The 285,023-nt window shown below is 35.1% G+C and overlaps 23 protein-coding genes, 2 long non-coding RNA genes, 1 other non-coding gene and 1 pseudogene across 50 annotated transcripts; 14 read left to right on the forward strand and 13 right to left on the reverse strand.

Moving 5' to 3' along the window:
• Positions 1-1,023: 1,023 nt before the first annotated feature.
• Positions 1,024-9,771, reverse strand: LOC133879875 (putative disease resistance RPP13-like protein 1). Of its 5 annotated transcripts, XM_062318678.1 has the most exons (10): positions 5,904-9,771; positions 5,593-5,786; positions 4,929-4,991; positions 4,276-4,599; positions 3,999-4,096; positions 2,381-2,727; positions 2,208-2,266; positions 1,989-2,082; positions 1,815-1,902; positions 1,024-1,462 (listed from the first exon to the last, which is right to left on the reverse strand). In XM_062318678.1, the coding sequence occupies exon 1, from the start codon at positions 9,641-9,643 to the stop codon at positions 6,491-6,493; it is 3,153 nt and encodes a 1,050-aa protein (XP_062174662.1). In that variant the 5' UTR covers positions 9,644-9,771; the 3' UTR covers positions 1,024-1,462; positions 1,815-1,902; positions 1,989-2,082; positions 2,208-2,266; positions 2,381-2,727; positions 3,999-4,096; positions 4,276-4,599; positions 4,929-4,991; positions 5,593-5,786; positions 5,904-6,490. The 5 variants fall into 5 exon arrangements, with proteins under 5 accessions (XP_062174662.1, XP_062174661.1, XP_062174660.1 ...); XM_062318677.1 differs by having other exon boundaries at positions 1,989-2,266; positions 4,382-4,599; XM_062318676.1 differs by lacking the exon at positions 2,208-2,266 and having other exon boundaries at positions 1,989-2,138.
• A 9,889-nt stretch (positions 9,772-19,660) lies between these two features.
• On the forward strand, positions 19,661-21,315 carry LOC133878806 (uncharacterized). The gene is made up of 3 exons (XR_009901993.1): positions 19,661-19,850; positions 19,933-20,029; positions 21,038-21,315. It is a non-coding gene; the product is annotated as an uncharacterized LOC133878806 (long non-coding RNA).
• LOC133878805 (putative disease resistance RPP13-like protein 1) lies at positions 20,821-51,425 on the reverse strand. Of its 7 annotated transcripts, none has more exons than XM_062317350.1 (9): positions 50,580-51,425; positions 49,272-49,584; positions 42,561-46,411; positions 37,207-37,328; positions 36,680-37,054; positions 23,404-23,527; positions 21,646-21,789; positions 21,491-21,558; positions 20,821-21,199 (listed from the first exon to the last, which is right to left on the reverse strand). In XM_062317350.1, exon 3 carries the CDS (start codon positions 46,358-46,360, stop codon positions 42,593-42,595), a length of 3,768 nt encoding a protein of 1,255 aa, XP_062173334.1. In that variant the 5' UTR covers positions 46,361-46,411; positions 49,272-49,584; positions 50,580-51,425; the 3' UTR covers positions 20,821-21,199; positions 21,491-21,558; positions 21,646-21,789; positions 23,404-23,527; positions 36,680-37,054; positions 37,207-37,328; positions 42,561-42,592. The 7 variants fall into 7 exon arrangements, 6 of the variants coding, with proteins under 6 accessions (XP_062173334.1, XP_062173333.1, XP_062173331.1 ...); XM_062317349.1 differs by lacking the exon at positions 50,580-51,425 and adding an exon at positions 49,675-50,189; XR_009901992.1 differs by lacking the exons at positions 49,272-49,584; positions 50,580-51,425 and having other exon boundaries at positions 37,207-37,332; positions 46,040-46,169.
• A 2,532-nt stretch (positions 51,426-53,957) lies between these two features.
• On the forward strand, positions 53,958-55,151 carry LOC133880350 (uncharacterized). Its single transcript, XR_009902241.1, has 2 exons — positions 53,958-54,094; positions 54,375-55,151. It is a non-coding gene; the product is annotated as an uncharacterized LOC133880350 (long non-coding RNA).
• Positions 55,152-66,633: 11,482 nt separating this feature from the next.
• LOC133880218 (putative disease resistance protein At3g14460) lies at positions 66,634-72,289 on the reverse strand. Its single transcript, XM_062319120.1, has 5 exons — positions 68,510-72,289; positions 68,308-68,395; positions 68,071-68,221; positions 67,860-67,986; positions 66,634-67,092 (listed from the first exon to the last, which is right to left on the reverse strand). The coding sequence occupies exon 1, from the start codon at positions 71,702-71,704 to the stop codon at positions 68,540-68,542; it is 3,165 nt and encodes a 1,054-aa protein (XP_062175104.1). The 5' UTR covers positions 71,705-72,289; the 3' UTR covers positions 66,634-67,092; positions 67,860-67,986; positions 68,071-68,221; positions 68,308-68,395; positions 68,510-68,539.
• A 12,845-nt stretch (positions 72,290-85,134) lies between these two features.
• LOC133880514 (putative disease resistance RPP13-like protein 1) lies at positions 85,135-90,800 on the reverse strand. 4 transcript variants are annotated; one of them, XR_009902315.1, is made up of 4 exons: positions 86,945-90,799; positions 86,703-86,830; positions 85,911-85,983; positions 85,135-85,642 (listed from the first exon to the last, which is right to left on the reverse strand). XR_009902315.1 is itself a non-coding variant. In XM_062319464.1 (2 exons), the coding sequence occupies exon 1, from the start codon at positions 90,665-90,667 to the stop codon at positions 86,975-86,977; it is 3,693 nt and encodes a 1,230-aa protein (XP_062175448.1). In that variant the 5' UTR covers positions 90,668-90,800; the 3' UTR covers positions 85,135-85,642; positions 86,945-86,974. The 4 variants fall into 4 exon arrangements, 1 of the variants encoding a protein (XP_062175448.1); XR_009902314.1 differs by having other exon boundaries at positions 85,911-86,110; XR_009902316.1 differs by lacking the exon at positions 85,911-85,983.
• A 4,110-nt stretch (positions 90,801-94,910) lies between these two features.
• LOC133879255 (protein FAR1-RELATED SEQUENCE 8-like) lies at positions 94,911-96,126 on the forward strand. Its single transcript, XM_062317785.1, has 3 exons — positions 94,911-94,989; positions 95,081-95,665; positions 95,780-96,126. Exons 1-3 carry the CDS (start codon positions 94,911-94,913, stop codon positions 96,124-96,126), a joined length of 1,011 nt encoding a protein of 336 aa, XP_062173769.1.
• A 17-nt stretch (positions 96,127-96,143) lies between these two features.
• LOC133879256 (protein FAR-RED IMPAIRED RESPONSE 1-like) lies at positions 96,144-98,250 on the forward strand. The gene is made up of 5 exons (XM_062317786.1): positions 96,144-97,331; positions 97,433-97,519; positions 97,607-97,675; positions 97,765-97,890; positions 97,972-98,250. Exons 1-5 carry the CDS (start codon positions 96,144-96,146, stop codon positions 98,248-98,250), a joined length of 1,749 nt encoding a protein of 582 aa, XP_062173770.1.
• A 16,553-nt stretch (positions 98,251-114,803) lies between these two features.
• Positions 114,804-120,414, reverse strand: LOC133880475 (putative disease resistance RPP13-like protein 1). Of its 4 annotated transcripts, none has more exons than XR_009902298.1 (4): positions 116,621-120,414; positions 116,379-116,506; positions 115,587-115,659; positions 114,804-115,318 (listed from the first exon to the last, which is right to left on the reverse strand). XR_009902298.1 is itself a non-coding variant. In XM_062319423.1 (2 exons), the coding sequence occupies exon 1, from the start codon at positions 120,341-120,343 to the stop codon at positions 116,651-116,653; it is 3,693 nt and encodes a 1,230-aa protein (XP_062175407.1). In that variant the 5' UTR covers positions 120,344-120,414; the 3' UTR covers positions 114,804-115,318; positions 116,621-116,650. The 4 variants fall into 4 exon arrangements, 1 of the variants encoding a protein (XP_062175407.1); XR_009902299.1 differs by having other exon boundaries at positions 115,587-115,786; XR_009902300.1 differs by lacking the exon at positions 115,587-115,659.
• Positions 120,415-122,142: 1,728 nt separating this feature from the next.
• Positions 122,143-126,522, reverse strand: LOC133879905 (U-box domain-containing protein 44-like). Its single transcript, XM_062318720.1, has 3 exons — positions 125,129-126,522; positions 124,720-125,020; positions 122,143-123,771 (listed from the first exon to the last, which is right to left on the reverse strand). Exons 1-3 carry the CDS (start codon positions 125,861-125,863, stop codon positions 122,309-122,311), a joined length of 2,499 nt encoding a protein of 832 aa, XP_062174704.1. The 5' UTR covers positions 125,864-126,522; the 3' UTR covers positions 122,143-122,308.
• A 9,442-nt stretch (positions 126,523-135,964) lies between these two features.
• LOC133880657 (CSC1-like protein At3g54510) lies at positions 135,965-149,414 on the forward strand. The gene is made up of 10 exons (XM_062319638.1): positions 135,965-136,298; positions 137,520-137,660; positions 139,538-139,601; positions 139,838-140,050; positions 141,102-141,296; positions 143,322-143,620; positions 145,179-145,458; positions 145,728-146,006; positions 146,937-147,170; positions 149,112-149,414. Exons 1-10 carry the CDS (start codon positions 136,015-136,017, stop codon positions 149,265-149,267), a joined length of 2,145 nt encoding a protein of 714 aa, XP_062175622.1. The 5' UTR covers positions 135,965-136,014; the 3' UTR covers positions 149,268-149,414.
• A 1,503-nt stretch (positions 149,415-150,917) lies between these two features.
• Positions 150,918-152,415, reverse strand: LOC133879257 (extensin-like). The gene is made up of 2 exons (XM_062317787.1): positions 152,322-152,415; positions 150,918-151,654 (listed from the first exon to the last, which is right to left on the reverse strand). Exons 1-2 carry the CDS (start codon positions 152,413-152,415, stop codon positions 150,918-150,920), a joined length of 831 nt encoding a protein of 276 aa, XP_062173771.1.
• A 2,921-nt stretch (positions 152,416-155,336) lies between these two features.
• Positions 155,337-157,525, reverse strand: LOC133880530 (proline-rich protein 4-like). Its single transcript, XM_062319481.1, has 2 exons — positions 157,366-157,525; positions 155,337-156,197 (listed from the first exon to the last, which is right to left on the reverse strand). The coding sequence occupies exons 1-2, from the start codon at positions 157,454-157,456 to the stop codon at positions 155,626-155,628; spliced, it is 663 nt and encodes a 220-aa protein (XP_062175465.1). The 5' UTR covers positions 157,457-157,525; the 3' UTR covers positions 155,337-155,625.
• A 5,348-nt stretch (positions 157,526-162,873) lies between these two features.
• LOC133880777 (uncharacterized) lies at positions 162,874-171,211 on the forward strand. 2 transcript variants are annotated; one of them, XM_062319779.1, is made up of 12 exons: positions 162,874-163,032; positions 163,711-163,796; positions 163,928-164,320; positions 164,413-164,627; positions 165,535-165,864; positions 166,041-166,251; positions 167,236-167,328; positions 167,435-167,526; positions 168,407-168,524; positions 168,685-168,770; positions 169,408-169,459; positions 170,502-171,211. In XM_062319779.1, the coding sequence occupies exons 2-12, from the start codon at positions 163,788-163,790 to the stop codon at positions 171,054-171,056; spliced, it is 2,154 nt and encodes a 717-aa protein (XP_062175763.1). In that variant the 5' UTR covers positions 162,874-163,032; positions 163,711-163,787; the 3' UTR covers positions 171,057-171,211. The 2 variants fall into 2 exon arrangements, with proteins under 2 accessions (XP_062175763.1, XP_062175764.1); XM_062319780.1 differs by lacking the exon at positions 165,535-165,864.
• An 833-nt stretch (positions 171,212-172,044) lies between these two features.
• Positions 172,045-175,906, reverse strand: LOC133880752 (annexin D3). The gene is made up of 6 exons (XM_062319750.1): positions 175,824-175,906; positions 174,930-175,075; positions 174,065-174,292; positions 173,401-173,613; positions 173,230-173,319; positions 172,045-172,344 (listed from the first exon to the last, which is right to left on the reverse strand). The coding sequence occupies exons 1-6, from the start codon at positions 175,897-175,899 to the stop codon at positions 172,141-172,143; spliced, it is 957 nt and encodes a 318-aa protein (XP_062175734.1). The 5' UTR covers positions 175,900-175,906; the 3' UTR covers positions 172,045-172,140.
• A 2,114-nt stretch (positions 175,907-178,020) lies between these two features.
• LOC133879258 (annexin D4) lies at positions 178,021-181,718 on the forward strand. Its single transcript, XM_062317788.1, has 6 exons — positions 178,021-178,066; positions 179,048-179,220; positions 179,957-180,175; positions 180,581-180,796; positions 181,104-181,175; positions 181,489-181,718. The coding sequence occupies exons 1-6, from the start codon at positions 178,021-178,023 to the stop codon at positions 181,696-181,698; spliced, it is 936 nt and encodes a 311-aa protein (XP_062173772.1). The 3' UTR covers positions 181,699-181,718.
• Positions 181,719-183,095: 1,377 nt separating this feature from the next.
• LOC133878862 (annexin-like protein RJ4) lies at positions 183,096-196,414 on the reverse strand. The gene is made up of 6 exons (XM_062317416.1): positions 196,297-196,414; positions 187,177-187,322; positions 186,267-186,485; positions 185,354-185,566; positions 184,329-184,418; positions 183,096-183,564 (listed from the first exon to the last, which is right to left on the reverse strand). Exons 1-6 carry the CDS (start codon positions 196,367-196,369, stop codon positions 183,361-183,363), a joined length of 945 nt encoding a protein of 314 aa, XP_062173400.1. The 5' UTR covers positions 196,370-196,414; the 3' UTR covers positions 183,096-183,360.
• A 1,022-nt stretch (positions 196,415-197,436) lies between these two features.
• LOC133880765 (annexin D4-like) lies at positions 197,437-200,521 on the forward strand. Its single transcript, XM_062319764.1, has 5 exons — positions 197,437-197,681; positions 198,447-198,665; positions 199,093-199,308; positions 199,797-199,868; positions 200,215-200,521. Exons 1-5 carry the CDS (start codon positions 197,481-197,483, stop codon positions 200,422-200,424), a joined length of 918 nt encoding a protein of 305 aa, XP_062175748.1. The 5' UTR covers positions 197,437-197,480; the 3' UTR covers positions 200,425-200,521.
• Positions 200,522-201,921: 1,400 nt separating this feature from the next.
• On the reverse strand, positions 201,922-209,721 carry LOC133878860 (annexin-like protein RJ4). Its single transcript, XM_062317415.1, has 6 exons — positions 209,604-209,721; positions 205,308-205,453; positions 204,530-204,748; positions 203,604-203,816; positions 202,611-202,700; positions 201,922-202,266 (listed from the first exon to the last, which is right to left on the reverse strand). The coding sequence occupies exons 1-6, from the start codon at positions 209,674-209,676 to the stop codon at positions 202,063-202,065; spliced, it is 945 nt and encodes a 314-aa protein (XP_062173399.1). The 5' UTR covers positions 209,677-209,721; the 3' UTR covers positions 201,922-202,062.
• Positions 209,722-211,167: 1,446 nt separating this feature from the next.
• LOC133879259 (annexin D4-like) lies at positions 211,168-213,739 on the forward strand (annotated as a pseudogene).
• Positions 213,740-215,151: 1,412 nt separating this feature from the next.
• On the reverse strand, positions 215,152-222,945 carry LOC133878859 (annexin-like protein RJ4). 4 transcript variants are annotated; one of them, XM_062317411.1, is made up of 7 exons: positions 222,788-222,875; positions 219,422-219,514; positions 218,901-219,046; positions 217,972-218,190; positions 216,829-217,041; positions 215,840-215,929; positions 215,152-215,537 (listed from the first exon to the last, which is right to left on the reverse strand). In XM_062317411.1, exons 1-7 carry the CDS (start codon positions 222,858-222,860, stop codon positions 215,334-215,336), a joined length of 1,038 nt encoding a protein of 345 aa, XP_062173395.1. In that variant the 5' UTR covers positions 222,861-222,875; the 3' UTR covers positions 215,152-215,333. The 4 variants fall into 4 exon arrangements, with proteins under 4 accessions (XP_062173395.1, XP_062173396.1, XP_062173398.1 ...); XM_062317412.1 differs by having other exon boundaries at positions 219,422-219,539; positions 222,788-222,832; XM_062317414.1 differs by lacking the exon at positions 219,422-219,514 and having other exon boundaries at positions 222,788-222,945.
• A 4,792-nt stretch (positions 222,946-227,737) lies between these two features.
• TRNAR-ACG (transfer RNA arginine (anticodon ACG)) lies at positions 227,738-227,810 on the forward strand. Its single transcript has one exon. It is a non-coding gene; the product is annotated as a tRNA-Arg (tRNA).
• A 1,619-nt stretch (positions 227,811-229,429) lies between these two features.
• On the forward strand, positions 229,430-241,071 carry LOC133879655 (protein LNK2). The gene is made up of 9 exons (XM_062318304.1): positions 229,430-229,737; positions 233,334-233,676; positions 233,799-233,925; positions 234,533-234,851; positions 234,939-235,028; positions 236,590-237,312; positions 237,398-237,555; positions 239,740-240,138; positions 240,724-241,071. Exons 1-8 carry the CDS (start codon positions 229,714-229,716, stop codon positions 240,107-240,109), a joined length of 2,154 nt encoding a protein of 717 aa, XP_062174288.1. The 5' UTR covers positions 229,430-229,713; the 3' UTR covers positions 240,110-240,138; positions 240,724-241,071.
• Positions 241,072-248,375: 7,304 nt separating this feature from the next.
• On the forward strand, positions 248,376-253,643 carry LOC133879260 (F-box protein SKIP5). The gene is made up of 7 exons (XM_062317789.1): positions 248,376-248,498; positions 249,679-249,706; positions 249,810-250,049; positions 251,319-251,463; positions 251,545-251,623; positions 252,585-252,643; positions 253,144-253,643. Exons 1-7 carry the CDS (start codon positions 248,376-248,378, stop codon positions 253,490-253,492), a joined length of 1,023 nt encoding a protein of 340 aa, XP_062173773.1. The 3' UTR covers positions 253,493-253,643.
• Positions 253,644-254,377: 734 nt separating this feature from the next.
• LOC133879554 (uncharacterized) lies at positions 254,378-263,409 on the reverse strand. Of its 2 annotated transcripts, none has more exons than XM_062318165.1 (11): positions 263,275-263,409; positions 262,615-262,686; positions 262,361-262,515; positions 261,582-261,869; positions 261,287-261,416; positions 259,486-259,593; positions 259,303-259,405; positions 259,074-259,199; positions 257,157-257,350; positions 256,529-256,658; positions 254,378-254,914 (listed from the first exon to the last, which is right to left on the reverse strand). In XM_062318165.1, exons 2-10 carry the CDS (start codon positions 262,665-262,667, stop codon positions 256,565-256,567), a joined length of 1,251 nt encoding a protein of 416 aa, XP_062174149.1. In that variant the 5' UTR covers positions 262,668-262,686; positions 263,275-263,409; the 3' UTR covers positions 254,378-254,914; positions 256,529-256,564. The 2 variants fall into 2 exon arrangements, with proteins under 2 accessions (XP_062174149.1, XP_062174148.1); XM_062318164.1 differs by having other exon boundaries at positions 256,533-256,658; positions 263,275-263,408.
• A 5,651-nt stretch (positions 263,410-269,060) lies between these two features.
• On the forward strand, positions 269,061-274,704 carry LOC133879737 (E3 ubiquitin-protein ligase DIS1). 4 transcript variants are annotated; one of them, XM_062318457.1, is made up of 7 exons: positions 269,061-269,393; positions 270,796-270,854; positions 271,328-271,380; positions 271,558-271,639; positions 272,146-272,381; positions 272,963-273,349; positions 274,094-274,704. In XM_062318457.1, exons 5-7 carry the CDS (start codon positions 272,181-272,183, stop codon positions 274,412-274,414), a joined length of 909 nt encoding a protein of 302 aa, XP_062174441.1. In that variant the 5' UTR covers positions 269,061-269,393; positions 270,796-270,854; positions 271,328-271,380; positions 271,558-271,639; positions 272,146-272,180; the 3' UTR covers positions 274,415-274,704. The 4 variants fall into 4 exon arrangements, with proteins under 4 accessions (XP_062174441.1, XP_062174439.1, XP_062174442.1 ...); XM_062318455.1 differs by lacking the exon at positions 271,328-271,380; XM_062318458.1 differs by lacking the exon at positions 271,328-271,380 and having other exon boundaries at positions 270,796-270,845.
• A 2,599-nt stretch (positions 274,705-277,303) lies between these two features.
• LOC133880202 (uridine 5'-monophosphate synthase) lies at positions 277,304-282,213 on the forward strand. Its single transcript, XM_062319104.1, has 6 exons — positions 277,304-278,169; positions 279,770-279,853; positions 280,478-280,560; positions 280,649-280,736; positions 280,874-281,128; positions 281,904-282,213. Exons 1-6 carry the CDS (start codon positions 277,384-277,386, stop codon positions 282,030-282,032), a joined length of 1,425 nt encoding a protein of 474 aa, XP_062175088.1. The 5' UTR covers positions 277,304-277,383; the 3' UTR covers positions 282,033-282,213.
• Positions 282,214-285,023: the final 2,810 nt, after the last annotated feature.

Below are 285,023 nucleotides of genomic sequence, written 5' to 3' on the forward strand. Positions count from 1 at the left end.
TTTTCCTATGATTATTAGTTGATTGATGCACCCAATTACCAGGTCCAAGGGAAAGGAGAATGCCCCTTCTCCTTGGTTGTATCAAAACGAGGGTTTAATTTATTGCATTGGAACATTTTCTATATAATTTTGTTTTTAGTACCTGTACATGTATGATTCACTGAATTTTTACACCACTCTTATCTATGATCTCATTTTTCTAAATTAACTACGTAATGGACTGATTGGTTTGAAACTTTTTCAATATTCTAATCGGGTTTTATTCAAAAACTCAGAAACCTATGTCCAACACGAATAAAACCCCTAGAAGTGGCCAGGGGTGGCACACAGCCACCCCTTCTTTTCTTTTCTTTTTTGTTTTTTTTTTTTTAAAATAAGTTTATTTATTTATTTTTTAGTAAATTTAACACAAATTATTATACACAACTTTTCATACAATCCAATCATTTCTAATCACTTCTTACCATTAAAAAAAAAAAAATTCAATCTAAAAAATTTAATACCCAAACACAAATTCAAAAAGAATCTGAATTATATTCAACATCCAAACACATTTTCATTGCCTCAAAATCCGCAAACAGATTCAGAATATTATTCTTATTAAAAAAATTCAACACCCAAACGGTTATAAATTTATTTCATGCATTTTGACAACATGTTTCAACTATTTTATGTGACCCAATTTCTAGGTCACTACATCAAAAAAACGTATTGGGAGAAATGAGACCCAAAATTCGGAGTAGAGATTATTAGATTATGCGACGATGTATTGAGAGTTGAGAATACTTTGTTGATAGATTATAGATAAAGTTGTGATAGATAGGACACGTTTTCCATTTCACTATTTGGATAGTGGTCAACTTTGAGGAAACTGTAAGATAAATTAAGTAGGGATTTTGAGGTAGAAGAAGAAGATTGTGTGAATGATTGTTGGGTGGATTGCGTGAAATTAAAAGATACCAAAAAATCAATCACATAAGACACCAAGTTTTAAGTGGTTCAGCTTAACAAGCCTACATCCACTGGAGGAAACGACCCGAAAAAAATTCACTATTAAAAGACAGAGTACAAAATAATAAAGAGAAAACTACTCAAAACCCAAAGCCCCAATACACCCAAATCTCACTATCAAACAATAAAGATTATTCTCTAAAAGACAGAAATACAAACTCTTCTTTTGCTGAAAACAAATGAAGATTGGTCCCTATTTTTCTATTTTCTCACTTTAGCACCCTTTTATTTTTCTCTCTTGCTAGAAATCAGACCAAAACCCACACAAGGACTTACAAATCCAGCGGGGCCCACCTCCTTGAATGAGGGTGAAATTCATACCACGTCAACAAGGCTGAGAATAGATGGCGAATGTGTAAGAATTAAGGATGATTCTAATATAGCGTAAGCTTCCACCTCTTGGAGAACTTCAAAGGATCCCTAGATGACAAACGGTATAAGATTTCCATTTCTGTCAATGATATGAACAAATAAGTGTTAGTAATAAAATGAACTATCATATCAATATACAAAAGACAAAATTATGGACATGTAGCACCTAGCTTAAGCAAAGAGAGACAACCTCTTTATCTTGTTTCTTTTTGGATATCAATATATTACCACAACACGTTTGTCAAACAATTTTTAAACTAAATAGAAGAGCAAGTATCTAGTTTCCTAGCTAAGGGAAACTAAGGAAAGAGACAGTACATAGTTTGAACTAATGGAAAGAGATAGTGCATGGCTTTCTAAGAAATCATTGTATTTGAAATATTGCAAGAAAAACTAACAGCAAAACCAACGAAGCACCATTGGAAACGAACCTGCATTGTTTAACGAACAGATAATCTGTTAACAGTGTTGCATCAGAACCTGCAACAGTTGGCGCAGTGCAAGCTGGATAGTAGGCACCTGTCATTTTAGTTACCAAAAATCATCAATCATCCTAACAGGGATCATGCAGTAGCCATAAAAAATCCTCTGCTTCCAATGATTACCTTTTCTCACATAGCAGCTATCGAAGAAAAGGTAGTGATTGGTAATTCAAAGCCTACACTTCAGCAAATCTAAAGTTCCAAAATTTCTCATGATCTTGATTTAGCACAACAGAAAAAGTTCAACAGGTTGCCACAGAACAAGTTCAGTAACTGAAATGTTTGAATCAAAAAATAAATAACAATGTATTAATAGTAGAATAAAACAGAGAAAATCCACACGTGTATATGCAAGTCTCGACTTTGTGTATTCATAACCAAGCTCTTCCATCTCCTACATTCTGTCAATTAAATAATTTCCATACAGTTAACCAATCAAAATGGAAAACAATTAGACAGAGATAAACCAAAGAGAAACTTATAAGAGAAACAAAACATTAGAAAAAGGTAGGTACCTAAGTGGGGATTCCAACTATAATTTTAGCTCATTCAAATATCCAATCAATTTGTCATCAATCATTATTAGATGGACATGAGCAGTCTTGCACCATTCTCTTCCTTTTTTTCTATGACACTGTTTCTTTAACAAAGGACATTTGCTGATCAATAGAATAGAAACAAAGGCAAGTAGCCCCTCTTCTGGCATGTACTAGAGAACAGGGCAGTGATAGATCCATTATTCTTCCAGAGATGTCAGCAGTTGAAGCCCCTTCTTGTCCAAAGATTTCATGTTTGGAAAATTAGAGATTTTAAGAACGGAGAACGGTGAAGTAATGGAAGAACTTCCAAGTAGTTAAGCACTCTGTTTCATAAAAATAAACAATAATTAGCCCCTAATCTCAGTATGAGCCCACCTAATCTCCCTTATAAATATTGAAGGATGAGTTGCCTGAAGAACGAGGTTATAGTATGTTTTTCAATCTGATCTCTCGTTTAATGATTTTAATCTTTATTCATTTTCAATTATGTTGGGAAAGACAAGAGGGGGAGATTTGCAAATTGGGTATTGAAATGGAGTTAGATTCATTATGATAAATATGTAAGGATGTGCTAGAATTAAATTAATTGTAATCAATACCAATGAACGACACTCAAGAATTACTAAGCAGTTTCTCACACAGGAAATTACTTTTACACCAACGAAGGAAGTAGGAAAAAGCTTAATGGAGTGATGGACGCGTAAAAGAAATTACTTTGCTTTACAATATGTTTCTTTTGTAATAAGTGGAGACCAACTCATTAACGTCAAATATATATATATATATATATATATATATATATATATCAATCATTTTGCTTTACAATCTGTTTCTTTTGTTTCTTTCCTTCTCTTTAGATAATGATAAGAAAGATATCTGCTTTGGATTCCATTGGTGGATTGAATATGGCCAATTGTGGTGGACTACACAACAATTGTGGTGAAAACACAAGTCTGAAACACTTCAAACAAGTTTGGCAGAAAAGTTTTCACAGAAAAAGAGGAGCTGCAATATGATCATCCGCCTATAGAAAAAACTTTGTTATTATTTGTTATCATCCTCCAATAAAATACTTTAAGGATATATAGAAAACTTTGTTATTATTTGTTTAAAGCGTTAGCTGTGCTTTGATTTGATTATAAGAACTCAAAATTTGAAAAAAAAAACAGAGGACATAATATAATTACAAAAACATATGTTCTAAATAGAGAGAAAATATTAACAGAGCAGAGCACTCTGTTTTGGTATGTAAAAGAAAAACAGCTACAAAAGGCATATGTGAAATAGTAATTAGGAGAGATGGCTTTGGATTCCGTTAATTGGTGGATTGAATCCAAGAAAAGTAGAAAACTGATTTAACACTTCATCATTTCACAAGGAGATTGATTAATTTTGAAAGAATAAAGCTGTTAATGGCCTAGTCCCTGCTAAATCAGATTGATATAAATGCTAAAATTTTCCAATAAAACATAAAAAAATCCTACAAACTTTACTAAAATGAAAAACAATTCATGGGCATGAATATGACGAATATAAAAGAGGCTAATTTGTGAAAATCAGAACCCAGTATTAGGTGCTGGAAATTTTAGCTGACCTTCTGACATTCAAGGAGCAAATACAACATATTCTATATGTCCGTCTCCGCGTCTTGTACTCTTAATCAGAGCTCTTCAATCTTCTATATTCTGTTGACTGAAAATTTTCCATACAGTCAATATTAGAAAAACTCAAATTAGTTAGTGATAAAACGAAGAGAAATTTGTCAGACGATGAAAATATTAGAAAACTACATGTATGAAAGAATTTGAGAAAGCTATTACAAGAAGCAAGAGGATCATATTCATAATTAGCTAATTGAAAAGAGCAATTACATAAGTGTAACAGCTGAACATATTGTTGTCGCCTTTGAGATGATGTGCAGGCATTATAACATAAAATGGGACTCTTGCAAGGATTTAGCTCATCAAATATATTCACCATGAATCAGTATGTGATCGACGTTAGGAATCTTTCACCGTTCTTTTTCGTTTCTTGGTTTGCCACTGTTTCCTCAACAAAAGGCATTTGTTGATTTCTACTATAAATAGGGAGGCAAGCAACCCTTCGTCTTAAGAGGAAAATCCCCAATGGGAAGGAGATCGACCGGAAGCAGCAAAAGATTTTCAATTCGAAGCATATGACAATGGAAGGTGACCCTACAAAAGAAACCCACAAGGAATTGAGGAAAGATAATGGAATAGAGATATGTAGAAATACAAATCACCGAAACAAACATTTTGATTGTTTCGATTGAAAGCCAAATTACAGGAAGAACTAAAAAGTGGCAAAGCACTTTGTTCCATGAAGGATTAATTTTATTGACAATTAGCCCCTATAATCCAATTGAAAACAACACTGTTCCTAGAGATGAACAAAAATCTTATGTTACAATTAGCCCATAGTCCAATTGATCAAAACCATATTGATTCTATGAGATGAACACTTTTTTTTTTTTTTTTGAAAGGACTCTAAGGGACATACATACCAGAAAACACCAACTTTTAGAGCATCAATATTTTGCTTCGATGGTATTACACCCATGTTGTACCTGTCATTGACAAAAACAAACACAAGAGTAAATATATAATAACTCTTCAACAATGAATGACAGTTGAAATGAAAACAGTTTTACCGGCCAAATAAGGAATTAGTTCTCACTGCCCTCTTACATACCATACCCTTGGAACAAACATAAAAATAGTCTAAAAGACCCGAAATATTCGTATGGGAGTTCAAGAACTTTTCTGCCTTTTAAGATTGCTAAGGTTATACACTATCACAGTGGGTTCTGAACCCACAACCACACCCTCCATTCTCTTCTTACGGGGAAAGAATCTTCATTTTGGCTAGAGCTCATTCGCAGATTAGATGAAATGAATTGCATTTACTGTTGTTTGATTGTGATATTTTGAATTTTGAAATTAATTTCAAATTTCAAAATTAAATGAAATGAATTTCAAAATTCAAAATTAAATGAAATGAATTGCATTTACTGGTGTTTGATTGTGATATTTTGAATTTCACACGTTCTTGCACATTCCAGATATAACTAAATCAGATCAATACATATGCTGCGATTTAGCCAATATAAAAGAGACAATTTGAGAAAAATTGAACCAAATATTTAGAAAATAGATTAATTAGCTAACCTTCAAGAGTTCATGCCTCGCAGGATCACAGATTCTATTTGCCGTTCGTTTCCTTTCTTCAACTTGGGGCATTTGTTGATCCATATAGAAGAAAGGGAGGCACACAACCCTTCTTCTTAAGAAGAAAATCCCACTGGGGCGGGCAGTAGCGAAAAATTTTCAATTCTAAGCATATATAACAATGGAAGGTGAACCTGCAAAAGAACCCACAAGGAATTGAGGAAAATATCTTATATATATTAAAATTCCATATATATTAAAGAAATTAAGAAAGTCACTGCGAGAAGGAAGAGGATCATATTTTCAATTACCTAAGTGAATATGTTGTTGTCGCCTTCGATATGATGCGCAGGTATTATTCTGAGGCTTTTGGCTCATTCAATAAATTCTTTTTCATCAATCAATATGTGATCAACGTTCGGAATGTTTCGCCGCTCTTTTTCTTTCTTGCTTTGCCACCGTTTACTCAACAAAGGGCAATTATCGATCTCTATTATAGAAAGGGAGGTAGGCAACCCCTCTTTTGGAATGTGCTCGAGCTTAGGGCAGTCCCAGACCGACAATTCTTGAAGAGAGGTGAGGTGTTGAAGCCCTTTCTTGTCCAAAGATTTCATATTTGGAAATCCAGAGATATCAAGTTCAATCAGACAAGAAGGCAGCAACCCTGGCTCTGGAAAGGACTCCACGTCTTCATTTGTGTAATTGACCCAAAGACATAGGAGTTTTTGCAAACCCCATCCCGCCCGTCTGGCAAAGAGTTTGTCACATTTATGGACATTCATAAATAAAACATTGGAAGGCAAGCCTCCTTCGGGAAACGACTCAATTCTTGGACATAAACCAATTTGAAAAAAACCAAGAGAAGGAAGGAGTACATGCATCTTCTCTGGCAGTGACCTCAGACTCTCACAATCGTAGACAGGTCGGGGGCACGAATTCCTCCTTTTGGAAAAGATACCAAATTAGGGCAATTGCTGATGTTAATACTCAAGGTCACTAAATCACGTCCATGTTGTTCCGAAACTGTAAAAGATTCTATATTCTTACACTTCCGGATATCGATAAAATGAAGCTTCGGGAATAAATCTAAAGAAAATGACTTGAGGGAATCACAACCGTCCAACCGCAATGTTGTAAGGGATAAAAAGTGTGAGTGTGTTGGGAGCTCTAACTTCATACAGTTTGAGATTTTTAATTGTTGAAGACAATTGTTGGAAGCCACCATTCCCTTGGGAAGGGACTCTAGTGCGTCAAATCCTCCAATTACAAGCTTTTGCAATTTAGTTGGCAATTCCTTTAACAGAACCTCGTTACAATCTCTCAGCTTCAATTCGCGTACAATAGGAGCCCTTGGAAGTGAAGCTACCAGCTGAGGACATTCATGAATCTCAAATTTCGCTAAAGAAGGAAGATGGACGGGTAGCCCTACTTTTAACTTAGGACAATTATAAATATAAAGCTCTTCAAGTTGAGGAAAAACTCCATCTTCATTTTCGGCACCAAAAGAAGACCATTTCTCCCAATTTAACATTCGCTCGAACCTTAAAACTTTAAGGGCTCCAAATGGTTTAACTGATGAAGAATCGCTGCCATAAAACTCACTATCCACATTAACAACTCTTTCAAACCCAACAACACATAGGTTCTGTAAAGAGGGTAGCCGCCCAAGTGGTGGCAAGTTATGACAATGTTTGCAATTTTCTAGGCGAAGGGACTGTATATTAGAGAATGAATGATGCCAAACCCAATCTGAAAGACTTTCACCGACATAGTTGTTGATAGTGAGACGTTTCAAGTTACCATGGGGCCGAAGATCGTCAAGTAAAGACATTTGACATTCTGAAATATTAGATGCATTCCATTCCAAGACCAACTCCTCAAGGTACTTCCTATCTTTCAAGCATGCTTTCAGAGCATCCGTAGGAGATACAACGTTTTGGAGCTCTAAAATAGAAAGCTCTCCTCGAAGATTTGTAAAATTTCCCAACTCTTCAATGGAAGTCCCACTATGTTTGCCGACGATAAATTTAGTTAATGTTTGTAGACATTTTAGTCTACCTAGCTGCATTGGCATCTCCTTAATGGCAGTTCCGCTGATATCAAGATGACGTAAATTAATGAGTTTTCGCATCTCTCTTGGCAATACAGAAAGATATTCACAAAGTGATAAATTTAATGTTTGCAAATTGCACAACTTACATATGGAATCAGGCAACCTTTTAATTCTAGTTGAAGAAAGGTTCAAATAACGTAGATGCTTAATTTTGCCAATTGATTCAGGCAACTCAATCATATTTTGATAGTGAGATAGAGAGAGCACCCGCAAGCATCTTAGCTTTGGCAAGAAATCAAGTGGTACTCTTTTAGATAGGAAGTTGCCATTGTAGCTTGGCGACAACTTCAATGGTAGGAATGTGTGCAATCGAGTAGTTTCGCAAAGAGACTCAAACTTCTTGAAGTTATCATATTTGCTTGTGACATATGAAAAATGGCGAGTCTTGTCCACAATTTCCTGAGAATGGTCAACCCCCAATCTAAAGGTAAATTGTCCGGATACAAATTTTGCCAAGTCGTTGACAAGATCATGCATTACAAAACCTGATTTATCGCCACTTGATTGTTCCAACAATGATCTTGATGCTAGAGCAAGGAAGTATTCATGGCCAATTTCTTCCATCGTATTGTTTCTTTTTTCTTCTAGGAAACCTTCTGCCATCCATAGTAAGACTACTTCATTTTTTTCAAAAACATAATCTTTAGGAAATATTGAACAGTAAGCAAAGCATTGCTTTAAATGCGAGGGAAGATATTTGTAACTTAATCTTAGAGCCGGAAGAATGTTTGTCTTGTCTATTGGCAAATCCCATAAGTCGCTCTTCAATATCTTCTCCCAATCATCAACATCTAGTTTAGATTGCAAGAGACCTCCAATTGTCTTGGCTGCTAAAGGTAGACCTTCACACTTTTTCACAATTTTCCTACCTATTACTTCTAGCTCTGGATGTGCGTCAGAGTTGGTGAATGCATGTTTTGCAAATAGTGACCAACAATCTTCTTCCAGTAACGTCTTCAGACGATGAGTCGGAACAGTACGCATGATTGATGCAACATCATCAGTGCGTGTTGTTACAATGATCACACTTCCAGGTGCCCCAAATTTAAATGGAGTGCTTAACATTTCCCAATCCTCAGAATTCTCATTCCAAACATCATCTAAAACTAGTAAAAATTTCTTCCCATTCAATTTATCATTTAGTGTAAGTTGAAGCAAATTTAGGTTCTTACTATCAACAAAAGTAGCCGAACCTACTTCCTCCAGAATTGTTTTCGTTACCCTGAACACGTCAAACTTGTCAGAAACATATACCCATGCCTTAAGCTCAAAATGCTTCTTCACCCTCTCGTCCTTGTATACAAGCTGAGCAAGGGTGGTCTTGCCAATTCCCCCCATGCCGACTATTGGAATCACACATAGATTTTCATTGCCAGTTGCATCATCTGAGAGCAACAAGCTTACTATTTTTTCCTTATCATCATCCCTACCCAAAATTCCAGATTCGTCGACCAGAGAAGTCGTGGGCAATCTTTTTGATGATTCTCCTCCGACACCTTGTTTTAGACCTAGAGCATCCTTTTGTCTTTCTAGATATTCTAGTTTCTCAAGTAGCTCTTTTATCTTTTGCTCTATCTCCTTGACAAAATGACCAAGAAAAGTAGAGATGGAGTTTCGTACCTTATGTGCAGTGGTTTGAAATTCAACGTCCAACTTACGTTGCAAGGCTTCAGTGGCTATTTCGTCCAAGACGTGTTCTGCATCATAGACTGCATCTTTTAACTCATCAAGCCACTCTTTCACAGCAGGCTTTGTAAGTTGTTTTTCCTCCGCGTCTTCAAGCAGTGCGTTCACGGACAGCAATGCTATCTTCAACTTGCGCAAGAGTTCCTCGTTGAGTCTCTGTCCTCGAAAGAAGTTAACGAAGTCGCGGGATGCCATTCGTTCAAAAAGGACTTGGAGAAAGGGCGAGAGAAGTAGGCTTGCAACCTCAGCCATGTTTTCGATCTTCTTTGCAAAGCCAAGGAAATGAAGGAAGATGAATGGAGGAAACGGCAGCTAACTAGAGCAAAAAGAGATTGCAATGGAAGAAACAGCAGATCGAACAAAATGAGATAATTGCAAAGGCCAATGGGAGTGATGGACCCACACGGCTGCTCAGGTAAAAAACAAGAAGAAAGAAGAGAAAGAGGGATGGACCCAACGCAACCGGGACTCTGCTTTTAGTGTTTTGTCCATTGAATGTGGTGGACTCCACACCACGTGAGAAAAGTGAGATGTTTTAACGCCTCCATTATTGAACAAGGAAATCTTTTTCCTTGGGTTTCTTTGTTTTTTTATACGATATCACAAATAATTGAAATTGTCCTGTGTCCATACGGCACATGGAGGCATTGATGTAAGATTGAGCTTTCCAAAACAGAAATCCTTGAGAGCAGGGGCGGAGCCAGGGGGTCGAGAGGGGGCAAGTGCCCCCCTCACCTCCCAAATTTTATTTTCACACCTGTGAATATTTTTTTGAATACCCTTGTTGCTCCCCTCAATCACTCATTAAGGGGCAAATTATTTTTTAGAAGTACTGAGATTTATGACTAAGCCGTTGAAACCGACGATTTATCATATTTTGTTAAATTAGTTCTCTCAAAGGTGTCGTTCAGAATTTTCAGAAGAAAGAACCAAGGTTGAAGTGAACAGTGCATTTAATTGTAAAACGCAGTGTTTGAATTAAGCGTGTGGAAGAGTTGCAAAACAAAAGTTTGATTCAAAACGCAACGTTTCATTTTTTTTGTTGAAGTTGCATATCGTCAAACACATTGTTTGTTTTTAATGACTTGTTGACTTGTTTTTTTACCTTGGATCTTTGAGACTTGTGAGAGGTGAGGTGACGACTGCTCTGACTCTCTATCTTAAGTTTTTTTTTTTTTTTATTAAAATTCTTATTCTTAAAGTGATTTGAGTAAAGAGTCAGACTGTCATAGTAAAAAAAAATTAAATTGAAGGGTGTGTCTCTTTTTTCTTTTTTTCTTATTTTTTTTTAAGGGTGAGTCTCTTTGTTTGTGAGAGGCCAATTTTTTTTTTAAAAAGAAATTCTGAACATCAAGGCTTAGTCCACGCAGGTACACCGACTTTTTAAAAATTATATATATATAATTTTGTTACATATTTTGATAGAATAAAATACATAATTGTAGTTGCCTGCAATTATAAAGAACAACAATGATTCCTTTGAACTCCAATCATATTCTATTCGAGCTTGTGTCAAGGTAGATCTAAATTTGTCAGCAAATTCTTGCCTAAGAAAAAAATTTATAATTACCATCCTAGTGATAAAGATCAAATTTGAAGAACAAATATACAAAAAAGGCATTGTGGTTGAATTTTGATCATGATTTTTCAAAAATACAATATGAAAAAACATGACGTCATTTTAATTCAGCATGGTTCACCAAATATGCCGATTGGTTAGAATACAACATGTTAGAAGATGCTATTGTCTATATTATTATATTTTCAGACCAGACACCGAAAATCAAGTAGGAGGAAATTCGTTTGTTACTGAAGGGTTTAAAAATTAGAAAAAGAAAGATAAGTTATAGAACCATGCGGGGGCTCACAATATTGTGTTAGCTATATTTTTTAATAATTTTAATTAATTTTTTATTAACTTTAGATTTTTTTTTATTTAAAAAAAAAAAAAAAAAAAATCTTACCCCCCCCCCCTTAAGCAAAATCATGGCTCCGCCACTGCTTGAGAGCCAATGCCCTGCAACTTTATTCATCTCCCTGAGAAAGGAAAGTATCTCCTTCTGTCTTGATTCTAAGTAAACCATCATGTAATCTTGGGTTCATTTAGCTAATCATGTAATCTTGGGTTCATAAACAAATCAAATTCAAAAATGATTAGTGCTATCAAGATTCCAGCCTTTCCAAGTCTCAAGCGAACTTTTTCTTCGAAAATTTCTCTCAACTTTTCCTTGTATCTCATTCTCAAAAATTTCCGTTAAAATAATAATAATAAGAAAAGACTAATATTATACTACAACACCACTATCGTTCAACTGTCCTACTATATTGACGTGATATAATCAGTCTACTCTTCCAACAATGATATCTGAAATATCTATTGAAAATTTGCAGCTTTCTATTTTAGTTATTAATTTTTTATATACACTTCAACAATTTGTCTATTATATTTTTTACTTGCTTTTAAATATTATTTCTATTTTTTTTTAATTATTTTATATTTCTCATCTTTTCATTTGGAAGAGAGAGTAATGGTGAGAGACTGAGAGAATGATGGCGAGATCGAAACAATTTTTTATTGGGACATTGTGCTATAGTGATAACTTCTAGCTATTCGTCTTAGAAATAAAGAGAAAAACGGAAATCAAAATGCTCCTAAGGTGCGTTACAAAGTCGTTTTTCTTAAAAAAATAATTTGCCCCTTCCAAATCTGATGAATTGGTTTGCAAATGGTTACAATTAATATTTTTTCAAGATACAATAGAACCCAAAAAAGATAACCAAATTGTATCTATGATATTGTATTAGGAGAGCATTAGTCTCTCTGTTGATGGACAATAGATGATTATTCTCTTGTATATCTATTGTTCATTTCCGTACAAAAAGATGTGAAAATCTACCATTAAGAATATTTGAGACCATATGTGGGCTCTACATATTCAATGATAAATTTGCAAATATATATTTGTAAGAGAATGACACCAAACATATCTTTTATAAAAATTGTTAAAAAGTGGTTCGTGCCAAGGAGTGATACTACAAGTGTGTCATTCTAAATTTTAAAATTATCATTGGATTCAATTTAATAATGATCCTTTCAAATTTGAGTAATTTTACATATAAATTAAGTGTCCATAAAAAAATGATGTGACTTTTAAAATCACCATTGGACTCGTGATTAATCAAATGATGATTTTGATAAAATGGTGATATTTTAAAAATCACCTTATTTTTTTATGGACACTTGATGAACACTTAATGTATATTGTAGAATTACTCCTCAAATTCAATAATAATTTAAAAAAAAAATACATGATATATAAAGACACAATGAAGACTCTAAGCCCTTGTTTTAGTATTACTCCGTGCCAAGTATTTGGAGACGGAAACCAACTAGAGAGCAACCGGTCCTTTATATTTGAAGGGCATAATTATCAAATAAAATTTAAAAAGACAATTATGCCCTTCATATATAAAGGATTTCATGGCTTATAGTTTTGCACTTAACAAACCTTTACCGTAGCTGGCGAAACCTCGATGCATGGCACCAAATGGCCGGTCACATAATTAACATTGCGGGAGCTGGATGATATGAATCAAAGTTGGGAAAAGGCCAAAATATTTGGAAAATTCTGCAAGTTGTAATGTTTGTTAGTGATTCATTCACGAGGCAGCAGGTCAAATTAACTAGTCAATAAAAGGTTATAAAATTAATCAATTAAAAATAATGCCTTCGTGTCTCTTTCTGCGGTGGACTCCACACCACGTGATTGTTTCAGCGCCTTGTGAAGCATGTAGTCCACCAACTATCTATAAATGCCATGGAAGGCGACTCTCGAGTAGTGTTTCTTCTCTATAACATCTCAAAATCTTTTTAATTGGCGCATTTCTCTTATTATATATAATATTATTGGCTCTATCCCGGCCTCTATTTCTTATAATATAAGGAAAGTCAATAAAAATGCAAATTTTTGTACTCATTCAGCAACATATTGAGCCACAGCTAGATATTTTTTGGCCACATTTTTGCTGGTTCTCCTCCTCTTTCTTCTGTTCCTATTGTAAGTGGGAAGGATCCACCTCCCACTAGATTATTAGGTTTTTAAATTCTCGTTTTCTTTAAGCTTGTTTTGCTGTTTTGTTCGATGTACATTAAAAAAAAAAAAAAAAAAAAAATCCTTCAACATCACCAAAAGTCTTTGTTTGATTAGTTGTATGGAAATGAATGAAAGAAAAATTACCCATGTTTAGTTTCTGCTTGTCTTGTTTTGTTACTCATAAAAGAAAAGAATTGAAGCTTGGTTTTTTAATAATATATGATTCAGGATTTTATTGCTTTGGATGTGATTTCCAAAATTTGGTTTTTTATTTTATTTATGAATAATAATAATGTCCCTAAATAAAGATTCAAAGTTTTAATTCAGTTCGATGATAGTAATTTGGCTTTTTTAATTAGGAAATAAAAAGGGAAAAAAAAAAAAAAAAAAAAAAGACGATAGTAATTTGACAAATGGTTCGTAGCTTAAAAATTTATTACATTAATTTGGCTCTATTTGGTAAAATTTTCTTCTTTTGTTTTTTGTTTTCAAAACAAAAACATTACTAATACTACAATTCAAAACATAAAACTCTCAAAAGTACTGTTTTTACATTTATGCCACATTAAAACATTTTTTTTCTAACAAAAAAACAATAAAGAAAAAAAAAAAGCCCCCCATAATACATTATCAAACAAAGTCTTTAAACATCCTAAAGAGTTCCTTAAATTCATTGAAACTAGATGAAATTGAAACATTTAATTGAGAAATGTCATTGTGTCAAATAACATTTGGAGGTAAGGTTGTACATGCAGATATGGTTATTGGACACATCCACATTTACCTCATGCGACTATTAATCGCACCTGATAAGTGCTCAAAAATGCATATTTTCTCTATTAAAATAAGCATTATCATACTATGTTTTGTCATAATTATTGCATTTAATATTTAATTGTGGAATAATGTTTAATTATTAAATTTGAGCTTAAATTGATATAAATGTAATGAATTGTATTTCTTTTTGTAGGAATTGTTGTTGCTTTCAAGCGACTGGACCACTTGGTGGAATTGACAAACAAGCTGGGAAATAAGATTGAGGCAGCTACTCTACACGTTATTGACAAAAAGGTTGTGGAAGAAAATCGTCCAAATTCCAAGATTTCAACAAAGTGGCAAATCCTTTATTTAGGGAAAGAATCCAGATTGAGCTCGTCATCTTATTTTCATCATAACTTTCGGCTCAAAAATCTGATTGCGTTAATTTTGGTGGCGTTGGAAAGCTAATGAAAAATTCAACAAATAAGTCTGAAATAGGTTTTTCCTATTTCGGACTTTTACTATGCCCAAATTGCCCCGCAATAACAGAACGCTAATCTGTGCGGATTTGGAGTCTTTTTCCTACTTGATTTGGAATTTCAATGGATGTGTTATGACGAGGGGACCGCATCAAGCTGATTTTCTTCCAAAGCAAATTCCTTCCATACACAGTTGATTTTCTTTCCATATATACTTGGTGATGGACGTGTGGAGCACAAATCAGAATGACTTTACATGATTTCTTTCCATGATTTTTACCAAGTCACACATATTCAAGATCTGATTTATTTCCATCCTCGGACTGCTATGCAATTAATGCAAGATGTGATTCTTTCCTTAGCTTGACCACTAAGAAAAACCCAAAAAGACCTCGGAAGCACTATAAATACCATGTTTTGGTCTTAAGAGCCAGGGAGCTCGGAGGAAGAAGGAGGAAGCAAGGGCAGTTATGGAGGCTCTAAACTGGTTTTATTGTTTGAGTGGCTAAATCTCTAGCTAAGGCTAAGGGTGAAGCCTAGTTTTTTTATGTATTCTTGATACTCTTATATTATTTGATTAAATTTGGGGTTGATTTTTATTTGAGAGTAATTTTATGATACAACTTTATTTTGATTCATTATGATTTTTGTTTATATCAAATGCTTACTTTGTTTGATTTGTTATGTTTCGAAAGTATTTTGAATGCTTAATTTATTGTGTCATGTTTATGAAATCAAGTTCTCAATCAACCCATGTTTGATCTATTTTATATTATGTCTCAAGAATATGTAATAAATTGCTAGGTGGATCCCTGAAGCCTTAGTGTTTTCTTTTAATTTTTCTTAATTTAGTTTAACTAATTTTATTTTAGTTTATCATCTATCCATTGCTCCACTTTTTAGTGGAAAAATCCATTTAATTTATTTTTTTTGCACAATAATAGGAATTTTACTTAGTATCTACCATTCCATGTGGATCGACCTCGTACTTACCGAGAATTATTACTTGCGAAAACCTACACTTGGGTTTGCACCCTTTTTGGTCCAACAACACCCGTGAGATTATTGTGGTTATTATTCATTATCTGCATATTAAGTAATGCGTTTATTTTTATCTTTTTGGCATTCTTTGAATCTCTATTAATTAAGGCATATTTTAAACTATTTTGAAAATAGTTTGGGGCTTGTTTAAAGTGTTTTAAATGAAAATACAAACCCCCCATGATGGGTTTATCCAAAAAAGAATTATAAACATACAAATTACAAAGTGCGGTTGTTCAAATGTTAACTCAACAACATTACAAATCCATAAAATATAAAAAAACCCATAAATTACAACTAGAACAACTTTTGTGTACGTCTCTAGTCTAGGTCTAGCAATTTTCGACAAGACCCGCAAATTTGACACAAAGTTATGGGATTTAGGTTTAGGTAAAACAAGTTTGGGTCATAAACGTAGCGTTTAATAAACGGGTAAACCTGCATTACCCGTCGGTTGACCCGTTGTCCCATTTTTTTTAAAAAAAAAAAAACATAAAAAAAAAAAAAAAAAAAAAAAAAAAAAAAAAAAAACTTTGGACACAACATAGAATGCAGAGAAAGTATAGATTAAAACTCATTCCTCTTCTTTTTTCCTTTTGGTGTGGATCAAGAACCCAAAAATGACATTTATGCTGTTTCGAGCATGCTGCACCGAAAGGCATCTGGAGTCCCATTTTTCGTGATCCTAGATTTTACTTCATATATGCTTTGAAAAAAAATATATATATATATATATATATATTGGGTTGCATCAGATTGCTTGGCAAATTAGTGTGTTATGTTTAAGTTTAATCGTTTAACCTATTTAGTTAAACGTGTCAGGTTCAGTTTGATCCTATCAGGTTGGCCGGTCAAACAGATATGCTTAAACCCGACACTCCAACCCGTTTCGTTAGCACTCTGATCCATGTGGTGATTAGTTTGTGAGCTTTGGATTGGGTTGGTCTATTGAATGTGGTGGACTCCACACACTTGATTGAATCGAAAAAATTCAAAGAAAACGGAGAGGAGTGATCAGTAGTCCAACAAGAAATGCCATCATGCCATGGAAGGTGATCAGTAGACCCCAAGTCTTCAAGATCACCAAAAGTCTTTGTTTCATTAGTTGAAAGAAAAAAATTATCCGTCAAGTTTCTGCTTGTCTTGGTTTTTGAATGTATATGATTATGGATTTTATTGCTTTGGTTGTGATTTATAAAAATTGATTGTTTTATTATGAATAATAATGTCCCTAAATAAAGATGGACACAAATTTCCTATAAACTAATTTGTATAAAACTCATACAAATCATCCTCTAAAAATAACATGTCATTTAAGCTATTAAACAAGCATGTGAAAAGTACGTACAATTAACAAAAAAAAAACATGTTTTTCACATGTAAATAACATGTGTCACTATTAGAAGTTAGTTTGTATAAAAAATTTTACAGGCCAAATTTTAAGGAATTTATGTCCAATAAAAATTCAAAGTTCTAATTCAATTGAATTAGAACAAGATGATGGTGTAATTAGACAAATGGGCTCCAACTTTTAAATTCCTTAACGTTAAATTAGCCATTTGGGTCTATTTGCTAAAATTTTATTCTTTCTCTTTTGTTTTCTAGTTTTTCAAAACAAAAGTATTTACAAAACACTTGAAACTGTTTTCACATTTAGAACAATTTTTCAAAAAAAAAAAAAAACCTCCCAAAATATATTAACTAACAGTCTTTAAATCTACTAAAGATCTCCTTAAATCGATTGAAAATTTCAAAAGCTAAATCAGAGTGCAAGCTATCTTACCAAATATGTAACACCTCAATCTTATTATTGAAAAAAAATAATAATAAAATATAAATACACTAAATGGACATTTTTTAAAATTTAAAAGTATAATTGTAAAAATGATGAAAATTAAGAGGTAGTAAGTGAAGTTTTCCCTATCTCACCCATGTCGTCTTTAATTTTTTTTTTTTTTTTTTTTATAATATCTAAACTAAATCCGTATAATATTAAAGGATCTAATCACGGGGCATTAGCTAAGTCAGTTGTTAAAAGTATGGCCCACATTTTTTTTATTTGAGATATAATATATTATCACCCCAATATATAATTTTTTATCACTTTAATTTACACGATAATTTTTACTTTTTTTTTTTTTTTTTTTAAATCCTAAAACTAGAGTTGTGATGGACCCCCTTATCACATGACAAACAATAGTTTTTTTTTTTTTTTTTTGGGGGGGGGGGGGGGGGGGGGGAAGACATGACTCGGTAAAGTTGGCCATACTTTTCATATAAGTGTTGGCCAGTCATGCACGCTAGTAAGGTGGGTCCAATTGAGTTTAAAAGATGGCTTCATTCATTGGACTCCACACCACGTGAATTAGAGAATTTAAAGAAGTACATGTGGGACTCACCCCATATGAGAGGGGTGTTGTACACTTGTTGTATATGTGATGTACATTTATCATTTTCCTTCAAAGAAAGCGGAAAGGAGTCCATGTCTTCCACATCGCCAAAAGTCTTTGGGTTTGTTTTTTTTATAGATCAAAGTCTTTGGGTTTGATTCGGTAAAGATTGACGTCCTTAAATTTGTTTAGGGCCAATAAGTAGCCATGATTTTCATTTGATATAAAATAGAAAGAATTTATATAAGGAAAATGAAATTTTTTTATTTATAGTAGATTTTTTATTTAAATAATAACAAAAAATAATTAATTTGATATAAAAATAAATAAATAAATAAGTTAGAATGTTTTGAAATAATTTTTTTCTTAGAAGTAAGAATATGGGGAGGGAAGGGTGTGTTGATTATGATATTAGTTTCGGTTGATCCTAATTGCATGGAAATGAATGAAAGAAGAATTACCCATGTTTAGTTTCCGCTTGTCTTGTATTATTACTCATAAAATAAAATAAAAGAATTGAAGCTTGGGTTTTGAATATATATATATGATTCAGGATTTTGTTGCTTTGAATGTGATTTCTAAAAATTGGTTGTTTTATTATGAATAATAATGTCCCTAAATAAAGATTCAAAGTTCTAATTCAGTTGAATTATAAGAAGATGATCTTAATTTGACAAATGGGCTTCTTATTTTAGATTTATTACATTAAATATAAGCCAATTTGGGTCTGTTTGATCAAAATTTCTTCTTTCTCTTTTTTGTTTTCTGTTTTTAAAACCAAAATATTAACAAATCATTCAAAATACAGAACACTGAAAACTGTTTTTATATTTATGTCACATTTAGAACAGTTTTTCAAAAAAAGAAAATTAACTCTCAGAATATATTAACAAACAGTTTTTAAATCTATTAAAAGATTTCCTTAAATCGATTGAAACAATATTAAATTAAAACATTTAGTTGAGAGATGCAATTCCGTCAAATAACACTCCGAGAGGAGATTGTGTGGCCAATTGTGCTAGACTCACGATCTGATTATTATTATTATTATTATTATTATTATTATTATTATTATTATTATTATTATTATTATTATTATTATTTAATGAGAAGAATCAAAGAAAAAGCAAAGCAATGCCATGGAAGATGAGTATGACCAAAAGTCTTTGCCGGGCAGGGCACGTTGTAGGAAAACATTGATAAAGACTGATATTAGTTTCAGTTGATTTTAATTATTTGGAAATCACGAGTTAAAAGAAAAATATGATAATTAAGATCAATTTAAAATAAGTGCGTACCATTAAAAATATTGTATGGAAATTGATAGGTCCGGAATTAGCTTAGTACGGACCGGACCCAAGACCCCGTCAAACAGTAGGCCTATAGCTATCAAGGCCCAAAAAAAGCCCAACATGAGGCCCGCTCCAGCTAAGGCCCGGAAGATGGGCCCAAGAGCCTAAATGTGGCTCATAATCACAAGATGTAATATATCACTCTACATTAAGAAGATTCCATTGTTTCCAAAAGTCTCCCCAACGACTTGGATAGAAAAAGTCTCCCAAGCAAAGATGTAAGACAAAAGTTACTGGCAAGTTTTCCTTCTAATATTTTGCTAGTTTGATAAAAAATTTATCTATCAGATCCCATATATATGAAGAAAGCAGGTTCAATGGATGCTATTTTGGAAATTGCAGAGGTATTAACAAACAACAGAGTCTTATTTTCTCTTTTGTTATTTTTGGACTAATTTTCTCTTTTGTTATTTTTGGAAATTGCAGAGGTATTAACAAACAGAGAGCAAAACTGATGATCGGGAACCTTATATTATGAAGCCATTAGAGGAACTTACATTTTGGCCCATTGAACGCTGAAGAGGTCAGTGTGCTAATAATTTCCCATTAATACCAGGAAAAATCTGCATTGAATATACCTCGAAATGTTCTTACTTGAAATATTGTAGCCATTTGCGTCCCAAGCCAAGACTTCATCTCACTCAAGAACATCATCTCACAATGTTAATAAACATTTGGATAAGAGATAACAAAATTAATGAAAACCAAAGTTCTAATTAGGCTTGTGATGTGGAAACGAGCATTTATCAATAAAAGGAATTGCACATGATTGTTTACTAGCAGCCTATTACCTGGGGTATGTCTGGGTTTCTTTCACTGTATATTGTATATTAGCCTATAATGGTGCTATTATATATTGTATTAGATTAGATTAGAAAACATCCATACAAAAGCACATATTGTATACAAAACAATAGATATTTATTAATAAAAGTGTATGAATAGTTAGTCAAATAGGGATATAAACAACCCTCTGAACTTCAGAGCTCTCTGGACTGCATTCTATGTATGTGCATACTATAATATGACATACATAAATTTTATGTTTATCAAAGCTAAAGACATCAGAATTCAAGGAAAAGAGCCCATCTATTGCATACTCTGGAGGCATATAGCCAATCTATGCAATCAACAAAAAGAATTTACACTGGCATATAGCCACCCACAGCTATCATCCATGGATTACATTCTCTTAGTTCATCATCCATGACAAATCTTGAGATACAACCAATAAAGAAATCAAAAAACAAAAAGGAAACATACAATTTACCAAGTCTGTGAGCATGATGTTTGAACCTCTAGAAAAAGAGAGTGAAAAAAAAAAAAAGCTTTGAATTAGATAAGAAAATGTTAAGTTATTCGGTCACAATGCATACACCATACCAAGTTTGTAAGCACGTTGTTTTTGAACCTCCAAAAAGATAAACTGATATTAGAATGAATTCCAATTAAAGCCAAAAAAAATCAAAGTGCATGCCACAAATCCTGGAACTAACAGGTGACTTGCTATGCTGATTATTATGAGTTTCAGCACTTCGGGTAGAGAAGCGCATAACCTCAGGAAGAGATGCACTACATTGGGAGGAGACGTGCGGTATACCTTGGGCTGGCTCTTTCAGACAGCAGGACCCCTTGTCAAGTGGAAAATCATTTGTCAGGCACTGGAACCTTTCACAAAACAGTTTGGATCCACCTAGTTATAAATGTAGGCACAATTAATTATCCAAGAAAGAACAGTACAATACACCAGGTGAAGTAAACTTTGCAAGTGAAATTAAGTTCACCTTCATAAGTGAAATTAATTGAGGCCTAATGCACAAGACAATTGAATGCAAGCATGCAACCTTTAATAATAAAACATTAAGTGGTGGAATCAAACAGGAAATCATTCATGGTAATAAAGTTAAATTCCTTTTTTTACATTTAAAATTAATATAAAATGTATTTTTGAAGAACATTGTTAATATATGTAAGATTCACTTACCCCATGAAAATTAACCAAGCAGCTTTAGATCAATCAACGGAAGTCATGTCCTTTTTCATCCGCTCATACTGAAAAAATTGCACATATTTGAAAGGTCATATCAAATTAGATTTGGAGATGAATATAAGGGATAAAAAGTGTTTGATTGACCTAACCTGCTCAGAATTTTGTGACCAATCATGCAAGGGAACATTGAATGAAATATCCACCATTCATTTTCAAAAGGTAACTCTACTGACCTCATGGTCCTCATACCATAGAGTCGGATTCTATTTTGCTCCCTATTCTTTGTCGTTTTCCTAGTAACAGGAGTACCATGACAAAACAGGCACCAGGAATGAGGATATCAGTACCAAAACAACCATGATAGATGGCCATCATAGTGTGATATTAGTCCATAACATGCAAAACAATCAGAATTTGCTAAAATACAGCAAAACACAGCTATAGAAAAATCCAGCCCTGAAAATGAAAATTACACATGACTATTCCAATAGAATTGGATGCTTGTAATCTGGGGAGCATCACATTGAGGTCATCTTTGAATTTCAGCATGACAACATGATTGATTTCGAATGCTTTTGGATATAGAAATTCTTGGTGTAGTTGGATGTGGAAAATCTGGTTTTGACACACCTGGATTAAGAGACCACCATTCATTTTCAAGAGGTATATGTCCATCCTACCGAGCTCTTATTATATGTATTTAAAATAATATTTGTTTTGGTAAGTGGGGGGAAGATAATACATAAAATAAAAAATAGTTCTTTGCAAGCACTTTTTGGTTCTGGTTGATAATGGCAGATGGTATATTGATTATGCGCATGAGTTTGCATACTGCAAGTAGGAAACATGCTTTAGTTCACAGAGGTAGCATAAGGAGCATCTCCCCATGATCTCTTTCTTTATTGGTCATAGGACAACCAGATGGGTGTTATTTGTTTCTGTTTCAGTCTCCTCCCACCTTTTTTGATTATTTTGTTCTCCTCAAATAATTGATCTTCAACAACATAGTTGATGAAATGACAGTGGAGATGAGCATATAAAATTCAACCTAAAACCAAATTTAACTTGGAACAGCTTTACCACCAACATAGTTGATGAACTGACAATTAAGATATAACCTAGCAGTATGCACAGGTCATCTAGGATTTGAATGCGCTGCAATTGTATCTTTCTAGTTACATGAATGTGGATAAGTACCTTGAGGCAAAGATCCCTACACACCTGGAAAATTGATCTAGACTCGCAGCCCCATGATTTGTAATTAAAATCGCAATTCTACGAAGTGCATCACAGAATATACTTAGCTCATGTAATCCACTTGCCAAATCTCATATTAGTATCAACATCAGAACCAAAACCAAATCTTATGCCATAAAACCCAATATTAACCAAAACCTAATCGTAACCCTAAACCTTAATTGTCACAGATTAAACAACAAAAACCGAATGATATGAAGCAGCAAAGCACCACCATTCCAATTCCAAAACTAAACAACAAAACTGAATTATATGAAGCACCATAGCCTCACCATTCCAATTCCAAAACAACTGCCCCTTCCAGAAGCTTTAAACCCAAAGCCCAGACCTAGCCCTAACTCAAACAATCCAAACTGAACCCAAACGCATCCTTGAAAAGATTTTAGATGACCTTTATTACATTGTCTTAGAGAAGTGACCATGTACTTCATTCCAAAAAAAAAAAATACATCAAATCAAATAGAATTTTATAGATAGTAGTAACCAAACTAAAATAAGATGAAAGCGAAAAATCTGAAGACATGCAATTCTCTACTTGCTGGACTCGAAATTCACTATAAGAACATGGGCCCTAAATTTAAAGTCGACATATATTTTTGTAGCATAAAAAATAAAAAAATAAAAAATAAAAAAAAATCATGGAAATTCACCTTCTTCAAATCCAATTTTGTAGCTTAGGAATTTTGTCCATCAATCGAGCCTTGTTCCGACAAATTTTAGCATTCATCAAAGGTGTAGATGCCCTGCATTTCTGCTAGAAGTCTTCTCAGATTTCTGCATATTCAATTGAATAAAAAATAAAATAAATTAAGACTCCCAATCTTCCCAATGTTAGAAACCTTATATTTATACTTCCTAAATAAGCTGTTTTAGTATATTTTGATTTTATTTCCTTAGTAGGCTATTTCCCTAATAGGCTAAACCCTAGATTTTCTTACCTAAATAAGTCATGCTTTATTCAATAAATTCAATTTAGATGCCGTATGGCACTTAAGTGAAGAAAAACATAATTTTGCCCAAGGCAATTGGAGGTTAGATTCTCTCAAAACAATCGATATATCCCTTTTTCCTTTTATTTTCTGATTTATATCGACAGAAACCCTCAGGTTCCTATCATTTGGTACCAGAGTCGAGTTTGATTTTCCTATGTTTTTTTCATTTTCCTGTTTTCCGTTTAGCCCATTAAAAAAAAAAAAACAAAAAAAAAAAAACAAAAAAACTCAATTAGAGTTGTTCGTGTTTGAATGTTGGCAGTTGTTGTGTCGTGTGCAATGCAAGGATGAAGCAGCGTGGCCACGTGGTAGTTCACAAAAGGTGATGGACCACTAGTGTTGATTGTGGCCATCGTGTGCAGTTGGGTGAGTGGCATTATTCCAATGGTTGACAGTGGATCTTTGTGCCTAGAGTGGAGCGTTTGGGGTCCGTCCGGCAAGGTGGGCAATGGTAGTTTAAGCACAGTGGTGAGAGGGTTGACCGATCTGTGGTACTCATGGGTGTTGTGGGCAAATGGTGGCCGTGCGAAAAGCAGAGGCATTCGCCATGTCTTGGCTGTGGCAGGTTGGGTGCCACGCAGGGTGGTCCGGCAAGGACTGGTGCCTATGCACAGTGGCACAAGGAAGAGGGTTGTGCGTGAGTTGAAGGAGGAAGACAATGGGTGTTTGGCTACAGGTTTGAATTCTTACCCCCGTTCCAGTTTGAGGATAGCCTATTCAAGTTTAGGAATATAATATCCTGGTTTAGGTGTTAGATTTGCATCTGTCTGGTTATGGGATTAAGATAATCCTTATCCCAGTTTAATTTAATATAAGAATATCCTATTCTTGGTAAGGGCCCCCAAAAAAAAATGGCTTCGCTTGAGTCACGAATTAGCTTGAAATGTATCGAGGAGCTAAAAGAATTTTTTTTTTGATAAGTAATTGCAATTTATAAAAAATGCGCAGAGGGGCGCAACCCTTATACATGGAAAGTAAACAAAAGAATCCCTAAAATTGACGAACAGAAAATAAATTTAAAAAGTCTACATAAATGAAAACACTCAAACTATGATGGGACGCTATCCAACTATATAACGTATTGAGCAACTGCTTTCGTAGCTCCACCATAGATGTCTCTATATCTTCAAACAGCATCGCATTCCGCTCCCTCCAAATACACCACAACAAGCACAGAGGAGCTAACCACCAAAAGCCTCTTTAGCATGACCACACCCCATTGCCGCCCCCCAACTTTTCAACAACTCCAACACCGTTCGTGGCATAACCCACCATTATGAACAACCAAATTATCCGCCACCATCCCATCTTTGTTCCTTATTATACTAAAAAGAGCTGGAAAGCATTGCTTCAAGGAACTATCCCCACACCACCAATCATGCCAAAAACTAATATTTGATCCATTCCCCACTTCAAAACGCACAAAATTACGAAATTTCTCCCACCCCCTCCTTATATGCTTCCATACACCCACTCCAAAAGAGCCTGAAACCTCTTCCGAGCACCACCCACCCTTTAGGCTCTCAAATTTGGCATCAATCACGGATCGCCATAAAGCCTCTCTCTCCCTACCATATCTCCACAACCACTTACCCAAGAGAGCTTGATTGAACTGGATGGAGTTGTGAACTCCCAACCCACCTGCATGCAAAGGAATACAAATTTTGTTCCAATTCACTAGATGAAATTTGGCCTCGTCACCAATGCCACCCCAAAGAAAATCCTTTTGAATTGTATCAAGACGATTAACCACCCTCACTGGAATAGGAAACAAAGATAAGTAATATGTAGGAATATTGGAGAGCATTCTATTAATAAGAGTCAACCGGGCACTCTTCGACAAAATACATCCGCTTCCAACCCGCCAATCTCCTTTCCATTTTTTCAATAATACCATTCTAAATAGAGGTGGACTTGTAAGAAGCCCCCAAAGGCAGACCCAAATAAATCATAGGCAAAGATCCAACCCGACATCCAAGAAGATTAGCCAACCTTCCGACATCCTCTACTTCACCAATTGGAACAATTTCTGATTTTCCTAAATTAATTCTCAAACCAGAAGTTGCCTCAAAGCATAAGAAGATACATCTCAGATGTTGAATTTGTTCTTCTTGAGCACCACAAAAGATCAATGTGTCATCTGCAAACAGAAAATGATTCACAACTAAGGCCTCGGAATCTCTGGAGCCCACTGAAAACCCTAACAAATTACCCTGATCTAATGCGGCAATCAGCATCCGACTCAAAGCCTTCATAACCACCACAAAAAACAAAGGAGAAAGAGGATCTCCTTATCGCAAACCATGAGAGCTACTAAAAAAAACCCGACGGGGTTCCATTTACAAGAATAGAAAATCTCACCACAAAAATACAAAAGCGTATCCAATCCCTCCATTTTTCTCCCAAACCACATCCCTGCAACAAATAAAGCAGGAAATCCCAGTTCACATGATCATACGCCTTCTCCAAATCTAGCTTACACAGGAGTCCTGGGTCCCCCGATCGAATCTGACTATCTGATAGAACAAGGATAATTTGGCTATTAAACCGTGCTCATCTATGTGAGTTCTCATTGATATATATAGAAGAATACAAGAGAGTTTGAATAACAATACATAACTGCATCTACTTCCTATTCAATAGTACTAGAACTCTTATCTAACTTATCTCTTATCTATCTATCATAGAGTTTGAATTCTAATATAACTGAACCTTATCTAGCTTAACACTAGAGTTTGAGTAGAAGTTGATTTCCTAGGTAGGATCCTTAATACCCTCCCGCAAGATCAACGGGGAAGATCGCACGTTGAGCTTGAAACATAGGTGTTGAAAACGTTGGGAGACTAGTGGTTTAGTAAGAACATCAGCAAGTTGATCTGAACTAGGAATGAACCGGATTTCCAAAGATTTATTAGCTACTCGATCACGAACAAAGTGAAAATCGATCTCCACATGCTTTGTACGAGCATGAAAAACCGGATTAACCAACATGTATGTAGCTCCAATATTATCACACCAAAGTGTTGGTGGAGAACGTAAACTGATTCCAAGTTCTTGAAGTAAAGCACGAATCCATAGGAGTTCGGCAGTAGTGTTTGCAACTGCTTTATACTCTGCTTCTGTTGAGGACCTAGATACTGTAGGTTGTTTGTGTGAGCTCCAAGACACCAAGTTAGAACCAAGAAAAACACAATATGCACTTGTGGATCGTCGATCATCTGGACATCCAGCCCAGTCAGCATCCGAGTATGCTTGCAACTGAAGAGAAGAAGTACGGCTGATAAGAAGACCATGAGAAAGCGTGTGTTTCAAGTACCGAAGGATTCTTTTAACTGCTTGCCAATGAGGCTGAAAAGGGCGGTACATAAACTGGCACACTCTATTTACTGCAAACCCTAAATCTGGTCTGGTGAAAGAGAGATACTGTAATGACCCTACAGTGCTGCGATATAGGGTTGAATCTTCCATTGGATCACCAGAGAAAGTAGAGAGACTTGAAGAAGACGCCATTGGAGAAGAGATAGGCTTGGCTTCATGCATTTTTGTTTTCTTCAAGAGATCCAATGTGACGTCCCACATCGCCTGGGAATGAGGATGTACTTATATGTATAAATGCACCATTTATGACACAACGCGTTTTAAAGCCGTGATGACGATGAACCTATCAGAACTCCGCAGTTAAGCGTGCTTCTGCAAGAGCAATCCCAGGATGGGTGACCTCCGGGGAAGTCTGGTTTGGGGAGCCAAAAGCGGACAATATTGTGTCATTGGAGGTGGGTCGTTACAGAAATGGTATCAGAGCCATTGCCCCAGCCTGAGATGGTGGGAGCGTGCACAAGCCCAATGAGGGACGCCAGCAGGGACGTTGGGTCTAAAGAGGGGGTGATTGTGACGTCCCACATCGCCTAGGAATGAGGATGTGCTTATATGTATAAATGCACCATTTATGACACAACGCGTTTTAAAGCTGTGATGGCGATAAACCTATCAGAACTCCGCAGTTAAGCATGCTTCTGTAAGAGCAATCCCAGGATGGGTGACCTCCTGGGAAGTCTGGTTTGGGGAGCCAAAAGCGGACAATATTGTGTCATTGGGGGTGAATCGTTTTATTGACTTCAACACCTGAAAAATAGTGAAGATCACCTAATTCTTTTACGGCAAAATCAACACTGAGAAGCTTCAAAAGTTCTGTAATTGCAGCTGGATCCGATGCTGTGATTATTATGTCATCGACATAAATTAGGAGATAAATAGTTACTGTCTTGGTACGGTAAATGAAGAGAGAAGTGTCGGCCTTAGAACCCACAAAACCAATCTGAAGTAACTTATTACTGAGGCGAGAAAACCAAGCGCGGGAGGCTTGTTTTAAGCCATAAATCGCCTTTTGAAGCTTGCACACATGATTAGGAAAGCTGGGATGAAGAAAACCAGGTGGTTGGACCATGTATACATCCTCGGATAGAAAACCATGCAGGAATGCATTCTGAATATCAATCTGCTTGATTGACCAACCTGCTGAAAATGCAAGAGAAAGAACTATCCGAATGGTTGTAGGCTTGACAACAGGACTATAGGTCTCTCCAAAATCAATACCGGCCTGTTGATGAAAGCCCTTAGCAACTAGACGTGCTTTATGCCGTTCTATGGACCCATCAGCTTTCCTCTTAAGCTTGAATACCCATTTACAGCCTACAAGATTCTGAGAAGGCTGCTTAGCAACAAGAGACCAGGTTTGGTTTTGAAGGAGAGCATTAAATTCAACTTGCATAGCATTTCTCCATTCCGAAACTTTTACTGCATTGGAGAAGCAAGTTGGTTCAATAAGAGCTGAATCTGTTTCTGCCACTAAAACCTGTGGAACTGGGTATCAGATGGTGCCATCTGTAAGTTGCCTTTGCTGAAAAATGTGATTCATTGACCTTGTACGCATGGGATGTACCCGAATAGGAGGACTATCCGTGTGAGAGTTGGAATTAGGCAGGCTATTCTCAGCAGAGGTAGGAGAAGGAGAACTAGAAAAAGAATTAGGAGAGACAACTGCTGGAATTTGTAGCTGAGAAATATTTGGCGTGTTAAGGCTCCAACTAGGGTGGCTTTCTTCGTATGGTCAGCAGCTTTGGGCAAAATTTTGACTCATGATAACTTGCGTAAGAGGAATGTTATAGTAATGGAGTGGTGTTGTCTTTGCAAGAAAAGTGGGGAGTCTATTGATCACTTGTTGCTTCATTGTGAGGTAGCTCGGGCCCTGTGGAGCTACGTTCTTAATTTATTTGGGGTTGAGTGGGTTATGCCACATTCGGTGTTGGAGTTATTGATTAGTTGGGGAGCGGCTATTGGGAGTCGGCATGCGAAAGAGGTTTGGCGGTTAGCTCCTCTTTGCTTGTTGTGGTGTATTTGGAGGGAGCGGAATGCTCGTTTGTTTGAAGATGTAGAGACACCTATGGTGGAGCTAAGGAAGCGGTTGCTCAACACTTTATACTCTTGGATAGCGCCATATCGTAGTTTGAGTGTCTTTACTTTTGTAGACTTCTTAAATTTACTTTCTGTTCGACCCGCTTAAGGGCTCTCTTGTATACTTCCCGTGTATAAGGGTTGCGCCCCTTAGCGCTTTTCAATAAATTGCTATTACCTATCAAAAAAAAAAAGTGACAGGAGGTGTTGGAAGTAAAGGAGGAAGAACCGGTGCCTGAACTGGTGAAGGAGAAGGAGAAACAGGAGAGACAGCAGCAAAGGGAAATTGATCTTCATGGAAGATGACATCTCGGGAGATGTACACCCGGCCAGAATCAATGTGAAGACATTTATAGCCTTTATGATGTTGACTATACCCAAGAAAGAGACACTCTTTGGAACGTGGGGAAAACTTATGAGAATTATAGGGTCTTAAGTTTGGAAAGCAAGCACAGCCGAACACCTTAAGAAACTTATAATTCGGAATTTGATTAAAAAGTATCTCAAAAGGTGATTTATTTTGTAACAAAGGTGTTGGCAAACGGTTAATAAGATAGCATGAAGTGAGACAGGCCTCATCCCAGAATTTTTGAGGGAGATGGCTTTCAGCCAAGAGAGCTAGAGTAGTGTCAATAAGATGCCTATGTTTTCTTTCTACACATCCTTGTTGTTGGTGAGTATGAGGACAAGAGATACGATGAGTTATGCCATGAGTTTGAAAATACGATTGAAGGGTGCGATATTCGCCACCCCAATCAGATTGAACGCTTATTATTTTGGAATTTAGTAGACGTTCAACCATGGTTTGAAATTGGAGAAAGGTTGGCATAACATCAGATTTAGCTTGAATTGGATAAACCCAAGTGTAACGACTATAAGCATCAATAAAGGACACATAAAACCGATTTCCATTAATTGAAAGAGTTGGGAAAGGTCCCCATACATCGGAATAAACTAATTCTAAAGGTTTACAAATGCTGGAAGTAGAAGAAGAAAATGGCAATTGATGACCCTTAGCTTGTGGACAGATCTTGCAAGGGGTGAATGCCTTATTTGAATGAACTGGAAGCTGAAACTGAGAAATAACGCGGTGGACTGTTTGAAATGCAGGGTGACCTAAGCGCTTGTGCCAAGAAGCAGGTGATGTACGATCACCAACAAGTGCTTGATTTATTGATGAAGAACCAGACGAGGGAAGAAGGTGATAGAGACCATCTTTAGTGCACCCTTGATGGAGGATGATCCCAGTTTGAGAGTCCTTGATTACAAAGTAAGATGAGTGAAATTCAAAAAAGACAGAATTATCAAGGGCAAATTGTCTAACTGAAAGGAGATTTTTACAGATTAAGGGAACCCGAAGGAGTTGATTTAGGACAAAAGTACGACGAGAAAGATTTAAAGAAGCTGATTCCATCACCCACACGAATTTGATCTTGTCCATGATAGTCCTCATGAGAGACATTGAGATGCTGCAACGCATTCGTCATATGATGGGTAGCCCCAGTGTCAAAGTACCAAGATTCCTCAGCTGGTAGAACCGGAGATGTATAGTAGGCCTGTGGAGAGAGCTGCTGTTGTGGTGGCTAAGTCTGTTCAGAGAAGGACATATCCTGTCTATGGTAACAGCGAATAGCAGAGTGACCAGGTTTGCCACAAATCTGACATGAAGGCCGAGTGGAAGAAGCTGCATCTTGAGAGAAGTAAGAACTACGGCCGCGGTTGCTGGAGTAAGACCCACGGCCTCGGTTGTAAGGACAACCACCACGTCCGCGAAATCCACGTCCCCGAGAAGGTGAACTGCGGGTGGTGAAGTTTGCAGCCGGGGGAAGAGCATCAATAGCTGGAAGTTGCTGGTCCAGGCGCATCTCATGGGCGAGAAGGTGACCGTAGAGTTCATCAATGGACAAAGGATCGACTCGGGTTGTGACAGACGTCACAAAGGGATCATATTCTGACCCGAGACCTTTGAGAAAAAAAGACACGCTCTCAAAATCATTGAGAGGCTGACCGGCGGCTGCAAGGGTGTCACTTAACGTCTTGATAGTCTGGAAGTACTCAATGATTGAGTTGGAGCCCTTCTTGACAGTGGTGAGTTGAAAGTAAATCTGCATGACACGGGCACGAGCTTGAGAAGCAAACATGGTGAGAAACGTGTTCCAGAGAGCAGCAGCCGAGACACATCCAACAGCATGGACGACGTAGGGCTCGGACAGGGTGGAAATAAGGATGCTCAGGATCATCTGATCACGCTGAGTCCAGGCAAGGAAGTCAAGGTTGACTATGGTGGCAGGAGCACCGGCAGTTGAGTTGGGATTGGGAATAGTCTGTGCAGGAGGTAGTGAGGAGCCATCAAGAAAGCCATAGGCGTCTTGGCCCTTGATATATGCGAGAATCTGAGTTTTCCAAGCATTGAAATTGCCTTTGGAGAGTTTAATACTAAGGTTATGATTCATATTTGGGACGGTGAAGACAACTGTGGGTTGGGTAGGTGGCAGGGGAGGCTGTGAAGCGTTGGAGGCTGCCTAGGCAGATTACTCAGAGTCTGAATTGGCCATGGATCACGACGTTAGTCGATGAGAGGGCTCTGATACCATGATAGAACAAGGATAATTTGGCTATTAAACCGTGCTCATCTATGTGAGTTCTCATTGATATATATAGAAGAATACAAGAGAGTTTGAATAACAATACATAACTGCATCTACTTCCTATTCAATAGTACTAGAACTCTTATCTAACTTATCTCTTATCTATCTATCATAGAGTTTGAATTCTAATATAACTGAACCTTATCTAGCTTAACACTAGAGTTTGAGTAGAAGTTGATTTCCTAGGTAGGATCCTTAATACTATCCACACATTCATTTGCAATAAGCACGGAGTCTAATATTTGTCGACCACCAATAAACGCATTCTGAGTGTTGGAGATAATCTTGCCCAAAACGGATTTAAATCTGTTTGCAAGAACCTTTGAAATAATCTTGTAAATCCCCCTATCAAACTAATAGGGCGAAAGTCTCTCGCATCCATGGCATCAGTCTTCTTAGGAATCAAAGAGACAAAAGTAGCATTCAAACTCTTTTCAAACTTGCCTCGAGCATGAAATTCTGCAAAAACATCCATAATGTCAGTTTTTAAAAAATCCCAACACTTCTGAAAGAAAGCCACAGTGAATCCGTCAGGACCCGACGCCTTATCACCATTCAAATCCCTGATTGCCTCCCACACCTACTTCTCCTCAAACGCTCTTTCTAGCCAAATGCTCTCATCCGCATCAATGGATAAAAAAGATAAACCCTCCACCCTAGGCCGCCAAGAACAATTCTCAAAGTACAGATTGTTGTAAAATTGAACTAAATGCTCCTTAATCTCCGCAGGATTCCTGGAAATTATACCGTTAATATTCAAAGAATCCACTTGATTGAATTTACGGTGTGAGTTGGCCACCCTGTGAAAAACTTTTGTGCTCTTGTCCCCCTCCTTTAACCACAAAGCTCTAGATTTTTGCCTCCAGCTAATTTCCTCAAAAAGAAGAGTCTTCTCCAACTCTCTCGACATATCTACCCTTCAAACTTTTTCATCCTCCTCTAGGCAACGGCTTTCTTCAATTAACTCTAACTCTCTAATACCCTCCAATAATTCTTTCTTCTTCTTCTTCCCTATATCACCAAACACTTCTTCATTCCATTTCTTCAAATCACTCTTCAAAGCCTTCAACTTATTAGCCAAAATCAAACTTGGCAAACCAGAAAACTCATAAGACATTCACCACTTTTTAACCTGCTCAACAAAACCCTCATATTTCAGCCACATGTTTTCAAACTTAAAATACTTGTTTCCCCCTCTTGTTGTCCCACTATCCAATAACAAAGGAAAATGATCGGAGAAAAGTCTTATCAATCTCCTCTGTGACACACTTCAAGAAAGCGTTCCTCCCAATCCGAAGAAACTAAGAACCTATCGATTCTAGACCAAATAAGATCTTCCTGATTATTAGACCAAGTAAACTAGCCATCTTCAGGGGGAAGGTCCACCAAATTATGCATGAATATGAAGTCTGAAGAATTGATTGATGACTCCATTAAATGAGCCATTGACTGATCCCTAGATCATCAAGGAATGGAAGCGAGTTTTGGGACAGTCGGACCACGAAGAGAGCAGGAATATAGAGCTTCACATGTAAAAGTGAAGTTCCCACATTGGGATGGTCAAGATCCCTCTTGCTGGGTATTACGAGCATTATATTATTTTCAATTTCATCATATGCCAAAAATATCAAAAGTGGAGATAGTAGCTCATAATCCTGAAGGGAAGGCATAACAGTGGATTTATATGTTGGTAGCTTGAAATGGAGACCCAACTTGGAAGGAATTTGTGAAAGGACTCCTTCGATTTGGTCCAACATATGAAAATATGGGTGGTAAGCAAGAAAAAATTTGGCAAACATCAAAATTTGAGGAATACATAAATTGTTTTGAGCTGTTATCTAATCAAGCTCATAATTGGTCCGAAGTACGGTTAGTGAATACATTCATTCAAGGACTCCGGCCAGAAATCCGACGAGAAGTCAAGGCTTGATGACCCCGAACCATGATAACTGCAATTTCACTTGCAAGGAGAGAAGAGAAGAGATTTGGCAAAGAAAACTATCAAAAAATCAAAGTGATAGATAAACCAACTAGTAAAGGTAGATCATCTTCTATCCTAACTTGCCAAACTCATACCATGTAAGAGGAGTCAATTGAGACAAAGGTAATAGTTTCGAAGCTGGAATTCATTTAATCAAAATTTTCAGATGTCTCCGATATTGATAATTGTTCAATATTGAGGAGAACGTGAATCCCATGGACGAGGATAAAATGGTATCCTTAGCGAGTGTTGGGTGCACAAAGGATGAAAAACTAATTGAGATATTGTCTCAACAATCTGACGAAGAAGCATCTTATGATCAGATTTGGCAATGATTTATTAGAAAGGAATTGATACAGCAAAGTCCAATGACTACAAAGAAGTGTTTGCTCCAAATTGTGACGATCCAGTAGCTGTCTCAGAAGAGTGATGTTGTTTTAAAAATTTACTTTGATTCTCCAAATAGAATGAGCAATATTAAAAAATATCCTTGGGTTCCTCTTCTATCGCGCTTCATTCCTAAGACACTACATTTAATGAAGACATGGTGGCTGCCATAGGATCGAGGACGGGATTGGAGACATGTTTCATTAATAATCAACCTTGTGGGCAAGGTTGTTTTTAAGGGGGTGGGGGAATGTTAGGAACCTTGTATTTATATTTCCTTAATAAGTTCTATTAGTTTATTTTGATTTTATTTCCTTTATAGGCTATTTTCCTAATAGGCTAAACCCTAGATTTTCTTACCTAAATAAGTCATGCTATATTCTATAAATTCAATGTCAATGCCGTATGGAAAGTATGTGAAGAAAAACACAATTTTGTTTAAGGCAATTGGAAGTGATCAATTGGAGGTTCGATTCCCTCAAAGCAACCGATTTTTTTTTTTTATAAGAGAAATTTTATTAAAAAACGTAAGGCGCCCCTAAGTACATTAGGAGTATACAAAGGAATAGCCAAAGCCAACTAAACAAAACAAACAAGCCCAAAAAAAGCTAAACCCCAAAACCCGAAAACAACACCCAAGATGCAGACCACAAAATAAACTCAACTAAACCCACAAGCAATCGATTTATCCCTTTTTCCTTTTATTTTATGATTTTCGATAGTTCTATAACCCAAAAACCAAAAAGCGCCTAAGATTCAAAATTGAAAAAGACTGAGAGAGGAGGATCGAAAACCCTCCCGAGAGAGACAGATAAAATGTTGTGAGCCCCAGCTTGTAACCACAGGTTTTTGAAGTGAAGAGCTATTACTATACTTGACAATCTAGAGAGCCTTCCCTTTTCCCTTGGAAGAGTATTTGAAAGGTAAAGGCTCCACCCCGTATTGCTTTCTTCACTACGGTGATAGCTTTGGGTAAACTCCTTACGATTGATAATCTTCGGAGGCGAGATCTTACCCTTGTCCATTGTTATTTTCTTTGCAAGATGAGCAAGGAGACCGTAAACCACCTCATTCATTGTGAGTTTACTAGCGAGATATGACACCTGGTTCTTATCTTATTTGGAGTCTCATGGGTCATGCCTGGTCTATAGCTCCTTCATTGTTGGAAAACGCAAGGGCGGAATCAATCCAAAGAGGCCATGTGGAAAGTCATCCCTACTTTACTTATGTGGAGCATTTGAAGAAAAAGAAATCGATGTCTTTTCAAAGACCACAAGTCTAATATGTTACAACTAAAATCCTCCTTTTTGAGTTCTCTCTTAGATTGAGCTGTTTCTTTTGTTCCTAATTTCCCTTCCTCTTGTCTTGTAGATCTTGTTAACTTTTTTGATAACTTTTTAGATTTTCAAACCCATTAGGGTGGTTGTTTTTCTTGTATACTTATCGTGTATTCGAGCTTTTCTTTTTCATCAAAAAATTATTATTCATCAAAAAATAAAAAATAAAAGAGTAGATCAAATATGAACAAAATCTCAGACTTGACGAAGATATAGAGGCAAGCGAAGGAATCATCGACTAAAAATCGAAATCGTAACGCTTGTGAAAATTCTTGCAAATCGTACGTGAACATGAAATAGTACTTGAGAGTGAGAGAATGAGAAAGATTTGAGAGAGGGTTAAAGAGAGTTAATGAACGGCCATGTGGTGTAGCTTTGTTTTCTACTCTCTTAAAACCCTACGACACTTAAATATGTTTTCATTGAAACACTTAAAAGTGCACTTTGTTCTCATTGAAATACTTCAAACGTATGCCACATCACATGTCATCATTTTAGACTACCACTTGTAGCACTTTTAGCCTATTCTCTAAAGGATTCAGCTTTTATATGTGTGTGCGCACGCGCATATGATTATGATATGATATATGACTAGTGTTAATATTTATGTTCATGAATTGGGGCTTGGAAAATACATATAAAAGGGAGTTTCATTGCAACGATAAAAATAAATAAATAAATAAATAAAAGAAAAAGAAAAAGAAAAAGAAAGAAAGATAATAGAAAATATGAACTCAACTTAGGTAACAAAAAGGGGAAAAAAAAGGAAAGGGAGAAGCTGCATTTCAGATATATCATTGCATTTTAAAATATTGAAAGAAAACTACCAGCAAAATGCTCAACAGAGACAGTAGAACACAAATACAGCAGGGGAGGACAAAAGAGTTATAGACTATTTCTTCATTTTTAAGATAAAAGAAGTCCCTTTAGCTTTTTGCTTTTTTCATTCTCTTTCAATTGAAAGCAATCAAAAGATACTTTTTCAATGATTTCAATACATTCTAAGTATTATATTTGCACTCAAAAAAGAAAGAAAGAAAGAAAAAAAAAAAAAAAAAAAAAAAAAAAAAGAGCATTAAAAACATACAAGAACGCTGAGGATAAAGAAAGGAAGCACCAGGCAAACGCACCTGCCCTTTTTAATCGACAGATAATGTCAACCTCTAATACCCAGCTGCAGTTTCTCCGCATCTTTCCTGTCCATTGTTTATAAGGAGTTTCAGGTGCAGCTTTGCAAGGAACTCGGTTCTGAATATAAACTGCAGTTTTCAAGGCTTCTCGCAAGAATTCCTCAGGCAGTGAGGAATGGCTTGCCTATTCAGCCACCTGTTTTTCAAAAGGATTTGAGTTCCCATCCCGCATCTGCAGAATGAATCTGAGACAACAACCTGGCGTACGGGTCATGGCTTGTCTTGTTGACCCAAAGCTGGTGTTGGAAGTGCTTCTAATCCTGGCATTCCAACTGGAGTTTACTTTAGCAATGCGAGTGACTTTATCACAAAAATCTGAAAATTGAAGGAATCAGAAAATGCACTAGCATCAGTTGAAATTACAAGTTGGATAGTAGGCATCCTGCCATTTTTGTACCATAAATCATCAGCCACCCTAACAGGGATCATACAATAGGCGCAAAAAGTCCTCTAGTTCCAATGATTACCTTTTCCCACATAACAGCCATGAGAAGAAAAGATACTGATTGGTAATTCAAAAGTTCCGAATTTCACGTGATCTTGATTTAGCACCACAAAAAAATTTCTACAGGCAGCCACTAGATGTTCAGTACCTATTCATAAGAAAATAACTAAATATTATAATCAAAAAATGGATAACAACGCATTCATAGTAGATTAAAACAGAAAATCCACACACGTGCGCATCAGACAATGTGAGGAGTGGCGCATCAGATTCTACGTGCAAGCCTCTGCTTTGTGTATTCATATTAACGCACATTCTAATTCTGATGTTAATCACCAACTTAAAGACACCTAGTAGAACTCTAGGAAGGTTATACGGTTGATAAGGTTTAATTTAATTAGAATACTATCTAGGTTAGTGATTCTTATCTAGCTATACCCGAATATAACGGGATAAGCTTTATCATGTAAGTGTTAGATTTCTTGTAAACTTGTAAACTCTATTTATACTCCAATACATGCTCACTAGATGAGCAAGAGGGAAACTGAATTATTTAGTGAGAATTGTGTGATCTTTTATTGTATCAAAGCCCTCATATAGACTAACGTATGCTCCATTTTTTACTCTCTTCTTTCTTCACCTGTTATCATTTTTGGATCGATTGCTTCCTCCACTGCTTCTTCTCCCACCTGATCCACACCAACCCACCCTTCCAATCCTTCTACTTCTAATGTGGTTTTCACGGTTCCAAATATGAACCACAACCTAAATATCAAGCTCTCCAACACCAACTTCACCAGCTGGAGAACTCAAATTCTGGCCTACATCAAAGGCCAGATGCGTTTGGTTTCCTGGACGGTGCCTCTAAACCTCCAGCCCACACCATCCTGAGTACAAGCACTGCTGCAAGTGCCCTTGCAACCATGGCAAACCTGGAGTTCCTTGCCTGGTGTCAACGGGACCAAATGATCCTAAGTGTGCTGATTTCCACACTTACTGAGCCACTCGTTGTTCACGCTGTTGGCTATCCCACGTCTCACAAACTCTAGACAACATTAGTCACGATGTTTGCTTCTCAAGCGCGTTCCCGAGTTCTTCATATTCACTATGAGCTTGCGACTGTCAAGAAAGGTAGTTCCTCCATTACTGAATACTTTCAGTCTTTTAAATCAATGTGTGACAATCTAGCTGTTGCCGGCCAACACCTTAGTGATTTTGAGAGGGCCGCTTATCTACTTGCTAGACTTGGATCTAAGTATGATCCGTTTGTCACCTCTGTTACTACTCGGTTTGACCCTCTTTCCTTGGATGAATTGTATGGTCATCTCCTTGCTCACAAGATGAGGATTGAGCATCATCTTTCCTCCATCGAACCTACCTTGCCAGCAGCTAATTTCTCTACTCGGGCTCCTATGCCCCATGGCCGTGGTCGCTCCTTCTATTGTGGCCGAGGACCCTCATCTGGTGGCCGGAACTCTTATTTCCACCAAGATCAAACAGCAGCTCCCTCCCGACCTATATGCCAACTTTGTGGAAAATTTGGCCATACTGCTCCTCGCTGCTATCAACGCCTAGATCCTACCTTGGTTGCTTCTCCTCCTCAAGCATATTACTCCTCTCCATCACTGCCTTCTGAGGAAAATTGGTATCCAGATATCTGTGCTACTCATCACCTCACTAATGATATTCAGAAGCTAAACCTTTCTTCCGAGGAGTACACTAGACAGGATCAAATTCGCATACGCAACGGTAAAGGTTTGTCTATTAAACACACTGGTTCTGCAACTATTTCTCTTTCTCATCATAAGTTTCTACTTAAATAGCTACTTCATATTCCACATATATGCCGAAATCTCCTTTCCGTACGTCAATTTGCCCTTGATAACTCTATTTTCATTGAATTTTATCCCTCTTATTTTGTTATCAAAGATTGCATGACCGGGATTCCAATCCACCAAGGTCAACTTAAAAACAGCCTCTATCAACTCTTCCCTTCACATGTGCATCCATCCACTCCTCAAGCACTCATTGGTGAGAAATCCTCTTCACAATGTTGGCACAAACGGGGAATTAGATTTTGGCATGACTTGTGGTGCGGAGACTCGGTTTTGAAAGAAGTCTTTCCTGATTTATTTGGTATTGCTCGGGTGAAGGATGCGTCAGTGGCAGACAATGTGGAAGTTTTGGGCGGTTCAACTCAGTGGAACGTGAGCTTTGTCAGAGAGGCGCATGATTGGGAAGTGGATGTGTTTGCTTCTTTTTTCCAGGTCTTACATGCAACCAGAGTGAACAGAGATCGGGCAGACAGACTTTGGTGGGTGGCTTCCAAGAAAGGTTTATTCAAGGTCAAGTCTTTTTTCAGATCTTTGACTTGCTCTGGTGATTCTTGGTTCCCTTGGAAGTGTGTGTGGCGGACTCAGGCACCTCCAAGGGCAGCCTTTTTTACTTGGTCTGCTGCACTAGGAAAGATCCTTACTGTGGATAATCTTAGGAAGAGGCATTTGATCATTGTAGACAGATGCTGTTTATGTAAGAGAGACGGGGAATCTGTGGATCACATTCTTCTACATTGCGACGTGGCGTCAACTCTGTGGAATAACATATTCTCTCGGTTTGGCATTTCTTGGGTAATGCCTAGAAGAGTGATAGACCTATTGGCAGGCTGGTGGAAGTCGGGGAGACCTCTGAGTGCTACAATTTGGAAGATGGTTCCTATTTGCATTTTTTGGTGCGTGTGGAAAGAAAGGAATCGAAGGTGTTTTGAAAACTTGGAGGGTTCCCTGGAGGAGGTGTTAGAGTCTTTTTTACTTACTTTGTATAATTGGTCGATGGCCTTTTTGTACCCTATTTCAGTCAGCTATGCTGATTTTTTTGTTCGTTTTTCTCTTTCTAGTTAGGTGTTTCCTTTTGTATACGTCCAGTGTACTAAGGGGCGCCTTACGCTTTCAATAAGACTATTATTACTTATCAAAAAAAAATGTTGGCACAAACGACTGGGACATCCAACCCTTCGAATTGTCAACCTTATTCTATCCAAGTTTCAACTTCCAGTTTCAAATAAACAGGCATTCCAACCTTGCACAACCTGTCCTCAGGCCAAAGGGCATCAGATGCCGTTTTCTCCTTCAACTACTAGTATTTGTAATCCTTTGGAATTACTTTATTCAGATGTTTGGGGAGCTTCCCCCACTCTTTCTTTAAAAGGAAATCGTTATTATGTTTCCTTTGTTGATGCTTTTAGTAGGTTTACTTGGGTTTATCCTATGCAATCTAAATCTGAAGTTATGCCTATTTTTCTCAAGTTTCAAACCATGGTTGAGCGATTACTTAATGCTAAAATCAAAAGTGTACAAATTGATTGGGGTGGAGAGTATAGGTCCCTACACACCCATTTTCAATCCACTAGAATTAATCATCGTATTTCTTGTCCACATACCCATCAACAAGGGTGTGTAGAAAGAAAACATCGACATCTAATAGAGACTACTCTAGCCCTTCTAGCTGATAGTTCTCTCCCCAAAACCTATTAGGATGAAGCTTATCTTGCTTCTTGTTATTTGATCAATCGGATGCCAACTCCCTTATTGAAAAATATCTCTCCTTTTCAAAAACTATTCTCTCGAGTCCCGGATTATAAGTTCCTTAAAGTGTTTGGGTGTGCTTGCTTCCCTAATCTTCGACCCCACAATTCCAATAAGTTTTCTCTTCGCTCCAAGCAATGTTTGTTCCTAAGATAGAGTTCACAACATAAAGGCTACAAGTGCTATCACCTAGAATCTGACCGTATGTACATTTCTCGAGATGTAGTTTTCCCTGAGAATGTTTTTCCTTTCATCAATCTTCCACACAGTCAAATCCCCATCCTTCCGAGTCTCCTATTTCTAGTTCTATCATCTTCTGCATCAGCATATTACTATCTCGGTTCCACCCCTTCCGTCTTCATCATCCTTAAACACAATAAGAACTGTCCTATCAATTGCCTATTCTGCAGCTTGGACAATCAAGCAAATTGATATTCAAAACGCCTTTCTGCATGGTTTGTTGGATGAGGATATGTATATGGCACAATCACCGGGCTTTTTTCATCCAACTCATGCTCAACATGTTTGCAAATTGCACAAGGTAATTTATGGCTTGAAGCAGGCCCCTAGGGCCTGGTTTTCCCGTCTCAATGGTCAGCTAATCAAGATTGGTTTCCGCGGCTCCAAAGCAGATACTTCCTTATTCATCTATGTCACTCCTACTGTAACTATGTATCTTCTCATCTACATGGATTTTTTTTTTATAAGTAATGTATATTCAATAAGCGGAGAGGGGCGCAAGTGACCGCAACCCATAGTACACAAGACGTATACATGAAGCCCTAATTCAAACAAAAAAGAGAGCACATATCTATAAAATCAAAATAATAACACTCATGCATACCATCACTCACAGAGTCTTACTACAAAAGACTTCTTCGCATACTCTTCAAGCTTTTTCAGATGCAGATTGGGCAGGGTGTCCTGATGGCCGCAGCTCTACAAGAGTTTATTGTGTTTTCCTTGGCTCCAATTTAATCTTTTGGAGCTCAAGATAAAAGCCAACAGTTTCTCGATCATCCACAGAGGCTGAATACAAATCCGTTGCCAGCACTGCAGCTGAACTACTATGGATCAAATCTCTTCTACGGGATCTCAGCCTCCAACTTCATTATCCACCAAAACTGTGGTGTGATAACATAGGGGCCACCTACTTGTCAATTAATCCTATTTTTCATGCAAGAACAAAGCATGTCGAAATTGATTTCCACTTTGTTTGGGAACTCGTTGCTGCCAAGTCATTGGAAATTCTATTCATTCCAAGTTCTGATCAACTAGAGGATGTGCTGACCAAGCCTCTAGTCTCCAACCGGTTTCATTTGCTTTCTTCCAAGCTCAACGTGTGCTCACCCCCGTTGAACTTGCGGGAGGGTATTAATGCACATTCTAATTCTGATGTTAATCACCAACTTAAAGACTCCTAGTAGAACTCTAGGAAGGTTATACGGTTGATAAGGTTTAATGTAATTAGAATACTATCTAGGTTAGTGATTCTTATCTAGCTATACCCGAATATAATGGGATAAGCTTTATCATGTAAGTGTTAGATTTCCTGTAAACTCAATTTATACTTCAATACATCCTCACTAGATGAGCAAGAGAGACACTGAATTATTTAGTCAGGATTGTGTGATCTTTTAATTCATAACCAAACTATTCCATCTTCTAAATTATGCCAACTAAAATTTGTCCATACAATTAACCAATCAAAAAGGAAAATAATTAGACAGAGATAAAACAATGATACACTTATAAGAGAGAAAGAGAGAGAGAGTAAGCACTAGAAAAAAAGCAGGTACCTAAGTGGGGAATCATGCTACTGTTAGCTCATTCAATTAATTCGTCATCAATCATTAACAGATGGACATGAGCAATCTTGCGCCATTCTTTTCCTTTTTTCCTACGACACTTCTTCTTTAACAAAGGACATTTTCTGATCAATAGAACAGAAACGGAGGCAGGCAACCCCTCTTCTGGCATGTACTTGAGCATAGGGCAATTATAGATCCGTAATTCTTCAAGAGATGTGAGTTGTTGATGCCCCTTCTCGTCCAAAGATCTCATATTAGGAAAATTAGAGATTTGAAGAACGGCCAGATTTGGAGGCAGCAATCCCACCTCTGAAAAGGACTCTACATCTCCCTTTTCGCCACAAATGGACAAATTTCTAAGAAACGGAAGCTTTTGGAAACCCCATCCCGTCCGGCTGGGAACTAGTTGGTCACAATCCATGATAGAAATTGACTTCAGATTGCAAGGCAAGCCCCCTTCCGGAAACGACTCGACTTTTGGACAATGTACTATTTGCAGTTCCTCAAGAGATAGAAGGAGAATGTGCATCTTGTCAGGCAGTGACCTTAAACTCTCACAATTCCAAACCCAAAACAATGTGAGGTTGGGAGCACACAATCCGCCTTTTGGAAAAGACACAAAACAAGGGCAATCTATGATTCGTATTTGCAAGGTCATTAAATCATGTTCATATTGTTCTGAAACTGTCAAAGATTCCAAATTCCTACACCCAAAGATATAGATATCACAAAGCATTGGGAATAAGTCCAATGGGACAAACTTGAGAGAATCATAAATATCATATAAGTATAATTTTTTAAGGGATGAAAAGATTGGGTACATTGGGAGCTCTAAAATCCCACAATTCATGATGATAAGGGATTTTAATGTAGATGCTAGATCACCCTTTGAAAGGGACACAAACGAGGTACAATCACTGACTTCTAACTCTTGAAGAGAACTACTAGGGCCCATCATTATGTTGGCTTTGGAATCTAGTGCATCAAATCCTCCAACTTTGAGAACCTGTATTCTAGTTGGCAATTCCTTAAACAATACCTCGTTACAACGTATTAGATTCAATTGACATATAGCAGGAGCCCTCGGGAGTGAAGACACCAGTAGTGGACATTTCTTGATTTCAAGTTTGGCTAAAGAAGGAAGATGGATAGGAAAGCTTCCTGTTAGCTTGGGACAATCATGAATATAAAGCTCTTGGAGATGAGGAAAAGCTCCACCTTCATTTTCAGCGCCAAAGGAAAACCATTCCTCCCACTTCAACATCAACTCGAACCTTAGAACTTTCAATGCTTTAAATGGCCTAATTGAAGAAGAACCACTAGCATAAAATCCAGGGCCCACTCTAACAACTGCATCAAACTCAACAATAGAGAGGTCCTGCAGAGAAGGTAGTTGTCCAAGCGATGGCAAGCTGCAACAATATTTACACTTGTTTAGATGAAGAGATACCATATTAAAGAATGAATCAAGCCCTACCCAATCTGGAAAACTTTGACCGCCATAGTTGTTAATAGTGAGACTTTTCAAATTTGAATGAGGCTGGAGACTGTCAAGTATAGTTCTTTGACTTTCTAAAATATCAGTATCAACTTTCCATTCCAACACCAACTCATCAATGTGCTTCTTGTCCTTCAAGCCTGCATCTGAAGCATCTGTAGAAGAGACAACATTTTGAAGGTTCAAAATAGCAAGTTTTCCTCGAAGATTATTAAGCTTTCCCAACTCTCCGATGCAAGACCCATTACGGCTACCGATAATAAATTTTGTCAACGTTTGGAGACATTTAAGTCTACCCAATTGTATCGGCATCTCCATTATGTCTGTTCCAGTAATATCAAGATGTCGTAGATTAATGAGTTTTCGCATATCCTTTGGCAATCCAACAAGACTGTAACAACATGATAAGTTGAGTGTTTGCAAATTGATCAACTTACACATGGAATCAGGTAACCTTTTAACTGCAGTAAAAGAAATGTCCAAATAACGTAGTTGTTTAATTTTGCCAATTGAATCAGGGAAGTTAGCCATATTCTCATAATGAGACAAAGAGAGTACCCGTAAACATCTTAGCTTTGGCAATAGATCATTCGGTACCTTTCTAGATAAATTGTTGTCCAATATTGAGAATCCTAATGGCAAGAAGGTTCGCAACCGCTTAACCTCATACAAAGCCTCAAACTTCTTAAAGTTATCAAATCTTGTTCTGAAATACGACAAGTGACGAGTCTTGTTCACAATTCCGTAAAAACTGTCACCCTCCAGCCTGAAGATAAATTGTCCAGAGACAAACTTCGCTAAGTCATTGACAAGATCGTGCATTACAAAACATGACTTATCACCACTTGATTGTTGAAACAATGATCTTGATACAAGATCAAGGAAGTAATCATTACCAACTTCTTCCATTGTTTTGTTTTGGGGTTCTTGCAAAAAACCTTCAGCCATCCACAGTAAAACTAGTCGATCTTTTTGGTATGCGTAACCCTTTGGGAATATTGAACAATAAGCAAAGCATCGCTTTAGATGTGAGGGTAGATATTTGTAGCTTAATCTTAATGCCGGTAGAATGTTTGTCTCCTCAATTGGCAAATCCCATATTTCACTATTCAGTATCTTGTCCCATTCTTCAACATCTAATTTCGACCACAAGAGAGCCCCAATCATTTTGGCGGCTAAAGGTAGGCCTTCACACTTCTTCACAATTTGTCTGCCAGCTGCCTCTAGCTCAGGATGTGCGTTAAAGTCAACATTGTGAAATGCATGGTCTGAAAATATTGACCAGCAATCATCTTCTGATAATTTATTCAGACAATGAGTCCCACAAGAGCGTACTACGGATGCAACATCATTATCACGCGTTGTTACGATGACCCTACTTCCTTGTGTCCCAAATTTAAAGGGATTGATTAAGACTTCCCAATCACTATAATTCTTATTCCATACATCATCTAAAATAAGTAGGAACTTTTTCCCCATCAACCTATCCTTCAGTGTAACTTGAAGCCGATTCAGATCCTTAATATCACAGGTTGACGATGTTACTGCCTCTAGAATTGTTCTCGTCACCCTGAACACGTCAAAATCGTCTGAAACACATACCCATGCCTCAACGTCGAAATGCTCCTTCACCCTCTTGTCGTTGTATACAAGCTGAGCAAGCGTTGTCTTGCCAACTCCCCCCATGCCCACAATGCCAACCACACACATCCCACTGCCTCTTCCGTCATCCGAGAGCAACAAGTTAATTACTGCCTCCTTATCACAATCCCTACCAAAAATACAAGATTCTTCAACCAAAGAAGTCGTGGGAAGTCTTCCTGAAGATTTCCCTCCAAGCCCTTCTGTTAGACCTAAGACATCCTTTTGTTTTGCCAGATATTCTAATCGGTCAAGAACCTCTTCCATACTCGGTTGTATCTCCTTGGCAAAAGGATTAAGAAGATCAGAGACCGAGTTTCGTACCTTTATTGCAGTGGTTCGAGATTCAGAAGCGGCCAACTCGCGTCTCTGGATTTCCGTATCAATCTCAGCCAACATGTCTTCTGCATCAAAAACAGCATCTTTCAGCTCATCAAGCCACTCTTTCACAGCAGGCTTCGTGAGTTCCTTGTCCTCCGCGTCCTCCAGCACCGCGTTCAGAGACAGCAATGCTATCTTCAGCTTTCTTAAGGGCCCATCGGCGAGTTTTCGTCCCTGAAAGATGTCAAGGACCTCTCGAGTCATTTTTCCAAATAACTCCTGCAACACAACAGAGAGAAGCGCTCCTCCCACAACATCGGCCATGTTTTCTTCTTTGCAGCGGAAAAACAATCGAAGGAAATGAACAAAAGCGATCTGCATGTAGATTAAACGAAAAAAGGTCACTTTGAAGAAGATGGGGCTACGTGTCAGACAATGGGAAGTACATATGTTTTCCAGTTTCTGATACAACTTTCTAGAGTTTCTTGGATTAAAGATCATCTTCATGGAATGGGAAAAGATTTAGGGTTTGTTTGGCAAGTGACATTACATAACAGAACAAAGTAGGAGATTGTTAGTTTTTGAAATTAGTAAAAAGTGATGATGTGATATAAAATAAAAAGAATTTGTATAAAAAAGTGAAAAAGTTTTGTATTGTAGTTAATTTTTTTATTTGAATAGTAATAAAAAATTATTGATGTGATATAAAAAAGTGAAAAAAGTGAGAATGTTTTGATGTTGATTAGTAGTGAAAAGTATAAAAAAATGAAAATATATATATATATATATATATATATATATATATATATATATATATGAACAGTACTATAATGTATTGTTCCTTGACAAACAACCCCTTATTTCATCATTCATATTAAATTTCACATATATAATAGTTTATATATATTTGTGTCTCCATATGTATACAATTTAATTTTATAAACAATTTGAAAAATAACGTGACACCATTTATATTGAGGTGGAATAAAATAATTTTGTTAAAGCATAATGATCATGTATGTAATGCAAAGTACGTCTATAATAGGTCTCATTCTTCTACCCTTTCGAGGGAGTCAATGACTACTTACAACTATTACCTTGGCATCAAATAAGAGTTCAAAACAATGTTTTATTTCTGACCTAATTGATCAATAATTTGACATTATAAACATATTATTTTTTACCAATAATCGAATACTTTTGTAACTCTAACAAAAGAATAAATATTAATAAAAATACCAAACAAAATAATAAATATAAAATGAATCATTTCCATTTCAAAGTAAAATGAAGATGATCTTATTAGGTATGCCAATGTAACATTTTCAATGATTTTCGCCAACTTAAAATGAGAAATGATTTTTCGCCACCTCAAGACATTACTTCTTACCACTTTGTCACGTGGGCAAGATAATCCCCTAGCTAGCTATCTTTAGCATTTTTTTTAAAAATAAATAAATAATTAAAAATAAAAGTTGTCACATGAGTAAAGATGATCAAAAATTATGTTTTGAAATAGCAATATATTATATCTCACTTATAATTCAGCAACCCTATTTTTTTTTTTTTTTTTTTATGAAAGAAAACTTTTATAGAACCAAACACATCACAACATACATACAAATCCACCCAATCAGAGACAAAGCCCCAAACCAAGAGACAAAACAAACAAACTGCAATACACAGGGAACTGCAAATTCTAACTGTAAACAAGTTCAAGGCTTCTGTCAGTGTGTTATTTCCCTAGCTATCTTTAGTTTTTTTTTAAAAAAAAAAACCTAAAAAAATAAAAATAAAAGTAAAAGTAAAAATTATCTCATGAATAAAAGTTGTCAAGAATTATACCTTGAAGTCACAACGTGTCAAAACTCACTTATTATTCAGCAACCCTATTTTATTTCCCTTGGTTATGTACATATCCATCATTGTCCTTCAAATGACTATTCGCCCACAGATAAATCATCAACCAGAATATAATTTCTTTTTGAGAGCCTTTTTAAAGGCGTCTTGTTGCTTTGGAATGTAATTTGTGGAAATCTTTCTTTATTCTTTTTCTTAATTTCTCTTTGAGAGCCTTTTTAAAGGCATCTTGTTCTTTTGGAATATAATTCGTGGAAATCTTTCTTTATTCTTTTACCTTTTTTTTTTCCTTTTTTTTTCTTATTATTATTATTATTTTAGCCCTTTAGATAGTGAGAAGAGATCCTTTTTGTCTCTTGAGTTAACACTTCCCACAAAAATATTGGACCAATGTAGCGACCAAAGTAAACTACATAAAAAAGGTAGGTGGCTATTAGGAATCACGAAATTATTGGGTGTGTTTAATAAAGATGGTCGAGTTAAATTTTTTTTTAGTAGTAACAAGAAGTTATTGATGTAAAAAAAAAAAAAAAAAAAATGTATTGAAAGTGAAAAAATTTTGTATTGTTGTAATTTTTTTTATTTGAATAGTAATAAAAAATGATTAATATGATATAAAATGTTCAAAAAGTTAAAATGTTTTAAAGTTGATTGTTTTGGAAAAAAAAGTGAAAATAAAGTAGGGGAATCCCACTAAGCTTAAAGGTGTGTTTGAAATTGTAATTTTGTAGACAATAAATGCAATTTTAAATTAAATCGTAAAACATAAATCGTTTGAGAATTGTATTTTTAAAAATTACAATTTGAAAACGCAAAAAATATGCATTTTCAAACGCAAGTAAGATTGTACTTTTTTTAAAACATTAAATTTTAAAGGCTAATTTGCGATTTTAAATGATAAACTGCAATTTTGCCAAACACTTAACTGGGTTTTTAAAAATCATTTTTTTCAAATCCCATTTTTTAAAATCGTTATTTTAAACCGCACTTTTTAAAATCGCAAATCAAAACAAACCCTAATTATTATATATACTTCGGGTATAGACTCGATTTGCCTCACTAGTTTAGAGCATCTTCAAGAAGAATAGTTAAAATAATTATGAAAAGATTATAAATTTCTATATACAATCTAATTGTTTTGTTACTCTACTGTTTATTTTCTTTAAATATTATTTTGTATGAAAAAGACAAAAGAGTATGAAAAAATTAGGAAGAAAAAGAAATAACAAAGAAATTTGTAGCATGAATAGCAAAAAGCAGAAAAATCTATTTATAATTCGACTACCATATATATTATTTATTAAGTAATAATAATCAATATATTATTTATATATTTTTATTATTTTAAGCTGAAGATGAAGAGAATAATAAAGACCTATTGCATCAAGGGCCTGGATAGAAATGAAGAAGCCGCCGGCAGCCGCACATCGTGGGTCCCGCCATCTTCAGCCGCGTCGTTTTCATACAGCATGAACTATATATATCGCCCAAGCCTTCGCTGGCCTGTGGCCACCTTGACGGTGAAGTTGCACTCGCTTCAATTTCCATTGCCAACACATACTCTATGGCCTATGGGGAAGAGAATCTGACATATTTGACTCTGTATATCTGTTAATTTGTGCGTGCTTAATTGGCTCTTCCATCTCTATTCATCGAACTTCCTCACAAAGATCCTCTGATCGATCTGCCTGGAGAAAGATGGAGAGGAACAGAGGGTCAAGAAGGTAGACAAAGGTGAAAGGGTGCTTGAATTAATACTAGCTAGAGATACCACATACCAGTACTATATATTTATCCGTACTGACAGGAAACGGGGGAAGGAGAGAGGAGGGGTTAGTGTCTTCTGGCCTGGGTAATTTTTTGACAGCGAAATCACTGGAGTATAGGCCTAAATCCTGAAGGGACTGATACAATTTTTAAAATACTCTCAAATTATAACATATAGCATTTAGGCCTATACTCCAGTGAAGCGGCAGCCGTGTAGGAATTAAAATCGCTATTTGGTTATGGGAGCTTTATGCATGGTTTTGCTTATGGAAGGGAAGCAGTTTTGCTGTTGGTACAGGGGAGAGTATTTTGGTGATGGGAGCTGCAGCTAATAGGCGAGGAGGAGTGGAGCTTTTCGGGTGTTTTGGTATGTAGGGGGTAAAATGGGTAATGTGTAAAGCAAGATTCAAACCTTGCTTTATGGGATGTTGAAAGCGCAGCAGGGTTCGTACTATGGGGAACAGGGCTTAAGGGGGAGGGGAGAGGGGCGAGTGTTTATTAAACAGGGCGAGATTAATAAAAGTTTCACTTTCGTTTAAAAGAACAGTCGACTATTTTTTATTTATTTTTTATAGGATCAATAAAGAAATATGTTTCTTGATTCTTCTCCATTTCCACTCTCTCAAACAGTCAAACCTCCCACCTGAGAACCAGATCAGAGAGAGCGGCTTCCCACAACTGCTCCCCCTAACTAGTATCTCTCCATTTTCGTATCTCTCTTGCAGAGTTTGCCGAGGCATCCCCTAAAGTTGGACTAGGAAACTGTGGATCTTGTAGATTCTGCTCACGAAGTGCTGTCACTGTCAAGCAACACTGAAGATAGGAATCTTCAGGAAAAAAGAAGAAAAAAAAAATCATGGAAGATGACAGTAAAGAAGAAGCTTCGCCAAATCGTACTTCTAGAAATACCACATACCAGTACTATATATTTATCCGTACTGACAGGAAACGGGGGAAGGAGAGAGGAGGGGTTTAATAAATAGGGCCATACAATTCATCCCTAAAAGTTTTCACAGGACGACACCCTTAAGATGTGAACCTCAAGCTGAGCAAGAATGCTCAAACAATACATTAAAGAAGACACCCCACCAACAAGTCAGCCACCAAAACCATTGGACGCCACCGAGCCACGAAGAAAGAGAGCATAACGTGGCCCTCACGAGCCTCCCATAAAGACAAGAAAAAACGGGCACATGAATACTACGCGCCAAACACAGACCATCGAACCAGCCGTAGCAACCAGCAGCTAACCTAGAAGATTCTGGCAACCCAAGCTGAGAAGCGCGTGTCGAACAGAAGGCAGTGGAGTTTCACAGATCTGATCCTCACTACATGCTTGTTTCGTTAGAACCGGCCAGGACCGCCACCGATGACACAAGCGAAACACCACTTCTCCTCCAGCACCTCACTGGGTGTTTTCCTGCCATGATCCAAAGAAAAAACAACAAAACCAAAACCCTCATAATCCAAAAGGACTAAAAGGGACACAAACAACCATCGGATCTAAGACGGGGAAACAAAACACCACACAACCATAATGGTTAGGGGACTTTAGCCTCCACTGGAAAAACCATGGAGAAAAACAAAACCCCCTTAGCCCTACAAGGCTAAGAGGAAGAAAAACAACCGGGAGGGAGGCTTAAGGCCTCCCCCCGACAAGAGAGACCAACGGAGAAGAATAAACTTTCTTACTTAGAGAGAAAAGCTCTGGGAGAAAGAAAGAGAGCCCTGTTGATCCAATAGAGAGAGTGAAAATAGAGAAGAGTCAAGAAACATAAAGGCCTTGTTGGCAAGGGAGAGGAAATTCTCCCTTCTTCTCTTCACTTTTTTTAAAAACAATCAATTTCAAAACATTTTAACTTTATATCACATTAATGATTTTTTATTAATATTTAAATATAAAAAATTCACTACAATTCAAAACTTTTTCACTTGTCCGTACAATTTCTTTTTACTTCATATTACATCTATCACTTCTTACTATTACACCCAACTCACACTCCCTTACCAAACAAGGCTAAAAAGTCGAAGTTCTGATGCATGTCGCATCTGGTTTCTTCCACGACAGAAGACATGAAAAAATTTGCTCTTTTTTTCTAAACGAATTTTTTATTTTCTTACCTATGTGGCAGTGCCACGTCTCAGCCACATCAGGGTGTGAGTATTTGGGTGTAAGTGTAGCATCTTCCTTTTTTTATATACAAAACAGAGAAAGTGAAAAAAAAAATGAAAAAAAAGGAGAAAAAAAATATTATAATAAAATAATTTTAATTGAACTGAGCTTAAGCAATCATTGGATTCCAGCGGACCAGAATCCGGCCAGATTTGGCCATTGATCTTGTCGTATTTGGCGGAGTCCGGCTAGAATCCGACCAAACTAGCTCGCCGAAATCCGGCAACAATGACTGGACGTTGCCAGATTCCATTTTTTGCCATTCATAAATTTTTTTGTACGAGCCAAACACCGAAAAAAAAATTCGGAAAAATCATTTTTCTTAAAATGATTTCACCGAAAATATTTTACAACGAAAATCATTTTATGTTGAAATAATCGGAGCATTAAAGGAATAAGAGTTTTCAGTTTTTTTGTTTGTTGTTTGTTGTTGTTGAGAAAGATAAGTGAACCAGAGAGAGAGAAATAAATCCTATAAGTTGCTACAGTAAACTTAACTGTAGCAAATTATAGCAAAATTTTTATTTCGAAGTCTGTTGCAGCTCCAAAAAGGTTTGAAGATAACTTTAGATGCACAAACTTTAAATTATGTCTATAAAATAGATATTCTATTCTTTCTTAGTCATATGCCATTAACTAAAGGCATCAATGCCATGTCATATACCATTAAATAAAGGTAGTGGCATGGAATGAGGATCGGGATCAATTCTTTGTCTACAGTGTTTGGGTGGAGAGGATGCAACCAAAAGCCATGATGAGGGAGAAGATAATTAAGGAGGATGAGGTTATGGACGGCTGAGATTAACTTCGATCAGGAGGCTTAGCTGGATGGTTGGGAGTGGGAGGTGAGAGAGAAGGAAGGTGAGAGGACAAGGTAGGAGAGCACTGCATCTGCATGTGAGGTTGAGGAAGACTGGGGAGGAGCCAAGGGTACGTTTGAGTGTTTGACCCTAGGTGTCCACTACAAGTGGAGGATGATTGGGTGGTTTACCAACGAGTACCGGAGGATTAAGGAAAATATTTTGGTACATGGTGTGCCTTGATATATATATATATATTTTATGACATGTGTCTTTGTGGAGTAAATCGGACATAACATAATAACGGATAGAGGCAATACAAGTAATGCTCCACACCACCCCTGTCTCTCTCCTATCCCCCTAAAGCCTATGTAATGAAGATCACGCCACATACTTTAAGAGAATGAGAGGCAGATGTAGGAGTTGTGTATAGTATTACTTCATGCAAGATTGTGAACAAAAGTTGTGAGTAGAAATTTAGTGGATGTTTGGGAGCAATTTTGAACTAAATTATTTTTCTTTTTTCTTTTTTTTTTTTTTAAAAAAAAAAGAATTCATGTTTGACTCTACTTAATTTCTTTTCAACCCAACTCAAATTTCTATTCAACCGAGTTCAAACTTTCTTCAACTCGATTAATATATATAACGAAAAAAAAAATTAGGAGTGGCTGATCCACTTCCAAGCAGCAGTTGAGGATGGCTCATTCAGTCATTCGTTTTGGGGATGGGCGATTCACCCTTTAACGAATGGCCAAACTTGGGGGTGGCACCCTAGGAGTAGTTTGAAACCACCCCAAATTTGATTTTTATTTTGATTTTTCTATTTTTTTTTTTATTCGTATTTTTTTAAAAATATATATTTTTTAAATATATATATATATATTCAATTTAATTCATCTTCCCAAACATTATTTCTACACTTTTTTCATTGGTATTCTTAATTTTGAGAGTCGATTGGAGCACAACAGTTGTGCAACTGTTGTGCATTTTGTAGACACATGAGGTGGGATCTATATGGTGAGTCCCACTCCATGTGTCTACAAAAGTGCACAACTGTTGTGCATGAGTATTTTCTCATTTGCAAATGGGTATAATTATAGAGAAATGCAAGACATTCCAAATTTTTTTTTTTTTCTAAAAGTTAGTCTTCAAATGATGTGTTATAATGTTATGAATCAATTTTTTTTAAAAAAAAAAAAAATTTAGTATGTGTAACATCCCCATAATTATATGGACTGATATATAATTTTTGTAAAAAGGGAAAAAACTGGAACTATACTCTTTCTAATTCCCCCCCCCCCCCCCCCCCCCCCCCCAACGCTGAAACCCCTCTCCTCTCTCTCTCTCTAGCTCGCTCTCTGGCCGGCCACCTTTTCCTCTCATTTTTCCGGCGGTTTCTCTATCTCTGGCAGCCTCTTTGGCGGTGTTCTCTGTCTCGGGCGGCGGAATCCATCTCCGGTGAGATTTGTTTGTACTCTCTCTCTCCCTCTGCTCTTGTTTGTAAGTTCATCTTAATATTTAGCTTAACTCCTGTGCGTTGGTGAAGTCTGTTGTATGTTATACCAGTTTCTAGTCTTGTGGTCTTTTTGTTGTTTCTTACAGATTTTTTTCTCTTTGTTGAGTTGTTGGTTTCATTTTTGTAGCTGCTGATCTGTGTTTTAGTGTTTATAGCTTTTTGCTCTTGTGATTTCCCTCCAAGACCTTCTGTTAGACCTAAGACATCCTTTTGTTTTGCCAGATATTCTAATCGGTCAATGACCTCTTCCATCCTCGGTTGTATCTCCTTGGCAAAAGGATTAAGAAGAACAGAGACCGAGTTTCGTACCTTTATTGCAGTGGTTCGAGATTCAGCAGCCAGCTCGCGTCTCTGGATTTCCGTATCAATCTCATCCAACATGTCTTCGGCATCAAAAACAGCATCTTTCAGCTCATCGAGCCACTCTTTCACAGCAAGCTTCCTGAGTTCCTTATCCTCCGCGTCCTCCAGCACCGCATTCACAGACAGCAATGCTATCTTCAGTTTTCTTAAGGGCCCATCGATCGGCGAGTTTTCGTCCCCAAAAGATGTCAAAGACCTCTCGAGTCATTTTTTCAAATAACTCCTGCAAGACTACAGAGAGAAGCGCTCCGCCCACAACATCGGCCATGTTTTCTTCTTTGCAGCGGAAAAACAATCGAAGGAAATGAATAAAAGTGCTCTGTAGATTAAATCATGAAAGGTCATTTGGGAATACGAAGAAGGAAAAAGATTTCTGCACAATAATATTGCATAATAAATGTACAACATATAAGATACATGGGTCTCACTTATGCAATGTGTGTTTTTTTTCTTTTTTCTTTTTTTTTTTTCCTTTTTTTTTTTCCTTCTTTTAAGGTAAGTGTATGTTTTCTTAACTTATCAAGGAAATACATCTGTTTTCCAGTTTCGGATACACCTTCTAAAGTTTCTTGGACCAAGATATTCTTCATGAAATGGGTCATATATAATAGTTTATATGTGTGTGTCCCTCATGTATACATTATAATTTTATTTAACATTTTAAAATAATCTAACACCATTTATACTGAGGTAGAATAAATTAATCCTGTTAAAGCGAAAAGTATCACGTCTGTAATGCAAAGTATGTCCCTACATAAATCTCGTTCTTCTATCCTTTTTTGGGAGTTGATGACTACTCACAGCTATTACCTTGACGCCACATAAGAGTTCGAATGAACAGTTTATTTTTGTTCTAATTGATCTCGATTCGACATTTTAAGTATATTAATTTTTAACCGATAGTCCAATACTTTTGTAATTGTAACAAAAGATTAAATAATAATAAAATTAGCAAACAAAATAATAATTATAAAATGAAATGAAAATGATGTTATTACGTATGCCAATGTAAATTTTTCAATGGTTTTCACCAACTTATAATTCTGTAACCCTATTTTATTTCCCTTGGTTCTGTACATATCCATCATTGTCCTTCAAATGGCTTATTCGCCCACAGATAATCATCAACCAGAATATAATCTCTTTGCGCCTTCTTTAAGGCATCTTGTTGCTTTGGAATATAATTTGTGAAAATCTTTCTTTATTCTTTTTATTATTATTATTTTTCTTCTTTTTCTTTTGAGATAATTACACTATTGGTCCATGTGGTTTGCTATAATTATTTTTCACTCTCTATAATTTTAAAAGTTCATGGGAGGTCCTTGTGGTTAACAATAATTACAAATCAATCCCTACAGTCAAATTCTGTTAAAAATTTTAACAGCTTTCGTCAAATGTCACGTCAGCGCCACGTGTCACCAATAAGATGATTTGATGTAATTAGTTTTTTTGAGATATATATAATAAAAAGAACCTAAACACAAAACTTAGGGGTGGCTGATCCACCCCAAACAGCGATTGGAGGTGGCCGAGCCACCCCCAATAGTTTTCAGGGGTGACCAAACTTGGGGGTGCCAGGAGTGGTTTGAAACCATCCCGAATTTGATTTTTATTTATTTTTTCTAATTTTTTATTTATTTATTTGTATTTTTTAAAAATATATTTATTTTAAATATATTTTATTTAATTCATCTTTTCAAACGTTATTTCTACACTTTTTTTCCTTGATATTCATAATTTTGAGTAAAATTATTTTAAAAAAAACAATATAAAACAAATTACACACCCAAACATCTCCTTATTTGCTGAAGTTGCTTATCACATGAATGTTTTAGCAAATTTTTATGTTAAATAGAGTTTTTTTTTTTTTTTTTTTTTTTTAAAAAAAAAAATGCTATATAGAGCTCTATTTGCAAATGGATATAATTATATGGAGTGATTTATAATTTTTGTAAAAAGTTATTGCAGCAATGCAAATCTCGGTCCGTGTCGAGTCCCCCACTTTCATTTGAAGGAATCGAGAAAGATTTTCATTACTTTATGATGCGAGTCATTGAGTTGATCGAGTTACGTAACTGAACTTGCTTTCACTTACGTACAACACAATTAAAGAATGAGTAATTAATTATTTATTCATTTTGAAAGAAAAATACTTTATTTATTCATTCTGCACTATCTTTTACAAAGAGTAATGGGCAGCCGCACGGCATTCAATAACCTTAAATTTGTTTGGTTGAGTACTTTTTTGCGCGGTTGCTTTTGGATTCAAGTTGAGCAACTTTTGTCGGTAGTGGCATAAAACAAGGCTAATCTACCCGCCAATAATAAGTTGACACGTCAGTTGAAAAGGGCAAAATCAAATATTGCCCACAATCAGATATCTTCAGAGAAAAGAGACCACCCAACCGCCCAATATCTGCTCCCCCCACGTACCGCCCAGGCCGAACACTACTTGCATGAAGGGTCTGGACAGAAATGAAGAAGCCACCGCACATCGTGGTTCCCGCCATCTTCAGCCGCGTCGTTTTCATACAGCATGCATGAACGACATCGCCCAAGCTAGCCTTCACTGGCCAGCTGGCCACCTAGGTGAAGTTGCACACGCTTCAATTCCCATAGGTCAACACATACTCTACGGCCTATGGGGAAGAAAATCTGACATATTTGACTCTGTGTGTCTGTTTGTGCTTGGCTCTTCCATCTCTACTCATCAAAGTTCCTCACAAAGATCCTCTGATCTGCCTGGAGAAAGATGGAGTGGAACAGAGGGTCAAGAAGGTAGACCAAGGTGAAAGGATGCTTGAATGAATATATACTAGCTAGAGATATATGCCTGATGCCTCATATATATACCAGTATTATTGCAGGTCTATCATCGTCGGCTTCAATTTTCGCCTCCTGGTAATTTTCGCCTTCAATTTCCGTCAAATTCACAACTGGAGGATGATTGAGTGGTTTACCAACTATTAACGAAGGGTTGAGGAAAAATTGTGGGACATGGTGTGCCTTGATATTTATATTTATATTTTGGATGACACATGTCTTTATATGAGTAAATCGAACATAACACATTGACGGATACAGACAATATGAGTTATGCTTTATACCACCTCCTCATTTCCTCCTATCCCCCTAAAGCTTATATTATAGAGGACAATGCTACAGACTTTAGGAGGATGGAAAGAGAATGAGGAGGTTGTATATGCAAGATTGTGAACGAAAGTTGTGAGTAGAAACTTAGCGGATGTTTGGAAATAGTTTTGAAATGATTTTTTCTTTTTTATTAAAGAAATTATGTTTGGCTCTCCTTCAGAACTCAAACTTTTTTGAACTATATATATATATAAAAGGTGTGGCTGAACCACCTTCATTAGTTTTAGGGATGGTCAATCTACCTCCAAATAAAAATTGGGAGTGACTCGGCCACCCTATTAGTTTCAAAGATGGACAATCCATCCCCTAGGGGGTGGCCAAACCTAGGGTGGTTCGAAACTATCCCAATTTTTTCATTTTTTTAAATTTTTTTTTATTTTTTAAAATATATTCAATTTAATTGATCTTCTCAAATATTAATTTTACACTTTTTTTGTTTATATTGTATTCATAATTTTGAATAAAGTTAAAAAGAATACAAAACAATTAATAAAAAAATACATACATACCCGAACATGCATCCCCATATTTGCTGAAGTTGCTTACCACGTGAATGTTTTAACAAATTTTTATATTATATAGAGCTATTTGCAAATGGGTATAATTATATGTATGGACTGATTTATAATTTTTCTAAAAAGTTATTACACCACTGCAAATCTCGGTCCGTGTAGACTACACTTTCGTGTGAAGTAATCGAGAAAGAATGAGTTATTATTCTTTATTCATTTTGAAGGAAAAAAGAAAGAAAAAAAAAAAAAAAAGTAATCTAGAATTCATTCTAACGTGACTTGACTCTGCATTGAGTCAGACACATGGATTTTCTTTTGAAAGTAGGAACAGCTGAGTCTTATCTAGCTGCCTAAGTACATTTTTTAAGATACACGTATTTTCCTGATTTTAAATGTACTTTAACAGATCTTGTCCTTATGACACGTGAGATACACGGTTTTTTTTAATATATTCTAACAGACTCTTGCATGGTTCTTCTCTCTTCTTTTAACAAATTTAATAGAGAAATGCTACAATTCCCACCATCATCCCACCCCAATCCCACCAACACTAAAGTGATTTTACTTTTTTATTTAATAAGTCAATTTTCAACTTCTTACACTTAGGAGTGGTGGGATTGGGGTGGGATAGTGGTGGGAATTGTAGCATTTCCCAATTTAATAACACTTCCGGCGGTTGTTTATTTTTTTAAACTACTTACAATATATATTTTTATTATTTTATCTATTAGTTTTTCGATGCAAATTTCAATAGATTATTTATCACACTTTTTATTTTTGTAAAATATTATTTTCTATTGTGACAGTTGAGAGAGAATGAGAGAGAAAGGAAAAAAGTGGAGAAAAAATAATAAATAAATAGAAAAAAAACTAAAATGTTCTACAATGAATGTTCATTGTGGCAAAATGGATGAACATGTTCAATTTTAAAGCATCTAATGGAAAAGATATGTTAAGGATATAAATCGATTGTAATAAATGTTTATTTGATTTCTTTAAATCAATAAATTTAGATGATTTGATTAACATATATGAAATGATTTGTTAATCCTAATATAAAAAATATGTTTGTGTTTGAAATTATTCAATTCACATGTAAAGCTCTACAAATAGAGCTTTGTACTCAAATCAAATATCAATGAAAAATGTAGTCTATAAAGTTTTAACATGTAAATGTAAGTCATAAGCCAAACCATGTATTTTAACCTCTATCTTTTTCATCGCTTTCCTTTTTCTATTTAATTTATCATGTGATTCTATAGGATAAAGTTGCAGTCTGTCTTGCCGAAGATGCTCTAACAAATGAAATTCTTCTCTTTCAAACATACAAGAGGAGTTCAAGAGTCTCAATTGTTCATCTCTCATCTCTCTTTCATCAAGAAAATACATGATTGCCTTGGCGGAGCTACGTTGAGGCTTGGGCCCCAAGCCATCATGTTTTTCTTAAAAAATATTTAAAATTTAAAATTTTACTCCTAAAATTTTATTATTATTATTTTTTTTAATTTTGCCCCCCAAATTTTTTTCTTCCAATTTTGCCACCACCCAAATTCCAAATGTTAGCTCCACCCCACACCTGAGAACGCTAGATTTAGGAATTTGCCAAAATAATCTCAAGTACAAATGAAAATTTGTACAGTACGATGTGCTTGCTGATAGGGTTGGCAATTCGGGTTCACGGGTCGGGTTCGTGTCAACCCGACTGACCTGATTACACAAACGGGTCTGACACGAACCCGACCCGATTATTAATCGGGTTATGACACACGACCCGACAAACACGACTAATAAACGTGTCACTCGTTTACCCGACACGACACGACATGACCCAACCTGACACGGCATCAATTTCACTGTTTTCACATGTTTCAACCTTCAATTTTAGTTTTTTTTTTTTTTTTTTTTTTTTTAAATCGGGTTATAATCGTGTTGGCAGGTCAACCTGCGTAATCGGGTTATAATCGGGTTATAGTCGTGTTGGCGGGTCAACCCGCCAACACGATTATAATCGGGTCAGCCCGATTATGACCCGAACCCGATTATAACAAACCCAAATCCGATTTTTTCGTGTCGTGTTCGTGCCGGGTTCGCGGGTCGTGTCAAAAATTGTCAACCCTACTTGCTGAAGCCTGAGGCTTATGATCTGGTTTTGTTTGGTTTCTCAGCTCACGAAAATGAGAAATTGATGTTTGGTTTCTAGCCTCCTTCATTGTCCTGCATTTTTTGGGCTATCAAGTGAAGCAGAAGCTTTTTCTGCAACCAAATAGAACTGATCAAGCTTAAGAGCTCCTAATTGTTCATTTGGTGGGATTAGCTTAAATTTTTGGAAAAAAATAGTAGTTTAACGTAGTATCAAAGTCAGAGCTCATAAATTCAAATCATGATTCTACAATTTACCTCTTATTTTAGTTAAATATTTCACGTTTTGAATTTCACTAGTTAAACAAAAATTTAAATCCACACATGAAAAGAAATTAGAATCTTTAATTAAATAATTAAATTATTTGAGATAAATAATGTTTTAGCGCATAATAACTATCATAAGAGAAGATGTTGAATGGTAATCACTAGTCTTTTGGTCCCACAAATAATTGAAATTAATTATCTAATTCAATTATGTTCAGCTTTTTGTTGATTGCTTGCATGTATTTGTTTCGGTTGTTGAATGAAAGTAATCTAATTCATAAAATAATAAATTTTTATTTTTTAAAAAAGGAAAAAGATAATAATTAAAATGATCGTGTGTCCAAAAGCCATTGAGGAGGCCATGGCCCTAACAATTAGGATTACCATAATATAGTCTTAATCTTCTTTCTTAAGCACCATAACTAAAGAGCCCACATCACATTGATAATAAAGTTGTTTCATTTCCCATCATGCCATCACCTAAAGGAAAAAAAGAGAGAGAGAAAAAAAAAGAGTAAATCGAACAAGAAAAGATGGAACAAAGTAATTTCATGTACATTGCTTTAGAAAGAGAGAAATAACAGGAAAAAGGACAAGGAAAAAAAAATCAAACAAGAAAAGAAGGATCAATTTGATGCTAATGATGCTGCTCTCCACCAACCTCCTTCGCTTTTGCTGATCTTTGACGATAGGTTGGTTGCCATCGATGGTGTATTCAAGGTTTATTTTCTGCTTTTATGTCTTTAATTGATTTGTTTGTTTTTGGAATTTTTTGTTGCAACTTTTTTTTGTTTACCCTTGTTTTGGTGTTTAGGTTATTAGAACTCAATATACATCACATATCACATTTACTGGTAACCCCGGTTCTTAACATCCGTGTCACGAACCAAATGGCTCACATTTTCGGAAGCATTGTCCTCACGTTCTTACATTCTTAGATTTAAATTTTGGGTTGCTTAGCCCTTATTGTTGTAATTTTTCTTTTCTGTTGTAATTTTTTTTTCATATAAAAAAATTTAATTAATTAATTAATTTCATGGACATTGCTAGCCCTTCACCATTAAATTCTCAACCAATATTTGCGAAAGTGGGGATCTTGATTGGACGTGAAGCATAGTTCTATTAATCTTTACTGCAAATTCATCTATGTTACAGTGTGCAATTGATAAAATAATTAAGTAAAAAAATCAGATGATTAGTTCTTTTTAATTATTTTATTAATTGATAAATAAATTAAAACATCAGTTTGTAAATGACTTTGTAATAAAAATTATAATATCTTAATTTTATTTTTTTAATTTTTATTTGAGAGGCTAAAGAACCAAGGACACGCTTAATTCAAGGCGGAATTCATGACCGGACATACCTAATCCAATAGAAGGTAACTCATTCAAAGAAGCTTTTAGATTTTATTTTTGAAGAAAAAGTTGTTTAATATATTATTATATGACTATCATACAATTGAGATATATAATATGACAGTGAAAATCGGTTCTTGATTTTTCTTTTTACAAGCCATTGATGATCTAAATGAGTATTTTCACTGCCACGTCATTTCAATTGTATAAAAGTTTATTAGATTACATTGCTCTTTTTAAAAGCGTATTCTAATAGATCCACATTTGAGAAGATGTTTTCCATAGAAAACACCGGCTTATTTTGAAAAAATCCAAACAAATGTAGAGTCTTATAAAACATTAAAACATTTAAAATGTTTAAAAATTAAAAGAGAGAGAGAGAGAGTTTAAAAATTAAGAGAGAGAGAGAGAGAGAGACTGACCAAGGCGGCAAGGCCATTCTTATATCACATGATTCTTCTTTATAAAAATCACGTGTTAGCATGTGATTGGAGCTAAAAGTTGTCGGCATTTAATACCCTTCAATCACATGTTGACACGTGTCAAAAGTTATATAAAAAAGTTTATGTCTAACATTTTTCTATATAGATATTTACATCCAAAATGTTTGTCAAAATAGGAGGAGGTGCATTACGATCATCTGATTCATCTTTAACGGAATCTGATTCCAGTGAGCGAGTTATAAATTAGGTCAACCATAAATCGATAAAAAAAGAAGAAGAAGAAGAAGAAGAAGAAGAAGAAGAAGAAGAAAGAAAGAAAGAAAGAAAGAAAGAAGAAATTGTTACATAAAAATTGGAATGCTTTAAAGTTCACTATTTTAAGAAAAAAATGAGAGTGTTTGCCAAACAAGCAAGTTTCGCAAGCAAAGCTGTTCTAAAAAAGTTTTTGATAACTTTTATGTCATGAGATTTGAAATGTGTGATCAAACAAATTCAATATTTTAATTGCATCAGCCTAAGGTACAAAAGGATATTAGGAACAATTGTCCTATATATTGGCCAATTTTAAACTTTAACTATTGAGATTTGTGTATAAATCTAAAATAGAGTAAAAGCGAAATAGTAGCGAAGCAAGAGAAAGAAAAAGAGACAGATAATTTACGTGGTTCGGTCTATGATCTACGTCTACAAGATAAAGCTCAAAGGGCTACATTATGCTTATTAACTTGTTTGTCTACAATATAAAAGTTCCTATTTATAGAGTTTAGAGTAAATACTAATATGGTAATCAAATCTCCATGATTTGATTGCAATTAACCCGTAAATAGAGAATATTACAATATCAGCCAAATATGAAATATATTTTTCATATATTCTAACCTTAACAGTTGCAAAATCAAATTTTCACATGGCTGGACTGGTTGATATGATTTAACAAATGAAATTCTTTTCTCTTTCAAACATACAAGAGGAGTTCAAGAGTCTCAACTTCATCTCTCATCTCCCTTTCACCAAGAAAATACATGATTTGCCTAGGTAGGGGCGGAGCTGTGTTAGGGCATGAGCTCCCCAAGCCACCATGTTTTTCCTTAAAAAAAAAAAAAAAAAAAAAAAAAAAAAAAAAAAAAAAAAAAAAAACAATAAAATTTAAAATTTTACTCTTAAAATTTTCATTTTTTTTTTTAGATTTGCCTTCCAATTTTTTTTTTTTTATTTTTTTTTTTCTAATTTTGCCTCCACCCAAATTCCAAATGCTAGCTCAACCCTGGCTCCTGGGAATGCTAGATTTAGGAATTTGCCAAAATAATCTTAAGTAAAAATGAAAAACTTGTACAGTACGTTGTGCTTGCTGAAGTCTGAGGCTTATGATCTAGTTTTGTTTGGTTTCTAAGCTCACGAAAATGAGAAATTGATGTTTGATTTCTAGCCTCCTTCATTGTCCTGCATTTTCTGGGCAAGCAGAAGCTTTCTCAGCAACCAAATAAAGCTGATCAAGCTTAAGAGCTCCTAATTGTTCATTTGGCGGGATTAGCTTAAATTTTTGGAAAAAAATAGTAGTTTAACGTAGTATTAGAGTTAGAGGTCATAAATTTAAATCATGATTTTACAATCCATCTCTCATTTCAATTAAATATTTTACGTGTTGAATTTTATTTTTTAAGCAAAAATTTGAATTCACACATGAAAAAAAAAATAGAATATTAATTAAATAATTAAATTATTTGAGATAAATGATGTTTTAACGCATAATAACTATCATAAGAGAAGATGCTGAATGGTAATCACTAGTCTTTTGGTACCACAAATAATTGGAATTAATTATCTAATTCAATTATGTTCAGTTGTTTGCTGATTGCTTGCATGTATTTGTTTCGGTTGTTAAATGAAAGTAATCTAATTCATAAAATAAGAAATTTTTATTTTTAAAAAAAGGAAAAAGATAATTAAGATTACCATAATATAGTCTTAATTTTCTTTCTTAAGCACCATAACTAAAGAGCCCACGTCACATGATAATGAAGTTGTTTCATTTCCCATCACCTAAAGGAAAAAGAGAGAGAGAGAGAGAGAGAGTAAGAAAAATAAAAAGAGTAAATCGAACAAGAAAAGAAGGAACAAAGTAATTCATCCAAAAAAAAAAAAAAGGAACAAAGTGATTTCATGTACATTGCTTTAGAAAAAGAAAAATAACAGGAAAAAGAAAAAGAAAAAGAAAAAGAAAAAATTCAAAAAAGATAAGAAGGATCAATTTGATGCTGATTTTGTTGCTCTCCGCCAACCTCTTTCGCTTTTGCCGATCTTCGACGGTGGTTTGGCAGTCATCAATTGTGTTTTTCGGGTTTATTTTTTGCTTCTATGTCTTTTTATTTATATATTTGTTTTTTGGATTTTTTTATTGCAACTTTCTTTTGTTTACTCTTATTTTGATGTTGGGTCTTTGAAACTCAATATTATACATCACATATCACTTTTACTGGTGACCTCGGTTCTTGACATTTATGCCACGAACCAAATGGCTCACATCTTTAGAAACATTGTCCTCATGTTCTTACATTCTTAAGCTTAAATTTTGGATTGCTTAGCCTTTATTGTTGTAATTTTTTTTTTTTTTTTTTTGTAATTTTTTTTTTTCATGTATCTAATAAAAAAAATTAATTAATTAATTAATTTCATGGACATTGCTAGCCTTTCACAATTAAATTCTCAATCAATATTTGCGTAAGTGGGGATCTTCATTGGACGTGAAGCATAGTTTTATTAATCTTTACTGCAAATTCATCTATGTTACGGTGTGTAATTGATAAAACAATTAAGTAAAAAAAATCAGATGATTAGTTCTTTTTAATTATTTTATTAATTAATAAATAAATTGAAACACCAGTTTGTAAATGACTTTATAATAAAAATTATAATATCTTAAATATTTTTTCTATTATTTTTATTTGAGAGGCAAAAGAACCAAGGACACACTTAATTCAAGGCGGAATTCATGAGCGGACATACTTAATCCAATAGGAGGTAACTCATTCAAAGAAGCATTTGATTTTATTTTTGAAGAAAAAGTCATTTAGTATATGACTACCATACAATTTGAATAATGTGACAGTGAAAATCAGCTTTTGATTTTTGTTTTACAATCCATTGCTGATCTAAAAATGTATTTTCATTGTCACGTCATTTCAATTGTATAAAAGTTTATTAGATAACATTGCTCTTTTTAGAAGTATATTCTAATAGATCCACATTTGAGAAGATATTTTCTATAAAGTACACCTGCTTATTTTGAAAAAATCCAAATAAATGTAGAGTCTTATAAAACATTTAAAATGTTTAAAAATTAAGAGAGAGAGAGAAAAAATTAAGAGAGAGAGAGAGAGAGAGAGAGAGAGAGAGAGAGAGAGAGAGAGAGAGAGAGAGAGAGAGAGAGAGAGAGAGAGAGAGAGAGAGAGAGAGAGAGCGAGTCTAACCAAGGTGGCAAGACCATTCTTATATAAGGTGATTCTTCTTTATAAAAATCATGTGTTAGCATGTGATTGGAGCTAAAAGTTGTCAGCACTTAACACCCTTCAATCACATGTTGACACGTGCCAAAAGTTATACAAAAAAGTTTATGTCTAACATTTCTCTATATAGATATTTACATCCAAAATGTTTGTCAAAAAATGAGGTGCATTACAATCATCTTTAATAGAATCTAATTTTAGTGAGCGATTTATAAAATAGGCCAACCATAGGAATCGCTTTGTCAATTAGGCTAACCTCATGGACTAATGGTGCATTTTTCCCTTAAGAAGTAATTAATGTGATATATAAAGTGAACAAAAAAATATTAAAAAGTGATTGATGTAATATAAAAATTGAAATGTATTAAAGTTTACTTTTTAAGGAAAAAAATGAGAGCGTTTGCCAAACAAGCCAAGTTTCGCAAGCAGAGCTGTTTTAACTTTTATGTCATGAGATTTGAAATGTGTGATCAAACAAATTCAATATTTTAACTGCATCAGCCTAAGGTACAAAAGGATATTGGGAACAATTGTCCCGTATGTTGGCCAACTTTAATCTTTAACTGTTGAGATTTGTGTATAAATTTAAAATAGAGTAAAAGTAGAATAGTAGGGAAGTAACGTAGTTTGGTCTATGACCTATTTTCACAGGATAAAACCTAAAGAGCTATATTGTGCTCATTAACTTTTTGGTTTATAATACAAAGGTTCATATTTGTAGCGTTTAGAGTAAATACTAATATGGTATGATTTGATTACAATTAACTCGTAAATAGATAATATTACATTATCAACCAAATATGGAATATAAAGAAAATATAATATATTTTCCATATATTTTAACATTAACTATTGCAAAATCAAATTTTCACACGGTCGGACCAGTTGATAGGTCACATACAAGACAAGAAAACGACCACCATAATGGTGCCAATTCGGGCCGACAGAGTGCCTCCAATGATTAAGTTAATAGAGCATTCATAGGGAGAAAATGAAGTCTTCTCTTACTCAAGGATAATCCACCTTCTTAATCTTAAGATTCTTTGTTTAACTGCCATCAGATGGGCTTGTGATTGTGGACACTCAAAGACTTTTTAGCCTTTGTAATGAGTAGGCCTTTAGGTATCACCAGTTGTAATAAGACATCTGAAGCTAAGGCCTTCCCTCCGTCGCTGCCCAATATCAAAGCCCCCTCCTGCCTCCTTGTATATATGCTCATATTGCATAGAAACGAGCATTCATTAATAAAAACAAATGGAAGGGTACACCAAAAGTATGCAGTTTCCTTTAAAATATTCAGATATATCATTGTATTAGAAATATTGAAAGAAAGCTGCCTGCAGAATGCTTGACAGTGAAAATGAAGCACAACAACGGCAGAGGAGGAAAACAGAGCTCAACCTTTCCTTCAATTTTAAGGTAAAGAAAATTCCTTAGTTTTGCACATTCTCTTTCAATTAAAAACAATCGAAAGAACTGGCATCTACAAGCCTATGATCAACTGAGATTATCCTAACCATTACTCATGACTCCACTCGAGAAATGAGACGGCATAATATCTAAGAAACCTCTATAATCAACAAAATAAATATATTTAACTGAGTAATAGAATGAAGAAGTCCCTTTTCACCCCATTTGGAAAGAATGGAAGATAACTGACACAGTTGAACATCCCAATGCCCCCTTGATGAATGAATGACAAGCAACATACATAGGTGAAGAATACTAATTATGAGAAAAAAGATCGTGTTTTAGGAAGCCTTCAAAAGCCAGATTGCACTTAGAACCTTTTTTTTTTTTTAACATGCACAGCAAATTCCCCCCCAACTTGTCCCTATTTCTAACTATTTTCTGACAATACTTCAATTGTTTTTCTTCGGAGAGGGAGGGAGGAGAGACAAAAAAGAAAGAAAGAAAAAAGGAATAGAAACGCTGAGGATAAAGAAAGGAAGAACCTTTGGAAACTCACCTGAATTGTTTAGTCAACAGATAATGTCACCCGTTAATACACCAGCTATAGTTTCCCATCTCAAAAATTTGATAATTGAAAGCATCAGAACCACACAAACTTCAGAATGGACTGGATAGTAGGCACCCTACAATTTGTTACCACAAACCATCAGCCACTTTAACAGGTATCATACAGTAGCCACAAAAAATCCTATGCTGCCACTGATTACCTTGTCCCGCACAGCAGCTATCAGAAGAAAAGAAACTGAATGGTAATTCAGATCCACACTGCCGAAGAAAATAACAACTCCAAAAATTTCCCGGAATCTTGATTTGGCACTACACATCAAGTTCAGCAGGTCATCACTAGTCTTTCAGTACCTATTCATCAGAAAATAACTAAATGTTTGAACCAAAAAATAAATAACAATGCAATCATAGTAGATTGAAACAGGAAATACACATACATGTGCATTATATGATGTAAGGCAGCGGATTCTATACGCCCACATCTGCTTTGTGTAGTCATAATCGAGCTCTTAGATTTTCTAAATTCTGTTGATCAAATATTTTCCATACAATTAATCAAACAAAAAGGAATACAAATAGAAAGTGATAAAACAAAGAGAAACCTATAAGAGGGGGGAAATGTTAGAAAAAAGTATATACCTAGGGGGAGATTCTTGCAAGACTTTTAGCTCATTCAATCAATTCATCATCAATCATTATTAGGTGGACATGAGAAATCTTGCGCCATTCTTTGCCTTTTTTCCTGTGACATTGTTTCTTTACCAAAGGACAATTGCTGATCAGTAAAACAGAAACAGAGGCAGGCAAACCCTCTTCTGGCATGTACTTGAGAATATGGCAGTTGTATATCCGCAATTCTTTAAGAGAGGCAAGGTGTTGAAGCCCTTTCTTATCCAAAGATTTCATATTTGGAAAATTCATTATTTGAAGAACAGTTAGATTGGTGGGCAGCAATCCCACCTCCGGAAAGGACTCTACCTCTCCCTTTTCGCCACAAATAAACAATTTTTTAAGGAAGGGGAGCTTTTGTAAACCCCATCCCATTCGTCCGGCAACGAGGTTGTCACAATCGATGATGGAAATTGATTTTAGATTAGAAGGCAAGCCCCCCTCAGGAAACGACTCAACTTCTGTACAATGGACTATATGCAATTCCTCAAGAGATGGAAGGAGTACGTGCATCTTATCAGGTAGTGACCTCAATTGTCCACAATTCCAGACCCAAAGCAATGTAAGTTTGGAGGCACGTAATCCTCTTTCTGGAAAAGATACAAAATAAGGGCAATCTATGATTCGCATGTGCAAGATCTTTAAATCAAGTTCATGTTGTTTTGAAATTGTAAGAGATTCCAAATTCCCACACCTCGAGATATGGATATCAGAAAGGTTTGGGAATAAGTCCAATGGGAAGGACCTCAGAGAATCATAAGAATTTTCCAAGTGCAATTTTTTAAGGGATGAAAAGATCTGGTGCATTGGAAGCTCTAACTTCTGACAGTTTCTGATGGAAAGGGATTTTAATGTAGATGGTAGATCAACCATGGAAAGCGAAACAAGTGAGGAACAGTTAGAGATTTCTAACTCCTGAAGAGAACAGCTGGACTCCATTTGCATGGCTAGGGAATCTAGCGCCTCAAATCCTCCAACTTTGAGAACCCGTATTCCAGTCGGCAATTCCTTTAACAGGTACTCATTACAAAATGTTAGATTCAACTGACATATAGCAGGAGCCCCTGAGAGTGAAACCATCAGCAGCGGACATTCCCTGATCTCAAGTTTGGCTAAAGGAAGTTGGATTGGCAAACTTTTTGTTAGCTTGGGGCAGTCATATATATAAAGCTCTTGAAGATGAGGAAAAGCTTCGCCTTCACTTTCAGCATCAAAAGAAAACCATTCCTTCCACTTCAACATTTGCTCAAATCTGAGAACTTTTAAGGCTCCAAATGGCTTAATTGAAAAAAAACCATTGCCATAAAACTCAAGACCCACTGTAACAACTTCATCAAACTTAATAACAGAAAGGTCTTGCAAAGAGGGTAGCTGCCCAAGTGGTGGCAAGCTGCAGCAATATTTACAGTCGTATAGATGAAGAGATACAATATTAGAGAATGAATCATGCCCTACCCAATCTGGAAAACTTCTACCACTATAATATTTGATTGTAAGACTTTTCAAATTTGAATGAGGCTGGACACTGTCAAGTATAGTTCTTTGACTTTCTAAAATTTTAGTACTAGCTTTCCATTCCAACACTAACTCCTTAATGTGCTTCTTGTCCTTCAAGCCTGCATCCAAAGCATCTGAAGAAGAGACAACATTTTGAAGGTTCAAAATAGCAAGTTTTCCTCGAAGATTTGTAAGTTTTCCCAACTCTCCAATACAGGACCCACTAGTTTTGCTGATGATAAATGTGGTCAATGTCTGGAGACATTTTAGTCTGCCCAATTGTATTGGCATCTCCATTATGTCAGTTCTAGTAATATCAAGATGTCGTAGATTAATGAGTTTTCGCATATCCCTCGGCAATCGAACAAGATTGTTACAACATGATAAGTTGAGTGTTTGCAAATTGATCAACTCACATATGGAATCAGGCAACCTTTTAACTGCAGTGAAAGAAAGGTCCAAATAACGTAACTGTTTAATTTTACCAATTGAATCAGGCAAGTAAGTCACATTCTCATAGTGAGACAGAGAGAGTACTCGTAAATATCTTAGCTTTGGCAATAAATCATGTGGTACTTTTTTAGTTAAATTGTTGTCCATTATGGAAAATTCAAATGGCAGGAAGGTGCGCAACTGCTTAACCTTGTTAAGAGTCTCAAACTTCTTAAAGTTATCAAATCTTGTTCTGAAATACGACAAGTGACGAGTTTTGTTCACAATTCTGTCAAAACTGTCACCCTCCAGCCTAAAGCTAAATTGCCCAGATACAAAGTTTGCCAATTCGTTCACAAGATCATGCATTACAAAAGCTGATTTATTGTCGCATGATTGTTGGAATAATGATCTTGATACAAGATCATGAAAGTAATCTTCACCAACTTCTTCCATTGTTCTGTTTATGGGAAGTTGAAGGAAACCTTCTGCCATCCATAATAAGACTAAGAGATCTTTCTTAAATGCATAACCCTTTGGGAATATTGAACAATAACCAAAGCATCGCTTTAAATGTGAGGGAAGATATTTATAGCTTAATCTTAAACTAGGAAGAATGTTTGTCTTGTCTATTGGTGAATCCCATAATTCGCTCTTCAATATCTTCTCCCACTCATCAACATCTAGTTTAGATCGCAAGAGACCCCCAATTGTCTTGAGAGCTAAAGGTAGACCTTCACACTTTTTCACAATTTGTCTACCTATTACGTCTAGCTCTGAACGTGCATTAGAGTTACCATCGAGGCATGAATGTTTTGCAAATAGTGACCAACAATCTTCTTCTAGTAACTTGTTGAGATGATGAGTTGGAACAGTGCGCATCACCGATGCAACACCGTCATTGCGTGTTGTTACAATGATTGTACTTCCTCGTTCCCCATATTTAAATGGGCTACTTAAGACCTCCCAATCAACATAATTCTCATCCCATACATCATCTAAAACAAGTAGTAATTTCTTCCCCATCAATTTCTCCTGTAGTGTAATTTGAAGCCGATTTAGATTCTTACTATCAGCATTAGTAGATGAACCTACTTCCTCTAGAATTGTCTTAGTTACCCTGAACACGTCAAATTCATCCGAAACACAAACCCATGCTTGAAGATCAAAATGCTTCTTCACCCTCTCGTCCTTGTATACAAGCTGAGCAAGGGTGGTCTTGCCAATTCCCCCCATGCCGACTATTGGAATTACACATAGATTTTCATTACTAGTGGCATCATTTGAGAGCAACAAGCTTACTATTTTTTCCTTATCATCATCCCTACCAAAAATATCAGATTCGTCGACTAGAGAAGTCGTGGGCAATCTTTTTGATGATTCTCCTCCAACACCTTGTTTTAGACCTAGAACATCCTTTTGTCTTTCTAGATATTCTAGTTTCTCAAGTAGCTCTTTTATCTTTGGCTCTATCTCCTTGACAAAATGACCAAGAAAAGTAGATATGGAATTTCGTACCTTACGTGCAGTGGTATGAAATTCAACGTCCAACTTACGTTGCAAGGCTTCAGTGGCTATCTCGTCCAAGACGTCCTCTGAATCATAGACAGCATCTTTCAACTCATCGACCCACGCTTTCACAGCAGGCTTTGTAAGTTGTTTTTCCTCCGCGTCTTCAAGCAGTGCATTCGCGGACAGCAAAGCTATCTTCAACTTGTGTAAGAGTCCCTCGTCGTGCTTTCGTCCCCGGAAGAAATCAACGAAATCGCCGGATGCCAATCTTTCAAAAAAGATTTGGAGCAAGGGAGAGAGAAGCAGGCTTGCAACATCAGCCATGTTTCGATCTTCTTTGCAAATCCGAAGGAAATGAAGGAAGATGAATATTGGAGCAAACGGCAGAGCAAAAAGAGATTGCAATGGAAGAAACACACTAGAGCAAAATGAGAAAGTTTTATATCAATCAAAATAGTGGTTTCCTACCTCTCTCTGCTTTGTCCATTGAATGTGGGGGACTCCACACCACATTATAATTGCAGTGCACGCTATGGTTTGCTTCTAATTTACTCCATGCACGTCTCTTATTTCCTACATAATTGAATTATGTCTCTTACACCAAACACGACATTTACCAAACACACCTAATATTTCTCTTTTTCTTTTCTTTTCTTTTTTCTTTTTTTTTTTTGTCTTTTTTTTTTCTTGAAAAATTATAATTTTATATCACATTTAAATACTTTTTTAAATCAAAACTAAAAAGAGTCGAAGCTAATTTTCAAACCGAATTTGTACACGTTGACCTCTCAAATTATTTTAACATTAGAAAAATTATAATTTAGCCTTTTGAATTATTAGTCATTTTACAGATAACCTTCTAAACTATTAACTCTTAGATTTTGGCCCTCCAAACTATTAATGCCTTTGAAAAATGTTCATTTTGACGAAATATATCCATAATATCCCTATCATGTGTCATTTTTCAATTAAAATTTTAAAAAATAATAATAATAAAAAACTAAAAATTTAAAAAACTAAAAAACAAACTAATTTTTTTTTTTAAAAAAAAATAAATAAAGAAATTTGGTGTTTGGAGGTATCCTTAATTTTTTAATTTTTAATTTTAATTATTTTTTAATTGAAAAATGACATGTGACATGGATATTATGGGCATATTTAGCCAAAATATGCATTTTTCAAACGTTTTGGTAGTTTGGGGGGCCAGAATTTAAGGGTTGGTAGATCGGGAGGCTATCCGTAAAACGGCTGGTAATTTAAGGGCTAAATTGTAATTTTCTCTTAACGCTATTTAGAGCATTTTTAGCAGCCTTTCTAAAATAGCTTTTTGGTAAAAACACACAAAATCACTCCCAGCGACCTCTTTACGATAACCAACAAATTTGGTGAGTGAACAGTACTCACCAACAATAGTGAATACCGTTAACTCACCAAATCCTTAAAAAACTATAAAAATGTAATCATTCTCTCTCTTCGCTCTCTTTTCTTTTCTTTTTTTTTTTTCTTTTTCTTTTTCTTTTTAATTTCTTTCTTTCTTTCTTACACACTGTTCTGTTTCGTTCTCCAATGTTTTATGCTAAAAGTGTATTTTTTTTTTTCCTCTTAAACTACAATATTTTCACACTTTACATCCAGTGCCATATAAATTTCTTGTTCACATATTCCAACAAATTTTGTGGAATTGAAGGGGCATGTTTGGATAGCATTTTATTTTTGATTATTTTTTAAAAACACGTTTGGGTAGGTTTTTTAAATTCAAATTCTACTTAAGTTTTTTTATCAAACTTTTTTCAATTTTGTCTATAGTTCATTAAACCATCCAAACATAATTTTAAAAAATAAATTTTTTCGGTATTCACAATTTTAAATATAGAAAAGAATAATATAATATTATATAATACAAATTTTAAAAATATATGACCATTAGAATAAGACAAATATTCAAAAATATGACTGTTTGGAAAAGACAAACATTCAAAAAATATTAAATAGAGAGAGAATAAAACAATATATATATATATATATATATATATATATATATATATTTAAATAAAATAGTGATAGTAAACAATTAAAATTATGAGGCTGCTGAGGATGCATTAAAAAAAGTAGCTCACTAGAATAAAGAAAAGTAGTTTTTACCAATCGCCTATAGTTTTATAAACTATATATCTAAATTATAATTCACCTACCCTATTTTATTTCCCTTATTTTGTACTTTATGCTTTACCTAAGTGTACTACATCTTCTTCTTTTTTTTCTTTTCTTTTCTTTTTTTGAACACGTAGCATGTGCTACATCAATTGTTAAACAAAGCCATAAGGCATTAAAAAGGGGTGAAGGCTCTGGCGATTTTTCCCTCTGAAGGCTAAAAGCCCTTTTGAGCGTGTTACTAGAGGAGAAAAGCCTTACGTTTCCCTTCTCCCTAGTGGTTTGTGGTAGTTTTTGTCTATAAATAAATTTCTCTCTCTTTGGGCTTTGCCGGTTCCTTAGAGGTGAAGGGGTAGTGTTTTCTCGTCCTTTCCGGGATGGAGATGTAGTTTTTTCTTTCGATTTGTGGGGTGTGATAGCAGATGATTTTCTCCCGTTTCCAAGTTTTTGTTTCTCTTCTTTGGGTCTCCGGTCTGATTCGTGGTGCCAAGGGTTTTGGCCTTTAGATCGGTGTTTGTGAAGTGGCGATGTTGGGTTGGAACGCCACATTGGAGCCAAATTCCTAGAGGAGTCTTTGAGACGGCACTGCTGGTCGGGATGGCCACGCTGGGGATGTTATTATTAAGATGTTTTTGTCGTTGATTGCAGCAGTGACGGCCTAAGTTTTCTATTGGAACGGCGGTTTAGAGCGCGGAGGGGTTTGGTATTGGGTTGTTTTGCTTCTCCGGTTTCCTCGTAGCAGGGGCGGAAGTTTGATTTCACTAATTTCGGATCTGTATCGAAAATTTGGGTGCTCTTTTTGGGTGAGGCCGGAGGTTTCGGGCGAGGAATGGCTCGGTTTCCGAACCTTCTGGAGGTTGCAAATAGTTGAGTAAAAATGGGGAAGTGGGGAAAATGGTCCGCAAGTGCATTTGTAGTTGTTTTTTTTTCTTTGTTTATGTATGGTTATTGTTGAATGTAGCTGCTGGGTTGTTTTTGTAAGATCAAAACCTGGTACTTCAAAGCTATTTTATAGCTTAGTTTGTGTGCCCTCTCCCAGGTCAAGTAAGGTTTTATGGTGCTGTAGAGGCATTTTTCTGTAGTCTAGGTTTTTGAGCAATTGTATTCTGTAATGGTCTTAGTCTATTTTGCCTAGGTGGAGGAAACTCTCACTGCTGTATCGTGACTTGGTGTATTAGGGATTCATTGAAACCCTGCGCTTTGGACCAGTTGGTCTCTTTTAATATATATTAGAAGGGATTTTCACAAAAAAAAAAAAAAAAAAAAAAAAAAAAAAAAAAAAAGCCATAAGGCATTAAGGATACCCTTTTGAGCATCTCCTTACAATTAAACAACCTCTAAAAAAGAAAGAGGCTAATCTAGATACCACAGCCAACAAATAACCTAATAAAATTTGTGCATTAAATAGACACAATGTGAAAACAAAGATACAAGAGAATATACAAAATAAAAAAAACTAACACAGCCAGCATCAAAGAAGAAGATCACTGCCTAACTGAGGTAACGCGTGCATAACACGCGCCGTCCCCTAAGGCTCCCCACACAGCAAACATCCACCGCCAACTACCAACCACCACCAGCTAGGGCCTGAAAAATATGGCGTGACTCACATGCGCCTATCCATAGAAAGAGATCCCCCTCAACGTGCAGACCACGCGCCAGCAAGATCAAGCAGCAAGACCACTAGCTTGAGACGGCCGTACCAGTTGACAACAATAAACACAGCTGGGAAGCTCGTGTCATGAGAAACCTAGTAGAAAATTACAAATCTAGCACATAGAGAAAACCATCTGTTAAAGCACGACTAGAGATCCATCTGAGACACGAAGAAGAGCGGCCGATCCTCTAAACCAACACTGCATGTAGGCTTTTCAGTTAAAAAAGAGAAAACAAGAACACAAACTCCTCAACCCATAAGGGTTAGGAAAACAAAACCTCCATCGGAACAAGTCCGAGAGGAAACAAAACTCCCTGCCCTAACGGCAGGGAGAAAAACTAGCCTCCAATGAAATGAGCCATGGAGGAACAAAAAGCCTCCTAGAGGCTAGGAGGACCAAAGATCGGGAGGAGGGAGGCCTCCCTCTCCCGGCAAGCAAGTTAAAAACGAAAGCTTTCTCTCTCTAGAAGATTTGGGAGTCTCTCTCTCTAGTCGCTGACCCTACCTACAATGAGCTTGGAAATCAATATTGATGTATCCCCGTACATCTTTTTTTTTTTTTTTTTTTTTAATTTTTAATTTATTTTTCTTTCCATAACTTGCATAGACAAAAGTATGACAAGGCGTCACCAACGACATTCTGTCATAGGGTTATGCTTTGTCATTTGCCATTTCTTTAAAGGCAGCGGAATAAGGACTAGGATTCTAAATTTTTTGCCCAAAGTGAAGGAATTTGTAGGGTCGATCTACGTGAGGGGGGCTTCCCTACACAGACTCTCAGTTCGGGTAAAAAGTTTATTCAAATTCTTATTCTCAATTAATTATTTTTATAAATTTACTTAGAGTAGGAGAAAAGAATTTCCTTATGTTATATGTAATTAATATTTTTTGTTCATTACTAAAAATTAAAAATATGAATAATTTGGTATTTCTTACTAACAATGAGGAATAGGAATTTACAATCTATAAATAAATGCTATTTCTAAAGATTTAATAATTTCAAAATATCCCAATAAGATTTTAACCCAAGTTGACTATTTCAATAAAAGGAATAGTTTGAAAAATTGATACTTTTTGAATGTTTTAATCCCCGGAAAAATTGAGATAAATTCCTAAATCAATGCGTTATTAGGAAAATTTGGCCTTTTTTGAAATATATGAAAGTTAGAAAAGAAAAAACAAAATTTTAAAATATAATTGATAGGAAAATATAAATTTTTAAAAATATGATAATTAAAATAAGACAAATACTTAAAAATATAACCGTTAGAAAAAGACAAATATTTATAAATATAAATGTTATTAGAGAAAAAATAAAAATAAAAAAAATTCTTAAGAAATGAATATTTAAATGAAGTAGTGGAAATGAATAGTAAAAATAATGAAGTTACTTATAGTTGAATTAAAGAAAAATAATTTTTAATTATTTTGAATATAAAAATTTGACCAGTGTAATAGGAATGATCGCTTGGATCTCAATCCCAAAATAGGTGTCCGTCCAACAAATTTGGCCACCAGACACTTTTTTTTTTTTTTTAAATTTTATTATTATTATTTTGTATTTTATTTTTGATTGTCAAATTTCTTTCCTATCGTCTTCGTCAATGAACATAAATTTTGACGTCATAAATACTGATTTTTTTTTAAAAAAATAAAGAAATTGATTTGAAGTTTGATCAGTTAGAACTTGAAGGCTTGATTTGAATTGTTGAATGCTTAAAGTTAAAAAGAAAAACTGTAAGAAGACATCACAAATTCTTCTAATTGTTTCCTCTGTCAAATAGCACTCGATGACTCGATGGACTACAAGGAAAAATAAAATAAAATTTTGGTTTAAATTACAAATTCTTTTTTGTGTTATCAACATGAATTCAAAAATTATTGTGATTGGCTTAATTTACAAATCGATTACTGGAGTTAAATTCCATTAAAAATTTTGAATAAACGCCACGTAAGCGCCACATCATTGCTAATAAGATTGCGACACGTGTCCATCATAATAAAAAAAAACTAAAAAATAAATAAATAAAACATATTTTTAAAAAAATTAAAAATTATTTTTTTTTAAAAAAAAAAAGGAAGAAAAAAAAAAAAAAGCAAATGGGTAGCTGCCCAGCCAATGGGGGTGGCCAAGGGTGGTGCCTGGCCACCCCGAATTGCGTTTTGGGGTGGCCCGAAGGCCACCCTCGGCCACTAGGAGTGGCAGCCACCCCTTTGATTTTTTTCTTTCTTTTTTTTTTTTTTCAAAAAAAAAGTTTTTAGAGTTTTATTTATTTATTTTTTAGTATTTTTTTTCTATTAAAATGGACACATGTCGCCATCTTATTAGCGTTGATGTGGCGCTTATGTGGTGTTTAACAGAATTTGATTTCAGTGATCGATTTGTAAATTAAGCCAACTACAATAATCTTTGAATTCATGTTGATATCACATGAAGTGATTTGTAATGTAGGCTAACAACAGAGATCAATAGTGTAATTATCCCTAAAATTTTACCTCGTGACTGGTGTTAACTCGAAGTAGCTAAGGAATTCTCACTAGATTTTTTTTTTGGTTAGTCTTACCAGATTTTTATTTGTTATATTGCCTCTTATCTTAAAAGTTTAAGTTAATATAAATAAATAAATATAATTATTTAATTAATACCTTAACATTTTTTTTTTACATGTAAATTCAAACACGCTTTTAATACGTGAGATTCGACTCATAAAACATTTAATTGAGATGAGATATGCAAGGAATTGGTTAACATTATCTAATGGCAATCTTTTCCATGCTACCACCAAATGTCTCTCATCTTCTGTCTCCTTCGGTGAAACCCATGCTGTGTTTGCATTTTCAGACAAGATTGTTGTTTTTGTTACTTTATTGTGCTTTTTTCTGTAGTTATATGGGTTGCTTTCAACTTTATGTTTTGAAGCATTTTGACAGCGAGTCTTTCATTCTCTCTTCCTTTCAATTAAAGATCGACAAGATGGGAGATTCACCCTCGTAACCTTTTTTTTAATTGGCTTAAAAATATAAAAAGCTTGATAATAGTATATGGTTTAAGCCTCTATTAATTAAAGTATTCACAGTAAATTATGCAAAACTCACTTTTAAGTAGAATAGATAATGAAAGTGATAAAAAAAAAATACTTCATCAACTTATGTATTCAAATTCTATACTAGAATTTTAATAAATTAATGAATAGTGCAACTCTATTCTTATGATAAGTTTAATCGGTTGGAAAGAATAAACGAAGATAAATAAAGAATAAAAAAAATATTTTAATAGGACCTTGTTTTATAAACAATTTCACTTCAAGACATATTGGAACGGGCCTACACAATAAATTTCACCCTATTATATCTAGACGTTGTATAATAGTTAAGGTTGGGTTGTAATTTTAATATTACTCCTAAATAAATAATACCGCGTCACTTGTCAATTTCACAAAATAAGGAAAAAAAACCTCTTAAGTCGTGCGGTGCCAACTTTTCCCTTTGCTTTTGCTTGTCCCTTTCATACAAGAAATCAAGCAATGCGTACGCTGTCAGTCACTTTTACTTGTCACTTTCACTATCACAAATCAAAGGTTTTTTTAAGTACACAAATCAGAGTTAAAGCAGGCGCATATTCCCAATAAAAAGAATAAAAAGAAAAATCGGTCCAGTTTTAAAAAGAGTATCTCTACTTCTATTACTATTACTATTACTATTACTATTACTAGCTCATAACTTGTGTTATGTTCGAATTTTTTATTTATTTATTTATTTTTTGTTATAATTTAGTTTCAGAATTTAAATACATCTTTATCGTATTTTTTATTACAAGTTAAAAAAACTTGTAAAAAAATTTTTATCACACATCTTTTAATAAAAAAAACAATAAAAATTAAGACTCTTAATTTTAGTTTAATCTAAAAAAAGTAAAAAATTTTAAAATATTTGTTCACACAAGTATAGTTTATAACGAAAAGAAATATAAAAAAAAATAACAAAAAGAAAATCTAAATTTCAAATATTATAGTATAGGTGTTGTAATTTTTTTAATGGTCAAGATGGTGCTGTAATTTATTTTTTACAGCACCTAAGGCAAATCCTACAAAATAAAACAAATTTTTTCACTTAACATTTAATGCATTCAAATAAATCCTCTCACATCACGTTCAATACTTAATCAAATAATTTTTTGCTTTATTTTGCTTTCAAAAGCAGAAAAAAAAAAAAAAAAAAAACCATTAAACATTCAAATATATTAAAAAATAAGACTTTTAATTTATTTTAATCCATATAAATTAAAACATGTTAAAATCTTTGTTACCATATCAGTAGTTTAAAATGAAAAGAGCATAAAGAAAAAAAAAAAAACAAAAAAAACAAAAAAAACAAAAAAAAAAGAAAAGAAAACCTATAGATTATGATTATCAAAACATTAATAAAAAAAATTAGCAGGAGTCTATAATATTATTGGTGTGATACATATTGCATTTCGATACAAATAAAACCATATAATTCTAAACATTCTAAAATAAAATCAATATATAGCAAACTACACAACATGGCTGAAAATCAAGTAAATTATACAAACGAAAACACAAATATTCTATAAAACATTCAAATGAACTAAAAAATAAGACACTTAATTTTAATTTAATCCATATAAATTAAAACATGTTAAAATCTTTGAGCCCATATGAATAGTTTATAACGAAAAATAAGTATAAAGAAAAAAAAAATAGCAAGAAGAAAACATGGTTTAATCTAATTACCAAAGCATTAATAAAAAATTAACAGGAATCTATGATATTGTTAGTGTGATACTTAATATATTTAAATACAAATAAAAACCCAAGTAATTATAAACATTTAAAAAAATATTGAACAAATTAAACAAAATATTTTTTTACGAATACAAAATAAAACAAAATATTTCATTACAATGCTTAATATCTATTTGGTGTTTCAAAAGTTTTATATTCTTTTTATGCATAACAATTAAATAAATTTTTGTCTTGTTTTGCTTTTACAAACATAAAAACACTTTCAGAAAATGGCTAAAAATGGAGAAAATCACATAAACGAAAAAAATAAAATTCCAGAAAACATAAGTCTTTATCTTAGTTTAATCCATATACATTAAAACATGTTTAAATCTTTGTTTCTATAGGTATACATGGTTTAAAATGAAAAATATAAAGAAGAAAAAAAAATCAAGAAAAATACATAGTTTAATCTAAATATCAAAGCATTAATACAAAATTAGTATGAAAATCTTTGTGTGATACCTATTATATTTCAATACAAATAAAATGTAAATAATTCTGAACATTAGGAAAAAAAAAAAAATAATACAGAGAAAAATAAACATTTTTTATAAAAATTTATTCTCATATGTAGACATGGTTGAAAACGGCAAGTATAAAGAAAAAAATAGTAGGAGAATATATAGATTCTAATTATAAAAATGCATAAAATACAAAGTCCTTCGACCTCCACAAAACCAAAAAAATAAAAAGGAAAACAAAGTCCTTCAAAAAAATAAAACAAAATAAAATTATGTCATTTAACACTCCGTCATTCTCTTAAATGTCGCTGCTGGATGCTATTGATTTTACAATTCAAGATGTTTCAAACCTTAAAGAAAAAGAGGTATAAATAACTAATCTAAGAGAGTAATATGACTTTTCAGTTTACTTGTACGGTTTATTTAAAATTAATGCATGCAATATCTATATGGTCAATTATGGGTAATTAATATAACACATTCTTAGTTTTAAATTTTGTCTCTCTATAATTTTGGAGAGTCATAAATTCTAAAACCATAATGACACTTAATGACATAATGCGAAAAAAAAAAGAAAAAAAAAAAAGACCCTTATTTTGGTCTCATGAAAATCGATCAAAACGTTTTGGTATAACCGTTTTGGTCATAATCTTTTTCATTAAAGTACAATAAATTTATTAAAATCATGACCAAAACGGTACAACCTTTAAAATTCATTAGTTTTTTTTACTTAAAAAACCGGTTCAGTATTTAAAAATGATGGGTTCACGTTACGTGTCATAATTCTCCATTGCACAAAGAAAATTACATGACTATATAAATCACATAAAATTTTACTATCAAAAGAACCATAATTTTAATTTTAATCCATATAAATTAAAGCATTTAAAAAGTGAAAAGAAGTGTAAAGAAAAAAAAAATAGCAAGAGAAAAACTTGGATTTTGATTATCAAAGTATCAATAGTAAGAATCTATGATATTGTTAGTGTGATACACTGATACATACCTATATATTATGTTTCAATAAAAATAAAATCCATATAATTTTGAACATTAAAAAAAAAAAGCATTTCAAATTTAATGCTTAATTAACTCTTTAGTATTTTAAAAGCATTTATATTCCTTTTGTGCATAATAATCAAATAAAATTTTATCTTTTTTGGCTTTCAAAAGGAGAATAACACTTCCAAAAAATAAGTGAAAATAGTGTAAATCACATAAAAGAAAAACAAATAATCCATAAAACATTCAAATAAATTAAAACATAAGACCCTATTTTTATTTTAATTCATATAAATTAAAACATGTTAAAATATTTGTTCACATAGGTGTAGTTTAGAATGAAATACGTATGAAGAAGAAAAATAGCAAAAAAAAAAAAAAAAAAAACCATGATTTTGATTATCAAAGCATAAAATATAAAATTAGTAGGATTTTTTTTTTTTTTTTTTTGATTGTCGATGTGATACCTATTATATTTCAATCCTATAAAATTCTGAACATTCGACAAAGCAAATGAACAAAAAAAAAAACAAAAAAAACCTCATAAACATTCAAATGAATTGCTCAACCAAAAAATTTACAAAATAAATCGAAACATATTTAGATTTCAACCAAAAATAGAAAATACTAAAGAAACACATGTCTCTACAAAAGAGTCCTACTTGTATCATTAATTGAGAGAGAGAGAGATTGCTTGTATCATTAATATAGAAAGAGAGACATATTAAATAGACCGATTCAATTTTATTTAAAAGACCGATTCAGTATTTAAATGACCGGTTTAGTCATTAAAAAGTATGGATTCATGCCACGTGTCATCATTCTATGTCATTCAAAGGAAGAATTCGGCTTTTATATATATATATGATTATTTATTATTTATTATTAAAATGATCATTTAATCAAAATTTAATAATATCAATTATAAGTTTAATAATAATGTTAAAAATCACATTATTATTAAAATGACACAAAAAAAAAAAAAAATTAACATTACTCGTTTTAAAGTCGTGCCTTTAGCAAGGTATTTTGGGGAAAAAGAAAAAAAGAAAAAAAAAGGCTTGCATCATTCATATGAACGTGTGGCCAAAAAAAAATAAAAACGTGGCATTGGGTGGACAAATTTGACCCCTCATGAGTTGGTGAGGGTGGGCAACTCATGAGGGGTCAAATTTGACAAGATTGGAGGTCTACCCCTGTAACCTTTTTTTAATTGGCTTAAAAAAAATAAAAATAAAAATAAAAAACTTGATAATAGTATATGGTTTAAGCTTCTATTAATTAGAGTACTCACAGTAAGTTATGTAAAACTTATTTTTGACTATAATAGATAATAAAAGTGTTAAAAAAAATACTATTAATTTATGTATTCAAATTTTAAACTACAGTTTTGATAGATTGATAAACAATGCAACTCCATCCTTATTTTAAGTTTAATTGGTTGAAAAGAATAAACGAAGATAATTAAATAATAAAAACAATATTTTAATAATATAGGGTTAAAAATAAATAATTAGATTTATATTACATTTTTAAATTAAATAAATTTTGGTAAACTCTAAATAAATATTACCGTGTCACTTGTCAGTTTCACAAATAAGGAGAAAAAAAAAAAAAAAAATCTCTTAAGTCGTGCGGTGCCAGCTTTGCTGTCCTTTTCATACAAGGAATCAAGAAATGCGTACGCCGACTGTCACTTGTCACTTTCACTTTCACAAATTAAAGGTTTTTTTTTTTTAGGGTTAATTACATTTTAACCTCACAAATTACCACCCTTTTTTTGGATGACCCCCTAAACTACCAATGCTTAAATTTTGGCCCTCCAAACTATTATTTTCTGATTTTTTTTGGCTCCATTCGTCTATTTCTGCCATCAATTCTAACAGAAATTGGTCAAAGACCCTAAAAAACCTCTCCCTTAACTGTGAGAATTTTAAAGTATGCGAGGGCTATTTTCGAATTTCTGTTTAGAATTGACAGCATAAACGGATGGATAGAGCTAAAAAATCAAAAAGTGGTAGTTTGAGGGGTCAGAATCTAAGCATTGGTAGTTTGAGGAGCCATCCAGAAAAAAAAAAAAATGGTAGTTTGGGGGCTAAAATGTATTTAACTATTTTTTTTAAGTACACAAATCAAAGTTAAAGTAGGCGCAAATTCCAAATAAAAAGAATAAAAAAAATGGGTCAAATTTTTAAAAAAGTAACTCTATTATTATTATTATTATTATTTATTTTTAAAATTATCATTTAATTAAAATTTAATAATATCAATTATAAATTCAATAATAATTTTAAAAATTACATTATCATTAAAATAACACAAAAAAAACTTTTCACATTACTTATTTTAAAGTTGTGCCTCGCCGCTTGCTAAAATGGTGTATTTTGAAAAAAAAAAAAAAAAAAAAAAAAAAGGCTTGCGTCATTCATACGAGAGTGACCAAAAAAAGAAGAAGTGGGCATTGGGTGGACAAATTTGACCACCCATGAGTTGGTGAGGGTGGGCAACTGGGCATATGGAAGAATTCTTCCATCAAGAATAATGAAATTTTTTGAAAGGTGACAGAGGCATTTGACCTCTCAACCTCTTCCTTAGCCAATAAATTCAAAGGCTAATAATAAACGCTACCAATCAATTTTGTGAAATATTTGTGTGGCACGTAGCAATACTTTTATTTTATTTTATTTCCATTTGATTTTCACATTGTTTTCTCAGTTACTTCTTTCAAATCCAGATTCTCTTTGAACGGAGGAATTTTGATTTTTCAATTTTCACACCGTTCAGTTCATTTTGCCATCTTCTACCTTTTTTCTTTGTAGTACCCGGTAAGTCTAAATTAAGAAGAAATCTGGCTAGAAAAATTTAGATTTATTATATGACTCCTATATTACAAGTCCCCACGAAGTGACGTGGCAGTTTATGTAACACCATCATGTCAGTCACTAAAATGTGAACCGACATTTGTCAAAGTTATAATATTGCAAGCATTTTAGTTACTATATATTCACCAATTATCCTATTACTGGAAGGAGGATATCTATCTATATAGATAGATAGATAAATAGATATAGAAGGTAATCCTTAAATCAGGCAACAATTTTGTTCTCTTTAATGAAGGTCTTAGCGCTTCTGGACTTTTTTATTATACAAGATGCAGACCAACAATGACATTAGGGTGTCTTACAAAACAAGCCAGTTCCTTTATCTGGGCAAATAAGAACACATAGTCAAAGCACAAAGCCAAAAACAACTCAAACAGCGAGTGAAACTAGCTAAGGAGGGTTAATATCACTGATAGCCTAATAGCTAGGGGGACTAGGACAACGGGGGGTAGGGAGGAAAAGGGAATATTTCCACTAATGTCAGGGCACGTAGCTCATCCGGCTAGGTTATACGCAGTCCAATTCGCACTGCGATAAACTTTACGGTCCGACCAAGCTGGAATGTTATTCAGAAGAAGCCGTGCTTTGGAGATAAAAGGCTCTACGTGCCACTTGAGAGGGAGGTCCTGGCTAAGAAAGACAGTCACCACCACAGGCAAATCTCCCTAAAAAATAACTTTGTTGAGGCCGTTCGCTATCACCTGTCAAAACAAGCCAATAACAAAGTCATATTGTAGGGAACAATTTTTATTTCTTGCATTCCATAAAAAGGAATTTCGCCTGATTACAGTTCAGGTAGTATCTCTCCCTCTTTTAGCTAAAGAAAGAGAGGCTTTGAGTAAGGAGAACGCTACCTCATTTATAGCATTCTTGCGATTTGCTGATCTTTGATTTATTTTTTATTTTTTTATATAATCAGAGAAACATATGTGATAAGTAGCCAAAAAAGATTCACAGAGCAGAACGTACACATTATCCCCAAGAAGTCCACAAATTATTAGGACTATCAAGATTCCAGTCTTTCCAAGTCTCGCAAGCATAGCTGTTCCGAAAAATTGAAAACAATCAAAAGAACTGGAATCTACAAGCCCCATGATCAACTGAATCTACAAGTCCACAAATTATTAGGACTATCAAGATTCCAGTCTTTCCAAGTCTCGCAAGCATAGCTGTTCCAAAAAATTGAAAACAATCAAAAGAACTGGAATCTACAAGCCCATGATCAACCGAATCTTACAGTTAGTGATGATTCCATTTAAAAATTGAGAAGGCATAATATCTAAAACAACCTCTTAAATCAACAAAATAAATCTACTTAACGGAGTAATAGCATGAAGAAGTCCCTTTTCAAAAGAACTTTCTCCTCTCGTTTTGCAGGGAATGGAAGATAGAATGGAATATAATGACACTGTTGGATATCCCGATTCCCAATACCCCCTTAATGAGTGACAAGCAACATACAATCAATATTAATTAAGCGAAGGAAGCTTCAAAAGTTTAAGAACGTAGTTAGAACTTTTTCTTAACAAGCAAAGAAAATTTTCCTGCAAATTGTCTCTATTTATAACTACTTTCTGACAATATCACAATTGATTTTCTTGGGGGAAGGGGAAGAGAAAATAGATCTAAATGATTTCATAAAAAGGTAAACATTTTATTTGACTCAAAAAAGAAAAAGAAAAAGAAAACAAAAATAAAGAAGGAAAAAAAACAAAAGAAAAATGCTGAGGACAAAGAATGAAAGCACTACTGGAAACGGACCTGCATTATTTAGTCAACAGATAATATCATTATCACCCTCTAATACCCAGCTCCAATTTCTCATCTCAAAAATTTGATAATTGAAGGCAAACAGCAATAACTTCAGTTGGCGCAGTGCGGGTTAAATTCTGTTGATCAAATATTTTCCATACAATTAATCAAACAAAAAGGAAAACAATTGGACAATGATAAAACAAAGAGAAACCTATAAAAGAGAGGAAATGTTAGAAAAAAGTATGTACCTTAGTGGAGATTCTTGCTAGACTTTTAGATCATTCAATCAATTTGTCGTCAATCATTATTAGGTGGACGTGAGCGATCTTGCGCCATTCTTTCCCTTTTTTCCTGTGACATTGTTTCTTTAGCAAAGGACAATTGCTGATCAGTAAAATAGAAACGGAGGCAGGCAACCCCTCTTCTGGCAAGTACTTGAGCATAGGGCAGTTATAGATCCGCAATTCTTCAAGAGAAGCAAGGCGTTGAAGCCCCTTGTTATCCAAAGATTTCATATTTGGAAAATTCGTTATTTGAAGAATACTTAGATTGGTGGGCAGCAATCCCACCTCCGGAAAGGACTCTACCTCTCCCGTTTCGCCACAAATAAACAAATTTTTAAGAAAGGGGAGATATTGTAAACCCCATCCCATTCGTTTGGCAATGAGGTTGTCACAATCGACAATGGAAATTGACCTCAGATTTGAAGGCAAGCCACCTTCAGGAAACGACTTGATCCCTAGACAATGTACTATTTGCAATTCCTCAAGAGATAGAAGGAGTCCGTGCATCTTGTCAGGCAGTGACCTCAAACTTCCACAATTCCATACCCAAAGCAATGTAAGGTTGGGGGCAAGCAATCCTCCTTTTGGAAAAGATTCAAAACAAGGGCAATCTATGATTCGTATTTGCAGGGTCGTTAAATGCTGTTTTGGAACTGATAGAGATTTCAAATTCCTACAACCAATGATATAGATATCACAAAGGTTTGGGAATAAGTCCAATGGGAAGGAGCTAAAAGAATCATAAATATTTATCAAGTGCAATGTTTTAAGGGATGAAAAGATCCGGTGCATTGGAAGCTCTTGAAGAGAAATAAGTGAGGTACAGTTAGAGATTTCTAACTCTTGAAGAGAATAGCTGGACTTCATCATTCCAATGGCTAGGGAATCTAGTGCATCAAATCCTCCAACTTTGAGAACCTGTATTTTGGTTGGCAAATCCTTTAACATATCCTTATTACAACGTGTTAGATTCAATTGACATATAGCAGGAGCCTTTGGGAGTAAAGCCCCTAGCAACGGACATTCCCTGATCTCAAGTTTAGCTAAAGAAGGAAGATGGATGGGCAACCCTCCTGATAGCTTAGGGCAGTAATATATATAAAGCTCTTGAAGATGAGGAAAAGCTCCACTTTCACTTTCAGCACCAAAAGAAAACCATTTCTCCCACTTCAACGCTCGCTCAAACCTTAGAAATTTTAGGGCTCCAAATGGCTTCATTGAAGAATTGTTGCCATAAAAGTCACGACCCACTGTAACAACTTCATCAAACTTAATAACAGAAAGGTCTTGCAAAGAGGGTAGATGCCCAAGTGGTGGCAAGCTGCAGCAATATTTACAGTCATATAGATGAAGAGATGCTATATTAGAAAATGAAGGATGCCCTACCCAATTGGGAAAACTTTTACTTCTATAATATTTGATAGTAAGACTTTTCAAATTTGAATGAGGCTGGAGACTGTCAAGTATAGTTCTTTGACTTTCTAAAATATCAGTATCAGCTTTCCATTCCAACACCAACTCCTCAATGTGCTTCTTGTCATTCAATCCTGCATCCGAAGCATCTGTAGAAGAGACAACATTTTGAAGGTTCAAAATAGCAAGCTTTCCTCGAAGATTTGTAAGTTTTCCCAACTCTTCAATGGAGGACCCACTAGTTTTGCCAATGATAAATGTAGTCAATGTCTGGAGCGAGTCTAGTCTACCCAAATGTATCGGCATCTCCATTATGCCAGTTCCAGTAATATCAAGATGCCGTAGATTAACGAGTTTTCGCATATCCCTTGGCAATCCAACAAGATTGTTACAATATGATAAGTTGAGTGTTTGCAAATTGATTAACTCACATATGGAATTAGGCAACCTTTTAACTGCAGTGAAAGAAAGGTCCAAATAACGTAACTGTTTAATTTTACCAATTGAATCAGGCAAGTAAGTCACATTCTCATAGTGAGACAAAGAGAGTACCCGTAAACATCTTAGCTTTGGCAATAAATCATGTGGTACCTTTTTAGTTAAATTGTTGTCCATTATGGAATATTCTAATGGCAGGAAGGTGCGCAACTGCTTAACCTTGTTAAGAGCCTCAAACTTCTTAAAGTTATCAAATCTTGTTCTGAAATACGACAAGTGATGCGTCTTGTTCACAATTCCATCAACACTGTCACCCTCCAACCTAAAGATAAATTGCCCAGAAACAGAATTTGCTAAGTCATTGACAAGATCATGCATTACAAAACATGATTTGCCATCACTTGATTGTTGAAACAATGATCTTGATATGAGATCAAGAAAGTAATCATTACCAACTTCTTCCATTGTTTTGTTTTTGAGTTCTTGCAATAAACCTTCAGCCATCCACAGTAAAACTAATTGATCTTTTTCGAATGCGTAACCCTTTGGGAATATTGAACAATAAGCAAAGCATCCCTTTAGATGTGAGGGTAGATATTTGTAGCTTAATCTCAGAACAGGAAGTATGTTTGTCTTGTCAATTGGTAAATCCCAAATTTCGCTCTTTAGTATCTTATCCCATTCATCAACATCTAATTTCGATCTCAAGAGAGCTCCAATTGTTTTGGCTGCTAAAGGTAGTCCTTCGCACCTTTTCACAATTTGTCTACCGATTACCTCATGCTTTGGACGTGCATCAAAGTTACCATCGTGGAATGCATATTTTGCAAATAGTGACCAGCAATCTTCCTCTGGTAACTTCTTCAGATGAAAAGTTGCAAAAGTGCGCATGACTAATGCAACCCTGTCATCACGTGTTGTTACAATAACCCTACTTCCCTGCTCCCCAGATTTAAAGGGCTGACTTAAGACCTCCCAAACAGCATAATTCCTATTCCAAACATCATCTAAAACAAGTAGGAATTTTTTCCCCATCAGCTTCTGCTTCAGTGTAACCTGAAGCTGATTCAGATCCTTAATATCACAAGTTGACGAAGTTACTGCCTCTAGAATTGTTTTCGTTATCCCGAACACGTCAAATTGCTGTGGAACACACACCCATGCTTCAAGGTCAAAATGCTCCTGCACCCTCTGGTCGTTGTATACAAGCTGAGCAAGGGTGGTCTTCCCAATTCCCCCCATGCCCACTATGCCAATCACACCCATGGCACGGGCAATTGCATCGTCCGCGAGCAACAACTTAACTATTGCCTCCTTATCACCATCCCTACCAAAAATACCAGATTCTTCAACCAAACAAGTGGTGGGCAATCTTTCTGATGGTTTCCCTCCAACACCTTCTCTTAGACCCAAGACATCATTTTGCTTTGCTAGATATTCTAATCTGTCAAGTACCTCTTCCGTCTTCCGTTTCATCTCCTTGAAAAAAGGATTAAGAAGAGTAGAGACAGAGTTCGGTACCTTAATTGCAGCGGTTTGAGATTCAGCAGCCAACTCGCGTCTCCGGATTTCTGTATCAATCTCATCCAAGATGTCCTCCGCATCATAGAGAGCATCTTTCAGCTCATCAAGCCACCCATTCACCACAGGCTGCGTTAGTTCCTTGTCCTCCGCGTCCTCGATCACCGCCCTCACAGACAGCATTGCTGTCTTCATCTTTCTAAAGGGCTCATCGGCGAGTTTTCGTCCCCGAAAGAAATCAAGGACCTCGAGAGTCATTTTTTTGAATAAACCCTCGAAGACAACAGAGAGAAACGCTTCTCCCACATCTGCCATTTTTTCTTCTTTGCAGCGGAAATAAATTAGGTGATTGTAGTCGTGCACAGCAGAGCATAATCAGATTGCAAGCAATCTTTTGCTTTTATGTCGAAGAACTGGGTTATGAAAAAGAGCTCTAAAAAGTCAAAAAGAAGGTATCGAAAGTTACCTCGCTCCTACCTTCGTTTTTTCCTTTGTTTGTAGGTCCTTTCTGACCACATTTGTAATTTTCACCAATTTACTATCTATCTGTCGATTTACCACTATATTGTACAGTTTTATCTCTTCTCCGCAACTCAGTAACTGTGTTTTTATTTTGAATAAGAGTTTATTTCTCGTAACTTGAATAGTTCTGTATAAAGAGTTATCTCTTACAGTTAGTGTAAATAAAATTTTAGGGTATTTGATTACCCTTATCTTAAATCTAGTTTGCTCGCTCTTTAACTATTTGTATCATAAATATCACTTTATTTATTTGTATTTATAATCTCATAGCATGTGGTTATAATTTTGTAGAACTTTATACTTTGTGATGTAAGTGCTTTATGCCGGTGATCTTTGATCAATGAAATACTTATATCTTTCGGTAAAAAAAAATTCTTTTTATTACACCTCTTTTCAGCTTTTCTCATTTAGGTAAAAAGAAAAGTGTTACATACAAAAATTTAAAAAAAAAAAGGGGGGGGGGCAAAAAGCAAAAAAGTGAAAAAAGTGTTGGAAAAACTTAACTTTAACATTTATAGCTTGTGCGGTCTGTTTTTTTTTTTTTTGTAATCTTTTCTTTTCTTTAAAAAAAGTATTGTAATTTACTAATTTAAGAGTTATTCTGTAATTTTTTAAAGTTTAAGGGGTATAAGGGTTATTTTATTATTTGACCGTCTAATTTAACCCTAAATCCTAACAAGATAGGTGAAATTGTAAAGAAATAAAAATTAAATACACTAAATTGATAATTTTTAACTTTAAAGAAAGATTACAAAAACAAAATATGAAAGCTCATAAAATTAAGTGTTCGTTATTAAACTCCTAAAATGAGATGCAGAAAAGTAAATTAGCTTTTCGGGCCTTTTCTATGCAAATTCGCAATATCTCCCCTAATTTTTTCTCTAATTTTTTATTTATTTATTTTTTTTTTTATTCTTTATTAGTGCTTACCAAATTATTTTTTCAAATTGCTAAGATGAATGCAACTTTTTTTACTCATATTTTAACATTCCGACTAATCAAAATAACATTTCACTAACCAGTAAATAATACTTTTTCTTTTCTTTTCTTTTTTGTAATAACTAATAAGAAAGAGTGGTTGGACTATTATAGTGTGTTGGATAGGGAAAAGAATCAGGATTTTTTTTGGGTTTTTTTTTCAAAACCCAGCAACCCGCAATTAACCCGAGTAAAAGCCCGAATTCAAGAATTTTTCCACATGAATCTCGAATTCCAATGCCCATTATTACCTCAACAAAACCAGATGCAACTCCCGGACATAATGGACCCACGCTTACAGGCCTAATATGCCGTAGGTTGGTCTTTGGTGTAATTGATAAACACCATGCTGAGCCTATGACCGACCAGCCTTTGTGATTGCTTTTTCGAAGGCAGACTTTTAAATATGCCCCATTAATAGCTATTGGATGAAATGGTTTGTAGATCAGATCTCATCTGTGTCGTCAACTCGCTATGTACCGATACACTCGCGCCCACACCCAATCACTCCCGCTTTGTCTCTTGAAACAAGGTTTGAATAAAAAATAGGATTAAATAGTCCAATGGTCCCTGAGTTTTGAAAACTTTATTTTTTAATTCCTGAGTTTCAATTTGCATTACAAATGATATATCAATTTTGAAAAATAACCAAATTAGTACCTCGGTTAATTTTTCCGTAAAAAAACTAATGGCTCGCCACGTGTCAACTTCAGAGGTTGACACGTGACACTATATAAAAAAAATTAAAAATCTTTAAAAATTAATTAAAAATATATATATTTTAAAAATTGAAAAAAAAACTGGAAAAAAAAAAATAAAAAAAAACAAGGGGGTGGTTGAGCCACCCACCTTGGCCACCATGGGGTGGCCGGCCACTCCCATTTTGGCCAAAGGGTGAGCCACCCCCTTGGCCGGTCTGGGATGGCCGAACCACCCCCCCCATGGGGTGGTTCGGCCACCCTTTGACAAAAAAAAAAAAAAAAAATCAAGATCAGTTTTGCCCGGCCACCCCCAAGGGCCACGAGGTTGGTTCGGCCGGTCTGGGGGTGGCCTATGGGGGTGGTTCGGCCACCCCCAGCCCGGCCGATATGGGGGTGGCCGAACTACCCTCGTGGCCCTTGGGGGTCGTTAGGCCACCCCCAATGACCAAACCATCCAAAATTTACTTTTCCCGTTTTGCCCTTGGGGGGGCCGAACCACCCCCATAGGCCACAGGAGTGGTTCGGTCACCCCCAGACCGGCCGATATGGGGGTAGTTCGGCTACCCCCAGACCGGCCAATCTGGGGGTGGCCGAACCACCCCCGTGGCCCTTGGGGGTGGTTCGACCACTCCCAAGGGCAAAACCTATCTTGCCTTTTTCTTTTTTCTTTTTCTTCTATCCAGGGGGTGGCCACCCCAGACCGTCCAACCACCCTTTTTTTTAAAAAAAAAAAAAAATTATTATTATTATTTTTAATTTTTTTATATAGTGCCACGTGTCAACCTCTGAAGTTGACACGTGGCGGGCCGTTAGTTTTTGGACGGAGAAGTTAATCGGGTATTAATTTAGTCATTTTTCAAAATTGATATATCATCTGTGATGCAAATTAAAATTTATGGACTAAAAAATAAAATTTTCAAAACTCTAAAACTAAAAAGGTCCTTAACCCTAAAAAATAAAAATGAGAAATGATCTACACACTTCTCCTTCACAACATCTCCACAACACACCTACGTGGCAGGTAATAAAATATTGTTTTTTTCTGTTTTGGTCATGCGGCTAGAAAACTAAACAGAGGGAAATTCAAATGAATTTCGCACGAAGACCTCTCTCTCTCTGAAATCTCTATGCCCGTACAGATCTGAAATTTCTCCGTGGAGCGTCGTCCGGTGCTTCCGCTCGCTCTCTCTCTCCCTCTCTCCGGCATATTTCCGCTCTCTGGCGCTTCCCGCTCGATTCCAACGCTGCCCAGTCCCTCCGAGTTCTGAAATTTGCCTCCGGTCAGTGACGTCGCCGGCTTCTCTCTAGGCGGTCGCCCTTCTCCGTCGTCCGGCGCTTCCCGCTCCGGCAGATTTCGTCTCAGTCCAGCTCTGTCTCCGGTCGGCCACGCTAAAAAAAGGTTTCTCTCTCTCTCTGGCGGGGTCTGTTGTGTTGCTAGGGGTGATCTCCTCTCCCCTTTTCCCAGCTCTTTTGTTTTGCATTTTGCTTTATTAAAATTTTTGGGTTGTTTTTCCATTGCACACAGGTGCTTGATAAAATGCTCCACTGACCAAGTTCAGACATGTTGCAGATTTTCGTGGATTTGGACTAATTTACTGGCTAGTAGATTTGTTTGTTTGTAAAATGGAAGGAAGAAAGGCCTTTGCTCGACATCATTTGAGCAATGATGGCAGAAATTTTGTCTTAAACAACATCATTGCCTTCCCTATGATGAATATTGAAAATTCTCATTCCCAATCCCTTAGCACTTGTTGACTGAGATGCCATATTTTGAAAGGGTTTGGCCCATGTTGAATAATGATAATAATGATAATGCACTCATTCTCTTGCATCAAAACATGTTCATGTAATCACGGGGAGTGTAGTCCATTGGAGATCCATTTGGCTCAAGTGTTGTAAAAAATTTACAGAATTTTTTTTTTTTTAGTTTTTTAAAAGGTTTGGATTTAATTTTTGGGTTAAGTACCTTTTTGCTCCATATAGTTTCAAATTTTTATTTTTTCGCTCCCTATGCTTTATTTTTATTTATTTTTAATCATAGATGATACTTGAGCTATGAGAAAAGATGGAGATAGATTTCTATAATAATTATGCAAGTAGATTTCTATAATAAATTTGACTATAATTTTCTTCCACCTTGAATCCCTCATCTCTAATAAATTTGACTATAATTTTCTTCCACCTTGAATCCCTCATTTCTATAATTTTCTTTCACTATTCTTGTGTTATATATTCATGTCTAGTCTTACTTTTTCTACAATTCTCTAATGCGTAATAGAATTTTATTATTATTAACAAATTCTTACATTTTTCCATTCAATTAACTTGTAGTGCTTTTTAATATAGCATTTTCCAAAATGGACTCTTCAAGTTCACGATTGGATACCGAGGGTCAATTTGACGGTGCTTTAACCCATCAAGACAACCATCAAAATGGTTAGATTTTTGACTTTTTTTGTTTTTATTTCTTTATTATTATTCTAGGCTTTTTTTTTTATAAATACACTTGGTATTCTTTTTTGGATAGATGTGGGTGACAAAGTTGAAGAACCGAAGGATTTAACGACGTTTATTTCAGATGAAGAGTTGAGTGATAAGGATGATGAGAAAGTTGAAGAACCAAAGGATTTAATGACTTTTAGTTCAGATGAAGAGTTGAGTGATAAGGAAGAAAATGTGGTCTTACCTGTGGTGTTAAAGGATGATGAGAAAATTGAAGAACCGAAGTCATCAATGACTTTTAGTTCAATAGAAGAAGTTTGCTCTTATTATAGGAGGTATGCTAAGCAAGCTGGGTTTGATGTAGCTCATAGAACCTCGAGAAAAACGAAGGGTAGAAAAAGTTACGTAGTGCTTATATGTACTCGTGGAGGTGACAAGCGAGCTACAAATGATGTTGCGAAGCCAATTCCAACAACTAATAGAACAAGGTGTGGTGCTAGGATTTGTGCGAAATTATGTGGTGATGGAACGTGGTTTTTGAGTAAAGTTGAGTTGACGCATAATCATTCGTTAAGCCCGGGTAAAGCGAGATTTTTTAGAAGCAATAGGAAAATTAATGATGCTGCAAAAAGAAGACTTGAGCTAAATGATAGAGCAGGAATACGTCTGAGTAAGAATTTCAATTCGTTAGTCGTTGAAAGTGGGGGGTTTGAGAGTCTTTCTTTTGGAGAGAGAGATTGTCGGAATTATATTAATAAGGCAAAAGAACTCCGTCTTGGTAAAGGTGGTGCCCAAGCACTTTGTGATTACTTCAGAAGAATGCAAAAGCAAAATAGTGGCTTCTACTTTATGATAGATATGGATGATGATTGTAGGTTACGAAATGTTTTTTGGGCGGATGCACGGAGTAGGGCAGCATATGATTACTTTGGAGATGTTATTACGTTTGACACAACGTATTTGACCAATAGCTATGACATGCCATTTGCTCATTTTGTAGGAGTGAATCATCATGGTCAATCTATACTTTTGGGGGCAGGACTAATTTCAAGCGAGGATACAGACACATTTGTGTGGTTGTTTAAATGTTGGTTGGAGTGCGTGAATGACCAAGCCCTAAAGCAATTATAACAGACCAGGATAGAGCTATGAAAAATGCAATTGCTATTGTTTTCCCTGAAAGTCGACATAGATATTGTATGTGGCACATTATGGAAAAATTCCGTGAAAAGTTTGGATCACATGCTAATTTTGATGGCATTAAGAGTGCCATAAATAAATGTTTGTATGACTCTCAAACATGTGAAGAATATGAGGAAAACTGGAAAGATCTACTGGAGAAGTATAACCTTCATGATAATGCATGGTTGAATGGGTTATATAGGGATAAGACATTTTGGGTGCCGGCATACATGAAAGATACGTTTTGGGCGGGAATGAACACTACACAGCGAAGTGAAAGTATGAACGCATTTTTTGATGGTTACGTGCACTCACGAACCACATTGAAAGAATTTGTTGATGAATATGATAATGCTTTAAGGAGAATGGTCGAGAGTGAGACACGTGCTGATTTTGATTCTTTCAATCGCACAATCTCATGTATAAGCGCCTTGCAGTTAGAGAAACAGTTTCAAGTTGTCTACACAAATGCGAAGTTCAAAGAAGTACATGAGCAGTTTGTGAAAATGATGTCCTGTAATAACTCTCATCTCAAAAGTGAAGGTGCAATTTCCACGTTTGAAGTTATTGAATATGTTGCCGTTGGAGACCACTTAATAGAAAAAACATTTCTTGTTTACTTCAATGAAGATGAATTGGAAGTGAAGTGCACGTGTGCATTGTTTGAAGTAAGAGACATCTTATGTAAGCATTCACTTTCCGTGTTACGGACAAAGAAAGTGGCAACTTTGCCACAAAGATATGTTCTTGATAGATGGAGGAAGGATATTAAGCGAGAGTACTCGAAGGTTAAGAGTAGTTATGATGTCATTGGTGATAATCCACATGCCCAAATATATGACAAGGTGAGAAACAATTTTGAGGAATTACTGTCGCTCGCATCAGAAAACACGGAGGAACGTTGCATGGAACTAATGAAAAGAATTGATCAAATAAAGGAGTTGTGGCATTGCGAAAATCAAGCTTCTGGCATTCCACCTATTGTCGCATCTTCTAGTTGCCAAAAGGTGCTTAGTCCTCATAAGGTTACTTGTAAAGGGAGGCCACGAACAAAGAGAAAGGTGGCTGTTATAGAAACAGTGGTAAAGAAATCCAATGTATCAAGCAAGCCACCAAGAGACAACAATGCTAAAACGAAGAGACGAAAAAATCAAGTTAGTGATTTCTTTATTTTTTTTATTATTTATGTCCACATTTTATTTGCTTAAAAACATGTGTGCTTTCCCACATTGCATAAACCATTTTTTAATTGTAGGCCTCGAAATCAACGGAAAATCAAGGCAACACTAGTCAATCTCCGTTGCCTTCTGTACCTTCTGCAACTCACGATCATAGTACTCAGGTGATTAGCCAATATCTCTTTATTTATTAGTTGATTTTTGATAATTATTTGATATTTCACGAGGATATTTAATGTTTGTTTTTGCAGGATTCCGTCGCTTCGTCATCGACAATTGCTCACACCTTCAGTGGTCACCATCATTCTATTCTTTCTCAGGTATAATTTGTGTTTTTTAAAGTCATTGTTTCTCGATTGGAATTTATATGCGTACAATAAGAGAAACGAATCATGTGTGCATTCATTAGGTGAATTTGTCGATTGACCCCATAAATCTGTTGTCCACAATGATAAGCCAACACAAATACCAAGAGGCTTTCACTACAGCCTTACAAATGCGTGATGTGTCAATTGTGAATTGGATTTGCTCCCAGGTAAATCACTTGATAGTATTGTGTTATTAAAATGCATCCATTTTAGATTTTAGATGTCTGAATATTAAAGCTGATTTTCAGGTCTTGACTATGGATCCTCTCCCTTTGAGTCAAGAAGTATTGCTTCAATTGTTGTGGTTTTTACCATATTGTATCAATACCAACCCAGCCGTAATAATTGCTTGGATGACACACGTTTTTAATTCCATAATCCCAACTGATCCGGCAATTGAAATGCATGTGCGGCCCATCTTCAATCAAGTTTATGCCGCACTCAACCATATAAGTGTCCTGCCCACAATTACTGATGTTGTGCGGTCAACTATACGTCTTCTGATGAATGGTTTACTTCCACATTGAAATGGTTATTTGTGTGCGGTTCCAGATTTTATTTTTCTTTACTCGTATGTCATTATGTAGTTTATTCGAAACCAGACAATAGTAGGAATTTTAAGTAAAAAGCCAATATATAGAATTTATGGTGAATTGTATGTGCTTGCTTGTCTCCCTGCTTGGTGTGTTATGCAAGGTTGTTGCGATTGTAAGACTGAGTTTTTGCGGTTTATTGTGGGATTGTTAGTTAGACTCAATTTTGTTTCTTGACCCTATTCCTTGTTTTTTAGGCTTTTGTTTGGTTTTGGTTCATTGAGGTTGGCAGGATGCATATGTCTTCAAGTATATATATATATATATATATATATATATATATATATATTTAGGCTTTTTATTGGTTTTGGTTCATTGAGGTTGGCAGGATGCATATTGATTTATTCATGAATATTGATGAGCACAGGTATTTATGCTGATCTATAAAGTCTGTCTCTCTTTCTCCCATGGAAGGAGATTGTTTATAGCAGTAATACTTGGTTTTTGTAAAAGTTGTATTGAGGGGAGGGGACACTTATTTTTTCCAATGTGGGTTTAGTAAAAGGATTTGAAAGGTGATTTTAAGCAAATTTCTTGTTGAAGATCCGGCTACTAATTGGGAGGATGTTATGATATGGGTCATTAGAGACTTGAAACTTGAAAGGTAGAGGATTGAAAACTATCTTATGCAGACTATGCTTTGATCTAAAGCATGGAAATCAGATTTGAATTGAGAAGCAAATTGTAGAACGAGAATTGTTACTAAAAGATTCAAGTTGACAAGTGAAAACATGGAGATACGTAGCAGATGGGGGCTGCCAAAAAAGATCCTCGGAAGAGAGAAGAATTAATGTCTTGTTTTGTCTTGATTTGTATTGTTGAGTTTTTGAATTTTATAAAGTAGTTTGGTTGTTGTCATTCAGTAGATTTAATGGTTGAGTGGGAATTTTGGTTAGTTTCTGAATGGATGAGGCGACAAAGTTGCAATCTGCAACTTGGATATGCAACTTGGACAAAGTTGCAATCTGCAACTTTGAAGACCCATTTATGACACTTTTTAGATGCAACCTTCCCCATCAACTTGTTCAAACAAATTCACCCAATCAAACCCCATATTCACACCTCTTATATCTCACTACTTTCTATGTTACCACAAGATTAGAGTGAGGGAGACAGAATTGTAACCACAACAAAAATTATTCCACAATTATAACATATGATTCAATTGGGAGAAAAAGCAAGGAGATTATATTTAGATAACATATGAGGCCATTCAAAATACCCTGTGTGATTCACATGCTATGGCATCAAAAAAAAAAAAAAATCAGCAACTCAATCCTTTTTGTAGGCACCAAAGGTCTCATGAACAAATGCAGTACCCTTGATTAGCCTCTCCTGCATGAATAAAGACCAAAACTTCCATCATTTAAATTGTAGTACTAGATACTACAATTCATGCAGTATTCAAAATTTAAATTCGGGTACTAATACTAATCATAATTGAAATTCAGAATTTCTATTGTTCCACTAATAAGAACGTAAAATATCTCACAATGACCATTTTTAACCTAGTAATGTTTCTATCCTTTCATTCTAACATCAAGTAGCTAACTTCAGAACCGCTATAACTACTGAAATAAATAACAATGCCCAAAATGATAACTACTGCTGACCAAAACATCTTTCTATTATTTTGACATAGACCCAACTCCAACCGAAGTCTCTCATATTGTTCCTTGTGTTTTGTTTCAATCAGCTTCTCAAGTTTGTCAATATTGGCCATTGTCTTCTTCTCAACTTCCTCAATATCGGCCGGTCTCCCTTCCTCCATGTCTCGCATATGTTCCTCCAATCTCTTCTCATAAGAAGTCATTTTGTTATCAGCCCACTTAAAAAAATCACAATCCCCAGCTTTCTGTGTGAAAACAAATAAATGTCATAAACCACTAACAAAAAAATAAGTCAAAACTAATTAATTTTAAAATTACCTTATACTTTATACAGCCATACCACTTTATTCCGGGGTTGTCACTAGTCCACGAGTACCTTAGACGTGCATGCACTCCACAGTAACATAAAGGAGGTATTGACGCATCACTATTTACCGACATTTTTTCGGACCTACGCAAAAAAAAAAAAAAAAAAAAAAAAAAAAACAAAACAAAACAAATTATTAAAAAAAATGTCCACATTCCTTTGCCCATATATTTTTATCAAATTAATCACCCAACCGATCATTTTTTTGCTTTTTTTCCCCTAATATCATACTCCAAATAATACTACAATTAAAACAAACCAGAGTGAGAACTTAGCTACGAGTTTATATAATTGTCTCTTAAAATTGAATCAACAATAAAGGTTTAAAAGCCCATTACTGAATGTTGGCCTTAAAGCGCAGGAATGAATCAAAACATGAAGGTGATCAGGGGAGCATCACCTACTTACAGGAGCGTTGATGCTCACCCCTTATGCAAGCAAGAGTCAGCCTACCAATGCAAGGCAAAATTAACGCAATTCTTCACATGCACTCAGAAAATTTCAAGTTTCCATATGTACAAGTAAATGAAACTGGGTATTCAAGACAAGACATAATTACTCCAGAACAGAAACAGAAACCTAACAAAGTGATTCTAATAAGCAACAAAACAATCAGTCATACATGAAGATTGAGTATCTAATAGAATTTGACATAAATACTCCAAAACAGAAACTTTACAAAGCAATTCCTATATTCAAACATTCAATGAGATAAAAACAACTCCCACAATATGAAACCAAAACTACAACCTCAACAAAATAGAGGCAAAACTGTTAAGCTATACACTCAAAACAACAAAGCAGATGAAGAACTAATAGTTCTCTGAAAATCAAGCAATGAAAAACTCTGAATTCATGTAAATAATAACTCTCTACATGTTTCCAAAAAAAAAAAAGTGTATTTTCTTATCAATTTGAGGTTTTATAATTGTATAAATATAATTTTGTTTTTACCCAGTGGGGTACAATCGAAGCCATGGTGGGTAGGCTCCGCACTGAGGAATGGCTAATATTTTAGGGAACATTTATTTCTCTAAAAAAAAGTATGAACCTATGTACTCTCCTAATAATTCATATTCAGAGTCTCCCCCATGAGCAGCCGACACCCCAATCGAACCTCTGAAGGTGGTCGACCACCACCCAACCCAACTCACCATTGGCACCTACTTGGCCAGCACGCCTCCTACTATTGCCCAGCCTCACTCATCGTCGACAAGTGTGGGGGTGGTCAGCCACCGTCTGGCCTGGTCTACTACAAGCAACCAAATTTTGCAGTCATTTAGCGTCATTGGCCATCGTTTCCGGTGGCCTTCCAACATTACAAGCCACTTCAGAGGGGGTAGTCTACGACCCATAGGGGAGATGATTAATACTAATCGAAGAAACCAAACCCAAACCAAACCCTCCACTGTATGAAGCAACAAACCAAACCCATGTTTGTACCAACAGATCCAGCCACAGAGAGAGAGAGAGAGAGAGAGAGAGAGAGAGAGAGAGAGAGAGAGAGAGAGAGAGAGAGAGAGAAAACCTTTTTCTTTAGCGTCGCCGGAAACAAAACCGGCTGGAGACGGACGCCGATGAAGGATGGCCGGTGGTGAGTGACCGATCGCCGAGAGAGAAGCAGCTGAGAGGGACCGGGACGACCGGCGGTGAGCTAGCGGGAGACAGGTTGAGAGAGGGCGGCGGTTTCGACGGAGGAGAACTCCGGTGAAGCGGCGCCTGCAAGGGGATGACCGGGCGAGCGAAGGAGGAGGCAGCACTTTACGGATACAGATCTGGCAGCGGATGACCGGACGACGGATCTGGCAGCAAATCCGCCCGAGGCAAAACGCCGGTGAAGGACGGTGGAGGGTCGCCAACCGCCGAGAGAAAAGCCGCTTTGAGGGATGGGGACGACCGGCACCGGAGCGAGCGGAGGAGAGAGAGAGAGGGAGCGAGAAGGCAGATCCGGGAGAGAGATTTCAGAGAGAGAGAGGGACTGGGCAGCTGACGCCAATGTGCGAAATGAAAATTTGAAACTCCCTCTATTCGGTTTTCTAGCAGCATGAACGAAAATAGAAAAAAAAAACAATAAAATATTACTGCCACGTTGGCGTGTTGTGAAAATGTTGTGAAGGAGAAGTGTATACATCATTTCTCAATAAAAATAAAAAGCTATCAGACACGTGAAGGGTACCAAATTGGACTGGGTGTAAAATATTTACACCTTGTTTATAGGTTTGCGTGATTACTAGCCCTTGGATTCGTATAAGGTGGATTAGTTATTATTTGAACCGTCCATATTTTAGGTACTCCATCCGAGTGCCCACATCCTATAACTCCGCATTTCCACGGAATACGTGTATGCATGTCTCTTCAACTTTTTCCACCCACGATGCATCATGGGAGAGGGGGGGACAGCAATGCTATCTTCAACATGCGCAAGAGTCCCTCGTCGAGCTTTCGTCCCCGGAAGAAATTAACAAAGTCGCCGGATGCCAATCCCAATCTTTCAAAAAAGACTTAGAGCGAAGGAGAGACAAGCAGGCTTGCAGCATCAGCCATGTTTTCGATCTTCTTTGCAAACCCGAAGGAAATGAAGGAAGATGAATATTGGAGCAAACGCAGAGCAAAAAGAGATTGCAATGGAAGAAAAAGCAGAGCAAAATGAGATAATTTTATATCAATCAAAATAGTGGTTTCCTGCCTCCCTCTGCTTTGTCCATTGAATGTGGGAGACCCCACACCACGTGATAATTGCAGTGCAAGCTATGGTTCGCCTTTAATTTACGCCAAATACAATATTTACGAAACACACCCATTATCCTTATCTCTCTCTCTTTCTCTTTCTCTCTCTTTTTTTTTTTTTTTTTTTTTAGGAATTATAATTTTATATCACATTTAAATACTTTTTTAAATCAAAACTGAAAAGAGTCAAAGCTAATTTTCAAACTCAATTTGTACTCGCTAACCTCTCATATCATTTTAACAGTAAGAAAATTACAATATAGCCTTTTAGAGCATCTCTAACAGTTTTGGTTAAAATAACTACTAAAAAAGTACCAATATCTACTTTAACTACTCATTTTTCTTAAAAATACTCCAACAATAATCTATATCCTACTCTTCATTTTATTAAAATATTATTTTTCAATCTTTTTTTATTGTTTTATTTTCTTTCTCTCTCTTCCGTTCCCTTCTGCATCCACTAGCAACGCCGCTATTCCCTGGAAGGAGTACGCCTACACCACTGGAGGTTGGGAGAGCAACTCTGACCCGCCACCACCAAGGCCTAGACTGTCCTACCTGAGGATCGATGGCCTCCACGTTTGCACCTATCGGGCCTTCCTTAAATCCCTCAACTTCTACCTCCACTTGCCCACCCACACCCAAGATCCAGAATCGGTGCGATCGATGGTGGCTTCTCGAGCAGCAGGTGTTGCTTCTTCTGGGCAACGAGAATGGCCCAGCGCACGTGGAGGCCGGTGGGCAGGGGGACGTAGACAACGTTGACATCTGGGTCGTCAAGGACGGCCTCGTTCGACGCCAGAGCTTTGGGAGGCTTGGTCGGACCTTGGAGTCGGTGCAGAGAGAGGAGACCAGTGCCTTTTCAGAGGAGCAGCGTCAGCGCAGAGAGAGAGGCGTCGGCGTCGGACCTCGTCTTCTCCGGTGGGCAAGAGAAAGCGAGGAGTGAGAGAAAGAGGGACGAGAAAAACAAACAAACAAACAAACAAAAACAAAAACAAAAAATAGTAGATATGTGAACAATGAATAGCCAATAATGTCTATTCACTGTTCATGAAGTTAGGAAAAAATGTTAGAATAGCTACTCTGCAGGAGGAAGAAAAAGAGCCAAAAATAGCCAAATTTAACTTTTTGGTTAAAATAGCATTCATGCTGGAGATGCTCTTAAACTATCAATTATTTTACGAATAACCTTATGAATTACTAATCCTTGAATTCCGACCCTCTAAACTATCAATACCTTCGAAAAAGACTCATTTTAGCAAAATATACCCATAATACCCATGTCACGTGTCATTTTTCAATTAAAAAAATAATAACAAAAAAAATTTTAAAAAAAAAACTTATTTTTTTTTAAAAATAAAAAATAAAAAATAAAGAAATTTGGTGTTCGGGGTGTTTGTAATTTTTTTTAAAAAAAAACTAATTTTTTTTTTTAGTTTTTTATATTAAATTTATTTTTTTAATTGAAAAATGATACGTGGCAAAGGTATTATGGGCATATTTCCCCAAAATAAGTATTTTTCAAACGTTTTGGTAGTTTGTGGGGCTAGAGTCCAATGGTTGGTAGTTCAGAGGGCTATCCGTAAAACGACTGGTAGTTTGTAGGGCTAAATTGTAATTTTCCCTTAATGTTATTTAAAGCATTTTTAGTAGCCTTACCAAAATAGCTTTTTGGTAAAAACACACAAAATCACTCCCAACAACATCTCTACTATAACCAAAAAATTTGGTGAGTGAACAATACTTACCAGCGATAGTGTATACTGTTCGCTCACCAAATCATTAAAAAAATATGAAAATTTGATCATTTCTCTCTCTTCGCTTTTTATTTTATTTCTTTCTTTCTCACATACAACTCTGTTTCGTTCTCCAATGTTTTAGGCTAAAAGTGTATTTTTTTTTTCTCTTAAACTACAATATTTTCACACTTTAGACATCAAGTGCCGTACAAATTTCTTGTTCATATATTCCAACAGGTTTTGTGGAATTGAAAAGGCATGTTTGGGTAGAATTTTATTTTTGATTATTTTTTAAAAACACGTTTGGGTAGGTTTTTTAAATTCAAATTCTACTCAAGTTCTATTAAACTTTTTTCAATTTTGTTTCTGGTTCATTAAACCATCCAAACATAATTTTAAAAAATAAATTTTCTTAGTATTCACAATTTTAAATATAGTAAAGAATAATATAATATAATACAAATTTTAAAAAAATATGATCATTAGAATAAGACAAATATTCAAAAATATGACCGTTAAAAAAAGACAAACATTAAAAAAAGATTAAATAGAGAGTGAATAAAGAAATCTAAAAAAATATTATTTAAATAGGATAGTGATAGTGAATAGTCAAAATTGTGAGGCTACTGAAGGTACATTAAAAAAGTAACTCACTAGAATAAAGAAAAATAGTTTTTACTGATGAACCATAGTTTTATAAAACTATATACCTAAATTAAAATTCACCTACCCTATTTTATTTCCCTTATTTTGTACCTTATGCTTTACCTAAGTGTACTGCATCTTTCTTGGTTGCTTATTTATTTATTTTTCTTTCCATAACTTGCATAGGCAAAAAAGTATGACAAGGCATCACCAACAACATTCTGTCATAGGGTTATGCTTTGTCACATGCCATCACTTTAAAGGCAGTGGAATAAGGACTGATATTCTAAAATGGAAAATGATTTGCGGGGGACGGGAAAAACCGTCTCCTAGCACTCACTTTTTATTAATTTTTGATTTCCCGTCTCCCAGCATCCATTTTTTATTAAAAAAGTGAGTTTTAATGGAAAATTTGTATCTAATGTGACATTAGAGACAACTTTTTGATCAAAACCCACTTTTTTAATAAAAAGTGGGTGCCTTTCCCGTTCCCTATGTATCACTGCTCTTCTAAAAAATTTTGTCCAAAGTGGAGGAAATTGTAGGGTCGATCTATGTGAGAGGGGCTTTCCTACACAAACTATTGGGAAATCCACCTTTCTCGACAGTGTCATTCATCGACCAATAATCACCCGAACAGTCCAAAGGCCAGATTTTTCAATGACCGGCAGGAAATAATGATCACGGGGACTGACAAAAGGACACGATTAGGTGACGGGATGCCAGGAAATCCGGGATTCACTAAACTTCCTCTGGAGGTCGGTCGTTTGTCGGTTCGGAATCTCCTATGCGTTTGTCACCGACAATGGGGCCCAGTTTGACGGAAAACCGTTCCGGAGTTGGTGTGTTGAGCTTGGCATCCGAAACCACTACTCTACCCCGACATACCCCAAGTCAAATGGGCAGGTGGAGGCAACCAACAAGACCTTGCTGGGAACACTAAAAAAGAAATTGGATCGGTGAAAGGGATTATGGGTTGAGTATGTTCCGGAAGTCTTATGGTCATATGGGACAATAGCAAAAACTCTGACCGGGGAAACCCCATTCTCATTGTCATATGGAACTGAGGCAGTCATACCGGTCGAGATAGGATCCCCGAGTTACAGAGTCTCACAGTATGATTCGAATTATAATGATGAGGGAATCAGCTTGCACCTCGATTTGTTGCAGGAACGGAGGGATGATGCGTAACCCCAGGAAATTTCGGGTTGGAGACTGGGTGCTCAGGAAGGTGAATTTGATGACCAGAGATTCCGCTGAAGAAAAGCTTAATGCCAAGTGGGAAGGACCATACCTAGTGGTTAAGTGTCATGAGAAAGGAGCGTATCGCTTGGAATCCCGAGAAGGCAGGCCGGTCCCAAGAGCATGGAATGCAAAGCATCTGAAGAAGTACTACATATAATTTCAGAATCTCCTTTTTGTAAGCTCATGCAGTTTGAATAGAATGGCTGAAGTTATGAAATGCTACACGTGAATTGCTTAAAAAATATATAAAAAAATTTTCTTATCCTCCTTCGGATAACGGGATAAGTTAAACCTTTTCGGTTATCCTCACTCGGATAAGGGGAGTAACTCGGCATAAATTTTTTTTCTTATCCTCTTTCGGATAAGGGGGTAAGTTAAACTTTTTCGGTTACCCTCACTCGAATAAGGGGGGTAAGTTAAACTTTTTCGGTTACCCTCAGTCGGATAAGGGGGGTAACTTGGCATAAAAATTTTTTCTATCCTCCTTCGGATAAGGGGGGTAAGTTAAACTTTTTCGGTTACCCTCACTCGGATAAGGGGGGTAACTCAGCATAAACCTTTTCTTATCCTCCTTCGGATAAGGGGGTAAGTTAAACTTTTTCGGTTACCCTCACTCGGATAAGGGGAGTAACTCGGCATAAATTTTTTTCTTATCCTCCTTCGGATAAGGGGGGTAAGTTAAAACTTTTTCGGTTACCCTCACTCGGATAAGGGGGGTAACTCGGCATAAACCTTTTCTTATCCTCCTTCAGATAAGGGGGGTAAAGGATAATCAATCATGCAATGGTTAATTCATATCATAGTCAGTGCTTACACTGTATTTATACAGAAAGGCCTAACATCCGACAAAAACTTGTAATATTCCTTGTTCTCAGTAAAAAAAACCTAAGGCATAAAGAAGTCTATTCGTCTTCGGGTTGGTCATCTTCTGGATGATCGTCTTCAGTACGTTCTCCATCGGATGCGTCCTCGGGATTTGGAGCATCTTTACTCCAGTCGAGAATGTCGGGAAAATATTCGATTCCGAGATCCAAGAGCTCCGAGAAACACAAACTCAAAAGTGACAGGAAGTTGGAACTCACATTCTCGAAAGATATCTTCAACCGATCGGGGCGAAGAACTAAAGCTCGAAAGTTCTCGAACCCGATGTGAAAACCAAAAGCCTAAGCTTTGGTCCGAAGCCAAGGAACAAAGGATAATTGCTCGAAAAGTCTCTTAACTTTAGCTTTATAGTGACGATACTTCCTCTGAATCCTTTGGTATCGGCCTTCTGCCTCCTCCAGCAGTTCAAGAGTTGACCCCCTCTCGGTGATAGCTTGATTTCTATCGACCTCAGCTAGATCCTTCTCGGACACGGCCTTCTCTAGAGCAAACGAAACTTTGTCTTTTTCAGCCGAGATCCGGTCCTTATCAATCAGGGCCTGCTCCTTTTCGACAAAAGCCGTGTCCCTTTCAGTGGCCAATTGATTCTTCTCAGCAACTAATGTTTCTTTGGCCAAGATCGCCGAATTGAGATCCGCCACAAGAGTTAACTTCTCGTCTCTCAAGGAACCCAGCTCAGCCGACATGCGCTCTACTTCTTGACGAGCTCTATCCGACTCGGCTGTTAACCGCACCCGTTCGGCGTTGGGCAGGCCTCCCTCGTTGCGGGTTCCAGAGAAGCGGGTTGGGATCTGACCTGAAGTAGTTTCAGGGACTCCAGCCCTAGTCTCAAGAGCTTGATACCTGTCCTTCAAGTCGAACAGCTCTTGGGTCAAGCGGGCAATGACTTCGTCTTGAGACACCACGGTATGCTCAAGCTCACTGATCTTAGGGCAGAGGACAGTCTCAATGTCAGGGTTCGCACGCATATGCTCCAGAAAATTGGGCCAGGCAGCGACAGATCGAAGGGAATCCTGAAACAGAGAAAACGATTGACAAATGAGAGGAGGAAAAGAAAGCAAGTACTAATAGAATGCAAAAGAAAGATACCGCAATTTGGGATTCGATGATGTCTTGGGCGAATTTGAAAGGTGTAGTTCTCTCGACATCCTCAAAAAGCCCGTCGGGGAGAACGGATGCTAAGGCTTCCAGAGGGTCACCAAGTAAGCGAACGCCTAGGAAGTTGGATGAGCAAGAGGCACCGGAAGGGGGGAATGAAGGGGGATGAAGGGATTTTTTTAGCATTTCTCCCCAAATATTGGTCCGTCCAACATATTTGGCCACCAATCACTTTTTTTATTTTTTATTGTCAAATTTCTTTCCTATCATCTTTGTCAATGAACATAAATTTTGACGTCATAAATACTGATCTTTTTTTTTTTTAAGAAAAAAAAAAGAAATTGATTTGAAGTTTGAACAGTTAAAACTCGAAGGCTTGATTTGAATTGTTGAATGCTTAAAGTTAAAAAGAAAAACTGTAAGAAGACATCACAAATTCTTCTATTTGTTTCCTTTGTCAAATAGCACTCGATGACTAGATGGAATAGAACAAAAAATAAAATAAAATTTTGGCCTAAATTACAAACCGCTTATCGTGGTATCAATATGAATTTAAAAATCATTGTGGTTGGCTTAATTTACAAATCGATCATTGGAGTCAAATTCCGTTAAAATTTTTGACAAATTCTGTTAAACGCTACGTAAGCTCCACATCAGTATTAATAAGATGGGGACACTGCGTCAATCGTAATAAAAAAAAATTATAAATATACTAAAAAATAATTAAATAAACTTATTTTTTAAAAAATTAAAATTATTTTTTTTTAAAAAAAAAAAAAAAAGTAGACAAAACAGACAAAAAAAAAAAAAAAAGAGCAAAAGGGTGGCTGCCCAGCCAAGGGATCGATTTGTAAATTAAGCCAACTACAATGATTTCTGAATTCATGTTGATACTACATGAAGTGATTTGTAATTTAGGCCAACCATAAGGACCAATGGTGCAATTATTTCTAAAATTTCACATGATGACTGGTGTTAACTCGAAGTAGTTAAGGAATTCTCACCATATATATATATATTTTGGTAAGTCTCAACAGATTTTTATTTGTTATATTACCGCTTATCTTAAAAGTTTGAACTGATAAAAATAGATAAATATAATTATTTAATTAACACTTTAATATTTTCTTCACGTGTGGACTCAAACTTACTTTTAATATGTAAGATTCAACTCGTAAAATATTTAATTAAGATGAGAAACGTGAGAAATTGGTTAACATAATCTAATGGCAATCTTTTTCATGCTACCACCAAATGTCTCTCGTCTTCTATCTCCTTCGGTGAAGCCCGTGCTGTGTTTGTATTTCCAGATTGGATTGTTGTTTTTGTTTTTTTGTTTTTTTTTTACTTTATTTGTAGTGCACTTTATTGTGCTTTTTCTGTAGTTATATGGGTCGTTTTTAACTTTGGGTTTAGAAGCATTTCGACGACGGGTCTTTCATTCTCTCTTTCTTTCGAATAAAAAATTACAAGATTGGAGATCCACCCCCTAAACCTTTTTTTAATTGGCTTAAAACAAATAAAAAAATAGAAAACTTGATAATAGTATATGGTTTAAGCCTCTATTAATTAGAGCACTCACAGTTAGTTATGTAAAACTTATTTTTGACTAGAATAGATGATAAAAGTGATAAAAAAAAAAAAGATTTCATCAGCTTATGTATTCAAATTCTAAACTAGAATTTTGATAGATTGATGATCAGTGCAACTCCATCCTTATTTTAAGTTTAATTCGTTGGAAAGAATAAACGAAGATAAATAAAAAAAAATAAAAAAAATATTTTAATAATATAGAATTAAAAATACATAATCAGATGTGTATTGCATTTTTAAATTAAATAGATTTTGGTCGGCTCTAAATAAATACTACCGTGTCACTTGTCAATTTCACCAATAAGGAAAAAAAAAAACCTCTTAAGTCGTGCGGTGCCAACTTTGCTTGTCCCTTTCATACAAGAAATGAAGCAATGCGTACGCCGACAGTCACTTTCACTTTCACAAATCAAAGTTAAAGTAGGCGCAGATTCTAAATAAAATGAATAAAAAAAAAAAAATCAGTCCAGTTTTAAAAAGAGTAACTCTATTATTATTATTTTTTTATTTTTTATTTTTAAAATTATCATTTAATTAAAATTTAATAATATTAATCATAAGTTCAATAGTAATTTTAAAAACTACATTATTATTAAAACTAGCTCGTAACCCGTGCTATACGCGGTTTCTTCCTTATAATTCAGTTTCATAAAATAATAAAAAAAAAAAAGGGAAGAAGAGAAGCATAGAAAATATAGATAAAAAATGAAAACTGAAAAACACTAATATAATATAATAGGGACAAAAATTTCTTATAAACTGGTTTATACAGGGACGGAGCCAGAAGTTCTTATGGGCAGGGGCCAATGGCCCAAAAAAAATTTTGGTAGGGGCCAAATAAACTAAATTTTTATTTTTATCTTATATTTTTAAAATTTTTAGAAAAAAAAAAAAGAATTTCTACCTAATAAATTTTATTTTTTTTTGTTAGGAAATTGTGGGGAGGGGGGGCCCCCTCCCTCCGTCCCTGGGTTTATAGGAAATTTTCTACAACTCACATTTAAAAAAGACATATATCCTTTAAACATGTGAGAAGCACATGTTTTTTTATTAATGCTATTAAAAAAGCATTTACGAAGTACATGCTATTTAAATAATATATGCTTCTTACATTTCAAATGACACATGTCAATCTTATATGTGGATTGTAAGAAATTTCCTACAAACCAGTTTGTAGGAAATTTCTGTCCATATAATAGGGTTATCTTTTTTGTATTACACAAAGTAATAAAAAAACTACTCAATAAACATAATACGCTAAAAAATCATCAAACCCCGTACAAAAAACAACCATAGGAAACTCTCTCACCATCATTTTCTTGAATTTAGTGTAAAATTTACAAAAGATAAAATAAGTAATTTGAATGAAAAATAATATATTAATTACATAAAAAATAAAGAAAAAAAGAAGAAGAGAGGAAATGAAATAAGATAATCATAGAAAATATAGACAAAAAATAAAAAATAAAAAATACTTATAGAATAAATTAGAGTTTTCTTTTCCATATACTTTTCTGGTTCATATGAAATATTGAAAATCAATATTGTCTATCAATTAAGCACGTTAACAATGTGCATTATACAGGGAAAAAAAAATCAGTGAACAATGTAAATTAAAAAATCGTCATACCTCGTACTCAAAACAATAATTAATGTAAACTCTCTCTCTCCATGGTTTCCTTAAATTCAATGTAAAATTTAGAAAATGAAAAAGAAAAAAGCAATTTGAACATAAAAATAATATAAATTAGGAAATAGGGACAAAACAAAAATGTAAAGAAAGAACAAAATCATAGAAAATAAAGTAAAAAAAAAATGATAACCACTAATATAATAGAAAATAACTATTTTTTTATATACTTTTTCCAGTTCCAAAGAAATTTGTAGGTATAGGAAGAAACTACGGTCAGATAGATATTTTTTAATTCGACCATCATTCTTATATATAGCGTAAAAGAAACTACTTTTTCAACAAAAATAATAAAAAAAAATATAAATTATCAATGCAAAAATAAGGATAGAAAATCAAATCAGAAAAACAGAAGCACATAAAATAAATACAAACATATTATTTACAATTCTATTGAACACAACTCCGACAAACTTGAAAGACAAACTAAAAAAAAAAAGGGTATAGCAGTATTACAAACAAAAAGGTTCCAACAATAGCAAAAATTTCGCTCTCTTTGCTTTGAGCACCACTCTCCGGTAATGTAAACAACATTGCAGTTTTGCATAGCCACAAACCATTACTTCTCCATATATTTATTTGAGAAAGCGAGAGATATTGGAGTGACTTTTGACATTTCCCAAAGAAAAAAAAACTGACATTTGACTCTTTGAGGTTTAGTTTGTAACGGACATTTAGTGGGAGGGGAAGCAGTGTTAGAATAAAAGATTTTACTTAAAGGAAGAGAGAGAGGTAGAAATAAGTGAGAATTTAATGACAACAAAATTAAATGTTTCTATTCATTTTCTATTCAATGGAAGAGATTTGATTAAGAATACGTTTTTATTCATTTTTTATTCAATATAAAATAGTTAATTAGTCATATTAAATGCACCATTTATTTTACTTGAAATACACAGACCGGTTTAGTTTTACTTAAATTACCAGTTTTTTACTCAAATGGCCGGTTCAATATTTAAAACTATGGATTCATGCCACGTGTCCTAATTCTAGGCCAACTCTAAGTTAGAACTCGGCTTTTATAAATATATGATATGATATGTTTCAATAAAAATAAAATCCATATAATTTTGAACATTAAAAAAAAAACATTTCAAATTTAATGCTTAATTAACTCTTTAGTGTTTTAAAAGCATTTATATTCCTTTCGAGCACAACAATCAAATAAAATTTTGCATTTTTTGACTTTCAAAAGCAAAATAACACTTACAAAAAATAAGTGAAAATCGTAAAAATCACATAAAAGAAAAACAAATATCCCATAAAACATTTAAATCAATTAATACATAAGACCCTTATTTTTAGTTTAATTCATATAAATTAAAACATGTTAAAATATTTATTCACATAGGTGTAGTTTAGAATGAAAATAAGTATGAAGAAGAAAAATAGCAAGAAGAAAACCACGATTTTGATTATCAAAATATAAAATAGAAAATTAGTAGGAATTTTTTTTTTTATGTTGATGTGATACCTATTATATTTCAATCCTATATAATTCTGAACATTCGAAAAAGCAAATGAACAAAAAAAATCTCATAAACATTCAAATGAAGAATTGTTCAATCACAAATTTCACAAACAAAATGGAAACATATTTAGATTTCAACCAAAAATATAAAAATACCAAAGAATCATACTTATATCATTAATTTAGAGAGAGAGGCTACTTGTATCATTAATAGAGAGAGAGAGAGAGATTAAATAGACCGGTTATATTTTGATTTCAACAAAAAATATAAAAATACCAAAGAATCATACTTACATCATTAATTGAGAGAGAAATGAGCTACTTGTATCATTAATAGAGAGAGAGAGAGAGATTAAATAGACCGGTTCAATTTTATTTAAAATACCGGTTTAGTCACTAAAAAGTATGGGTTCATGCCACGTGTCACTATTCTATGTCATTCTAAGGAAAAATTCGGCTTTTATATATATATATGATAACACAAAAAAGACTTTTAACATTACTCGTTTTAAAGTCTGACTAGCCTCCTTGCTAAAATGGTGTATTTTGAAAAAGAAAAAAGAAAAAGAGTGGCATTGGGTGGACAAATTTGACCCCTCAGGAGTTAGTGAGGGTGAATTCTTCCATTAAGAATAAGGAAATTTTTTGAAAGGTGAGAGAGGCATTTGACCTCTCGACCTCTTCCTCAGCCAATAAATTCAAAGGCTAATAATAAACACTACCAATCAATTTAGTGAAATATTTGTGTGGCACGTAGCAATACTTTTATTTTATATGAAGAATCATTCTTTTTTACTTCTTTAGTATCCATTTTTCCACTTTTATCGAAACTGTGCTTCACTTTGAACCAAAATAAAAAATAGAAAAGACTCATAAAACAATTGAAGTTTTTAATTCCCTTCTCGTTTGAGTTTCACATTGCTTTCTCAGTTATTCTTTCAAATCCAGATTCTCTTTGAATGGAGGAATTTTGATTTTTCACACCGCTCAGTTCATTTTGCCATCTTCTTTCTTTTTTCTTTGTAGTACTCAATAAGTCTAAATTAAGAAGAAATCTGGCTAGAAAAATTTAGGTTTATTAAATGACTCTTATACTACAAGTTCCCACGAAGTGATGTGACAGTTTATGTAACACCATCATGTCAATCTGTCAGCCACTAAAATGTGAATTGATATTTGTTAAATTTACAAATTGACGTGACAATCAATACAGTACTTACCACATAAGCTACTAAAACATGGATTCCCACATGGCAGTCCATGTGACATAAAATGTGGATTGCCATGGAGTTTGTAAGAAACTGTAATAAAAGCTGTAATATCGCAAGCATTTTAGTTACTATATATTCACCAATTATCCTATTACTGGAAGGAGGATATCTATACATATATAGATAGATAGATAAATAGATATAGAAGGTAATCCTTAAATCAGGCAACAATTTTGTTCTCTTTAATGAAGGTCTTAGCGCTTCTGGAGTTTCTTATTATACAAGATGCAGACCAACAGTGACATTTGGGTGTCTTACAAAACAAGCCAGTTCCTTTATCTGGGCAAATAAGAACACAAAGACAAAGCACAAAGCAAAAAACAACAACTCAAACAGAGAGTGAAATAGCTAAGGAGGGTTAATATCACTGATAGCCTAATAGGGGGGACTAGGACAACGGGGGTAGGGAGGAAAAAGGAATATTTCCACTAATGCCAGTGCACGTAGCTCATCTGGCTAGGTTATGCGCAGTCCAATTCGCACTGCCATAAACTTTATGGTCCGACCAAGCTGGAATGTTATTCAGAAGAAGCCGTGCTTTGGAGATAAAAGGCTCTAGGTGCCACTTGAGAGGGAGGTCCTGGCCAAGAAAGACAGTCACCAGACTCACCATCTCAGGCAAATCTCCCTAAAAAATAACTTTGTTGAGGCCTTTCGCTATCACCTGTCAAAACAAGCCAATAACAAAGTCATATTGTAGGGAACAATTTTTATTTCTTGCATTCCATAAAAAGGAATTTCGCCTGATTACAGTTCAGGTAGTATCTCTCCCTCTTTTAGCTAAAGAAAGAGAGGCTTTGAGTAAGGAGAACGCTACCTCATTTATAGCATTCTTGCAATTTGCTGATCTTTGATTTATTTTTTATTTTTTTATATAATCAGAGAAACATATGTGATAAGTAGCCAAAAAAGATTCACAGAGCAGAACGTACACATTATCCCCAAGAAGTCCACAAATTATTAGGACTATCAAGATTCCAGTCTTTCCAAGTCTCGCAAGCATAGCTGTTCCAAAAAATTGAAAACAATCAAAAGAACTGGAATCTACAAGCCCCATGATCAACTGAATCTACAAGTCCACAAATTATTAGGACTATCAAGATTCCAGTCTTTCCAAGTCTCGCAAGCATAGCTGTTCCAAAAAATTGAAAACAATCAAAAGAACTGGAATCTACAAGCCCATGATCAACCGAATCTTACAGTTAGTGATGATTCCATTTAAAAATTGAGAAGGCATAATATCTAAAACAACCTCTTAAATCAACAAAATAAATCTACTTAACGGAGTAATAGCATGAAGAAGTCCCTTTTCAAAAGAACTTTCTCCTCTCGTTTTGCAGGGAATGGAAGATAGAATGGAATATAATGACACTGTTGGATATCCCGATTCCCAATACCCCCTTAATGAGTGACAAGCAACATACAATCAATATTAATTAAGCGAAGGAAGCTTCAAAAGTTTAAGAACGTAGTTAGAACTTTTTCTTAACAAGCAAAGAAAATTTTCCTGCAAATTGTCTCTATTTATAACTACTTTCTGACAATATCACAATTGATTTTCTTGGGGGAAGGGGAAGAGAAAATAGATCTAAATGATTTCATAAAAAGGTAAACATTTTATTTGACTCAAAAAAGAAAAAGAAAAAGAAAACAAAAATAAAGAAGGAAAAAAAACAAAAGAAAAATGCTGAGGACAAAGAATGAAAGCACTACTGGAAACGGACCTGCATTATTTAGTCAACAGATAATATCATTATCACCCTCTAATACCCAGCTCCAATTTCTCATCTCAAAAATTTGATAATTGAAGGCAAACAGCAATAACTTCAGTTGGCGCAGTGCGGGTTAAATTCTGTTGATCAAATATTTTCCATACAATTAATCAAACAAAAAGGAAAACAATTGGACAATGATAAAACAAAGAGAAACCTATAAAAGAGAGGAAATGTTAGAAAAAAGTATGTACCTTAGTGGAGATTCTTGCTAGACTTTTAGATCATTCAATCAATTTGTCGTCAATCATTATTAGGTGGACGTGAGCGATCTTGCGCCATTCTTTCCCTTTTTTCCTGTGACATTGTTTCTTTAGCAAAGGACAATTGCTGATCAGTAAAATAGAAACGGAGGCAGGCAACCCCTCTTCTGGCAAGTACTTGAGCATAGGGCAGTTATAGATCCGCAATTCTTCAAGAGAAGCAAGGTGTTGAAGCCCCTTGTTATCCAAAGATTTCATATTTGGAAAATTCGTTATTTGAAGAATACTTAGATTGGTGGGCAGCAATCCCACCTCCGGAAAGGACTCTACCTCTCCCGTTTCGCCACAAATAAACAAATTTTTAAGAAAGGGGAGATATTGTAAACCCCATCCCATTCGTTTGGCAATGAGGTTGTCACAATCGACAATGGAAATTGACCTCAGATTTGAAGGCAAGCCACCTTCAGGAAACGACTTGATCCCTAGACAATGTACTATTTGCAATTCCTCAAGAGATAGAAGGAGTCCGTGCATCTTGTCAGGCAGTGACCTCAAACTTCCACAATTCCATACCCAAAGCAATGTAAGGTTGGGGGCAAGCAATCCTCCTTTTGGAAAAGATTCAAAACAAGGGCAATCTATGATTCGTATTTGCTGGGTCGTTAAATGCTGTTTTGGAACTGATAGAGATTTCAAATTCCTACAACCAATGATATAGATATCACAAAGGTTTGGGAATAAGTCCAATGGGAAGGAGCTAAAAGAATCATAAATATTTATCAAGTGCAATGTTTTAAGGGATGAAAAGATCCGGTGCATTGGAAGCTCTTGAAGAGAAATAAGTGAGGTACAGTTAGAGATTTCTAACTCTTGAAGAGAATAGCTGGACTTCATCATTCCAATGGCTAGGGAATCTAGTGCATCAAATCCTCCAACTTTGAGAACCTGTATTTTGGTTGACAAATCCTTTAACATATCCTTATTACAACGTGTTAGATTCAATTGACATATAGCAGGAGCCTTTGGGAGTAAAGCCCCTAGCAACGGACATTCCCTGATCTCAAGTTTAGCTAAAGAAGGAAGATGGATGGGCAACCCTCCTGATAGCTTAGGGCAGTAATATATATAAAGCTCTTGAAGATGAGGAAAAGCTCCACTTTCACTTTCAGCACCAAAAGAAAACCATTTCTCCCACTTCAACGCTCGCTCAAACCTTAGAAATTTTAGGGCTCCAAATGGCTTCATTGAAGAATTGTTGCCATAAAAGTCACGACCCACTGTAACAACTTCATCAAACTTAATAACAGAAAGGTCTTGCAAAGAGGGCAGATGCCCAAGTGGTGGCAAGCTGCAGCAATATTTACAGTCATATAGATGAAGAGATGCTATATTAGAAAATGAAGGATGCCCTACCCAATTGGGAAAACTTTTACTTCTATAATATTTGATAGTAAGACTTTTCAAATTTGAATGAGGCTGGAGACTGTCAAGTATAGTTCTTTGACTTCCTAAAATATCAGTATCAGCTTTCCATTCCAACACCAACTCTTCAATGCGCTTCTTGTCCTTCAAGCCTGCATCCAAAGCATCTGCAGAAGAGACAACATTTTGAAGGTTCAAAATAGCAAGCTTTCCTCGAAGATTTGTAAGTTTTCCCAACTCTTCAATGGAGAAACCACTAGTTTTGCTGATGATAAATGTAGTCAATGTTTGGAGACATTTTAGTCTGCCCAAATGTATCGGCATCTCCATTATGCCAGTTCCAGTAATATCAAGATGCCGTAGATTAACGAGTTTTCGCATATCCCTTGGCAATCCAACAAGATTGTTACAACATGATAAGTTGAGTGTTTGCAAATTGATTAACTCACATATGGAATCAGGCAACCTTTTAACTGCAGTGAAAGAAAGGTCCAAATAACGTAACAGTTTAATTTTACCAATTGAATCAGGCAAGTAAGTCACATTCTCATAGTGAGACAAAGAGAGTACCCGTAAGCATCTTAGCTTTGGCAATAAATCATGTGGTACTTTTTTAGTTAAATTGTTGTCCATTATGGAATATTCTAATGGCAGGAAGGTGCGCAACCGCTTAACCTTGTTAAGAGCCTCAAACTTCTTAAAGTTATCAAATCTTGTTCTGAAATACGACAAGTGATGCGTCTTGTTCACAATTCCATCAAAACTGTCACCCTCCAACCTAAAGATAAATTGCCCAGAAACAGAATTTGCTAAGTCATTGACAAGATCATGCATTACAAAACATGATTCACCGTCACATGATTGTTGAAACAATGATCTTGATACAAGATCAAGAAAGTAATCATTACCAACTTCTTCCATTGTTTTGTTTTTGAGTTCTTGCAATAAACCTTCAGCCATCCACAGTAAGACTACTTGATCCTTTTCAAAAGCGTGATTCTTTGGCAGTACTGAACAATAAGCAAAGCATCGCTTTAGATGTGAGGGTAGATATTTGTAACTTAATCTTAGAGCAGGAAGTATGTTTGTCTCGTCAATTGGTAAATCCCAAATTTCGCTCTTTAGTATCTTATCCCATTCATCAACATCTAATTTCGATCTCAAGAGAGCTCCAATTGTTTTGGCTGCTAAAGGTAGTCCTTCGCACCTTTTCACAATTTGTCTACCGATTACCTCTAGCTTTGGACGTGCATCAAAGTTACCATAGTGGAATGCATATTTTGCAAATAGTGACCAGCAATCTTCCTCTGGTAACTTCTTCAGATGAAAAGTTGCAAAAGTGCGCATGACTAATGCAACCCTGTCATCACGTGTTGTTACAATAACCCTACTTCCTTGCTCCCCAGATTTAAAGGGCTGACTTAAGACCTCCCAAACAGCATAATTCCTATTCCAAACATCATCTAAAACAAGTAGGAATTTTTTCCCCATCAGCTTCTGCTTCAGTGTAACCTGAAGCTGATTCAGATCCTTAATATCACAAGTTGACGAAGTTACTGCCTCTAGAATTGTTTTCGTTATCCTGAACACGTCAAATTGCTGTGGAACACACACCCATGCTTCAAGGTCAAAATGCTCCTTCACCCTCTGGTCGTTGTATACAAGCTTAGCAAGGGTGGTCTTCCCAATTCCCCCCATGCCCACTATGCCAATCACACCCATGGCACGGGCAATTGCATCGTCCGCGAGCAACAACTTAACTATTGCCTCCTTATCACCATCCCTACCAAAAATACCAGATTCTTCAACCAAACAAGTGGTGGGCAATCTCTCTGATGATTTCCCTCCAACACCTTCTCTTAGACCCAAGACATCCTTTTGCTTTGCTAGATATTCTAATCTGTCAAGTACCTCTTCCGTCTTCCGTTTCATCTCCTTGAAAAAAGGATTAAGAAGAGTAGAGACAGAGTTCCGTACCTTAATTGCAGCGGTTTGAGATTCAGCAGCTAACTCGCTTCTCCGGATTTCTGTATCAATCTCATCCAAGATGTCCTCCGCATCATAGAGAGCATCTTTCAGCTCGTCAAGCCACCCATTCACCACAGGCTGCGTTAGTTCCTTGTCCTCCGCGTCCTCGATCACCGCCCTCACAGACAGCATTGCTATCTTCATCTTTCTAAAGGGCTCATCGGCGAGTTTTCGTTCCCGAAAGAAATCAAGGACCTCTCGAGTCATTTTTTTTAATAAATCCTCGAAGACAACAGAGAGAAGCGCTCCTCCCACATCTGCCATGTTTTCTTCTTTCTTTGCAGCGGAAATAAATTAGGCGATCCTAGTCGTCCACAGCAGAGCATAATCAGATTTGCAAGCAATCTTTTGCTTTTATATCCTCCTGAACTGATGTGCAGGAGATAAGAAGACATGGGTATGTCGGGACCCACGTGGTGCCCCCCACATGTTTTTTTTTTTATTCATGCACAACAGTAACTATGTCTCAAAAAGTAGGTATCAAGAGTGGGATTTGATTCTTGTACAACACCAATACAATAATTGTACAATAATTATTCACATATATGTGGGACCCACCCTCATGTGAGGAATTATTATACAGTTATTATATTGATGTTATAAATCTAACATTTTTCATCGAGAGTTACCCTTGTCGGAACCCACGTGGTGTCCCACATGTTTTTTAATTCTTGCGCAACAATAATTATGTCTCAAAAAGTAGGTATCGAAAGTTACCACGCTCCTACCTCTGTTTTTCCTATGTATATGTGAATTTACCTTTGGGTTGTATTATTTATCTCCTTTTTACAGTTGCTGTTATTTGATGATTATGCTTTTTTTTTTTTCTTTAAATAAAAGTTTATTTCTTATAGTCTAAATAATTCGGTGTAAAAAGTTATTTCTTACAACTGGTTTAAATAAATTCTTAGAATATTTAACTATCTTAGATCTAGTCTGCTCGGAACAGATCTATTCTTTAACTATTTTTGTGTATGGGTTAACAGAAGATAAAAGTCATAAATAACATTTTATTATAAAAATTTTGTTTGTATCTATAATTTTGTAATCTCATAGCATGTGATTATGATTTTGTAAAATTTTATGCTTTGTGATGTAAGACATTTATGTTCGTGATCTTTAACTAATGAAATATTCAAATATTTCGTTAAAGTGACCCGTTTTAATTATTATACCTCTTTTCAGCTTTTTATCATTTGGGTAAAAAAGAAAAGCGTTACTTACCAAAAAAACAAAAAGCAAAAAAGTGAAAAAAGTGTTTGAATAAATTAACTTTAACTTTCGGCCACCCTAAAGAGACAGGTGAGATTAAAAAAAATTTAAAGTTAAATACATTAAATTAAAAGTATTAAGAGTGGTTGTACTATTAGGCGGCCAACACACTAAAGAAAACGAATCATCTCCGTTTCATTTGCCCATCTTTTAACAATAACCGACTCCTCTGAATCCTTTTTCCATTGTCTACTCTCTTCTCAACTAGTTATTGAAAGTGGCTGTGGAGGTTTGGGGCCAAAGAATAGTTCCATCATCCTCGATCCACCCCTTAAGGTGGTTCAACGACCCTACTTTGAACTACAAGTGAACTTTTTTCTTCTTTTTATTTTTATTTTTTTCATCTGAGCAAATCTCGGTCTAAGAAAATAGAGTAATGCTAGAAGTCTTCTTTGTGTTATTTAAAAAATGATGTGGTTTTTAAAATCAACATTTGATTTGTATAGATTATTATTGGATTTTGATCCAATGATAATTTTAAAAGTTACATAATTTTTGGATGGACACAAAAGAGGCTTGTAGAATTACCCAAGAAAATATGGATATTTCACTGTTGAACTAGGAAAGGACAACATTGCTGAAATTACAGTAGCATAATCCCTTGCAAATCCATCGATGGTGCCAAAATTACAATACAAAAGCTGGTGAAGGCACATAATTGATCAATAATCTTTTAAATATGGCTGTTCTAACATCGTTACTTACAAAAGCAGATACAAATATGAATAAATCTTCTTCTCTTTTTAGAAAAAATGCATACAACAAAGATGATTTTCTTAATAACAATGATATAGTCAAGAAATATTCCAATAACAAGCCAAGTCATGCAATAATACTCATATTTTCATCATATGTACAGTGAAGAATTGAATGTTATGTATTGAGGAGCAATTAAAAGAAATTTATATGAAACAAAAATCACAAGCATTACCTAGCTTACAAGCTATGGATTGTTGTTCAGAAGTAACTAGACTGAATCTGCAGGAGCTCAAGCTGCGCCAATAACTTTGCAACTGTTGGTTTTAATCTGGGATCACCATTCTGGGCTACATCAATAAGCACTATCTGAGCAGATTCCCCATACTTAACTCTATATTCATCAACCTTTAAAATCCTCTCTAATATCCATACTGCTTTCTCCTGAGCCTTTACACTCCCTGATTCTAGAACTTTTATTATGGCTTGAATGCCTGCCGTTTTGGCAATGCAGTTGGTTCCATTCTCCCAAATTTCATCTTGCAAGAGATTTGCAAGGGCACTGAGAACAGCTTCATCTGCTTGCCTATCTTTACCTTCCAATATTTTGACCAGTGGAGAAATAGCACCCGCCTTGACCAAACAAAATGTGCTGTTAACATAGCAGTAGCCATCATGAACTTCACAATATGCATCTCCAGAATGAGGAACACACGACCACATCGAATTTCTAGACTTTCTAGACTTTCTAAGTGACAGTGTATTCTGTGACAACTGAGCTAATGAGGTTGCCGCTCTGTACTTCGCAACCGGTGACTCACTCGAGAGCAATTTCAAAAGCAAAGGAATCACCCCATGTTCTGCTGAGAGAAGCTGTAATTTCTTATCAGAAGGATTTGTGAATCTAATCAATACACCTGCAACACTTTCCACTAACCAGCATGTTGTGGGTGTTGAAGTTGCAACGCTTGAACTGATAATGGAGATCAAAATTGGCAGCAAATTTTCCCTCTTAAGTATATCTGTTGCTTTCTTATCACTAATGGGGAGATTGCTAAGGAAGCCAAGTGCTGCAGCTTTTTCGTCCTCAGATGTTGATGATGAGGCAATATTGACAATGCAACTAATATTGGTTTCTCCTAGCTGTTCAGTTAACTCTTCTGGTAAATCTTTAGAGAGAGTGTAAATCAAATTTAAGGCACTACTCCTGATTTTTGAGTTATTTTCCTTGATAAAGGGCAGGAGAAGCTGAATTGCACCATTTTCCTTCATTTTTCTTCTAACTTTGGCAGCACTTGAATGGGCAGCAATGTTGTTGAGTGCTTGTAAGAGATGACACTGAATTACCGGACTGCAAAGATTTAAAAGTGAGAGCATCTGCAGAGCTACATCTTGGTTAAAAAGAATAGATTCTGACTGAGCAATCCTTGCAAGAATAGCCGATGCTGGTTCCCGCAGAGTCATGAGCACAGAAGTCACAGAAAAAAGGAGCTGAAGCAGAGGCACCACTATGCCTGAACTAATCAACCGTTGAATGTTTTCTGTCACGATGGACAAATTTTGCAATGCACTTAAAGCTGATAATTTAGATTCCAGTTTCCCTGCATTAAACATCGTCACAAGGGGTTCAACTGCCCCATCTTCTCCAAGGGAAGCTCTAAACTGATCTGTGAGCTCCATCCTTGATAGTGCTGTTGCCATGAGAATCTTACTCATGTCAGAACCTGGAAATACATCACACCTATGGTGAGAGATCCAACTTTTTGTGATTTGCTGAGTTGGAGAAGCAACAAATTTATTTATTTTTATCAGCAAACCTTTTCATAGTTAAGATACTAAGCTTTGGGAACTAAAAACACCTGCTCGCTTGTTAGTCTTTAAAGTTGATCACATATTTCTCTGAAACATAGGGTATATAAGCATATAGTCATGCTGCAATGTATTCAAAATACATTCACTACACACACAAGTAGTTAAATCCAGATCCTCTTCAGTCTTCCCACGAACCGTATCACCAGAATTTGACAATTTCAGACTCACTGCAATGTGCAGAATATTTTGGAACAGTTTCTTTTTTCTTTGTTTTCAATCTTCAATTGGCTCAACATAAGTTATGTTTAAGATCCTCATTGATCCTCTAATAAGAACATCAAACCAAGTTATTTTGGTCAAAGCTAAGAAATACACATCTGAACCCAACAGTGATGATGCTTTTACTTGAATGTTAAGAAGGGTCAGGAAACCATTATTCTTTGTCAAAGGCTTCCAAATCTTTTAACATCATGTCTTTACAACAGAATGTGCCAGTTTCTTATCTAAATTTTCCAAGTGCTACAATTCGAGAATGGGAGATAAATAAGACCTCCAATCACATCACATATATGGCATGTCCGGTAGATCAAGCCCATAATGATGAGTGTTAGAATATTAATTAATTACTTTCTATCGGCTTAAGCTTTTAGGATAACTGATGATTTAACATGGTATTAAAACAAGGTCTTTGAGTCCGAACCTTGTCTTCGTCATTAGCACATTAATCAATTCTAGAATTTCTTGCAGCTAGCTCCTACCTTGATTCACACTAAACTAAGCTAGAACGCAAATCATCAAAACTATACAAATAGAATAGCACATTCAATTAAGCGCACAGAAAAAAAGGGCTTCGTGATTACCTTCCTTTAGGTACTGCACTAGTGGCTTGAAGTAACCAGCCTCTGCCATATGAAGTGCATTCTGAGTATTGCTTGAAAGAGTACTTAACAACTTCCCTGCATTTCGAGAAGCAACAGGGTCATCCCCATTTAGCATTGCAACCAACAGAACAATACACCCTTGAATTCTGCCCATCCGCCGCCTAACTGCTATGAGATCTGAGAGATCTAGCAACAGCCCCACAGCTTCCCCCCTCTCTTCCACATCCCTTGTCAAAGACTTCACCAGAATTGACAAATACCCAACATCCGCCATCTTCTCCTGTAGACTTCAATTGATAAGATACATACCAAGCATGCAGTTTTTGTATTCCAAAATCAAAAAGTTAAAGGAAATAAAAAAAAAACAGTATTTTCACATGTGATATACCTTGTTGTCAGCATTCTTCCAAGCCATTCTTCTTAGTACTTGAATTGTAGCCAACCTATTGTAAGGCTTGCTTGAACCTAAACGATTAAACAGAATTGGAATGATCCCTTCTTCATTAATCAATTCATTACTAACCTTTTGGCTTCCAATCAACTCATTCAATCCCCAAAGTGCAAATTTAAATTCTTCATCATTACCATACTTAAGTTGCAACACAACATCATCAACATCAAGACTAATTCTCTTCTCTATTATTTCCCCCACCCCTTTCAACTCACTAGCAAATTCTGATCCCCGGCTTGAAGTTGGACTCGAATTCGAACTAAACTTCACATTCATCAACGCTTTATGCAAATCTCCAGAGATTTCTTTAAAAGAAGTAGACACGTCAAGACTAGCGAAGAGCAAAAGGCCGAGCGACCGCCCAAGTTCATGAGAAGTTTCCTCAACATGAGAAACGGATGTGCTCGAATAGGGACTTTCTATCAAAGCTTTACATCGTTTAAGCTCTCTCTCAAAGGATTCCACTGCTTTTCGAATCGCTGGACTGTCCATGAACTTGTCTTTCTCCCTTAGTTCATTGAAAATTGGAGAAAATTTCTCAACATGCACTGCAAATTGAGTGAAAATCTCTCTTTCGGTGTCGGAGTCTTTTGCCAGTGAGACAACCTCGTCGGCCAAAGCTATTAGCTCTGACATGAGCCCTGAAAAGCTTCTACTCTCAACATTTTCCATCTCTTTATGGGCAAGAACTCAACCTATTGATAAAAGTTTTGATGTCGAACAAAAAGAAAAGGGGTATCCTTTTTTGCGTGTGTTTGTGGGTCTACGACAGAAACAAATAAAAAGCAAAGACCAAGAAGAGGAAGAAGAAATTAACGAATAAGATAAGTCTACAAAGAAAAATAGTGGGAAGTGAGAGACAGAGAGAGAGAGATCCCAGAAAAAAATAAGAAACTATACAGAAGGAAAAGAAACTATAAAGAGCATATATATAAACAGAAATACCAGAAAACAAGCAGAGAGAGAGAGAGAGAGAGAATAAGAATCAACTGAACCTGCAAAGCAAATGCAAGAAAGACTCGAGACTGCGAAAATTGTATATCCAACCTCTACGTTTTAGACCCGAAAACATGAAAAAAAAAATCAAATCAAAGCCGAGGCAAAGACCCAAGACCCAAGACTTGAACACTTGTTCTTGTTCTTGTTGACGCAGAAACATATAAAACATAGAGAGAGAGAAGTGTCGAGAAGTTGCTGGAGGTTTGCAGTTGGAATCGTATGGAGAAGAGTATATGGCGAGTCAGTGTCAATCAGCTCTGACCCTTTCATTGCCATTATAATAAATGACAAAAACAATAATACAGTAATACGTCCTCGTCTTGGTCCTCCTCTTCAGCCATTTCCAAGTGGGGAAGACGAAGTCAAACTCTGCGTTTCTGCCTCTCTGTACTCTGTTTTGCTTGGCCTACGTGTTTCCTTTATCTTTTCAACTCGTTTCCTTTGCTACTTGTCGTTTCACATATTCAAATAAGCATTCACATCTTCAAATAATAATTATTTTTTAAAAGAGCGATTGGCTTACTCGGTCAACCCGGTTCTCATTTTTTGTCCGAGTGGGGTTGAATTTGGGGTTAGTGGGTTGGGGAGTTAACCCGGCAGGATTTGCTCGTAATCAAATACTCACCTAAGGGGTGCATAGTATTTGCCATACGAAAATTTATCTGTTTGATCGAATTCCTTTTATATAATATGGGTGATTCATCCATTCTTACTCATAATAGGGTAGCTTTTTTTTTTTTTTTTTTGACATGTCCATACAAGAGGGGGAGAGAGATTCAAACTAGTGACCTCTGCTTTATGAGGCGTGGTCTCCAGCCGATTGAGCTACCCCAGCCGATTCTCATAATAGGGTAGCTACAAGCCTACGAGCCTACGACTCACCTTTCACAATCAGATCACTCCCATAAATAGCGAGTTGCCTTACAAGGATGGTCGTGATCCACCCCTCTATCAGGAGTGATCGTGAGCCACCTTTTTTAAAGGAGTATAAAATTTTAAAAATTCTTAGGAGTGTGTAGATGTTGACATTCCAACCGTTCACTAATTGTCGATGCTGTTCTGACCTGTGCAGGTTGGCGTCTGATTGTAGGCAAAGGTGGAGTTCAGTTTTACTTTCCAACGAAAGTCAGCGAGAGGAAGAGTCTCGCTTTTAGTTTTCAGGAAAATTCTACATACTAAACTTCCGTTTAAATCCTTGATGGAAACCATTAATGTATCACATCATCACCAATAGAACACCTACATGCCCCGTATGATGAGTCAATGGGGGTCACTCCCATAGACTACAAGGGTAGTTGCAACCATTTTGATTGCCAAAAGAAATGGTTGCACCATCCTAAGCCTTTGAAAGTGTTTCGGTCACCTCCAAACTAATCATTTTGAGTGGCCAAATCACCCGTAGATCAACCAAATATATATATATAGTTTTCGACCGGTAACGTGGATGACTCCGTCCTCAGAAAATGACTTTAATAATCTGTGAAGATGACAAAAACGCGCTGTAGGTTTCCCTAGCAGTCCTCATCCGACGCCCAAATCAGATCAATGTATCAGAGAGAGAGAGAGAGAGACCGAAAAAACTTAATACCTGGGTCCCTGCTATTTATAGACTATCGTAATTGTGGCTAGGTAAAGCTGCTCCGACTTTTAAGGGGTATGGTCATTTCTGGCATGAATAGTATTTGGGTACACTTCAAATAGTGACTGACAGATTGACTTATTGCTGGTGAAGCATAGGCTTCTAATGAATCCCGAATTTCTTGGTGTCTAATCACTTAATCGCGTCCTTTTGTCACTCCCACAATTATTGCTTCATGTCGGTCATTGAAATATCTGACTCTTAGACTGTTCGGACAATTCTTAGTCGATGAATGCCTCTGTCAGGAAAGGTGAATTTCCCAACATATATATTGATCGCATCCATGTAATATGATGTCAATCCCAAAAGTATGTATTGAAGGTTGAATTTCATATATGGCTCAAAAACTCTCCTTCATTACAAAATATCATTGGAAAAGTGGAATGCAAAACGTTAATCATGTTCTCCTAAAAAAAAGACATGTCCATTTTTGGATTTGGAGCATGTTTGATTATGGGAGAAAGGCTAAAATGAAATGTCGGCAAAATTAGAGAGGACTAGCAGGGACTTTTGTGGATGAATTTGTAACATTTGTTTAGAAACATGTGAGAACGTTTAGGGGAGAACTTAGGGACAGTAAATCAAATGATTGATTCATTGATTGTTTGCCTATAAAAAATAAAAAAAATAAAAAAATAATCAAATGATTGTTTACTTTTTGAACACTCCTGGAAAGTAAATCAAATCAAATAATCCTTCACTATTTTTTGCTGTTCAAGGGTCAAATCCACTTTATATTTTATAGCTTGTTCACACTGGCCGGGGGATTTCTCCATTGCAGGACCTAGATATTAAAGAGTATTTTTTTTTTTGCTTTTGTTAAAGATTTTTTTGACCGGTTGAGATGTAAATTGAATGAAAAATTACTTAGATATGACTAACTAATTAAATTGGTGAGCTGTTAAATATTCACCATTTTTATTTTTATTTTGCAGTTAAAGCGTCAAATCCAATTTATGTAATTTGGGTGAAAAATCAACCCCATTCAATTAACACTTTTAACAAAAAAAATTGGGCGAGTCGCTACACTAAATGTAAAATAGCAATCAATCAAAAAAGAATTAATAATAAAAAAATTAATGGGAAATAATATTTAAATGAAATAGTAAAAATTGGTAGCTAAAATAAATGGTGAAATGTACGTAGGTGCTTTAAATAAATGGGTAGCTAAAATTAAAAAGAAAAAGTAATTTTTTGAGCTAAAATAAAAAAAAATTATTGAACCTAATGTGAATACTATTATAAGTTTGTAATAATATGTGCTTCGGAGTTTAGACTTCGGGCTTATACAAATGGTCATTGTTATTTTTCATCTCCAATTTTTTGTTTTTTGAGTATGTGCCAAGAAATTATATTACCATGTCATTCATTTGGATCATTTCCAAATTCTGTTAATATTTGTACGAGGGTCGTTATTGAGGTGTTCCACCCCTCCTTTTGTATTCTCTTTTCTTTTATTAGAGCAATCTTACATATAAGGAAAAAAAAAAAGAAAAAAAAAAGGTCCATTCAAATACGCAAAACTCATTATTCACATTCTAAGAATGCATGATGCATCCTAAATCCTACCACAAAAATGTCATTTACTTTTTATTAAAGGTGATAAGAATTTTGATAAAAAAAATAAATCTTGTTTCAAAATATAAGGATTTGTGTAAAATAATATTTATCTTGGTTTTATTAAACAAAGCATAAAAGGTTCAATATATGTTTTTTTTTATTATTTATTTTGTTTTAATGCATAGGTAAGGCTATATCTCATATCTTAACTAATTCAACTAGTAATGTTATATGTCACCCTCTTATTTCTTTTGTATCCCCTCAAAATTGATGTAAATTTAAAATTACTATTAAATCAAAATTCAATAGTGATTTTAAAATCAAAATTCAAAAGTAATTTTTAAAAGTCGCATTAATTTTAGAGAGACATAAAGGAAATGAGAGTCCCTTCTATACGGTAGTGGTAGAAAACAGTGAGTTTCTGCCCACTAATAATCACTTGGTACATCAGCTAAAAGCAGAAAATTGAAGTTTTGGTAAAGTAGCCAATCCCCCTCACAACTCTCTTCTGAAGTACCCCACGTTCCAAAAAAAAACCCCACTGCCCAAATCACGTCAGCCCGTCAACTGGTCTGCCCCTAATTCCCCCCTAAATCACTGCACGTCTGCCCGGACTGAAAAAAAAAAATGTAAAAAAAAAAAAAATTGAAGCTCCTCAACCCAACCCTTTAGTCGACTGCTTATTCCCCGTCGCCAAACAGCCGGTCCTCTAGCCACAGAGATCCAGTCGCAGAGATCAGGCGACAAAGTCTCGAAGACTACCGGTGAGCCTCCAGATCCTCTTCCTCGCGACCTCCCGAAATCGTCAACAGTGATTCGACCTGAGCCTCGTCCTCTCCTGGGATCTCTCACTTTCGCCGGTCGTTCTCCCCTCTCACCCCTCTAGTGGTTTTCGGTGATCAGATCTGGTTCTGTAATCACATCTGGTTCGATGACTTTGTGCTTTCGGCATTCTGGTTTAATCGAAGATGGTGAACGGCGATGCGATCAAGGTTGAACTCGGGTCGGTCACATGGTGGCGCGACTTCCATGGGCTACACCAGTTTGGTTGTCTAGGTCAGGGTCGGGGGTCGTGGGTCATGGTTGAGTTTCCAGCGTGAAGACGCCCATCTCTCTCCCTCTATATCTTCATTTCACCACAAAGAAAGCAAAACAAATTGGGTGTTTTGCTTGTATTTGATTTTCCTGCTTCAAGCTTACGTGTTAACTTCTTATTGGCAGGCAAACAAAGCCTAGTTTCTGCCACGACCGAATTAAAGTTATTCCCAAAGGAAATATGAGTCTTACTTTTATTATTACTCCAACTCTATAACTTGCCAAAATAAACAAGTAGGTAATTCTAATGTAGTGGTGCTGTCTCTAATTTAGGGTGCGTTTGGGATTGCGATTTCGTAATAAAAAAGTACGATTTTAAACCATATCACAAAAAAATAAATTGTTTGGGAATTACGCTTTTTAAAAATTGCAATTTAAAAATGCAAAAAATTGCTTTATCAAATCGTAGGTAATGTAGTGTTTTTTTGAAAACGCATAATTTTAAAAGTAATCTATGATTTTAAAGGTCAAACTGCGATTTTGTCAAACACTTAACTACGTTTCTTTTCTTTTTTTAAATCTCTACGGAGTGTGCAGATTTTGACATTCCAACCGTCGACTCATTGTTGATGTTGTTCCATCCAGCGTAGGTTAGCGTCTGATCGTAGGTAGAGGCGGAGTTCAATTTGACTTTCCAACGTAAGTCGGCGGGAGTCAGAGTCTCGCTTTTAGTTTTCAACAAAATTTCATATATTGAACTTTCGGTTAAATCCTTGATGAAAACCATAAATGTGTCACATCATCACCAATAGAACACATACGTGTCCCATATGATGACTTAATGGTGGTCACCCCAAGGAACTACGGGAGTGGTTGCAACCACCGATAGCCAAAAGAGATGGCCGCACCACCCTAAGCCCTTGAAAGTGATTCGGCCACCTTCGAATTGATCCTTTTGAGTGGCCAAATCACTCTTATATAAGCAAAAAAAAAAAAAAAAAAATTATATTGCATCCATGCAATATGATGTCAATCCCAAAAGTATGTATTGAAGGTTGAATTTCATATGCGGCTCAAAAACTCTTCTCCATAACAAAATAACACATGTGAACGGTGGAATGCAAAACGTTAATCATGTTCTCCTAAAAAAAAGACATGTCCTTTTTGGGATTTGGAGCAAGTTTGATTATGGGAGAAAGGCTAAAATGGAAATGCAGGCAAAATTAGAGAGGACTAGCAGGGACTTTGTGGATGAATTTGTAAACGTGCAGAAACTAACATTTGTTTAGAAACAGGGAAATGCTAGAATTAGAAACATGTGAGGACGTTCAGGGGAGAACTTAGGGACAGTAAATCAAATGATTGATTGATTGTTTGCATATAAAATATAAAAAATAAAAAATAAAAAATAAAAAAATCAAATGATTGTTTACTTTTTGAACACTCCTGGAAAGAAAATCAAATCAAATAATCCTTCACTATTTTTTGCTGTTAAAGGGTCAAATCCACTTTATACTTTATAAATTGTTCACACTGGCAGGAGGATTTCTCCATTGCAGGACCTAGATATTAGTATTTTTTTTTTGTTGCTAGTTAAATATGATTTTGACCAGTTGAGATGTAAATTGAATGAAAAATTACTTAGATATGAGTAACTATTTTTTTAAAAATAAAAATAAAAATGGTGAGCTGTTAAATATTCACAATTTTTATTTTGCAGTAAAAGCGTCAAATCCACTTTATATATTGTTTACAATGACAGGAGGACTTCTCTGTTTTTTATTTTGTTTTGTTTTGTATTTTTTTTTTTTTTTTTTTTTTTTTTTTAAGAACATGATTCTAATAAAATTTGCTCAATACACAGACAAACTGTACCGAAGAAACAAGAGAAATACACAACACAAAATAGAAAAAACTCCAAAAAAGGTTGCCGACAGTAGAGGCAACGGTGCGTGGAGGACACGCGCCGTCACCGGTACCACCCAGCTGTAGATCAACCACCGTAAACCCCATCTAACACCGTGCACGGCCAGAGAAGGAGGAGCGTGGCTGTCACGAGCACCAGAGAGCAGCCAGAGAGCAAAAGGCTCTCTGGCACGTGCAGACCACGTGCTGGACACTGACGACCTACATGGCCTGAGCTTCCGGCGGTTGGAGCGGACGACGACGGGGAACGAGGCTGAGGAGCGCGTGTCTTGGAAAAAGCAACATAGTTGTGTAGATCTGGCTCCAAAGTTGAAGATGAAAATTTGAAAAAACCAGCTAAATAACCACAGTTAAAACGACACGATCACCACCACACCCCCAAGCTGAAACCTAGATTTGAACCTTCCTGCCAAATAACAAAAGAAAGAAGAAAAAAAAAAAAAAGCCTTCATAGCCTAACAAGGCTAGGGGAACAAAAGCTTCACAGCCCTAATGGCTAAGAGAAGTCTAGCTTCCACTGAGAAAAACTCAGTGATGAAACAAAACACCTTAATCCAAGAGGACTAAGGAATGAGACAGCCTCCCACCCCCGACAAACGACAAGCTCTCCCTTTCTTCCCCCTCTCTCTCTTTCTCTCTCTCTCAAGGGCCTAAGGAAGATCCTGACTTCTCTGTTAGTGAAAGATTATCTTGACAAGTCGATATGTAATTTGGGTGAAAAATCACCCACATTCGATTAACTATTTTAACAAAAAATTTGATGAGCGGCTACACTATATACAAAATAAATAAAAAAACATTTTTTATTCTATCATTGTCTCCTCTCCCATCAATAAAAAAATAAAAAATAAATCATTGAAAAAAAATATTTAAATGAAATACTAAAAATTAATAGTTTTTTTTTTTAAGGGAAAGTGTAAAGATTTCATTAATCACACCCAAAGAGTAACGAAAGTACATATTACAAATAACAGGGACTCAACAGAGTACAGATGCCCCATTACAGTTACCCAAATCACAGATTATACCAACAGCTGCTACTAATAAGTCTAACCAACAGAAATGTGCCTTTATGTTGAGATATGAACCTCTACTTGCACTATGGAGTCGGTCACAAAACTGTGCTTAAAAGCAATGACTAGACTAAATCAAACCTAAAGCAAACTGTTAAATACAATCTGTTAAAGGCAAAAAAACATCCAAAGCAGGCTCTGCCGTCGGAGGAAACACCATCGGAGACACACGCGCCACTACAGGACACCACCCTGCAACCGCCTAAAGCAATAAGAACCCCTGGGCACCCTGCACGGCAAAGATATGGAACGTGGCCATCACGCGCCGCCCAAAGTTTGAAGAACACCCTGGCGCGTGGATGCCACGCGCCGGTCACCGCTGAGTTATCCGGCTGTAGAAGGCAGCATCTGAACCAGAGGACGACGATGAGCACGGAAAAGGGGAGCGTGTCGACTGGGGGGCTTTGAAACGGCGCAGATCTGGCCTTCAAAGAATGAAAAAACTGAAACCCATCCAAACTATCCGCCAGCCACCGAAACGACGGAATCTCCTCCTCCAACGCCTCTCTGAAATGTTTTCCTGCCAACCGAAAAAAACTAAAAAACTAAAAGGCTATACAAACCTCCATAGTCCAAACGGACTAGGAGAACATAATCTACCACCGGAACAAGTCCGGGAGACTCAAAACTCCAAACAGCCCTAGTGGTTGGGAGACACTAGCACAAAAACCTCTCTAGCCCGAAAAGGCTAAGAGAAGAAACAAAAAAACCGGGAGGATGGAGGCATGGAGCCTCCCTCCCCCGGCAAGCAGCACGAAAACAGTAGAAAGCTCAGAAGAGAGAGACAGGAGGTTCCGAGTTACAATCTTGGTTGTCAATGAATTTTAGTTTTAAATTAATAGTTAAAATAGATAGTTAAATATAGGTGCTTTAAATAAATGGGTAGCTAAAATAAAAAAAAAAAAGAAAAAAAAAAGTAATTTTTTGAGCTAAAATAAAGAGAATTTATTGGACCTGACGTGAATACTCATCCAAGTTTGTAAGATGTGCTTAAGAGTTCAGGCTTATACAATTGGTCATTGTAATTTTTCATATCCAATTTTTTATCAAATATATATATATATATATATATATATATATATATATATATATATATATATATTTTCTTGAGGCATTTCCGCGCCACTCCTTCACCTTCTTTTCTCTACCTCCATAACCGGTGTTCCATTTTGTAGTTGTTGTCGTCTATGGTGACTTCTAAATCCAAATGTAATATTCATTAAACCGGACACCTCTCCCGTCGCATACCGCGTTGATGTGCTTCTCGGCAGCTTCGGTCTAGTCATTACCAGTATATCATCCGTTGGCTGTCCAAGTTTCCTTTGTATTCCCTCAAAATTAATATGGATTTAAAATTGCTATTAAATTAAAATTTAATAGTAATTTTAAAAGTCACATCAATTTTAGAGAAACATAAAGAAAATATGAGTCTTACATTTATTATTACTCAAACTCTATAACTTGCCAAAATAAACAAGTAGGTAATTCTAATGTAGTGGTGCTGTCTCTAATTTATGGTGCGTTTGTGATTGCAATTTCCTAAATAAAAAGTGTGATTTTAAACTATATCACATAAAATGAATCGCTTGAAAATTGTATTTTTTAAAAATTGCGAGTGGTGTTTTTTTGGAAATGCATAATCTTAAAGGTTAATTTGCGATTTTAAAGGCCAAACTGTGTTTTTAAAATTCATTTTTTTAAATCGCACATTTTAAAAATTATTATTTTTAAATCGCATTTTTTGAAATCGTAAACCCAAACAGACCCTTAGACATTATAAAATAGGTTGCAGTTAACATACATTTTGAAAATTTAAGAAGAAATTTCATTAGTTTAGTCTATATAATTGATATATGTCGCAAGCGATTATCATATTGCGGGGACCAGCTCGGAGGACTTAGTGGTGACCGGTGAGGAGAGTAGTAGCTTGCTTTCAGCCTAAGAGGGATGTATTTTTTAGAATCAAATGTTCCATTAATTCTATTAAAAATATATGCGAAAATACATACACTAAAAATATATGTCAATTTGATAGATTGAATCAAAAGAATTTTTCCGAATAAGAAAAATTTGTCCAATCAACAATGTTCTTAAGGAGAAAAGAAAACTTTATGTTTCTCTAATTTTAATATTGTAGAGGCCTATTGGGTGAGGGAAATAAGGATTCAAATCTCTAATAAGTTATTGTAAAAATTGTTAGCAATATAAACAGTAAATATGAAAAAAAATTAAAAATTATATGGGTTTATTTGTCCGAACAAAAGATGGGCTAATTAAGACCTATTCAAGCAAATAAATTACTAGCAATTCGTATAGCAAAATAGCCGGATACGTAGAAAAATAATTATTTAAAAAGCAAAAGAAGAGAAAAAAAAAAAGACAAAAAATATTTAGCCTTGTCTGGCAAACCAGTTAAGCTTGCCCAACGTAGTCCTCGCATGCCCCCTTGCCACGTACCACCAAAGGTGGCATCCTCTCTCTCTCTCTCTCTCTCTCTCTCTCTCTCTCTCTGTTTCACTAGTTTGCCGTACATAGGTCTCTGTTTCGCTCTCACTCTGTCTCTCTCTGTGTTCGTGTGTGTGTGTCTGAAAATGAATCCTCATAGCCTGTTTGCTTCGGCGGCCATTAACGTAGGCTTGGCCTTCATAGTTCTATCCCTCTTCTCCATCTTCAAGAAGCAGCCCTCAACCGCTCCCATCTACTATGCCCGTCGTCTCTCGAAACGCCACCACATTCACTTCCATCACTCCCTCACTTTCCGTCGCTTCCTCCCTTCCGTTTCTTGGATTTCACGTGCTTTTCGTGTCACTGAAGACGAAATCCTCGAAACTGGCGGCCTTGACGCTCTTGTCATCATCAGACTCTTCAAATTCGGGTCAGTTTTTTTTTTTAAAGTTCTTCTGTTTCTTTACGTGAACTCTCCCAGTTACTATTCCTTGGCTTGTGTTAGAACATTGTGGGAATACCATCATAGTTTTGTAGAATTCCATGGACTTCAGTGGATTTATCTTTCTGTTAAGGTGTAATTATGTCAAGTAAATGAGAAAAAATTGTTAATTTAAAGAGTTCTTTAACAATTTTATAGGAAAAGTTTTTATGATACCCCAAATTGTGAAAGTTTAGTCCTATGTTGGCTGGATAGACTATGAAGAGTGTCAAGTCCTATATTGGTTAATTTATTTGGAGAGATTATACTATATAAGTGATTTTAAAGAGCTTCGACTATAATTTTGGCTAGTACTTTTGGAGTATAGCGCAAATATGGTTAAATCTTTCCAAAGTTTTGTTAGTCAAGGTTGAAACTTGAAACCACAAATGAATATATATATTGAAAGAAATGGAGTCCAAAGTTTATTTTTTTAGTACTTGGGTTGTTGGATTCTTCCATTGAAAACCTGTCTATCCAATGTTTTGCAAATGATTGGTGAGTTCAATTTGTCTGTTCGAGATGGTCAGTCTATGAACTTAGGTGGGCATAAATCACCGTCACAAAATTGGTTGGTTTACTGAACTAATGAGGCCTCAATTGATGCTGCATAAATTAAAGGTTAATGAATCTTTCAGGGAGTTTCCCAAATCATTCGAGTTATAATGACAATCTCTCTGTCTGTTGCTTTTATTTTAAGAAGAAAAAAAGCTTACATTTTAAATGGATTTCCTTCAATTAGTCATCAGCTATTTCTGTCTTATGCTCCATACTCGTAGTTTGAATCACAGAATGCTGATAAATGGCTTTATCATGAATATTTCACCATGTTCATATCTAAAGTTTGAACTTCTGTGTTGTTTTCCAATATTGAAATGTAAATATGATTCATTTTTCAGAAAACTTGTTGAATCTTGAGTACCATAATTAGATTTTAATCTACATTTTCAGTTTTATGATGTGTGTCTTGGCCAAATGTTGTCATCCCAAACATTGGAGAAATGAATGCAGTTAGTTCTAAGAAATTATTAGTGCAATGATATTTTTGTAATGGTGTATGAAATGATTTAGAATATCAACAATGCTTTGCACACTCTGGAAGTTTTCCAAATTTTACATGAGAATGATTCTCTTAGCTTGTCATTTATTCTAAATGTGCTCATTTTGCAGTATCAAATTTTTTGTTGTATGCTCTCTAGTTGGATTGGTGGTGCTTCTCCCAGTCAATTACAGTGGCCAGGATGCCCCATATCGGAGCTATTATTCCATGGATTCTTTTACAATATCTAACATTAGTCGAGGTTCTAACAGGTGAGACTCTCTTAACCTTGCTTGTAAAACCATTACAAAGAACCACAAGAAGTAGAAGGTGCACATCTTGCAACATCATTTCCTAGGTTTGTTTTGTTTTGTTTGTTTTTCTAGATTTCAGTTCGAAATCTATAATCGATGAACCGTCAACTATGGCTGTTGATCCTACTATGTTGGATGCAACTTTTTTTTTTTTTTTTTTTTTCCTTTTTAATTTAATTCTATGCTCCAGAATAGCATTTTGATATGCATGTACATTTCTATGTATATATGTCTTGAGAAAAAAAAGGAAAATAACCAGTGGATGTAATGCTGGATATGTAGATGATTTTCTAAGATTGACTTAAAATAAGGATTGGATAATTTACTAAATGATGTTTTGACACTTCTAATGTTAGATGAAATTTTTTGTAACCTTTTGCTCCTAAAATGGACCAAATTACATCTTCGCGTAGTGCAACATTTGGCTATTGTTGACCTATACGCTCAGGCAGACAATTTTTTATTTTTTTTAGGAAACCACTATTACTGGTGCATGAGGTATTGCCATTTTCCAGTAGATGAAATAGTCTGAATGCAAATTTCAAGAGTAATTCTGATCATCCTTTGCTATCTGTTATCATTATAATTTATGATGACAAGACAATTAATGAATCTGGGGCCTAATCAGAGGCAAGACTAGTAATAATAGGCTTTTGCTGAAATCTAAACTACCATAGTGAAGCATTTGGATGAAGAATTCCTTATTGCCATGCTTAATAGCAGTCCACTACCTCTGCTCTTCAGCTCATCCCAACTCACTTTTTTGCCCCCTCTTTTGTTGATTGAGGACTGCTAACCCTTCATCATTGAGGTCAACGTATGACCTACTTGGGAGATCTCATCATCCTATTAGTGAAATAGTCTAGTGGCAAACTCATTCCCTGGGCTGAATGAGGCGATCATATATTAGAGGGTGTTGTTGCTTCTGCAGATGCTGAAGACTGAACGCTATGGATAGTTGTTGCCTCTGCGATATTGAAGACTGAAACCTATGAATAGCATTATGAACTATATAAATAATTCTTGGGTATGCATCAAAACGTTTCAGTTTTGCAACTTTCTTTTCACTCGGCATCTGAAGGAAGATGCTGAGGAGTTAGCAAAGATGTTAGGACTTATGGTTCTTGTATGACAGGTCCGTACCATCTAGAAGAGAAGAGCAAACTCATCACAAGATATTCCGTTGTTTAGACTGATCTAATCTCTCTCTCTCTCTCTCTCTCTCTCTCTCTCTCTCTCTCTCTCTTGATTTAATAATGATATGTTCCTTTATTGAAACAGAAAAACAAGAAAAGCATACCTTCAATCCTGAAGTTTGTATTTCAGACTTTTAATTTTGAAAGAATAACTCATAGTCATTAAGTGAGAATTCGATATCATCAATGATTTAACATAGATCTGACCTGTAGAATTTGGTATATTTTTTAGCTATCTATCCATATCTGGGGAGTGATTCCGCAGGTAAAATTTGCTTAGTGAGAATCCAGAGCAAGACCTGTGTTTCAGATTATATATGAATTTACTAACACACATGGTTTTAGCTCAAGAAAGAAAAAATAGTAATTGCATATTTAGTACCAAAGAAGCTGCCTCACTGTTTTATTTGATAACATATATATGTATGCTGTATACATGCATAAATATTTTTGATAAGTATACATGCATAAATATATGCATATACAACTATGAAAAATACAACTGTTTATCATACTTGTACAGATTGTTTCCTTGGTGTTAAGTACATTCTTTGATTCAGCACAACATATCATATAAGCTGAACTGACAACATTAAAAGCAAAGTTGCTTACAGAGTTTCTTCCTATTCCAATCCACAGGCTTTGGGTACATTTTTCATGCTTATGGTTGATATCTTTCTATGGATTATACCTGCTATATGAGGTGAGTTTGTGCAGTTAGATGTCTACCTATATGTTTAATAGTCACTCTGAAATGATATGTTCTTAGTGGAGGAATTCTGGTGCGACAGTTGCTGCATAAGCAACTCTCACTCCTTTTATCCTGTACAGACAAATCAGAGTTGTAATGTTGACTATTGGAATAGTTTGTTGGTTTTTTAATTTCAAAATTCAGAGAAGTTTACATCCTCCATTTTTTTTTTTTTTTTTTATCTGCAGGAGTATAATGAGATTTTGGTTAAAAGGATTCAACAACTTCAGAAGACAAGGCATAGACCTGACCAGTTTACTATTCTAGTTCAGGAAATTCCATTTTGCCCTGAACACAAGGCTCGTGGGTGTTCTGTTGATCACTTCTTTTCTAAGCATCATCCATACACTTATCATTCATATCAAATGCTATACTATGGAAAAGATCTTGAGGAGTTATTGGTAAGGTTTGAATAGTTTGAAACTGCTAATTCTTGCAATGTCCACATAATTTACTGCATCAGTATTTGCCCTTGTCATTCCATAAGCCCTACAGCTCAATTCATGTGGATCTATAGTTTCCATTTATGGTTGTACTTCTTATTTTGCCTTAAGGATAGTTTTATTAATACGTATAAAGTTTTGGAATAGTAGGATCTCAACAGACGAGTAACAACCATTGCTGGTTGGTTGTTGGGGACGTTATGACAACAATTATTTTCATGAAAACAATATCTAAATTGTTTTGGGTTCTTTTGGGGATGCTCGAGTTTTTACTGAGTGTGGATATGATGGAGATACTTAAAATAAATGCCCTAGAATATTAAAGTCAAGTGTTTATTTTCTTCAGCTGATTAATTCTGTTGGCACTTATGTCATCCTGCAGTTACCTGTTAATTATATTCAATTGAACATTGGCCTAAGAGGTGTGAGAAGTGAGAGACTTTTTAAACTTATTTTCACGTATAGGATTTTTTTTCCTCTTATTCATGAACATTAGCGTAGAGCTGGACAATAAGCTCTACCTTTTTTTTTTTGACACGTCCACACAAGAGGGGGGAGGGGGAATTCGAACTAGTGACCACCGCTTTATGAGGCGCGGTTTCCAGCTGATTGAGCTACTCCTTGGAGACAATAAGCTCTATCCTTGTTTGCATGAGTGTTTGCTTTGTTTAAGAATAACCTTTCTAATTATATTTAAGTTTCGGTCCCGCAGAATTGGCTAATGTGTTGTTTAATTTTATTTTTCATGGGCAAATTTTTAAGTGATAACGAAAGAAGTAAAATAACAAGTTTGAATCAGTGGTTACGCATAAAATGATGTGGTGTCTCACAACAATAGTAAGCTTTTATCATTAGTGCATTAAAATTTTCAACATGATTTATGGAATCTTCAAGAAAAGCTATTAAATTCCATGAACATCCTTATTATCATAGCCCCACTTGAGATATCCTTCCTTTCAGTTTTATGTTGTTTGTAATGGACACCTCTTACTGATATTATTAAATGTAGAGCCAGGCAGAATCTATTGCAAGGAAGATAGAGGTCTTAAGAGAGAGGCCTACGGCTAACAAACATAAGAGAGAACCTTTGCTCTTTGATGCAGCTCGAGAAGATTCTTTGAAGATATCCTTGCAAGAGGAAAGGCTTCAAGTATTTTGTGAAAAGATACGCCAGTTACAGCATGAGATTGTGATTAATGAAAAGGTAATTATGTTGGTGGCAATAGTTATGATTTACTCTAGCACGGGTGATGAGGGCATTTAAATTGGTCTGAACATTTGGATAATGGCTAGATAAATGTCTTTTTAACCAATGATGAGATTCCGAGCGCTTTTTTTTTTTGCTTTGAAACTACAAGTAAAAAGTTTTGTGGTGTGTACTGTTGATTTAGCTGCTTAAGTCTTGTTATGTATATAACTACGTCCTGTACTTTTCTGTTTAAATACGTCTGGTATTTGCGCTTAATCCCTAATGCGTTTTAGCATCGGTACAGTTTGTATTTGTAGAACTCTCTCAGTTAAGCCATTTGGATAAGTTTCTTTGCTCTCCTTACTTTTCTACACTTTGATTCAGAAAAGTGTGGAGGATGCCAATGAGGTCCGGCTTAAATAGCATTTCCTATTCTTATAAGAATGGAATGGAGAGGGAGTTAGGTTCAAAATCCACCGAGTGTGTGTAACTTACCCAAAAAAAAAAAAAAAAAAAAAAAAAAAAAAGACAGAAAGGAAAAGTGTGTGAAGCGTTGCTCAAAGAACCCCCCTCCACACCCCCCCCCCCCCCCCCCCCCTGCAGAGCTGTCTCTAATAAATTTACTAGAAAAATGGAGACATATCAAATAACATTGTACAAGTAATGGGTAAGTCTCTTTGAAGATGTAATTTATTTATTTTTTCTACAATGGGCTGCTGCCTCTTTTCTGGAATCTGAATTTGTTGCCTCAATTAACATTTTTTTTTTTTGGTGTTTCCTAGAGTCATTTTACTTGTGATAAAAATCAAGCTTCTGTTGAACTCCTTATAAGTAAATATAATTGTCAATGGCCTCTGGTTTGTCAAGCTTAGATACTTGTGGAGTACTTGATAAGTAGACTAAAGTGAATGTTTTAGGTAAAGCACAAGTCACTTTATTTCTGGTTTGTCAAGCAGAAATAAAACTAATCATCTGCTACACCCGCTATAATTAAATTGATTGTTTATGATCTTTTGTTTTTGCTACGTTAGATAGTTGTGGATTCCTTGATAAGCACAAAACTATGAGTATATTAGGTAAAGGATTATTGATATATCTTTCTTTCACTAAATTTTGAAGTGGCCAAGTGGGAAATTGGGAACGCCAGTGGTATAAACACATAAGCTATTTTAACCTTTTGGTTGAATAGGTGCTCAGAACGCATTTGACTAGACTCGGGCCACTTAGGTAAAGCTTCTAGGGGATTGCTTGAGCTTGATAGAGGGATATGGTAGACTTAGGATTTAAGAGTTTCACTTAGGTGGTTGTGCAGCAGTAGTGCTGGTGATAGTTGTGGAAAGGCAGTAGAGGAAAGCCAATGCTGATGGTGCTATACTGTGATGGTGATGTTGCTATGGCGACTGTAGTAGTATAGTGGCAGTAGTTATAATCGTAAGGTTCATTTGAGAAACTTGCTAAAGCAGCATTCATATGATTTTTTCAAAGACACCCCAATCATTTAGTAGGAACAAGTGAATACTTACAAAATTTATCTAAACATGCAAAAGAAAAATTTACCTATTGGATTGTGTACTGTGTGATATGAAGTTTAGACAGCTTTGTTTAACCTATGTAGTTTTAAGAGTATAACTGCATTGTGAATGTCCTTTGCTTAAATCATCTCCAGCTCCTAAATTTTCTAGTGGTCTAGCATCAACCGAAACCAGCCTCACATGCAGGAGACCATATTCTTGGTGAATCACTGGATCCCAAATCACTTGATGTTTACCCTATTAAGGGGTCTTTTCTTTCTGGGGTGTTTAAAATCAAAGATGAACTTTCAGTAACAGGAGACTGTAGAACAGGCTAAACCAATCCATCATGAAATGTCTTTTTGAGTCGTCAAGTGATAAAATCACCAGCACCCAAGTGACAGAAAGCAAAAGCTGTTGGAGGAACTCACAAACCCTCTTTATAACTAAGATGATTTGGGACTAGTTACATTTTGTCTTTCTGAAGATGCATCAATTTTACATAGCCTGAGTTCTTCCATTCTTGTAGGTGTTACCTGTTGCCTTCGTTATATTCAAGTCTCGTTCGGGTGCTGCACTAGCTGCCCAATCTCAGCAGCACTCAAATCCACTTCTGTGGATCACTGAAATGGCTCCAGAGCCAAGGGATGTATCATGGAGGAGTTTGGTGATTCCCTTTAGGATACTGCCACTTTACAAAATTGGAGTTGTTCTTTCAGCATCGCTTCTTACAATTTTCTTTGCTATCCCGGTCACTGCTGTTCAAGGGATTGCCAAATTTGAGAAACTAAAGAAATGGTTTCCTCCGGCCATGGCTGTACAGTTGATGTAAGGACTCTGTTCTTGGTGTGCTTATTCTGGGGATAGGTAATATTTGTGGAATCTGTTCTGCTTAGAGCTTAAAACCTCATTTCATTTTTTCTACAATCAACTTGATAGTCACTGAAAATTTTTCGTACTTCATAATGTGACATGACCCATAAAAATTAAGAACCTAAATAACCAGAGTTGGCAAATCTCTGTAAACTTTATTAGGAGTGAATGCATGCATGATGTAACATTAGGCACATGCACAAACCACTTCTGTCTTTTCCATCTTTCATTTAAATTTAAACGCTCAGATTATTTTCTCTAAGTTTTTCTATTTATGTAAATCTCGAATCCCTCATTCTTCAACTTGTCTTTTTATAACCAACCTCCTATTCCACTTTCAAATGTCAATCGTCTTTTTGGCCATCACATTATTATTTCTTTTTTTTAGTAATCGACATAAAAGGCAGGTTGAAGAGAACTGAAAATATAAGAAAGATGGAGGATGCCGCCGAGAATTTAATTACAGTTTAGAGTGTCTCGATATAAGCACAGACTGCATAGTTGTAGTTCAGCAGCTTGACTGATGGTTCAGGTTGTTTAACTGTACTAGAATAAGAACATGGATTTATAGCCTAACGGGATGATTTTTGAGCATCAAGTTTTAGAACCTTCTTTTGGAATAATTTAGAACTTCTTCCACTGCCCATTTTTTTTTTTTTATTGAACTTGAATGGATCTGTATGTTGAAGTTCTTCTGCATGCACAGATATCTTACGTGCTTTTTCTAATTACATCTAAAACTCAGATGTAGTCTACCTTTTTATTTGAATTCTTGTTCCCGTTCGTTCATATTGGATCTTCTACTTTAATACGTTAAACCTTTTGTCATCATATATTTACCTTTTCTAGCTGTCAATGCATAGTAGGTTGAAAAGACTAAGAGGGAAGATAGAAAACCTCACAACAATTTGAAATCCAAATTTTATGAATCTCCTCCATAACCACAGATCTTCATGGGTTTAGTACTTAGAGATTTAATAGCTTGGCACTTGAAGTAGTTTAGCTTGCTGTTTTTAATCTCTTACATAAGATTATAAAATTTTAGATTTATGGACTGAGGTTTGACCTCAGTTTATGTGTTAAGAAATAATCTAGAAGTTCTTTCAATTATCAAAGAAATCTTATCTAAATAGATGGGAGGATTTATTTATTTATTTTGTCTACTTAAGTTCATTATATGTTCTTTTGTACATAGTCTCAAAAGGCAAATTCTTGTGCATTTTTTTGTCCTTTAATCAAGAAGTAATTCGGATCTGACTTATCTATATGTCTTGTCCTTAAAAACAAGGATACAAGTGGTTCTCTTATTTAGTGTGGAAATGTGTGTCATCTGATTTTTTTGATTATCAGTACGGACACAGATTAATGTTGAGTCAGGTATTCCAGTTCCTTTTATGAACTTTCTATGCCTTAGATCTGAACTTTTTATTTATTTGTGTGTCTTGATGTTTTCTGATTTTCGAATCAGATAATATGTCCTGTAACTTTCTCTAACACATTTATTATGCAACAGACCAGGATTAAGCTCTATCTTGACAGGTTATCTTCCTAGTGTCATTCTCAAAGGATTCATATACATCGTCCCCTTTGCAATGCTTGGGATGGCTAAATTAGCCGGTTGTATCTCAAAGAGCAAGGAGGAGATTAAAGCTTGCAACATGGTTTTCTATTTTCTAGTGGGAAATGTTTTCTTTTTAAGCGTGTTATCGGGGTCCTTACTAGATGAAATTGGAGAATCTTTTACTCACCCCAAGAGTTTTCCTAGTCGTTTGGCAAGTTCTGTCTCTTCTCAAGTAAGCTTGGTTAACCTTCATTCATTTTATTGGCATATAATGTTCCACTTTGTCTTTCATTACATCTTCTGTCGTTTTAAGTTGTTTTCTGAAACTGTGATAAAAAGGGAGTCGTAAAATGAACTACAAAATTTATTTTACATGTGTCTTTTTGATTTAGTTTTAGATTTTGCATAAAAATTGGAAGCTCTGGAAATTATTCAGATTCTTTAGTAGGTTTGTCTTTGTATTGTTCTTATAGGATTGACAGCTAATATATTGTGTTTCAGGCAGATTTCTTCATTACATACATCTTGACAGATGGGCTTTCAGGGTTTTCTTTTGAGATTCTTCAGCCTGGCTTACTTATTTGGGATGTTATAAAATCAAATACATTTGGCCGTCGGGGGGAGAAAAATCCTTATCTTTATTCGCTACCCCACTTTAGAATTATTCCTATGGTCTCCTTGTCTGTACTGATTGGTATGGTATATGCAGTTGTCGCACCGTTGCTGCTTCCATTTCTTATTGGCTACTTCTGTCTAGGCTATGTTGTTTATATCAACCAGGTTGAATTTCTTACTTTCTCTTATCAACCAGCTGTATTATTTTATATGTAATTGGCTGCTTCTCTGGGCTACTGTTTCACCCGTAAGCCATATTATTACTAACAATGTCAAGTTAGTAGTCATTGAAACCTCAGCCAAAATAAGATGGCGATAGAAAGGAAGAGGAAATATTTTTTTAACTTTTTTTAGTCCTTCCCACTTCATTTGAGTTGTTTAGGCATGGTAAAAACCCCTTTTAGTCCCAGTCTTCATAAGTAATTGATTATCTGCCTTAAACCAAGCAGCAATCATACTTTTGTTTTGAACTTTTCTCCTTATAAACAATATAGGCTTCTTCGTCATGACAAAATTCTTCATCCAAAAAAAATAATCATCCATTACATGAGCTTTCTTGTGCAAATATTTTTAACTAAATATATATGAATCTAGCAAGTGTTAGCAATTGGATGCCATTTCAGTGCCCATGGCATTTTGCTCTTTTAAATTTCAGGTGTGAATCTGGGCATTCTTCTTTTCGTTTTTTTTTTAGGAAAAAAAGAAAAAGATATAAGGAGAAGTTGCCATTATATACTGCTACTGCAAGATATACCTTATTCGCTGTTCTGCATACAGTCATAACTAAATAACTGTTGTTCCTTATGGAATAGTCATTTTGTTGTCAAAGAGTTTGCTAGAAATTCCATACAAACTATTCAAATTTGTGTATGGTGGTTAAACTGTCTTGACATATTTAGTTGTTTATTATGTAGAAATATTTGTTTCTTGAGTTGAATCAAACTTTTCCAACACTTCCATGCATGGAACTTTTGCTATCTGCTTCTATCATTGGGAGGGTTGATATATGCATAGAAAGTCAATAATCTTGTTGTATTAACTTGGTTATGTTCTCCAAGTTACAAATATCAAGGATTTTGATGACAATATTTGCAGATTGAAGATGTATATGAAAGTGTATACGACACATGTGGACAATACTGGCCATACATTCATCTTTATATTCTCATTGCGATCATTCTTATGCAAATTACGATGATTGGTCTTTTTGGACTGAAGGCAAAGCCAGCTGCTTCTATATCAACTATTCCACTCCTCTTGTTCACTTTGATGTTTAATGAGTACTGCAAGAAACGGTTTCTACCCTCATTCCATCATTACTCTATCCAGGTATATTTGGTCCTTTACTATCTCTCTATATTTCAGCAAGAGGATAAACTGATTTCTCAGTAAGTACAGAGCCTCTCACTTCATACTGACTGATCTTTTGAACTCTTGTCCTTGCTCCAATTGAGGTCTCACAGTGCTTACCCCACAACCACTAGGCCAAGAAGCCATTCGTTTTGTTAGTTGTTTCTTATGTACTGTGCTTTTGCTGTCAATCATATATATCTTGTCCATCCTCCTGCAGCTATAACTTGGTAAGATTTGTGTAAGTCTGATTAGCAACATCTTAATCAACATTGCGTTATGTCTGTATTAAAAGAGCATGATTTTCTAGCCTGTAGTTGGATCGGAAATGTTGCAATTGAATAGACAGAAACTAATATATTTCCAGATGAGTTTAGAAACTCTTAGGGAATTGGTCAGGTTTAGGACTTGGTGTGATTCATGTCTGAGTTGAACCCTTAATTTTTGTTTTCTGTTCTCAAAACAGATACATTAACAGATAACTCAAAATACAAAACACTCCTCAAAACACCACTCTTTTATAAATTTGTATTCTTCTTCCCTTGTAAGAATATTTTGACCAAACAGATGCTTAACTTTTGCAGAGGTAAGAGCTAACTTATTTTTTTTTTTTTTAAATTAGGGTGGCCACACGGCCACCTTAAGTGGAGGAGGGGCTGCCAGCAGACTAACTTTTTTTTTTTTTTTTTTCTCACAAGTAGGGCTCTACATCTGTTTGGGTTTTTCAAAATAAACAGGTTTACTCTATAGAAAACATTATCCCAAATGTATAACCCATCAAAAAACACTTCTAAAAACTATTGTCACCTTTATGTCACATCAAAACACTTTTTCAAACTAAAAGCACAAAATACTTTCCAAAACACATGAACCTTTTGGGTCGGATACTTTAATAGAAAATATTATCTATAACCACATGTGCTTTTTGCCCTTGAAATTCTTGTAGTCTCCTAATTCTGTCTGTATTTATGCCCATTTTTTTATAGTTATATAATAAACAAGATGTCAAAAACCAGATATAATTACAGCACTTACTCAGTTTGCAGTATGTGCAACTTCCTTTTTTATGTTTAAAATCTGTGTTAACAGGTTAATTCTTTGATTACCAAAAAATATGGGTTAATTCTTTTTGTTGGTCCTAAACTTGATCTACCTCTTCTTTCTAGCTGGCAAATTTTGTTTGTTAGAATATTATATTATGTGATTTGATTTCAGAGATTTGATTGTAATCTTCTATAATCAAATTGATTGTATTCAAATCTGATTTGATTTGATCTCTACTGACCATATTTGTATTATCCTCACCTACTCCAAGTCTCCTATAAATAGGAGCGTTTTGTATTGTAAATTTTATCCAGGAATAAGAGCAAAATGTAGCCTTTAGGGCTTGAACCTGTGGACGTAGGTCATAGACCGAACCACGTAAATCCATTGTTTCTATTTTCTTATTCCATAGCCTTATGATTTTCTTCATCTTATTGTAATGTGTTATGATTCCATTTCGCTTGCGTGTTATATCATTTTCTGATTCCCCTTTGTTTTCCTGTCATTACCTTGATATCCTACTTTAAGTTGTTCTTTGCTTTCTGGGGTTGTTTATATCCTCATTTGATGTTATTACAATTATGCCCTAGCTTCCAAGAGGCAGTTGGCCAGATCATACTCACATACAGGTATCGCCATTTCAAGGGTTGATGTTATCATGTTATTCCTCACAAGGATAATTCATGAAATTTCTAGCATATGAGTTCATGGCTCAAGTCACCCATCATAGTGTGCAGGAATTCTTCCCCAATAAGTCGGGGCTATTAAGGGCATATACCTTAGTCCTGAATCATGGAATAGTTGCATAGTGTTATTGTTATTTTAAACTTGTTATATTTCACCAAAAACCTGTTATTTTTTGTTCTTTATGGTCAGAATGCTGTTGAAAACGATGAGCTTGATGTGAAGAGTGATCAGATGGAAGTTAACTATGAGAATGTGATCAATGCATATTGTTCGCCTTGTTTGCGGCCTGTAAACTTCCTGGAATCGGATTCGAGCTCGACACAACCATTGGTTTCTTCATCATAATCATGGTTCTAGCTTTTTATTTCTCCCCATCTATGCACTACTCGAGCAAATTCTTTTATGATTCTTCATATGATGTTGAATTATCTGATCGTTAATTTTTTCCAATACTCTCAGTTTGTATGTGGCAGAGTCGTCTAAAATAATGATCTAGAGAAAAAGAACTGTGAATAAAAGAAATCTTCTTTGTACCAGCTATGAAGTTATTTTATTTATAGTAACTTTTCACCCTTTCCACTTTTCAGTCCTCACTTTATTATAGTGGTAGTAAAGCAATCCTTTGTAGTCAGGGTTCTAAAGCAATCATTTTTTCTAAGGAATATGTTTCTTAATGATTGGTTTGTGAACTGGGAGTGGGGGTAAAAGTGGATTTTTGTGAACTAGAATTGGATGGGGAAGTGGTTTGTTTAGAATGGGATGTGGAGGAAGTGGTTTTTTGAAAACTGGAATTGAAGGCAAAGGCTTCTTGAAAATAGGAAGCTCAGTTGGAATTAGCTTATTAAAAACTGGAATTGGTGAAAGGAGTGGCCTCTTAAAATCTGGAAAAGGTGGTAGAAGTGGCTCTTTGAAGGATTAAGATCCTCTACAATTATTTGTTTGAATTTGAGAGAATTTGAGCAGGTGATTGTGAGAGACCACTTATGAGACCCACCTAACCAAATAAAAATTGGGTTGTCCAACCACTTATCTGGTCAGGTAAGTCCTATAAATAGTCTCTCAAAATCATCTGCTCGAATTCTTTCAAATTCGGACAAATGTAGAGGATCCGGACCCCTCTTTGAAATCAAGAATTGGAGGAGGAAGTAGCTTCAGAAGTGGAAAAGGTTTCACAAAAATTGGAATTTTTGATGGAAGTGGCTTCTTGAAAATTGGAATGGGTGGAGGCAACAGCTTAAAAAATGGGATTTTTGGTGAAAGTGTTTTCTTGAAAATTGAATGAGTTTGAAAAATTAGACGAGGTGTTTCGCTTGTAAAATTAGCCCAAACAATGGCTTGTTTGCAACTTCATTCTAACGAGGTTGCAAACGAGCAAATAGAACCGCTCGTCTGTAAACCCCACTTGAACGAGATTGCAGACAAGCCATTCTGTCTTGGCCAATTTTGCAATCAGAACACTCATCTACAAACTCCATTTGAATGGGGTTGTAGACGAGCTGTTTTGTCTGGGCTGATTTTGGAAGTGGATTCACCCATCCGCAAACCACGTTCAAATGAGGTTGCAGACGAGGTTGCAGAAGAGATTCCTTGGTCACAGATAAGATCTTTACCAAGAAAGAAAGTGTAATATGCAGGATTGCAACTTGTTACCCCCCAAAAATCACTCCAAAACATGGGAAATTAATCTTGGATTCTTGAGTTTATTGCCCTTTTTATTTTTGTATTTCCTTTCCAAGTTAGCTTACAATTTACCTTGAATTGAAATTTTAGGTGCCTAATATTAGTTAGTGTCGATGAATGTTGATTGATTGTAAAAGTGAAAGTACTAGCAATATTCGTAAGCATAATTCACTTTTTCATAATTTTAAAGTAACCAAATAATAATTACAGCTGCATCATATGATAAATAAAGGGAAATATATACTAATCACTGAGTATATCCACTCTTCACTCACTTTATTACAGTAGTAGTAACTAAAAGCAATCCTTTTTTCTCTAAGGAATGGGTTTCTTGATGATTGGTTTGTGAACTTGAATTGGGGGCAGAAGTGGCTCCTTATGAAGTGGAATTGGATGGAGAAGTGGTTTCTTGAAATCTGGAATTGGTGGTGGTAATAATGACTTTTCCAAAACTAGAACTTTTGGGTGAAGTGGCTTCTTGAAAATAGGATTCTGATCATGTTGAAGTGGTTTCTTGAGAATTGTAATATGGTGATGATGATGATGATGATGGTGATGATGATCATGTGGTGGAAGTGGCTTCTTGAAAATATGATGCTCATGTGGAAGTGGTTTCTTGAAAATGTGATGCTTATCATGTGGTGGAGGTTTCTTGAAAATATGATGATGCTTATGTGGTGGTGGAAGTGGTTTCTTGAAAATATGATGCTCATGATGGGGAAGTGGTTTCTTGAGAATTGGAATATGTGGGGGAAGTGGTTTCCTGAAAATATGATCATGTGGGGGAAGTGGTTTCTTGAAAATATGATGATGCTCATGATCATGTGGAAGTGGTTTCTTGAGAATTGGAATATGTAGGGGAAATGGTTTCTTGAAAATATGGTCATGTGGTGGAAATGGTGGAAATCTTTTCTTAAAGGGTGGAAATGGTTTCTGAAAGTATGGGGCATGTGGAAGAGGTTTCTTGAAATAATATTTCTCTTCTGGGTTGAGAACTGCAGCCACTTTGAATTCTTCATTGTGAGGCTTTCCATCATTGGTTACAGTGAGCCCTGCACAAACAAACACATAACACATGATCAGGTGGACTCATTCATAATCTTTATATGATACAAGAATGAGAATGCTATCATATAATATCATATGCAAGAATGTTAAGAGCAAATGTCAAGGTTAAAATATCAACACTAATATTCCTACTTTTTACACCCATTTATCATATTCATTTCACACTAGTCACATGGGCGGAACTAAAAAGTTGATTTTAGGAGGACTAAACTGTGCTAAAATTTTCTTTAGGGGCCAAAGTTGAAATACAAGACTTAAAATGTGTCTAAAAAATTACATTTTTGACAGAAGTTTTTGCAAGAGCGCGCGGGCTTGGAGGGGGGCCCTAGTTCCGCCGCTGACTGGTCATGTGTTTTAAGTGATTTTTTATGTCGGTCATTTAAAAAAAAAAAAAAAAGTTACTTAAAACATGAAATAGGTGTAAAGAATAGCATTACTCTAAAACATCATGTGGCTACTACCAAGTGGATTTAGATTAGGTGTCGTAAGAGATTTTTTGTAGTTTTATCAACAGGTCTAGATAAGAGATCTCGTGTAGTGTTTTTACGGCACCTAAGCCAAATCCTGAGCCGCTATTAAACAACTAGTAGCTGGTAGTCAAAATCTTTAAGACCACCTAGGAAGCAAACCCTAATAGCTGAACAAATGTACCTGAAGAAGTGGCCTCGCCATAGCAGCTCAAAGCAAACAAGCAGCACAGCAAGAAGCCCAGAAGAGCCCCATGGAAAATGGACTTGGTCCGCATACTGAGCTCAGAAGATGACAGCTAGCTTAATCAACAGTTTAAAGCTATAAACTTCTGAAGTTAATTTGTTTCAATATGCTTGAGTACTGACTTAATTAATTTGAGTCCCATCGGCCTTCTTCTTATATATTGTGAGGTTAGTACTGAAGCAAGCCATAGCTGTTTAAGCGGTTCACCTACGGTAGCTGGGCTAATTAAGGGCTTCATGCCTTGATGCATGGTACGAAGTTCATGGATCGGACCATATACAAAGATAGTGACAGTGCCGCCGATTTTGCTGCTCAGATAATATATATATGCATGCCATTTGCGTCACTGAATGAGCTCGATCCCCCATGCAACCAGGCAACCACGTTCTAATATATATGCATTGTCTTTTGGCATTCTTTCATTCTCTATAAATTTGCTCTCCACCCAGCATAGGGCTAGCTAGCTAGGTTGACGTATTATTTAATTATCTCAAAAGTTTAAGCTAATAAAACAAAGTAAATTTAATTATTTAATTAAAACTTCAACATTTTTCGCATGTGTTAGTTCAAACTCTTTCTCAACGTACAAGTAAGATCCAACACGTAAAATGTGGGGTGTAAACTAAGTACTGTTTTAAGTATGTAGCTGAGTCAGAGTTTCTTTTTGGAAGAGTTCCAGTTTTTACTGGAGAGATGTATTGTTTTGGTGTTTGGTTATAGAGTTTTAATTCATTCAAAATAATAATAAAAGAAAAGTAAGGTGTAAGCTGTGGAGTTAGGGTTTGAATTTCGAATTCAGGACATCTCTGCTATGATGCTATATATGATAAAACACTCATTATCATAAAAACTTCTCCAAATAAAAGCTTAATTAACCTTTTGAGTTGGATGTTTTAATGGAACAGATCTGTTGAATGCCAGAATTTCTTGGGGTATGCCCAGAAATGTAGCTAATCATGTGCTTTCTAGATTAGGAATAGGGTTAAATACTCTTTGTTTAAATTCCAATCTTCATGATCTAGCTTCTCCAATAGGTGAGGATGCATGGATCGATCTTGAGGTCTATCGGATAGTGCTACATATTAGGCATTAGCTCTTTTTGTTTCTTGGTTGCGTTTAGTTGCTTGTGATTGTTTTGGTGCTGACTTATTTGGCTAGAAATTATTAATAATTTTGTTGTCTAGATTATTAGTAATTCGGATAGTAAATGCGAGAGAATTCTTATATATGGACCTACTTGCCGAACAGGTCTCAGATAGCCCGTCCTCATATTCGGACAAGTGAGGCTCATAGGAGTTCTCACACATTTATTGTCTAAATTATAACAAATTGCTGAGAATTCGGATCCGACATGTTCAACTTCCTTCTTTGTATTTTGGGTTATTTTTTAGTCTAGTCTTTTATTATTATTATTATTATTATGCCAAAAACCAAATATTAGTTTTAACTATAACTATACCCAAGTCAAAACTGTTCGCCAATATGTCAACTTCTTTTCTTTATATATATGATTCCCCTTGGTTTGCCTGTTGTTACATTGATATCCTAATTTGGAGTTGTTCTTTGCTTAATGAGGTTGTTCATATTTTTCTCATGGAACAGTTTGCAAAGTTTGTTTTTTTTTTCTTCAAAATAACAACCCAGGAAAAAGGAGAGGGATCAATGAGGGCCTTTACCACTCTTAATTCTTACATAAGAAAAAAAAATGAAAGAGAAGTGAAAATGCTTCCTTAACAAATTTAACAATGATGAGAAGCGTAGCTCTCCTTGAAACCTTGGTAGCGGACCAAGAGGAATAGGAAGAAGGATTACAAATAATAGTTGCAAAGTGTTAATGTTGTTGTAAACTTGTTATATATATATATATATCAGAAAAAATGTCTTGAGTTCGAACCTTGTGTTCGTTATGAACATTTTATTTTAATTAAATATTTCATGTCTTGGGCCTTACTTATTACGGGGGACTTTGAGTACACACGTGAATGAAAATGTTAGAATATTAATTAAATGGTTAAAATATTAATTTAAATGATTAAATTCATTATTTTTTTTTTAAATGATGATTTAATATAGTATCTAAACAAAGGTTTTGAGTTTGAACCTTATCTTTTCGTTATTCAATTTTTATTTTAATTAAATATTCTACGTGTTGGGTCTCACTTATTAAAGGAGAATTTAAACCCTTACGGAATAGTGTTAGAATATTATTATTATTTTTCACTATTGCCACTTTGGAAGCTTATGCTTGAGGTTGCATCGATGCAAGGAATATCTTTATAGGCAAAGATATATGGCAGCATTGTCGATCGACAATCGTTGTATAAATAATTTATGACGGCCGTAAAGTGGTAGGGCGTTGAGGATGGTGCGACCATCTCATGGTTCTGTCACCCTTTGGGGTGTTCGGCCACCAAAGAATTTTTCTAGGTATTTCTTTTTAAGTATTATTATTATTATTTTAGTATATATTTTGGATATTTTAGTAATTTTAGTACAATTCCATTATGAGCATATGCATATCACCAAACTACGGAATATGAATAGTTATTTCATTCCATATTCTTTCATTCTTAGTAATAGCTATTTATTTTTTACTAATAGAATAACCATTTCACGTATCAAACGTGCCCTTAATTAAAATATTATGGCCAGTTTGCTTAGGAGACACATTGGTTATTATAAATTCTTAAATAGATTTGACTTGGGTTTAGCTAGTTCTAGTTGAAGTTTGATCTGTTGGAATTGAGACATGTGTCCTATAATAAGACACAAGCGACATGTGTTTCAATCCTAATGAGTCTAATTTCAACTAAAACTGAAATGTACCGAATGATATAGCTTTCGGGATAGCTTAGAAAGATCCATGGGACTTCCATGGTTCTTAGGCCGTTCACATCGTGGTTTAATTTGAGAGGACAAATATGGGTTAGTTTTATGCATTTAATGCCAAAATAACAATAACCACCATCAAGATTGATATCACTTGTTGAGAAGATAAGTACAATAAATGAGATCTTGATACAAATACAATATATTGGGATTAGATAAACTATTTAGGTTGTACACCATAATCTAATGGGTTATACACCATAACCTATAAGCTTATAGGTTTGGATTATGGTGTATAACCTATTTACTTTTGTGATTACTATCGACTTAGGGTGTAACCATATATAGTTCCACTCTTCAGTCTTCAATCACTTAATTTATTGCAGCAGTAGTACTAAAGCAATCCTTTTTTCTAAGGAATATAAGGCTTCTTGATGATAGGTTTGTGAAGTGGGAGTGGGGGCACAAATGGCTTCTTATGAAATGGAATTGGATGGAGAAGTGGTTTCTTGAAAAATGGATGGTGAGGAAATGGCTTTTTGAAATCTGGAATTGGTGGAAGAAGCGGCTTCTTAAATTCTGGAATAGGTGGTGGAAGTGGCTTCTCGAAGATTGGAATTGGTGGTGGTAATGGCTTTTTGAAAATTGGAATTTTTGGTGGAAATGGCTTCTTGAAAATAGGATGCTTGTATGGAAGTGGTTTCTTGATAACCGGAATCGGTGGTGGAAGCGGCTTCTCAAAAACTGGAATAGGTGGTGGAAGTGGTTTCTTAAAAATTGGAATTGGTGGTGGAAGCGGCTTTTTGAATATTGGAACTTTTGGTGGAAATGGCTTCTTGAAAATAGGATGCTTGTATGGAAGTGGTTTCTTGAAAACAGGAATTGGTGGTAGAAGATGCTTCTTGAATGGTGGAAATGGTTTCTTATAGTATGGGGCATGTGGAAGATGTTTCTTGAAATAAAATTTCTCTTCTGAGCTGAGATCTGCACAAACACATAACACAAGATCAGGGTGTGACTTGATCATTCTTAGTTTTATATGATGCAAGAATGAGAATTATTTCATATGACCATATGCAAGGATGTTAAATTAATGTCAATGTTAAAGTCTCGAATAATGATATTCTTCACATTCATTTCATAACAGTTGACGTGGAGTCTGTTTGTGATTACGTTAGAAAATAGAGCTTTTGCCTATAGAAAAAGATTAAAAGAGCTTTTAAGAAAAAATCTCATTTTCAAGCTCTTCAAAACACAGTTTTGAGCTTTTTTAGAGCAAAAAAGTAAAACAAGCGCTATTAAGTTTTTTAACCAAACGGACCCATTGTTTGGTATAACTCTTTATGTATTAAAAATACTTTTTAAGCTTCTTAAGAGTACTAGTAGCAGACTTTCTAAATCCGAGCCCTTTCCTTAAATCTAAGGAAAATCTACAAAAACCCACATGCGTAGATTCTACTTCCTTTCCCTATACCAAGGGAAAGCTACAATGCTGTCCAAAATTTAGGGAAGCACTTTATAGCTTCCTGTATTTTTATTTTATCAAAAAAAAAAAATGATTTTTACTTTCTCTCTTTCTCCTAACATTGATTTGAAAAACTATTTAAATGGTATATATAAATAATAGAATAATGATTCACTGCCACCTAAAGATACAACTTTTCACCACCTTACCTATGTGGCAAGGTGGTCCCCCACTACTTTTTGAATTTTTTTATTTTTTAAAAATAAATTAAGGTGAGGGACCACCTTGCCACATATGCAAGATGGCGAAAAATTGTATATTTAGGTGGTAGTGAATCATTACTCTAAATAATAAGATAAGCTATTCTGGAGTGTATTTAAAGAATGAATCAAAAAGTAGTTGGATTATCTAAATTTAAGAAAAATCGAAGGAAAACTGCTGCTAGTGCTTTAACGCAATTCCCAAACAGGCTCGTGATGTATTTTAAACAAATTGAAAGATACTTAAAATACGTCATGTCAGACAATGTGAAACGAGTGTGAAAAGTAACATTAGTGGATGAACAACTAGTAGCTACGTGCTAGTCAAAGTGTTTAAACAAGCAAGAGGAAGCAAACCCTAATAGCTAGGCTAATAGGTGAACAGAATATGGCCTGGCCTTGTTGTGTGTTTTGAGAACAAATGTACCTGAAGTGGCGTCGCCATGGCAGCTCACAGCAAACAAGCAGCACACCAAGAAGCTCAGAAGAGCCCCTTGGCATATGGACTTAGCCCCCATGCTCAACCCCTCTCCTTATGCCACCAGTTGACACAGTTTAAAGCTATAAACTTCTGCAATTTGTGTCAATATTGCTTGAGTGACTTAATTTGAGTCCCATCGGCCTTCTTCTTATATTGTATATACGTGAGCTAATTAATCAGTGAAGCTAGCTGTTTAATCGGTTCACCTACGCTCGCTAGCTGCACTAATTAATGGATTCATGCAATTTTAAAGATATAGAAAATTCTAAAATTCCATGAATTAAGGCCCTTTTTTGCAATAAATGGTTTGAAAAATACCACTTATTAAAAAGGTGACATGCTATGAATGAAAGATGGCATTCAACTTATTAAAAAGTTGTTTTTTGATTTTTTTTTTAAAAGAAGCATTTATTATAAAGTGAGGAAGAAACTTTTTGAGAAAAAAATTATTTTCAATTGCCTCGATAACACGTTACACTTTTAATAAATGATATTTTTCAAGTAATTTAATACAAATAAAGACATAAATTCACATAATTTTAGAGTCTGCTAATGACCATTAGATCCCTGTTAATTAATGGAGGGCCTTTCATGCCTCCATGCATCGTACGAAGTTTATGGACCATATAAAAAGATAGTGAGAGTATTGCCGCCGAATTTGCTGCCCAGACATCGTTTTCTTCATTTAATGAGCTTAATTAGCTCTCCCAACAACCACATACATTCAACATCAAAATGGCATCGACCCGACCCGACCCTCTCTTAGTTTTTTATTCTCTCTCTCTCTCTCTCTCTCTCTCTCTATATATATATATATATATGGTTAGAAGTGAAACATGTCGAATTATTGTTGTTATTGATGACTTGATGTAGCATTTTAATGGTTTTCTTCTTTCGGTTGAAAATTTACGGAGGTCCAAGGCAGTAAGTTATGTTTACTACTTAGAGTTTTAAGTAACTTTTTAAATTTTAGGGAGCTTATTAGTTATTACAAATCGGTATAATTAAGTTGATTGATTTTATATTTATCCTTTAATTTTTTATTTTTTAGAAAAAAACAAATGAGAGCTAATTAAATTTGATTTTTTTGGTGCCATTTTACTTATTTATATATGTTAGCATAAACAAATATTATATCTTTTTCTAGACATTGTATTTTTGGATAGTACCGTAAACATACACTAGTATATATGGTATTGTTAATTGTTCTTATGTGTAGGCATCAAGCTATTTATATTTAAATAATATAAATTAAACAATTAAATATATTCCAAAGTTCATGCATTAAAGAAACAATTATTTTATTACTCAACAATGTAATTATAACTAGAATAAAACTTTAATATGGAAATCTAAAACCTAGCATATCTTAATGGTTTAAAGCTTGACACTTTATGGACTTAAAGGTCCAAAGTTTTAATCTCCACATACACCCAGTTTTATTTTAATTTAAAAAAACCGAATGGGCTAATAGTTCAACCTTTATATCAGGCAGGCTACTGTATTGGACTGACCCAATCGGGTCGGTCCACGTAATCGGATCTGGTTTTTGTATTGGACTGACCCGAATTGATCAACCCACTTAATGACATGTTGGGCTAATGGGTTTTAAACCTTACCCAATGCCCAACCCTTTAACATGGAAAAGGAAGCCTTTGACTCGAAAATATTTCAGACTAATGCATTTTAAACCCTACTCGATGCCCAACCCTTTTAACCTGGAAAAAAGAACTTTTGACCCAATTTTTTTTTTTGAAACCCTGCGCGGTTGCGTCCTTCTTCTTCCTCATTGCACCGACCGCCCTTCCATGCTGCCACCTCATGCAACGGCCACAAAGGGCCGTTACTCAGAAGACACGGCGACCCACGTTGCCATTTGTCCAAGATCCAGGCGCCCCACAAGGGCTACCAATCGCCCCACAAGGGCAGCCAATCGCAGTGACGGGGAGAGGCCGCTAGGAAGCTGTTATGGGCATGGTTGTTATGACTATGTGCGGAAGACGTGTGTGTGTGTAGAACGTGTGAAGTGGAGTGTTCTAGCTAAAGGGTAGTGGCCGGTAGACATGGGCCGAGTAGTGGGCCAGATCTTAGTGGGTAGTTTAGCGGTTATTATGTAATGAAGGGGTTATGTAATGGGTTAGTGGGTAGTTATTATGTAATGGGTTAGTGAATAGTTAGTTAATTTAGATTGTCTCTTATATTTAATTCAGTATTTTCAGATTAATGAAGATAACCAGAAAATTATCCAAAGGTTCATTCCTTACCGTGTGTTTGAGTGAAAATGAGGGATTGACCCCTTGAAGCATCAAATTATTACTTTTATTATTATTTCATTACAAATCCTACCACCAAATATTCAGGCTCATAACAGAAGTGATCTCTCCTCACACTGAACGATGCCGGCCACGAAGAGGGCCGGCACCTACTGTATACGGCAAAACCCGCACACCCTAATGCAGCCTTTTGCCAATGAATGCCGGTGCTGAATGTGAGGAGTTTTCACCCGATGGTGACAGGGTGGTTTCACGACAAAACAAGTTGTTATGGAAAAATACCCATATCAAATTTCACAGCAAAATATGTTTTTATCATAATGAACAGTATATGTCAATGGAAAAAATGCCCATATCAAAGTTTCATAGTTTTTCAACTATACGTGAACAATAACATAGGCAGACTTTATTCACAGAGAATTTAGCGGATTCAACCCAAACTTAATGCTGAGCAAAATAGCATAAATGTTGCTATGATACCACGTGTTAGCATAAACGAATATTATTATACTAAACTAATAAGCAGCGGAAAATAAAAGACAAGATTCAGTGTTAACCTCTAACCATCTTTGCTTAAGCGTTTTCACGAAGTTCTGAAAACAAAATTATAATTTGAAGTATCTTTTAACTTATGCCTTATTGAATTGTCATACTGATGGCGTACACAGACTGTTTATTTATAGTCTAAGTCAGGAACCTTCTAAATTGGCATACACCGTAATTGTTTCTCCCATCAAGGAATAATTAATTATAAATTGATTTGATATCAATTTATTGATTCTATTAGGTAATTTAATATAATTAAATTACCATACCGTACATACAATTTATTATTAAATATAATAAATGATATATATGTGTGTTGGTGGGGGAATATAGGTCTCTTACGAAAGATAAATCTTACAATTTATCTCGTCAATCAAGCCTATTGCTGGTCCCTAGCAATTCAAGCGATCAATGCACAGTAATACCTCTCCGTTGTTTAAAAAAAAGAAAAAAGAAAAAAGAAAAAAAGGAGGGTCCAATATCATTAAATTGTACAATCGTGATCATATTAATTAAAAGGAAGTAGGATCCACTGGCAACCAAGAAAAAAGGGTTCTTGATACATGGAGGCAGATGGGTTAGGAACTTAGGAGTTGTACCTATAAATGTCGTATTATATATGTCATAAATTCTGCCGGCTAGAAGAACCAAAATGTTTGAATTTAGTCTACTAAGTTGTTGTCCATATTGTCACAAAAGCACGAAAACAAGTTATTTGAGCTTTGAGTAGATAGGCCTTCTATGAGTAATTCTAAACGTCATACCCATGTCCCTTTTGTGTCCCTCTAAAAATGATGTGGCTTTTAAAATCACCATGTGATCAAAATTCAATTTTGATCAATCACAAGCTCAATGGTGATTTTAAAAGCCACCTCATTTTTAGAGGGACACAAGAGGGACATGTGTATGACATGTAGCATTACTCGGCCTTCTATAGACTCTTTTACATTTGTTATCATAATTAGCGATCAAGATTCTCTATAATTTTTTTTAAAAAAAATATTACAGATTTTCAAATTATGTGAATTTATGTCATTTTATGCATCAAACGGCATGAAAAATGCTACATATTAAAAATGCATATGATATGTTAATAATGAGAATTGAGTATATTTTTATTAAGTTCTTACACTTTATGTCGTATAAAAGTCTTGAGCAACAAACTGTATTTTTGTTTAATAAAGAAGAAGCGTTTCTTCAAAAGAAAAGAAAAAAAACATTTTGGATTTTTTGTTTTAAATTTTATTGCCTTGATAACATGTCATATTTTTAATATGTAACTTTTTTACCCCGTTCGATGTAAAAATGAGCTAAATTCATATAATTTGAGAATCTAAAATTTATTTGAATTTGTAAAGGATCCTAATCCCATAATTACTAGTAACATGGACAACAAAATTGCTGAGAAATCTACCCAAAATGTTTAAGATACTACAATTTTTATTATAATTATCCAAAATAAGAAAGAGATAACTATAGTAAATTTATTATAAACAAAATGGCCATACTATTATGGGACGTAAATCATAGAATCAACCATTTGATAGAGATTCTTAATAAGAAATGTGGTTGATGTCATTTTTCTATACATTTTTTGTTCATTATTATTATTTTTATTTTTTTATTAAAAAAATAAAAATAAAAATCCACCATTGAATCTTCAAACCTCTTGTACGAAAATGGATAAGAGATGAGTAAGAAAATGAAAACAATAATTTCTCATCTTGATAAAATGATAACATATGTGAGGATCTAATCACTGCATTTGTGACACATAATGCAATTGTAATATACATCAACCCATCTATTGGAGGTCGAGATATTTTTGCATTGATGAAGTTTTTCTTAATCGGAGGAAAATTTTCAAATTCGATCGATTAAATTGACATATATATGTTCTTAGAGTATGTGATTTTTTTTATGCATTTTTAAAATACTTGTGAGAATCACGTGCTCCAAAAACATGTCATATGCCTTGTTGATCATAATAAAAATACACGTGAAAAATACAGTTGTCAGTTTAATAAACTGGGTTGAAGGAATCAGTTTGGAAGAAAACTTTGTTCTTTTTGCATTTTTTAAATATTTAATTCATTTAAAAGCCACATAATATTCAAGATGAAGATTATCTAATATAACCCCAGTTACAAAAACCTTTTTCATTTTTGAACCCTTGAATAAAAACATTGAAACTAGAACTATGTTATTTTTGGCCTGTAGTAGAAAAATTGATGTGTCAATCTATATGATATTTATTATGTTAGTCAATAATGCATGAACTGTCACATAGTAATTCACATGGTATTTATTAGGATGGAGCCAGCATTAGAGATTGGGGGGCAAAATTGAAAAAAAAATAAATTGGGGGTAAAATTAAAAAAAAATAATTTAGAAGTAGAATTTTAATTTTAATATTTTTTCTTTTAGGGAAAATATGGGGCTCGACCCCATGCCCCCAAGCCATGAGGTGGCTCCGGCCTTAATATTACGTTTACAAACTACTGTCCAAGTAGTATATACCTACAAAAATTTTGATGGATTAGGGCTAATCTAAAAAAAAAAAGAAAAAAGGCCCAAAATTTTGATGGATCAGGGATAATACCACATTGACAATTGGATCAGGGTCGGGTACATCCAATTTGTATGGGTAAAGTCTTCCGGCCTCCGGGACTGAAATTCGACACTCAAAACTGGTCAAGAAGAGTGGGAACTACCCTTCTCTGATTCGACTCCGAGCCACTACGTCCACGCGCCACCTTGTAAAGACCAGCAACGACGCCGTTCGGCACTATCGGTAAGGGTTTTGCTCCCCCAGTTCTTGTTTCACTTTTGTTTGCTCGTCCGTGCTTTCCGAGGCGCTGCCTCTGCCTGTGACTCAGCATGGGAGAAGGAGGCGGAACTGCACACTTTCGTGTTCAGCTTGAAGAGGCTGGGCTGGTTCCTTTTCTGCTTCTTCCTTTAATTTAGATGTTGGGGCAAGGCAAGTCTCAGGAAAGTATAGGTTGGCTTCCAGCTCCATCTCGGCCGGCATCCTGCTTTCGAGGGGGTGGAGTCCTGGGGCGAAACTACTCATTGCTGTGTTGCCCCAACCCAAGGAAGGGCATTCGGTGAGGAGTGTAGTTTTGAGGGAGGGAAAGCGTGGTTGACAAGCCACTTCGAGGAGGCGACTGGACTGGACTCTGGAGTGCTTTCATCAAATGATGCATTGTAAACAAAAGTTATTTTTTGAAAAAAAAAAATTCAAGAAAAAAATAGAAATAGTAGAAGGTGTTTTATTCAAATTCATTTCCCCTGATCCTAAAAAATTGTAACTTTTACATGTTATGGCATAAATCATGTATAAACTTACATATGTATATTTTTCTTTTTGCATGTGTGTTATATGTATTATGTATATATTGTGTATGCACAATGGTGGAATAGGTTAATTGGGTTTTTCTAACTAATGGGTTTTGTTTATTTTGATGAACAGGATCTTTGTAGGTGAAGTTTGTTGCTGTAAGAGTCTCCAAGTATTTGCCGTGACAAATTTTGTTCCTGTTCATCTCCATGAAATTTGTGAGTTTTCTTCTGCACAATTAACGTTAATAAACATACCTAAATACCTGTTTGTTGTGTCTGCTCGGTGTGTGTGAATGGATATATAAAGGTTCTGTTTTGGGGAATTAATATCTTTCATCTTTTGGCAGACATGTTTGAGCAAAGGTGGGGGTTTCCAATTCCCACCGTGTCACATGCTCAACGTATGCGGGGTTAGGATCTTATTTGATTGCCCATTAGACCTTTCAGCGCTCACAATATTTTCTCCTGTTCCCACTGGTTTTGATGCGGTGGGAGATGATCAAAAGTTGGCTTCATTACAAATTTGTAGTACTTTGGATTCGGAATCTGTGACCCGAAAGAGGCAGAAAATCGAGAAGCCCCTTAATGTAAATGATTTGATTTATGCAGTGCCTTGGTACAAAACTGTTAAGAATTTGCACCTGTGGAATGTGTCCTTCATAGATATCGTGTTAATCTCGAGCCCAATGGGTATGCTAGGATTACCGTTTCTTACTCAAATGAAGGGATTTTCTGCTAAGGTATGAAAGAATGAGGTTATGATATTAATTTGTCTTTTCGCAATAATATAGATAGATATGATTCTATTAATTCTGGTTTGTAAATTTGCCAGATATACGTGACTGAGGTAACAGCAAGACTTGGGCAGCTTTTGATGGAGGATCTTGTGTCCATGCATATGGAGTTCAGGCAGTTTTATGGACCTGAGGGGTCTAGTTTCCCTCACTGGATGGAGCGGGAAGAGCTTGACCTGCAGCCATCTGTATTGAGAGAAGTAGTTTTAGGCAAAGATGGGGCTGAGCTGGGTGGTTGGATGCCCTTGTACAGGTAACTGATGTTTCATTTGATAGTCTATAGAGCTATTTTTTGACAGAATTTTTTTAGTGGCAGAACTTTTTAGTCAATTTTTGAACCAGGATAACAAAATTTGATTCTGAAAACAAAATTCAGATTATCAGATAATTTTACTCTCTTGGGGAAGCATTTAATCATAGTTCTGATGTGTTATATATTGCTCTTGAGTAAAGAGGATGACCTAGTTATTTTTAGTTGGGGAATGGTGGGTGCTGTTCAATGTCTTCATTCATATGTCATTCAAGAGACAAGCAGGAACCCTTTCTCTTTCTTCTTCTTCATTTTTTTTTTTTTTGAGTGCTGCGCGCGGGGGGGGGGGGTGAGTTGCCCTAGTTATCAGATTCAGTTAGTCAGGAAAACTTCTCGTTGTAAAATTGCTCCCCTCATTATTATTTTTGACCTCATCACTGGTAATTATAAAATATGGGATACTGCTTTCCAATGAAGTTGGCCTGGTGCAGCTATTTTTCTTAGTTTTCTGTCTCTCATGTTGTGGTAATATGCTTTACATAACCTGTTGTACCATTAGCCATATCTTCTAGGCTCTTTTATTAGAAAAATGTGTTCTGAATTTTTTTTTAATTTTTTGCTTCTGTGAAAATCATGTTGTATTGAGCAACGCTTAAACAGAAGAAGCCAAGTTTGCTGGGATTAGAGCGTTGGAGATAGTTATTTTGGTTCTGCTTTGTAGCATGTCCTTTTCCTAGAAGCTTGTTTTTTATATATAAATATCTGGAGCTTAATTGGCATAGACACATGAAATATGCACAAAGTGGATATGATTGTTACCATAAATCAGGGCAATTCTATTCTCAACTATTAACCGAAGTTAAGATAGCAAAGTCCTGTATTTGAGGATGTAATAAGTGGAACTTCTCAGTGCAGCTGATGTGAAGGATTGCTTGCAGAAGGTTCAGACACTTAGATATGCTGAAGAGGTCTGCTACAATGGCACATTGGTCATAAAGGCATTCAGCTCTGGTTTAGAAATAGGGGCTTGTAATTGGTCCATAAATGGTCCAAAAAGAGACATTGCTTTTATTTCAAGCTCTATCTTTGTTCCTGCTCATGCAATGAGTTTCGATTATCGTTCTCTTCAAGGGAATGACATCATATTATATTCAGATTTTTCATCCCTAGATGCTGTGGAAGAGGTTGGGGATGATGATGGTTACTCTGTTCTAACAACTAACAGTTTGTCATCTCTCAGGTATTATCACTTTTCATGGTTTTGACAGTTTTCTCGTGAGGTTCTATGCTTTTCACTGGATGCGGTATTTCAGCTATTATATTTTCAGATTTTCTTTTCTTACAAACTTATAGCTGTCTTATAAATTCTCAAATGGTAATATTGAAACTTTCTGCCTTTGTGATTAACTTCTGTAGCAATGATAATAAAATTTGGGAAGAGTCTGCCGAATCCATACTTAACACTGATGAGCATTTAGAAGAAGGGGAGAAACTATCTTATCTGTGCTCCTGCGCTACAGATTCTCTTAAAGCTGGTGGCTCAGTCCTTGTTTCCATCAATCGAGTTGGAGTTGTTCTACAACTTTTGGAGCAGATATCAGCTTCACTAGAATCTTTGAATCCGAAGGTAGCTATTTACTCTTTACGTTTTGGCTAAAATACATTTTGGTTCCTCCAACTTTGAGTTCACTGTCAATTTAGTCCATGAAGTCCCAATTTAGACAATTTAATCCCAAAGTTTTGATTTGTTGTCGATTTAACACTTTCCTTTAAACCTGTTAACAGATATACTGTTAATTATCACATGTTACTCATGTGATTGTCATTTAGAGAAAATAATAATAATAACTAATAAAGAAAAACTTTAAAGAGAAGAAAGAAGAAAGAAGAAGAGAAAGGGAGGAAGGTGGAAGGATAACTTATTAGGGGAGGAATTAAACTGAAAAAAAAAAAAAAAAAAAAAGATAAAAGAATGGCCCCAGATTAAGAAATCCCAAAAAAAATTTTGATGAGTAAAAAGGTAGAGATAAGAAATCCCAAAATTAAGCATGCTTCAAAGTCAACACTTGAAACAAACAAAATAAGAAAAACATAAAAAAGCAGCAGCTCATGCGATGAAGATACATTCGATGACTATGAAGGAAAAGAAGAAGAATCAAACTCAACTCAATCTCACTCTCCAAATGTCCTAGAATTATCTCCACAAGCCTTTATCATGTCAAATAGCATACGATTACGGGTTTCATAAATTTCTAAAACAACTTACTCAAAAGTAATGGGCTTTGAAAAAGAAGATACTCTGTTTGCGGTATGGGAAGCCAACTGTACGATCGAGGTTGTAAACTGAAGCCTTTGCTACTAGCAAGCAGTGATTATCCTTTGGTTCAGCACAAAAGTAAGGCGGAGATATAAAACTTCACTAATAACTAAAGAGGTATAATTGACAAAAGAAGTTATTACAGCGAAAATTAGAAGATTTAAATTTACTTCAGAAATAACCCTCCAATCATCAAAGGTGAAAATGTGCAGTACTGATGTCAAAGCCTTGGCTTACTGCTTTAGTGGGACACACTTCTTAATTCGATAAACAGATTATTAACCCATCTTGTAGGTTCCTATCTATGTTATTTCTTCTATGGCTGAAGAACTCTTGGCATTCACAAATGTCATTCCAGAATGGCTATGCAAAGAGCGGCAAGAAAAGGTAAAACAGATTTTTGGGCTTATTATTTCCAGCTTGCTGAAGCTTATCTTGATGTGCGAAATTCTAGAGTTAGGCATCATACTTACTATCTTGATTGGTGTCGCAGCTGTTTTCGGGTAAGCCATTATTTGCACATGTTGAGCTCATAAAAGAGAACAAGCTTCATGTGTCTCCTGCTGTTCATTCACCAAAACTGTTGTAAGATCTGCCCTCCTTTTTTTTTTTTTTTTTTTTTTCTCATTTAAATGCTTATGATGAACTTCCTGGCTAGCAATTGTCAAAGTTTTCTTATTCACATTAGTTTCAACGGTATTATTTTCTTTTTTCCTTGTTGTAGCCTAAGAATTTCTTGTTATTGAATATCTTCACAAGATTTTATCAAACAAACTTGAATTTTAGCTTGTATTATAATGTTTTTGTTCACCACCTAATTTAGCTCAAAATTGTTTTCACTAAAATTGTTGGTATTATTATTATAATACTTCTTATGGCATATTTTAAGCAACACTGAAATAACCTGTAAGAGAATAAACATTTCAAACATTTCCTTATGTGTTACTTAAATTTGATTTGAAATCAAGACCTACATGTCATTCTGAATGCTTCTTTGAAACTTTCTACAGCCTTAACTTCATTTTTAGTTGTTATAATGCTCATAGGTGTCAGATTCTGGGATATGTTTGCTGGAAATGTAACAACATTACCCCAAAAATCCCACAGAAACCTTATCTTCTAACTTGAAAAGGTGTGAAATAGAGAGTCTTCCCTAATAAAATTTGAAGGTTAGAGAAAATTCCAATGACCTGTTTCAGAGGTTTTGTGTGTGTGTTTTCCTTTGTTTCTTTTTTCCTCTTCTATATCTTCAGCCAGCTGTCCGTCTTATTCTATTTTTTTTTCTTTCTCTATTTTTGTTCTACTCTTCCTGGTTCATAATTTTCTCTTTGTGGAACATTGTTTGAAATGAATCTAAGAAAATAATCTGCAGTTAAACACTACTGAATGATAATGTTGGCCTTATTACCAACCTGTACTGTATGTAATCTGTTTTCACTACTCAAAACTGACATTTTGTGCATAGAACTAATTGGCAGGAACCATGCATTGTATTTTGTCCTCACTGGAGTCTGCGACTTGGTCCAGTTGTTCATTTGCTTCGACGTTGGTTTGGGGATCCAAACTCTTTGCTTGTTCTAGAGGTGCTAATATCTTTTGAGAATAATTTCACTGACTTGCATGCTTGCTTATCTAGTTATATTTCACTGAGATAATCAATTGTATGTTTGATTGAAACTTATCACCATATGATATAATTGGGATGGCTTTATTAAAAAGCATAAGATGAATGTAAATATGCAGAGTGGACTGGATGCTGAGCTGGCACTCTTGCCTTTCCAGCCAATGGCAATGAACGTTCTTCAATGCTCATTTCTCTCTGGATTAAAGTAAGGGTTACCTTCCACCCCCCCCCTATTTGTGGTGATGTGTTAATAAAATTGACATTACTTTGCTCAAATATACTCAGTTGCCTATCTCTTTTTGTTTCCTTGACCCCTCCCTCTCTCTCTCTCTCTCTCTCAAATATGCACTTTTCTTCTTCTTTTTGTTGGTAAAATTCTTAAATCTGAAGACAGCCCACTTAGCAGTAAGCACAAAACACCTGGTGTCTTACATAACTCTGCACCATTTGACCTTTACTATGTGTCCGTGTTCTTGAAGAATTCTGGCACAAACATGCCTCTTGAATGGAGTCTAGTATAGTTTGGATATTATATTGATTTTTCTCATTAACGAGTGGAAGAAATCTATTGTTTGGCCCCTGCACCACCAAACATAAGTTACTTCTGTAGCTGTTGCATTAAACAGCTGTTTGCATGTTAAAAAAAAATGTCATCTTGATTGAATACTCATTGTCGGCAACAGGGCTATTAGGATAATGTTATCTTGCATTATTTTCCAAAAAGACTTTTTGGCACCTAGCAAATTGTTCAGGTTTAAGGGCCAAAAGATTTTGACCTTTCTTAGAACCCCACTGAACTTAATTGTTCAATTACTACTTTGACCTTTATCCCCTTTTTGTAGATTGAGAAAAGTTCTGCCTTTGCTGAAGATATTGCAGCCAAAAATTACTCTGGTAATGTTTTTCTACTTGTCGTGGTATGCCTATATTTTTGGGCTAATAGCATTTTTCCTATTTTCCGGTTAATAGCACTTTTTTTACCCTATACTGTTCAAACATATGCAATTTCCTCCCTGAACTACAAAATACTGTAATAAACCCCATAATTTCAAATCAATTTGGTTAAAAGTAATTATTTAGGGATCATGTGCTTGTTACGTGAGCTCTAGCCAATGCCAAATGGAAATTTTACCCCTTCACTAACAATTGTTGTCAGACTAACATCACTCCATTCTCTTTCCTCCTTGAACCCCCCTCCCTCTCTTTTTTCCCTTCCAAATCCAGAAAAAAAAAAAAAAAAACACACGGAAAAAAATTCAAGCAAAAAATAATGTCTTTAAGGATCCTCATCCTTTGTGGCTCCATCAAGATGCACTACCTTGGGACCTCCAAGGCTAATTCCATAAACCAAAACCTCAAAAAAGCGACCAACCGAATTTTTATCGTGATCTGCTCCGACTCTGATCATCTTCCTCTCTGACCCAAACTCATGTTCAACCCCAACATCATTGAATATTGGGAGTTTTATTGTTTAAGAATGGCCAAGTAGTCTTCGGATTTCTTGATGATTGAGTGTTGAATCTTTGATTTTTTTTATTTAATTTTTTTTCCCCTTGGATTAGAGGGATTTGGTAGAGAGGGAAGGGATGTAAAATCGTAGGGGATGGGATGGAAGCATTTGCTGATGGCATGGGTGAGTTTAGAAAAGGTTTGGGAAGACTGTGGAGGGCAAAGCTATTTTTTGGCATGGGCTGGAGGTGACGTAGTTTACAAGTCATCTCTAAATAGCTACTTTTTAACTCCAATTTAAACAGTGTGGGGGACATTGTAGATCGATTTGAAATAAGGGGATGGAGTGAAAAATTTAGTAGTTTAGCAAAGGCATCACAAATGTCCCAGACGTTTATGGTATAGAAGTGTAATTTATCTGGCATTTTCTTACTTTGATATGAGATTTTCTTGATCTAATTCTCCTTTTCCATGCTCCTTTATATAGTTGCCTGAGGATTTGAAGAAACATATTAGATTTACAAATTCAGATTCATTCTCCGTCTTTCACTATTCTGAAAATGAAACATTACGAATACCAAGCTTGAAGGACAGTTCAGAACTAGAAATTGCAACAGACTTGGCTTTCCAGTTCCAGTGGAGAAGGTTGAAGCATGAAAACATGAATATCACAAGATTAAAGGGCGAGCTCTTCGTAGATCATGGCAAGCACCGGTTACTCTCTGTGGAAGAGCCTGCAAAGTCCTCCAAAAGTAGGCCACTTCTACACTGGGGTTCACCTGATTTGGAAGCGCTTCTGAATACGTTATCAAAGATGGGCATTAATGCATCTGTAGAACAAGAAGAGGGTAGTTGTGGATCAAAAAAAACTGAACAAGAAGAGGGTAGTTGTGGATCAAAAAAAACTTGTATAGTACGTGTACATGATCCTAAGAAGGCTTTAATAGAAATTGGAACAACGGGGACTGTTATTAGTGCTGTTGATGAGAATTTGGCCTCCCTGCTTTTTGAAGCAATCGATAGTGTTTTGGATGGCATTTAAAAGAACAGAATTCTTAGATTTTTCTGGGAATGAGGAAAAGAAGAAAGTGAAAATGAACAGAATTCATTTTTTGGTCTGTATATGAATCATTCTCTAGGAATTTTGCACAAGACTCAGTTGTAAATGGTTATTTATCAGTAAAATGATATATTTAGTTGCATACTTTCTGCTGTTTCTTTTCTTTGGTTGTGATTCAATACGGAATAGAATTTGTCTTGTAGCCATGAATTATCAAGAAAGGTGCATGCTTGTTGAGTCTGAACTCTTTCTCCACACATGGCCGGTTATGTGAAGGGAGGACATTTTATCAGTTCAATCTAACATATAGCCGTCTTCACAATTTTTGTGGGTATATCCTGATTTCATTTTCTTCCTCTTTTAGATGATTCTTCAAAAGTTCCCAGTGCAATTGAAGAAGGATAATTTTTAAACCACAATCTAGGAAAATCGATTGAGTATGCTTGAGCAAAGAATCCTAAGTTGATGAGATGCGGTTCTAATTCAAGGTCCTGAAATAAGTTCTTATGTAGAAGGCAATAAGTTCCCAAGTCATACAACTAAATCAAGAATGAAGAAATTATATATTTAATTTTTCATGAACAAAGAAAAAAAAGGGTAGGATTAGTAATTTTTTATACGATCCGCGAATCCGATATGAAATTAGAGGGTTAGAGTTGAGAGGTTTGATTCGTTTAATTAAGTAGGTCAGATTAGGGTTGATCTGTATAATTTTATATTCATGCTTTGACACGACCCGAACTCAATATGCGACATTTAAGGCTGACAATTTTTGACACGACTTGCAAACCTGACACGAAATTAGTGGGTTAGGGTTGATGGGTCTGACCCGTTTAATTAAATGAGTCGTGTTAAGGTTAACCTATATAGTTTTATACCCATGCATCAACCCGACCCAAACTTGAGACTCGAACACGATTTGCCACCCTTAATTCAGAGGTAAACAGTTAAGGTCTCAAGTTATGATTCAGATTCAAAACATCTACTACAACTTTTATTCCAGTGATGCCAATTACCCAAGGTCATGGGTGAAATGAAAACAAAGGTGGGTATAGGTAAGAATGATTCAGATTCTAGCTCCAAGCAAAGTCATCAAGAAGTTCTTGTACTCTCCTGATGTGTCACCAATAACTGCATTGTCGAGGCTGGTATTGTACATGTTGTAATACTCCCCTCTGATTTTCATCGTGTCGATTTCAGCTCGAGTTATGATTGCTCTTGTTAGAGAATCTTCATCTGTTCCAAGCCCAATAATGGAATTGCCGATTACCTGGTATAGTTCAAGCAACAGAGAGTAGTATTAAAGATAGCTGCTAATTCCAAAACAGTCAAACTTTCTTCATATCAAGCAATTAAGGCTAAGATTGCATACTGCTTCAAAGAAGAACAACTTTGTAAACATGATTTTCAATCAAACTTCTATGGAAGTTCAAGAATCATGTTCTACTTCAATGAATATATTCAAAATAACAGCTAAGTGATTCGGAAGAAAAGTAACTACAACCAAGTTTCAGAGAAGTAAAATGGACTACTCGAGGAAAGCTTCTGCTCTATTCACTTTTTTAACATGTATTGAAAGAACTGATAATTGTATGACCTTTTATGGAAGCTGCAGAGTTTGGCTAGCTACCCGTAAATTTGAGTCAACATCAATCATACTTTCTGGTCAGAATCTGCAGCCACAAGCTGCCCAAAAGGTGGACACTTGAAGCCAATTTTCAACTGAAAAGCATGATTTTGATGGCCTGTTTCAGACACTTTCTATGGGTGACTGGGGACTTTGTCCATCTGAATTCAATATTATGTGTCTTCAACCTTCAAAACTGTCGATTCGGCTTCTCACAAAAAGTCATGTTCAACATTCAAAGTACTCCTAGTGCTAAATTGGGCATGATTCGAGAAAACCAGCATTAAAACTTAAAAAGGGAAACAAAGCTTTAGAAAATGTTGTTACCATTTAGCTACCATATCTTGCATTGCAAAGAAAACCTTGTCTACATCAAGAAAAAAAACTTTGAAAATGATAACCAAAACCACATCTTGGTTGGTTTAGAATTTTAGATAAGAGGTTCTTCCTCTACCCATTGTCAAGAATCTATAGCAAGTCAGGGATGAGAAACAGTATAACTTCCTTGGTATGGAGGAAAGAATTTACCTCTGCAAAATGCTTTTCAGGGGAGTCGATGCACCAAATGGCCATTTTCCAAAGATCCTCCAAATCTCCATTCACACAACCCTTAACATCCTGTCAAGAAAATCTATAAATGATATTCTCAAAGAAATAAGAATAACAATATTTATTGATTAGCCAATAGAACAGCTAAACCTGGTCAATGGGGTTTCCATAGTTTTGCTTGTAACAGTCAAAAGTTGCTTTGAGCTGAAAGACATTCCTTGTGCAGAGAATCCACACAACACTATCACGATCTAATTGCTTTGTTCTGATGGCTTCATGTAGCGTAGCTGCTTCTGATTTAGCAACTACCATATCCACCACTTCTCTGTCATACCTGTACGAGCTTACTAGCCCCACTAGAAGCTGCGCAAAACCCACGTTATGAACCACATGCAGATCTCAAATTTCAGACGACTACGGCATGTAAAAATAAATGTCATTTAGTAGACTGCTATGCAATTACCATACAACTGTGATGACATGACAGTGAAAATTAGCCATTGATTTTTTATTTTTATTTTTTAAGCCCTTGCTGATCTAAAGGTTAATTGTCATTACCACGTCATTCCAATTGTATGACAATCGTATAACAGTTTACTAAATAATATTACTATCATATAAATTGTGCAGCACAAAGCTAAGTAGACTGGCTTTAGCACTACAGACTGTAGACATCACTGAACCTATGAGATAAGCTATAAGTATGATGCCATGGGCAGATTTCATGAAACTAACAGTTAAGTAAGTTGATCGATGCTTAACCACGATTTCATCCAATATTTGCATCTTATGTAAATGACTGAGGTTGCTTTACCTTTCTGAGTGGCGTATCAACAGTAGATGTAATATCCTCTTCAAGTGAGCAATCAAAGAGAGAACAGTAAGCCTGCCTGACTGCCATCAGATGGTGAGGAGATGATGCACATGCTATCTCAACTATCACTTCTAGGTGTTTGATTCCTTTATTCTTTCTCTTCAATGCATCCTTTGCCAGTTTAGCATCCCTTTCTGGGGGATCTTGTGTCCATAAAATCACTGCATTCTGTTACACATCAGATGACTGAATTGTTACATATCGATATATGCAATAACATATACGAGAACAATAGCTTATAAGAATGAAATGCTCCTTCCAGGCCAAAAATTTCATTCAATGACCTATTGACCTTAAGAGCCATATTTCTAAAGCATTGTCCAGATGCAAAGCCATATAACAACAAGAAGTACTATGTGGTAAGATATGAATATTGTTTTCTAGAATAGATCATAGAAATTCTTCTGCCACTCTCAATTATCTTTAGTTAAAAAGAAAAACCAAATTAATTGCTGATTTGAAGAAAAAAATACCCTCTAGTTTCTCATTCAAACAAGTATAAATATGCAGATATTTGCATAAATTGAAAACATGCAGACATTTGTTTCTTAACTACAACAGTTTGACAAGAAACATTCACTACAAACATGTTTGCACATATGATATCTAAATTACATCAAACACACACACACACACACACGCACAAACTTAATGCCATCACCACCACACCACAATAACAAGACTATGAAATCCAGGATATCTGATATATAATTTTGTTATTTACGTATCATTTGATATTAAAATTTTTGGAACTTGTTTCTAGGATTATGATAATGAGGGACCTAAAGGGCAAGAGAAAACATACTCCAAAATCACCAGAGAGTTCAGAATGGAGACGATGAATGAGTGATTCATTGTAAAGCTGCTGATATCGCTCTTTAATCCTTCTCCTTTGGCTTGCATTCCTGCGCCCTAATACCCATATTATAGCCTCCTCATCGGTTCCCAGTCCTGGATTCGTTCACAAATATACATCAAGAAACTGAGCCATGAACAAAAACAAGAGAAGATGAATATTGCCATTTAATTACAGCCATAAAAGGAAATAGAAAATAAACTGATACACAGACAACTAATTTACTAAATTCGAATGCCCCATGAACAGAAATTCAAAAAATAGACTGACCAAGCAAAAAAATAGTTATAAAACTATCATATAATCCAATATCAGTGATCTTAGTTAGTTGAGATTAACGCTTCCTTGATTGGAATTCAAGTCGAGTCATCCCATATATATACCATATACATTAAATTAACAAAATTTTCCAATTTGTCATGAACAAAACTTTAGATTTTATTGGGAACTAGAAAATATAAAATAATAATTACCATGTCATTCCTAGGAGAATATCAGAGAATCCAGAAAGAAACTGCAGAGAAAGTTGACATCCATATATAAAAAATAGTCCAACAAACAAAAAAATGACCCGTAGACAGAAATTCTGAATTCAGTAGAAATATTGAGAAGTCTACATCTTCTTACTAGAAATGACCCACAAACTATTCATCAAAAAAAGAAATGACCCACAAACCCAACATTAAGAAAACAGAAAATTTCTGATAAAGATCATCATATTTCAACCTCAGTCAGCTCTGATCGGTGCAACGAATAAACACAAATGGGAAAAGCAAAAGATCCCCAGAAATGAGTAACAAAAGAAGAACACCATGGCATGCACACAGTGTCAGAAAGACACACCATCAAAAGCTTTCTTGAGTCTTTCACAGTCTTGGTCGGCAGAGGGAACCACATCAGGCACTCTCAGCGTGCCCATTTTTTCCTCTCTGTTTAGTTTCCCTCCTCGTACGCTCAAATCTCGCTGGAATAAAGGACTTCTCATGCATCTTTTCATTGTACGAAAATACCCTTCATCTTTGAATGAAATTATTTTGAAATTTATCTAAATTGAGGGGGTTATTGATATATTCCAATTTATTTTATTTGTTCTTCATTTTCATGATATTCTTAGGCCAGATCATTTTGTTCCTTTACAACTAATAATTAAGTCTAACTAGTCATAACTCCTAAATGTAACGTCTAACATAAACATATCAGTTTCAATGAATTAAATTTTCTATCTGCCATGCACACTTGTATGCATTGATTCTTTTGACTCGATACTCCACTACATATGCAAGGTCTTTTGGTTTTAGATATATATTTAGTAGCAATAAATTTATGATATTTTGAAAATAAATCAAATAGGAAAACGTTTTTCTTAATTAATTATATAGGAATCTCACAAATGTATCATTTTAACTTCTTAAGTGTGTGGTTCGTCCTGCAATTTCGCAAGCCAAACACATTTTAAATAAAATCATAGAAACCGGTCGATCTGCTTGAGAGTGTACGCGTTTGAAAACATGAAAAAATTCATGTAGATTCGGATGCACTTATTTGCATTAGCCACAGTCGCAAAACGCAGATATCACTTTTAGATATCTGCATCTACATCCGTATTTGCATTATATTTTTACTAACCACATCTGTCTGATTATTATTTATTATTTACATATTAAGTAATGAGCATATTTTAGTCTTTTTAGCCTTATTTTAGTCACTATTATTGCCTATTTTATACGAGTATCAATGCAAAAATTTAACAATATATATGATTAATAAAAGTAATAAATTAAACCAATAGTTCCGGCCAGCGTTATCTTTTAATTGCTTATTTATTTAATGTCTCATTTATTAATTTATTTTCAATAACATCGCCATTATTATTGTAGCTTTATCCTTATAACAACGTCTACGTACTGTTTCTTCTTCTGAAAAAAAAAAAAAAAATGTCTACTGTCTCTTCGGTTTATTAATTTTTTAAGAATGTTATTTCTTTCAGATTTAATATAAAAGTTATTTCTTTCCTATGGATTTGCGAGAATCACATGTCGTAAAGATCGACAGTTTCTCATACAATTCCAAAGAAGATTAACACACACACACATATATATAAATATATATATGACAAAAGTCCAATCGAGTTTTTACTGAAAATTCATCAAATCAGTTAGGGACATAAAGTTTCCTACCTACAATATATACCACAAATGCAATTGGAGTTTTATCAACTCGAATCCTATTTATGACACAAAATAGCGGAGAATAATCCTCTCCCTTTTATTTGAAATGGAGAGGATCTGGTTAGCATATTCAATAGGAGTAAAATGGTCCAAAAAAAAATATGACTATTTACCCCTCCTAAATTAACTAATCGGCTCCTCAAATGAAGATAATTCGTTTTTCAAAATAGCCTCTTGGGCTATGGTATGAGCAGCCGAATTCGTACTCGTCTTGACATGTGCAACGCTCTACGATCTCAACTGGTGCAAACCTTTTTTGATTCCATCAACTATATGTCCAATTTTGAATTAACTTACTTAAAATGGAGAGAAACCATTTCCTATTATTGTAGCTTTATTCTAATAATTAAAAAGGTCTTTTTTTTTTTTTGAGAAAATTAAAAACGTCTATTGTTTCTTCGGTTTGTGTTCTAAGAATGTTATTTCTTTCATATGCATATATGATATTCACTTGTTCTAAAGTTCACAGATATTAAAAGAAAGTTTTATTCAAAAAAAAAAAAAAAAGAAAAAAAGAAAAGAAAAGAAAAAAAAAGAAAACTCTACGTACCATTAATTTGCTGGAGACCCAATAAATAAAAGTTATAAATTCAAACGATGCACATATATATGTTATTTAAGTCTTAATTTTGTTTCATTTCCGTTTTAACAAATCCCATTATTAACTTTGGCAATAATTTAATATGCCTAAAAATGCCGTTCTAACTAGTGAATGACGAAATTGACCTTTTGAGTTTATATATAAATATGTCTTAATTGGCTTGAGAAGTTCTTCATCCTAGCTAGCTCATTGCCTCAACACAAAAGAATTAATGGCTCTCCCTGATGAATTGGAAGCTCTCACCAATGCCTTCTCAGGTTCTTTGTCATCCTCCCTTTTACTCAAATTATTAAAATTCCAACTTAATTTATTCAATTAAAAACTCTTAATTGAATTAGCTGGAATTAATCCTATAATTAAACTGATTCTTGTGAATTTTTAATAATGTTTTGATTCACATTTCAAGTTCACATTGCTTACTCTTAAAAGCATTTCTTTTCAATTTTCATTTAAGTTAACTTTTCTACTCTTTCTTTTTCATGTTTACTCAAATATTGTATGTCAAGAAGATAAATTCTTTTTGTTTCCCCACTTCTTGTACTAACCCTATAGCTTTGAGTTTGATCTTCCCATGAGGGGAACTAGAATTTTGGGTGTGGAGGGCAAAATTAGAAGAAAGTTTTTTGGGGAGGGGTAAAAATTTGATTTTGAGAGGATCAATTATAGAAGTATTTTTTAAAAATAAAAAAAAATTGAGAAACACGTTGAGGCTTTGGGAGGCTTCACCTCAAGGTAGTTCCGCCCTTGCCCCGCCCTTCCCCTTGTAAAGTGGTTAGCGGACTTCTCTTTGTTGCTGGTTATAGCCTGGGGTATGCCGAGAGACGGCTTTAGAGGCGGCTGGTATAAGCTATGGCCCCCCCTCAATTTCAAAAAACAAAAAAAATTAAGTAAAAAAAATTATAAGGTAAAAAATAAAAATTAGTTTACTGGCCCCTACCAACAAATTTTTTTGACACCTAAAACTTCTGACTCCGTCCTTAGTGTTTTTAATTTGCACATTTTTCTTTGTTTATATATAAAATTCATACGTAAATTACCCCCCTCCCCCCCCCAAAAAAAAAACTTATTATCTTGATTCACTAAACATTAATCACACTATCCTTTCCTCCATTAAATGTGTTGCATTTTTCCATTTGTTACTTTTCTGTCGGGAAATGAATTCATTTTCTCTGAATATGAGGTGAGAGAAAACTAAATTCCTAAGAATTCTATGATGTTTAATTTGTATGCTTGGGCAGGACATGGAATCCACGAGCAGACATTGATATCAATATTGGGAAAATGGCATCCGGAGGAAAGGAAATCCTTCCGGAAAGGAAGTCCCAACCTCTTCATAGAGGATGAACGTAACTTCGAGCGGTGGGATGATCACCGTGTCAAGCTTCTCAAGCATGAATTCATGCGTTTTAAGGTGATTTTCTTTTTCCACTTTTACTATATTTTATTTAGTTAAAGTCCATTTTTATTTTTCTTTTTTTTTTTAAAAAAAATAAAAAATAGAAAAAATAGCAACTGAGAAATCTTTGTAACAAAGAGGATTGTTAGAGTAAAATAGTGATTGAATTCACTATTTTTTATTAACACCACACAAAAATCGAGGTTTTAGATTTTTTTTTTTCCCCCTAAACCACCCCCCTCCCCCCCCAAAAAAAAGACAAAAATTTGATAAATGCTACACACATGCACTCTCATTCCCACTCTTACACTTTCTAGCGTATATGGCTATTATTGAATTTTAGTCTGATAGTAATTTTAAAAATTACGTTAGAAAGTATAAAAGTGAGTGTATGTGTAGCATTTCTCAAATTATAATGTTAAGATCTTAAAAAAGTGTTATTATTTAACTACAAAAAATAAGCTCATTAGCGGCGACATTTGGAGTCGTCGCTACTAATCGGACACAAATGATCAAAAGCGGTGACCCCAAAGGGTACGTCTCAGCTAATATTAAATCAATAGCGGGCATTAATGTCGTTGCTAAAAATATTTTATGTCGACGCTAAAAAACTTTAGAACTTAACCCATAAGTCGGCGTTAATGCTTTATCATTAGCAGAGACTTACTGACTTACGGGTCGCCACTAATGATATTAAAAAAGGATTTTGTACACATAATTATAATGAAATGTGGATATATATGATAATCAGAACGCTGTGGTGCTTTGGACCATGCATCCATGGGAAAGGGATGCTCGGTTGGCAAAGGAGGCGTTGAAGAAGGGGCCACAATCGTATGGTATCATCATAGAGATTGCATGCACCAGATCAGCCGAGGAGCTACTGGGAGCAAGGCGGGCCTACCATTCTCTCTTTGATCACTCAATGGAGGAAGATGTGGCTCAACACATCAACGGCTGTGAACGTAAGGTGAGTACATAGCATCAACTTCTTAGGCCTTGAAACCTTCTTGTATGACCAACAATTAAAAGCCCAAATTTTACTATGCTTTCCGGTGTCGGTTTATTTTAGCAGTTTCAAAACATACTGTCTGAATGTTTTTATTTTTTTAAAATAAAAGCGTATAGCGAGTTAAACTACTTTTAAAAATTGTGTTATTTTAAAAACACACTTTCTGTTAAGTGAAAATGTAATTTTTTTTTTTTTTCACATTTTCAAACCGGCAATTTTTTTGTTGCGATTTTACATGCGAAATCACGGTCAAACACACTCTTAATCAATTATCATCCCTACATGATCACCTGAATTATGTAACAAAGCATGGTATTATGGGCTTAAATGGCATATATCTGACTACTTTTGTGCTTTGAACAGCTCTTGGTTGCTCTTGTGAGTGCCTATAGGTATGAAGGATCAAAGTTTAGAGATGATGCAGCAAAATCTGAGGCCGAGACACTTTCCAATGCCATAAAAAATGGCAAGCCCATTGAAGACGATGAGGTAATAAGGATACTAGCAACAAGGAGCAAGCCCCATCTCCAAGCAATATATAAGCACTACATGGAGATTTCTGGCCAGAATATCGATGAGGTACTAAATTCTTTTGTTTTTGGTTACTTTTAGGTACTAAATTTTGTGGGGTTTGGCTTGGTGCCGTCGGGATTGAGACATGCGTCGTATAACAGAAAACAAAACACATATGTCCTAATCTTAACAGGTCCGGTTCCAATTGAAATTGGACCCAGACCGAATCCAAATTGTTGATCCCGTATCACAACATTTTAGTTATTTAATTCTTTTTGTTTTTTGTATGTTAGGCACTAAAATTCTTAGCTTTATCAAATTCAATGTTTTATTACTCATTGTAAACTTTCATCCACGTACAATTTTTCTTTAGGATCTTGATGCTGATTTGCTGCTAAAAGAGACTGTGCAATGCCTATGCACTCCCCAACAATATTTTAGCAAGGTACTATGAATTACAACTAGATTACAAGTATGGGTTTTGCTTAATTGGATTCAATTTCAGTTGGAATTTGACTCTTTGGAATGACAAGTGACGCATGTCTTAATTTCAACGAGTCCAGTTCTAATTGAAACTCGGATAAATTTTTTAACAATTTTGCTGTTTGAATTGTTACTAATTTGGACAGTAAATATGAGAGACCAGTATAGTCTCTTTCACATTTACTTCCCAGATGACTAAGCCGAATCGAGGATATCCAATTGAAAAATTACTTTTGTCCTTTCAAATTCTTAATAAAATTTTGTTGTCTTAAAAGGTCTTGGACATGGCTATGCAAAAGGATGTAGAGAAGAATACCAAAAAAGCACTGACTCGAGTAATTGTAACCCGAGCTGACACAGATATGAAGGAGATCAAAGATGAGTACCATAACCAGTATGGGTTTTCTCTATCCAAGAAAATTGAAGACACAGCTCATGGGAACTATAAGGATTTCTTGCTCACTTTGATTGCAAGAGGGGGATGATTTAGAAGATGGGGAATTCAAAAAGGCTTACTGGGATATAACCATATCCTCTTCTGATTGATTGTTGATCTTTTTTTCATTTTGAGGCATGTGTTCCTGGGCTAGAATGAGTATTTTATTATCAAGAAACAAATTGTTAGCTACCATATAATAATTTTCTTTTATGGTTAATTAGTTGATTGTCCACTTTGGCTCAATAAGACAAGTCAGAAATTTTCAAACATCTTAACTAATCTGCTAGTTTTTTGACCACTCTGTCTTTTCTCAAGCTTGTTTGTTGTTGCAGCAGATGTTGCTTTAAGCATATCCGCCCCTAATTAAACTGCCCTTTTAAAGGGGCATTTCGATCCTCTCCAGTTCAAATGAACTGGAGGGGAGGGGATCCTTGTCCTTTAAAGGGCTGTTTTTGGCTGCTCCTTTCTTGGCCAATGGGCTGTTGGAAAAATTATTGTTGAAACTAAATAATACTAATTCCGAAAATTAACAATAAGATAAATAAAATATAACAGATGAAAACTGTAGTACGGAAAATATCTCACAATATTATAGAATCACGCAATAACATTGTTTAACTATTTGAGGTTAGTTCCAAGACAAATAAATGGGTTGAAGAGAATAAAATAAAGGGAGAACTTCACTTAAGGGTACCAAACTATCGCTCTTTTTTACTCAGGTACCTGAACTTAAAAACATCTCAAATTAGGGTATTCATTTTGTCTCAATAAACAAGTCATCCGTTAGGATTTGATGTTAAATCCTGCCAAAATTTTCAAAATACCCCAGTGTTTATTTTTTTTAAAAAAATTATAAAATTATTCAAAGATTCAGGCATGAGTATTTTTGCATTCCGTTAAATTCAAATCAACACCTAAATCCTAACAATTTTTTTCTTTTCTTTTTTTTTTTCCTAAAAAAAGAGAGGAGTATTTTGGGAATTTGGGCAAGATTTAACGGTAAATTCTAACAGATGACCTGTTGTTGAGACGTTTTGAAAAATGAATACCCTAGTTTGAGACGTTTTGAAGTTCAAGTATCTTAAGTCAAAAAGTGCGATAATTCGATACCATTAAATAAAATCCTCCTTAAAATAAAAGATTAATAAATAAGTGTTTGGAACACACTCCAACATAGGTCAAGTCATTCATTTGGCCCATTTCCATTAACTTTTTTTGTTATTGCACTTTTTTGACTGTTTTCGTCAGGTTACCATTAACCTTTTTTTTTTTTTTTTTTTTTTTTTTTTTTTTTTTTTTTTTTTTTTTTTTTCTTTTTTGTGTGTTTTCTTTGATGTACTAAATCCCTTTCCACTTTCCCTTGTATTTGCTTAGAAAAAAAAATTTAAAGAAAATGTTAAGTCCTTAGACCATATATAGGTTCAATTGCCATTTCATGCACCATTTGGTTCATACTTTGACCCCTACTTTTCTCGAAATAAAAAATTCTGATTCCGTCCTTGTCTCCCGTTGACAACCAAGCCCTTAAGAAAACACTAGACACAAATTAAGGTAAACATACATATTCACACTCAATAGAAATTCAAGACAAGATAGCACAGAAAATAAAGACACCCCAGCATCAAAGTCCAACTGAGAACACCACCATTACTGATGATAACATAAATTCTAAAAGGCCCCCTCCCATATTTAGGAAAGAATTATGATCTCAATCTTCCTTCCCAAGCAAAGCAAGGAGGAAGGCCTTGTAACTCCCTGAAGTTTCCTTGGCCACAGCATGATCAAGGGAAACACTGTTCCTCAGGTAGAAAAGCTCCTTGATGCCATTCAAGTCTCTCTCTGCCCTTGTGACAATCACACGAGTGAGTGCCTCCTCATCTGTACCAACCCCTTTGATTGCATTGCGCACCAACTGCAGCATAAAATTCCCACAATGAATCCTTTGAAACTTTGTTAATGAAAGGTCCGCTTCAACCGGGTCTATAAAATTGTCATGTGTTTTTTATCTCGTGATAAATATATGATGATTTTTTTTTAATTATGACAGTTCTAAAGATTTGGGTCGGAGAAAATTTCTGTCCTGAATGGAAAAGTGAGATAAATTTTTAACGCAGGACGAGAAAAAAAATAAATATGTCATTTACTTTTAATTAAATTATTAGTTTTTTTTTGTAATTTAATAATGGGCTTGGCTCATAGTTAATCATGTTAGTTTAAGTTATTTGTCATTTTAAAAGTGGGCTTGGCCCTTGGCCCAAAGTCAGTCACATTAGGGTTAGGGTTAGAGTGTTTATTTAAGCATAATGTTCTCTTGTAATGATTATGATGGAATAAAAAAATATGTTATTTCTTCGAGGTGTGAGGCCTATGTTCTTTTGGTGGTGAGATGCTACCAATGCCAGTGAGACACTGGTTTGTTCTTCCCTATTGTTAGTTTGGTGAGACTCCAAGTTAGCAAAAGTTTATCTCTTTAGTTTTCTGTTTGTTTTAATTCCTGCTGCGTCAATTTTTTCTCTAATTTAATCTACTAATCTGATAAAAATGCATGTGATGCTCACATATAATTTGAACATATGTCAGTTTAATAGATTAAATTTGAAAAAAAAAAATCCGACCTAATTTGCACAAAAACTTTGTAAACAACAGTGAGGACATTTTGAATTCAAAGCAATTTACCTTTTCAAAGTACTTTTTTGGATCATTGATGCACCGAATTGCAGTACACAATGCCTTTTGTAGGTCACTATGCGGATAAGCCGACAAATTCTGGAGAAATGATCGTACAAATCAACTTAAATTATTGATGTTAAAACATATTTAACATAAAATTAAAAATAATAAAAGCGGAAGCAAAGAGAGAAAAATAACATACTTTTAAGTGGCCGGGTTTGCCTTACAAGTTCACCATATTAGGTCAACCAATGTGTTTTAATTATATTGAATAGCATATAATTGTGTTTTGATGGCAGTATTTAAAGTGAAATGATAGGTTTTTTTTTTTTTTTTTTTTCAACAAAAGGCATAGGGGGGCGATCAGAGTGACTACTCTACAGACTACAGTGTCTACCTAAGCGTGACCATGATAGCTCATGCCCATTAACCAATTGCACGGGAGGGGCTTAGACGGCTGGAAACCGTAGGCGCTCCCTCAAGTCCAATAGAGCTATAACTTTATTGTCCAACTTCACCAAAGACACTAGCGATACACAAGCCAATGGGATGGTAGATCAAGCGCTTCCCATTTTGAGATTCGACCTTGGGATCTTATCCTCATTGTTGAACTCGAATGTCACTAGACCACTCGCATCGGTGGTAAGTAAGATGATAGGTTAAGTGTGCTAAGAAAGGTATGAAAAATTATGAGTATTATGATAATTTATACAGAATAATATAGAATAAAACCATGAGTATTTTAAAAGTTGAATCGACATTAATTTAACTTTGAATTTAGTTTCTTTGTTATTTACTTTTTGCTATTTAGTATCTTTATTCTTTTGGAACACCCCAAATTCAAAAGAGCCCGATTTGTTAATTTAAAAGCCTCAAAGGTGCAAAGATTACATATTATATATATATGCATGCCATGAGAAAATATTTTACTGAAATATAAGATCAAAGTACGTTAAAATTTTCATAATATAATTAGTGTCATAAAAACTATATATAGTTGAAAATTTGAAAGGAAAAAAGAGCAAGTGTACCGTAGTGATGGGAGTGTGATGCACATCTTTGTAGCTGTTAAAAATTGCCCTGAGCTGTGTCTTGCTCCTTGTACCCAGGATCCTGGTAACTTCTTCACGATTAAATGCTTTGTTTTTGATAGCATCGTGAAGAATATCAGCTTCAGATTTTGCTAATCTTTCATTTACCTCATGCCCATCATACCTATAAGCACTCGCTAGGGCAACCAAGAGCTGTAACAGTGACCAAAAACCACCAAGACATATGATTAAGTACTTCAACTTATAATAGTTAAATTTGGATTATCTTTGCTTTATATATCTGGCATACTAAAAAATTTGAGAAAATGTTTGGGCTACGTACTAGAACTTTTACTATAATTCTATACAAATTCAAGTGGCAGTCCACATTTTATGAAAAAATTAATGCGTGTCACGAAACAGCCCACATACATTTTAGTATGGTTGACGTAGTAAGTGTCACATAAATTGTCATGTCAGTTTGTAAAAGTGATAAGTGTCATATGGCTGCCACGTGACGTACAACACCCACATTTTAGTGATTGATGTGGCAAGTGCGATGTAGATTACCACGTTAGTTTGTAAGAGACTTGTAATAAAAGTTATAGTGCCATTCGCAACACTCTAAAATTTAGCTCGCTCTAAACTTCATTCTAGGAACTCTTAATATATTTTTTTATCTTAGCCAAAAACAGAAGAATATATATATATACTCTCAAACGTAACACTTTCTAAAATATTTAAAAACGGGCGTTTGGCCTGCGAAATCACGAGCCTACACAGTCTTGATCCCAAATCAAGTCAATATTTTTGAAGTATACTCTCTATATATAAAGCTCTCACAAAATGAGGGTGATAATTAATTAAATATAATAAAGCTAAAATCAAGGCTAGGGCAAGCATTAATACATGCCTGGCGCAAATCCCCGGTGGTATGGGCAGCCACATCTTCTTCCAAGGAACTCTTGAAGCGACTTTGGTAGGCTCGTCTCACCACCAACAGTTCTTCAGGAGAAAGGATGCATGAAATTTCAATTATCACATGATAATTAGACTTAGCTTTCTTAACGGCTACATTTGCCAAAACAGCATCTCTATCTCCCGGATCCAATATCCACCGGTAAACCGCTTTCTATGATCACAAAATTTGTACTTAATTGTTCAGTGTTACGATGTTGAAATTTGTGTATAAATCTAAAATATATTTAGAATAAAAGTAGAATAGTTGTGGAAGTAAAAGAGATAAAAGATACAGAATTTACGTGGTTCGGTCTATGACCTACGTAAGGGCTACATTGTGCTCAATAACTTGATTGTTTACAATACATAAGTCCCTATTTATAGTTAAATAAGTCGACCTATACAAGTAAATTTAAATCAACTTATACTAAGAAATATAAATCGACCTGGACTAGGAAATATAAATCAATAATATTATTTTAAAGAATATATTCTAACACAAAATGTCCAAAACAATTACAACAAATAAGAAGGAAAATGTTAATTATATGAACAATTATTATTATTATTATTTTTCAAATTGGGTTGGGAGAAACTCAGTTGATTAAATTGATATCTGTTTTTAGAGCATGTTAATAAACTGAATTAGAGGAATTTCCTCAACCCAAATCCAAAAAAAAAATAAATAAATAAAATTTATCCGTGCTATATATGGGTCATAAAAATGACATTGAATGATGTGTCTCAATCACATGCTAACACGTGTCAAAAGTTGTACAAAAGAAGAATTGTTCACCCAAAAAAAAAAAGAAAAAAAAAAAGAAAGAAAGAGAAAGTTAACCATGCATGCATGATGATCTTACCTCAAAGTTCCCGTACAGCACAGACTCAAGACACTGGACAAGATCTTCTTCATAGAGCTCCTCATAAGTTTGCCTAATTTGCTTCCTTTGAGTTGCACTTCTATGTCCGAGTACTTTGATTATTGCCTTCTCATCAATTGTCCATCCTAATTGAAAGAGGAAGTGATAAAATTGTGTTCTATATTCGATGATATTTACAAGTCATGGCAATACACATATATACAGGATACGCACACTGTCTAACATAGAAAGTAAATACATAATTCCTGACTTGACTCCTCTTTCATTCTCTATGTAATTTAACGTCTCTTTCCTTTATACTCGCAAGTCATTACTTCTCTTGATATGGCAGGAGCATGATTCTTGGATTTGTCTTCATTTGAATATTGTGGGCTGCATGTAACGTCTCTTTCCTTTTATCCTCGCAAGTCATTAATTCTCTTGATATGGCAGGAGCATGATTCATGGAGATTTGTCTTCATTTGAATGTGGGCTGCTAGCAACGTCAGGGGTAGGAAGGGCATCTACTGTGGGATTGGGTACAGCTGGAGCATATAGTCTAACAGCCCCCCGCAAGCTAATGGGGGGAACCACCATGAGCTTGGACTTGAAGAATAAGAATTGAGCCGAAGGAAGACCTTTAGTGAAGACATCGGCAAGTTGATCACCTGAAGATATGAACTTAACAGAGATGTCACGGTTAACCACTTTTTCGCGCACGAAGTGATAATCCACCTCGATGTGTTTAGTCCGTGCATGAAATACCGGGTTGGAAGCCAAAGCAATAGCACTTACATTATCACACCATAAGGTAGGGACAGAAGGAATGGAGATTCCAAGGTCTTTGAACAACATCCGGATCCAAAATAAATCGGCAGTGGTGAGGGCCAAGGCACGATATTCCGCCTCCGTACTGGACCGTGAAACAATGGCTTGTTTCTTAGCACTCCAAGCCACGAGACAGTTGCCAAGAAAAATGGCAGAGCCTGAAGTAGACCTGCGGTCATCAGGGCTTCCAGCCCAATCAGCATCACAATAAGCAGATAATGTACGGGGTCCTTTAGTGTAAAGTAAACCATGATCAACAGAATTTTTAAGGTAACGGAGGACTCTTTTAGCAGCAGTCCAATGAGCTGTCGTGGGGGACTGTAAGTGTTGACAGAGTTGGTTAACAGCAAATGCAATCTCGGGCCTGGTAAGGGTGCAATACTGAAGAGAACCAACAACATGACGGTATTCAGAAGGATCTGAGAGAGGAACCCCATCAAACTTGGAGAGTTTGGTGCTGGAGGAACACGGAGAAGTGGACGGTTTGGCACCTTGCATCTGGACGCGATGGAGTAAATCAAAAATATATTTGGCCTGACATAAGTGAAGGCCAGCATCAGTTCGGGTGGCTTGAATGCCAAGGAAAAAGCCAAGAGGCCCAAGGTCCTTCAAAGGGAATTCCTGCTGGAGAGTGGAGATGAGAGACTGAATAGTAGCAGCATGAGATCCTGTGAGAATTATATCATCAACATATATAAGCATAAATAACCGAATGTGCTCATGAGTGAAAATAAATAATGATGGATCCACCAAGGAAGCTACAAAGCCAAGGTCCTGCAAAAATGATGAGAGGCGATTAAACCAAGCTCGGGGAGCTTGCTTGAGGCCATATAATGATTTGTGAAGTTTACAAACATAGTCGGGATGAGCCTTGTCCACAAACCCTTGAGGTTGTTCCATGAACACCTCTTCCCCAAGGTAACCATGTAAAAAAGCATTTGAAATATCCAATTGACGGATAGACCAATCAAACTGAATTGCTAAACTGAGAATAATCCGTATTGTTGAGGGTTTAATCACAGGACTGAATGTCTCATTATAGTCGATACCACACCGTTGCTCAAAACCCCTTGCCACAAGTCGAGCCTTAAATCTCTCAACGGAGCCATCCGGTTTTTGTTTGATTTTATACACCCACTTATTGCGAATAATATTGTGATGTAAGGGGCGCGGACACAAGGTCCAAGTGCCATTAGAAACCAAGGCCTGAAATTCCTGAAGCATAGCTTCCCTCCATCGTGAATCTGTGGTTGCTTTAGTAAAGCTGGTGGGCTCCTTCTCGGATAGGATAGTGTGATAGGACTGAAACGGGTGTTTAGTAGAGTGAAAAAGTTTGAAATCAGGGAAGGGTTTGGGTTTGAGGGATCCGGTTTGAGAACGGGTAAGCATGCGGGGAAGAGGTGGAGGTGAGGGGGTAGGGACAATGGCAGGGGACTGAGATGGAGCAGAGTGTGAGAGGGGGTGGTCCACGGGTGGAGTAGGGGAAGACGAGGCTGGTGTGGGGGCAGTGGGTCCATCAGATGAGGAAGAGCCAAAATCCGTATGAGGGTCAACGTGGTGAGAAGAGGGAGCAACAGGGGAAGGGTCCACGTGGTGAGGAGAGGGAGCATCATGGGAAGGTGTGGAGGCATGAGGTTCAACGTGTGAGCTGGGAGGAGAAGCTACGGGGACATTTGGGTTGTTGACGTGGTGAGAAGGGGGAGCAACAGGGGAAGGCGTGGGGGCAGGAGGTTCAACGTGTGAGATGAGAGGAGAAGTTACGGGTTCAGTAAGGGCAGGTGGCGAGGAAGAAATAAAGGGAAAAGAAAAACTTACATGGGGATCATCTTGTGCAGCAATCTTGGAGGGCAGCAGTTGGGCCACGGTTTCCTTGGCTGGAAAAGCATTCTCATCAAACACCACATGTCTAGAAAGATAAACCTTATTTGTTAGGGGATCAAGACACTTATACCCTGCATGATGGTAACCCAAAAATATACATGGCTTGGACCTATATTCTAACTTATGCAACCCATGAGGACGGAGAAGGGGGTAGCATTTGCACCCAAAAACCCGAAGGCTTTGATAATCCGGTTCTTTGCTAAAGAGCTTGGAGAAAGGGGATTGAAAATCTAAAAGGGGAGTAGGTAACCGGTTAATGATGTAGACGGCGGTGAGGAAGGCATCTACCCAATATTTATTGGATAGATGAGCATGAGCAAGAAGAGTTAAACCGGTTTCTAAAATATGACGCAATTTCCTCTCAGCAAGACCGTTTTGTTGAGATGTGTGAGGACATGATTTTCTATGGATTATCCCAGATTTGGTGAAAAAAGATTGAAATTGGAGAGAATTATATTCACCTCCACCATCGGATTGCACTTGCTTGATGGTGAGAGAGAATTGATTCTCAACCATAAGTTTGAATTTAACAAATTGATCAAAAACACCAGATTTGGCATGCAAGGGATAAATCCAAGAATATCGTGAAAAATCATCGATAAAGACTACGTAATATTTGTAGCCGCTTATAGATGAAATGGGTGATGTCCACACATCTGTGTGAATTAATTGGAGAGGTTGCGTTGAGACACGCTGAGATGGAGTAAAGGGCTGTCTTTTACTTTTGCCTAGTTGACATGAAGTGCAAACAACATCTTTATTCAGATTTTTGAAGGACAAAGGTAAATCAAATTTATTAATAATTCGGGAAACAATATCATAGGCAGGGTGCCCTAATCTAAAATGCCACCCCATTGAAGAGGTTTTTATTCCAAGAAAAGCCGTAAATGAGTGATGATCTCTGAGAGATGTTCTTCGGAGCCGAAGGGGATAGAGGCCATTCTCACTTCTGCCCTCCAGGAGCACTGCATGGGTCTGACAATCCTTCACAAAAAAATAATTGGCCATAAGAATAAAATAACAGTCATTATCAATGCAAAAACGCTGAATAGATAAAAGATTTGCAGTGGCTTGTGGGCAGTGAAGAACTTGTTTAAGTTGAAAAGTTGAGTTAGAGGAAGAATGAAGTGTAGAAAAACCAGTATTTTTAATGAGGAGCCCAGCACCATTACCAACAGCAACCGTGTCATCAGCTTGGAAAGGTTGTTGAGTGCTCAAGTTGTCAAGGTCATTGGTTATGTGGGCATTAGCCCCACTATCGGCATACCATGGCTGATCTTCAATTGTGGCATTGGTTTGAGCAACCATTGCTGCCAACTGAGGTGGTGGGTGCTTGCCTTGGTAGGAATAGTCCATACGGTGGAAACAATCCAGTGCTGTGTGACTGGTTTTTCCACATATTTGGCATGGTGGCCTGCTGCTGCTGCGAGGAAAGGGATTGCCATTTGAGGCCTGGTGTGGTCCTCTGTTTCGGTCCATCTGCATGGGAGTGTTGGAGTGGCTCAAATCTGGAGAATAAGAGTGTTGTTGCCTGGGATAAAAATTGTTGGATCTTGGGGCCATGGAATATGAGTGCTGTCGTGGAGAAAGGGTTGGGTGAGGTGCCCTTGGTGAGAACTTCATATGCTGTGGAGGCTTGTTTTTGTGCTGCCAATTTCCAACATTTCGATTTCCTGCAGATTTGTTAGAAAAAAGAGCAAATGTTGCAGAGTCTGCAGCACTTGTCTGCTGCTGTAAGAGAGTTTCATGATTAAGTAATTCATCACGAAAATCATCAAACTTCATGCTGTTGTCACGGGTGGCAAGGGAATATGATGTAATAAAAGGATTAAAGGACGGATTCAAACCACCAATGAGAAAGGAAATCAAATCTGCATCATCAATAGGATTACCAACAATGGCCAATTGGTCAGCAAACCCTTTGGCAAGTTGGAGGTATTCAGCACAGGTCTTAGTGTCCTGGCGAATAGTTTGGAGCTGTCTTTTCAACTGAGTAATTCGAGACTTGGATTGTGAGGCAAATCTGTTAGCTAGGGAAACCCAAGCTTCACGAGAAGTGTTAAGTCCAAACACAGTGGACAACACGTTTTCAGACAAAATTACAAGGATCATGCTAAGAAGACATTGATCCTTCTTTGTCCAATTAGCATATTCTGGATTTAGTGTTTCTTTACCTTCAGCATCAGAAACAAACTTTGGAGGGCAAGGCTCTGAACCTTCAACTATGCCCGTGAATCCATGAGTACGCAGGATTGGCATGAACTGAGACAACCAACTTGGATAGTTGTGGTTGTCAAGCTTAACTTGAACTGTTGGACTGAGACTAGCAAGAGAGAAGGCAGTGCTGGTTTGGGTGTTGCTAGAGGAAGACATGGAGGATCGTGAGTTGAGCGTTGGCTGTGAAGGCTCTGATACCATGAAAGAGGAAGTGATAAAATTGTGTTCTATATTCGATGATATTTACAAGTCATGGCAATACACATATATACAGGATACGCACACTGTCTAACATAGAAAGTAAATACATAATTCCTGACTTGACTCCTCTTTCCTTCTCTATGTAATTTAACGTCTCTTTCCTTTATACTCGCAAGTCATTACTTCTCTTGATATGGCAGGAGCATGATTCTTGGATTTGTCTTCATTTGAATATTGTGGGCTGCATGTAACGTCTCTTTCCTTTTATCCTCGCAAGTCATTAATTCTCTTGATATGGCAGGAGCATGATTCATGGAGATTTGTCTTCATTTGAATGTGGGCTGCCAGCAACGTCAGGGGCAGGAAGGGCATCTACTGTGGGATTGGGTACAGCTGGAGCATATAGTCTAACACTAATTAATTAACAAGTCATCCACACACAAATTATTAATAAAAGAAGGGAAAAACTTTACTTGTAACTCATAATCTTTCATCACTTTTGAAATAAGGTATCAAAACTTTAAAACATATCAATTTTTCAATTTTTTTCAATCTCAACTCTCCGTTAGAAATTTCTGTTAAATCTTATCAAAATTTTCAAAATACCCTAAATTGATTATTCATGAGAGCCCATCAAAATATGTATATTCTATGACTTCACAAAATGAAAAAGTAGACCAACCAATACTCTCACTCACCAAACAGAAAAATTATATACAAATAACTAAATGATCAAAGGAAAAATCAAATAGCGAACAATTAATTAATTTAACCTTGACAAGCTTTTCAGAGAGCTTGTGCGTCTTCCTGAACAGAAGCATCCTCAGCAACAATGATGGTAGCCATTGTTAATGTAAAGGAGATTTCTCTATAGCCCCATTACATATAGTTCTTAGAATATCCAATATGTTTTGAAATGAGTGCCAACTGAGAAAATTTCCTTCATAATTTTGAACTTAATTAATTAGGAATTAAGTATACATTAATGAGCATCTTTAAACATGTGTTGGCACTAGCTTATTCATGGTACTTAATATGCTTTAGTTGGCTTTTGTTAAAATATAAGTAATACGTAGTGTCTTAATTGGCATTTTCTGATAGGGTATCTTGCTACACATTTATTAGCTTTCTGGTTTTGCTTGGCACCAATATATTCTTTACCATAAAGAGGAATTGATTAAATGAGTCTCTTACCCTCTATGAACTGGCTTGGGTGTTGGATTCGTTGGAATTGAAACACATGTCCTTTGTGTCTTGTTATGGAACACGTACATGTTCTAATCTCAACTGATCAAATTTCAATTGGAACGGGATCTAAGTCAAACCTAAACCGGATTCAGCTTGATGATTATACTTGTCCATCCAACTAGCAATGTTAATCGAGCAAATGCACAACTCATGATGATAAATCAAATGCGAGTAATGTTTAAAATTATATTTAATTTTATTCTATTACCATTCTAGCTACCCTGTTGATGTGACAATGCTAATTAACCCTTGAATTAATTAAATTTTGTTTAACAAAGATTGATCCAAGAGCTAATCAAAGTGAGATAGTTGTGAAATAATTCTACTTTATAGTGGTACTTATCAAATGCAAATTAAGCGCTTTCAATTCACTCTTGACTGGATGATCATTGAGATTTGTTAAACATAAACCTTGGCTTTGTGTAATCTATATACCATGGGTTATTTGGTTTTATATAACATTGTGGCTTACAATAGTTTTAAATATCATATTATACTTGGCTTATATTAAATGTATTTCTTAGATACACCAATATTATATTGAGATTAATATATAATCAGAAAGATGCAGTGAGATAATTTGGTTGAAAATACCTTTTGTAAGAAGGAAATTTTCTTTAATTATGATTTTTTTTTTTTTTTATGGTCCCTTTTTTCGTTTTTCCCTTTATTCCAAGCATCCTGTCCAACTTTTCAACTTTTCATTATGTTCTCTAGAATGTTAATTAATCTAAATAAAAAGTTTATCAAGGTTATGAATTAGAGACAAAAACTAGCATCAAGGTATGTCAGGATCGTGATATACTACGTACTTAATTATCATGACTAATATATATTGGAATGATCAAGACCAATATTATTTAACTAAAACAAAAAATGCTATGGTATTTCCAACAAATTAATCATAAATCTTGAGCAAAATCAAAACCTCGATCACTGCCTATATATATCGATCAATAAATGACTAAGAGGTGAATGAATAAACCTTTACAAGCCTTCGGGAGAGCTTCTGCATCATTTGAGGCTTATATGTTTTCTGGAGCAATTAGGGTGGCCATTGTAAAATAAAATAGAAGAGATAAAAGGGAAGAAGAGGAAACACAAAAGAGATAAAACGTTACATTGCTTCTTATTTTATTGAGTGCTTTTGATTACAAAAGATATGAATATATAGGCTAATAGAGGGAAGCACATCCCACTAATCATGGCACACAATCAGGAAATATTAAGGAAATCAGGTAAGAAAATAAGGAAAGATATTGGAGAGGAAATCAATGAAATATTCTTGATATGCTGCAACGGCTCTTATTCTCTAACACTCCCCTGCAAACTGATGAGAGGAACTTCCTTAAGTTTGTCTTCTGCGTTGAATCATCATCATAAAACCTTTTTTTTTTTTTTTTTTTTTTTTTTTTTTTTTTTTTTTTTGTGTTTGTTTGCCCAGGTTTGCAAACTGTATCTCAAAGGCAAAAAAATAAAGCCAACTATGGGCCAAAAGAAATTAAAGACAGACTTGGGTTTTGAAACATTACCACAAAGCCAGTAATATAAAAAAGAAGCCTTGGCTTTTTAACTGTGCCACGAGGCTAAATTAGAAGGAAAGAGAGAGAGAGAGCCAAATGGCTTTAGAAGCTTGGGTTTTAAACATTATCACAAGCAAGAGATTTGAGAGTGGGCCAACAATGGGCCTCTTTTCTTTTCATTTCTTTTTCTTTTTTTCTTTCTTTTTTTCTTAAATTTTCATTTTTTATTTTTTTTCAACTCGGCTTTCTAACATCTTCTCTAACATAGTGAAATACAAAAAGGAAAAAAAAAAAAAAAAAAAAAAAAAAAAAAAAAAAAAAAAAAAAAAAAAAAAGACAAAGATAAAAACACGATAGGAACCAGGAAACAAAAACCAAAGAAACTCCAAAACTAGAGGATTTGCAGTAGCCAGAGGTGGAAGATTTAGTTGGAGAAGTCGCCGGAGAGGGGGCCAGAGGAGAGACGCCTGGACTGGGAACAATGGTGCGTCTGAGGTTGATGGAGGCAACTCGTGCAGTGAGTCGTTGGCGGAGACTGGAAGGTCAGTAGCTTGGGCTGTCAAAGGAGAAGGCGTATTTGTTGGACAGAGGATGCCGAAGATCTTATGGTGGGCGCAACCCTCTGTGGCGGCGGCGGCGGCAAATGACGGGTGATATGCATTTTTTTTTTAGTGAAATAGAGAAGATTTTGGGAGATGGAGATGAAAACTGAGATAGATTAGAAACTGAGAGAGTTTCTGTGTGGATGGAGTTGGGATGTTGGGAGTGGCAGAGATGAAGCTCTGTTTTTAGGCAGAACCATGTGATGGGTGAGACGTGTTTGATAAAAGGGCTGAAAGAGTGTTGCAGCGAAGAAGAAACCAAGATCGTGAGGTGTTAGCCAAAGGGCTCTAATAGCATGTAAAATAAAATAGAAGAGATAGAAGGGAAGAAGAGGAAAACACAAAAGAGAGAAAACGCTACATTGCTTCTTATTTTCAACAGATTCAGTTCACAATTAAGCTTCAATTAGAACTGAACTCAAATCGAACACAAAAAATACTTTCAACACGATATATTTCTAGTAGTGAAGACGTCATGATCACATTTAAAATTAAGTGGGAAAAAAAAAAAAATTGATATGTGAAGTAATTAAAATTTACATGCAAAAGTAGTACATGTGCTTAGATTACGATTACAACATATCCAAAGTATACGTGTATATGTGTATTTAGATTATTACCTTTGCAGGCCTTTCGGAGAGCTTCAGCATCTTCAACAGGAGAAAACTGGTGAGGAGTAATGAGGGTAGCCATTATTAAGCTCTGGATAAATATGCTTATCTAGTAGAGGTGATATAATTGTGAAGGAGTCCCTTTCAATGGCCGTCCTATATATTGATACTACCACATGCTTAACATCAAAATTGCATGTTTGGACGTTTCTTTCCATGTGAATTGAAGAATGCATTGATCAACACCCCGTCATAATTTTTTATTCCTTCCAATTATATATTATTAAAAAAAAAAAGAAAAGGAAATTAAAAATAAAGAAAAAGAAATCAAAGTAATGAATGATTAAAGAGTCTCTTTTTCACGATGATTAAAGCAATGAATGAAAAAGACCGGAAGGTGGGATCTTCGTAGTGGGAGTTGGTTGCATCGGAGGGAGGAGTCTCAGTTAAGGCGCCAATATTGATGGTTGAACATAGTGGACTCCATGAACTTTCCACGTCCGAAAGCTAGAGACGAGGTTGCCAAAGCTTGGAGCTAGTGTGTCTTTAATCTTTATTCCAAAATCCCATGTGGGTTTCTTCGCATCAAATACACCCTTTTTAAGTGGATTCCTAGCTAGTGGCAGGTGGGTTTCCCTTTCACAAATTAACCTAACCAAAAAGTTATTTCTTAATTCCTCGGTCTCCTTAAAAAGTTAAAAATAAAAAATAAAAAATAGTACTAGCTATGATTTTGTTTTCTTTGATTTAATCACTACAAAAATTTTAAGAATTCTGGACGGTTTGAAACTGTCTAGAAATTGCAAAAAACCGTCTAAAAATATGATCCAGACGGTTTTTTTTGACGGTTTCAAACCATCTAGAAAAATATGTCACTAATTCGGGTTATGGACGGTTTGGGCCAAACCGTCCACAATTCAAGACGGTTTTGCCCAAAACTGTCCAAAATTTGATTTTTTTAATTATAATCATTATTATTTTTTAATATAATTATTATTATTATTATTATTGTCCATCTCACCGGCTAAAGGGACTACTGGAAGGTTGTCACAGTCGCACGTATGCGACATGCTCTCGCACTACCCATCAAACATAAGATGTGTTGCATTTTTCCATTTGTTACTTTTCTGTCGGCAAATGAATTCATTTTCTCTGAATTTGATGTGAGTGAAAACTAAATTCCTAAGAATTCTATGATGTTTAATTTGTATGCTTGGGCAGGACATGGAGTCCACGAGCAGACATTGATATCAATATTGGGAAAATGGCATCCGGAGGAAAGGAAATCCTTCCGGAAAGGAAGTCCCAACCTCTTCATAGAGGATGAACGTAACTTTGAGCGTTGGGATGATCACCGTGTCAAGCTTCTCAAGCATGAATTCATGCGTTTTAAGGTCATTTTCTTTTTCTTATTATTATTATTTTTCACTTTTACTATATTTTATTTAGTTACTGTTGCTAACATCTTATTAGTGCACTAGCTTTTTAATCATTATTGGTCAAGGATTGTATTTATCTTAGAATAAAGTCCATTTTTCTTTTTTCTTTAAAAAAAAAAAAAGAAAAGAGAGAGAAAAGCAACTGAGAAATCATTAATGTAACAATTAGGATTAATGTTAGAGTAAAATAGTGACTGAATTCACAATTTTTTATTAACACTACACAAAAGTCGAGGTTTTAGTGTCTTTTACCACCGCTAAAACCCTCCAAATGACACACATGCACTCTCATTCCCACTCTCACACTTTCTGGCGTGCATGACTATTATTGGATTTTGGTCTTTTAATAATTTTAAAAGCCACATCAGAAAGTATAAAGGTATGTAGTATTCCTGGAGTTATAATGTTAAGATCTTAAAAAAAAGTGTTATTATAACACTACAAAAAATAAGCTCATTAACGGTGACAATATCGCTCCTAATCGGATGCAAATGATCAATATGGGCGACCCTTTGGGGTCGCCGCTAATAGTAGATCAATAACGGCCATCAATGTCGCTGTTAAAAAAATTTTATGTCGACACTAAAAAATTTTAGAGCTTGACTCATAGGTCGCTGCTAATGCTTTATCATTAGTGCAACTTACGGGTAGCCACTAATGATATTGAAAAAGGATTTTGTACACATAATTATTATAATGAAATGTGGGTATGATAATCAGAACGCTGTGGTGCTTTGGACCATGCATCCATGGGAAAGGGATGCTCGGTTGGCAAAGGAGGCGTTGAAGAAGGGGCCACAATCGTATGGTATCATCATAGAGAGTGGATGCACCAGATCAGCCGAGGAGCTTCTGGGAGCAAGGCGGGCCTACCATTCTCTCTTTGATCACTCAATGGAGGAAGATGTGGCTCAACACATCAACGGCTGTGAACGTAAGGTAAGTACATAGCATCAACTTCTTAGGCCTTGAAACCTTCTTGTATGACCAACAATTAAAAGCCCAAATTTTACTATGCTTTCCACTGTCGGTTTGTTTTAACAGTTTCAAAACGTATGGTTTTAAAAGCATAGTTAAGCGTTTAGAAAAAAATCTATAGTTTGAAAATATAGTGAGTTAAACTACTTTTAAAAATCGTGTTCTTTTAAAAAAAACGCACTCTTTTGTCAATTACGCAAAAATGTGAATTTTTTAACATTTTCAAACCGGCATTTTTTTTTGCGATTTTACATGCGAAATCACGGTCATACACACTCTTAATCAATTCTCATCCCTACATGATCACCTGATTTATGTAACAAAGCATGGTATTATATATGGGCTTAAATGGCATATATATATCTGACTACTTTTGTGCTTTGAACAGCTCTTGGTTGCTCTTGTGAGTGCCTATAGGTATGAAGGATCAAAGTTTAGGGATGATGCAGCAAAACCTGAGGCCGAGACATTTTCTAATGCCATAAAAAATGGCAAGCCCATTGAAGACGATGAGGTAATAAGGATACTAACAACAAGAAGCAAGCCCCATCTCCAAGCAATATATAAGCACTGCATGGAGATTTCTGGCCAGAGTATCGATGAGGTGCTAAATTCTTTTTGTTTTTGGTAACTTTTAGGTACTAAAATTAGTGGGGTTTGGCTTGGTGCTGTTGTGATTGAGACATGCGTCGTATAATAGGAAATAAGACACACGTCTTAATCTTAACAGATTCAGTTCTAATTGAAATTGGACCCAAGCCGAATTCAAATTGGATTTGGATCTTCAGTAATTTGTAACAAATGTGAGAGTCCCTATGAAGCTTAACTGTCCAAACAATAAGTGGGTTGTTCGAGTAATTGGGTCCCATAAAGACTTTTTACATTTACTGCATGAATTGCTAGCAATCCAAACATTAAAATTGCAAGGAACTTTTAACCATCCAAATTGTCAATCCTGTAGCACAACATTTTAGGTATTAATTTTTTTTTTTTTGGTATGTTAGGCACTAAAATTCTTAGCTTTATCAAACATTAAAATCCAATGTTTTATTACTCATTGTAAATTTTCATCCATATACAATTTTTCTTTAGGATCTTGATGCTGATTTGCTGCTAAAAGAGACTGTGCAATGCCTATGCACTCCCCAACAATATTTTATCAAGGTAATATGAATTACAACAAGATTACAAGGATGGGTTTTGGTTGGATTCAATTTCAGTTGGAATTCGACTATTTGCAATGACAAGGGACACGTCTTAATTTCAACGAGTCCAATTCTATTTGAAACTCGGATAAAAATTCTAACAATTTTGCTATTCGAATTGCTATTAATTTGGACAGTAAATATGAGAGAGAGACCGGTATAGGATCTCTTTCACATTTACTACCAAAATGACTAGCACTTTGGCTTTGCAAATTGCTAGGAATCCCAAGCCGAATCGAGGATATCCAATTGAAAAATTACTTTTGTCCTTTCAAATTCTTAATAATATTTTGTTGTCTTAAAAGGTCTTGGACACGGCTATGCAAAAGGATGTAGAGAAGAATACCAAAAAAGCACTGACTCGAGTAATTGTAACCCGAGCTGACACAGATATGAAGGAGATCAAAGATGAGTACCATAACCAATATGGGGTTTCTCTATCCAAGAAAATTGAAGACACAGCTCATGGGAACTACAACGATTTCTTGCTCACTTTGATTGCAAGAGGGGGGTGATTTAGAAGATGGGGAATTCAAAAAGGGCTTACTGGGATATTACTATATCCTCTTCTGATTGATTGTTGATCTTTTTTTCATTTTGAGGCATGTCTTCTTGGGCAAGTATTAGTATTTTATTATCAAGAAACAAATTGTTAGCTACCATATAATAATTTTCTTTTATGGTTAATTAGTTGATTGTCCAATTTGACTCAATAAGACAAGTCAGAAATTTTCAAACATCTTAACTCATCTGCTAGTTTTTTGACCACTCTGTCTTTTCTCAAGCATGTTTGTTGTTGCAGCAGATGTTGCTTTAAGCATATCCGCCCCTAAACTGCCCTTTTAAAGGGGCATTTGGATCCTCTCCAGTTCAAATGAACTGGAGGGGAGGGGATCCTTGTCCTTTAAAGGGCTGTTTTTGGCTGCTCCATTCGTGGCCAATGGGCTGTAGGAAAAATTATTGTTCAAACAAAATATTACTAATTCTGAAAATTAATAATAAGATAAATAAAATATAGAAGAAGAAAAGTGTAATATGAAAATATCTCATAATGTTATAGAATCATAAAATAACATTGTTTAACTATTCAAGGTTAGTTCGAAGACAAATAAATGGGTTGAAGAGAATAAAATAAAGGGAGAACTTCACTTAAGGGTATCGAATTATCGCCATTTTTTACTTAATGTACATGAACTTCAAAACGTCTCAAACTAGAGTATCAATTTTTCAAAACATCTCAATAAATAAGTCATTTGATAGGATTTGTTGTTAAGTCCTGCCAAAATTTCTAAAATACTCAAGTGTTTATTTTTTTAAAAAAAATTATAAAATTTATTTTTTTAAAAAAATTATAAAATTTATCAAAGATTCAGGCATAGGTATTTTTACAAATTCTGTTAAATTCTAATCAACACCTGAATCCTAGCAATTTTTTTTTTTTTTTTCTAAAAAAATATATTAGTATTTTATGAATTTTGACAAGATTTAACAGTAAATTTTAACAAATGAATTGTTATTGAGAGGTTTTGAAAAATAGATACCTTAGTTTGAGACGTTTTGAAGTTCAAATACCTTAAGTCAAAAAGTGCAATAATTCGGTACCATTAAGTGAAATTCTCCCGAAAATAAAAGATAAATGAATAAGTGTTTGGAACACACTCCAACATGGGTCAAGTCATTCATTTGACCCATTTCCATTAACTTTTTATTATTATTATTATTATTACTATTATTATTATTATTGAACTGTTTTGACTGTTTTCGTGGCTACTATACCCATTTTTTATTTTTTTGTGTTTTCTTTGAAGTACTAAATCCCTTTCCACTTTCCCTTGTATTTGCTTAGAAATATTTTTTTTTTTAAAGAAAATATTAAGTCCTTAGACCATATATAGGTTCAATTGCCATTTCATGCACCATTTCGTTCATACTTTGACCCCTACTTTTCTCTAAATAAAAAATTCTAATTCCGTCCTTGTCTCCTGTTGACAACCAAGCCCTTAAGAAAACTGTAGACACAAATTAAGGTAAACATACATAGTCACACTGAATAGAAAATAAAGACTCCACAGCCACAAAGTCCAACTGAGAACACCACCATTATTGATGATAACATAATTAAATTCTAAAAGGTTTAGGAAAGAATTATGATCTCAATCTTCCTTCCCAAGCAAAGCAAGGAGGAAGGCCTTGTAATTCCCTGAAGTTACCTTGGCCACAGCAAGATCAAGGGAAACACTGTTCCTCAGGTAGTAAAGCTCCTTGATGCCATTCAAGTCTCTCTCTGCCCTTGTGACAATCACACGAGTGAGTGCCCCCTCATCTGTACCAACCCCTTTGATTGCATTGTGCACCAACTGCAGCATAAAATTCCCACAATGAATCCTTTGGAACTTTGTTAATGAAAGGTTCGTTTCAACCAGATCTATAAAATTGTCATGCGTTTTTTTATCTCGTGATAAATATATGATGATCTTTTTTAATTATGACAGTTTTACAAATTTGGGTCGGTGAAAATTTCTGTCTTGAATGGAAAAGTGAGATAAATTTTTTTCTCTAATTCAATCTAGTAATCTGATAAAAATGCATGTGATGCTCACATATAGTTTGAATATATGTCAGTTTAATAGATTAAATTTGAAAAAAAAATTTCCAACCTTGTAAACAACAGTGAGGACATTTTGAATTCAAAGCAATTTACCTTTTCAAAGTACTTCTTTGGATCATTGATGCACCGAATTGCAGTACACAATGCCTTTTGTAGGTCACTATGCGGATCACCCGACAAATTCTGGAGAAATGATAGTACAAATCAACTTAAATTATTGATGTTAAAACATATTTAACATAAAATTAAAAATAATAAGAGCGGAAGCAAAGAGAGAAAAATAACATACTTTTAAGTGGCCATATTACGTCAACCAATGTGTTTTAATTATATTGAATAGCATATAATTGTGTTTCAATGGCAGTATTTAAAGTAACATGATAGGGTTTCTTTTTTTTTCAAAAAAAAGCAGAGGAGGGTGACCAGAGTGACTACTCTACAGACTACAGTTTCTATTTGGGCATGACCATGATAGCTCATGCTTACTGAGCAATTGCACAGGAGGGGCCTAGACGGTTGGAAACCGTAGGCGCTCTCTCAAGTCTAATAAAGCCATAATTTTATTGTCCAACTCCACCAAGGACACTAGTGATACACAAGCCAATGGGATGGTAATCCAAGCGCTTCCCATTTTGAGATTCAATCTTGGGATCTTATCCCTATTGTTGAACTCGAATGTCATTAAACCACTCACATCGGTGGTAAGTAAGATGATAGGTTAAGTGTACTAAGAAAGGTATGAAAAATTATGAGTATTATGATAATTTATATAGAATAATATAGAATAAAACCATGAGTATTTAAAAGTTGAATCGAAATTAATTTAACTTTGAATTTAGTTTTCTTTGTTATTTACTTTTTGCTATTTAGCATCTTTATTCTTTTGGAACACCCCAAGTTCAAGAGAGCCCGATTTGTTAATTTAAAAGCCTCAAAGGTGCAAAGATTACATATTATATATGCATGCCATGAGAAAATATTTTACTGAAGTATAAGATCAAAGTAGGTTAAAATTTTCATAATATAATTAGTGTCATAAAAACTATATATAGTTGAAATTTTGAAAGGAAAAAAGAGTATGTTTACCTTAGTGATGGAAGTGTCATGCTCATCTTTGTAGCGGTTAAAAATTGCCCTGAGCTGTGTCTTGCTCCTTGTAGTCAGGATCCTGGTAACTTCTTCATGATTAAATGCTTTGTCTTTGATAGCATCGTGAAGAATATCAGCTTCAGATTTTGCTAATCTTTCATTTACCTCATGCCCATCATACCTATAAGCACTCACTAGGGCAACCAAGAGCTGTAACAGTGACCAAAAACCACCAAGACATTTGATTAAGTGCTTCAACTAATTATAATAGTTAAATTTGGATTGTCTTAGCTTTATATGTCGGGCATACTAAAAATTTGAGAAAATGTTTGGAATACGTACTAGAACTTTTACTATAATTCTATACAAATTCAAGTGGCCGGCAGTCCACATTTTATGAAAAAATTAATGCGTGTCACAAAACAGTCCACATACATTTTAGTATGGTTGACGTACTAAGTGTCATGTAGATTGTCACGTCGGTTTGTAAAAGTGATAAGTGTCGTATGACTGTCATGTGACGTACAACACCCACATTTTAGTGATTGACGTGACAAGCGCGACGTAGATTACCACGTTAGTTTGTAAGAGACTTGTAATAAAAGTTGTAGTGCCCTTCGCAACACTCTAAAATTTAGCTAGCTCTAAACTTTATTTGAGGAACTCTTAATATATATATCTATATATATATATATATATATATATTTTTATCATAGCCAAAAACAGAGGAATATATATATGCCCTCAAACGTGACACTTTCTAAAATATTTAAAAACGCACATTTGGCCAAATCACGGGCCAACACAGTCTTGTTCCCAAATCAAGTTGATATTTTTGAAGTATGCTCTCTATATATAAAGCTCTCACAAAATGAGGGTGATCATAATTAATTAAGTTAAAATAAAGGGGAAGCAATACATGCCTGGCGCAAATCCCCGGTGGTATGGGCAACCACATCTTCTTCCAAGGAACGCTTGAAGCGAGTTTGGTAGGCTCGTCTCACCACCAATAGCTCTTCGGGAGAAAGGATGCATGAAATTTCAATTATCACATGATAATTAGACTCAGCTTTCTTAACGGCTACATTTGCCAAAACAGCATCTCTATCTGCCGGTTCCAACATCAACCGGTACACCGCTTTCTATGATCACGAAATTTGTACTTAATTGTTCAGTTTCACAATGTTGTGATGTCATTTGTGTATAAAAGAGAGAAAAGAGACAAAGAGTATACGCGGTTCGATCTATGACCTATGTAAGGGCTACATTGTGCTCAATAACTTGATTGTTTACAATACATAAGTCCCTATTTATAGTTGAATAAATCGACCTATACAAGTAAATCTAAATCGATTTATACTAGGAAAGATAAATCGATTGAATTATATTAATTATATGAGCAATTATTATTATTATTTTTCAAATTGGGATGGAGGAAACTCAGTCGATTAAACTGACATATGTTTTTAGAGCACGTTAATAGATTGAATTAGAGGAATTTCTTCGACCCAATTCCAAAAAATAAAATAAAAAATTATCCGTGCTATATACGGGTCATAAAAATGACATTGAATGATGTGTCTCAATCACATGCTAACACATGTCAAAACTTGTACCAAAGAAGAATTGTTCACGTTAAAAAGAAAAAGAAAAAGAGAGAAAGAGAAGGTTAACCATGCATGATGATCATGATGATCTTACCTCAAAGTTCCCGGACAGCACAGTCTCAAGACGCTTGACAAGATCTTCTTCATAGAGCTCCTCATAAGCTTGCCTAATTTGCTTCCTTTGAGTTGCATTTCTATGTCCGAGTACTTTGATTATTGCCTTCTCATCAGTTCCCCATCCTAATTAATTAACAGTCATCCACACACAAATTATTAAAAAAAGGAAGGAAAAAACTTTACTTATAACTCCTGATATTTCATCACTTTTGAAATAAAGTACCAAAACTTTAAAACATATCAGTCTTCCAATTTTTTTTCAATCTCAACCCTCCGTTAGAAATTTCTTTTAAATTTTATCAAAATTTCCAAAATACCCTAAATTGATTATTCATGAGAGCCCATCAAAATATGTATATTCTATGACTTCACAAAATGAAAAAGTAGACCAACCAGTACTCTCACTCACCAAATAGAAAAATAATATACTAATAACTAAATGATCAAAGGAAAAATCAAATAGCGAACAGTTAATTAATTTAACCTTGACAAGCTATTCGGAGAGCTTGTGCATCTTCCTGAACAGAAGCATCCTCAGCAACAATGATGGCCGGTAGCCATTGTTAATGTGAAGGAGATTTCTCTATAACCCCACTATATATAGTTCTTAGAATATCCAATATGTTTTGAAATGAGTGCCAACTGAGAAAATTTCCTTCACAATTTTGAACTTAATTAATTAAGAATTAAGTATACATTAATGAGCATCTTTAAACATGTGTTGGCACTAGCTTATTCATGGTATATACTTAATATGCTTTAGTTGGCTTTGGTTATAAACTTATAATATAAGTAATACGTAGTGTCCTAATTGGCATTTTCTGATAGGGTACCTTGCTACACATTTATTAGCTTTCTGGTTTGGCTTGGCACCAATATATTCTTTACCATAAAGAGGAATTGATTAAATGAGTCTCTTACCCTCTATGAACTGGCTTGGGTGTTGGATTCGGTGGAATTGAAACACAAGTCCTTTGTGTCTTGTTATGGAACACGTACATGTTCTAATCTCAACTGATCAAATTGCAATTGAAACTGGATCTAAGTCAAACCTAAACCGGATTCAGCTTGATGATCATACAGCTTGTCCATCCAACTAGCAATGCTAATCGAGCAAATGCACAACTAATGATGATAAATCAAATGCCAGTAATGTTTAAAATTATATTTTTATTTTATTACCATTCTACCCTGATGTGGCAATGCTAATTAACTCTTAAATTAATTATTATTTTTTTAACAAAGATTGATCCAAGAGCTAATCAAAGTGAGATAGTTGTGAAATAATTCTACTTTATAGTGGTTCTTATCAAATGCAAATTAAGCGCTTTCAATTCACTTCTTGGCTGGATGATCATTGAGATTTGTTAAACATAAACCTTGGCTTTGTGTAATACCATGGGTTATTTGGTATTATATAATATTGGCGCTGACAATAGTTTTAAATAACATATTATACTTGGCTTATAATTGTATTTCTTAGATACACCATTATATTGATCGAGATTAATATATATTCAGAAAGATGCAGTGAGATAATTTGGTTGAAAATACCTTTTGTAAGAAGGAAATTTTCTTTAATTATGATTTTTTTATTTTATGGTCCCTTTTTTCGTTTTTCCCATTATTCCAAGCATCCTGTCCAATTTTTCAAATTTTCATTAATTATGTTCTCTAGAATATTCCTAGTTAATTAATCGAAATAAGAAGTTCATCAAGATTATGAATTAGAGACAAAAACTAGCATCAAGTTATGTCAGGATCGTGATATACTACGTACTTAATTATCATGAGTAATATTGGAATGATCAAGACCAATATTATTTAACTAAAACAAAAAATGCTATGGAATTTTCAACAAATCAATCATAAATCTTGAGCAAAATCAAAACCTCGATCACTGCCTATATATATCGATCAATAAATGAGTAAGAGGTGAATGAATAAACCTTAATTTACAAGCCTTCCGGAGAGCTTCTGCATCATTTGAGACTTATATGTTTTCTGGAGCAATTAGGGTGGCCATATATGGACGCTTCTTTTCTCTAGAGATCGATGGTTATGGTGAGAAAAGTTCTCAATAATTCTCCTATTTATAATATCATGCATGCATGCATGTTCTTTCAACATGCACCTCAATAGGCCAGGCTAATAATAACAATATTGTATATAATATATATTATGTTCAGATTAACCTAATTAATCAAAATCTGACCTTCACCCTGCTTCCTTTGTGAAGTAGCTAGGTACTTAATTAAGTGTGCTTAAGTTGGCTTTAATTCATGTATATTATACTCTTGATAATTGGCCCTACATAGATGCCAGGCCACCTCATTTTTCAAGAACAAATTAAATTGATAAAAAGCACTAATTAATTAAAATATTCAGATCACCCACATCTTTCTCGAACTTCCTTTTTCTTTTCTTTTCTTTTTTTTTTTTTCCTGCCATTCCACGACTACCCCACTTTCATATCCCTGGAGGCACGTATGATCGATAAAGATGCCTCAAGGTTGTTCAACTATATATACATGCACTTCCAATTCTTTTTTTATTTTTTCATTTTTTTTAATCTTTGTTCAACTCTCTTTCCGATTCTAAACACTTTATATTAAGGCAAATCAAACAGTGCATCCCACTAATTATAATCTTGATAATTTTTCATTAATATCAACGAAATGTAAGGAAACTTTGAAGGTCAAACGTAAATAGGCTTCTAAACAAATAGACCAAAATTTTTATAGCATAATATATATATTTTCTCTTAGATGTTTTTGAGTTATTATTATTATTAAAGTAGTCTTCCTGTTCAATGTAGTCAGCATCAAGCTTGAAAGGCAGCATAACCTTCTCACGGTCGTATTCTTTTATCAAATGAATGCAATCAATTTAAAGAAGTCTGTTTATTATTATTATTATTAATAATTATTATGAGTAAGCTTAATTGTACGTTCCAAGGAAAGGTCAGGGATGATTCAAACTATTAATGTCATAGCGGAAGACTAAGGCAATTAATCAAAGAGCAGCGTCTTTGATTCTGCAAGGAGAAGCATCTTCGTCTTCTACCCAAAAAGATAAAAACAAGCCCGCATGCTAAAAGAAAGATAAAACTCCGCAGAGTATTTGAGAGAGAATTCTCTGATTTTATAACAATTCAATTGATTCTCAGTTTTACATAATAAGCAAACCTATTTATAGAAGAGAAATACTTGTGGAAAAAGTAAACCTATCCCTAGTAGTAAAAGTAAACCTTTCCTAATAGCAATAGTAAACCTTATTCTAGTAGTAAAAGTAAAACTTATTCTAAAAGGAAAAGAAATAAAACAAATCCAATCCTAATAAGGAAAGAAATAAAGCTACTAGCAAATCTAGTCCTAGTAAAGAAAAAACATAAAGTCTTGGCTTGACAATCAAGTCTTTCCTTTTGTACTTCCATTGTCTGCAAATAGGTAAGCTTCTAATCAAACGGTGCTGCTTCAGTATTATTTTGAACATCTTTTCTATTTTTGTTTTCATCGAAAATATTAATAAATTCCGTCCTACATCAATTAACCCACCACTTCATTAGATGTAATCAACATATAGAAGTTAATTAGGTTTGATTTAGGTCTAATTTCAGTTGGAATTGAAATATTTGTTTTATTACATGACACAAGAAGTACGCATGTCCTAATTTCAATCAAACTATTAACACGCCGCTTCATGAGATGTAATTAACATATTGTGCTACCCTGGCCTTTAAGGTTTATACATAGAAGTTAATTAGGTTTGGTTTGGATCTAGTTCCAAATGGAACAGAACTCGTTGAAATTGAAGCATGTGTCTTATAACAGACATAAGGGGCACATGTCCTAATTTCAATCAAACTATCAATATGCCACTTCATGAGATGTAATCAACATATTGTGCTACCCTTTAAGGTTTATAGAAGTTAACTAGGTTTGACTCGGATCTAGTTTCAATTAAAACTGGCCTTGTTAAGATTGAAACATGTGTCTTATAACACGACACAAGGGACACGTGTCTTAGTTTCAACAGATTTAGTTCACAACCCAGCTTCAATTAGAATTGAACTCAAGTCGAACACAAAAGAATACTTTTAACACAATATATTTCTAGTAGTGAAGATGTCATGATCACATTTAAAATTAAGTGGGAAAAAAAAAAATTTGATATGTGAAGTAATTAAAATTTACATGCAAAACTACATGTGCTTAGATTACGATTACAACATATCCAAAGTATACGTGTATATGTGTATTTAGATTATTACCTTTGCAGGCCTTTCGGAGAGCTTCAGCATCTTCAACAGGAGAAAATTGGTGAGGAGTAATGAGGGTAGCCATTGTTAAGTTCTGGATAAATATTCTTATCTAGTAGAGGTGATTATTGTGAAGGAGTCCCTTTCAATGGCCGTCCTATTTATACTACCATGCTTAACGTACATCAAAAAAATTGGAATTTGGATCCTGTTCCATAATATATTATTAAAAAAAAAGGAAAATAAAGGAAAGGAAATCAAAGTAATTAATGAATGATAAAGTGTAAAAAGGAAGGTGGATCTTTGTAGATAGAGTTGGTTGCATCGGAGTGAGGACTCTCTTTCTTTTTCCTATTAAGGTCCCACATTGTCAAGGAATGCTTGAGTTGTGAGCTTTATAAGCCTTGAATAAACCTATTCCTTTAAGGTACTTTTTGTAAAAGAGTAAGGTTCAATAAATTTTATCATGGTATTAGAGCTTCAAGGCCTTAGACAATGTTGAACCTTCCCTCTCGTTGTACACGTGTTTGAACAATAGCGTCACACGTGAAGAAGAGTGTTGAGAGTCCCATATTGTCAAGGCATACCTAAGTTGTAGATTTTATAAGCCTTAAATAAACCTCTTCCTTTAAAGCACCTTTTGTGGAAGAATATCGTTCAACGAACCTTATCATTTCCCACCAATATATAATTGAATGGCAGACAGAATTTGTTTAATTCAGTTAAGGCGCCAATGATCGTTGAACATAGTGGACTCCATCTTTCCACGTCCGAAAGAGACGAGGTTGCCAAAGCTTGGAGCTAGTAAAATCCCATGTGTATTTCTTCACATCAAATACACCCTTTTAAGTGGATTCCAACTCCTCATTCAACCATAGATTCCCTTAGCTAGCTAGACTAGCTAGCGGCGCGCAGGTGGGTTTCCCTTTCACAAACCTAACCAAAAAGTTCTTTCTTCTTCAGTCTCCTTAAAAAGTTAAAAATAAAAAATAAAAAATAGTACTAGCTATAATTTTGTTTTCTTTAATTTCACTACAAAAATTTTAAGAATTCTAGACGGTTTGAATTGCAAAAAATTTCCAGAAACATGATCCAGACGATTTTTTTTTTACGGTTTCAAACCGTCCAATAAAATGTGTCGGTAATCCTGGTTATAGACGGTTTGGGCCAAACTGTCGACAATTCCAAACGGTTTTGCCCAAAACCATACAGAATTTTTTTATTATTTTTTTAATTATAATCATTATTATTTTTTAATATAATAATATATTATTATTATTTTTGTCCATCTAGCCGGTTAAAGCGACCACCAGAAGGTTGTCATAGTTACACGTATGCAATCTCCATCTCTATCAGATTCTTCTCCGCCGCCCCCCATGCTCTCGCACTATCCATCAAACATAAAATATGTTGCACTTTTCCATTTGTTACTTTTCTGTCGGGAAATGAATTCATTTTCTCTGAATTTGAGGTGAGTGAAAAATAATTTCCTAAGAATTCTATGATGTTTAATTTGTATGCTTGGGCAGGACATGAAGTCCACGAGCAGCTAGACATTGATATCATTATTGGGAAAATGGCATCTGGAGGAAAGGAAATCCTTCCGGAAAGGAAGTCCCAATCTCTTCATAGAGGATGAACGTAACTTTGAGCGGTGGGATGATCACCGTGTCAAGCTTCTCAAGCATGAATTCATGCGTTTTAAGGTGATTTTTTTTTCTTTTTTCTTTTTCATTTTTACTATTATTTATTTAGTTACTATAGTTAACATCTTATTAGTGCACTAGCTTTTTAATCATTATTGGTCAAGGATTGTATTTATCTTAGAATAAAGTCCATTTTTCTTTTTTCTTTAAAAAAAAAAAAAGAAAAGAGAGAAAAGCAACTGAGAAATCATTAATGTAACAATTAGGATTAATGTTAGAGTAAAATAGTGACTGAATTCACAATTTTTTATTAACACTACACAAAAATCGAGGTTTTAGCGTTTTTTACTGCCGCTAAAACCCTCCAAAAAAAAAAAAAAAAAAAAAGACAAAAATTTGATAAATGCTACACACATGCACTCTTATTCCCACCCTCACACTTTCTGGCGTGCATGGCTATTATTGGATTTTAGTCTTTTAGTAATTTTAAAAGCCACATCATAAAGTATAAAGGTATATAGCATTTCTGGAGTTATAATGTTAAGATCTTAAAAAAATGTTATTATAACACTACAAAAAATAAGCTCATTAGCGGTGACAATATCGCTGTTAATCGGATGCAAATGATCAACATCGGCGACCTCAAAGGGTCACCGCTAATAGCAGATCAATAACGACCATCAATGTCTTTGTTAAAAAAAAACTTTATGTCGACACTAAAAAATTTTAGAACTTGACTCATAGGTCGCCGCTAATGCTTTTCTTAGGCCTTGAAACCTTCTTGTATGACCAACAATTAAATGACCAAATTTTACTAAGCTTTCCACTGTCGGTTTATTTTAGCAATTTCATAACCTACGGTTTGAAAAAGTGTAGTTAAGTGTTTTGAAAAAATCTATAGTTTGAAAAAATAGTGAGTTAAACTACTTTTAAAAATCATGCTTTTTTAAAAACACAATCTCTTGTCTGTCGCGCAAAAATATGAACTTTTTCACATTTTCACACCGGCATTTTTTTGCGATTTTAGATGCGAAATCACGGGTCAAACACACTCTTAATCAATTCTCATCCCTACATAATCACCTGAATTATGTAACAAAGCTTGGTATTATGGGCTTAAATGGCATATATCTTACTACTTTTGTGCTTTGAACAGCTCTTGGTTGCTCTTGTGAGTGCCTATAGGTATGAAGGATCAAAGTTTAGGGATGATGCAGCAAAATCTGAGGCCGAGACACTTTCCAATGCCATTAAAAATGGTAAGCCCATTGAAACGATGAGGTAATAAGGATACTAACAACAAGAAGTAAGCCCCATCTCCAAGCAATATATAAGCACTACATGGAGATTTCTGCCCAGAATATCGATGAGGTACTAAATTCTTTTTTGTTTTTGGTTACTTTTAGGTACTAAAATTCGTGGGGTTTGGCTTGGGTTTGTTGAGATTAAGACATGCATGTATAACAGGAAATAATTAGACACACGTCTTAATCTTAACAGATTCAGTTCTAATTGAAACTGGACCCAAGCCGAATTCAAATTGGATTCGGATCTTCAGCAATTTGTAAGAAATGTGAGAGTCCCTATGAAGCTCACCTGTCCAATTAATAAGTGGGCTGCTCAAGACTTGTTCGAGTAATTGGGTCCCATAAAGGCTCTCTTACATTTACTACATGAATTACTAATAATCGAAACATTAAAATTGCTATGAACTTTTAACCATCCAAATTGTCGATCCTTTATCATAACATTTTAGGTATTAAATTCTTTTTTCTTTTTCTTTTTTTGTATGTTGGGCACTAAAATTCTTAGCTTTATCAAACATTAAAATCCAATGTTTTATTACTCATTGTAAATTTTCATCCATATACAATTTTTCTTTAGGATCTTGATGCTGATTTGCTGCTAAAAGAGACTCTGCAATGCCTATACACTCCCCAACAATATTTTAGCAAGGTAATGTGAATTACAACAAGATTACAAGGATGGGTTTTGCTTGGATTCAATTTCAGTTGGAATTCAACTCTTTGGAATGACAAGTGACACATGTCTTAATTTCAACGAGTCCAGTTCTAATTAAAACTCAGATAAAAATTCTAACAATTTTGCTATTCGAATTGCAACTAATTTGGGAAATAAATGTGAAAGAGATCAGTATAGAGTCCCTTTCACATTTACTATCCGGATGATTAGCAATTCGAGAGGAATCCCAAGCTGAATCGAGGATTTCCAATTGAAAAATTACTTTGTCCTTTCAAATTCTTATTAATGTTTTGTTTTCTTAAAAGGTCTTGGACATGGCTATGCAAAAGGATGCATGTAGAGAAGAATACCAAAAAAGCACTGACTCGAGTAATTGTAACCCGAGCTGACACAGATATGAAGGAGATCAAAGATGAGTACCATAACCAATATGGGGTTTCTCTATCCAAGAAAATTGAAGACACAGTTCATGGGAACTACAAGGATTTCTTGCTCACTTTGATTGCAAGAGGTGGATGATTGAAAAGATGGGAATTCAAAAAGGGCTTACTGGGATATTACCATATCCTCTTCTGATTGATTGTTGATCTTTTTTCATTTTGAGGCATGTGTTCTTGGGCTAGTATGAGTATTTTATTATCAAAAAACAGATTGTTAGCTACCATATATATAATAATTTTCTTTTATGGTTAATTAGTTGATTGTCCACTTTGACTCAATAAGACAAGTCAGAAATTTTCAAATATCTTAACTCGATCATCTGCTAGTTTTTTGACCATTCTGTCTTTTCTCAAGCATGTTTGTTGTTGCAGTAGAAGTTGCCTTAAGCATATCCGCCCCTAAACTGCCCTTTTAAACGGATGTTTTTGGCTATTCCTTTCTTGGCCAATGGGCGGGTGGAAAAATTATTGTTGAAACTAAATAATACTAATTCCGAAAATTAACAATAAGATAAATAAAATATAAGAGATGAAAAGTGTGGTACGAAAAATATCTCACAATGTTATAAAATCACACAATAGCGTTGTCCAACTATTCAAGGTTAGTTCCAAGACAAATAAATGGGTTGAAGAGAATAAAATAAAGGGAGAACTTCACTTAAGGATACCGAACTATTGCCTTTTTTGACTTAAGGTACCTGAACTTTATAAAGTCTCAAATTAGGGTATCCATTTTTTATAACGTCCCAATAAACAAGTCATTCGTTAGGATTTGCTGTTAAATCCTGCCAAAATTTCCAAAATACCTTAGTGTCTATTTTTTTTTTTTTTTTTAAAAAAAAATTATAAAATTTTTCGAAGATTCAAGCATGGGTATTTTTGCAAATTCCGTTAAATTTTAACCAACACCTAAATCCTAGCAATTTTTTCTTTTTTTTTTTTTCCTAAAAAAAAAATAGGGGTATTTTGAAAATTTTGGCAGGATTTAACAGTAAATTCTAACGGATGACCTGCTATTGAGACGTTTTGAAAAACGGATACCTTAGTTTGAGGCGTTTTGAAATTCAAGTACCTTAAGTCAAAAAGTGCAATAATTCGATACCCATAAGTGAAATTTTCTCTAAAATAAAAAATAAATGAATAAGTGTTTGAAACACACTCTAAAATGGGTCAAATCATTCATTTGGCCCATTTCTATTAGATCTCAACAGTTTTTTTGTTGCATTGTTTTGACTGTTTTCGTCAGGCAACCATACCCATTTTTTTTTTGTGTTTTCTTTGATATACTAAAGGGAAATGGTGAAAAAACTCCCTTTCCACTTTCCCTTGAATTTGCTTAGAAAAAAAAAAAAAATTAAAGAAAATGTTAAGTCCTTAGGTCATAGGTTCAATTGCCATTTCATGCACCATTTTATTCGTACTTTGACCCTTACTTTTCTCGAAATAAAAAAATTATGGTTCCGTTGTTGTCTCTTGTTGACAACCAAGTCCTTGAGAAAACACTAAACACATATTAAGGTAAACAAACATAGTCACGCTCAATAGCAATTCAAGACAAGAGACAACACAGAAAATAAAGACACCCCAACCACAAAGTCCAACTGAGAACACCACCATTGATGATAACACAAATTCTAAAGGCCCCCTCCCATATATAGGAAAGAATTATGGTCTCAATCTTCCTTCCCAAGCAAAGCAAGGAGGAAGGCCTTGTAATCCCCTGAAGTTTCCTTGGCCACAGCATGATCAAGGGAAACACTGTTCCTCAGGTAGTAAAGCTCCTTGATGCCAGTCAAGTCTCTCTCTGCCCTTGTGACAATCACACGAGTGAGTGCCTCATCATCTGTACCAACCCCTTTGATTGCATTGCGCACCAACTGCAACATAAAATTCCCACAGTGAATCCTTTGGAACTTTGTTAATGAAAGGTCAGCTTCAACCGGATCTATAAAATTGTCATGCGTTTTTTTATCTCGTGATAAATATATGATCATCTTTTTTGATTATGACAGTTATACAGATTTGAGTCGGAGGAAATTTTTGTCCTGTATGAAAAAGTGAAATATAATTTGGACATATGTCAATTTAATAGGCTAAATTTAAGAAAATTTCTCCGACCTAATTTGACCAAAAACTTCGTAAAAAACAGTGAGGACATTTTCAATTCAAAGGAATTTACCTTTTCAAAGTACTTCTTTGGATCATTGATGCACCGAATTGCAGTACGCAATGCCTTTTGTAAGTCACTACGCGGATCACCCGACAAATTCTGGAGAAATGATAGTACAAATCAACTTAAATTATTGATGTTCAAATATATTTAACTTAAAATTAAAAATAATATGAGCGGAAGTGGCCGGGTTTGCCTTACAAGTTTAAGTTCACCATATTAGGGCAACTAATGTGTTTTAATTATATTGAATTGCATATAATAGTGTTTCAATGGCAGTATTTAAAGTAAGATGATAAGTGTTTTTTTTTTTTTCCTATTCAAAAAAAGCAGAGGGGGACAACCAGAGTGACTACTCTACTTAGGCGTGATCATGGTAACTTCTGCCCACTGAGCAATTGCACAAGAGGGACCTAGACGGCTGAAAACTACATGCGCTCCCTCAAGTCTAATAGAGCCATAACTTTACTGTCCAGCTCCACTGAGAACACTAGTGATACCCAAGCCTATAGGATGATAGACCAAACATTAATATTTCTCATTTTGGGATTCGACCTTGGGACCTTATCCCTATTGTTGAACTCAAATGTCATTAGATTACTTACCTCGGTGGTAAGTAAGATTAAGTGTGCTAAGAGATGTATGAAAAATTATGATAGAGTATTATGATAATTTATACAGAATAATATAGAAGAAAACCATGAGTATTTTAAAAGTTGAAGGGACATTAATAATATAACTTTGAATTTAGTTTCTTTGTTATTTACTTTTTGCTATTTGCTATCTTTAATCTTTTGGAACACCCCAAGTTCGAGAGAGCCCGATTTGTTAATTTTAAAGCATCAAAGATGCAAAGATTACATATTATATATGCATGCCATGAGAAAATATTTTACGGAAGTATAAGATCAAAGTACATTAAAATTTTCATAATATAGTTAGTGTCATAAAAACTATATAGAGTTGAAATTTTGAAAAGGAATAAAGAGCAAGTGTACCTTAGTGATGGAAGTGTCATGCTCATCTTTATAGCGGTTAAAAATTGCCCTGAGCTGTGTCTTGCTCCTTGTAGTCAGGATCCTGGTAACTTCTTCATGATTAAATGCTTTGTCTTTGATTGCATCGTGAAGAATTTCAGCTTCAGATTTTGCTAATCTTTCATTTACCTCATGCCCATCATACCTATAAGCACTCACTAGGGCAACCAAGAGCTGTAACAGAGACCAAAAACCGCCAAGACATGTGATTAAGTACTTCAACTAATTATAATAGTTAAATTTGGATTGTCTTAGCTTTATATATCGGGCATACTAAAAATTTGAGAAAATGTTTGGACAACTACAACTTTTACTATAATTCTTTACAAATTTACGTGGCAGTCTTCATTTTATGAAAAATGAGGATCGACATGAAACAATCCACATACATTTTAGCATGATTGACGTGGTAAATATCACGTAAATTGTCACGTCAGTTTGTAAAAGTGATAAATGTCATATGACTGTCATGTGACGTACAGTCCACATTTTAGTGATTGACATGGTAAGTGCGACATAGATTACCACGTTAGTTTGTAATAGACTTGTAATAAAAGTTGTAATGCCCTTCGCAACACTTTAAAATTTGGCTCCCTCTAAACTTTATCTAAGAACTCTTAATATTTTTGTATCTTAGCCAAAAACAGAAGAGTATATATATTCTTTATAGCGTTTAATTAATTACTAGATCAACTTAATCTATTCTAATATAAGTCTCAGTTTAGTTTAGCGACTTCAAGATGTGCGATTTGAAAAAGTAGTGATTTCAAAACGAAGTTAATAAAAACACGATTTTTAAAAACGCAGTCAAGCTATCATTTGGTAAAACCTGTAAAATATACATTTTTTAAAAGCGCACCTCTTGTCAACTAGTAGATATGAAAATGTGTTTTTTTCACATTTTAAAACATACTCCGAAACGTGACGCTTTCTGTATATGTGTTTAAAAACGCGCATTTAGCATGTGAAATCACGGGCCAACACAGTCTTGTTCCCAAATCAAGTTGGTATGTTTGAAGTATACTCTCTATATATAAATCTCTCACAAAATGAGGGTGATAATTAATTAAATTAAAGCCAAAATAAAGGGGAAGCAATACATGCCTGGCGCAAATCCCCAGTGGTATGGGCAGCCACATCTTCTTCTAAGGAACGCTTGAAGCGACTTTGGTAGGCTCGTCTCACCACCAATAGCTCTTCAGGAGAAAGGATGCATGAAATTTCAATTATCACATGATAATTTAACTCAGCTTTCTTAACAGCTACATTTGCTAAAACAGCATCTCTATCTGCCGGATCCAATATCCACCGGTACACCGCTCTCTATGATTACAAAATTTGTACTTAATTGTTCAGTTTCACAATGTTGAGATTTGTATATAATCTAAAATATATAGAAAAAAGCAGAATAATAGTGAAAGTAAAAGAGATAAAAGAGATAGAAAATTTACCTAGTTCGGTCGTCTAAAGGGTAAAGTTTAAAGGGCTACATTATGCTCAATAACTTGATTGTTTACACTACATAAGTCCCTATTTATAGTTGAATAAGTCGACCTATACAAGTAAACCTAAATTGACTTATACTAGGAAATATAAATCGACCTAGACTAGGAATTATAAATCAATAATATTATATTTAGAATATATTAACACAAAAAATGTCCAAAACAATTGCAACAAATAAGAAGGAAAATGTTAATTATACGAACAATTATTATTATTACTCAGTCGATTAAACTGCCATCTGTTTTGGAGCATGTTAATAGATTGAATTAGAGGAATTTCCTCCGACTCAATTCAAAAAAAAAAAAGAAAAAAGTCCATGCTATATATGGATCAAAAAAATGACATTGAGTGATATGTCTCAAGTGCTAACACGTGTCAAAATTTGTACTAAAGAAGAATTGTCCACTAAAAAAGAAAAAAGAAAAAAGAAAAAGGAAAAAAAAAAAAAAACTTTGTTGATAAGCAAAAAAAAAAGAAAAAAAAGGAGAAGGTTACCCATGCATGATGATCATGATGATCTTAATTACCTCAAAGTCCCCGGACAGCTCAGACTCAAGACGCTTGACAAGATCTTCTTCGTAAAGCTCCTCATAAGCTTGCCTAATTTGCTTCCTTTGAGTTGCATTTCTATGTCCGAGTATTTTGATTATTGCCTTCTCATCAGTTCCCCATCCTAATTAACAAGTCATCCACACACAAATTATTAAAATAAAGGGAGGAAAATACTTCACTTATAAGTCTTGATCTTTCATCACTTTTAAAATAAGGTACTCAAACTTTAAAACGTATCAATTTAGGGTATCTATCTTTCAATTTTTTTCAATCTCAACCCTCCGCTAAAAATTTTCGTTAAATCTTATCAAAATTCTCAAAATACCTTAAATTGATTATTCATGAGAGCCCATCAAAATATGTATATTCTATGACTTCACAAAATGAAAAAGTATACCAACTAGTAGTACTCTCACTCACCAAATAGAAAAATAATTAACATACTAATAACTAAATGAAGGGAAAAATCAAATAGCGAACAATTAATTAATTTAACCTTGACAAGCTTTTCGGAGAGCCTGTGCATCTTCGTGAACAGAAGCATCCTTAGCAACGATGATGGTAGCCATTGTTAATGCGAAGGAGATTTCTTTATAACCCCACCATATATAGTTCTTAGAATATCCAATATGTTTTGAAATGAGTGCCAACTGAGAAAATTTCCTTCATAATTTTGAACTTAGGAATTAAGTATGCATTAAGGAGCATCTTTAAAGATGTTTTGGCACTTATTTATGGTACTTAATATGTTTTAGTTGGCTATGGTTATAAAATAAGTAATATTTAGTGTCTTAATTAATTGGCATTTTATAGGGTACCTTGCTACACATTTATTAGCTTTCTGGTTTTGCTTGGCACCAATATATTCTTTACCATAAAGAGGAATTGATTAAATGAGTCTCTCACCCTTTTGTGAACCGGCTTGGGTGTTGGATTCGTTGGAATTGAAACACATGTCCTTTGTGTCTTGTTATGGGACACATGTCATAATCTCAACTGATCCAATTTCAATTAGAACGATATCTAAGTCAAACATAAACCAGATTCGGCTTGATGATCATACTTGTCCATCCAACTAGCAGTGCTAATCGAGCAAATGCACAACTCATGATGATAAATCAAATGCAGCATAATGTTTAAAATTATACTTTTATTCTATTACCAATCTACCCTACTGATGTAGCAATGTCATGCAATCACCCCTTGAAATAATTTTTATTTTTTATTTTTTAACAAGGGTTGATCCAAGAACTAATCAGAGTGAGATAGTTGTGAAATAATTCTACTTTATAGCGGTACTTATCAAATGCAAAGCCCTTTCACTTCTTGGCTTGATGATCATTGAGATTTGTTAAACACAAACCTTGGCTTTGTGTAATATATACCATGGGTTATTTGGTTTTATATAATATTGTGGCTTACAATAGTTTTAAATAACATATTATACTTGGCTTATAATTGTATTTCTTAGATACACCATTATAGAGATTAATATATAATCAGAAAGATGCAGTGAGATAATTTGGTTGAAAATCCTTTTGTAAGAAGGAAATTTTCTTTAATTATGATTTTTTTTTTATGGTCCCTTTTTTCTTTTTTCCCATTATTCCAAGCATCCTGTTCAATTTCTCAAATTTTCATGATGTTTTCTAGAATATTGGTAGTTAATCTAAATAAAAAGTTCATCAACCTATGAGTTAGAAACAAAAACTAGCATCAAGGTATGTCAGGATCGTGATATACTACTTAATTATCATGACTAATTAATGGAATGATCAAGACCAATATTATTTAACTAATTAAAACAAAAAATGCTATGGAATTTTCAACAAATCAGTCATAAATCTTGAGCAAAATCAAAACCTCGATCACTGCCTATATATGTATAATAAATGACTAAGTAGTACGTGAATGAATAAACCTTTAAAAGCCTTCCGGAGAGCTTCTGCATCATTTGAGACTGATATGTTTTCTGGAGCAATTAGGGTGGCCATGGATGCTTCTTTTCTCTAGAGATCGATGGTTATGGTGAAAAAAGTTCTCTATAATTCTCCTATTTATAATATCATGCGTGCATGTTCTTTCAACACCTCAATAAGCTAATAATAAAAATATTATTATTGTATTTTATAATATTATGCTCAGATAATTAACTTCATCAAAATCTGACCTTCACCTGCTTCCTTTGTGAAGTAGGTACTTAATTAAGTGTGATTAATTAAGTTGACTTTAATTCATGTACATACTCTTGATAATTGGCCCTACCTTAGTTAATTTTATCATATATAGATGCCAGGCCACCTCATTTTTCAAGAACAAATTAAATTTTCCTTGCAAATTTTGGTAGCACAAATTTTTCAACACATTAACATCTTAATTTTTTTTCTAAAACATATGGGTGTGCGATTTTTAAAAAAAAAAAAACAATTAAAAATTGCGAATACCAAAAGAATTTATTTTTTGAAATTATGTTTGAATGGTTTAAAAAACTGAAACAAATTTAAAAAAAGTTAGATAAAATCTTAGTAAAATTTGAATTCTTAAAAACAGTTTTTAAAAAGTATTTGAAAAACAATAATCACACAAACATGCCCTTAAAGCATTAAGTAAATTGATAAAAAGCACTAATTAAAATATTCAGATCATCCACATCTTTCTCGAACTTCCTTCTTTTTTTTTTCTTTTTTTTTCTGCCATTCCACAACTACCCCACTTTCATCCCTGCAGCTGGCCCGTATGATAAAGATGGCTCAAGGTTGTTCAAATATATATACACTTCCAATTCTTTTTCATTTTTTCATTTTTTTTTTAAATCTTTGTTCAACTCTCTTGCCGATTCTAAACACTTTAAAAATGTTACAACATGCTGTAAACATAAAAGTATAAAACAGTTGTTTGTCGTCATGATTATGACTAATTGTGGATTATGATCGGATGGTCAGCAAATCTACCTATTAATTAGACAAATCAAACAGTGCAACCCACTAATTATCTTGATAATTTTGCTCTAAACAAATAGTGCAAAATTTTTATAGCATAATATATATATTTTCTCTTAGATGTTTTTGAGTTGTTTGTATTATTATTATTATTAAAGTAGTCTTCCTGTTCAATGTAGTCATGCAGCATCAAGCTTGGAAGGCAGCATCACCTTCTCATGGTCGAATTCTTTTATCAAATGAATGCAATCAATTTAAAGAAGTCTGTTTTTATTATTATTAATTATTATGAGTAAGCTTAATTGTACGTTCCAAGCAAAGGTCGGGGATGATTCAAACTATTAACCCGCCACTTCATTAGATGTAATCAACATATTGTGCTGCCCTTTAAGATTTATAAAAGTTAATTAAATTTGGTTTGGGTCTAATTTTACTTGAAATTGAAACCTGTGTTTTATTACAGGACACAAGAGACACATGTCCTAATTTCAATCGAACTATTAATACGCCGCTTCGTGAGATGTAATCAACATGCTGTGCTACCTTTAAAGGTTATAGAAGTTAATTAGATTTGAAATTGGAACTGTGCATTGAAATAGAAACATGGGTTGACATAAGATGTAATTAATGCTATAAGGAGGACTCTAGCTTGTTCTCTTTGTGTCCTCTCAAACGTCATGTGACTTTTAAAATCACTATTGAATATCTCAAATTTAATGTTGATTTTCAAGAATATATTTCTAGTAGCGAAAAGAAGGACGTCGTGATCACATTTAAAATTAAGTGAAAAAAAAATTATATGTATATTAAGAGAAAAATAATTGTAGGCACACTTTTAGCCTTGGATATGAAATAAAATTTACATGCAAAAGTTTACGTGGGCGTGTGTGTGTGTATATATATATATATATATAGATTATTACCTTTGCAAGCCTTTCGGAGAGCTTCAGCATCTTCAACAGGAGAAAACTGGTCAGGAGCAACGAGGGTAGCCATTGTTAAGCTCTGGATAAATTTTCTTATCTAGTAGAGATGATAAATGTGAAGGAGTCCCTTTCAATGGCCGTCCTATTTATACTACCATGCTTAACATCAATATTAACGCCGACTCACGATGTTCATGTTTGGACGTTTCTTTCCATGTGAAGAACAGGCATGCACGGATCGACACCCCTTCATAATTTTTAATTCCTACCAATTATATATTATTAAATAAAAAGAAAAATAAATTAAAGTTTTTCCAGTACTATATATATTTTTTATTAAAATATTGATTAAGTGATTAAATTTAACTACCTCTTTCGATCGACTTAAACTTTTAGGATAAGTAGTAATTTAACATGGTATCAGAGTTAAAGGTCATAAGTTCGTATATTGACTCTATTATTCACCCCATTTCAATTATATTCCACGTCTAGACTTCACTTATTAAAAAGTAAATTGAACTCAAGTGTAAGGAAAAGTATTAAAGTATTAATTAAATAATTAAATTTACGTATTTCTATCGACTTAAACTTTTAAAATAAGTGGTGATCTAATTTTCATACTTTGATTTTGGAAGAGAAATCGAAATCAATGTATTAGGTGTTTGGCATTTTCTGTTTCGAGATTTGGAATATGTTCCTGGTACTACTTTACCTTTATTTCACTTTCAATTCACACTTTAAAGCTAGTACTATACATTTGTTTATGTTTCTCAAAATCCAATGTGATCTTTGAGTTCACATTTGATACAAGAGATACAGGAAATTAATTTATTATATAAATTTCATATTAATTAATTAAGCGTCCTATATTTTGCATTCACATTGTACAATGAATCAAGACATGCATGCATATTTATTAAAATATTAATTAAATTGTTAAATCAATATTTTTTTTTATCAATTTAAGTTTTTAGGATAAGTACAGTAAGTACTGGTGTGTTAACTTAGTATCAGAGCAAAGGTTTTGAATTCAAATCATGTTTTCGTTATTCACCTCACATTTCAATTAAATATTCTACATGTTGTACCTCACTTATTAAGAAATATTGAAGTTTGTGAGTAAACCTAAATTATGTGAATTATCGGAATAATAGCAAAAGTAAAGATAGAAAATAAAGACAAAGAATTATGAGTAGGTCGATGTTAGACACTTACTTTCACCACATTGAACGGTCACTAAGAAAATAAAGACAGAATTATGAGTAGGTCGATGTTAGACACTTACTTTCACCACATTGAACGGTCACTAAGACTACATTGTATTCTCATTAACTTCAATTGTACGTCTACAATACAAAGGTCCATATTTATATGATAATGAGTAAATACATGTATGTTAATCAAATCTCTCCCAATATTTGAGTACTTAACTTGTATATAAAGAATATTTCAATATTAATCAAATATGGAATATTATATGAAAAATATAATCTAACAAATAAATCAATAATTTTTTATCAACTTAAACTTTTGATTTGGATCCATTACAATATAATGTTAATTCTATTCACACCAAAAACAAATGATTCGGCTGAGAAATTAACTAATTAATTACATTTTTTTTTAATTGAATATGGAAAAGGGTTACAATGGAAGATCCTTACACTTCTGATCCAAAATAAATAGAGTGAAGGAAAAAACAAAAAAAATGGTGGTCTCTCCAACAACAAACCCAAATCGAAGGAAAATAGTGCAAAAAAAAAAAAACAAATATTAATAAATTGGTCAAACAAGTAACCCAGTCCTATCAAGGGGCAGCACGAAACGCTTACAAAAGTAAAATGACACATATTGATTAAGGCGAACTTATCTGTACCCCACATAGAAACAGTAACAGTAACAACTACCGAAAAGAGGCTGAAGCGATAAATGCACTATCCAAGTCCGAAGTAAAGATTGAAGAAGAGAAAGGGACCAACACAAAAATCGGATCAAAAGTCTCCACAACCGAATTCAACCAAGAAAAAAAAAATAACAAGGAGACATAAACCCAAAATAAAAAAATAAAAAAAAACAACAGAAGATACATAAACACAACAAAATACTAATTAATTATATTTAGTTGCGTATGAACAACTCTAGCATCAAAGCATTGTTTCTCCCAACATCGTAAGGAGGAAAAGAAAATCAAAAGAGATAAGGTGGTCTTGAGACCATTAACCAATGTCTTTTTCAAAGTAGTATTTAAAAACCCACCGTTTGGATCAACCTTTTTATTTGTTAATTACTTTCCTTAAGTACTTTGGAAGGTCCTAGGTTTTATAACAAATTTCATATATAGTTTTAACCTAGGCAGGTGGGGAGTGCTGCCTCATCACAACTTCATATATATGGTAGAAAATAAAATGAAGACACCGACCCTTTGTCCTCTTGTATATGCTGTCCACCAAACTCTCAGTTGGGTTGGTTTGAAATCAGTGACACAAGACTTTTGTTATTAGGTATAGGAGACGCTCAAATGCTCAAATCAGTAAGATATTAATAAAATTTTGATAAAGAGTCTGTGATGGCCGGTGATGTCTAATTTTTGAAGAGATTGACACGTACCTTTGAAGGAAAGGCTTCTCAATATGGTTGCTGAATGCTTGCCACGTGACGGGCTTAAAGCTGTTTGATAAATTTTCATATAGTGGAGTGTTGAGTGGGACTCACGGTAAATTTATTATACCAACTTCGTCAAAGTTTTATTTTAAATTAAGTCAAAGCAATTTTCTCTAATATAGTTTATTAAATTGACATTTATTTTTAGAACATGTGATTTTTACATATATTTTTTTATAGGATTAACAGAGTATGTGATTCTCGCATGCATATTAAAAATGCATGTGAGAATCACGTGCTCTAAAAACATATATCAATGTAATTTTCTCTATACCAGTTTGAAGAAAAAATTTGTCCTTCAACATTTAGGCTTGCTTAATCACACTTAACACTATATTGAATTATTTTTTTTTTAGCCCAATACCCTTAGCATATATATCCTTTACACACATACACCCCCTGCCACTATAAAATATATATATATATATATATATATATATATATATATATATATATATATATATATATATATATATATATATATATTTCTTTAACTCAAAATAGAGCCTTTGATGAAGGAGCATCTTTTTCTTTATTATGCACCAAATATAATACACAACTTAAAAAAAAAAAATTGAAGAAAATAATTCAATCTATTAAATTGATATTTATGTTTAAAAATAAATATACACGTAAAAATCTCATGCTCTAAAATAAATATCAATTTATTAGATCGAATAGAAATGAAAACTTTATCGGTAATCAATTATATATCCATTTATTGAACTAATTATATATGTCAAGGGTAGAAAATGAATCGCAAAATAGTTGATAGTAAAATTAGGGCGTGTTTGGATTTGCGGTTTCACAACGTACGGTTTAAAAAATAGAAATTTTAAAACAATATTTTTTTAAAACACAAGCACTAGGTAAACTCGTTATTTAGCTTTTAAAAACGCATCATTCGCCTGCGATTTGAAAATGCAAATTTTTTTACGTTTTGAAATCACATTTTTTAAAAATACATTTCCAAACGATACACTTTTTTATAATTTTATTTAAAATTTCATTTTTTTTCCCTGCAAAATATTAAATTTAGAGAATTTAGAGACATGAATTGTTTACAAACTTAGTTGGTGAGATATGTTTTCATGAGTTTGGTAAAAGGACAATTGGAAAAGCTGCTTATCTATCTATCTTTAATGGTTTGTGATGGGTGTGAGTGAATAAGTGGAAGGAAATGAGTTGATAATCGTGGCTTCATCAATACAATTCGCCCGGCTCTACGTTATATGCAGGCCGAATTTGGTGCTGCATGTGCTCGGTGGTTTTGTTTGTTTTTGCCTAAGAATATTGGTAGGTCAAATTAAAGGTTGTTAAAGCTGGTTTAAGCATACGTTAAGGAGTTTAAAAAGGATTTTTAATTTAGTACATAAAATTTGTTGTCAAACAAATATATAGTTTGTCCGTTTGGTAAAAAATTTAAAAAGTACTTCTTTGACGTTTTGCTAAAAAAAATAAAAATAAAAAGTAAAATGAAATTTTGAAATATGATCAAGATCCCTTACAATTTTCAAATAAATTATAAATTCTTAAATTATGTAATTTAAAAATAGAGATTTTTCTGGCTTTAAAAAATTTATTTCTCAACACAATTTCAAACAGATTCTTCATCAATTAAGGTCTTTGTTTTTTTAGGAGGAATCTCAACGTCACAATCTCTCGTAAGAAGGGACGGAACCAAAATTTTTAATGGAAGAGAGTCAAAACATGAATAAATGCGAAGCTATCTTTTGTTGATAATTTTTTTCTTTTTTCCATTTGTGTGTGTGCGTTTTTTTTTTTTTTTCAAAACATAAACATTAATAAGCACTCTAACGTTTGGTAATAAAAAAGAATATTGATTCTTTTCTGCTTTTTTTAAAAACAAATCATATTTAATTCAGTTTTTTCAAATTTTTTTAAATTTTATCTCACAACATCAAACCTCGAAATTTACACAATGAATTAGAATTGAATTCCGATTTCAAAAATCGAACACCCAATCGGACTCTAATACTCAAAAATACTTTCATTTTTATGTTATATCAAAATACTTTTTCAAACAGAAAAATAAAAAATACCTACTAAAAACATGAACAAACAAAGAATATCACTAGAAATTCTCTTAATTAAGAAACATATAATTAGGAGTTCACAAAAACCCTTTTAATCACAAAATTCTTACCGATTCTGCAGGCTGAAGGCCTGAGAGGCTGAGATTGTTGTATTTGGATACAGACAAATAAGGCAGAATTTTATTCAAAATAGATTTAATCCATTAATTTAAACAATTATCATATCAATGACTCCATGGCCCAATGGATAAGGCGCTGGTCTACGAAACCAGAGATTCTGGGTTCGATCCCCAGTGGAGTCGAATTAATAAAGCCTTCGTTTTTAATTAACCATTTTTTTGTTTTGCTTTTTCCTTGCTCCAAACGAACAATAAAGGGTCAGAGACTAATAGCCCAAAAACAAGAAAGAGGGCCTGAGAATAAACAGTGGGCCGAGCCCAAAATAAAACCCCATTGAATAACAAGCATATATATATATATATATATATATATATATATATATATATGTATGTTCCTCCTTGTGCAAAGTGTTCACTACCTAATGATTAAAGTATGGAAACATTAAATAATCATATTTTATCCTATGATGTGGGTGCATATATACTTTATCAAAAGAAAGTAAAAGAACACTCCATCATTATGAAGCACAATAATGTATTGAGGTGTAAAGTTTTTTAGTTATTATATTATCTTCTGTTCAAGCCATTCTAGTTTACAATTTACTTATCTAATCGTGTATATATTATCAAATCATTTAAAACTCTAAAATAATGAAGTATCATACACACCGTAAGATACAACAAAACAAAATTTTAATAGTAAAATAGATTCTCAAATTTAGTCGGAGGAATTTGGATTTTATATAATATATCATATTGGTCTTTTGATATTTTCTCATATGGATCCTTTAATAGATGTGTTGTATATTGAGGTTAATAGACAAGAAAATAATAAGCATTGAGTACATATGTTACAATAGTCTCTTTTACTCTCTCTTCTTCTTCTTCTTCTTCTTTTTTTTTTTTGTTCTTCCATGTAAAAGGAGTAGAAAGGAAGGACTGATGGCATAAGATCATTTCCATTTCAAGTGAAATGAAGATAATCCATCTTACGATTAAGATTTTGTTTTGTTGCATATAATGATGTACATTGTACCACATCATTTAAAGTTTAAAAAGGACATGGCAACATGTACAATATTAAATTTATAAAATCTAATTTGCATCCTAACATGAATCATATTCATTTAACTTGAAATTGATAAGATCTTTTGGAATCATAGATGACGCCATTGCCTATCGTTTGTTGTTTGTGTTTGTGTCTTTGTTGCCAGTTCTGTTCGGGTTCTGTTTGTTGTTAGTTTGATCCTCTATAACCCTCTTCCCATATTTGAATTAAAAAATAAAACTTGTAGAGAATCTGAACTTTGGACGGTCAATTTTTCTTTGAACTTGTTGAACTAAATGTTAAAAAAAATATGATTGAGCAATAGAATAAAGATGGGATTACATTTATAGGCAAAGGCAAAGTCAAAAAAATCTCACAAGCATGATCCACAAGGGCACAATCATGAATCACCCAAATAAAATAATCACAAAAAATAACTTTATTGTTAAAAAAACTTTGGACAAACAATGTACACAAACGCAACATTCAGGCCCACTCTCGGCCCAACTGAAAGCGACCTCCAAAACCACCTCCACCACGATCGAGATCCACCCACCGGGCCCACTCCCAAATGAAACCCAAATGAAATGAAATTCAAATCTGTGTCCGGCCAATCACGTTTAAGCATTAGATCGCTTCCTCCTAGCCACAAACTCGGATACGAATGGACACGTGTCGCACAGTCGGCCAATCACAACCCACGTGATATCACGTGCTGGAGAGCCCCACCACCACCTTTTTCTGACTCTGGAAAAAAACTCCGTTTTACTGTGAATTATCTTTGCTTGCCGTTTGAAACAACAACAACAAACAACAAACAACGAAGTTACAAAAGTGCAAATCGAGCTCTTTGCATGATGTTGGTCGCCTGTGTTTGGTCTTTGTAGGATTTGCATGTGGTTGTGTTCTGGGAATTCCATGCTATCTCTGTAAGCTTCTTTCTGGGGACTTGGCAAATGTGCAAGACAATCAACGTGCGTGCACTGCGTGGCTATGTATTGGGTTTTGGAATAGAGATTTGCTCTGGGATTTTCAGAAATGTTTGATTGGAACGACGAAGAGGTAACCCAATTCGTTAAAAGAAAAAAATTCTAAGTCCCAGATTTTTTTTTCTATTTAATTTATGTTTTTTCATCTGTTTATTTATGCACATGTGTTGGTTCTTCTTGTATGAGTGTTGAAATGACTGTTTGTATGAGAATTTGAGCTTAATATGTGAACTTGCTCTCTGGGTTATGTTCAGATTGTTCTGTTCTTGTTATGGAATGGTCTCTCTCTCTCTTTTTGTTTTTTTGAATTTTCCAATATTTGTGAATTTGTGCGGTACTGCTGAAATAGATTTTGATGTTGTTAGCTCAACGAATTAACACAAAGTTGTAAGGTATGTGTTAGTGTTGTATTAAAAAACTCACTGTTTGCTAAAAAGAATTAGAAAGTTTGCTGAATTATGCCCCTTTTAGCTTGAAAACCTTCTATACTGCTACTGAAAACTTTGAATAGTAACATAATCAAGCAAAATCCAATGGGTTTTTTCATTTTTAGATTTTTCTTTATATTTAGTTAGATGTTCACCAAATTGATGGGGCGAGAAGCCGAGAATCGTGTCAGAATCTAAAAAATTAGGTGGTGCTTTTTGTTGAAGAGACTGAATGTGGGTAATGTTTCAATTGTGTGAACTAGTCGGTCTCTTGGAATATGGAAATAGACTCGCAATTTCCCTTGATTTTGAAACAGTAATGAGTTTGTTTTAGATTTAAATGGTATTTCAATGTGAAAAATAGGAGTTGAAGTTAGTTTGTATGGTTCAGGGAAGAGTCCTTTGATGGAGTCAAAGAGACATGAAGCCATGAAGGAACAAGGATTGGGCTGAACTGGAGAAATAGAATTTCTGAAAGTGATATTCCAATAAAAAGAAATTTATTAATTATCAGAAGAAATCTCATGTGGAATATTGCACAAAGTGGAATCATAGGGGAGATTTTGAGCTTTGGTGTTTTTAGGGACAAAAATATTTGACCAAGACGCGCCTGATGGTGTAATAGAATGTTTCTTGCATCAGTACTGACATCATTGTCTCCACAACCACTGCCATTCCTTAAGGAAGTTCATTGTATCTTCAGATCAGATTCTGAGGTTGTTTACTTCCTTCTTTCTTGGTTTATTTGATTGATTCCAAGTATTCAACACATTGATCTAAGGGAAAAGAAGACAGAAAGAGAGGAGGCTCCTCAAAAGCAACTGGGAAGAGATAGTGAGCAAAAGAGGGGCAAGAAGAAAGGAGAGTGGGATCTTCTTCTCCATATACTTTTCCCTACAGTTTCCCAACTTGGTGTCTTTCCATTTTCCACAACAATGGCATTAGCCATTTGTATGTTCTATTGCTTCCCGCTATGTCTAACCTCGAAGCGTTTAACCTATCTTTTCTTGCACCAGTTTCATTGGGATTTGCCGCCACATCTGTCTCTTTGGTTCACTTTACTATTGTTTCACTTGTGGTGTTTTTAAGGCATTTGACATCTCTATGCCTAAATTCAATACAGCAAATGCACATATAGGTCTCCATTCATAGAAAAATTTATACTCAAAAACTTCCCCCAAATTTCACACTAGAGCATATCTCTAGTTTTTTATTGCATAAAGATCTGTTCTATTTCCTATACATAAATCGCTCCCATGGTTGTGCATTGGTTTAACGTATTCAAGATTCATGCCGCTGTTTTCTTTTTTCCTGTTGTCTTTGGAAAATCTTACCTAATTTTGAATAAAGCTAGTGTTAGCGGTTCTTCTAAGTAACTAAGTTCATCACACCTTTATCCTGTTCATCTGAATAGCAAATTTCATCAAACCTTTTTTCCTTTTCATCCGAATAGCAAATTTTCCTTAAACCTCTCTGTACAACCATTTTTACCGTAGACACCATCTATCCTCAATTTCTCAGGTTGTTGAACAAAGTTTCTTAGATACATGCTGATCAGGTTTATCATTAAAATAAATCCTAGATTAGCAATTATCTTGTCAATCTAGCCAAGAGGCACTATGGGGTCTTCCATAGGTTGGGGAGCATTGCTATCTCATCTGATGTGGAGCATACAGTAGTAGAGGAACAATAGGGTCTTCCAACTTCCAAGGCAAGGGCAAGTTGACAGGGTCATCATAATGAGTTTCGTTGAGACCTTATTTGCTTATGACTTGGTTCATCTTTCTTTCAGAGTTTGGGTTCGTTTTCTGATTCATTGACATCCTCAATTTCAGGACAAGATTTGTAGATATTCTTCTTTTATTTTCTTCCTCTTTTCTTTAGTGGTGTTCCCTTTTGTATCTGCCCTATGTACTTGTGTTATGCCCATCTGGTGCTTCTTAATAAATTTATTTTATGAAAAAAAAAATGGAAAGTTAACTTCCAACAACCCAAATTCACCAAATGCTAAAATGTTATTTTTCCTGATACTTATACAGATAAGTCTAGCTCGAATCACGGTGAATATTAAGAGTTTATTAATGTCCACAATGTTTTGCAGAAATAATTCCATGCGATATGTGAAATTGCTCTTCCTTTCCCTTAATACCAATTATTATAAAAAAGTCTAATCTTCAGTTAGTACTATTTTCTTTGGTTTTGCTAGGCTCTTCAGTAAATACTATCTGTTTAAAATTTGTTTTCACCACAATAGTCAATGTCCCATGAGAATGATTTTTTAGTGCAGGATCCTCTATCACCTTGGTAGTAGCATGGATCTTACTTTTCTAAGTATGCTTAAAAAGTGCTCCTTCAAACAGCATACAAGTTCGCACTTTTGAACCATTGCTTTCTGGAGGTTTTTGAATTTGAGTCTTTGAAAACATAGACAACTTTTAACACCGACCATGATTTTTCAATGTCCAACTGAAAATTTGAGGTTCACATTTTGAGTTATGATTATTATTTAAGTTCCTGTCAGTCCCAATTTACTTGAGAAATATTAGAGCTCCAGTGGGTTTTATGATACTTAATCTGAGCCAATAGACGGGTTAAACAGCCTCAGATGCCACTGCAAGCTAAATTTGCTCTACTATAAGAGTGCCCTAAAGAATTTTTTTTCTTGATAAGTGAGAATGCCTAAAGAAATTATTTTCTGAGAGACACCAAAGGTGGAAGATGTGTTGCTACCATATCTGGTATATATCGTAAAATACATTTGTCACTGAGAAATGAGGTCACTGCAAAAAGTGGGTACCATCATTCCCATTTCATACTAAAAGTTGAAACTGCCACTTCACATGTAATCTTAAAAGTGACACTGTCACTTCTCGTCATGACTTCTCTTTTTAGATATAGCCCCATTTGGCATGATAGAGTTGCAGCTTCACTCATCATGTAATACGAAGTGGACCTATTAATCTAAGATATGACAACACAACCCTAAGTCTTTTAGATCCTGTCACCATCTTCTACTTTGTTGGTCGTGAACTATTGCATACTTATGCTCTAGTACAACATTGGTTTTGCTGCACTTTTTGTCTTTGCTTCACAAATACACCACTGAGTTTACACGGTTGCATAAATTTTTATTTACTTTTCAAACGTTTATTCTATGAACTGCTCAAAGATGTTTTATCTGGTTAGATGACATTGTTATCCTTACTTGTCATGGTGATGCTTAACCTACTTATAATTTCAGCTTTCAAATATAATATGGGATGAGGGTGCTGAGAGTGGTGACCATATTGTGCCTTATCCTGAGGCAAGTGAAGATTATTGCAACAAGAAAGAATGGAACCAAGATGCTGCTAACATCAAGCCTACTGAGCAGAGGAAAGCTGGGTCTAAAATTGGTTTACATGGCAGGAAGCTGGAGAGCAGTTCTGACCTTGACACCAATGAAGATATTACTACTTCAGGATTTGGCATGGATTCATGGCCTGATTTGTCCTTATCCAATGCTGCCAAAACTGATCAGGATTCCATGGGTACTGAAGTATCTAACGACTTGACTGAAAGTGGAAAATATAATTCAGGAAGAGGTGGTAAAAATATCAATTATTGGAATAAATTGTATGTGTGAGTGTGTGTGCCCCAAGCGACAGACTGGGCATAATTTGTAATATGATCTTATCATTTCTAACGTAATTTATTTTGAAAGCAGAGGCGGCTCAACTTGATAAAGATGCTGAAATTTTTCAAAATACCCATGAAGGTAAAGAACAAGGTGATTTGGTTGACTATGACTGGGTTAACATTGGAAGCTTTGACGATTTCGATCGAATTTTTAGGTAATTGAAGATAGCTGTTTCTTTTTCTCTGTATGGTAATGAAGATCGCCTTGACAACGTCCTGATAAAAGTATTTTAATTTTCTTCTATTTTTTCTTTTCTGAACTTGACAAATGACCATGCTGCAGAAAATTATGTTACTAACGTTATCTAACAAAATGTGAGAATTTTCCAAATGTCATGGCTTCCTCATTTGCCTCAAATCATCCAAGTTCTTTAGCCGTAGAAATGAAAACAATAGTAGTTGAAATATAGAAACTAATTTGACAGTTTTTCATGCTTGGATTCTTTTTACTTCCAAAAAGTGGAACTATTGTTAAAAGTTGGTTGACTATTTCAATATCGATAAAACTTTATTTTTTTTCAATTTTATAATTGGTGTTTTCTGTTTATTGGAGTTTGTAACATAATGGCTTAAGCTAAAAGTGCAACTGATCAATATAAACATTTGATGGAAGAGGATGGTGAGCTTGGTTAACTGTGAAAAGATTCTCTTTGTCCCTTCATTTCCATAGTATTCCTTTACTTAGTTTTCCTTTTTTATTTTCCTTTTTCACTTGTATTCTATCCATCTGACTCAATATCCTCACAAGTGATGATTTTGCAGCAATGAAGATCCAATTTTTGGCAATGTGAGTCTTGGTAGTGCTGATGAGCTATGGTCTTCTTCTAAAGATGTAGCTAACAGCCCAGTAAAAACTTTCCCCACATCTGCGGATTCACCAAATCCGGTGTCAGGAGGACTAAGGAATGCATCTGAGCAATTGGAAAATAAAACAGAATATTTGCGACACAATGACCTGTCATATACTATTGGCCATGGGAAAATCAAAGATCTGGCACTTCATGATATGCAGAATGCACGTGCAATCTCAGATCATGTGGAATATGCTGGAGGTAAACGTAAGCCAATAGATAAGGAGAAGGTAATACAATTTATTTTGCTGTGCAAAATGCTTTCATTTAAACTAGTGAACCATAGAAATCACATTATTTTTGTTTGTCTCTTGCAGACAGATATCGACATGGTAAGGAAGACCTCTGCAGCGACCTCTCGACCAGCTGTTGAAAATGTTGTGAACACCAATGAGTTTATAGATAAGGTAACTTTTCTTTTGAACCTCCAATTCAGCCTCATAATAGTATTGTACTTGATGCCTAATTGTATCTGCAATCTGCAATCTGCATTCAAGATTACACCTCAATTAATGTTCTTGTATGGTGGACCCACAAAATAATGTCAACTGACAATAGACAAACATGTTCCTTTTATTAGAACCTATTTGCTGTCCATCTTTAAAATTTTCAGGCCAAAAATATCAAATATAAGACAGACCTGTGACGGACAACTTATAATATCTAATACTTATTTTTCCATTTGTGGAGATTTTTTTAGTTTCTGGCTTGTCTATAACTTTTCTTTGTGTGGATACTGTCAATAACTTAAATTGGCCGGAACCAAATGCTTAAACAAAGGGCAATGTGGGATTGAGGTAGCTTTGGCCCCGAGTCTTGGTAGGCTGCAGTCTGACTTGTTGAATGCCCCCATACTGATTACGTAAAATGTTTCCTGTCTCTAAGGATTTATGGCGTGGCAGTGCCCTCAATTGTTATAGAGACAGTGTACCAGCCTTTTTACACTTGGACAGTTTACAGGGCTTATTGTTTATGTTAAATTATGCTGCTATGATTTATTGAGACTTATGCTTCTTACTTAAACCCTCCCCCCCCCCCCCCCCACAAAAAAAAACAAAAAAAAAAACATATGCTTCCTAGTGAAAATATTATATATCCTTTTCCCCTAATGTATTATCCAAGTGTTCTGAAACTAAATGGAGAGATCTAGCACGGTGATTATAGTTGTTGAATTAGGTCCGAAGTTTCGTATAGTTTGAATAAAAATCTGCATCTTCATGTGGCTTCAGCCAAATATGTGTAATATGACGATATTGCATGTATGAGAAAGAACTGTTACCTGACTTTTCTAGGTAGAACTTGGGTACTTGCGCAGATTGACAACATTCTGATGTAAAACAACCTAGATTAGGCTGCCAAGTGCATGATGTTCATGATGTAGAGTGCCTGAAGTAGAGTCATCATTTGGTTGTTTGTTAAGACTGGAAAAGTACTATTGATGAGTACAGAAGGAACAGCAGTGCACTTTAGCTTGTTATATCCCCGCCCAAGGGGTTGGCTCAAGTGGTAAGGGTCTTGGTCTTTGTGGTAGTCTCATGAGGACTAAGGTTTGAATCCCCTTGGGTGCAAACAATTCTTTGGGGCCAGCCCGCCGGCGAAGCCGGAGTATTACCCGATCCGTGTGGAGAGGGCGCTTTACATGGGTTTGAGGTTTATCTAACAGGGGTGAGTACACGAAGTGGCCCTGCCTTGGAGGGGTTCCTCGTCATCAAAAAAATATCCCCACGCAAGTTTTTTTTTTTTTTGTGGCTCAAACTTACTCTTTCCATCTTGGGAGTTTGTATTCCTAATGTAAATCGTGTTTTAATGCATGTCTTTATTTTTATTCTTTGTGCATGCCTGACATTATACATTCTGATGACTGCAAGTTTTTTATAAATTTATGTTACTCAGATCAATTTCCAATTCTGTAATCATTTTTCACCCAAAATGTCTGTCTACTGTTCTCATTTCTTATTCATATAACAGGCTTCTAAGCAAACAAGAGGGTTGAAAAGTCGGAGAAAATCAGAGGTGAAGAGTGAGGGGAAGACATTGCCACATTTGTATGGGACCTGGTCTCCATCGAGAAACCCGTCTAGACAATTTGAGAACCAATTGGCTCCCCCCATGCTACAATCTCCTCCCTCTTCAATGCTCAATCAACATAGGCAGATTCCAGGACCCGAGTCTTTGCAATATCAGCATGTTGCCAATCCATTTGTGGCTCCAGCGGCATACGGGAATCTCACAAATCCATACCCAGCCATGCCTGTGCTTGCCCACATTCAGTTTGCTGAGCCTAAGCATCAACCTTTGCTTTCTGCTCATGAAGGTTATCCAGGTGGTGCAAATCCTGTTAGCAAGTCAGTGAAAACCCCTGTGCAACCTCTGACCATGACACCTCAGGAAAAAATTGAAAAATTAAGGAGGCGGCAGCAAATGCAGGCAATGTTTGCCATTCAGAAACAACAGCAACAATTCAGTCATCAAGTCCCATCTAGCAATCATTCCATCACTCAAATATGTCCTCCAGATAGCCAAAATCAGCACTTTGAGGAAGCTGATCTTGAAGTTGAAGATATAAACACTCTCCCTTCTCTGGATCCTAACTCACCTATTGAACAAGATGATTCCGATACAGTCCCTGTGGCAGTTGATTATTCAGTGGAGGACACAATACTTTACAGGCTTCAAGATATTACTTCAAAGGTATGCTTGACTTCCAAGGGGATTGGTTTCTTCACAGAGTAAGTTGGACTATTTACAAACTTATGATAACAATGTTTTGCTACAGTTGGACATGAAATTAAGACTTTGTATACGGGATAGCTTGTTCCGGTTGGCTCAAAGTGCAATGCAAAGGCATTATGCTAGTGATACAAGCAGTACCAACAAAAGTAGCTGGGGTGAACATGAAGTCATTGCAAAAGAAGAAATCAATGGTTGTAACAGGTTAGTACACCTAATACAGTTATCATGGTCTATATCTTCAAATTGGACACCTCTTTTTCCCTTTTCTATGCATGGAAGCTGTTCAATTTAACTATCATGGACTTTTGTTGTTGCTAATTTTTTTTAAAAAAAAAAACTAAATTGGCTTACAAATTTATGAACCAAAGAATTCGATTTAGTGAACATTTCTGCTGCATTACTAACTAGGATAAAAAGGAAAGGTAGAAATCTGACGGAAATGTGAATGGTAATTTGACTTTGCTAAGAATAAGAGAAACTGAATATTCCTTTTTCTCCAACTTTAGTCATTCATTTGGATCTTCTCTTTATAGATAACTAGAATGATGATTACATAATGAAATCATTCGAGTTTTGATAAGAAATCGTTTTTCAATTTCTAGTTAGGTACTTTCTCTTGTATATTTCCGGTGTACTTAGGGCGCCTTATGCTTTTAATATACCAGTTTATTACTTATAAAAAAAATAAAAAATAAAAAATAAAAAAAAGTTCTGATAAGAATTCTTGATAACTCACCTACAGACAATGAGAAATCTTGACAATTTGCAGCCAATTAGAACTCTTGGTATCTTGCATACTCCTACCCCTATAGTTTATTAAAAAAAATCATGTTATCATACTCATTCTACATACCTCAACAATCCACATTTTGGGTGACATTTTTATGGCCGTGTCAGAAGAATTAGTCTTTTGATTACCTTACAATAATGGAGAAAAAGTGATTGATATTGAAAGAAAATAAATGTACCACTAAAACTATGGGCAAGATTTGTCAGATAATACAAAATCATTATTCAAGAAAGAGAAATTGAAACAGAGCCATAGGCTTTATGTACCTGTGTGAGTTTGGAGAAAGAGGGAGAGCTGATTTATATGACCCATTAGTTGTGTGCCCAAAAGTCAAGAAGCCTTGAGGCAGGAGACAAGCTTAGTCAGTATAAAAGTACAAGTTTGAATGATATTTACAACAACACTTTAAGACCTTTTTTTAACTCTTTTTTTGTAGAAGTTGAATATGACATATTCTATACCTGGTTGTCTACCAGTTTTCTGAAATAAATGTTTTAATGAATTCATTAATTGGTTCCATCATTTGCATCCTATGGTTCTTACTCAAACACCTATTCTTAACTTTTGGTGAGTCGCATCACTTTATTTACACTTGAAAGTTAAAATCTCCATTATTATTTGAGCCCAGAAGAAGGTATTGATAAAGAAGGTTACATATGTTAAAGTGTCCCACATTACCAAGAGATTACTGGCCTGGGAAGTTTATAAGTCATGGACACCCCTCCTCTCTCAATGCCTCTTTTGAGAATGAGTAAGGCCCATGGACTTTTACATAGTATCAGAGCGGGTTCTTTGGACGATCTTGGGCCTTTCCTTCTCGTTGTTAAACACATGTTTGGCCAAAGATGTCATACGTGAGGGGGCGTGTTAAAGTGTCCCACATCACCAAGAGATTATTGACTTGGGAAATTTATAAGCCATGGACACTCCTCCTCTCTCAATGCATCTTTTGAGAGTATGGCCCATAGACTTTTACATAATATCAGAGCGGGTTCCTTAGACGATGTTGGGTATTTCCTTCCCGTTGTTGAACACGTGTTTGGCCAAAGATGCCACACGTGAGAGGGCGTGTTAAAGTATCTCACATCACCAAGAGATTATTGACCTGGAAAGTTTATAAGCCATGGACACCCCTCCTCTCTCAAGGCGTCTTTTTAGAGTGAGTAAGGCCCATGGACTTTTACAACATACTGGGTACTCGTGGAACTTAATGCTTGTTCATGTACTAGTTGGATTTTTCCACCTGTAACATAAATTCTTGGGTTGGATGCTCTAGAACAATATTAGAGCCTAGTTTGTTTGTTACTGGACCCCATGTGCTTGGCTCATTTGCATCTATGTTTCTATATCTATTGGATTACCACGTGGGCTAGTGTTAGAGAAGGTACCATACCAGTGAGGTTATACCTTGATACAAGTTCATTTACTAACTGGGCCTCTCCACCTTCCAGCTTAAGCTTTTAGGTTGAATTCTTAAGATCTTAAGAGTATCAACATTACAGTTTAGTTATGGTGCAGTTACATCCTTTTTGTGTTAGATGCCAAACTTATTATTATTTTGATATTTTCCTTACTTGAACCATATGGTGTTGCAGGTATTCAGGGATGCCTGACATAGAAACAGATACCAATCCCATAGACCGAACTGTGGCTCATTTGCTCTTTCATAGGCCTTTGGAGTTCCCAGGAAAACATCCTGATACCCCTGAATCACCTATTTCCGCAAAGCTTCCATGTGAACGCAGAGCAGCAGGCTTAGCAAACTTGCCAATGGTGGGGTGCTTGCCAGAGAGTACAAAGAGTATACAAAACTTTCCCCACCAGGAATCTAAGATTTCTTGCCCATTGGCTGAGCCCCAACATGCGGATCAATTTAAGAGCGGTCCTTGCATAGACACTTCAAAGAATGCTTCAAACAATGAGCCTGCAGATGGTGGAGCTATGGCGGTGGAAGCCTCTAAATGAATGGAGAAATTTTTTAGAGTTCTATTAGGGTAATTCCTTCATCTCTTCCATGCCTATTAAATAATTTAGGGATGTACATGCAGATGCGGTTACTAAACAACTATCCGTACGGTTATAGCAGTTATTGAATGCGGTTATTAACCGTTATCCACATATTAGGCAATGGCCCTTTTAGGCCTATTTTAGTGTTTTGGGCCTCTATTAGATCCTATTTTAAACAATTTTGAAGATGTTTTAAGCTTGTTTTTAGTGTTTTGTGCATGTTTTAGTGTTTTTAAGCCCTAGTGTTTTAGATGCAATCCATATCTTGATTCCACATTCCAACTTAAAAACCTAAACTAAACCCTTTATCAATTACCAGAGGTCCAAAACAATGTCGTTTTGGTGAATTTGATATATATAAGGGTATACGGATGCGATTATTAACCGCATCCACTTACCCTAAAACCGTCATCCACTTCTGCATACGCGGCTAGTTGTTTTTACTAGCCGCGTATGTTAGTCGTAGTTAATAACCTTCCGCTTGTACATCCCTGATTCCTATGATTGATATGCTTTCTAAGTTTCCATACATAAATATATGCATTTACGCCAAGGTTTTCTTTTATTGTCAGCCTACTGGATCTTTATCAAGTGTGGATCATGGAACCTCAAACATCATTATAATGGAAGACCCTAGAAAAATTGCGCCTGTGCATGTTTCAAGTAGTATGTTCAATATAACTATGTATCTCTGTTTCAAGGTTGACTGGTCTGTATCCTTATGGTGATGAATGTCGAGTGTATGATTTAATATGTATTGTGTCTGATGCGTGAAATAGTGATCCTACTTAATAATTTTTAGTCTTGGCAGATACATACATGCCAATTCTGTGAGGATGGCCACTAACTAATTATTCTGAAAACTTCATTATGAAATTGGTGTGCTGTCTGCTTATCTTAAAAATAGTCTCTTATGATAAGATCTTGATTTTGTGAGGACTTTGAATATATGATTGTACTGGTTTTGGAGATTCTTTATTTGTGTTCTAGCCCTAGTGTTACTTAAAGTTAAATTAATATTTTAGGCTTATCCTCAGTCCAGGTAAGTATTCAAAAAAAATCTGAATAATACCTGTTGTAGTTAGATATTTAAATTTCAAATCTAGTCTGTTATCAGGATATGTTTAGTAAATAGTAATCATAATTTTGTGTGAATTTGATGACATTGACATTTGCAGAGTTGTAAATTGTAGGCACAATTGCATTTCTTCCGAGCTGAAGATCATAACATGTTGAGTAATGCTACTCTTCACACTCATATATCACAGCTAGCTCGTTCATCTAATTCTGTTAGTCTAGGAATAGCTCCATGCTTCAAGAGTTGCCTTCCTGGCTGATATAACGTGTTTTTAGTGTTTTCTTTTTCTTTTCTTTTTTTTCTTTTTTTTTTTTAAGTGGCTGACATGGTAAACCACTTAAAACAAGTCATATATCAACCGGTATGAAGAGTATCATTACTCTAACATGCTTTGTCATATTGAGTTGGCATGTATATCACTTACATAACATTCTTTATTTTTGCTTCTATATATTCTCTGGCTCACTTTTTGCTTGTATATTCTTGTTTTCTTTATTGTGGTTGTGAATCTCTGTGAATTAACTAGGGTAAACGCTAGCTGGTTAGTTCTGCAAAAATTATATTGAATGCCTTTTGACAACGCATTATCTTTTGTTGATGGCTAGAGAAGAACTACCTCATTTGGAAGCCAATAAGGCTTCGGTTCTTGTGCCAATCAAGATGCCTGTACCTATTAACCCTTTGGTCCAGGTTAAGGTGTCCATGGTTTTTGTTAAAAACCCCCTAGGGGGGATTGCTGTTGAGCCAGAGCAGAGCCTTAGTAGTTTAATTCTAGTCTAGTCATAATTAGGTTTATAGCTAGGGTTTTTTTGATTTAAGGTGTTAGTATTAGTTTTTATTAGGGGTTAGTAATTCTCTTTTACTGGATTGGTGCTTAGTGTAAGTTTATCACAAAGCTCTCGTTCTTTAGGTCTCCAATTCTTTCTTTGCATTAGTCGTCTTCCTTATCATTCTTGTGGTTGTAATCTGTTTTGTTGGTTTGACAATCTACAAAAAACCATCTGAACTCCATCTTTCTAAACCATAAAAGTTTCATTACAAAAGTGAGCTCGGTTAAAATATTGGGATAATTGAACCACTGGTCTTTGGGTTGGCATAAATTACAAATCACTCAATGTGGTTCAAAAAGTTCATGGATGGTCTTTGTAGTAAATTATAATTACAAATCAGTCCCTGAACATGTTTTTCATCCACCAAGTTAACAGATTCTGTTAGTCAGTCACATCACACTTAATAAGAAGCCGACACGTGTTCATTACAATAGGAATCATGAGATTCGTGCCTCCACCATAATCATAGCAGTAGCAACAGCGATCACCTCATATTAATCTCTTGCATCCAAAGGTTCTTCTCCCGACTAATCCAACGTGTCTTTTTGTCTAGAGGTACCAAGAAAATGTTTCTGGAATAAGTGTTACATAACACAGCGGTAAGTTTCATAAGAATGAACAATTCCACCGGTGTGAATGAGTTTCACAATTTGTCCCTTCTCCAGCCCATAGTGTTGTGCAATTGCATCAATTTCTAGCATCCGAGGAACTGGAAAAGATTATGAATAAGTAACTTAAGTGTGCAATAATTTGATCAGTCATTTATTTAAAGTTAGAAAAATGCTAGGGGTACTTAAAGTTTTACCAAGAGAATCTTACAAACTGACATGGAATCTGATGTGACATCTCTCTTAATTGACAAACTCATTTAAAGCTCCCCACATCATCATTCTCTTTTTTTTTAAAAAAAAAAAAAATTAGCTGCATTTGTTCTTTCTAGGTTTCTCCAACGCACGCAGGCTTTTCCTTCATCTTCCTGAAAAGTCTGTCCATCTCCAACGCACTGTGCCTCCTCAGCCGTACTGTGCCTCCTTCCCCGACTTCCCACAAAGCCGGTTCGAGAGCATGTGCCCCTCGCCAACGCCTCCAGATCCTCTTCCCCGTCGTTCGACTTGGGTGGATGCATGTGGTGCTTCTCAGAGAGTGACGAGGCCAAGCACCGAAGTAGGGAGCTACGTTTTCTTCGCAAAGAACTGCGTCTCTAAGAGATCAATACAGAGCTTGGGTTTAAAGGGGACTGAAGAGGAAGACGAGGGAATGAGGTGAAGAAGCGCCATCTCCTCATCCGCACGATCTAAGAGAGATCTCCTCAGCCGCACAAATTTGCTCTCCACGAATTTGCAAACCCCAAACACAAATTTGCTCTCCACAAATTTGCTCTCTTTCCTCTCCACTTTGAAGGTGCTTAGAAAGTGTAGGGATATGGATAGAGCAGAGAAGCTGCTTGATGAAATGCTTGAGAGAGGGGTTAAACTTGATAATGTTACGTTTTCGACTTTGAGTACCTGTGCTAGCTAGGATTTGTTTTGTCCAAAATAGGGTTGTGGAGTGGTTTGAGAAGATGCCCAGTTTCGGGTGTGTTCCTGATGATGTTACATATTCAGGATTTGCATTATTGTTGCAGTTTTAATGCATGAACGCACACAAATTTTTCTGCAGATTTGCTGCTGCTACATGCTCTGTTTCTAGCTGTTGGTTTCTTTTGGTGTATCTAGATTCTGATTTGATGTGTATTTCTGAGTTGTTTTGCCGTTTGACTTGTTTTTGGCTGGTGTTTTTGTTGTTTGATTTGGCATGTGGTGTAGCCAAAGGCTGAGTTGTAATCTGTTTGTTGGATTGAGTTCAAGTTTCTACTGAATTGAGTTCCAATTTAATTTCAAAAAAAATAAATAAATTTTGTTCTTCTTTATGTTCAATTGACCTCCACCTTACAAAACCTTGATCAGTGTGTATGGTGGTCCAAGTGTACAGCTTGTTTGTGATTCTTGGATAAATACTGGGGGCATTAGCTATGTGTTTCAAATTCCACTGACGTGGTGCATCGGTTTGAAAGAACGAAGGCAGAAATTTTTTTTTTTTTTTTTAAGGAAGATGAACATGAAGATGAAGCAAGAAGATGGACAGATTTTTCAGGAAGATGAAGGAAAAGCCTGTGTGCGTTGGAGAAACCGAGAAAGAACAAAGGCAGCTAATTTTTTTATTTTTATTTTTATTTTTTATTTTTTTTACAAAAAAAGAAGAGAATGATGACATAGGGAGCTTTAAATGAGTTTGTCAATTAAGAGAGATGCCACATCAGATTTCATGTCAGTTTGTAAGATTCTCTTGGTAAAACTTTAAGTACCCCTAGCATTTTTCAAAGTTATTAGGTGTGTTAGAGCATTCCTAGTAGCTTCATCAAATTTTACTCACTAAAATAGTTAAAAATTACTTTTTTCTATTCTGATGAGCCACTGTTTTAAAGTTTCCCCATCAGCCTCACTATTTTGGTTAAAGTGTTGTGATTCGTGTGAGGGAGAAATGAGAAACAAAAGAAAAAGAAAAAAGAGAAATGATAATTTTTATAGTTTTTTAATGGTTTGGTAAGTGAATAGTACTCATCAAAATTGGTGAGTATTTTTATTCACCAAAACTTTTTAGTTAAATTTGTGAGGTTGCTAGAAGTGATTTTTTAGTGTTTTCATCAAATTGGCTCATCAAAATAACTATTTTGGTGAGGCTACTAAAAATGCTATTCGCCATGAAGATAAAATGCACTTTTATGAATAGTGCAAAAGGAAAAATAATTTTTTAAGTCCTCGACGAAAAGATAGGCTCAATCTTGCCTTTTAATCAACACCCAAGCAGCAGTCAGCATTGGACTTAGCACGATTCTACATTTATGAAACAAAACAGAACGTCATCCGTTTACTGCAGAATCTTTAATTCCTGTCCTACCTTTCCCTCACAAAGAAGTACCTCATAAATTCATGCACAAGTATAGAATTCTGATGTGCCTTACCCTTTCTTTTCGTCAGTATTCAGTATCTCAAGCTTTGGCTCCAAAACGTGCTCCGTAATATTGACCAACAAGGCAGTAATCTGAAGGCAAAACAAGCCATGACATGGTGTTAAAAATAGAGTTGAATTTTTTTAGCTGAAAGTAGCATACATATTGACAATGAAGTATTAAACCAAATAAAAGATATATACATGTTCTCCGATGAATAAGCTTCACATCAATTAGTAAGACTTCCTCTATAAAAGTTTAAGTACATATACATATTTCCATCTTAAAAGTTTAAGTATATAAGCATGTCGTGGTATTGCCACTATAGAAAGCAATACCGCAACCCTCCATTCAAGGTCGCAAATTGAATGAACTCATCAAGCAGATTTTGGACAAGAATATGAGCTTGAACGAATTGATGCAAACTTATCAAGAGGCTATCAAGTTATCATCATGGTGTACTGTGTACAAGCTTAAATTTTTAGTAGGAAAGCAAATTAAGTGTGAGCACTGCTCATTTAGATAAGTAAATAAGCTTGATGATCAACTCTTTGTGAGTTGAGCTCAATGTTGTGTCAAGACTGATGAAGCAGGGTTGGTAAAATCTCTGGGTACAAACAGGTTGAATTTAGGTTATTCCCCCAGACCTAGCCAATTCAAATTCAGCCCTCATAGTAATGACTTGCATTTTCTTGTTTACAACCCATTATTGATATTGGGTCAAATTTTAGTTGTGATAGACATTCAGCCGATTCAGCCATGCCCTTTAAATTCCATCTTCTGTAAATGATGGTCCACACTAGTATGGAAATATTCAGCAGAAAACACTGCTTCAAGGGCAGGAAGAACCATAGCAGTACTGTATATTCCTTTGAATTAAGCGAAATCCAGTTGACAATTTGCTTGTTGTCATGTTCCATAATGGGAAAGCAGAGTCATTATCTTGCTTCTCCTCCGCATCATCAAGCATTTCTGAATTATTAACAACGTTTTCTTCCACTTGTCCAGCTTCTTACGAAGTCCCTCTCGGCGAGCAAAGTTCAGCAATTTGCTAGACGCCAGCAGCTCAAACAGCGATGCCATGGTTTTCTTGATAGAAAGCAATGAATCGGGAATTGGTTTCTTCTCTGAAATCTTGAGCCGCCTCGAATGCATGAGAATCATGAGATGGGGTTGGATGAAAAATCATCAACTGATTGTTTATAGCCCAAGTATCACGATGCAGAGGCAAGCAATACATCCCACACTTGTAACTCTGATGCATTTTAACAAGCACGTTCATACAACACAATTACAATAATTCAACTTATATATATTACATTACCAAGAACCCTTTTTTTTTTCTTTTTTTTTCAAAATACTTAACATGTTCTCGTTACAAAATTAAAAATAATAAAAATAAAGTTATACGAGCCTATACGAATTTAGTCAAGATTATACGAGCCAAGCCTAAATTTATACAAGCCTGAATTTTATGTTCAAGCTTTATTCGTTTAATAAACGAACAGATCATGAGCCGAAATAATCCGATCTGAATCCAAACATGTTCACGAATAGCTCTATTCGCTTATAGTCCTGATTCTGCAAAACGTTATCCCCGTCCTGTAGGAATAGTCTGGAGGGACGTGGAAGAGAGAAAGCTGGAATGGGTACATTAATGGGTAGTACACTTTTTTTATTTGACTAATGATATTTAGTATACTAGTAAATTGCTTCTTCTTCTTTTTTTCGAACATGTAGCATCTGCTACTGATATTAACTAAAAGAGGCCAACGGCCAGTACAGAAAAGGGAGGTGAAAAACCCCCTAAAACCAGAGCCAACAAAACTGGCTAACACAATTGACAGAAAGAGATCCCAAAGAACAGCGACAACAGAACCTAAGAAGATCTATGTTCCCTAGAGACAATATCAACAATACATAGAGGAACCTCTTCTAGCCAAACATCATCACAGAAGCTGATAGCTGCAGATTTTGCAAGTGTATGGGCTGCCTCATTTAAAGCTCTAGACACATGAACAAAAGAATAGGAGTTGAGATTAAGCACCTCCTGTTTGATTCCTTCAATAAAATGGCCACTTTTAGATATATAAGGAGGATTAGAGTTCACCTCCCTAATGACATTCAAAGCGTCTCCTTCAAAGATCACATGAAAAAAACCAACTTCCAGGCAAAAAGAGACAGCATATGAGGCTGCCATTAACTCTGCAGAATGGGCATCAATAAGCATGTGTTTGGACAATCTTTTTGCTCCCAGCAAGTACCCCATGCAGTCCCTAGCAATCACACCCAACCCCAACAAACCTGAGTTCTTATTGATAGCCGCATCGAAGTTAACTTTGATAGTACCTTCTGGAGGTTTCATCCAGCAAGGGGGGCCCCGAACCTCAACCTCCAGGGGCTGATGTGCCTCTTCATCACCTTTGAGACAGCGTTTGAAGTCATCCACCACAGCAACAGCATTTGTATAAGACTTATTTGGATGATCAACAACACCCTCAAAGAGCATCTCATTACGCCTTTGCCAAATCCGCCTAGCAATAGCTGCAAAATAGTCCATCTCATCCCTGCTAAAACGGCCCAAACTTTATTGAAAAATTTCCAGAAAAGAATGTTCAACAAAAGCACATTTATGGAAAATCGAATGGCCTGCATTCCACACATCTTTTGCTGCCGGACAGAACCAAATAACATGGGCTGTAGTTTCCTCTTCTAGATTACACCAGGACATTTGTCATCATCAATCACCCTTCTTTTAAGGAGATTCTTTCTAGTGGGGAGGATATCATTGCAAGCATGCCACAAAAACATTTTAATCAGGTTTGGAACTTGAAGATTCCAAATACTACACCAAACATTAATAGTGCCCTTCTCAACTTTGGAGGTTTGACGGTAACTGTTAACTGTTATATAAGTAAGATTATTTGCAGTAAAGATCAGTTTATAAAAGAAAATTAAAAGGGTTAATTTTTGTCACGTTATCTCAATTGTATGGTAGTCTAGCTTTGGATAAAGTTAAAGTTAAATTAGCTATTCAAAAACTACATATACCTACTTTAGCTACTCATTTTCTTAATAACACTCCAACAATATTCTTTATTCTACTTTTTATTTTTCTAAAATATTATTTTTCAATCTCTTTTTATTGTTTCTCTCTCTCTCTCTCTCTCTTGTTTCCGTCTCCATCTCCAACCCCCATTGCAGCTGAGCCACCCTCAACTCCCTGCAAGCTCAAAAACCCCCAAGCCCCACGAGCGCAAGTCCTTCAAGCTCTCCAAGAAGATTTGGGGGGGTTATTCGTGTTTGAGGGCAGCGTTGGAGACGACAATGGAGATGGGGTTTCCAGGTTCTTCAGGGTTGGGGAAGAGGACGGGGACAAGGTTTGTGAGGGAATTCATGGTGAAGATTGGGAGTGGGAAGCTGAAGGAGATGGAAGATAGGTGCAGGGCGGTGAGGCGGTAGAGAGGGAGAGAGGGAGAGAGGGAGAGAAAATATTAATAAAAAAAAAAAAAAAAAAAAAAAGTAAATAAATGAACGGTGAATAGGCAATAGTGCCTATTCACCGTTTATGAAGTTAAGAAAAAAATTACAATAACTATTCTGCTGGAGGGAAAAAAAAAAGAAAAAAGAGGATTTTAGTTAAAATAACTCTCCTACTAGAGATGCTCTAAGAGCTTGTAATTTAAAAAATCAATAATTGATTTTTACTATCACATCATTCCAGATATATAACAATTTTTATATCAATAAGAGCTTGTAAAAGAAAAAAGAAAATTAGTAAGTATTAATTTTAATCATCATGCCATTTGAGTCATATAGCAGTCTTTGAATCAACAAAGACTTGTAAAAGGAAAAAACAAATGAAAAATTAATGTTAATTTTAATTGTCATTTTCATCTCAATTAAATAACATTTCTTTACATATTTAACAAACAATTTTCAACTATATATAATGCAACAAAGTATGAATATTTGTTTTTTCCAAGTAAACTTGTAGTCTTGTACCTCATTAATTACCGCATGGGTTATTCTTGTACCTTATTAGTGACCAAATAAAATTTTCCTCTAAATTCTATTAGATTAAATTCCTTAGACTTAATCTATTAAGTTTATATTTGTTTTCGTCGCTTGTGATTTTTGTATGCATATAAAATCACATGTTTTGTTAATTATATTAAAAAGATATGTGTTTGGTATCTTTTTCTTGCTCATCTCTTGTAAGAATATTGACATATTTCAATTTAATAGAAAATTGGTGTTCCATAAAAACCTACAAGTGAATGGAAATGGCATTTTCCTGTAATAAAACCTTGAGTTTGAGACCTTCACAATAGATTATATTACTATGCAAAAAACGTTAAAAAAAGATGAATCATCGTGCGCGAGTACGCGAACGTACTTAATATGCACGTGCCTGCCTGGACTATTACCCGCTCACATACTCCCCCGCGCACGTGCCCGCCCGAACTATTACCCACGCACATGGGCCCGTACTTCTTTGCCCTATGGGGGATATGAGGGCTGTCCACTCACTCTGTTCACCTCTGGTAATGGTATGGAGCTCTTTTTGGAAATTAAAACAATTTTCTCCGTTTTTGTTTTAACTGATATATTTATTTATTTATTTTAGTTGAAGGTTTGGCAAACTTCTCCACTGAGTTTGGGCCTGGATTACTTGTGAAGCATTGGGCTTGTCAGAACCCTGTCCAAAGTACATAAGCAAATATGTAATCGGAGCATCAAATCCATGAGGGGAAGTAGTTGTCGGTTACATTTGGTCACAGTCAAAACTCATTAATCAATCTTCCAAAAATTCACGGAGAGAGAGAGAGAGAGAGAGTGCCGTGGAGATGGAGGTGAAGATAGAAAAACAAGAGGAAGAAAACGCGAGAAAATGGAGGCGAAAAAAAGAGAGCTTAACATCAGCTTCGTTATGTCCAATAAACAATCTTGATGATGGCTGTCTTATGCACATCTTTAGTTTCCTTTCTCCAATTCCAGGTACTCCTTTTTAATTTCTCTCTCGTTTTTTTTTTTTTTTTTTTTTTTTTTTTTTTTTCTAGTTCATTCAATTCAGAGTGTGTGTTAAATTGTTGTAGTTTAAGAGTAAAACCCAACCGTTAATTTCATTAAAGATCACTTTTTTCTTGTTGGGTGGTTTATTTTCATTCATTTTGGGTGTAGTTTTGCCGAGTATGATGGTCTGTATGTTTGAGTTTTCTTCAATGGAATTAAGCATTCATCTAAAAATAAATGAAATTAGCTATTTGCCCAATTCACTTTCTGTTGATCTGGAATATAGTGATATAAAATTCGAGAAGATATGGAGCTAAAAGGCATGTAAAACTTCGTAAAGTTACAAGCTTTACGAGTCTGATTGCAGTTCATGTTGTTGATATCTTGGTGTAGATTTTGATTTGTATGAGTTCAAAGAAATGGGTGTTTTTTTTTTTTTTTTTTGCTTTCTGGATTTCATAATGCAGATTATGAGTCCTTTATGTTCGGCAATAAATGTGCTTTAAAATGTTTGGACTTGGCTTGCACCCTACCTACCTCAACCTATGAGAGAGACGATCCAAGATAATTGTAGAAAGATTATAAGCGACTATAATCGCAAAAAGATTGCAAGGGAGGAGCCAGGGAGTCTACAACACTACTATCGACCCCCAAAACTGAGATTTACGCGGAATTTGCAATATATATGTATCCAGGTGTATTATCCTTATGTTAAAGATTTTTTTAAAAAAAAATAAGCGAATTAGAATTAAAAAATTAGATGATACTGGCATGCCATGTTCTGTGGTTCCAATGGTTACATGTATTGTGTAATTAACAATCTAAGCTGCCATGTTATTTTCTTAATCATTACCAATGAAATAAATAGTTTAGATAACCTTATATAAGACAAGTTTCTGAAATCATCAAAGAATGACGATTTTCCTAGTGTATGAAGAACCTGGTTATTTCGCAGTTCTTCTGATGGAAGATGAACCCAGGGGAGGTAGAAACTAGGTCAATCACTTTGAATGTACGACTTTTTTGTTAATGTTCTTTTTTCTTTTTTGATGGTTAACATTCTTGAATTACACTATAAAGCTTTCTGAGTTCAGTGTGATTTTGACAAGTCTAAGTCTAAGATAATGAGATGGAGGTTTGAATATTTTAGTTATACTAGAACTGAATCTTATTCACCTAGTAGACTTCATGTCAATGTATGTATAACACAATTTTGTACGATTTTTCTGTCACAAATTGTTATTGAGTTTGCAGATCGGTATAACACCGCCCTCGTTTGCCACAGATGGTGTTACCTGGCATGTCACCCTCGCTTGTGGCTGCGAGTAGACCGATCAGTCAAAGATTTATCTGAGCCTGCAGTTTTCCCCAACATTGAGACAGCCGTCACTGCCGCAAGGTGTGTAAAGTTTCATCTGCCTATATGTCATTCTTGGGCCAGGTAGCTGGATTAGAACTTGATAACTTTTTTCCCCTGCAGGCCTGGCGACACCATTTTAATTGCAGCAGGAGGGATTCATCATGCGTCTAATATTCAAATAAAAAAACCACTTTGCCTGGTATATTCGAAGTTCATTTCTTACTGGAAAGGTTACTTAAGTATCATGCACAGTTGCACAAGTGCATGTATACCATTAGATTAGAAATTATGTAGGTGTTTTAGTGTCCCACTTGACTGGTTAATGGGTATATGGTGTACATCATTGGATGTGAATGTTGTCAACGTTTAATTTGATTTTTGGAAATAAGAAGATTTTATATTGATCCTTTTGTTAGACATCATTATGGGTATTGCCTTGAAAAATATGGCATTTGTAAGAAATTATTTCTTAGTCTTCGATGTTTTACATTTTCTTTCTATGTGCATTAAGATATACTTGGTGAGGCCGTGAGGGTTGTCTTGGATTATAGGAAACTTGTTCAATTTTTAGTGTTGGGTTAGGAGCAGCCTTTGACCCAAACCCACGGCATCATTGGCAGCCTTCTGTAGGTTGTATCTTTCTTTCTTTCACCTAACAAGTTAACCATCTCACTTAGTACTAAAGCAACCTCACCCATTGCGAACTATTTTCACATAGGCGACGTGGCTGGTTTTTAGCCAAGCTTGCATCGATGTGTGGACTGTGTTAAATTTGATTTCAAATTCTAGCTGATATTGCTCGTGGGAATCCTATAGCTTGATTTCATTATAGGCTTACCTCAACTTTTTGGGTGTGTTCGAATAATGTTTGTGGCTAGGAATTAATTTCCATGAACACCACGCATTGTGAGAAATGGGATACATTTGAACCAGCATTGTAGAAGCTACAAAATTGCTTCCAGCTCTCTCATGGGAACAGACAATTTTACTTTGGTGCTTTTCTGGTCACATGTTAGCACCCTTATAGTAAAATGACTATTTTTAAACCAGGGATTTTCAACTCTCTTGCTGATATTATTCAATGAGAAAGAAGAATAAACTTATATTGTAGAAATTCTTCCCATTTTTTGCCATTTTCAATTTAAACCTACTTTGTTCAGATTGGTGGAGGTGAGCTTCCTGATGAGACAACACTCATTTGTTCTCGAGGTTCAGACAGGTTTGCAAAATTTACATTTATGTTTTATATTATGCTGTCATGTGGCGGTTTTTTGCAAGTTTTCTCTCTGCAATATTTTGAGGGGCCACCTCCATACTGCTGGATGGCAGCCATCGAGAACTCAATAGAAAATGCATTTTTGCCTCATGCCTTGGCATGGATTCACAAATCCTTGTTTTCTTAAATCTTTCTTTGAATGGATCTTTGCAACCGCCTTTCTCAATATCTCTAACTTAGTAGACTTTTGTACTCTCTTTTCTTGTTCTTGACTTTGTTGAGTGTTTTCTTTTATATTCTCCATGTGTACTTGGGTTGCATGCCCTTTTAATAAAATTGCTTATAAAAAAAAAAAAAAAAATCAATTCACAAATAGTATGTGTTAGTAGCTGCCCTCTTAATTTATCCAGCAGTCTGGAAATTACTCCTGATGAAAATCATTACTCTGTACACTCATGATGAGCAACAAATTGTGGTATGTGCTGTTCATTTTGTTTGAACAGTGCATTGGAGTTCCTGTCCACCTGCAAACTGGCGAACCTAACAGTGAAGGCAGAGCTTGGTTGCTGCTTGCTTCATAGGAAGGGAAGGCTAACAATAGATGGATGCATTCTTCAATGTGAGTCAAACCCCCTGGACTATCTGTCTTGCCCGATTGTGAGTACAGCCACTGGTAGTCAGCAGTTCCCTTCCTCATTGAAGGGCCATAGTGATGGCGTTTTTGTTTCTCAAACACGCATTGAAGGTGGCGCCAAGGCCGTTTCGACTAGTGGAGACCTGGAATTGCAGCGAGTACGGGTCATTTATGCACGGACGTCTCTCTTGTTCTGGTTTGATGTAGAGCATCAGTGATGACCATTATCATCCTGAGTTGCCCGTGACATTATTCAAATATTTAAACGTGTGTAATATTTATTTTTAGCCTTCAATTGATTGTAATTTCGTAGTTTCGAAGGTTTCTCTCAGAAACTTCCTTGGTGTCACCAGTTCTCACTTTTCCTCACTTTACCTGATAATTGTATTTGGGGCTGAGCACGGCCCTGATGGGAAGATTCCAGCCCTACTAGGGCTACTCCTGCCCTGTATCCACCCCCATAATAACTGTCTGCCTGTCCACAGGAGGCGGGAGATGGCTGTATCTGCCTTTAGCGGATGGGTATTTTTTTTAGGTCCTCGTCTGTTTAACATGTGAGCCTATGGGGGAAGGGAGGCCAGATCGGAGGGAGGAGGGGGGTGGAAGGTGGCAACGATGGACGACAAGGGGAGCTGGGGAGGTGGCTGCCGGACGAAGGAGAAAGGAAAAGGAGGAAGGAGGGAAAAGGGGAGAAAGAGGATGGGAAGAGGAAGGATAGGGGGTAGTGATCTTGGTGGTGGTGTCCTCAGGTAGAGCAAAAGTGGAGGAGAGAGTTCAGGTCTTAAGAGAGAAAATGTCTTTTTAACTAAATATAGTGGATATATTTATATAATATAATATCATATTAAATGGATGGGTTGGTAGGTGGGACAGTAATATCTACAACTGCATGTTCATTTCTGTCCAAGCAATGAGGGAAAAAAAAAATCGCCTATTATAATCCCTTCAGGGCGAGCGTTGCTTGTACGACCCGCTGAGCACCCCTAATTGATTTCATCACTACAGTGTTTAAGATCATTTGACCTAATCCATCTCTGTTTCTTCCTTTTTCGTCATTAGAATTTTTAGATTGGCAGAATTTGGTGGCCTGGGAAACTTTAAAGTTTAACAATTTACAACTGCTATTATGAATAAAAGAAGTTTAAAAATATTGAAGATTTCGACTAGGAAAGCATTCCTGAACCCCCACATCACATTTGTAAATATTTCACTACGCTGTATATATATTACCCAAAAACTCCTACCTTCCTCAAAGTAGGTTGGAAACCAAGAGGCAAGAACACTGCTTAAGAAATATCTAAAGCCTTAGTGTGAAATGTAACATGGCCAAAACGACAATGGTGACTGTCTATTTGTATCCCATGGCTTTGCTACAAAATTCGGCACAGAGCCTCTTGCCAACTCACAATAACAAATCATCTTCTATTGGTTGAGCTGTTTCCCTCAGTACAACTCCAAGACCAGGAAAAAAGGTTATTCGTTTCTTCTTTTCTTTTTTTCTTTTTTTTTTCTTGGTTTTATGCCATATTCCTTCTCATTCCACTACATCTCAATTGCAACTTTCCTAGTCTCTTCCAGCTTTAAGATATGCTCTACCTTCTCCTAGCCCACTTGCTTATCACGCTACTTTTCTTAATTACCTGAAAGATAAACATGGGAAATTGTCAATAAACCATCAATAATCATGACAATAGTGATGCAGAGGAGAGCAGGTGCAAATAGTTGATGAGAAACTCTTAGAAACGTGCCAACGCATGAATGTGAAGTAAAGAACATTTTGTTAGATGAAGTGGTGGAGATTCTGTTAGATTAAGAAGCACATCTTCAAAAACATTTCTTACTGAATTGTGTTCTCTCTAGACTGCAGACTTCAATTAATGAGCTGACCTAAATGCCACAAGAAGCCATCAAAAACTGAGTCAATTAGGCTGAAGCAGCAAAGAATAAAAACTTGTCTCTACCTCGTACCGGAAGACAATGCCACATCAGATTTGGACATGATCACCCCATGCCACGGCCAGGAATAAATTGGATTAAAGGAGGCAACTACTAACCTATTCTCCAGGTGTTTCTAAAGGAACGGTTATAAATTGAAGGGGATAGAAGCCTCTTTGGAGGGATCTCATTGCCTTTTTTTGTCTACTTTCTTGTCTGTTTTATTGTATATGATCTTGTCAAGGTCCATATATAATGCCAAAAATGAGATACCCACCTTGTGCACTCGATGTACACTGTCCATGTACTCATTAGTAATGTAGTTGCTACCTTGTGGAAACATCACAAGCATATTTGTGATTTGATAAAAATAGTTCTTTTTTTGAGATAACATAGTCTAGTTGTTCTGTACAAAAAAAAAAATGAAAGTGAAGTGCAAAATAACAAAGAATGTGTCCAACTGGTCACCACAAAGATAATTGTATGTGAATTGCAAAATCACAAAGAATGTTCCCAGTGGCATTTTTATAATAGTTGGCTGGATAAGGGGCAAAAGGTTCATTGGCATCAAATATTAGTCACTGGGCCTGGCCCCTTAAGTAGGATTTTTATTCTCTAAAGATGTGCAATATGACAAAGCAATTTGTCAGGATTTAATGCCAACATAATGACTGCAGTTTTGGATTCCTTATCTGGGCTTGAGCTAGTAGCACCTTTTTTTTTTGGCCGAGTAAAAAAGGTTAGGAAGAGGGTGGTGGCAACCTTACCGGCTGCACCGAAGGCATCCCAGAAAAGGGCATATCTATGACCCTATCAAGCTAGGTACCACCCCACCACAATGTAGTAACCCAACCTTCAGCCATTAACTCAGTTGCAAGTTGACTGCACAGCAATGGAGTTCGCAGGAAAGAACATCCATCTCAAACCAGAACAGATGGAACGGTCCAATGTATTTAATATCACGTTCAGAAACACTTTTTTTTTTTTTTTTTTTTTGTTCAAGTAAATTGAAACATAGAATTAGGATGATAATTTTATATAGAATTTCGAAGCAACTTTTAGAGTAATGTCTCCACTAATTTCAGTATTGAATGCAATAAGATCCCATTCTATGATGAGCACACAGTTGCTCTTTTAATGTATATCGGCCACTTGATACAACTGATATCTATATAAGTGCTAAATGGAACATATATATAGGCATTCACTTTTTTCTTGTGCTGGGATTTTCAATTTCAAGATATGGTAAACTAACAATTATTCACTAGAATATAGGCATAACCGCTAACAGATGTAGCATTCAAGATTAAAATACTTACTTACCCAACATATGACAAAAATAGTGGGAGCTCAGCTCAATTCCCTGTACGTCTTCGTTGAACCACCAAATCATCTGCAGAGTAATAATCGGCAATGAGCCGATACATATATGATGGATTATGCCCTCCTCTGCAAAGGAAGCAAATGGTAATTTAGAAGTTGTAAAAGTTACCGGGAAAAAAAAAATTAAGGGAAGAAAGAAAGAATGTGAAACATAATGATGAGTATGATAGTGTTCAAAATTCTCAAAACCAGGCTAAACGCATACAAAAGCGAGCTAAAAATTACATTGTGAATTAGAAAAAGGGCAAAATAACAAAAATTCCATAATGGAGTGAAGAAAATGTCTTTTCGATGAACTACAGAATATGTACTTTTAAAACTCTAGGAAATTATTTCTTTTGATGAAATTTATGAAAGATTCAAAGTTCCTTGGATTTGTCTTCTAATCTACATTAACTGATAATGCAGATTGTTAAAGCCTCCATTTCTCTCTTGCCTTTTCTTTTGGGGAAAAATGGAGCAACTTATATCAGCTAAACATTGAATATAATGCATTAAGAAGCTCATTAGGATAACATTTTCAAGCTCTCATCCTGTTAAGCCCTTAGAGTCAGTTGAACTTACGTGTCAGTAATGAAAAGGCTAACGAGTTTTGGTGGCACATAATCAAATGTTGGATTGACCACATGAAGAAGAGGGGAAGAAGTGCCATTCCCAAAATCCATGCAATCTGAAAATTCTCCAAAATCCAGCAGCTCTGATGGGGATCTCAGCTCATTCAGTAAGACCTCAGGATTGTGTGGATACAGAGGGCACAACTGCCAAGTTGACAAAACAGCATTTCACAAAAGTAACAGCAATAATCAGAACTAAAATAATATCATAACTCCAAAATTTCAAGAAAATGATATGCAGTCTAAGATATTTCCACTTTCTAGTAATTAGCATGTCTGGAACTCATAGGTAAAACATGCATTTTTGTACCCATCGACTACAGCAAGATAGATGTTAACTAAAGCAATCACAAATTTTTGCTACTTATTTTGCATTATATACTAAATGTTTAGGCCACTTAGATTTCAGTTTTTAGCAACTCTGTTTACTAAAAACCCGCATAACCTGATCCCTGGTTTGATCAAAACATGCAAAATAAAGTTGAACAGCTCATAATACCCTCTATAGACATCAGCATATATTATTGATTACATAAACAAATAAGCAACTGAAGATGAGATGATTTCTTTCAGGTTGATTAATGAAGATGATATTAACAAGAAAGAGGAAATGTGAGACCAATTTAGGTATTCTTTGTCTTGGAAACGTTAGATTTCATGCAGAAGGATCTGAGTGATATCAAAGACTACGATTGTTTGACGTCTCCATCAGTAGTCATATCTTTATGAATTTCGAGAGTTCTAGTCTGGTCTTGAACTAGTTGAGTAATCTTTGATTACAGAGCCTGCTCTATTTGTCAAAAGTTTGTAAGTTCAAGAAGTTTCTATCTCCTCCAATCCTACTTAAAAAATTCTTCCTACTTGATCACAATGGAGGTACATCTCGTTTCAAAGGTTTTTGCTAGCACAGAAAGTTGTGCAGAGTTCATAAACAAGATCCCCTATACCAAAATGATTGCAGAAGTTTCTTCATCATAAACTTTTCTCTTCACATCCTTTACGTATTGTATTCTCCTAATTTCTCCTATTTTCTCTCACCTCTCATAAGCAAGATGACCTACAAGCTTAAGATTAGTAAACTTGTTCTGTGTCATATAACAATAGGGAGGCAATACTCCAAACATTATCTTTTCAAGGATGTGATTTTTCAGGATCTTCACGAAGATTTTCTATATATCCTATTGCCATCCTCTTAGATAATGCAGTAAAACCATATTTTAGAATCAACAAGGGTTTTGATCATCATAAGCTCTCAAACAAGTTCAAATTTAAAGCACAGCCATGAAAGTACAGCCCCATGTCATAGAGAAGGCTATATGAAACTCAGGAGGTAGACTATGGGAGATTTGTTTGGTGTGACAACAGGTACCTTGTCATTGCCAGTGACCGAAAATTACACTCTTAAAATAATATATTCCTTCTTGGATGAAACAATGACTGGAATATCATAATCATAAAGAATCTCCATGCCAGGTTACATGAAACATTACTAAGATCAAAGGTTCCTGCCCACTAGTTTTGCAGCTAAAAGGCTTGAAAATTACTATTTTGGAACTACACTTGATTAAATGGTTTTGAAATATTTTCATTTTTTAAAACAAAATCACAATATCAAATAAAACTTAAATACTCAAGTTACATAGCTAACAAGCATAAGCTCTCTACATTAATTCAAACAAGTAAATTTCACAAAAGTGAATTCCATTTATATCCTATCCAAATGGCGAGACCAGTATACCAGTATCTCAATTTCACATCAGTGCATGAGAGAGCATTGAAATTTAGGAATGGTACTTAAAGAGACTTGGTTTGCTTATCTTTCATTAAAATCTCTACAGCAAGTATAGCTGTTATAGTACCAAATTACCTTGTGAGTTCCAGCAAGTACAACAAAAGGTACTGCATGCCTCTGAGCTGCAAGTGCAACCATATTCAACCCAACAGGTGCTATGACCCCGCCATTAGCCATGACAGCATGTGCTCCAACTATAACCTTTAGAAATTCCAACATGAAGCCGAGAATCAGTCCAGGAAATATGTTTCCAAAAGAGGAAAAAAAAGAAATAGAAAAGCAAAGCTCAAGATCATCAATATACCATGTTCACCCGGGAAATCATGGCAAAAACTGCAGAATCAGTAATCAGTGTGGTTTGTAACCCTCTTGTGACCAATTCCTTTGCAAGAAGATGTCCCTGATACCTAATTGCCAAAAAAAAATGTCATTGGAGAGAGAATCAAAATTATACCAACTAAACATATTTCTTTTGCCTTGCACAAACCTTGGAGCACCCTCTGCAACAAACACCCGAAATGATCTCTTTTTCTCTTTTGCTGCATAAAGAAATTCCAATACTGTTCTTGAACTTCCTAAAGTTAATATGACCTCACTGCAAAATATATGCGATGAGAAATGTTATATAAATAAGAAAAAGAAAACTTAGAAATTAAAGCCATAAAAATGAAACTTCGCACAAGCTGATGTTCATAAGACTATATTTTCAGATTGATAGGACAAAAACAAAAAGACATAACTTCATAGAGGTGTAAGAGTGCTCTGCAAGTACCTAAGGAATACCAAGTATTGGAAGAATAAAAGTAATGATAACAAATTATCAAACAGCAATTTAGCCCGGATAAGATAAAACACGCCCAACCTAGGTGCCCTAATCTACCTACATAGGGAGGCGAACCCACTCTACATCCCTGTAATGGTGATCTGGAAGCAAATTCACCTTGAATCCCTGGATGGACATTTTCTACTGCACAGATTGCAGGCACTCTCCTATTTTTCCTTATAGGCCAACACCCTAATACGTCTCACTTGTCTGATATTTGGGAGGTGTTGAACTTATGATGCAAAGAATGATGATTACGCTACTAACATCAGGCTGCAAACCACATATGATTTTTTTTTTTTTAAAAAAAATGTTTTAAATTAACCAATTTGTTAACCGAATAAAGAGAAACATCATCATTGAATTAAATGCTAGTCTAGACGTGATTCACAATACAAGCATATGACTAAATGTAACACATTTGTTTTCTTTGGGGGTCTTGAGACAAGCTGCTGCACTCACTGCATAAATCGACAACTTAGACAAAAATTATGCATCAGCAAGCAACTATGTGGTCCAGGGAGTGAAAACAATCCACTATTCTCATCGCAAATCTATGACAATCTCATTACTGTAAGGGATTGCTTCTTTCTCATATAAGAAATGGTAAGCTGTTCGGAATCATGTTTTAAAAGTCGCATACAGCAATATAGAGGGGAGACGATCATTGCAAAATGAAAATCATGTCCAGAGGAGCTTTGTTTGTGAAGGGTAATGTATGATAAGATAATTAGAGCAGGTTAAAAGTTTAACAAAGAGGATTAGTTTGGCACGCCAGATGCAATCCAATATAAACAGAAATATGTGTCGACTCCCAACAGGGAGCCATAATGCCAATGATTTAAGTTAAACACTAAAATCAAGTCAAATCATATTCAAGGCTAGTGCTTTTACTGCACGTTTGGATTATGGGATTCATGATCAAATCCACAGTTTTGACCAAGTCAAACTGCATATTTAACATCCCATCTTTGTCCACAAGTTTGTTTATAAATGCCAACTCCCAATTTTCATCTCTCTACCTAAATATAAGTTCTAAAAACTTTACAAACCAAATCCTAAGACCACTAAGTAAACATATAAACCACCACAGACTATGGAAAACTACAACAAAATATGAGGAAGCATACAAATTCTACAAGCATGAAAATGCATCATTGCAGATATTCAGTGGTTTTGTATTAAAAATTACTATAAGAGCATTGTCAGCCCAACATCATACGAACAAATTAAAACAAATTTAAAACCATCCAAGAATCTTGAGCTTATGTGCGAATATATGATGCTTCTACAGATATATCCCCAAGCAAAAAAGGATTTGTTCTTTCTACTGTTAAGTTACATCTCAACCTCCAGCCAGTTTTGAAGGCTGCCATTTGAACTAGATCTTATTGACCAAAAGAAAATAATAATTTTCTAAAGCAAAACAGATTTAATAGTAGTAGTTTAAGAAAGAAAAAATTACTTTTGATGAATGTGCTCTACTGCTTGCTCAGCAATCTGTTCATGGCAAGTGATAATATCTTGAATGAGTTCATTTACCGCTTCAATGACATCATGCTTCAGCTTCCGAGTTCTTGAACTTTTATCAGCAGCTGCAAGCAAAATAATTTATCAACAACTAAATCATGATTTTGAAATTTACTATGTAATCGATGCTCCCATATTCAGCACTACCACTTCCATTGAAACAAGACACCAGTACATGGAACTAATTTCTTATTATAACTGAATAAAATAAATAAAACTGCTGAGCTCACATTTGCTTTTTCCATCAGAATCACCCCCAGATGAAGAAGTGTGAGGAACAGCTGCTGAGTCAGGCACATCCTCGAGAAGGGTCTGCAAGGAAGGTGGACGCAAAGTGCTTCTTGCAGAAGCAGCAAGAGAAGCAGCTGATAGAACTGGATGATCATTTCCCTCAGGATCATCGTCATCATCACTAACAGCTGCTAAGCCCAAACCAGCAATTGCAGCTGTTGTGAGAGATAGATCTTCCTCCCTAATAATGTGCAAAACACGCCTCACAATATTACCAACAGCAAGCTCTGCAATTATGTACATAACATATTATCATAGGAAAACAAAGATAAGTCTTAACACTCCATATAAGTGGGCAAAAAAAATTCAAGGTATCCTCTTCATGATAACCAATCTATTCATGTGATTGTACATTATCCATCAGCAATACTGAAGAATCAGGCAAGGATATGGAGCCAGAGTAAGTAAGCATTTTTAGAATACAAAACCATAGTATCACATGTTACACCCATCAACTTTAAGAACAAGTAGCACTGCTATTCATAAATTGAAGTAGATTATTTCTAAGAAAAGGAAAACATGCAATAGCATATAAATTCAAAGGAATAGTTTAATAACTTCTTTATGCCTTGATCTGATCACATAGTAAACTTTTTGCTAGCCTAGAAAAGTTCCAGGCCCTACATAACATGATCTTCATTAATTGATGAGGTTCCCTCAATAAAATATACTACTACATAATTTCTAGTCATAATAAACAGATTATCCATGCACATACCAACAGGATTTGCAGCAATCAGCTGCTCCCCAACTGCCCTTACAGCATCGATCAAAGCTCCAGCCTGGTTTGTGTAGGACACTCGCTGCTGTGAAATCACCGACCGAAGCAATTCAGCCGTATGCCTTGCCGTGGCCTGCGAGCCCTCAATTTTACTGGAACCACAAAATATCCAAAAAAGAAAGTAAATAAGAAACAAACATAGCCTTCGTATACCATCTATGCAGCTATACATACAGTGCTGAAGATTTTACCGTTTTTTAAGGTTGTTAAGGAAATCATTCACAAGGACCTGCACGTCCGGCATGATTATCACCAAATTTCACCTAAAAATGTTGCATATATCAATCACAGTTAATATCAGTTCATTCCTACAAAAAGGCAAGCAAAAACAAAATAAACCAAGATTTCAAATTCTAAGCGTTTCTTCATACAATAAACTATGCATAAGGAAACTTTCGCTGGTTAGGTTGATCAGGAGTTCCATTTTCTTTCGTATTTCCTCAGTTTTCTCAGCAACCAAACAGAGAATTACAGAACCGAACAAAGCACAGCCTCAATAAACTTCAAAATAAGTGTTGGAATTTTCAGTATCAAATATCAAACAAATTTCACCTCAAAATACAGCAAATACAATTTCACCACTACTCCTCAGTTTGGTTACACAGAGTGTAAGAAACTAACTGAAATGAAACTTCTCCAACTCGTTCAGTTCAATAAAAATAAAAGCGAGTATAGACAATAAGGGCCAAATTCCTTCGCTTTTTTTCGTTTCAATCTTTTTTCTCAGCAACCAAACAGAATAAAGAATTACGAAAAGAAATACAGACGATACCATCAACCTGACCAAAAATCGTGAATAGTAACAAATTAGATGGAACTAGAGAGAGATGTTATTTATGTGAATTGCTTACAGCTGAGATCGAAGAAGCATGTGAGCGCTAGAGGGTTCCGCCGATGCGAGAGAGCGAGCGAGCAAGAGAGAGTTTGTGGGGTAGCTTCGATGCTCGCATCAAAGGTAAGCTTTTGCGTTTGGGTTTTGATGCTTTTACGTCGGGGCCACGGTTCCTCCATTCGGATTTTCCCGGATGGGTTTCTTGCCCCGGACCCAAACTTTCTTTGTCTAAATTGGTCATTTCCTTTCTTCAAAAAAATAATAAGGGTCAAATATGTTCGACCCTGTGATTTAACAATTTTTTTTTTTTTTTTTTTAGTTCATTTTGTATCATAACATCGTTTATGGCTGAAAACAGATATAGTACTTCTATTCAGCTTATGTCCAAAAATTAACGGAAGTTCACGTCAACACCTTTAAGAAGCTGACACATATCTTAACCTAACTACAACTTAAAAAACTTAAAATGATAAAAATTTAAAAAAAATTAAAAATTAAAAGCTTTAAAAAATTGACAAAAAAAAAACAAAAAACAAAAAAAATATGAGGGGTGGCTCGATTTCAATGCCCTTGGGGGTGGTTCGACCACCCCAAAGATAAAATAGGGGTGGTTGAAACTCACCCTAAGAACCTTGGGGAGGCACCCCCATTTGGCCCGGGGTGGCCCAAATCACTCTCAATAGTTGAACCACCCCCAAGGGCCATAGGGATGATTCAGTCACCTTCAAATCGGTCATGGGGGTGGCTCGAGTCATCCCTCCTATTTTTATTTTTATTTTTTTCCAATTTTTTTAATATTTTAAAGCTTTTATTTTTATTTTTTAAGTTATTATTATTTTCAATTTTAATTTTTTAATTTTTAATTACGTTAAGACATGTGTTAGCTTCTTAGAGGTATTAAAGTGGATTTCCGTCAATTTTTTTATGGAAGTGCTATCTCTGTCTTTAACTATAAATGAGATACCATCAACGATATGAAATGAATCACAATGAGCAAAAAATAAAGTTATTAAAATTCAGGGGACAAAAACATATTTAACTCAAAAAATAATAATAATAATAAGTTACACTAAAAAACCAATTAAACGCGCATTTTATAATCACTTACTTCACTTAGTTTTTAAAAATTTATTTTAACTGCTTAGCTTATGTCATGAATTTGAAATTAGTCATTCCATATGTTTTGTCCAATAAAGTGACACTTATTAAACCAAGTTAGCATTTTTTACCATGTCATATGAAAATAATTATTATTTTTTTTATTAAAAATTTAAAATCTAAAACTCAAAAAATAAAAATAAAATAAAGAAGAAGGATGGAAGAAGGAGGGGGCTCACGGGCCACCCCCAGCCATCACATGGGGTGGCTCGCAAGCCACCTTCCACCTCTATATGGAGACCTGCCAGCCAGCCCTAGTCCAAGGGGTGGATGGGGCGTCTCGCAAAACCCTTCCCCCTCCCCCTGTGGTCCTTTTTTCATTTTTTATTTTTTATTTTTAGTTTTTTTAGCTTTTTTTTAAAAATAAAAATAACTCTTTGGTAATTGGTACTTAATAAAATAAATAATTATTATTTTAATATGTTGTGGCAAAAAAAGCTGACATTATTTAACAAGCATTGACAAAATAGGATCCTCTTTATTTTAAATGAAATGAATACTATCAATTTTATGGTTAGAATTTAAAGTTATGCATCTAATGATGTACATGATTTCACATTATTTAAATTTTTAAAAGACGTGTCAATATTGACTTCATACACACCATTAGATGCATGACTTTAAATCCCAACCTTTTATTTGTCATTAAATGAAATGGAGAGGATCCTATTCCTTACTTTATTCGATGAAAAAATACATGGAATGACCAATTTCAAATCCACAACAAAGTTAATCAGTTAAAATCATTTTTTAAAATTGAAAGACTAATCCCAAAAAAGTGTTTACTCAATAATTTATTATACATTTACCTTAAAAATGATATTGAATGCAGTTTATTGGTGTAACTTATCATCTGGAGAGTTAATTGCAACTCATTAAAATTTACAAAAAATAATAAATAAATAAAAAATCTAATGAATGGGGCAAAGTGAAAAGACTAGATAATTTGGAAAGTCAAGTACTGAAACTTTTTTAAAAAGTTCTGAAAATATTTTTTTTTTAGAAAATATTTTCGGCATTTTGTGGTGTTTGGTGGGGTGAAAATAATGGTCCTCGGAAATCATTTCAGTTTGACCGTAAAATATTCTTTAATTTTTTGAAAACGATTTACGGTTTTGAAAACTGTAAATCGTTTTCTGGATTTAAACTTTTCACTCTTGCATGCACGTTTGTGGGAATCTGCCATCACCGGGCACTGGAGTTTGTTGGTAACCTAACTCTACTACTGAAAATCCCCAAATTTTAGTATCGGATTGCCAAAATCCGGCAAAACAGGCCAAAATTTGACCAGTACAACTGGAATCCATCCAGTACAGCCGGAATCCGTGCGACTTTGCCGAATTCCATTTTACGCCACTCGTCATTTTTTTCGTAAGAGCCAAATGGCGAAAAATATTTTCAAGAAATTCTTTTTTTTTAAAAAAAAAATGATTTTGTCAAAAATATTTTACGTCGAAACAAATAGAGCATTATAAGTGTAGTTTCCAAAGTCTCTTTCATCTTACTTTCAATCTCATGATAGTGCCAACACAATTTTCAGTTAATCCTCAAATATGAATCCTAAATTTCAAAAACTATATTTATAAAAAAAAAAAAAAAAAAAAAAAAAAAAAAAAAAGGTAAAACATTTTTTTACATAACATAATCCTAAATTTGCATATGAATATGTCTGAAAACAAATTTGTTTCCAAACAAGTTATGAAAATAATCAATAACAGATACAAGTCATGTTAAGAATTTTGATAATTGTGGCTTTTGAAGAGTGAGAGTTACCATAGTAACAAGCATAATCTCCCCTCGTAAATTTGGGACTTAAGTTCCGTTTGTTTCGACATAAACTGGTTTATGAAAAATGATTTTTACATTTTTCAGTGTTTTGTAAGGGCGAAAATAATGGTCAACCGGAAAATAATTTATGTTTGACCAATAATGCTTTTAAATTTCAGAAAATAATTTACGTTTTTTAAAAGCGTAAACCATTTTCCGTAGATGGCAAACGCAGTCAACTCTTTTTTAAACGACGTAGTCGACCATTACGCTCAAACAGTCGACAATTGCCGAATTCCAACAAGCTAGATTCCAGCACCGGTCAGTGTTAGAATCTAAAAAATTATGTCGGAATCCGACGACGTCCAGCTACCGTCGCCGAATTCTAGCGGTACTGTGCCAGATTTTGGCCAGACTAGCTAGAATTTGGCCAAAATGGCCAGATCCCTGGCCATCTGGTCAGGATCCTGGACAGATCCCACCGTTCTAGACGAATCCGACCATCTGGCCAAGATCCGTATGCGCTAAATATAAAAAAATAAAAATAAATTATATTATATTATTTTAATATTTTTTATGTTGTGAATAAAATTTGATTTTTATAAATTAATATGATTGAATAAAAATATAAAAAAAAATATATTTTATTGAAAAATAACTTCCTTTGAAATATTTTACGACAAAAACCATTTTACACCGAAACAAACGGAGCATTAACTATTGCACTTGACAAAATGTAAATGGTTCGTTTAAATTGGGTTTTACAAATTTTCTTCAACCCAATATATGGAATGACATATGATTCAAAAAAAAAAAAAAAAAAAATATATATATATATATATATATATTAAATGACATGTATTAAAAAAGCATGCGATTTTCAAATATATTTTTCAGAAAATATATTCTCACATGCTCAAATATATGTAAAAATCTCATGCATCCAATTTAATAGTTTGAGTTTGAAGAAATCACATGCTTTGAAATAAAAACTTTGTCCATTCTTTTTATTGAAGATATTTGTTAAGACAAAAAGGATTTCCCGTATCTTGAAGTGTTGTCTTATAAATGAAAATGATTTCCAAGACGACGCTTGCTTGTTGAACATTACATAAAGGTTTGATTAAAAGTATATTTTGCAAAGAAGCATGTAAAATACATTACCAAAAGGCTATTAAGATGTGATGGTTTTCTTAACAAAACCAATTACAAATACTTGATGAACAAATCTTCTTTTCTTTTTGTTTTATTATTATTATTATTATTATTATTATTATTTTTTTTGAGTGGAATGAACAATTCTTCTTTAGCACAAGCAAGTAGAGAGAAAAGATCCGAGAAATTTTGGGTGATCAATCTTAATGATCCGTTTGGGTTTGTAATTTAAAAAATTACGATTTAAAAAAATGATTTTTGAAAACACAATTAAGCGTTTGGCAAAATCGTAGGTTAGTCTTCTAAAATTCAGTGCTTTCAAAAAAGTATCACGTTGCTTGGGATTTGAAAAATCAATTTTTTACCTTTTCAAATCATAATTTTTTAAAAATGTAATTCACAAACAATTCATAACTCAATAAGACATATTGTAAGAAAATTAATCTAAGAGGAAGACCGAGCAAAAGGGCAAAAATCCGTTCCATCCCGTTCCACCTGGCCCTAGGAAATAGAAATAGTGGTAGTGTAAGGGTCCGTTTGGGTTTGTGATTTCAAAAAGTGCGATTAAAAATAACGATTTTAAAATGTGCGATTTGAAAAAAGTGATTTTTAAAAACGCAGTTAAGCGTTTGGCAAAATCGCAGTTTAGCATTTAAAATCGTAAATTAGCCTTTAAAATTTCGCGTTTTAAAAAAAACACTATCTTACCTGGGATTTAAAAAAACACCATCTAAAACTTGCAATAAAACGTAGTGGCGCGTGCAACTCCTGTTGGTGTCGGGGCCATCTCTGACCATACGTGAACTTAGATGGCCATCTCTACCGCTAGATGAGCACATAGACAATTTTTTTATTTTATTTTTGTTTTTTTTTTTTTTTTATTATTATTATTTTTGTTTTGTTTTAACTTCAATAAGTTAATAAACAATCGAAGATGAACGTCAGCAAGTAATCATAATCAAGTTCAATGGTTTCATCGTATAAAATTATTAGTTCTATAAATTTAATAATACAGAAATCAGAAAAAGACAATTGTTTCAATTTTTTGTTTTATTATTTTTTATAACTTATGAAAGTGTATCAAATAATCAAACTATATGACGTTTTGAAAAAAATGTACTGAATTATTAAACGTATCAAATTAGTATATTCAAGTTTCAAAGCGTCTTTCTTAAGAGTATTTCGTTAGAATTTGTTGTTAAATCTTATAAAAATTCATAAAATACCATTTTTTTTAAGAAAAAAATATATAGATGTCGGTCAGAATTTAATAAAATTTATAAAAAATATTATTGCTTGAATCTTTTAATTTTTTTTTTTAAAAAAATAAACACCCATGAGTATTTTAAGATAATTTGTAGGATTTAACAGTAAATCGTAACGGAATACTCTTATGTAAAACGTTTGAAAATTTGAATACACTAATTTGAGACGTATAGTTCAATACTATTTTTTCAAAATAACAGATAGTTTGATATTTTTTTTTTTTTTTTTTTGTGAATATATATATTTTCTCAGGTCAAATTGTTTCAAACTTTTTCATGAAGCAAATTTGTGTTTTTTTATTGGGTAGAGAAAGACCAAATCCGAAGTCAATTAAACCGTGTCTCAAGACATTAAAGCCGTCCACGGCATTTCCGCGCCACTGTTCCCTTCTCTGACTCTGTCTCTCTATCCAAAACCAAAAGAAAAATAATTTCAAATATATTTTTGCTTTCTCTTTCACTCTTTTTCTCACCTAGAACTTTCGAAACTCTGATTGGGCAACTCAGAAGCGAAAAGAGAGGGCCCCACTCCCTTCTGACCTTTTCCTTTTGTATTTTCCCGAGAAATTTCTCTCTCCTAACAGACAACCCCCCTCCGCTCCTCTCTCTCTGTCTCAACGGCTTTAATTTGAAATTCTCGGACGCGCACTTCGTTGTCTCCTTTATATTAATCACAGCACAGTACAAATACCAGGTTTCTAATTCTTCATTGCCGGCCACACACCAAACCAACCTCTATCTCTTAGGGTTTGTGCTCTCTGAAATGTGTTTTTGGGGCAACATCCGCTTTTAGGTATCTCTCTTATTTTTTTGTTTGCTTTTTTAAGTATTTTTTTTAATTGATTTTGATGTGATTGCGGGTGAGTTTCTGGTTCTGGGAGTTCTGGTTTTGGAAATGTTTTAATCTATTGCGGATTAGCTTTGAATTTGAGTGTGTGCGTTTGATTCTAGGGTTTGTTTCCGGCATTTGAGTGATAGTACACTTTTGGTAGTTTATGTTTCCTTCAGTTCCAAGAATTACTGGGTTTTTGTAGTTACGCTGCGAGATTTGGAAAATCGCCGATGGCGTTAGTGTTTTCTGTCCTGGTTGATGGCGTGTAATGGTTTGATCGCGTTCGATGTTAGGGTTTTAAAAAATCGATTTGGCAATGATCTGTGTGCATCGTTGTGTTAATTTGTTTTTGTGGCTACTTTGGTAATTGCAATACCCACCAATCACTGTGCACGTTCAGAATTTGTGATTTTGTAGTTTTGGGATTTAGATTAATAGGAGTTTTGAGGACCGTAAGAGGACTTTGTAGGAGATTAAGTCTTTATTTTTTAACACATTGATATGTTTATCCTTTGGCGATAAGTTATCATGAATATTTTTTTTTTTTTTTTTTTTGTTCTTTTAGCCCCTGCTAGCTAGATGGCTTCTTTGTATACTTTTTCTGTGTACCTGGTGCGCCTTTGCCTTTAGTAATATTTTATTACTTATAAAAATAAGTTTGAGAGGGTTGCTTTGAGAAACGCGTATGGAAGAGGGCAATTACTTTTGGGTGTCTGCTTTTTTATGGGTTAGTATCTTTAACTCTGCTCTCTGTGAGTTTTTCTACATTAGTGCTATGTTAATACTTAAATGGATGAAGATGGTAACTTTCTTGATGATAAAGATACTTTAACTTTAGAAGGAGAAGTATCTTTAGCTGTGTGCTCGCTGTGAGTTTTTCAACATTAGTGCCATGTTAATGCTTAAATGGATGAAGAGGGTGACTTTCTTGATGAGACTTGGTACGTTTTTGTCAGCCTTTTCTGGTTCTTCACAATATGGTCATCACTCAGACCATGCTCTTCTGGACACCTGTATTATATTGATGACGCTGCAATGGTCATCTAGATTTTTATTCTAGGAGTAATTTGTTTGGGAGAACTCTTTTTTATAATTTTTGGATGATATGGTGGTAAACTGCACTGTGTCTATATTTTGTTATGAGCTGCTATTCATTATTTATTTCCCGAGAAATAAAAGATGAGAGAGAAGAGTAAGAGTAAACTGATAGTTTTATTTCCTCTTTATATGTTACATATTTCTTGAAGGAAGGAAAGGTAAAGATAGATGAGTGATTTGCATATTAACATCTCATTCTTTAATCATTTGGAGGCTAGGTTTATTTCCACTTCTCACTTTATGATTCTTATGATGAAAACTGAAGGGAATCATTTGCAAAAAGAAGAGATGAAAAAGAGTTGGAAGCACGAAGAGGTAAATGAGGTAATGGGGGAAGCATTTACAGAAAGCTCACACACACGTTTCAAAATTTAGTGCAGTTCAAGGGAACATTCACATAAAACATTATTGACTTTGGGTGGAAATGCAAACCTCTTTTCCCTTGAAAACATTGGCAAAGCTGCAAAACCCTTTTCGTCTTTTTCCTTTTTTTTTTTTTTTTGGTGGAAAAAATAGATGTTGCAATAGTATCACTTACATGAGAGAGAGAGAGAGAGAGAGAGAGAGAGAGAGAGAGTGAGTTTGGCCTAGGGTATTAATGCAACAAATAGCTTGCATTTCCAGATTGTCTAATCAGTTGGTGCTAGTGCCAATCATACATGCTACAGTTTGATATTTTATAGTGATTATTATTACAAGTAGCCAATTTTTCTAAATTTTACGAAATATATGAAATTTGAACCATACAAATTAAAGAAAAAAATATTAATCAGATGATATTTCTGCTTTATTATCAGTATCTTCATGGAAAAAAAAACCTATGAGCGCATGTGAAGAGCAGAAGAGGCTGGTATTATTTTATCACTATACCTACAGGTTTTTAAAATGATTATGCTAAATATTCATCAATGATGTTTCATTACACCTCCTTTTGGGTCCAACAGTGTGTTATTGAATGATGATTTATAAATGGGAGTTTTCTTATTTGATTGAGAACTAATGAAGTGTTATTGGTATCTTTTTGTAGGTCAAGGAGCCCTAAATTCCTAATCCAGTTGGTTCCTTTTTGAAAGAAGACAAGAAATTGAAGTTGAAAAATAAATTTGTTGGTAAGAATATTTGGTAGTGTTTTTAATATATGACTGAAAGCTAGTTACTACTTCATTTTTCTTTTGGTTAAAGTAATTGCTTACCTATTTATGATGTACCACGTTAATGGCCATGTAGTTTAGTTTTCATGGTTATATCGTAGATTTGTAATTAATTTGTTGAGCTACCTCTTCTTCTTTTTTTCTTTTTTTTTTGGTGTATCATATGTTAGTTACTGTAGTTAAATGCTAAATTTTTATTAACATTTCTTTTGGTGTTTGGATATATTGTAGATGCATGGTAATATGTATGTGAGATTATATAATTTTTTTTTTAAAAAAAATAAAATAAAATTGGGATTAATGTATTATGCTAGATGTTTTGTTCTTTATCATTTTTCCCCTGTTTCTGTATTTTTATCTTCTTCTTTTGATAAATCAACCTCTGTTAGTGTACCTCCTATACTGAATTTCTTTTTTTTTTTACAAATTTTGAATTGATGTTATTTATGTATTTGTCTACATAGATTTGGCATCTAGAGTAAGCCCCCGTAGTACTAGGATGGCATCTGTTTTTGATGACATACGGAGCAAACCCGAGGTTATTGATCCTCCTCAAAGTGAAGACATGATGGATGTTGGTGAAAATGTGAATGATCCGGCTCCAAATGCTCTAAAACCTAATACGACTGTTTCTAGCAGTGTCCGTGAGCTATTGGAGTGCCCTGTGTGCTTAAACGCCATGTACCCTCCTATCCATCAGGTTTGTAGAAGATAGGTTATTTTACTTGGTTGTTTCTTGAGTGCTTTCTCTTTGAAAGTCAACTCTTGGTGATCTGTCAATTACTTGTTATCTTGCTTGATAAGTTGCTGAGTGTTGTTTTAAATATTTGAGGGTTCTGTTCTATCCATTATTTATTTTGGTAATAAAATCAGTCATGCATGATTTACAATATTTTTTTTTTTTGAATTATGTTTGATTTACAATTGACAGTTATGGTAGTAAGCAATTGTGATACTGTTTTTTAAATGGTACATGCTATAAAAAAAAGAGATGGAAGGGACACTGGGTGGGGTTAGAAGAATGCAAATTCCTCACCCTTCTTCTCCCAATCTCCCTTTTTTTCTTTTTCTTTCTTCTTCTTCTTCTTCTTCTTTTTTTCTCTTTTTTTTTTTTAGTTTTGTAAGGTATTCCTGCATGGGTGGTTCTTGAGCATCAAAATCATATTGTGATTTTGGGTTTTCTCTTGTTTCATGATTTTTCTTTTTATATAACTAAAAAGAATATTGATGCATGCGATTTAAATGCTTGTTTTAATTTATTTGTATTCTTCCTTATTTCAGTGTTCAAATGGTCACACATTGTGTTCTGGTTGCAAGCCCCGGGTGCACAACCGGTGCCCCACTTGCAGGCATGAACTTGGCAATATAAGATGTCTAGCATTGGAGAAGGTTGCTGCTTCTTTGGAACTTCCATGTAAATATCAGAGTTTTGGTTGTATGGGCATATACCCATATTACAGCAAACTCAAACATGAATCTCAATGCGTCTATAGACCCTATAACTGTCCTTATGCTGGATCAGAATGCACTGTCATTGGTGATATTCCTTCTCTGGTGGCCCACTTGAAAGATGATCACAAAGTTGACATGCACAGCGGCAGCACTTTCAACCATCGCTATGTCAAATCAAATCCACAAGAAGTTGAAAATGCCACATGGATGCTGACGGTATAGTGTTACTTTTTCCTTGTCTCATTGTCTTCTTTATGGTTCTTTTCTTGCCTACCCTTCAGTGGAGGAGGTAATGTATGTGTTTCCCTTTGTGCAATTCCAGTAGAAGAATTACATAATATGCATCTATTTCAACTAATTAATCTGGATACAGAATTTCTGTTATCCTGTCACTGAAGGGTTTGTTCCGTTGCTTCAGCTAAAACTGGATGAAATATATTTTTTTGATGAATAAAACTGGATGAAATATTTGTATCTCAATTCATTGGAGAGCTCCTATCTTTATTTTAGGATCATGACATCGAGTAATGAGCTTGATGATTAAAATGAACATGTATGAAAGCGGACTTATAGGAGTAAATTTAAACGCATAATTTTAGTGTAGCGCATCCTTATGTGTTTGTTCTGTTGTTTTGCCTAAATATGGAAGAAAATAAGTATGTCAGTGTTGTGGAGATCCCTTGTTTATGGAAACAGGACAAAATTTAAGTAATGAGTTTGATAATTCAAAATCACAATTAAAGAGGGCCCATACAAGACATAGTAGTTCCTTCCATATCAGGGTGTGTGATCTAATGTTGATGGCAGCATCATGTGATCCAATGTTGATGGCGGCATCACTACACGTACACTTTTTAATATGTCAGAGTATATTTACCTATAGCTCAGGTAATCCTTGCATTTACCGGAAAACTTGGCCATGGATTTGTAACTGGATTGGATTTCTCTGTTAATTTCCAGGTCTTCAGTTGCTTTGGTCAGTACTTTTGTCTGCATTTTGAAGCTTTCCAGCTTGGGATGGCTCCGGTCTACATAGCATTCCTGCGATTTATGGGAGACGATAATGAGGCAAAGAACTACAGCTACAGCCTAGAGGTTGGTGGAAATGGCAGGAAGATGATTTGGCAGGGGGTACCTAGAAGCGTTAGAGACAGTCATAGGAAGGTTCGTGACAGCTTTGATGGCCTCATCATCCAACGCAACATGGCTCTCTTCTTCTCTGGGGGAGACCGAAAGGAATTAAAGCTTAGGGTGACTGGTAGGATTTGGAAAGAGCAGTGAATAGGAATTTCAGCTTTATCTTCTTTCCCTTCTATTTTGCCTTATAGTAAGTAGGTCAGTCGGTTCTGGCACCATCATGGGTCTTCTGTTCATGTATTTTCTGGAATTCAAGAGGCAAACTCTCTTTGCTTGTCCATGCATAAAATACATGAGTGGGAAGGCATGCCTGTTATCTATAATCACAATATATATCTATTTGTAGATGAATTATAGTCTGGTGCTGGTACTTTTTCCTTTTGTGTTCTTGCATGTATGAATACATCAGTGCTTGAATAGCTTTGAATGCCCAAGCTATATAGCAATTGAATTTAGAAACTTAAATTGGGAATGCTGTTTCCTAGCATATGGCTGAAGAGGGAAAAAAAAAGAGAAAGGAATGATGTAAGACTGTTCTTTGAAGAATAATTTCCTTTTGTAGCTTGATTAATATCCCAAACTGCTTTTGGAGAGGCCATCGTGTAGGATGGAAGGGCAAGCACTGGTTCAAAGTTTCTCTTTTTCCATCAGTTTATGGTTCGTGATAATCATTGTAGTTGCCATTTAGACGGTAGGCTGGTAGAATTTTTGCTATTTATAGAGGGGTTCGCATATCCTTCTTCTTGTTGATAAAATTTGAACATGGCTAATTCAGCAAACAGGGCAAGCAATCTTTGAGAGAAAAGTGTCCATATTCAACCAAAAAAAAAAAAAACTGTTATTAATAGAAATTGAGGCAGTAAATGTGAGATTCCTAGCAATTTTATTGCCCTGACTCTTAACAATTCGAATACATAATAAGAGTGTGCCTTTACGAGACTTGTCTAAAGAAATCTTAGGCAATTTGCTCACCTATTTGGACAAGGTAGCTCTATTGGAGGATCTTTCTCACACTTACTGGGATCTAGATTTTGTTTTTACCAAGCAAATGGCTATAACATGGTTATAAAGATATCAGTCTCTTTAGAGGCATTTTCTTCGCTTTCTCGTTAAATAAAGGGCAAAGCTTATATAAAGTACATCTTCAAGACCCACTCAGGTTAGCCAAAAGTTAATGATGAGCCACTTTTACTATGTCTCTAATTCTTTTTATTTATAGTTTTCTGTCTAAAATTATGAGAAAATAAAGGACATGGTATAATATAATTGAAACGGGCGGTGACCAGCAATTGGAGCCCTTCATTTTATTCCTTCATGGTCTTTTCATAAACTTCATCAAAGTGCTAACTAGCTTATGCACAATCTAATTAGATGAGCCGCCTTCCTTGTGTCTCTTTCTCCCGTTGCTGCTATCGCTTGCTAGCGATCTTAATTCTCCTTTATTGGTTCTATGTTTTTTTTTTGGTTTTTTTTTTTTTAATTTTTTTTAATTTTTATTTTTATTATTATTATTTCTTCCCCCAATCAAATGGCTTAGAATAAACAAAAAGAAAATCGAAGTCCAAGCTTGGTTTTTTCCTGTACCATGGATTGAAGTATTGAACTCAGAATATCTCATAGTTATTCGTAGATGTTACCAAACAAATAATTATAAAAAATAATTGCTGCTATTTTGATAATTTCAAAGGCCCTTGTTATGATTTAATGAAAAATTCAAACAGAAATGGGACGTTGCAAAAAATTAGAAGTTTGATACATTAAATTGATGATTTTTTTAAACTTTATAAAAAAAAATTACATATAAAAAATTACAAAATTAAAAAAAAAAAAAAAAAAAGGTGAAATTTTCTAAAAAATATAATAGCAATGCGAACCCTTTAGAACTTTTAGATGGTCCCCATCTTCCTGAATTGCACATGGGTGTGGGTCATTGTCTTTTTCCGCATTGTCACTCACCATAATATTCGCCCAAAAGAGATGCCAGTGGATGTCCGTATGGTGGATGCCATAACTACATGCACATAACATGTACATCACTTTTTTAAATTAATTATTAAATATGTAGGATTCACATATAAATTTTTGTGAATTCTATAAATCTAATGATTGATTTAAAAGAATGATGTATAAAAGATGTATAAATGATGTGCAAAAATCATTTCTCTAATCACTATGGTATAGTGGGTAACAAATAATAAATGGAAAATGCTTGAAATATTAATAATTTTTAATAATTAGATCTTATTCTGTTTAAATGATTCTTTCCTCTATATTTTTATTTCTCAAAACAAGAGATTTATGAATTAATAAGATACAAATGATCTAATAAGAGCAATAATCTTTTAAAATAAGTTCTATCAATGGCGTATTAATCAATATGGAATTGATTGATATGAATTAAGTTATTAAAAAAAAAAAGATTTATCTAATTCATTTCCTTTCTTTTGTCCAAATTCCTTCTTCTTTGGTCTAAATTTCTTCTGTTTCTGTCTTAAAAACACAGTACCATAATAAAACTATTAATTAAGCAACGATTTAAAATTTTGAATCCCTATTATAAAATTGAGTAATGATTCACTACCACCTAAATATACAACTTTTCAGTTTTCACCATCTTGTCTATGTGACAAGGTGGTTCCTTACCTTAATTTATTTTTTAAAAATAAAGAGTAATGATTCAATGCCATCCAAAGATACAACTTTTCACCATCTTGCCTATGTGGCAAGGTGGTCCCCCACCTTAATTTATTTTTAAAAAATAAAAAAACTCAAAAAGTAGTGGGGGACCACCTTGCCACATAGGCAAGGTGGTGAAAAGTTGTATATTTAGGTGGTAGTGAATCATTACTCAAAAATAAAAATAAAAACTCAAAAAGTAGTAGGGGACCGACCACCTTGCCACATAGACAGGGTGGTGAAAAGTTGTATATTTGGATGGCATTGAATCATTATTCTATAAAATTAACCTAGAAAATCTAAAATCTTATTATTATTATTATTATTAAAAAAAAAAAAGAAAAAAACTCAAAACCAGGGAAACCCTCACACTCACACTCCCACTCACACTCACAGACCCTCAAACTCACGTAGAGTCCAGAGGCAATCCCTAGAGAATGACAACCTCGCCGTCGATGGAGTCCCTGATCCTCCAGCTCCACGAGATCTCCGCCGTGAAGTTCGGTAACTTCAAGCTCAAGTCCGGCATCTCCTCTCCAATCTACATCGACCTCCGCCTCATCGTCTCCTACCCCTCCCTCCTCTCCCAAATCTCCCAAACCTTAATCTCCTCCCTCCCCGCCTCCACCAGCTACGACGTCGTTTGCGGCGTCCCCTACACCGCCCTCCCCATCGCTACCTGCGTCTCCGTTTCCCACAATACCCCCATGCTCATGCGCCGCAAGGAGGTCAAGGACTACGGAACTTCCAAATCCATCGAGGGCACTTTCGTCAAAGATCAGACCTGCCTGATCATCGAGGACCTCGTCACCAGCGGCGCGTCCGTGCTCGAGACCGCCGAGCCGCTACGCGCCGCGGGGCTGAGGGTCGAAGACGCCGTCGTCTTGATCGATAGGGAGCAGGGCGGGAGGGAGAATTTGTTGGAGAATGGGATTAGGCTTCACGCGTTGATCAGATTGACGGAGATGGTGAGGGTGCTGAGGGAGAAGGGTAAGGTGGAGGAGGACATGGAGCGCGTGGTGCTCGGGTTCCTGGAGGAGAATAGGAAGGTAGCGGTGCCGAAGGCGGTGAGGGTGAAGGGTTTGGGTTTCGGGGAGAGGGCGAAGATGGCGAAGAATGCGACGGGGAAGAGGCTCTTCGAGGTGATGGTGGAGAAGGAGAGTAATTTGTGTTTGGCTGCTGATGTTGGGACCGCCAAGGAGTTGCTTGACTTGGCCGAGAAGGTATGGAAAATGAAAATAAGGCCCGTTTGAAATCCCCTTTCCCTTTTCCTTTTCTTTGGAATTTTTTTTTTAATGATTGAAAAATAGGATTGATATAATATAAAGTTGAAATAATTTATATGAAAAAGTGAGAAAAATTTGTATTGTAGTGAGTTTTTTATTTAAAAAGTAATAAAAAAAGTGTTGATGTGATATAAAAAGTGAAAAAAGTAAGAATGTTTTGAAATTGATATTTTTTGGGAGAGGAAGGGAGGGGAAGGGGGATTCAGATTTTGTATTTGCAAATATTTTAGTCGATAAGAAATGATTGCAAGACTTTTAAGAAATTGATTGAACATGTTGAGTTGATTAATAATAGAAAAAAATTGCTTAGACATACAATTCTTTAAACGTATGTTGCATACGGCTTCCTGGGCTCACCCATCTTAAGCGACCCGCCCATTTGTCGCCACCCTAACAAGAAAGCACCCCCTAAGGTGCCGATGTGGGGTTAGGTCGGTGCCATTACCAATCACCATGTAGGGCGATCGGACTACCATATCCGACGTCAGAAGGACCAACGTAGAGTGGAGATTTGGTTGGAGTAGCGACCATGCTAGGCAATTTTTTGCCACTGATTTTGTACTGTTTACGTGAGTAAAGTAAATTCTTTTGGGTTGACGGAACGGTGGACGTTGTGAAAAAGTTATGCTTTTTAAAATGGGTTTTAGTTTAAATAATAATAATAGGTGATTGGTATGATATAAAAAGTAATAATATTTTTAGTTTGACTTTTTTTTTTCCTTATACTCAGAAGTACTAGTAAGTAGATGATGATGGTGATGGTCATTGAGAAGGTGGGTTGGGCCTGAAAAATTGGTCCGATTCATTATTGGGCGGGCTCAGTAAAGAGTGTTTGTTTTCTACAATTCATAAATTGTCTGTGTTTGTTATGTGAAGTAGATTAGATATGCTTGGTCTGCGCTGATTTTTCTCATTATTTGTTTTAGATGTGCTAGTCGTATAAATCATTAATTTATTTTGATCTTAAAGGATGGACCAAGCCTCTAACTTTACTGTGGGGTTGGGTATGAGGTGGTTGGCGTAGGCTGTGTTAATTTTAGGTGTACAAGCCGTTGTGGTTGGATATGGACATGGTAAAATCCTAGGAGGCATTTTCAAATGTTTTACTATGCTAATATATTAATGAAGGTAGTTCTACATTGACAGCACTGAAGAAAAGTATGAATTGGGTACATTTTTTTGCTAGTGCTTTACTCATGAGCCACCTCATTTTTGTTAGTCCTCTAATCTCGTAAATTTTGTGAACTTTTTAGATTTTCGACACCAATAGGGTGGTTGCTTCTCTTGTATATTTTTCGTGTACGCGAGCTTCTCTTCTTCTTCTTCAATGAATTATTATTCATTGAAAAAAAAGAGCCCCCTTATTTTAGCAAGCCAATGAACTCTATAATTTGTCATTCAATCGCAACTTTACTCCTATAAATTATGACTGGAACAAGCTCATTAATTGATGCGCTTGAGTTCATTAGTGAAGATTTGAGATGCAACATATCTAAAGTTGAGCTCATTGGGTGATTCGATTGAAATTTTACTACAGGTTGGCCCGGAGATATGCATGTTGAAAACTCACGTGGATATATTGCCTGACTTCACCCCAGATTTTGGCTCTAAACTTCGCGCGGTATGACTTGCCTGTTTTCTTTTTGGTTGGCACTTTGACAAAGTTCTTGATTATTAATGATAAAAATGTTTTGATTACATGTACCGTAGTGATTGGGTTTTGTTGGTGTTCAACATGAAATGTTCACCAAACTATGTACACTTGTACGTGACTATAGGCTTGAATGATATCTTGCTTTATTGTGCAATTGGACGTTCCAAGGAAGTTGAGTGGCTCCTTTGTGTTTTACGGGGATGTAAAAAATTTATCCCTGCATTTTCCAAATGTCAGTTATTGTTGCAAAGCCTTTTTACTTTCAAAGAAATGCATCATCGTATTGAAAAATCAGTTGATGATGTTAACCTCATTCATATTTTATTTCTTTTTCTTTTCCCTTTTGTTTTTTAGTTAAATTTATTACAAATTTTTCTTTTTGAATAAAAAATCCAACTTTATAGTTGTTCTCATAATCAGTGTTCAGTACCCAAAGCTTGGTGACAGATGCTGGCCTTGTTAATACTTTGAAGCTACTTTTGCTTTGCTTTATATAATTGACCTGTATTATATCATGTGGCTCTTGTGAGTCTGTGTTTAATTGAATTCACTGCTTATTTATAGCTAATTCACTGCTTTATTCTGTTGAAGATTGCTGATAAATATAATTTCTTAATCTTCGAAGACCGTAAGTTTGCAGACATTGGTAACACAGTGACAATGCAGTATGAAGGGTGAATGAGCTTCCCTCTAGTTTTTCTTAAATCCCCATTCTGTTCTATCTTGTCTTGGCCTGACAGCCCATGGTCCTGTTGTTTGCAGAGGTATCTTTCGGATATTGGATTGGGCTGATATCGTTAATGCTCACATAATTTCTGGTCCTGGAATCGTAGATGGACTGAAGTTAAAGGTTTCAACTAACTCTTTTATTTTAACTTTGAGCTAATCTATAGCTTTATTATTACCTTACTCAGTAGCTGGACCATAGTAAGGCCTCAAAAGAATCCTCCCTATGCTAATTTTGAGCACTCTTTGGACTGTATGTAGGGTTTGCCTCGGGGTAGGGGCTTGTTGTTGCTTGCTGAAATGAGCTCAGCTGGTAATCTTGCAACGGGAGACTACACAGCTGCAGCAGCAAAAATTGCAGAGGGTCACTCTGATTTTGTGATTGGCTTCATCTCAGTTAATCCAGCATCATGGCCAGGGGCACCTGTAAATCCAGCATTCATTCAGGCAACCCCTGGAGTCCAAATGGTAACTGGTGGTGATGCACTTGGTCAGCAGTACAACACTCCATATTCTGTAAGTGCTCACTTGTTCTCTCCGTTGGTATGCTTTTTCTTCATTCATTCACTCTTTTTCTTGGCAAAAGATAGATGGAAAGGGTAAATAGCAGCCAAAGGAGAGCAACTGGTTTTCCTAGAGTGCATTTGGCCTCGCAATCTTGCAGGCCAAACACGTTTTTAAACAAAATTGCAAAAAGTGTCCGGTTTGGGAGTGCTTTTGAAAAAAATGGCGGTTTGAAAATGTGAAAAAATCAATGTTTTGAAACCGCAAGTAAGGTAGTACTTTTTAAAACAAAGCACAATTTTAGAGGCCAAACCATGGTTTTAAATGATAAACTGTAATTTTAAAGGTCTAACTGTAATTTTATCGAATGCTTGATTTCGTTTTTAAAAATTTATTTTCATTAATTGCGTTTTGAAATTGCTATTTTTTTTTTTAAATGTTACTTATCAAATTTTTTAAATTTTTTTTAACTGCATGTTTTAAAACTAATATGCGAAACAGATACATTTATACTAGTTCAAAATTTTATTTAAGTCCTTGAATTTAATAAGATATTTCCTTGGGGATTGGGGCATTAGTTAGAGGAACTGTTTTCTCCAAGTATTCGTTGATTTATGATGCTCAAGTTTTCAACAGTGGCACTATAATACTTGTCAAAGTATCAATGGTAGGAAATGGACTCTCATACTCCATTGCTACTCTTCTCTACACTTTTGAGTTTCTCTTCTCTCTCTCTTGTTATTACAAGCTGTTACAGCCTTCATGACTCGGACAACTGATTTTCCAGGTCATCTATGATAGAGGTAGCGACATAATAATCGTAGGCCGCGGAATTATTAAGGCCGCAAACCCGGCAGAGGCAGCTCGGGAGTACCGTCTGCAAGGATGGGATGCATACTTGGCTAAATGCACCTAAGCCTCATGCTTGCATGGTTTGCTAATTGATGGATATGCATAAACTTTTTGCTTGAATGAAAGCTAGAGTGCCATGTATTCTTAAAGCGTGGTATCTAAGCCTCATGCTTGTATGGTTTGCTAATTGATGGATGCATAAACTTTTTGCTTGAATGAAAGCTAGAGTGACCTGTATTCTTAAAGCTTGACATATATATATATATATATATATGTTAGGACCGGCTCTTCCACTAGGCGATTTAGGCGGTTGCCTAAGGCCCCCAGTAGAAGAAGGCCCCATAAAAGATGGAAGAAGGCCCCGTGAAACTGAGACAGTTTGAAAAAAAAAATCAACAACTATTTAAAGAAAAAAAAATAGTGCATTATCTCTGTTTTGAAATACTGACTCTCGTTGAAAAATCAATCGTCAAGGTCTAAGAAAACAACGATTACCAAGACAAAAACCTGCATTATCTCTCCCTTACTCCAACTCCAACATAAAAATTGATCATTAAAGGCCTAAGAACACAACACTTTTGCACAAGAAAAAAGAACAGCACATTATTTCACCATTTGAGAGACTTTAGAACTCCACATAAAAATCAACCGTCAATCTAGGAATACAGATTTAAAAGTAATAAATAAAAAATATCATTTTCTTAATTCTAGCAAACTACTAAAATTACTTCTTGAAAAGTTATACAAATTTTTCCAGTAGCTATGTGGTAAGAGGGTCAAGACCACTGAGCTTATTTGAGACTTAGTCTCTCCTTCCAGCAAATTTTCACACCAATTAACTCAAGGTAAAGACACAAACACTAAGATACTAACCACCGTGATGGGTGGTAGGATTTTCATTTACTATTTTCTCGATCTATGACTCTTGAGTACTCTCTTTTTCTTTTTTCTTTTTCTTCTTCTTTATAAGGTTTTTTTTTTTTTTTTGTTGGATCTATGGCGCTGAGTTTGAAACTAATGGCTCAACCTTCTTTTATTTATTGTGAAGACAAGATTTGAAACTAATGGTTCAACTTTCTTTTTTTTATTGTGAAGGCAAGATACGACCATCTGTCATGACCACACATTTTTCATTGTTTTTATCGGTCATTTACAACCACATGTTCTGATGTGCTTGCCAACAAAAGCTTGTCATGTTATTAATTTTATTTTTGTTTTTTTACCTCTTATATCACTTTATCGTATGTCAAACAAAACTTGTGTATTGTGTTAAAAAACACAAAAACTTGAGTTAAGTAGATTTTTTGTTGAATAGCAAAATGTTTAGCAAAAAATATAATATTACATGTTTTTGCCCCTGTAAAATTTATATAGGCTTGCTACAAGTAATATAACATTGAATTTCAAAAGTGAAAACAATAATTTTAATATAAAAGTATAATAAAAAAATTTAAAATTTTATTTTTATTTAATGTTTAAATGTTAAAGAAAGTCTCATTTAAAATAATCACCTAAAGCCCCAAAATTTATTGAGCCAACCCTAATACAAGCGTGTCACATTTTTCTTCTACATGATAACTTTTGCTAGCATACGTGAATGTCCTCCCAGTCTATAAAAAAAATATGGATCCGTGGTGTGCGAGAAGAGGGCCAATGATGTAATAATTGCAAACATCAGGGTACTTTTTGCTTGTCTTTCTAAATGAATTTTACTTCATGATTATCTATTCTATTTGAATATTATTTCTTTTAACACCCAACAGCAACGAAGAACAAACTGATGCTGAAACAACTATTTTCTTGGATCAAATAAACCCAAAATGATGCATAGGAAAAATAATTTATATAGAACTTTGGGATAAATACAAAAAGGCCACATGAACTACCAACCATTTAAAAAAAAAAAAAAAAAAAAAAAAAAAAGCTTCATTAATTGGCATGTGTGACAATTTTATATATTAAATTACCATTTTATAGCAAAAGGCCCTTTCGATAGCGGATGGAAAAACAAAATTTGACTAAAATTTTTCGAAAATATCCTTAATTTGATTATTGAAAAACTAGATTTACCTTTTTTAAAAAAAATTAATACTAAATTTAATTGTTGTTTTTTTGAAAAGGGAATCTAATTTTTATTATTATTATTTTTGAATGAATAAATAAATAAGTTTATAACATGACTTATTTTCCTGCCATTTTCCTACTTTCTTGCATAAAATAAATATAATTTTTATTCCCATTTCCAAAAATACATAAAAAAAAAAAAAACTTTTTCACAAGAATAATCAAAATTATAGTCCAATTATGATAAAAAAAATAAATAATAATAATAATTTTTTTTTAAAAAAAAAAGAATAAAAAAAAAGAGAGAGATTATAATCCAATTAACTTTGACCCGACCCAGTTTCAAAAAAGAAAAAGAAAAAGAAAAAGAAAAAAGACTTTGACCCGACTCGGTTATTCAAAGTCATGTTTACGTGTTGTCGGCACAGAGTCAAAAATGGTGGCTTAAACCAACCAACTTTCAGACGTGCACATCACTATGTAACTGTCGCGCACGCACCAACACTATCCACAACTTAGAACGCTCTGACGCGCCCATTAACTGGCCAACAAGGCAACAACCCCATTTATCCATTCTTGGTTTTACTAATTAAAGCAGTCAAATTGGCTTAAAGTCTGTTTGGCCCGTCCGAACTTGTGATTTTAAAAAGTGTATTTTTTAAAAGAATGATTTTTTTAAACGTAGTTAAGTATTTAACAAAATTACAGTTTAGTTTTTAAAATTTTACATTTAAAAAAAAAACCTTATTATTTACAATTTGAAAAAACTGTTTTCTGCGTTTTTAAATTGTAATTTTTTAAAAACGCAATTTTCAAACGATTTATTTTCTGCGATTTGATTTAAAATCGAACTTTAATCTACAAAATTACAATCATAAACGCACCCTTACACTAGCAAATAGTTTTTTTTTTTCTTTTCTTTTTCTTTTGTTTATTAGCAGAAGCGTACAAGCAGACAATTATTATTCGCCCAATAATCGCTAACCGCATA

The sequence above is a fragment of the Alnus glutinosa genome, chromosome 10, assembly GCF_958979055.1.
Source record: "Alnus glutinosa chromosome 10, dhAlnGlut1.1, whole genome shotgun sequence".
In the NCBI taxonomy this organism is placed as follows: Eukaryota; Viridiplantae; Streptophyta; class Magnoliopsida; order Fagales; family Betulaceae; genus Alnus; species Alnus glutinosa.

Bases quoted from the DNA above. Each gene is read 5' to 3' on its own strand.
- LOC133880657 (XM_062319638.1), top strand. From the start codon at position 136,015: ATGAATCCTCATAGCCTGTTTGCTTCGGCGGCCATTAACGTAGGCTTG. The intron at 141,297-143,321 runs GTAATTATGTTG...CCATTCTTGTAG, and splicing joins AGATTGTGATTAATGAAAAG to GTGTTACCTGTTGCCTTCGT. The intron at 145,459-145,727 runs GTAAGCTTGGTT...ATTGTGTTTCAG, and splicing joins CAAGTTCTGTCTCTTCTCAA to GCAGATTTCTTCATTACATA.
- LOC133879554 (XM_062318165.1), bottom strand. From the start codon at position 262,667: ATGCCGGACGTGCAGGTCCTTGTGAATGATTTCCTTAACAACCTTAAA. The intron at 261,870-262,360 runs GTATGTGCATGG...ACATAATTGCAG, and splicing joins GATTGCTGCAAATCCTGTTG to AGCTTGCTGTTGGTAATATT. The intron at 257,351-259,073 runs GTAATTTGGTAC...TCAACTTGGCAG, and splicing joins TACTTGCTGGAACTCACAAG to TTGTGCCCTCTGTATCCACA.
- LOC133878860 (XM_062317415.1), bottom strand. From the start codon at position 209,676: ATGGCTACCCTCATTACTCCTCACCAATTTTCTCCTGTTGAAGATGCT. The intron at 204,749-205,307 runs GTAAGATCATCA...TCGTGATCATAG, and splicing joins TGCTGTCCGGGAACTTTGAG to AAAGCGGTGTACCGGTTGAT. The intron at 202,701-203,603 runs GTAAACATACTC...TCATTTCTCCAG, and splicing joins ATGACACTTCCATCACTAAG to AATTTGTCGGGTGATCCGCA.
- LOC133879905 (XM_062318720.1), bottom strand. From the start codon at position 125,863: ATGGAAAATGTTGAGAGTAGAAGCTTTTCAGGGCTCATGTCAGAGCTA. The intron at 125,021-125,128 runs GTATATCACATG...TGAAGTCTACAG, and splicing joins GGAAGAATGCTGACAACAAG to GAGAAGATGGCGGATGTTGG. The intron at 123,772-124,719 runs GTAATCACGAAG...ATGTATTTCCAG, and splicing joins AGTGCAGTACCTAAAGGAAG to GTTCTGACATGAGTAAGATT.
- LOC133879256 (XM_062317786.1), top strand. From the start codon at position 96,144: ATGAAAAATGCAATTGCTATTGTTTTCCCTGAAAGTCGACATAGATAT. The intron at 97,520-97,606 runs GTGATTAGCCAA...TTGTTTTTGCAG, and splicing joins CTCACGATCATAGTACTCAG to GATTCCGTCGCTTCGTCATC. The intron at 97,891-97,971 runs GTAAATCACTTG...GCTGATTTTCAG, and splicing joins TGAATTGGATTTGCTCCCAG to GTCTTGACTATGGATCCTCT.
- LOC133880202 (XM_062319104.1), top strand. From the start codon at position 277,384: ATGACAACCTCGCCGTCGATGGAGTCCCTGATCCTCCAGCTCCACGAG. The intron at 278,170-279,769 runs GTATGGAAAATG...ATTTTACTACAG, and splicing joins TGCTTGACTTGGCCGAGAAG to GTTGGCCCGGAGATATGCAT. The intron at 281,129-281,903 runs GTAAGTGCTCAC...CTGATTTTCCAG, and splicing joins AGTACAACACTCCATATTCT to GTCATCTATGATAGAGGTAG.
- LOC133879255 (XM_062317785.1), top strand. From the start codon at position 94,911: ATGGACTCTTCAAGTTCACGATTGGATACCGAGGGTCAATTTGACGGT. The intron at 94,990-95,080 runs GTTAGATTTTTG...TTTTTTGGATAG, and splicing joins TCAAGACAACCATCAAAATG to ATGTGGGTGACAAAGTTGAA. The intron at 95,666-95,779 runs GTAAGAATTTCA...GTCTTGGTAAAG, and splicing joins TAGAGCAGGAATACGTCTGA to GTGGTGCCCAAGCACTTTGT.
- LOC133880218 (XM_062319120.1), bottom strand. From the start codon at position 71,704: ATGGGGGGAATTGGCAAGACCACCCTTGCTCAGCTTGTATACAAGGAC.
- LOC133880530 (XM_062319481.1), bottom strand. From the start codon at position 157,456: ATGGGGGCTAAGTCCATATGCCAAGGGGCTCTTCTGAGCTTCTTGGTG. The intron at 156,198-157,365 runs GTACATTTGTTC...GTGTTTGTGCAG, and splicing joins CCATGGCGACGCCACTTCAG to ATCTCAGCTCAGAAGAGAAA.
- LOC133878862 (XM_062317416.1), bottom strand. From the start codon at position 196,369: ATGGCTACCCTCATTACTCCTCACCAGTTTTCTCCTGTTGAAGATGCT. The intron at 187,323-196,296 runs GTAATAATCTAA...TCTTTCAATTAG, and splicing joins TCTCCGAAAGGCCTGCAAAG to GATGGACAATTGATGAGAAG. The intron at 186,486-187,176 runs GTAAGATCATCA...TTGTGATCATAG, and splicing joins TGCTGTACGGGAACTTTGAG to AAAGCGGTTTACCGGTGGAT.
- LOC133879655 (XM_062318304.1), top strand. From the start codon at position 229,714: ATGTTTGATTGGAACGACGAAGAG. The intron at 234,852-234,938 runs GTAATACAATTT...TGTCTCTTGCAG, and splicing joins AGCCAATAGATAAGGAGAAG to ACAGATATCGACATGGTAAG. The intron at 237,313-237,397 runs GTATGCTTGACT...GTTTTGCTACAG, and splicing joins TTCAAGATATTACTTCAAAG to TTGGACATGAAATTAAGACT.
- LOC133878805 (XM_062317348.1), bottom strand. From the start codon at position 46,417: ATGCAGATCGCTTTTGTTCATTTCCTTCGATTGTTTTTCCGCTGCAAA.
- LOC133880514 (XM_062319464.1), bottom strand. From the start codon at position 90,667: ATGGCAGATGTGGGAGAAGCGTTTCTCTCTGTTGTCTTCGAGGGTTTA.
- LOC133879257 (XM_062317787.1), bottom strand. From the start codon at position 152,415: ATGCGGACCAAGTCCATTTTCCATGGGGCTCTTCTGGGCTTCTTGCTG. The intron at 151,655-152,321 runs GTACATTTGTTC...TTGTTTGTGCAG, and splicing joins TGGCGAGGCCACTTCTTCAG to GGCTCACTGTAACCAATGAT.
- LOC133880475 (XM_062319423.1), bottom strand. From the start codon at position 120,343: ATGGCAGATGTGGGAGGAGCGCTTCTCTCTGTTGTCTTCGAGGATTTA.
- LOC133880777 (XM_062319779.1), top strand. The intron at 166,252-167,235 runs GTAGCTATTTAC...CCCATCTTGTAG, and splicing joins TAGAATCTTTGAATCCGAAG to GTTCCTATCTATGTTATTTC. The intron at 168,771-169,407 runs GTAAGGGTTACC...CCCTTTTTGTAG, and splicing joins TCATTTCTCTCTGGATTAAA to ATTGAGAAAAGTTCTGCCTT.
- LOC133880752 (XM_062319750.1), bottom strand. From the start codon at position 175,899: ATGGGCACGCTGAGAGTGCCTGATGTGGTTCCCTCTGCCGACCAAGAC. The intron at 173,320-173,400 runs GTTTAGCTGTTC...TTTTCTTGACAG, and splicing joins ATGGAAACCCCATTGACCAG to GATGTTAAGGGTTGTGTGAA. The intron at 172,345-173,229 runs GTAAATTCTTTC...GAACTATACCAG, and splicing joins CTGAAAAGCATTTTGCAGAG to GTAATCGGCAATTCCATTAT.
- LOC133879260 (XM_062317789.1), top strand. From the start codon at position 248,376: ATGGAGATGGGGTTTCCAGGTTCTTCAGGGTTGGGGAAGAGGACGGGG. The intron at 248,499-249,678 runs GTGAGGCGGTAG...TATTTATTTTAG, and splicing joins TGGAAGATAGGTGCAGGGCG to TTGAAGGTTTGGCAAACTTC. The intron at 251,464-251,544 runs GTGTGTAAAGTT...TTTCCCCTGCAG, and splicing joins ACAGCCGTCACTGCCGCAAG to GCCTGGCGACACCATTTTAA.
- LOC133880765 (XM_062319764.1), top strand. From the start codon at position 197,481: ATGATGTTTAATTTGTATGCTTGGGCAGGACATGGAGTCCACGAGCAG. The intron at 197,682-198,446 runs GTCATTTTCTTT...TATGATAATCAG, and splicing joins ATGAATTCATGCGTTTTAAG to AACGCTGTGGTGCTTTGGAC. The intron at 199,309-199,796 runs GTGCTAAATTCT...ATTTTTCTTTAG, and splicing joins CTGGCCAGAGTATCGATGAG to GATCTTGATGCTGATTTGCT.
- LOC133879737 (XM_062318457.1), top strand. From the start codon at position 272,181: ATGGCATCTGTTTTTGATGACATACGGAGCAAACCCGAGGTTATTGAT. The intron at 272,382-272,962 runs GTTTGTAGAAGA...TCCTTATTTCAG, and splicing joins TGTACCCTCCTATCCATCAG to TGTTCAAATGGTCACACATT. The intron at 273,350-274,093 runs GTATAGTGTTAC...GTTAATTTCCAG, and splicing joins ATGCCACATGGATGCTGACG to GTCTTCAGTTGCTTTGGTCA.
- LOC133879875 (XM_062318677.1), bottom strand. From the start codon at position 9,643: ATGGCTGAGGTTGCAAGCCTACTTCTCTCGCCCTTTCTCCAAGTCCTT.
- LOC133878859 (XM_062317411.1), bottom strand. From the start codon at position 222,860: ATGGCTACCCTCGTTGCTCCTGACCAGTTTTCTCCTGTTGAAGATGCT. The intron at 218,191-218,900 runs GTAATTAAGATC...TTGTAATCATAG, and splicing joins AGCTGTCCGGGGACTTTGAG to AGAGCGGTGTACCGGTGGAT. The intron at 215,538-215,839 runs GTAAATTCCTTT...TTTATGTTGCAG, and splicing joins CAAAGAAGTACTTTGAAAAG to TTGGTGCGCAATGCAATCAA.
- LOC133879258 (XM_062317788.1), top strand. From the start codon at position 178,021: ATGGCTCTCCCTGATGAATTGGAAGCTCTCACCAATGCCTTCTCAG. The intron at 178,067-179,047 runs GTTCTTTGTCAT...ATGCTTGGGCAG, and splicing joins TCTCACCAATGCCTTCTCAG to GACATGGAATCCACGAGCAG. The intron at 179,221-179,956 runs GTGATTTTCTTT...TATGATAATCAG, and splicing joins ATGAATTCATGCGTTTTAAG to AACGCTGTGGTGCTTTGGAC.